This window comes from Daphnia pulex, chromosome 5, assembly GCF_021134715.1.
Source record: "Daphnia pulex isolate KAP4 chromosome 5, ASM2113471v1".
Classification (NCBI taxonomy): Eukaryota; Metazoa; Arthropoda; class Branchiopoda; order Diplostraca; family Daphniidae; genus Daphnia; species Daphnia pulex.
Genome location: NC_060021.1, coordinates 2,428,073 through 2,689,720, shown reverse-complemented (window position 1 = coordinate 2,689,720; position 261,648 = coordinate 2,428,073). Strand labels below are relative to the sequence as shown.

At 43.7% G+C, this 261,648-nt stretch overlaps 6 protein-coding genes and 3 long non-coding RNA genes across 21 annotated transcripts; 4 read left to right on the top strand and 5 right to left on the bottom strand.

Moving 5' to 3' along the window:
• Positions 1 to 35,818: 35,818 nt before the first annotated feature.
• On the bottom strand, positions 35,819 to 36,466 carry LOC124194032. Of its 2 annotated transcripts, none has more exons than XR_006874569.1 (3): positions 36,196 to 36,466; positions 36,035 to 36,132; positions 35,819 to 35,921 (listed from the first exon to the last, which is right to left on the bottom strand). It is a non-coding gene; the product is annotated as an uncharacterized LOC124194032 (long non-coding RNA). The 2 variants fall into 2 exon arrangements; XR_006874570.1 differs by having other exon boundaries at positions 36,326 to 36,349.
• A 19,892-nt stretch (positions 36,467 to 56,358) lies between these two features.
• On the top strand, positions 56,359 to 72,715 carry LOC124194757 (titin-like). 6 transcript variants are annotated; one of them, XM_046589101.1, is made up of 29 exons: positions 56,359 to 56,841; positions 58,302 to 58,424; positions 58,503 to 58,681; positions 59,581 to 59,831; positions 59,902 to 60,542; positions 60,606 to 60,734; positions 60,803 to 60,925; positions 60,991 to 61,350; positions 61,422 to 61,598; positions 61,678 to 61,876; positions 61,949 to 62,247; positions 62,307 to 62,579; positions 62,648 to 63,029; positions 63,091 to 63,233; positions 63,300 to 63,631; positions 63,706 to 63,917; positions 63,991 to 64,290; positions 64,355 to 64,524; positions 64,612 to 64,740; positions 64,835 to 64,990; positions 65,091 to 65,271; positions 65,359 to 65,540; positions 65,628 to 66,430; positions 66,506 to 68,147; positions 70,058 to 70,583; positions 70,666 to 71,307; positions 71,389 to 71,631; positions 71,712 to 72,191; positions 72,292 to 72,715. In XM_046589101.1, exons 1-29 carry the CDS (start codon positions 56,668 to 56,670, stop codon positions 72,297 to 72,299), a joined length of 9,459 nt encoding a protein of 3,152 aa, XP_046445057.1. In that variant the 5' UTR covers positions 56,359 to 56,667; the 3' UTR covers positions 72,300 to 72,715. The 6 variants fall into 6 exon arrangements, with proteins under 6 accessions (XP_046445057.1, XP_046445059.1, XP_046445056.1 ...); XM_046589103.1 differs by having other exon boundaries at positions 72,287 to 72,715; XM_046589100.1 differs by having other exon boundaries at positions 65,356 to 65,540.
• Positions 68,592 to 70,058, bottom strand: LOC124194758. The gene is made up of 2 exons (XM_046589107.1): positions 69,493 to 70,058; positions 68,592 to 69,414 (listed from the first exon to the last, which is right to left on the bottom strand). Exons 1-2 carry the CDS (start codon positions 69,502 to 69,504, stop codon positions 68,602 to 68,604), a joined length of 825 nt encoding a protein of 274 aa, XP_046445063.1. The 5' UTR covers positions 69,505 to 70,058; the 3' UTR covers positions 68,592 to 68,601.
• Positions 72,716 to 77,375: 4,660 nt separating the features above from the next.
• Positions 77,376 to 143,950, top strand: LOC124194754 (titin-like). Of its 4 annotated transcripts, none has more exons than XM_046589092.1 (33): positions 77,376 to 78,105; positions 81,292 to 81,358; positions 81,489 to 81,661; positions 81,744 to 83,393; positions 83,491 to 84,037; positions 84,100 to 84,464; positions 84,628 to 85,049; positions 85,111 to 85,335; positions 85,400 to 86,641; positions 86,864 to 87,262; positions 87,330 to 91,579; positions 91,652 to 91,826; positions 91,914 to 92,714; positions 92,789 to 94,193; positions 94,307 to 94,826; positions 94,896 to 95,067; positions 95,137 to 95,323; positions 110,562 to 110,636; positions 111,601 to 111,705; positions 111,800 to 111,982; positions 112,058 to 112,217; positions 112,284 to 112,341; positions 112,410 to 112,796; positions 112,878 to 113,567; positions 113,629 to 114,061; positions 125,941 to 139,563; positions 139,631 to 140,041; positions 140,123 to 141,004; positions 141,070 to 141,276; positions 141,343 to 141,744; positions 141,819 to 142,324; positions 142,404 to 142,503; positions 142,868 to 143,950. In XM_046589092.1, exons 1-33 carry the CDS (start codon positions 77,916 to 77,918, stop codon positions 143,065 to 143,067), a joined length of 31,212 nt encoding a protein of 10,403 aa, XP_046445048.1. In that variant the 5' UTR covers positions 77,376 to 77,915; the 3' UTR covers positions 143,068 to 143,950. The 4 variants fall into 4 exon arrangements, with proteins under 4 accessions (XP_046445048.1, XP_046445047.1, XP_046445050.1 ...); XM_046589091.1 differs by having other exon boundaries at positions 125,905 to 139,563; XM_046589094.1 differs by having other exon boundaries at positions 77,381 to 78,105; positions 131,605 to 139,563.
• LOC124194759 lies at positions 115,809 to 136,156 on the bottom strand. Its single transcript, XR_006875052.1, has 6 exons — positions 136,025 to 136,156; positions 135,630 to 135,919; positions 134,707 to 135,201; positions 134,500 to 134,586; positions 117,370 to 117,522; positions 115,809 to 117,281 (listed from the first exon to the last, which is right to left on the bottom strand). It is a non-coding gene; the product is annotated as an uncharacterized LOC124194759 (long non-coding RNA).
• A 488-nt stretch (positions 143,951 to 144,438) lies between the features above and the next one.
• On the top strand, positions 144,439 to 205,235 carry LOC124194756 (titin homolog). 4 transcript variants are annotated; one of them, XM_046589097.1, is made up of 42 exons: positions 144,439 to 144,647; positions 148,100 to 148,254; positions 149,586 to 149,732; positions 149,865 to 150,350; positions 150,433 to 150,720; positions 150,793 to 150,920; positions 151,005 to 151,171; positions 151,256 to 151,461; positions 151,881 to 152,939; positions 153,926 to 158,016; positions 158,047 to 163,191; positions 163,254 to 163,869; positions 163,934 to 164,203; positions 165,168 to 165,340; positions 165,432 to 165,534; positions 166,445 to 166,602; positions 166,685 to 167,169; positions 167,301 to 167,485; positions 167,595 to 167,698; positions 168,424 to 168,584; positions 168,973 to 169,224; positions 171,114 to 171,234; positions 171,342 to 171,368; positions 192,194 to 192,362; positions 196,571 to 196,637; positions 197,368 to 197,512; positions 197,593 to 197,755; positions 197,897 to 198,025; positions 198,118 to 198,401; positions 198,791 to 199,047; positions 199,780 to 199,928; positions 200,027 to 200,249; positions 200,375 to 200,690; positions 201,163 to 201,325; positions 201,567 to 201,726; positions 202,125 to 202,467; positions 202,560 to 202,795; positions 202,898 to 203,039; positions 203,106 to 203,305; positions 203,372 to 203,524; positions 203,602 to 203,725; positions 203,841 to 205,235. In XM_046589097.1, the coding sequence occupies exons 1-42, from the start codon at positions 144,454 to 144,456 to the stop codon at positions 204,510 to 204,512; spliced, it is 18,816 nt and encodes a 6,271-aa protein (XP_046445053.1). In that variant the 5' UTR covers positions 144,439 to 144,453; the 3' UTR covers positions 204,513 to 205,235. The 4 variants fall into 4 exon arrangements, with proteins under 4 accessions (XP_046445053.1, XP_046445055.1, XP_046445051.1 ...); XM_046589099.1 differs by having other exon boundaries at positions 153,926 to 163,191; positions 204,400 to 205,235; XM_046589095.1 differs by having other exon boundaries at positions 153,926 to 163,191.
• Positions 146,394 to 147,305, bottom strand: LOC124194760. Its single transcript, XR_006875053.1, has 2 exons — positions 146,983 to 147,305; positions 146,394 to 146,636 (listed from the first exon to the last, which is right to left on the bottom strand). It is a non-coding gene; the product is annotated as an uncharacterized LOC124194760 (long non-coding RNA).
• Positions 205,236 to 218,150: 12,915 nt separating the features above from the next.
• Positions 218,151 to 220,263, top strand: LOC124193785. Its single transcript, XM_046587748.1, has 2 exons — positions 218,151 to 218,555; positions 219,066 to 220,263. The coding sequence occupies exons 1-2, from the start codon at positions 218,415 to 218,417 to the stop codon at positions 219,888 to 219,890; spliced, it is 966 nt and encodes a 321-aa protein (XP_046443704.1). The 5' UTR covers positions 218,151 to 218,414; the 3' UTR covers positions 219,891 to 220,263.
• A 7,663-nt stretch (positions 220,264 to 227,926) lies between these two features.
• LOC124193927 lies at positions 227,927 to 232,932 on the bottom strand. Its single transcript, XM_046587905.1, has 3 exons — positions 230,380 to 232,932; positions 230,169 to 230,289; positions 227,927 to 230,102 (listed from the first exon to the last, which is right to left on the bottom strand). The coding sequence occupies exons 1-3, from the start codon at positions 232,370 to 232,372 to the stop codon at positions 227,927 to 227,929; spliced, it is 4,290 nt and encodes a 1,429-aa protein (XP_046443861.1). The 5' UTR covers positions 232,373 to 232,932.
• Between the last annotated feature and the right edge of the window lie 28,716 nt (positions 232,933 to 261,648).

Here is a 261,648-nt window from a genome sequence, read left to right as displayed (position 1 = left end):
AATGAAGTTATACATAGCATTCGTCTATACTCTATAAAAATCTTTTCGGTGTTTTTTTATTTATTTTTATTTTTAAAGCCGCCGCTAACAAGACTGACTGTGTTTGTGCACACCACAAGACGAAACATCCTGGGAATAAATTTATCGACTCCTTTTTTTTATTATTTTTCTATTTTTTTTAGTGGGTAGGTCTTATCGATTCGTCGTCTTTTGGCGACTCTTTCTCACATCCAATTTCCCCTCCACTTGTGTATTTTTCTCTTTCCTTTTCTCCAACATGTGAGCCTTTTGGTTTGATTTCATACATCCCCCCGCCCGTCTGACTGCGCCTGGTATATATTGTGGGGCTATAGACACACACTTTCGTATTGGGTCAAGCTCTCTCTCTCCCTCCGCATTCTCTACCGTACACACAGAGACGTGAAGCAATATGTGAGGATTGATGTCCGCCGGAATCTCAATGCAATCAGCTGGCCCCTTTTTCTTCTACACCGGGACCCATAGAGATGCCACAGTGGAACGATACAATACGGCGGCAGTCCCCACTATACCTAATGGGTCTCAAACTCTCTCCATACAGCAGCGGCGTATGTATAAATATCTACTAGCCCCTCTGTACTACTATAAGTCTTATATGGCGCATATAGTACTCGACGAATCCAAATAATGGAGTACTAGACAGCACAGCGGCGAATATATCTAGAACTGTGAAGCTGAGCCGGCTCGTTACCTTAATAACAACAATCTTTGCCTTGCAGCATCTCTACACACCGGAACTGCTCCTCTGGCCTATCCTACAAGAGAGACCCGTCCAGGGGAAAAGGATATAAAAGAAAGAAAGAAGAAAAGCTTTATTCTTGGCTTTATTATATGAACCATCTCGGATTCCCGTGTGCCAGCAGACCGCGCACTCTACTGTCTGAGTGTACAGCAAACACAGATCATTATCTACGGCTTTTATATCTGTACATATCACAAGGAGAAGGAGAAGAAGACCCTGTGCGTATATATAGTAGAGGGAAAGCCGATTGCATTAACAACTGCGAAACTCTACGACTGCACACAGCGAATCGAAACTAATAGTCCACTATTTTCTATAGGTGCGCTGCTCTTAATGGGGCCTCCTCCTATTGGCACACTAGCACACTTATAATATAAAAGGCGGATATGGATGATAATAGCCGCTAAAGGTTAGATTGTTGTCAGTGTCTTCAACTTTTACCGAAAGATTTTCTTTTTTATTTGCCCCCTCTATATAATAACAGACCAAACTGCACACACATAGTGTACCAGGTGTAACATTGTGCTCCTATCTAACAAGTCATTTACCCAACAACTTTTGTGAGTCTCCCCACCAAACTCAACTGGAAAAAAAAGGAGAGATGAAAAGGACAGTGTGGGAGGTGGAATAGAGAGATGGGGGGCGAAGATTGTAATCGGAGAGAGCTACTATATAGTAAATACACTGGATATATACAGAGGATAGAGAGACCATTAGCAAGTAAAGAAAAGTAACAGACTGACGGGGTTATACACAACATGCAGCAGCAATATAAAAGATTCCTGACTGACAGTTTTTTCTCCCTCGCTTCTTTTTATTTTTTCGCTTGTGCTGCTCCTGGTGCCGACCTCATCCATCCACGGATAATAATAATAAAAAAATATAGTTTCCGTATAATAACTGGGGGGTTAGTAGTACGGTACAGAGAACCTTCTTTTTTTACTGGGAGAACCCCCCTCGCCGTTTAAAAAAGAGCTCTAGACTGGATATGGAGAGGTACGAGTAAGAGCCGATCGGAAAAAAGCATCTCAATTCGACCTGTGATGTTTTGTGGGTCGAGCGCGGCGGTACGTCAACTGACTCGCTCATTTCGGCTCCTGGCTGCTCTCTCGCGCTCTTCTGACTCTCGCATATGGCACTTTTATACTCTCTCTACCAGTGTGCACGTCTAGAGCTCGCGTCGTAAAAAGAAAAGAAAAGAAAAAAAGGTTAAAAGGAAAGAGTTAGAGAAAACCATAAGGTCCATGAATAATAATCGCCGCTCGGTTTGTGTGTTGCTAGAACGTAGTCATAGGACGGACGCCATATCCAAGAATGTTCCAACCAAGAGATGTCGGAATATTTGATTAGGACCCTTACAAGGATGTGGGAGAGGAGTTCTCCTGGCCAGTCGACACGTACATATACCTACGTATGTGGACCGACGATTCTTGCAACCACAACCGCAACATCCGAGAGGAAAATCCTCGGCGACCGGACCCACACACAAAAATAAAAATTAAAAAGTTGACCGCCATATTTAGTTATTTCTTTTTGACACTAACAAAACTGGAATTTCTAGCCATTTTTTACATTTTTATTGATGGGGGGTGCGCACCGCCATTTCACCGGGGAGATTTTCTGCCCAGCAAAGAATTTTGTAAAAGCGAATAACTTGGGAATAAAAGTTTTTGATCTCCCCCCGAAATAAAAATAAAAATCGAAAAAAAAAATCCGGCTGCGGCCATATGTGGATGGACTGGTGCTGGGAAAAAAAGGCCGGCGGGCGAATCAAAAGGGCAGCAAGCGGCCATCGTAAACATTTTGCTGGGCCGGGCAAGCAGCCCTTTTTTCCCCCCAAAGTTTTCTCTATACGGCGCGCAAAACTAACTATCAGGAAACATTGAACAGCAGAGAGAGAGAAACTTTAAAGCGCCCAAGATCAATGCTGTAGACGAAAAAAGAGAAAGAGAAATAGACTTATCGTTCGTGAGCAGACATAAGAGTTACTTCCGACTCGTCCAAACTTCTTTAAAGCCACCTCTTCCACCCGCACCCACCATACCCACCAGGCAGCCCCCGAAAAAACTAGATCGCACCAGCCAATGGAATGAAATAGGCGCAAGGGGCCGTGTATAATAATAAATACCCGCAGTAAAATAAAAAAAGTCTGTCCTGTGCTAAAACGTCGTTAAATCCAAGACAAATCAAAAATAAGGGGAAACTATTTTCTATCTATTTCTAGGACTGTGAAATATCCTCTGGGCTTTTAAAACGATTGTTCTTATTATATGAACGCGGCGATGAAATGGTTGTGATCATTTGGTCACGATTCGTTTGTCGCTTAGACGAGCAGCTAGAGCGTGTGGGTGTTCCAGGTCAGACTGTAAAAGGGGATCGTTCCTTATCGTTATGTTTGCCATTAAAGCAGATGGCCCGTGTTTAACTGTAACTCGTCTTTTATTTAAAAAAATATTTCTTCCCTTTCATCTGCGGCTGTTCAGTCAAATGGAAAAGTGGGTAAAAGTATTCAAAAAGTATAAAAATAACTTGGGTGAATTTTTTAAGTAAAAACTTGTTGCCGATCTATGCCGGCACATACGTGACTAGTCAGCTGGAATCGAATTGGCAAAAGGAAGAGCTCCGACGACCTATTATGGTCAATGATGGAGAGGGAGCGTTTCTCTCATTCAGTCTCGCTCGTACATAGCTATATACGCGCACATTGTTGGATAGAAATTCAAAGCAGATGCTGACCGTCAGCTTATGGGTAAACCCCTGGGTCGTCTCTGTACGGCCAAAAATGAAAAAGAAAAGAAAAAAGAAAAAATACGAATAATAAAATTCCATTGAAATATTTCTTTTCTTTTCTTTTCTTTTGATTCCTTCTGTATTTTTCCTTTCGTGCGGACGGACGGACGGGTGGGATGTGCTATGCGGGCGGGAATTTTGTCCCGCAAGAGTCTAGCTCTACACAGTTAACACTTGCGCGAGGAGATAAATGAACAGGTCATCCATTGTTGTGTAGTAGCTGCCGTGTGTTATTTTCGGAGAGAGAGTCGCGTGCTGCTGCTGATGCTGGCCAAACATTTCTATATCGTTTTTCTTTTTTCTCTTTTTGTCTTTTGCTGGCCGTCGAGTCTTTTGATTCCTCCGGTTGTCGACGGGAAAGAAATGCAAAACAAAAGAAGATGCATAAATATACGAATCGGTTGCTGGTTATTCGTTCGTCCAGTCGTCGTTTTCTTCTTCTTCTTGGTCGGTCGGCTTCCTTTTTCCCACAATGCCCATCCATCTTGTGGCGAGAGCTGAATGCCGAGCTTCCACCCTTCCACCTTCTCTCTCTCTCTACTCCTCCTTGCTGCATTGTTGACGTGATCCATTGTTTCGTATATATTCCGGTTGGGAGAAAGAAAGAAAGAATGAAAAAAAAGCCCAAAAGTGTACATCATCATAGAATATCTACGAAAAGGAATTGAATATTGATGGCACGAACTACGCTGGCGACTAACGAGATGAACAACACACACACACACTTCTTTTGATTATTACCTTCTTCTTTTCTTTTTTCTATTTCTCTCATTTCTTATTTCTCTCTTGGCGTTTCAAAGTCGTAGGGTAAAAAGTCCTTGGACGTCTTCCTTCCATTCTTTTGTATGAAACCAGCAGCTTCCCCCCTTTTTTCCGTCTTCTTCTTTTCTTCTTCCCCCTCTCTGCTGCTGGTCTCTGCTGCTGGGCGGACGAACGCGTCGAGGCTTTCGAATTCGGATACCTAATTGTTTTGGCTTTTGGCTCCTATGCGTGTGTGTGCAATGTGCACGGCGCGTGTCTGACTTTGCTAGAGAGACAAGAGTCTGTGTGCTACTACACCAGCATTCGATCCGGCCAACATCACGGGGGAAACAGACGCTGGCCAGCAGCAGCAACAGCAGCTCTTCACAATCTCAGATGCGGATGAGGTAGGGGGTTGAGCGCGGATAATTGGATGTGATGGCCGCCCATTAATAGCGTCATGGATCCATCATCCGATCCCGTGTGCATATATCCTATCCTACCCCCAGACTGCTGTACCGAAACGAAATGCAATCCATTTCCTTATAAGCTCTTTTTGGGTCGATTCTTTGTTCCTTCTCGGAAATGATTTCGGAGCTGGACAATTCTCGTTTGTATAGATTTGGGCCAGCGGAGCTGCTGGCCAAAAAGAAACACAAGGACATGACGAAGACATTTTGACAAACGACAGTTTTATATCCATTCATCATGAGGCCATAACGGTCAGCAGCCCCCGTCAGAAAAGTTCATCAGGGGGGCGGTGGGGGGACAAGAAAGGGTTGAAGAGGGTCAACTCCGCCAAACTGCTGGGATGACCCTATAGCACAGCACGTCTATTTGTTCTTGCCATCGATTTTCTGGCTCGAATTCACATATTCTGACTGGGCAAACATCTTCTGGTCTTCTTGTGTGTCTGCACAACAGGAGATGATAAGAGACAAGTGTGACTAAACAACCAAAGCAGAAAAATCAAAGGAGGAATTTTGTTTCTGTCCAGCAACATTTTAAATGGGGGAACGGGTGTTTTGGCGCACAAGTTCCAGCAGGAGCCGGTGCTCAAAAAGTTCCAGGGTGCCCTTTCGTATATACCTGTCAAAAGGTCAGCTGATGAATGAACGGTCAGCTGCTCTAGCTGCTAGCTTTGCTGTGTGTCTCTTTTTGCGCTTAGATTCTTTTGGTCGTCGGCGTTCTAGTGTCAAGTACTTTGCTCGCTTATAACTTTTCTTTTGGAGGGGCTGTGTGACTTTTTGGAACTGAAATCGATTTAGAAGCCCCCATTTCCTCTTTGTCTCCCCAGCACTTTCACCCTCCCCACCAAGCCAAACAGCCACACCACCAAACGGCCGTTCGACTACACAGACTTTTGAGAGCTGTGCGCAAATTGATCCAAATACCAGACGCACATAGAGAAAAACAACCAAGGGGGGGGGGGGGGCAAAAGAAAAAAACAAAACAACCTGTATTATTTTTTTGGCGCTCTTGGGTTGTTTTCAAACCACCCGCGCGTTCTATAACCCCACCACAAGAGAATGGACTTGGGCTCAAAAGACCATTAAAAAACTAAAGTCCGGTGTTGCTGTAGTGTCTATGGTTTTTCCGCGTTTTCTTTTCTTTTTAGATGAAAATAGCCGGAAAAAGAAATAAAAGGAAAATAAAAAGGAAAATGCAACTGATACACGCGACTCGTTGGAGCGTGCGGAGGAAGAACCTCTTTCGCCCTTGGTCGCGCGAGAATATCAACGTGAATGTTGGACTGTCGGGGTTCAAGCGGCGCACTTGTTTCTCGACATTGCCGTTTTAGGTGATGGCAGCGCCAGCCAAAATTTAAAAATAAAAACTATACAGAAAATGTAATGCAGCACAATTTATAGGAATATTTTCTGGTTGTAGTGCGACACTCGAGAAAAATTTAAAAAAAAACAGAGTCACTTTAAATTTCCAAGTGTAGCTACAATCCCGCAATAGGATGGCGAGACTCTTTTATCAAACATATTGCAACATTTTTGTACATTTCAACTCGCATTTCAAAAAGGATATAACGTGCTCTATTGGCGTATAGTCTATCCTTTCCCTTCTTTTCCTCGTCCACATTATAGAAATATAGACTTGTATTTATTTCTTTTTTGGCACAGTCCGTCTGGCTATTCCGTGACACTTGCGAATGCTTTTCATATATAACATCCAGCAAACGCCATAAAAAAGAATATGGCGACTTGTCAGCTCTATCCCTAAATAAGGCATTTCACATCTCGTCCGTCTTGTTCCCTTTTTTCTTTTCTCATCTCGATTAGGTCATGGCGCATAAATCGTACACACAGCACTGTCCAGCAATAATAACAACCGCAGTTTATAGTGTACACCACACTTCCCTGAGATGATGTCATCCATTCAATGGGAATGAACGGAGCCACCGTATATATATTCAATTGCGCTCGTTTCGCCAAAAATAAAAAGAAAGAAAATAATTTGAAATATGTATATTTCACATATTTCAACTCCACATGGGCTCGGGTGCCAAAAAGCGAAAAAAAACAAACAATGAAATCAACAAAATGAACTTTAAATCAACTCCTTGGAGTTATCGAGACCTTAAAAGAACCCGGCCAAAAATACTGATGCTGTAATAGAAAATGCTCTTCAGAGAAATGGGAAAAAGTCAAGAGCTCAAAAAAGCAATTCTCGAACATGTAAAAAAAGAATATGAACTTGAACAAATTGGGGAAAAAAATAAAAAAAAACTTATCCAAATTGAGGAAATCTTCAATCATCAAGTCGCCTTGTCTCTGTCTTGTGTATAACAGACTAAGTGAACTAAAAGACAACGAGGGCGCTAAAGTCGAATGTTTTTTTTGGTTTCGCGTTTCACTTCGATGACGACGCACTGGGTCTTGTTCCGATAAAAATCGTCAACGGCCGAGTGGGTGACGAATTGATTGTCGGTCGGCCACCCGACGAAACTTCGCAAATAACACGGTCTCGGAACGGTTGGCACCTGCTGATAATAAAAGACACTTGAGCAAATAATAAATAATGTATACAAGAAAGAAATTGAATAGACATTTTGGGGATTGATGTCTATAAAATAAAATAAAAACCTCTCAACATGTGACTTTAGCTGCTGTACTTGATGATCCTTGATGATCTGCAAATCGTTTTTTCTGTCTCCCTCTCAGTTTCACACGATTTTAATTCAAGAGTTTCTTTGTGTCACAAAAGTTCTTGATTTAGACATTTGGTAAATTTGCCTAATGTGTTTCAACTTTTTTGTACAGGTACACAATGTTTTGCGACGTCGTCACCGAAGTTGAACGTAACCAAAAAAACATTCGACTTTAGCGCCCCCGTTGTCTTTTAGTTCACTTAGTCTGTAATACACAAGACAGAGACAAGGCAGCAGACTTGATGATTGTCAATTTCCTCAATTTGGTTAAGTTTTTTTTTATTTTTTTCCCCCATTTGTTCAAGTTCATATTCTTTTTTACATGTTCGAGAATTGCTTTTTTGAGCTCTTGACTTTTTCCCATTTCTCTGAAGAGCATTTTCTATTACAGCATCAGTATTTTTGGCCGGGTTCTTTTGAAGGTCTCGATAACTGTTAGGAGTTGATTGATAGTTCATTTTGTTGATTTCATTGTTTTTTTGCTTTTTGGGCACCCGAGGTTACGTGGAGATGAAACGCTGGCCGACAGCAGTTGTACTAATGCTGCAGTTAGGCCTAAATGAATTTGCCAATCATGTTTCTTCTATTGTTAAAATGTTCTGAAATGTTATTTGAAAAATAAAATTTATTTTCCCGTTTTGGCTATTACTATAATAGTCCTATTTTCACAATATTTTATGCATATTTTTCAATTAGCCAAAAATGAATGGCAAATCATGGACTAAATTTCAGGTTAAGAGTAGTTACACTACTTTGATATAAAAGCCTATTTCTACTTCATCTGCAAAAACATATCTCTTCTTTTTATTCAGAAATAAAAACATTCAAAAATAGAAGGTTTGATTGTATAAAGAAAAAGAAGAAAGGCTATAAAACTTAAAAATTAAAACGAAAGGTTTTAGCATGTAAATTTTTTAAAATGGAAAACCATTTTTCAACAGTGTTTTGTAACCCCCAACACGCAAACAGTATTTTAATAGCATTGAGATGCTTACCTTTCAAGACCGAAGCCAACAGTATACTATTAATTTATAATGTGAGTTGTAGCCCAATTCGATTCGATTCATGTACAGATTGCGTCATTGCACAAGTGTGGGGTGAGTCAAAAGATCAGGTAGCAGAGTTTTTTATCAACGTGTTGCTCTGTAATTGGCTCAACAAATTTACCTCCTCTATTGGGGAAAAAAGCATGGGCTATGTGGGGGATATGTGCGTCAGAGAACTAGAAATTTGCAATCGTGCATGATGATATCATGATTTCCACAGAATACTCATGCGACCCTTTCCAGAAGTGGCAACTCCTCAAATAACAGCAGATCACCTTCCTGAATGTAATCTTGGTTTCTTTTCCAGACCACGTCGTAATAAAAACAGAATTCGCCATTTTACCTCTTCTGAATATATATTGCGCATTAACAAAAATCAAAAAATTAACGCCACGTCAATAAAAATTTGCTGTAATACGCGGTCTATTTTTCGTTTCGAATTTCTGGTAGAAATCTTTATGTGTAATATTTTCGAAAAATAATTTATTGGTTGAATAATCAACCTAGTCATAGTTGACAGATATTGTATTTAATAGCTTTTTAATTAATTATTCGTGTTTCTCAATTAAATGAAAAACAGATTTTGTTGTTGTCAACATACGAGTGGAATAAACTGATGGCGAAAAAAAAAATTTAAATTGAAGCGCTTCAAAAATGACCATCCTTTTTTATTCCGTTTATAAATTCAATCAAGAAAAAAGAATAGAAAAAAAAATTCCTTCATTTTTCCTTTCCTTCCTTAACTCCTTGTAATTCGACGGTGGCGGTCAATTCAAAATCAGTTGAAGATAAAACCCAATGCGAAAAAAGAAACAAGACGCTGATCGATACGTTGGCGGCGGCGGTGGCGACGACGACAGCCAAGTGGATCGCAGCTGATAAAACAACTTAAGAGAAGTATAGGGTGTAGTAGTGTGATGAGGTATACACGGCGGTGGGGTGGGGTGAGGAGTCTATGGCGTTGAAAGAAAAGAAGATAACCTCGGCGAACTTGATGGCGTCTGTGCTCCTCCGTTTTCAGATCGGCGGTAGCGACGGTCGGCGTCTCGGCACAAGGAACACAAGAAGAGAGGGGAGAGAGAAGAATGAAATGCCACCGCCACCGAAATGCGTCACGTTTTTCCCCTCTATATTACTGTATACTCTTCGTCTTTTATTCTTTCTTTTTTCTTTCTTTTGGGTTATGCACAGCAGCAGCGGCGGCAGCAGCCAGATGATATATCCTGCCTTTGTTCGACCCCCACAAGAGAAAAAATCTGAAAAAAGAGTAGGTACCGTATGTTGAGATGAGAAACTATGGTGCAATACCTTTTAGTTTAGTTGAAACACTTTGGTGCTAAGAAAGAATGAACTGCATTCTTTGTTGAGACAAAAGAGAGTGAGTGAGTAGCAAGCAAGACGACACTAGTCTCGACTCAAGAAAAGGGGGGGAGAACAAACGTTGACATACGTATCACACAATACGTTGAAGCAACATTGAAAGAAAACATTCTCAGAAGTAGAGAGAAGGTTAAAAAACAACACAACCCCTTAAACTGAACGGAGCGTGAGAAACGATAATTCAATGTTTGATTTAGACTAAATCCAATTTTTACTTTTGATTTCTTGGTTTTTGAACTTGGTTTGCGTTTGTTACATGCTGAGATTCGTGAGATTCACCTTGTTCGCGTTTACGCTCGTGACAATTGGCAAGAACATGATTATTTAAACCAGAGAAAGAACATAGGCCAAGTCTTGCGAATGTGAGTTGTGAGGACGTCGACGTTTGTGCTGCAATAAACAGAGCCATTTCACGTCCTGATTAGGCCTACTCTTGAGATTCGCGATGATCAAACATGGATTCAGCAAGTAAAATTTTGGCTATCATTTTTCTTTCTTGTTTGTTCAGTAGATTGTAAAAGTGCGTACACGTTGACTCTGTTTTTAATTCGTTTAGCTTTTTCTTCAACTTGGGACGTTTGACTCTTTTTCGGTCACCATATAGCACAGCAAGTGTGGGTGTGTTTGCTCTGTTGATCTTCCCTCGACATTAAATGTAGGGGCATTTGTTGTCATCCAGAATGTGTACTGGGCATTCAATGGTGCATTGAGTATTCCGTCCAACTTGGGCATTCAATGGTGTCATTGAGTATTCCGTTCAACTGGGGAACTTGTACAGATTATAAATACGACAGTGGTAAATAAACGTCAATCTCTGGGCCCATAACCTGTTGAGATGAGAAACTATGGTGCAATACCTTTTAGTTTAGTTGAAACACTTTGGTGCTAAGAAAGAATGAACTGCATTCTTTGTTGAGACAAAAGAGAGTGAGTGAGTAGCAAGCAAGACGACACTAGTCTCGACTCAAGAAAAGGGGGGGAGAACAAACGTTGACATACGTATCACACAATACGTTGAAGCAACATTGAAAGAAAACATTCTCAGAAGTAGAGAGAAGGTTAAAAAACAACACCGTACCCTATACACACACACAAAAAAGTAGAACAACTGACGTGACTGTTAAGTCCATTTTCGGAAGCTACAAGACATCCGCGCTTTAGTATGTCTCCCGCGAGACATTTCGACGCTGTTTGCGCCGCTGTCTATTCTTTTTTCTTGATTTGATTGAGGGAAAAATCGCAAAGATTGTGGGTTTTCTTTTTTCTTTTGAGTGCTAGCTGGACAGGGTCACTTCCTTCCGGTTGTCGTTTGATGGCCAACGCACAGCCGCCTCTCAATTCGTCTGCTGGCCCTTTTTTGGTCTGTCACTCGTTCCAGTACCTCGGCCTCCCATATCTCCTCAGTCAAAACAAGGAAAGGACTTACTTAAGAGAGAAAACTCTTGTGGATGATCAACTTTTTCTTCCTATTTTTGGGAGGGTGGCAAAAAAGGCCTCGGCTCTTCTTATTCTCCCCCCGTCTCAGGAGACTTGGCCTTTTTCATACTCATCTTCTCGACTGTGAGCTCTGCTGCTGCTGCTGCTGCTGCTGTATGTATGTCATTTGTCTCACTCGGATGAATAAACAAGGAGGGGACGGGCAAACCCGCGCACAGACCATCTCTAGTCCGCCAACGCCGCCAACGACCATAAGGACACAGCACCAACAAGTCCGTCCTTCCTACATCCACACACGCGACAGCTTGTTATTTTGTTTGCTTTTCTCTCTATTTCGCAGAGAGGGTAAGAAGAAGAAGAAGAACAAGCCCACCGATAAGACTGTTGAGCCTGTAGTTAAAACAAAAAGGAGTTCCATCCAGCAGGAGCAGAGAAAAACTCATTAATTTTATTTCTCGTTTTTAATGTTGCGCCCAGTTGTCGTGCCTGAAACATTTTCGATTCTTTTCTCTCTTTTGATCGGCATTCAGACGTGCTCGGGGTAGATCCACAACGGAATGCCCATAATACAGCAGATATACTCGGAAATACTTTCCTTTTGTTTTAGGAGCCTTTTTTCTTCCTATTTATATACGATGTGTATTTAAATACCCGTACGGCGGTGGCTTATTCTACTTCTCCGGGAATGTGCATAGGAAAAGAAAGAAATAGAAAGAAAGAAAAAGATTTACGTATTGTTTGTCCATGGAGACGAGAGAGATTCCCATTTTGAAATTGTCTAAACTGTTAGATTTCGTGTTGTTGCTTATTTGGTCTCAATTCGGGTTTTCCCATGTGCGTGTCGTGTGTACCTATCGAGTTAGTTGCATGGCATCTCTAGATATGGAAGAGATCTACAGACAACTCGTTACGCACAGACAACCGTGATGGTGCGTGTCGATGACGTCACCGAATCTCTTAATCAAATTGTCCAAATTCGGTGCCAATCGTCTCCAAGCCCAAAGCCATTGGTTATACAACTGGGTTCGAGTGGAGAGTCTCTTATCGAATCTGCAACATCTTCATGTGTGTCACTCTAATTAGACCCTCGGAAGTTGAACGCATCGACTCGTGCGCAGTTGTCAGATGTGACGCAATGGACGCACATATTTGTGTGTGCCGTATTGGACTCGTGGATCTCAATTTTATTGGCGCAAGAAAGAGAAAAGAGAGAAAGTGAGTGGGGGGATATAGAAAATATCAAATAATAATGGATGGATCGCCCGTCGGTCAATCGGATTGCACCTGGCACACACCTGGAAAAAAGCAACGGAAAAAAGAAAAAAAAAATGTGCCATCGTCGCCTATCCACCACATAGTGCTGCTGGCCGCCCTATACCCAAAAACATTCCAACAGAAAGCCCATAGCCAAAAGTCCAGCGATTTCCCATTTGGAATTTGACTTCAGCCGCTATATGGTTGCAATTGATTATATATGAAACTGTCAATGGCTAAATAGATATACCGTAGGCAGTGTCGATTCAACGAAATAATGGGGTAATCAAGTGTGTGGAAATTAATGCGCCAATTTGGACTTGGACCATAAAAATAAAAAAATAAAAACGACGACGGGCGCATTCGTTGGTTATGTCAGTTGTGAATGTACGTCAAGTCCGTCCCATTTGTTTGTCTTCTTCTCCTGAAATGTTTGCCTCTTGGTTCTTATAATAAAATAAAAAAAAACAGGAACGACCAAATTGACTCAAGGTGTTGCCAAACTCTCGACAGCTATTTGTTTTTTTCCCTCTCTTTGGCTGGCCATTCCTGATGTTTGATTCCATTTGATTCCGTGTTGATTGTTGGGAGATTAAAGCCCATAGCACAACAAGAGGGGAGTATACACCGCACATTCCTATTTTGTAGAGCTAACTAAATATAAGAACGGCGCTCCCCCCCCCCCCTCAGAAAAACATCAGAGGCTCCAACACACACACCCACAGCCAACAACGCCAGCCAAAAGAATATTATAAGTGATAGACGCCACAGCAGAGTCAAAATCACTGGGCAATGTGTGGCCAGACAAAGACGTTTTGCTGCATCATCCATGGGCTGCTCCATACACAACAGCCGAGACTCTCTTGATCAATGTCTCCATTCAGCACAGCCCCGGGACTTAAAAAGCTTCTTTTTTGGGTGTTGTGTGGGCTGTGAGGTCCGACCTCTTGAACCCCTTGCGAGTTCACTGGCAACGCAAGCCGATGCTGTGTGGCCTGACTGGCCTGTCATTAATCTAAACATGAGGCAGTGTAGAAGCGGGCAGCCGTAGCGGACGGACCGCAGCCACAACAGCAAGAAAGTATAAAAGAAAAGAAAAGACAAAAAGGGCTAGTTGTTTGTATGCTAACATTGTTCAACCCGATCGCATTATTCACAGCAGAAAGAGACAGCAGCAGAGAAACAAAAGGGCCCAACCAACCGACCGACCAACAACGGAACACCAGAAAAACCCGCAACTCTGGTGCACGTAAAAGGAATCAAAAGAACAAAACGGAAAAAAAACACACACAGACACGCCAACAAGCCGCGGCCAGCCAACGAATGATAATAACAAGTATCTCTCTCTCTCTCTCTCTCTAATGCAATCGGAATTTCTCCCGAGTCCCCTCGTCGTTGTTGCCTATTGGGCCGATTGGTGACACGCACATGCACCCGTTGCATGCGCGCCAGGAGCTGCTGCTGCCGTTGGATTATTCTTTTAAAAAAGAAATCTGGGGTCTCAATCTCAAAAATCAATCTCAATCAATCTCAAAAACCACTTGTCCAAATCGCTCGATCTATAAGACGACAGTAGCCAAGCAACAGATGGCATTTTCTCTCCACCGCATTCATTTTACAGGGAGATAGGCATTCACGTTTTGCTTTTATCTATGTACAAAACTTTGGCGGAGATTTTGGAAGGCCGAAATCAGGTCGTTCTATCCTTCCCTATTATATTATACCTGCGCCATATATTATCGTCTCCATCAAGTTTTTAGAAGAATTTGGGGAAATATTCACTGATGCTTTTTGGGTGATGTGTACCTTCTTTATTACCCGTTGGGCATGAATCGCTTAGGGCGTGAAATTTCAAGAGACGGGTGAACTGTAAAATTTGACGATAACCACCACCCACCCACTCGCCCGCCAGCCAGCCACTCCCGCGCGGTTATATAAATCGAAGTGCAAGTCCACTTTACGGGATAGATCGGATATCAAAAGTCAACAAGTCATTCAGTCGTCAGATATAATAAACAAGTTGTTTATATAAAAGCAGCAGACACGATATACGGGGGAACTTGCATATTGGCAAATTTCCCGATGCATTCATCATCCCATTACTTTAACATATGTATAGCACTTTGTGAAAACACGCGTTGCCATCCATTCATCATGGTCGTCTGGTCTGGAATAGTTATATACAAAAAAGAGTATAGACGCCAGACCTCTCTATATTCCAATGCCAATTTTATCGATTCATCCATTTTCTCACTTGCGCTAATTGATTGGCTTGAGTCGATTTCCCTGTGTCAACAATTTCTGTACAACATTCATCCCAAGGGCCAGTAGAAATCGATAGATAAAAATTCCATAGAAAACAATCGGGTTGTCTGTCGTATCGCGTCCCCCATCAATAGAATAACCCGAGAGAGAACATTTCAAATATCCAAGGGGTCCGCAACTCAAATTTACTTTTTATTTTTTTTACTTTTTCCTTGCTTTATTTTTACTTTTTTACTTTTGAGATAGGCTTTCCTTCAAGCGAAAATAAAAGGGTAGGGAGGGGAGGGGGAGGAGGGGGGGTTCGTTCGCGCGCGCCCTTCTTTTAGCACGTAAAGTAAATTTCCTTTTTTTTTCCTTTTTTCACTTTTTTTTGCTTTTTTACCTTTTTTATTGTAGTAAATTTGAGTTGCGGACCCCTTGCAAATATCCCCCCGATCTGATAGCGTCTTCAATCAGATTAAAATTTATTGATGAACGTCTTCGATCTCCTCACCCACCCACCCAAAAAATGGAAGGGAAAAATTGTCCCTGACCCGACAGATTAGATCAAGAACAATACGGGCCGGTTTGCGGGCGTGATGGAAACAAAAGATTGGCTGAACTGAGAAAAGTCGGATGAGCGCAAGAGAGAGGCCACAGAAAAAGTTTGACACGCCGAAACTATTTGGGTTTTTCCCCTTTGATAAAGAGACAGGGGATGAGAGACGTGAACATTTCGGTCCAACTTATACATCAAAGTTATGAAGAAAGGCCACCGTAGACAGAACAAAAAGTCAAAAGAACAATCCAGCAGGGCCATCCAGCCAAAGGAAATAACAATCCACCAAATCGATCCATTATCGCACGGTTGAGCTGCGCTTAATTGATTGAAAAAACATACACAGCACACTCGGATGTGTCTAGTACTATACTAGACGGCGCGGATTATAAGCAAGACAGATTGACGGACGTGAGCGTGTCGTGTACACACACACCAGACAACTTTCGAACGAAACGGAAAGACGATGAGAAATTCATTCGAAATAGGAAAAAGAGATTCCTGTTTTCTTTTTTACTTGCGGTGTACAACAACAACAGCGTATAGGAGATTAAATTATTTTCTTATTCCTCATCCCTCCTGGAATTATTCACACCTGGTTGCTTCATATTTTTCCGCCAGTAGATTTGATTACGCGTTCGTTCGTTTTTTTTTTCTTTTTTCCCGGGGCTCCGGGCGTATCGCCTTACCACCGGCGTCGTACAACCAAGGGGACTCTCAAATGACCCACATTCGGGAAAAATACATCCCCTACACACGCGGGGGATTAGACCTAAACTCTTTCAAATATTAAAGAAAGGGAGTGAACATGTCAAAGATTCGAGTGTTTGTTTGTGTACCTGGTCTAATCTGATGCAATTTGAAAAAGCTTTTTGTAAGATGTGGTAATGTACATTTCAATTGGGTTTTTTTTGAACGGAAGTACTACATGGGAATTTACGACAAGACGATTGAATTACTTGAAACATTGTCTCCTTTCTCCTGTGTCTTTTTGCCTTTACATTTACACGCAGTAACAAATAGAAATATGGAAATGGCGTCAGACGATTTACCATTTTCCATCGCGGTTTTTCTTTTTCTTTTTGTTATTTTTATGTATTGGGTTGTTTCCGGTGGAAAGAAAAAGGAAAAGAAAAACTCAAAAGTGAAGAGAGATGCAGAGGGGGGAGAAGAAAAAAGGTTCACACCGCGGTCTGACACTCTAGATGGGTCGTGAAACGCCACTAAAAGAGAATCAAATGAGACTAGAGAAAACAACCGAAAATGTAGAGAAAAAGGATCGCGGCCAACAGGTAAACTGTCAACGGTCAACCATAAAAAACGAATACGGCCAAAGATGTCAATAAATATTTTTTATATGTACAGTTTTTAACCCTCTACTCTGTTTCACGATCGTCCCTTTTGAAATAAAAACCTTTTGAATTTTATTTCGGGGTTGAAAAAATATTTAAAAAACACCCCCAAAAAATGTGGCGTGTCAATGGTCTCCTCACATCGGCATGTGATTATTTCCACAAGCTCCGGGAGATTTTTCTTTTCCCTGGCGTCATCGGAAACTGTTGAAAGACAAAGTGGAGGGTTTTTGACTTTTTTATTTTCCAAACGAAACATTTATTTATTTGAAAGCGTTGCCTGTCGTCTTCAAGTTATTCATATGCCCTTACAAGGCACCGCATCTACCTACAGGCTAAAGTCATAGAGCTTTGTGTGTGATTACCATCATCTTTTCTTACATGGATGTTAGACAGGAAGAATCGTACGGCGACTTGGAGATGCGGAAATTGTTCAACTTGAACGGAATCCCCCCACGAATTTCTCGGGAAAATTCCTCAATCAATTCCCTTGGGCTTCTGATTATCGTTGCGCACAAGTTTGCTGGCCGATGTTATTCGCTTGCCCATCAACTTATGCGTGAATGCTCGCCCCAAATCTACATCATGCCCGGCCAAGATGAAGACGATAGAGATCTTATACTAGGGTGGGGTTGTGAAGATGAGTTGGGAGTTGGGGGTTATTGCAACCGGGAGGCTGGCTGGCCGGCTGCTTTAATGAGAACGGCATCTTCATATCACGCCATGGCCTTTCATGATTGCCGTTTCGTGGCATCAGACTGCTAGCTGGTCAGCAGATTCGTTGGGTGGTAAAAGGCAATCTATTCTCATTAAGTTATACAAGGCAAAAGTGAAATATACAGGGACCCCCGCCTAATACGTAATCCAATCAGAGCCGATCAGAGCCACTGGCAGCAGCTAAAACAACAGATGCCATACCGCCAACATTTTATAAAAGCGTAATATACTCTCCGTGCATATTGGTATATACACCGCCAGCGGGTTTTTAAAAAATATAAGAAAACAGCTGTTATTTCTCATTTTTTGTGTGTCGGCCATCAAGTTCCGAGTTCCAGAAGCCGAACCGATGAGCTCGTGACCCTGTAATGCTTCGCCACTCGATCATCATTCATCAGTCGACAAGTCATCATCATATCCTTTGATGGAATAGCGAGAATGGAGGAGAGAAATGAAAGGAAAGCAGGGAAAAACAGGACGCCACAAAAGCAACAACACGCCGCTAAAATAAACCGGTATTTCAGTACACACAGAGATGAAAAAAAGAATCAAAAATTCACGAGGGACCCTTTTATTCTGTCCCGAAAGAAAAAGAAAGAAAAAGTATAGTGTGGATGATCCGTACCGAACCACAATGACACCAAAAGTCCCATTGTGCTGTAGATATTTGTGTCTCATCTCTTTCCTGTTCAAACGAAAAAACTAACGACCGATCGATTGCGGATCATCAGTGCAGCGCAAACAATCAACGTGTGCGCAGTACATTGTTCATTTGTTCTATTCTCCTTTCCCGGGAAGAAGAACCGAAAAAAAAGTAACTGCAATCAAAACCGGTAAACCAACAATGACCGACCAGCATCTGTATACAAGGAGGTGCACGCAGTGGGGCGGAAGGTCCCCCTCTCGCTCAATAAAATCTCCTAGTTGCACTTTGATTGAACAATTCAAGTTTGAAATATTTTTGGGGAAAAAAAACAAGCCTGATTGTAGTCATCCTACATATTATGGGCTAATTAATGAACCCTGACGGAGTCAACAAAAGCGACAAGAGAAAACTAAGGAATAATCGTACTCCGTGACAATTTGCAATCAACGCCCACTCAATAATCAAAAAGGAAGAATAGAAATAAATGTTTTTCCTACCTTTAAGCCTGGGAAATTCAGCTAGGCATCCATCCACAAGTGCTCCATCCATCCGCCGAAAAGTTGAGTCCACCAGGCGGGATAGGGAGAAAAGGGGGTCCTCGTGAATACACCCACACTCACATGAAATGTACACGAGGACATTTAAAGAAAGGGGAAGGAAGGAAGAGATACGTAGCTCGGCCATGGGTAGAATCTCCATTCAACAGGGATGCTGTTTATCTAAATCAAAAATAAAATTGGGTTACGAAAAATATTTAGACAACAAGTAAGGCAAAGTTGAAAATGAGAAATTAACCGGCAAGTCACATGAATAAAAGTATTGAAAATCATTACCCAAATGATGATGCCTTGATTGTTGCTGTGGTGACAGGTCCAGCACAAGCAAAACTGGAATATCTTGTTGTTATGTACGTTATGGCTGGTTCAGGACTCAAATCTGCACAGAGAAAAAGGTTAGTCAGTGCGAACAAACTGCCATGCATTGACAGGAGGCTTACAGCATACATGATAGTTAAATGCAGTTAAAGGCTAGTCAGGAACTACATTCCTCAACTTTGGAACAGGCTTAACTCTTTTACCTTTTCTCCCATAATCATTATTTTTGTAAACTTTATCTTATTTACCCGCCAAAAAGCATGTCAGAGTGTGATTTAGACGATTCTTTTTTAGCCACGACACAAACTTTACACGACGATCACATTTCTGTAATTTGATTTGTACTGCTATTTTTCGTACAGCCACGTAACGTTTCATTTGCTTTGAACTCTTAAACTTTGTCTCTTTTAGTCTTTTACGAAACTGGTAAACTTGCAACTTGCAAGTTGCAACTGAAATGAGAGCAGACGACACTAATATTCTAATTAGCTTAAGATATCGATAGCAATTATTAGAAATCGACCCTCTTCTAATTAAACCAACCAATAAAAAACGATCAAAGCTTTTTTCTCAGTTTAGCTCTCGACATCTTCGACAGCTGAACGGATTGGGATTATTTTAGTATTTGATAGTTCGTGAACAAGTTACACTGAGCCTCCCCTCCCTACCATAGTCCAGATAAAAATACAAATACAAATTGGCACGAAACCCGTGCAAAGATAATTACTTTAAGACCGGCCCAATATAATAAGACGTTTCATACGACTCTCAGGGTTTCCAAGAGGGAATAACCAGTATACCGGTAGAAATATACGACAATATGATATATACAGCAGCAGGAGCTTTAAAATTCGAATTCTGTCTGTCGAAATGAAATTGTGTAATTATTGACTGTGCTGCCGGATTTGTGTGTACTCACATACTATCTATAGAAGGAACGAACGTAAAATAGCACTATCAGTTGCCGCACTGTGTAATCAAATCCGTTGGTTCGGTAGCAATACAAAATGAGATGGGCGCCGCCGAGGAGGAGAGAACGAGAGGCTCAAGAATTGCGTTTCTAGATGTATATGTAGCATTCTACAATATCCATCTTGTCGTCTAAAGTCTATATACGGGAGGGGGGGGGGGTCCCGCAACATACGCGATGCATGTATAAAGCGCGCCGTGCGGTAATATATCTCTCATGGATGGAATATAAGGCAGCAGAAGCGGAGAACGAAGATGGTATACACTTTATAGGGCGAAAGCTCGTTTCATTATTGCTTTTATTACTGGTTGCGACGGAATATTCGGCGAAGGGGAATATAGACTCTCTGATGCCCTTTCATGGCGGGCTCTGCATCTTCTTCTTCTTCTACTGCCTCTCGTCGTCCTCACCGGCTTTTGTCATTCATTATTCAGTGGCCACTCAAGTTCCTTTTTTTCTCCCCTTTTCTCGACGTTCTCAGCGCACCTCCTGGCCCAGCAACTTGGAGCTTTTCTTCTGTCTCTCATACACAACGTATACCGTATAAATATTAGATATGTGTAGTCCCCTTGAATGTCTATTGCGTGCTGCACATCGACAAAGGCGCCCTTAATATTGATCAGTTATATATCCACCTCTCTCTCTCGCTCTTTTATTTTATTTTCTACTTTCTGCCGCACGCGCGTGTTGCCCGTGATGATGCTCATCCACCTGAATAGCTTCACGTCTAGATGTAAAAAACAACAGGCGCACTGCTGCTGCTGGTGAAAAAAGGAAAAACAGAAATATAATATAGCGTCTATACCCCCCTCTTGCGGGATTTCACTGACGTCCCAACACGTAAAGACCATCGGCTGTACTATAGAGCTATACTAGTAGACACTCTCACAAATGGGAATTCGTATAGATTCGTATAGCTTCTCCTTCTTTTTTCCCCGTGTGTTTGTTTATAATAGCTCATAGAGAGAGAGGTTGAGAGGCTATATAGAGACGGAGACAAGCTCTATTACGAATTGTCGAGCCGACTAATGCAATGCACTTCATGATTAGGCAGCGGCAGTTCAGCGTTCGTTTCCATTAGATAATCAAGGTAGATGCCAGCAGCCATGCGCCGTGACATTCAATGACATTTTACTTTTTTCGCTTCTATTATGGCGCGAAGGATAAACCGGTGAGAATTTGACCCGATTACCCGGTTCTATTTCTTATGAGAGTGACATCTTGGCATTTATCAGCTGATGGCAATCTCATTTCTCTCCACGTCAGTCTCAGTTTTCCAACTTAGAGCCGACTGCCATCAGAAACTGCCAGCGTTTTCGTTACCTATTCAATTAAGCTTTCACGATTCTCTCGACTTTTTGATTTGAGAAAGAAAAATAAGACAAAAATGATTGTCTAGGAGAGTAAAAAAAGATGGTCCATGGTTCGGCACTCTAAAAACAAAAGCCATGAAAAGCTATAGTCATTAGGCTATGCTAAAAGAGCTGGCCGAGTCGAGACTCGTTAGCGATTGCTGCTGGGCCATCAATATGCTGTTATTGCGCAATCTATAAGCCGTACCTGATGTGTGTGTGTTTCTTTGTGATGTTACGCCAGGGCAGCAGCAGCAGCATGCTTGTCTCTGTAGGTATGCTAAATCTTTTAACAGAAATTATGGTACATGGGTTTTAGGCCGTTCAAGGCACAGACGTCCTGTAATAATCTGCAGCCGCTTGGGTCTTGTCTAGTCATAAAAATTGCCTTTCTCGTTTCTCTCTAGTCTCGAGTCTCAAGTCTCTGTGCTGTGGCTTCGGCGGCGTGTTCATTGAAGAGTGGCCGGAATATCAGATCGTCATCGTGTATTTCCTCGTCTTGTTAAAATAAAAAAACCGCACACACACACAGAGGGAAAAGCGCGGCCTTTTTGCTACACTATTAGGGCTTCGTTGAATTTTGGACGGACGGGATCCCTATTATATAGGCGCAGGGGTAATCTATTAAATCAGTATCCATTTCAAATAGCTGAGAAAACATGTGACTTATTGTGAGTGGGTATTAGACTCGGATTAAATCTACTGAACTGGCAGCAACAAACACAATAATAATAACCCAAACAGCCCCGCTATACACAACAGGAAATGCAATCGGAGAGGCAATTGAATTCGTCGATATTACATCCAGCAGCAACAGCACAGTCGAAAAAAAAAGGGCGACTGCTGGATGATTTTCCCGCGTGCACTTTTGATTTCATTTCGTGATAGTATATAGGTATAACCGCGTCCCGTTTCTTTCTTTTGATTTCTCCCACGTGACGACGACGACCGTGACGCCATGGGCTACAGATGGCTGTACTATGTACAATCATCTCAGCATCAGAATCCGCTGCCGTAGACGAAACGATGTTATTCCCTGTTGATTTGAACAAAAGAAAAAAGAAAACCAAGAAAACTCCCGCATAGTCGGCAGAAAAAAACAGCGTCGACTCTTTTTATTTTATTTTAGTTCTCATTTTACCGAAATGTTTCTTTCATTCTCTTCGTTGCTCCTTTCCCAGCATATTCTCAAACTCGCAATAAAGCCACAACGTGTTGTGTGTAGTTCTTATATGATTTCTTATTCCTATCGGCTCTCTGAGATGCTGAATGCAGCCGAGCGTTTTAACATAAACACACCGTTTCTATGGGGCCATTGGGGCCTGTTGCTGCGGAGAGATCTTCCACCTTTTTTTCCCAATCGAACATTTTCCTCCATCGTGCTGGCACAAAAGAGCCATCCAACTATTTAAATAGGTTAAAATTTTGGGGGCGCAGACAACAGCACAAATAACCACAACAACCACAGCCCCAAAAAAGATATGAATATATAATAACAACAGCACTGGTCGTAAATTCCTTCTCTCGTGCACGTATGAGGCGGAAAAAGGGCTCGGCAGGAACAACATATCGCTAAACTGTTTGCATATCAAAAGGGGATGCTGACTAAACCGTCGTCGTATAATAAACATGGAAAACACGAAATGTTAGACGGCAATTTCTTCTTCGATACTTGAGTCTTTCTTCGGGAGAATATTTTGAATTTTATTTCTCCATTTTTTGAAGAGAAACATGTTCCCCCCTCCGTTTATTATTATACAAACCCCGGCCCGAAGATTTTTCTGCAGCACACGCGTAAAACAGGTGAAATACGTTGAGCGTCCCTGAGTCAATATGCCCATAAATGAACGTTTAGAATGACGGCGGCGGCGGTGGGAATGACGCAATAATAACCGCAGTCGGGAGTTTTTTTTACCGAATGAAGTGTATGCACTCAATTTTGTCGAAGAAAGAAAGAAAAGGGGAAAAAAAGGGCCCATCAATGGTAATGGCGTTAGCACAAACATGGCCAGAGATGAGGAGGAGCTGACTCGATCATAGACGAAAAAAATATTATTTACGATCAAATAAAAATAATTTTGCCACTCGTTTTGTGGCCAGCGGTAAATTGCGCTTGACAAGAGAGAAGCGGAAATGCGCTGTGTTATCAGTGACGCAATAACCCAATCTGGACAGGCGAGTCTTAAATGTGTTGATCAATCATTTCGATTTCCAATCAAAACGTCAAACGCTGTCCCATCATCATTTCATCGTGTCTATCGATAAATAACAGTGTACAGAGTGTGTGTAACGACGTGTGTAGTTTCATTGATTAGTCTCTCACAGAATAAAAAATAAATCCCGGCGCACACTCTGTCGGAGGTCCGTAACTTTTTCCCCAACAGCAGCCACAGGCCGGCGGGGTCTGGAAATCAGATCGTGATATTGGAGTTCTCTCTCGGTCGCATATTGATCCATACATTTCCATATCCTCTTCTTCTTCTTCTCTTGTTATCTAGTTCTTCTTATTTTTCCTTCTTTTTGGACTCGCGCGCGTTCCTCCATATGTATAAAGCAAGAGCCTCAATATTGATCTTTTACCCCCCTGCACATCCTTTTTATTTTATTTTATTTTTCGTCAGCTCATTCTCTCTATCTTGGAATATAAATATATCAGTCCTTTTTATTTTTTGTATGCGCCAGAGCTCCGCACCTCTTCTTTCTTTCTTTCTACTTTTTCTTTTGTTTTCTTCTTCTTCTTGTGTTGGATAGACTTGCTCCTTGCTGCCTTGCCGCTTCGTGTTCCGCCGAGGAAACTTGACATTCTCCGAGTCCATAATTGTACGAGTGGATGTTGGTCGTTTCGGCAGACAGTCACGTTCTCACCAATCAGACGAAGAAAAAAAAGAAGGAAAGAAAAAAGTTTGTTTCTCCCGCGCCCTTAAGGAATAAAGAGCCATGCAAGTATATAGAAGAAGAAGAGAGAGTCCCCGGTAGATAGAATATAGACGAAATCGGTCGTCGGAATAATTTGGAGCGTTTTCTATAACAGCGGAGCAGCAGCTAGCTGCTAGCAGCAACTACTTGCAATATAACCACGAGACATGAGTGGCTTTTCCAGGTAGCTTTTCCCGGTTCAAAGAGACAAACTGGGAACAGTTTGCCAGCGCTCCTCCTTTATATTATCTTTTAAATCCCTTTAACCCCCCCAAATCCTTTTAATTCCCTTGCAAAGAATTATGATTGAAGGAGATGCGGGGAACTACTGATTGTATTATAACGAACTCACCAAACTACTAGATAATGCGCGTCAAATATCTCAGCCGCAATATAACCGACATCATCGCAGCAAATCAGAATCAGCAAACGATCATTATTTGTTGATCATTCACGGCCAACGGTTTTTCATTTCTTTTTTTCTTTTCAAATAAACTCTGGTTGGAGATTTTTTTTTCGTTTTCAATCGATTGGGATGTGGTGGTGGATCTGCACAGCCCCGCCCTTCTTGTAAATGTTTGTAGGCAGCAGCAGCTGCCGATTGTATTTGGCTGTTGCTTCAGCTCACAGGGGAATTTTTCTTTTCCGTCAATAATTCAGTTCCGTCAATCACGTCATCTTTTTTCCACCCCAACCATTGAATATTGCAATCTCATTCAATTGATTCGAAAAAGAAACTATAGGAAAAGAAAAGTTGCATCGCCCTTAATTGGCGATGTAATGTTTAAATTTAAAAAAGAAAAAGAAAAAGAAGTCAAACAAGTTGAAATGATGTCGAGAGTCAAAGCGAATGGCTGACCAACAGACTGACGTTGTTTATGCACTAAGCTCGTGTTGATTCTACGCTTCCCTTTTTTAAATAGAGACACGCAGAGCACATTTACGCACGCACTTTCTCACCCTCCTTTCTTTCTCTGTCTGAACTGAACCTCTCGTCGTGTCTACTTGTTGATTCAAAACAGCTCGGCTTTTTCCCCCGATTAGATCTTGATGTGGCTGCAACACAATGCAGTTCAATATCTATCCTCTGCTTTTCTTTTTTTTTAAATATAAAAATATCCAACTCTCATTTTCTACATGTAATAATGACACACAAAAAGGCTTTGGCATTTAACTTGTCAATTAGAAACGCATCGGAATCGACTTTACAACTAAGCAGAAATAGTTGGTAAGGATCTAAAAGGATGTAAAATAGGAGAACTGCTGTAGCTGTCATTCATTCTTTTGCCATAGATAACTAACCAGATTCGTTTTCCCAAACTGGATGAATGTCAATTTGTCAATGAGTCCCTATTTTCTCCCCCCTATTTGACATTTTGGTTTCCAATTTCATGTGCTGGAAGATTGCAGAGTGCACAGAGCATTTAAGCCAGAAACAAGAGAGAGAAGGTGGGGTGTCATATAAGGGGAAGGAGAAGAAGAAGAGAAAAAAGGCCCATGTAGAATAAATGTCAGCTCTATACCGTAAGTCAAGCCAAGAGGGTTCTAACCTCTCCATCTCTCTCTTAAAAAGAGCTCGGCTGCTGTGCGCCTGTGTGAGAGGTCCTGATGGTTTGGACAGCAACGCCAGACACGCCAACAAGAATGGGCCCTCGACACTCCCAATCCAAAACCATCTCCTTCGGCCGCCGTCGTCGAGTTCTGCTCAACTCGTTTTCTTCTTTCTCGGTAAAGGGACGACCCAACAATTTATGACACACAATCAAGTTGCAACAAGCGCAGCAGCAGCAGAAGCTAACTCTTTTTTGGGTCCCCTTCGCTTTTGTTGACGCTGTCGGTGGAAAAACCGGGAGAGATGCGCTCGTCGGCGCACAAGTTGAACGGCAGCGGCGGCGGCTTCATTTGCCCGCGGATCCAGCAGCGTAACAATGGCCGTGGATATAAAAACCCATGGCGCAGCTGTTGCGAGGTCTTTTTTGCGGCCCAGCCACAGCAGAGAATATTGCACCGCATCTCTTCTATACGTACGTATGGAGGGGGGAGGAAAAAGAAAATGCCAATGTCATTTTTCGACGGTAAATAACGCAGCTGTTTTTGAACGGTCCCCTTCCTATTTTCATCTCTTCTTCCCATTCGAATTTCTTTCCCTTAACTCTTGAAATTCTGACGTCAATGACATTTTTCATCATTATAATGGGCTTTTGGCACATTCGAGTTGATTGAATAGTGATTTATTCCACCACTTTTCCATCACGTTGGCGTTAAGTTATTTGCTTCGTCGCCCGGTGCATCATAGAGAGAGAAATATAGAAGAAAATCAAGAAATATACGACAACAGAAAATGAAAAATGATGTTACAGTAGTATATAGTAGTTCTATATTCACGCTGACCGCAGAAAAATTTTTAAAAAGTGTCGAGGATGTTTTTGGGGCTTCAGGCGGACAGCAGGCGGCGAAATGTTGCGACTCTCCAAGGATTTATTTTGTTTTCCCCTATAGCTCCGTCTAAAATCGACAACGCCTTCATCTGCTGCCTATATACACCTTTCAATCAATTGCCCAATACGGGAAGAGGCCACACGGAACATTTTCGTGGGAGAAAATATCTAACGTCTACGAGAGAGAGTTTACCGCATCACAAGGTTTATATAGATTGGTGCCAGCAACCGCTTCTTTTTTTATTTTCTAAATAAAGTTGCGTGAATGATGAGAAAAGCCGATCTTATAATGCACACACGCGGTGCGCCAGCTCTAGCGCATTAACAAACCGGTGGCCCTTGGGTTATTTTCTTGTTGGGCTTCTTGTTTTGGTTATTCGCTTCCGAAATGGTGGGCGTGTGTGATTTGTCCTGATGGAAAACCTCAGATAATACGACCGCGTCATCAACAGGTCCACAGAGTCTTCACCCGGTTGAAAGGCGTTGACGCATAAATTTTTATAGAGAAATTCCCATATAATAGCCGGACGATGGCGAGCGTCTCCTTGCGCGATATCGCGACGACATGCAGTTGGGCGGGGTCACCTTATTGCTGCGTATGGGAACATCTCAGCAGTTGACGTGAAACTGCTGAAAGACACTCAATCGAAAAGAATAGGGACGTATTTAAAAAACCCCAATCTAAAAAAAGAATTATTTATTTTTTAAAAGAAGGAAGGTGACTATAGTTCTTATTTATGTTCTTGTCAAAAGCGTCGAGTATTATAGAGAGAAGCTCTCCTTGTATTTCAGTGAGAGTCAACACGGGGGCGAAATAGGAGAAAGTGAACGCGTTCATCATTTGTCTGCGACTTGTTAATTAGATACCAGCCAGAGGCCGTGTGTGTGTGTCTCCTCGACGCTCTTTTCCAGTTCATTATATCAATGCGACACAAAAGACCAGTAGCATAAATCTCGTCGAAAATGCATTTCTATTTGCTGTCCAATTTTTCTACCAGGGTTAAAATGTACATTTTAAAGTTATTTTCTATGACTCGTCAACAGGGCGAAAGATGGATCGGTGTGGAGGTAAACATACGTCGTCGATTTGATATAAATATAATACGACCGGGGCTTATTCTAAAGAAAGTTGGAGAGAGTAGACCTATATAACTTTCAGCGACGGCCAGAGCACTTGGGAGGACCTTTGATTTCTCAAGTATATGGCCGAGTCCCGAGTCAATATCGTTGGGTTGTTTGTTTCTCCGTAATGTTTTTCTTCTTCTTTTTCTCTTCTTCTCCGACGACGACGACGACCTTTTTCGTTTTGATGAACTCGTGAAAAAGTCAACAAGACAAAACCAGATCGGATTGCACCAACCCTGACCGCCTTCAACTGTGGCATCACTTTTTAGTTTTTTCTGGTGGCTCAGATGCTGTGGACACGGGGGGAGAGTGAGTCCAGCACGGACCGGCCTATAGCTCATTATTTGATGGCTCGGGTGCGTCCGGCTTTTACCAAATATTGGAGAGGGGAAAAAGGAAAGAAAAGAGTCAACAGAAGAGGCGAGCGACAGCTCCAGTCGCCCCTTTTCCTATATGCCAAGTCGACGCAGCAGAAAATGGAAGCAGAAATCCTCTGTGTATAGTTCACGTCACACACAGAGGAAAGAAAACAAAAAAGAAAGAAGAAGAAGAGATTGAAAAAGAGACTCCTGCACACACACACAGCACAGTCCAGCTCACTGTGTCATCAATGACCAAGCAAAAAGGGAAAATGAGAAAACCCTCCAGCAGAAGCAGCAGCAGCAGCCCTGGCCACACAGCTCGTCTCACAAGAGCAGCACCTGGTAGTTCCATTTTTCCCCCTTCAGTCGAACCCACAGTCGAACCAGGCCTTTATTTTTCCCCTTGATCTCTTATTCTCCTCCATATTATCCCTCTACGCAATTCTCTCCGTTTGTGTGTGTGTGTGTGTGTACATAATAGCCGACAGCATCTCTTTCAATAGGCCTAGGATATAATAATCAACCGCGATGTTGTACACAAGGTTTTCTATTGTCTGCTATTATTGCCATCATCGAACTGCTCTCTGCCCAGCAGAGTACAACTGCGCGATGCCTATCGCTACATACGTCCAATAATAAATATAATAACCCCCTCGACCTTGTTTTATGGAATCTCCCTTCAACCCCCACAGCGAAAGTCGGGCGTTCCAAATTTCTTACTTTAAAATCTATGGCCATCAGAGAAAGAGATGTTAAAGCTTATTCTCTCCACGGTTATGATTTCGACCCTCTTCAACTTTTATTTGTTGGGTCTATGATGTATATCCTCCCTTCGTTATATTATAGACGAGACCCTTTGAGGCGCTGGCATGAAACAATTTGTATATGGCAGGCGGGGTAGAAAAAGAATTGTAAAAAAGAGCCTTAAATATAACACAGATGTAGTATAACTTCAAGGGGTGTTATTATATTATATGATATGTACGGTAGCCGGCATCACGACAAGATTCGGCGGCTGATCTCGTCAAAACATCACACAGGGAAATTCGGTGTTTTTTCGAGAGAGAGAAATAGATCGCCGAGGAATAAAATATATCGACCCTTGAGGGTGAACGAGGGGAAGAACAATATATACATTTCATATATATAAGAAACAAGCCGCCGAAACACAAAAGAAGATTTAGACAAGTCAAGCATCCTACTGGAAGTCGTTTCACAGGCAAACTCGGTAAGCTCCGACATCCTCTGAATTTCATTGAAAATGCATTGATGTTTTGTGGCTCAAGAGTCACTCTGCCATATCAAATCAAACAGAGATTGGCTTTATGACAAATTTAATCGCTTATTGATTGTTCCGACTGATGCCGCTGGATGACGACCTCCATCTCATCTGCTATTGGGGGATCAAAATAAATATTTGAAAAAACAACCAACAAAGAGAACAGCGTCGTTTTCTTTTGTTTTTTCACTCTCACGAAATATCCAAATGAATACTTTAGGTAGAAGATGATGATCGTCACAAGATTAAGGATCACTATATAACCGGTTATTACGAGTCGTTCATTTTTCTTTTTCAATTACGTCCATGAATATTTAAAAAACACCAACTTTATTTTCATGTTGTTGAATAATCGTCTCTATACGATATGAAATAACCATCAAATAAAATACCCCTAACGCTATTATATCCTGGGCGATCCATACCTATATCCGATCGATAGACACAGCGCAGTTTTGGATGTTTTTACTACGGTGATGATGAAGGTATCGTCTCTCTCTTTTTAATTAAAAACGAGCGCGGCGCTATCACAACATAGACGAGAGGGGGGGATACAACATTCCCCGAAAGACACTCTTGTCTCCATCACGATGGGGAATATAAACATAAACACACGTAAGAAGTGGACGTCAAAGTAGATGTTTGACCCGTACATCAACTGATTGCCATCTGATCTCTCCGCACCGTCACAGCGTGCGCAGTTGTTGCCCTATTGTCGAGCTCATCTTATTATAACGCGCAAGTTCTTCACCAGCCATCAATTCGAAGGCATACAAGGACCCAAAAAAAAAATAACACGAAATGAGAGGAGAGAGAGGAAAAAAGTGAGGGGAGAGGAATGAAAAGAAATCGACAAACCCAATTAGGAATTGAAATGGTGTTTGATGCTGTCGTCGTTTGGGGTGGGCTATAGTCACTCGATTCCATCCGGAGTAGCAATCATCATTTTTCTTACCTAACAGATCTCTCCCCCCAGCAGCAATGGGGAAAAGAGTGAGGGGGGGTGAGTCAATCTACTTTTTGAAAAATCAAAAGACTGAAAGCAAAACGGAGCGGGAGAGAGAGAGAAACTGGGAGGGATCTCAGAGAACTAGTTGGGAGTATAAAGGGGAATCGGAGAATTAACATAATTGATAGCAACGGACGGCACACACATATACTGGTGCCGTCGCCACTGGTAGTGTATATAAAACTAAAAAAAAAATATAAAGCAAATAGAAAAGGAAAAAATCAGAAAACTAGAAAATGAAAGAAGAAACTATCAAAGTTAGATACCAGATCAAACAGTGAACTCACGTTCATCGTACTTGTGTCTCCACAGCAATTGGCTCAAGGAAAAAGAAGAAGAAATCCCGAGTTTGAGATGTTCGTGAGCGTCTTATACGATCAGAGTACTAACAAGGTTGAGGGGGGAAAATAAAAGTGACAATCTCCTAACAAGAGGGACTGGTTTAGATCGACCATTATTTTATCAGAGTCGTCACATCACGATTTTTCATTTCTTTTTCTCAACCGAAAAGTTCCTTTTGTTTTGTTTCTTCACTGCTGCTGTCTGTATATAACAAGTTTTGTCTATAATCAGCAACCACCATCTATTTTTCGCCTTTTTCTCTTTCGTGTTCGATAATGGACCAAGTGATGGCTACTTGGCGCTGACGGGAAAAAATGAGTTCCCTTGATTTTTTGTTTTATTTTTTCCCAGACTTTTTGGGTGATCGATCAAACTGGCTGGTCTACCACATGTCAGCAGTGTCCAGCGCAACTCGGTCAGTCGTCCCTAAATTCTAGACTAATCAAACCACTGTCTATAGAAATATATTCGTTATGTATATTTCTTCTTATATAATAATCAGACAAATTCCCTTTTCCAGCAGACAGGAGACCCAATCTATAGACAAACACACACACACGGGTGATGATTATATTTATAGACTTGTGAACTAAACGCTAACAAAAATTCGACGACTCCCAACTCTAATCACGTCATTTCGAATCAATGTTTCGGGAAAGCTGAAGCGCAGGATTCTTGGCTCGTGAAATAGGCAGCAGTAGTCTGTATAAGAGTTGTCTTCTCGTAGCCACAGCGCAGTAACAAGTAGGCTTGCGACTCATTCAATTAGGCTAGCAGCTCGGTCGATCCCTTTGATGAAGAAAAGAGCAGAGGGAGAAAGAAAAAAGAAAGATATATCCGAAAAGCTTTGTAGACTCTTTTTCTTTCTCTATAGAAACAAGCTGGCGCACAGGCGAGATTCGGATAAATGTAGGGCGGAGAATCTAAGGCGTGAGGTGCGGCCAAGAGCATCAAGGTATAGAGAGAGATGTAGTGCATGATAGTACACATACAGACGCCGAAGAGCAGCCGAAGAGCATACATAGAGAGATAGAGGGGGGTTATATGTAATCCAGTTCATTGTCTATTCCGGCCCAGTCCTCCTACGCTCAAATTGGAAGGACAATAAGAATGAGGGGAGAGAACGAGATACTGGAGAGAGAGAGATAGACACACACACACGTATGGCTAAAGAAGGAAAGAGAGAGAGGATTTTCAAATGGAAGCTATATAGGGAAATCCCCAGCAGCAGCCTCAGCTTTGCACATCAAGCGCCCTAGCATAGAGTTTCCCTCTGCTTTCACGCATCTCTCGTCGTCTTGGGCCGGAATCAAATACTCATCCAATCCTCGTTGTCTTATCTTGTCTGTATTTTCCTATCGAGAATCTCCGCGCGCACATTCTAACTGGAATATTAGAACAGAGGTTTTGATGGAATCCAATTCAACAGGGAATATAATGTATAAAGATCGCACACCCTTATATTCTTAAATGGAATCAAGCGTCGAGTGGTTAGACTTTGATGTAAAATAAGCTTTGATGAATCATTCTGTTGTGTGAGCGCTATCGGCTTTTTGGACCGAAAACATACGTGGATATTATACAGCGTAACATTTTTAGACTTTACCCCCGGCAAGTGTGCTGCTGTTGTATATCTATATCCTTTCATACTCCCCGCGTTGTATATATAATAGCTCTCGTCACCCTCTATACTACTACACCGGACTCTTATATTTTGATGATTTTTCTCTCCTCTTTCGTTTCTTTTTATCTTTCCTGATGGTTTTGCCAACTTTAGCTCTTTCACATACGAGAAAAAAGCTATATTTGTTTTTCCCCTCTCCACCCTCACTGGTTGTGTCCCCTCATCAACGACAGGGTTTTCCCCCCTACCCTCTTATCACGCACCGAATCGCCATACGAAAAAGAGAGGAGCGGATTATTCGGTGACTGCAGAGCCCAGAGTCGAAACAAACGGCTCTTCTTCTTCTTCTTCCTTCCTTCGCTGTATTAGATCCCCGCCCGTCTAGAAATCACCTCATCATGAATAATGGTCCCATTTATACCGAGCGTACAGCATTTCCTCTCCTCCCCCCCCCCAAAGCTTTTTCGATTATATAAGACTTAGATATACAGCGCTAGAGAAGAGAGAAACGCAGGTATCAAGAGACCCAACGCAGTGTCGTTCCATGCCAAAAGACATGTACCGTGCGGATGTGTATGGATCGATGGCGGCCGAGAGATGCTTGTCGATCTCCTTCCAGATTATCGAGATCAGCATGTTGAAACCTTTTTTGGGCTATAATTCAGGATTTGGCTTTGATACTACAACATTTAAAAACAAAAAAACCCGTCAAAGTATAAAGATTCGATTGGCAAGAGCGTTTGGGGGCGATGTTATAAACGAAAAAGAGCTCATGAATTTGTTTTTAGCGATTCGTTTTTAGTGTGAAAGTTTTTAGTGTGAAATCAAAGTGTAGACAGTTTTATTGTACCACTTTTAGACGAAACATGTTAGGTGGGTGGACATGGATTACCGGTGATGGTGATTTCTCTGCGTCATTATTGACAGCTCTATCATTTTTATGTCTGTCAAAAAAAAGACGAAAAGGGGAATAAAACATTCTTCTCTCTATAGAAAAAAGGGAATATTGTTTTATTTCTAGGGAGAGTTTGATAAATGTCCTATACAATCCCATGGCATTCTTTTCTCCTCTTTTTGTTTTGTTTTGTGGCTATTCATTTTTTTCTCTCCCCATCATAAAATGTTCAAAGTCAACTCTCTACCCATCTTTAATGCATATCCCGCAGTCAAAAAGGTTGTTTTCAAAAAGGTTAAAGGTGTTTTTTCTATATGGCTGATTGTTGTGGGTGAATGGGGAGGGGGGATGACGTCAAATGTTCATATCGAAAATGATGTGGAAATATGATTCGCCATAGGGCGGGTGATTCATAATGATACACACAAGCACAAGGACTCGGCGACGTGATTTGTGACTGAGCGCAATCTCTCGGTGGCTGAGATTTTTTCCAAGAAAAGAAGAAATAGAAAATCAGTCCTCCTCCTCACCATCACGCACGTCTACATACAAATACATAATAGACGATAGCTGATGTCTTCCCAAAAGTTCGTAGGTAGATCTAATACCAGGCATAGTGCATATGTATATTAATACATACGTGTGGGGGTGTCTGTATAGCACAGCAAATATCTACACGTTTTTCTTCGTCTTTTGGCTTTGAATCATTCATCGTCGACAACTGCCAAGATCGAAAAAAGGCAGAGAGGACTGAGAGAAAGCGCGTTTTGTTTTGGTCACGGATATAACGTTCCAGGCATTCCCAGTAATCCCCAAGCCCCAGCGTTTGTCCCCTTGTCAACGAATTGAAGGCACAAAGTTGTAAGATATGTCACAGTGCACTCTCGTCCTTTTTTAGGCTACATATTTGAAGCTGGTGTACAAATTCGTCTTTGTACACCTTTTGTACACCTTTTGTATATACTGTAAAGGAAAAAACGATTTGTACGCCTCCTTTACAAGTATGCAAATTAGGTTTTTTCGAGTTTTTCACTCTTTAAGCGAAAGGAAGAGACCCAAAAATCTTTTTTTCTCTCTTCGTTTCTTCGTTTCTCTCCCATCCCTAACCGCCCTAATCTCAAGTTCTTTCTTGAAAAGCCGCGCGATGGAAATCCATAATGGCGGCTAAAAACGAAAAATGTTTCTAAGTCCCATCACCGAAATTCAATGGTGCTTTTAGATGAAAACTCGATAAGTTGTTGGCTTAATATATTGTTAGCAAGCTCTTTAATTCAACAATGATTGCAATCAATAGCAATCTTGAAATTAGAAGTTTCTTTCTCTGCCCTAAGAATTAATTGGTATTACAAGCTTCCCTACTACATATCAATAGCTGGTGGCACAGCGGATAAATACTGGCTTGTAAATCTGAGGTTCCGGGTTCGACTCCCGGTAAAAGCAAATACGTTAATGGCAATTGGTGAAAGACATTAGAAAGCCATAAATTACAGAATGAGAAGGAGGAAAATATCAGATTAAATGAAGTAAAGATTAATAGAGATAAAATAGAGGGAAGCAAAAATTTTTTCCTTTCATTCTTGAAAGTGGGGGATGGGTGAGAAAAACGGTGGTCGCGCGAATTTGATAAAACAAAGACGTTATGACCTCGTGCCGGGTATACAAAAGGTGTACAAAAAAAATATGTACACCTTATGTACACCCGGGTGTACAAGCTTGTACCCACTTTCATTTAACACCAAGTATGTACACCCTTTGTACGCCCAAAAAGGACGAGAGTGTGGATCGATGAATCTTTGAGAAAGGACCCCAAAAAGAAGAAAAAACCTGTTTGGTTCCTCTTGCCTTTCTCTACCCACACACATAACAGCCTATTGTTTCTTACGTAAATACACGCGCGGGACTGAAAAAACATGCGTGATGGACGACGACGAGCTGGAAAACTGATGCTGTGGCCAACAGGGGAAATACTTGGCGTGCTATCTCCATCATTGACGAATGTCTAATGTCTATTTCAATGCAGCTGTGACATTTTCTTCGCTTTTGAGTTGGGGACCATCTTTTAAAAGGAACTAAAGTATTGGACGAGGAGGTGCGCCCGTGTAACGGCAGGATACTATTGGCCATCAAATTTCCACTCTGCTCAAAGTGTTCAAGTTCAAATAATTTGAAATTTGATTTTTTACAAGCAGACAAAGTTGTAAGGTAAAAAACAAAACAAGCCTGATCTGCAGTCGTCCTATGAGCTATTTAATGAACCCTGACCGAGTCAACGGCAAGAGAAAAAAGTTCCAATCAATAACCGCATATAGTTCAGGAATAATCGTACTCCGTAACAATTTGCAATCAACGCCCACTCAATAGTCAAAAAAGGAAGAATAGAGATAAATGTTTTTCCTACCTTTGAGCCTGGGAAATTCAGCCAGGCATCCATCCACAAGTGAAACTCCATCCATCCGGCCGCTGAAAAGTTGAGTCCACCAGGCGGGATAGGGAGAAAAGGGGGTCCTCGTGAATACACCCACACTCACATGAAGTGTACACGAGGACATTTTAAGAAAGGGGAAGGAAGGAAGAGATACGTAGCTCGGCCATGGGTAGAATCTCCAATCAACAGGGATGCTGTTTATCTACATGAAAAATATAAATTAAGTCACGAAAAATAGCCTAATAAGACAACAACAAGTTAGACAAAGTTGAAAATCTATCAGGTCACAGGAATGAAAGTATTGAAAATTATTACCCAAGTGATGATGATGACATTGTTGCTGTGATGACAGGTCCAGCAGAAGCAAAACTGGAATATCTTGTTGTTACGTTGGCTGGTTCAAAGACTCAAATCTGCACAAAGAAAAAGGTTAGACAATGCGAAAAAACTGCCACATGCATTGACAGAAAGCTTACATCATGAATGCTAGTTAAATGTAGTAAAAGCTAGTCAGAAACTAACTATTCAAAAATTTGGAACAGGCTTAACACTTTTACTTAAGCTCCCATCCCATCATCATTCTTTTTGTAAACTTATTTTATTTACCCGCCCAAAAGCATGGAGTGTGATTTAGGCGATTCTTTTACAGAGCCACGACACCAAAGTTTACACGACGATCAAATTTTTGTAATTTGATTTGTACTGCTTTTTTTCGTGCAGCCACGTAACTTTTCATTTTTTTTGCTTTTTGAAATCTTAAACTTTGTCTCTTGTAGTCTTTTTCGAAACCGAAACTGAAACTGGTAAACTTTCAACTGAAATGGTAGCAGACGACACTAATATACTAATTAGCTTAAGATATCGATAGCAATTAATTATTAGAAATCGACCCTCTCCTAATTAACCAACCAATCAAAAACGATCAAACCTTTTTTCTCACCCGCTCTCGACATCCGCTGAACGGATTGGGATTATTTTAATATTTAATAGTTTTTCTTAACAAGTTGCTGCACTGAGCTACAAGTAAAAATGTCCACGAAATCCGTAGATAATTACTTTTTAGACCGTTTGGTAAGAAACCGGCACAATAATAAGACCCCCCAGGACCCCAGGACCCTCTTGTGAATCCAAACAAATAATAATTGTGGCTGTGCATCGGCAAGCAGGTGATATTGGGTTACATCGATAAACAAAAATACGAGCGGCGTATAACTTTGAATCACAGAGAATAACTTCATATGCATATTATAAATAATCCCGCATTCACCGTAAACATGTAATTGAAAATGTCAAATAAATAGGCAATTAACCGAATACAAGAGAAGGAGGATTTCCCGGCTAAATTTTCAAGCTGATTTACAATTTCCACGAACAAATATAACGAATGCGCTTGCCTTTATTATAATTTCCGGATTCTGGTTCAATGGGTTTTCCTATACACAGCAGCGACGACGACAACTCCCAAATTTATTTGAACAGTTCTCTTTCCAATTAAGAAAGTGGTGGAGCCCCAATCTGCTGGCAAACGGTTAACTAATTGGAATTACACGGCGCAGCAACAGCATCCATAGTGACGGAGTTCCAAGTCGAGGCCATTCACTGATCTCATTCGTAACAGATTCTTCATCATTGAACAAATCAAATAGACGTGCCGTGAAGTCCAAGTTCATTAAAATGCATCAGCCAGAGTCGGATCAATACTTGTGTATACCTAATACTCACCTTATTTACATAAAAATGGAGTTTGTTCTTCATACCCTTTTGATTTCATTTCTTTCAGCTAAATCATTACGCAAGTTCTAGACTATAAATACACATAGAAATTTCTTATATATATTTTCGCCATTATAATTTCGAGTTCAACCACCCGATATGCCGAGCAACTATCAACCAATCAAACGAGTGTCACTGGGGTTTCTCCACTCGAGTACTTGTCAAACTGATTGGTGTTGGGCGCGCAATTTAATCAGATTTTTCAAATGACGGAAATAGCTTCGTATTGGAATAAGAGGTATATATTTATAGGGTTCAGAGGAGGATATAATATGCTCGCACTCAAAGAGTCGTGTATATTACGGATGGTTGTAGAAAAGAGGGTCATTAAAAATGTCGCATCCTTTTGATATTGCAACGAGACAAAATCAAAGTGTGAAAATAAATTTGAATTTGAACAAATTAAAGGGTATCTTGATTTCTACATGTAGCGCATTCTATCAAAGTTATATTTTTTTCGAGTTGAATAATGCGCCACTAGGTCTAGTCGAGGAGATGCTTGGTATAATAGACGCCGCATTCTGGAACGCTCAAGTCTCTCCATCACGCAATGGATAGAAAAGACAGAAGGCCCGTCTCATTCTTTATATACGTACAAAAAAGAGTCTGATGGAGTCGAAGAATGTGTAGGTGTACACACACAAGAGTCTGCGACTGTCGAACAAGACAACATGTCTATTTAAAAACGGTGACAAAGATCCTACAAAGATTCAAAAACTGGCGAGGCATTTACGCGCTCAGCAACAGGAAAATAGAAGAAATAACGCAGATAGAGAGAGAGAAAAGAAAAGGGAAAATAGACAAGGGCCCTATTCGAGCTAGACGTATCGCCTAGTCAGCATCGACGTGGATGTAGGAAATATGGATGAGCTGTGCATGGCTCTATCGTGAAAGAGCAGCGGGAATATATCGTAGTATCTTTGGGGGATATCGAAGAAAACGCCTCGTCACAACAGCATCCAACAGCGCACATAGGGAGACGATCTATCGCTCGAGTCATGAAGCCAGCACGTCGATTTCTCTTACACACCCCTGCTAATTCTATATACCGGTGACCTGGCCCCTCTCTATATCTCTTTATATTATACAAGAGAGAAAATTGAACGACTCTTGTATACACATTGCCCGATAATGTTGTCTATTTGCTCCCAACTAGTAACTCTTATATTGCACAAAAGTATATATAGTACAAATATCAGCCTCTATAATAAATGTGCTATACTTGCTTGTGCTATTTGAGCACACAGTCTATATAGCTATAGAGACGAAAGAGAAACACATATCAGCAGTTGAACACACACACACACAACGACTCGGGGCATCCAAACATGCTGTGCCGGGGCAAACAAAAACATTGTCTCCGTGACTTATGGACAATGAACATCGTAGGTTATATTGTATATAGCTATAGCCTATAGAGCAGGATTGGATCCTGAAATTCCTCTTGTTGACGAAACTGTTCATTAGGAAAACGCCTTTATAGATGTCCTGACATCCAATTAGCATACGCGGATTGCGCGTACAATATAACTATACTCTACACATATTCGAGTTGGGGAAGGAGTCGCCGATGTTATTATTATATGCATCGACCCCTGCGCTCCGAGGCCTGATGTTCATCTTCAAGCAACTAATACTACTAAATACTATTCAAAGCAGCAAGTCATCCAAGTCTGTGCTGTGCTGTGTGTTTGCGTCACTTGACTGGGCGACACATCGCCCCCCCCCCCTTGTATTATAGTCCTCCCAGTAGGCCTACGGCACGGCACGGGCGCCCTTGTATGTGTAGTTTATAGACAGCACAGCACAGCAGTTTGATGGCAACTCATTAAAGGAGCGTCGTCGTTGGATTGTAAACCCACAAGTTTATACAATGCTATTCCCCCCCTCCGGCTCGTGTCTGTGGACAAATGAGTTACGCATATATAGGCAACTACTATATCTACGTCCTAAATCTGTGCAGTGAACTCTATACATCTAGTTATGGAGCGGGAACACATTTTTATACGTATGCCAAGTGTATATCGATTAAGCCGATAGTATTAGTGTATTGTAGTTGGCGACATTTTCAAAAGGTCGACACAGTCTATGCTTTTCTTCTTTTTATAGATAGTGTTGTATAATCTATATCAGATATATATATCCCGGTAGAGATGTTGTTGTGCGTGTATTAGAGTGCCTGGAGCTGCAGTAGGTGGAGCTCAATTTATATATATTTACTGAAAGCATCAGTTATATAGCGCCAGGGATTGGGGGGGGAAATGTCGGGAGAAACTCGTCGTTCTCTTCTCGTACATATTTCATTTGCCGGAGCGAATGAAGAACTTGTCGGCGCCGAAACTATCCAATCAAGCATCTGTTTCCCAAAAAGTTAGATATCTGTGCTATAGTAAAAGTAGACTATATATACTCTGCTCGACTTGCAGCTATAGTACACTTGCTACTCTTTCTTACGCTGATGAATGAGTCTATACAAGACGAATCACTTGCAGTTTTATATTCGAGAGAGCCTGTTGCTTTCGTTTGTGTGTCTATTCCCTCTGCGTTGGCAACGAGCCAGGCCAACTGACGGCAGCGATTCGGGATACAAATTTTTAAAACTCATCTATTTCTATACAGTTGCGATTTGTTGGCGAAAAATGGGACAACTCGCTGATATGTATTAGTTTCCCCCGGTCAGCCGTCGCGACAAATAACCTTCAGAGCCAAGCAGCAGCGTGATGATGGCTGTAATATAAAATAGAGGAATTCATATGAAGCATATAGCTATATAGTCAAATGATCCTGCAACCCTGTAGCCAGTTCTAGTTTTATTCTTTTGATGATGAAAAGAAAAGAAAAATAAGCGAAGCAAAAAGAAGAAGAAGAAGAAAGAAGAACATCACCACCACCACCACCCAAAGAGATTTTTTTCCGGTGCATATACTTTGTGATTCTTATTATAGAAGCGCAGCTACACAACGCGCCGACTATACACAAACACACGTCTCTCATCTCTTGTATTACAACAACAAACTGGAATGAGACGAATGGGTTATGCCGGTTATGTGTATAGTCGTTCTGATTCCCTTATTTAGATGAGCGCACGCGGCCGTTTAGACTCTATTTCTTTTTCCCCTTTGGCTGGAGGTGGTGGCGCCAAGCTCTCGCAGGAATCCAGCTGGCGCGGACGTGATCCGCGATACGGAAACTTATTCTTATTCGAAAACCCAATGCGCTGCTGCTGTGTATAGCGACGGTGCTGGGATGGTTATTTGTTGGCCGTCGCAGCAGTGATTGATTCAATGTGTCTATATGCTTGTGCGATTCGAGCCATACACGGCGAGGCCCCGACGAATATATCGTTTCATCTTTTCTTTCTTGATTTTCTTCTTCTTTTGGGTTATGTTCAACGATGTAATAGCCAAATGACGAGGCGGCGGCTGGACCCGTGCCAAGTCATACTCCGCTGCTGTGATTGCCGCCGCCGTGTATCATTGTATAGTAGATTATTGCCTGGCTAGCTTCATTCCCTTCTCGTTAGTCTTCAACCTTAGACGAAAAAAGAATAACCAAAACTTAAAAAAAAAAAAAATCTTTGGTTATTCTAGCGAAAGAAGGAACAACGAAGAGAAAAGGGGGGAAAAACATCGGAAAATGATGAAACAACAATAACACAAACTACAGACAGCACAACAAACACAGACGAACCCAAATTGAAAAATAATATACATAGTGAAAGGGAAAGGGATTTTCGACGTGTGCGGTCCGAGAACCACACACATGGCGCAGCCCAGCCCCAACCCTAAAAAATTAAAAAAACAAAAGAAGAAAAACAGGAAAACAAAAAAATGTCTAAAAAGGGTCGAAAAAAGGTGGAGCGAATGACACCCAGAAACAAAACGCACATCGGCGGCATCACTCCAGCTGTGCCGAGAGCCCACCAACCTGTTTTTCCCCCCGCCATTGAAGCTATATAGAAGCAAACAAGTACTTGTAAGCCTTTCTTTTACTGTCAAATATTTGTACACAACACAACAAAACAACCGAATATAAGGAATATACATAAGAAAAAACCAAGCAATTTCGGAATGAGAATATAAAAAGCATCACGACTGCGCTGCGCCGTGAGTATTCGGTCCAATATGATTGATCCCGTAGAAAGAAAAATAAATGGACGAGCCATTTGTTTCACATCGTGTAATCACAGCCAAAGCCACAAAGCCATTTATTTTCCGCTGTGCTCTTTTTGAATGATTTCTTTCATGAATATAAACAATTCGAGCTGTGTTGTTGTTGTTGTGATCCCACCCATGTCTATGGAATACAAGTCTATATAGAGCGACCCACAGCGGAGCTATATTAATGATTGGCTGATGCCTTTATATAATATTCCACAGCATCCAGCAACCTCACATAGAGAGCAGAGAAAAGAGTCGGTGCAATGAAGACGGCCTACGCCCATGTTGGTATATCTCCGTCAATCCTATCGCGTTTGCTTGTTTGGAAAGTCATGAATATCCCCATAGCATGATGAAATCATGACGTGAATAGCTGAAAAGCTCCTCGCTCGTCGGAAATCTAACCTTTCACTTTGAGCTTAGTAGGTACACAGTTTGGCTGAGAGCGCGTCGTCCATATAAAGTTTTGCCAGCGTCGATGCATTTTTGAAGCAAAGTTTATATACATCCACTCGCTTCGGCTATACACAGCATAGCAGGAACTGAACTATATTTATACGCAATAGAAGCCAGTAGCTAGTTCTCTAGCATTTCTCATTCTGATTTGTTATTTAGTCCTAGACTTTGAAATCATTGCTCATTTATATAGCGCTCCAACAGGCACACATTTATATTTTGGTTAAAAGTGAATATAAGTTCGACGAGCTGCAAGTTTCAAAATGAAAAGTGCGCTGCGCTGTTGGAGAGAGATGGACTAATAATATATTCCATCCATCAGCAATCGACTTGTTTTTACTCTTTTTATAGGCCTATTTATTTCACGTAAGTTCTATACAGTCACATCAAGTTTATACCTATATAGTATAGGCCTACCCATATAACTGTTCAACTTTTATAGTACAGAAATCTTGATATGGATGTATGTAACTCTTCACTTAACGGTCGAGTTTCATTTTTCATAAGGTAATATACTAGCGTATCCTCTTTGGTATTGTCTATTGCGAGTTGTGCTCAGTTCCGTCCATCGTCGGAGGGGGGGGGGGAGAGGAACGCCTACGAGCAGCAGCACAACATATCCGATCGGCGGAGAGCTGCAACGCTCTCGACAGTTCCTCTCGAGGGAGTTGATATCCCCAGCACATCGCTGGCTTTTTTTGCGTTCGCACAGCAACACGACGACGTCCGTGTGATGCACAGCCTCCCCAGGTCTCTCAACGTCTTACGGTTGTCGACAGCAGCAGGGCGTATCAGATATGGAACTTGTCCGGTGACTGTTGGACTTTTGCAGGCGCGGGATGTTGATTTTTACGCGCATGTCCAGCAAACGCGCGATGTGATGAGCGCCCAATAATATCAGACAACTTTTTCTCTTAAATATTTTCTCTGATATATTTCTGCCTATACTGTCATCAGCCAACTCGTCTAGCAGATCTCAAAACCCGAAAAAGAAATATTATAACTTGGCACCTTCACAGCATACAGGAGCGGTGGGAGCATATAGCAGTGTCGTCGGCGGCGGCCCCTTGAGCTCGTTTGCCAACCTCGTTTTCTAGCTCCCAGCCATCAGCAGAAAACGACGTCAAAGCCCCTGCTATATAATAGACTCTCCGACATATACCACCAGCCATCGAGACGAATAGCTTTCAACGTTTCTTTTAATTAGCTGATTGGCACAGTCGTCGGTCGACGAGAGGTGCGGCTTTGAGCGCAGCACTATACAGCGCGCTCAAATTCAATTCCAGCGCAGCAGCAACTTTCTCCGATAAAGTTTCTGGGAACAAGTGGCGAGGACTGAATAAGAAGACGCCGCTGGCACCAGTCCGGCCACATCAAAATCTCAATCGAGCTGTTGATATCTATTCCTCTCGGAAGTAGATATGAAATAAATCGATGAAATTCGTGGTGGAAATGCCTCGGGAAATGCATTGGTTTTCCTTTTTTCTTTCGCCGGGAGTTTTGCTGCTGTGCTGGAATTGAATTCCAAACAGCCCACACGTCCGTCAACGATGAACATCTGCTGGCCGCGCTAAAAACGTGTACGCACGTCTCCACTGCGCTCCAATGAATAAGTCTTTTATAGCAAATCGGCTTTGACGTCCAGCACATACACACTAGTCCTGTGAGAGAAGGTCCAGCGCATCCAGCAGGGATAGGAATAAGTAAAAAAAGGGACTGTGGTGCACATTCGTCTCTGCGTTTGATGGAGTCTCTTCCGCCCCTCATAATATTCTACGAGTGTACGAGAGTGCATGTTGTATATAGACGGCAGTGTAGTAGATGGCCTGATGGGAGAGAAAAAAGAGACACACAGTGCGGCGGCCAGGGCTAAAGAAGAGTCTATTGATGGTCACTCTCGGCTGCCCTTGATGGCCGTCGATTCAGTCTAGAGAGAGGTCCGTCGTCTATTTTCTATCTCTATATAAGCATTCGCCCTCCTTATTCAATATAGATCCATAAAAAAGAAGAAAAAAACAAACTTGTAGGCCTATGTCCGGCTGGCCGTCTCCTAATACATGTTGTTGGTCTCCCTCCTGGCCAGCAGTTTCTGAGAGATGCATTTTTTCAATTCGCTCCAGCGTTATTTTCTAGATCCCTTTTTCTTGCTTTATATTATATGGTATAGATCTGCTTCTATATATATCGGACGCGCTTTGTGCATTTATTTCCCACATGCGCTCCCACTCAAGACGATGCGACGGCCCCCATTCCAATCTGCTCTCAGCGGGAGTAATTCTACCAGGAAATATGATCGCATCGCTGCTGTCCGCGCCTTATACATTTATAATAGACTCTCTGCTGCTCTGCTCTTGTGCACAGTCTACATAAGAAAAGAAGCAAGAGAGGGGGAGACATATACCCAGCAGCAGCATTGCTGCTGGGTCGCGCGGATCAGAGCGACAAAAACATGATCCACCACGAACAGAGAATGTTGGATGATTATTATTCCGGGTATATTATTCCTCGTAAATGTATAAACCCCTTTGGATTGTGGGCTGTTGCTGTAGTGGAAGATGTTTTTGATGTAATAGATTTGATATTAAAGAAACCAAAGCGTTCGGTCAGCCGCAAACAATTCATCCGCGTCCGCGTAGTTGGTAGCCTCTATTGCTGCTGCTGGCCAGCCAAATGAGAGAAGCCCGCCATGTTGCTACTGCTACTGGTCCGTCTGTAATTTCACCTCTCCTGCATGTTCTCGTCGTCTCAGTTGCGCCACAACACAACCAACAACGAAAAAGAGAGAAAGAAGAAAAATCGAATGCTTTTGGTTAGATTTATTATTCATTTTATTATTATGTCTCATCATTTTGAATTTATACATAGGAGGTCTGTTTTTTGTTGTGTTTGTGCAGGATTTTGGCTGAGCGAGTCCAAATCCAATTAAACACGCAGCAAGGAGACGAGATGAAACATTTCAGCAGAGGGCCCACGCGCTCATTTCAAAATGGAATAAGAATCGTGCGCATCCGATTATTATTCGGCCCCGGCTCGTTGCGTCTACATTTGGTAAAGACGTAGTTCAACATCAGCCGGGACGAGTGTAGAGAAAACAGCGCAAACAGAGTAGACTCTGTCCAATAATTACAGACATTTCAAATGTTGGCTGAGGCTGTTGTAATTGAAATTCACGTGTTATTGCTCTTGTCCAGAATTAATATAATAGTACTAGTCAACTATAAATACAAATTCGACGTAAATAGAAAATGATATGGAGAGCAGCACCAGTCGAAACCGATGACGTCAATGTATTTCCGGAAGGGCGTCTCCTTACATGCTGCATAGCTAGTTATTAGCACTTTGTTGACGGTCACGTGCCCATCATGTTCAGTGTCAATTCCTCCGTTCTTTTTCTTCATCTGGTTTTTCTTATCTTTCTCGTTTTGTTATCCATCAATGGGCCCATTACCGACAATGAGACGTCTCTTGCATCAGCACGCGGTCCCCAGACCCGCGGTTCCATGACGGTTCTGCTCTTGTGAAACTTCTAAGTTCTATCCAATACACATATTGTAGGCCTCGTAGAGTATATCGTCCCTGTTCATCGCTGTTCATGCACTAGCTGCTGGAAATAGAGAGAGACGCGTCCTTGTACATGCTATGGCCTATTAAAACCCACACGCCATATACAACATGGCCGAAGCTGAGCTAAAAGAGAAGGAGAGGGTCAAACTTCCTCATTCTTGCACGTCAACCCAAAGACCGCGTCGTGCGCGCAAGTTGATGAATCTATCAACCTCCCATCCATCACAGATTTTTCTTTTTCTCTCTCTCGCTCATCCAGCAGCACAAAAGCCCACTTCTTATAGTCCTATACCAGCAACCCCCTCCCCCAACCCCCCCAAAATTAATCTATACGTATAACACAATGGGGAATATATACAGCACAGCTAGAAAGAAATAATAAAAGAAAAAACAGAGATATAAATCAAAATTAAATTGATCTAGATCCGCTCGACAAAAAATCAAGGAGTCAGAGAGATGAAATCCAAACCTGCTGAAGGAAATAAGTGATGAAGACGATGGTGCGGGAGGGTCGTATTTCGTTTCATTAATTGGACGGCGGCGCTATAGGTCCTCCCTCCCTCCCTTGGCTGATCTCTCGACAGCTGTGCTGTGCTGGGTCATACATGTAGGATCGCGCGCCGGATATATACGTTTCACGTATATATAAAAGAGTATATAGGAGCTGGACTATATAGACTTGATATATAAGTTGATAGTACAGTTCACTTTTTTTCCTGTTCTCTCTGCTGGCCGTGTTCTTCTACCGCAGTGTGTATAGGCGGAGGGTGACCTCCGTTATAGTCGATTCAATTACGCAGCCCATTCTGGCCAGCTACAATCTCTTCTGCTGGCCGTTGCTGTACAAATCCATATGGTGAGAAGAAGGAATATATAGCCCCTTTATCTTTTATAGAGCTAGAAAAGCTGGTGCCATTCATTCTGCGACTTTTGGAGCGTTCAGAGTCTTTGTTGGGAAATTGTAATCAAATAAGTATAACGTCGCTGCTGCTGCCACCCTCCTCTTCCATCCACACCCCACTGAATTCTTGTTCTTGTTGGTGGTGCGGTTGTCATCATCCAGCAGCTCCTCCTTTCACGCGTTTCTAATCAAAGAATCTTTTAGATTTTTGGTCTCCTGCTTTTCACACTTCCCCCTTTCTCATTCCTATGTACAACCCCTTTCTCTCACCCGCGATATATCCCTTCAATCTATACACACGTTCACTATTGCTGTGTGTGAATCAATGAATGATATTCTTCCCTCCCTACAATCTTTATTCCTCCACCTCATCCGACACATCCGGCGGCCGATTGTCTCCCGACACCCAGCACGCTCCATTGTGTCAACCCCCCGACATTCATCACCAATCGTCGCAGCTATACACAACGCCAGTGTACTATAGCACCCGACGAATTTCTCATCACACCATATCAAAGGCCTACATCAGTAAACTATTTCCGTTTTTTCCACCGTTGATTTCAAATCTACAAGAATTAAAAAAAATTTTCCATCGTTTACAACTCTCCATATAATCCATAAAAATTCCAACCTCTTACTTTTCTCTCCGCATGTGGTCTGTGTGTGTTTGCTATGCCATTTAGCGTGTCGTCTAAACAAAAAAGATTTTTTTGTTTAGACAAGAACAGGAGCGCCACCAGCACTTTGAATGGATGGTGCAGACGCTGATGTGGGCCCTGGCGTTTTTTGAATAAACTTTGACAATTCCCATATTCTCTGCTCCCAATAACAAGCATCTGATAATGCTTTCAGAGGCTACCGCACGTCAGCAGTTGGAAAAGAAAATAGACTTTTGAGGACGCGCGCTGATGGCATAACGCCTTAAAACAGCAAAAGGGAAAACAGCTCTTTTGCTTTTCCTGCTGCTGGCCGGCTCCTCATTCCATAGGCCTATACAGTGGCAGCAGCACATATACTATACTCGTCCGGCATGAGCCCCTCTGCGGGGGTTGGCAACTCCCCAGAATCTTCGTACACCCTGGTCCGCCCTGGCCAGAATCTCCCTATCTCTCCTCTCATAGAATTTTACGGAATCTCTAGAATCTCTCTAAAATCCCGAATCTTCGTACACCCAAGTTGTGAGTTGCCAACCCCCGCCCCTCTGTCGTGCTGTGGTTTTTGACATACAATTTGTCTTATTCAAAACTATGGAGGGACCCCATCGTTTTCATGGGATAGGGAGGAAAAAATCCCCACCGAGAGTGGCTTAGACGCGGTCAAAACAGGAAGTCAACAATATTGACATTGAGGTATACCTTGTCAGCGGTTCAAATCCTCAAACACACTCCATTCTATTTTAAACGTAGATTTCATTTTATAACCAATTTTATTTCAATTTCTGACACGTTTATAGTCGGAAAATGACACATTGAAATTTTTCTTTAAAAAAAAATTAAATAAGCTGAATCAGACTATTGCAACAGTGATTATTCATTCCCCATTGATGATACGAATAATACGGCCAATAACTATTTTTTTTTAAATTTCAGACTATGTTATTATTTTAAATTTATTTGTCTTTCAAAAAATTTGTAATTCAATCAATCTCTTAGCTCTTACGATAGTTGATGTGCATTTTTTAGTTTTAATTTGAAAAATCCGACTCACAAAATTGGGGTAGTACTATAAAACACTCGTTTGTCGGTATTTATAGGTAAAGAAAAAAGTTCATTATTTCGAAATGGGGCAGGCAGCAGCTGGCGGGAGTTGCCAATGTTTTTGCGACATTTTCGCCTCCTCCTTTTTTCCACTGGGGGCTGCTGCTGGGCTGCTGAGATTCTGAGACTGAGAGCGGCGCTCGGTCGGCGGATCAATCACTGAGATCGCAATAATAGACGCGGCGCGGTCAGGGCGAAGGATCGAGAAGTTAAGAAGAAGCCGATGAGATTGAGAGTGTGGAGCATTTGGAGCAATCTAGTTCGGTTCTTCTATACGAAACGGTGTGAGTGTGTGTGAGCGACAATATTTAGGCCTACTGAGAAATCGAACCGGAGCTGAGAGTATCCATAACTTCCTCGTTTTTATTTTTGTAAAACAATTCGCAGACAATTCGTAAAATAGATAAAAGATTTGATACTTTGGACATATTGCTATTTCCCGAAAGGGATTTTCCTCATTAATATGAACAAAGTTCACGTCAAACATCATTCATTGCTTCGCCCAATTAGATTGAGATTGACTTAGTAACCCCGTTTTCTTTTTTTTTCTTACAACTAGTCAATGTTATTTTTTATGTCTATCTTCAAACGCCATCTAGCGATAGTCTTACAAAGCCTTTAACAAAAATGCGTAAACAAGGAGAAAACGATGAAGTGACTGCGTGACCACGGTGTGACTAATAAAATAACTGACTACTGAAGTGGACTGCCTGAGTCAGTTATTCAGTCAGTTAAAATATTGTCTGAGTCGGGAATCGTACATCGTACATCCATCCTATCATATGGTAAGCCAGTCGCTTAACCACTATACCACATCACACATAATTAATCTAGTTATAAATTAATGATAAATTAAACTAACCGCTAGATTTCCCGACCAATTTTTTCACAAGTCTGGACAAGCCCAGACGAGCCCAGGCAAGCTTAATTCAGTCAAGGGCAACCCTCGGCCTCAACCGTCATCCACTAATAGAGGCCTACTACCGTGATAATATTACGTCACGATTGCGTACTATTACGGAATACCCTTCGAACGCGTACCTTCGTATCGCTTCGTATGGAAATGGAGGGGTACGAAATTTCTTTTGGGACACCCCTCCACCACGAAGACGGTACTAGGCCTAATTACTACGAAGCACTCATGTCAACACCCAGAACAACGAGTCATTCAAATGACATTTTTTAGATGCCATTGAGAACTCGAATCGCCTAGATGTGTTCCGTTACCTTACAGTCCAGTGCCGCGCTAGTAGAAGAGTCGAAACTGACAATCACGAGGATGTCCAGCTTCCTCATCTCGATACTATAGCCAACACTTTCCTTATTCTCGAAAAACATGGCAGAGCACTAACTGGGATGCCTGACTCTCTCTCGGCAACAGCAGCTAAACGTAACGGGTGGAAAATGATCATTTCCGGATTCCGGCTAGAAGGTAATAATAAGCAGATAGCAAAAAAAAAATTATAATAACAATAAAATAACAAATAAGAAAAGTTAAAATTTATTTCTGAATGGTTTTAGCTTTCTTTTTCAGGGCTTTGCCTTCTGCTTTTAAATTAATTGCATGAACTTGCAGATTTTTGGCTCTTTCCACCATATTGAGCCCTGTTGTTAACAGCAAATTTACGTATCCAGTATCATCTTTGTTCTGATTTGCCTTTTGGGTCTTTCGCTTGCCCAGCAGTTTTTTAATCCAGGTAACTTTTTTCCGGTCCGGTTCTTCGGTCGCGCCATCAAAGTTCATCGATTGGCGTTCGGTTTCCGTCGCTTTAGCTGAGTCTTGGGTAACTTTAACTGCTTCTTGCAGTGCAGCCAGAGCTTCCGATAGCGCCTTCACTTGCGCTTCAGCCAATTTTTCCGATCTCGTCGCTGATTCCAAAACTGTATCATGATTTTCCCATACATCTTGAATCTCTTTTTCTAGTCGCTGGAGTTTTTCTTGGAAATCTTTAGCCTCCTTCATCAGGGTCTCATTTTTCTCTTCTAGCAAAGAGTTTTTGCCTACCAGTTCCAAATTACGGGAACTTAATTCGTTGTTCTTAGTCGTCTTCTCTGCCAGACTCTCTCTGACCGATTCCAAGCTGGCGTTTAGGAGTTTCAGCTCCTTCGATAGAGTATCATTTTCAGTTTGCATTGGATTAGCTTTCAAATTTATGATTTCATTCCGCAGCTGTGATTCGGTGTCTGCCCACGTCGAGGCATTGCTAAGCTGAACCGCTTTCTCCTTCTTGAGCTCGTCGATTTGAGAATCGGATGCAGTTAACTCTGTTTTTAATTGAGTTATATTCGACTGAAGGAGATCGATTGCAACTTGTCGTTCTTCGGCTAATATTCTGGATTCTTCCGCGGACAGGATAGCAGCATCGCGTGCCTCGGAAATTTGTTGCTTTTCCGCCTTCATTTCCGTCAACTCAGTTAAAAAAAAGTTAAGTTCCTGTTTGTGGTTCTCCTCGAGCATGTGATCGGTAATTTTTTTTTCCTGTAACATTAACTCCAGAGTCACTTCCTTTTCTTCCAGCAGTTTCTGCTGGATAATCAACTGAACTTTCAACTCTGTTAACTCTTTGGTTAGTTTTGATTCTGTCTCGTTGAAATCGGATTGACTGGTCGAAGCCATATTTCTCGTAGTAGCCAACTTCAGAATTAGCTCGTCGTTTTTCAACGAGGTTTTCTGTAATTTCTGGTTCAGTTCGTTTGTCACAGCCGTCAGTCGCTGTATTTCCACACATTTTAAACTCAACTCAGTAGCTGACGTCTCCAAATCGATTTTCAGTTTCGAATTTTCATCTTTGATTTTCTTAATTGTTTCATCTGATGAATCCGGTTTCTCTTCCTTTTGTGGCTGGAATTTCCGGCCATCTGATTCGCACTCGGGTAAGGCAGTTAGGCCTTCTTCAGAAAAAGACTCAGGTATTAAGACAGTGTCAGGTAAGGTAGTGTCAGGTAAAACAGTGTCGGGTAAGGCAGAGACTTGGTCAGGTTTCCACATAATATTAGGTAGGGGTAATATTATGCGGGTCTGGCCAGTTTGCTCTTGCATCAGGTTTGTTGCCGAAACCCGATTTTGGGAAGGTTCCTCATTAGATTCTGGTTCAATTTCTGTTTCGGTAACAGATTCAAAATATTCGACCATTTCAAACCAGATCCAATCAAGAATGGCGTGAATGCATGCGATGAATGCAAGAACGACATTTAAGACTTGAACCATTTTTGTAAATATTTCAACAGCACGAATATAGTCAGTAGTAATAGTCAGTGGTCAGACTTTACTTATTAGACTCAATAAGCATGTATAACCTTTGTCCCTTCCTTATATAGACTCCGACTAATAAAGAACTTACGCAACAGCACAATCGGCCTATTATTTTGCGAATATTTCTATTTTCAATGTAATTATCTCAAACTTTTTAATCGTTAATGAAATCAGCGGAATTAATCAAATAATATTCAAAAGAATTTATGACGATAAAGTTAATTTTAAAGTTTATATCGACGATTTGAAATCATGGATTTAGGTATTCGAAGAGCGACTAGTGCGCACCCTAGTGGTTGTCAAGCAAAACTTGCAACAGCAGTCCCACCAAAAAGTTGCACAATTACTTAGATATAATTTTAAAAAGTATATTTAAAAAGTAATATGAAACAATTTTGTTAAAAATCACACGAAAACTTAAGCAGCACCCATCACAACTATGCTAGTGGTTCAAATCTTTGAGAAGGCAAATCTTTTTTATTTCTTTTTTTAAATCTATGCACTTTTATTTTATTTTGGATATTTATTGCTATTCTAGCAGATAGTTTGGTTCAATTGTGTAATTCAGCGAAGAACTTTTAGCGAAGAGAAAAAATGTAAATTGTGCAACTTTTTGACGACTAGTGCGCACCGTAGTGATGGTTGGTGGGACTGCTGCTGCAAGTTTTGCTTGACAACCACTAGGGTGCGCACTAGTCGCTCTTCGAATACCTAAATCCATGATTTCAAATCGTCGATATAAACTTTAAAATTAACTTTATCGTCATAAATTCTTTTGAATATTTTTTGATTAATTCCGCTGATTTCATTAACGATTAAAAAGTTTGAGATAATTACATTGAAAATAGAAATATTCGCAAAAAAATAGGCCGATTGTGCTGTTGCGTAAGTTCTTTATTAGTCGGAGTCTATATAAGGAAGGGACAAAGGTTATACATGCTCATTGAGTCTAATAAGTAAAGTCTGACCACTGATTATTACTACTGACTATATTCGTGCTGTTGAAATATTTACAAAAATGGTTCAAGTCTTAAATGTCGTTCTTGCATTCATCGCATGCATTCACGCCATTCTTGATTGGATCTGGTTTGAAATGGTCGAATATTTTGAATCTGTTACCGAAACAGAAATTGAACCAGAATCTAATGAGGAACCTTCCCAAAATCGGGTTTCGGCAACAAACCTGATGCAAGAGCAAACTGGCCAGACCCGCATAATATTACCCCTACCTAATATTATGTGGAAACCTGACCAAGTCTCTGCCTTACCCGACACTGTTTTACCTGACACTACCTTACCTGACACTGTCTTAATACCTGAGTCTTTTTCTGAAGAAGGCCTAACTGCCTTACCCGAGTGCGAATCAGATGGCCGGAAATTCCAGCCACAAAATGAAGAGAAACCGGATTCATCAGATGAAACAATTAAGAAAATCAAAGATGAAAATTCGAAACTGAAAATCGATTTGGAGACGTCAGCTACTGAGTTGAGTTTAAAATGTGTGGAAATACAGCGACTGACGGCTGTGACAAACGAACTGAACCAGAAATTACAGAAAACCTCGTTGAAAAACGACGAGCTAATTCTGAAGTTGGCTACTACGAGAAATATGGCTTCGACCAGTCAATCCGATTTCAACGAGACAGAATCAAAACTAACCAAAGAGTTAACAGAGTTGAAAGTTCAGTTGATTATCCAGCAGAAACTGCTGGAAGAAAAGGAAGTGACTCTGGAGTTAATGTTACAGGAAAAAAAAATTACCGATCACATGCTCGAGGAGAACCACAAACAGGAACTTAACTTTTTTTTAACTGAGTTGACGGAAATGAAGGCGGAAAAGCAACAAATTTCCGAGGCACGCGATGCTGCTATCCTGTCCGCGGAAGAATCCAGAATATTAGCCGAAGAACGACAAGTTGCAATCGATCTCCTTCAGTCGAATATAACTCAATTAAAAACAGAGTTAACTGCATCCGATTCTCAAATCGACGAGCTCAAGAAGGAGAAAGCAGTTCAGATTAGCAATGCCTCGACGTGGGCAGACACCGAATTACAGCTTCAAAATGAAGTGGCCAATTTGAAAGCTGATACAACGCAACCTCAGAATGAGACCCAGACCCTATCGGAGGAGACTAAAGATTTTCTCTTTGACCCGATTTCAACGCTGATTCCAAAATTGCATAATGATTTTCCCATACATCTTGAATCTCTTTTTTTAGTCGCTCGAGTTTTTCTCGGAAATCTTTAGCCTCCTTCACCAGGGTCTCATTTTTCTCTTCTAGCAAAGAGTTTTTGCCTACCAGTTCCAAATTACGGATACTTAATTGGCTGTTTAGGTCTTTGAAGCGTTTCAGCTCCTCCGATAGGGTCTCATTCTGAGGTTGCGTTGAATTAGCTTTCAAATTAGCCACTTCATTTCGATACCGAAGACTCGGCTAATAAAGCGACGGAAACCGAACGGGAATTGATGAACTCTGATGGCGCGACCGAAGCACCGGACCGGAAAAAACGTACATGGATTGGCAAACTGCTTGCCAAGCGCAAGACTCAAAAGTCAGAGTACGAAGATGGGTTCGCCAATCTACTGAAAACTACAGGGCTCAAGATGGTGGCAAGGGCCAAAAATCTGCAAGATCATGCAATTAATTTAAACGAATTTAAAAGCAAAAGGCAAAGCCCTGAAAAAGAAAGCTAAAACCCTTCAGAAATAAACTAGTTAATTTTTCTTATTTGTTATTATTATTTTTTTTTTTTTTTTTTTTTGCTATCTGCTTATTATTACCTTCTAGACGGAATCCGGAAATGATCATTTTCCACCCGTTACGTTTAGCTGCTGTTGCCGAGAGAGAGTCAGGCATCCCAGTTAGTGCTCTGCCATGTTTTTCGAGAATAAGGAAAGTGTTGGCTATAGTATCGAGATGAGGAAGCTGGACATCCTCGTGATTGTCAGTTTCGACTCTTCTACTAGCGCGGCACTGGACTGTAAGGTAACGGAACACATCTAGGCGATTCGAGTTCTCAATGGCATCTAAAAAATGTCATTTGAATGACTCGTTGTTCTGGGTGTTGACATGAGTGCTTCGTAGTAATTAGGCCTAGTACCGTCTTCGTGGTGGAGGGGTGTCCCAAAAGAAATTTCGTACCCCTCCATTTCCATACGAAGCGATACGAAGGTACGCGTTCGAAGGGTATTCCGTAATAGTACGCAATCGTGACGTAATATTATCACGGTAGTAGGCCTCTATTAGTGGATGACGGTTGAGGCCGAGATTTGCCCTTGACGCCCTTGACTGAATTAATCTTGTCTAGGCTCGTCTGGGCTCGTCCAGACTTGTGAAAAAATTGGTCGGGAAATCTAGCGGTTATTTTAATTAATCATTATTTATATCTAGATTAAGTATGTGTGATGTAGTATAGTGGTTGAGCGACTGACTAAACGTGCGATGGGATGAAAGATCGAGACCAAACTCAGACAATCTTTTTTAAAAATAGCAAAAATGGATTCGTAGGTAGGGTACTGTACTAGGCCCTTCCTTCGTACCCCGGATATACAGTAGTACCCTCTTAGCGGCATTCGGCAAACCACTACTAGAAAAGGGGTAAAAGTATAGTTTATCCGAAATTTCCAAGACTTTTCCCGCCTTCGTTCTTTAAAGTTATACGCACGAGTTGCATTGGCGAAACGTTTCCGAGTTCTGCTGTTTTTTCTTATCTTGGGAGGCAGTCCAGTAGTCGGTTAGTTTATCAGTCACGCAGTCACTTCAACCGTTGAAGTGAGTTTGAACTTTGTTAATCAGTTCAACGTTTTCTCCTTGTTTACTCATTTTAAAGGCTTTGTAAGGCTATCGCTAGATGGCGTTTGAAGATAAGACATCAAAAATAGACATTAAAATAGAATAGCCAAGTCAATTTCAATCTAATTGGGCGAAGCAATGATGTTTGGCGTGAACTTTGTTCATATTAATGAGGAAAATCACTTTCGTGAAATGGAAATATTTCAAAAGTATCAAATCTTTTAACTATTTTACGAATTATTTGACAAAAATAAAAACGAGGAAGTTATGGATGCTCTCCGGTTCAATTTCTCGGTAAATATTGTCGAATCAAATCCAGCTGTGACGGAATAGAAAATTCTCAATGAATCGTGACATTTTGACCCTAACCGCTAAAGATTCATCCTCCCTATTCTACATCCGCGCGATCCTATCCTGCATGTCGCCTGTCAACACACGGAAGCTCAATAACCACCGAAACTACTCAGAAACTACTCGTCCAACGTCTCTATATAATGTCCTTTTTTTTAAATAACAACTGGAGGACTCATTTCGATTACCTTGTACAACCTAAGCCGACCTAAGCTTAAGCAATTGTGTCGCTAGTCACCTGGAATGGTCTAGCAAAACTAAATCATCATTAGGTAGTAATACGTATTTAGGCCTGGTATGAGCGGCATTCATTAATCTCGTTTAAGAGTTCCAACAGTTGAGATTTCGACAAAGCCACCAGCCAGTGCTATTGTTTTCCCTCCGCGTGAAACCTCGGCCGCATCGTGACAGCACAACCCCGCACAACCCTGCCAACAACATGCGCACAGGCCGAGTCTGAAATCTATACAAAAGAAGATAGTCTAGTTGTTAATGTCTACGTGTTGTGTACAGTGCGTCTCTCTCGGCGCTTCGTCTATTAATAGAACGTGTCAAGCTTTTTATTTTTCCTTCTTCCTTTCCTTGTGGTCGCGCGCGCGGGCATCAGGGGCGGCCAGAAGCGGTGCCGGCCCGAGAGAGGCGGCCAGTTCCTCCCCGACTGGCACGGAGTCTGGACGCGGGGAGATTTTTATTGTTGGTTTTTTTTTTCTCTTTCCTCTCGCCTCCCCCTCAATCCACATTTCCCCCCTCCCGGCCTCCCCCGTGACTCTCTCGACTTTGGCCCAGCAGTTGCGTGAGTGCCGGGCCGTACGGAAATATCACGCTGGGTGTGGTTGGTTCCCAATTTTTTTCTTTTCAACTGGCGGATAAATTATCATCCGCAAAAAACCCACGACGAAGTGTTGAAGAAAATAAAAAAAACGAAAATAAAGTTGTGACATGGCGGAAGCCGGTGTTCCCCAAGCGTCGTCGGCGGCCCAGCATTCGCTCCAGCGGCAGCAGCAGCAGCGATCGTCCGGCTCGACCTTGTCGTCCCATCCGCCAGCGACGACGACCATTTCGACCATCGCCGTCCAAAGCGGCGCCACTCGCATTGTCGTCGCCCTCCTCCAGGTGACAAAATTCAAATCATTTTGCTATCCAGCAGTCATGTTGCCCAGCATCCAGCAGCAGCCTCGCTGCATACATGTGAACTCAGTTCAAATTTAGGACGTTTGTTGGATATTACATATCAAGTGGATGCTGGCGTCAAAGTCATCCGTCTTCGAGTGTATAGAGGCGCAGAGATTTTTCTTCTTCTTCTTCTTCTTCTTGTGTTCCAGTGGCGCATAACTTTCTCCGGCTCTTGTGGGGGCTCTCCTCCTCCTAGGGGCGCCCCCAATCCCGAAATAGAAATCAAAATAAACTCCTAAAACACAAGAGGAGGGAGGGGGGAATGTTGAGTAGAACGGAAACGGGTGGGGTGGGAGAACACGTAATAACAAGGAAATATATCTAACATGTAAGCACAACACACGGACCCCGGTGTATATATGTAGTACCACGCGAAAATGCTTGTGATTCTTCCAGAATAGAACAAATTCGAGTTCTCGTGTCTCTGATGTTGATGATGCCACTGTGTAACTATGCGAATTTTCTGATGTTTGGCCGTCGTTCCAGAATTTGTCGTGGGACATTCCAGACGTTTGCCGAGCGATGCGTTTGGGTTATCTGGTCGAGTGGACGTGGAATGATTGGCCATTGGATGCAATTCAAAATGTCCTCCAACCAGTTTCGCTTTATTTTAAAATTAAAAATTTTCAAAAATTGAAATTTAAGCAAATGAAAAAAAACAAAACCATTTTCGTTTTCTTTAACAAAATTAAAAATGTTTTGACTGTTCCAGTGCTGGGCATTTTAACACCGACCCCAAATAGTTAGACTGTAATAACTGTTGAAAAAAAAAGAACTTAGCTCGGAGAGATTATATACCAGTTGCGCGTTCCAGAATTGCTGCTGCTGCTGGGGAGTGAGTGGGGGTGGGGGGGGGGGGAATGTTGACGATAATGATGCTAAGCAGATGAAGCAGTCAAGCGCTTGCACAACAGTCCCCTGCTTTTCTGAACGTTTGTTATTCTCGTTACGCCGATGCGCACACAGTCGCACGCGCAAACGAGGATTTATTATCGTCTCTGCTGTGCTGCGATGTCACTTTAATGGAATAACTCTCGCGTGCAGCCAGCCCAGCCCCAGCAGCACCATCTCGTCTAGCTGTGTGTAATGGGCGTCAACATTCGTGTCTATTCTTCACGTTTCGGATGGATGGACGGAACCGTTTATCGCGTTCCGAGTCGATCCCCAAAACTGATGATCCCGATTCCGTCCTATATGGGTATGGCATTCCCATCTGTTGAAGAGATAGCGCCTGTTCGTCTTGTATTTTTCTTTTTTGAGGATAAGACCGTCGTGCTCATGTCGGTACCTCCTTCTGGTTTTTTCTGTATACATCGATCGTGTTTGTTGATTCACGCTTGGCTACATTCTGTCTCTCTTGAACTTATGTTCTACTTTCTGGGTTGTCTTTCCTTTTCCAGAGCAAAGAATGGCTGGAATTGCAGGTGCTGGAAATGAGCCCGGACATGACGAGGATGGGCGATTGCTTCGTGACGTCATCCGATCTTCTCATGGCCCACCAGGACGTTCTCAAGAAGCTTCAGGTACATCAAAAGTCGATAGTCGATAATAATTGAGACATCAAATTCAAATGGCGTTTTGATATATGGTGATGTTTAAAGAGCAAGCAGAGTCCGGTGGAAGAATTATTGAAACAGGCCGACCAGCTGATTGCCAGTCAACGACCCAGGGCCGAGGTCTACGCGGCCATGGCCGAATCTTTGGGCCAGGCCTGGAAGGATTTGAATTCTTTCCTGGAACAACGCAGGGTCATCCTCGAGTACAACGTCGCCTTTCACAGGTATATATAATTGAATCAAATTTATGGCCTCAATTACGTCATCAGTCAACTCTCTCTTAGCGCGTGAGACATCATAAAAGAGACTTATGACCCCCCTCCCGTAAACAGTAAACGAGACGACTGATTTATTAGCCAACATAAAATTTTATTATTTTATTTGCATTTTGGCGGGCGATTCAAATCGATTGTAATTTTTTCAAACTCTTTCGTTGATTAAAAAAACAATTAACTCAAGTGGATAAATTAAATGTGGCCGAATTCTTGTGGGAGTTATACAGGTCCCCGAATGTTGTTTTCGTTATTCTCTTCCGGGCACCGGTCCAAGACTGTGCGGGTCCGTTTGAAAAAAAATAAAATAAATAAAATTTGCTTTCCGAGTTTTTAAGGATTTTCTATTTTTAAACCGGGGCGAGTTATTTTTTCTTTCCCGTCTCAAAACGACCAGTTTGCTGTTCTATAGCGTCGCAAAAATTGAGAGCTGCTGCTGCTGGAAACTGCTGCTGCAGTGCAGTCGGGACCCATTGAAATGAGTCAGTCACCAGAAATCCTATGACCTAGGAGCATCACATTTTTTGAAGTGCGTGGGGGCTGTGCAAAATTGTCTTTGAACCAAATTATTTCCCCTCCAAACGTTTTCAAGTTGTATAGACACCATCTAATTAACATATGGTCTATATATATCGGGCCCATTTCCAGCTTGACGACGGGTTCAAGTGCAGCAGCAGGGTGGGGTACTGGTGTTGAACATGAGCGGCAACAAAAGCCTGTCCGTCCGCAATTCCGCTTGGTTCATGTACGGGAACTTTCCTCTTGAAACTCTCCAAAATCCCTCACGAATTTTTGTATATTTTACATTACGAGTGAGGCCCTTTTTATTATTATTTTGTGTTATCCCATAGTCACGCTGAGGATGTCATCGACAAGCTGGCCAGCTTGGACCGGGAGTCGGCCGCCACGTCCACCTTGCCGTCGGACGTGGACAGCATCAAGCGGCTACGCACCAGAATAGAAGAGAGTCGCAAATCGGCGCTGGAGAGCCTCCGGCTGGCCCTACAAGATGGCGAAGTCCTACTGGAGAAACTGACGGCCCTGAAAAATCTGGGCACCCTAGACTCACGGCCCGGTCACATTTTGACGGCCGTCAACGCAGGTAATAATCAAATTCCAGCTGTCGTTTAAAGGAATTGAAATTTTGTTTGTATTCCGGCCGGAATAAATAGCTTTGAACCAAGTGCGGAGGTGGTTGGAAGCCCTTCATGATCGTCGGCGTCGATCTGAGACGGCCTTCCAGCAGAGACGGGCAGCTCTGGATCAATGGTCGGAGGTGTGTTCGCTGCGGCGCGATCTGGCGGCCACGGAGAAGCGGCTGGAAGCGCTGGGCCGGAACGGCAGCACGGCGCTGGGCGACTCTTCGGCCACGGCCGAGCTGCTCCTGTTTGAGCACAACAAGATCACGCCCGAGTGCAAGGAGCTGCAGGAGCGGACACTGAAGCTGACGCACCGGGCTGAGGAACTGCAGGGTCGCTGGCGCAACGAGCTGGGCGGGGCTAACGGGGCGGAACAGGTGCGCAATGAAGCGTACGCTTTGCTGGACAAGACCAGCGAATTCCTGGAGACGGTCGAGCAGAGGGAGCAGCTCCTGGCCCAGTCGATCCACTTCTTCAGAGTCGCCGCTACGGCCCTGACCAAATTGGACCAGCTGGAAGTCCAGCTGACGGCCCATCAAGTCCCACCCGGTTCGGCCCAGTTGGCCCAGCTTCATGCCCAAGTCTCCCGGGCGCTGGAAGACGCCACCGCACCCGCCCTCCATCACGGGTATTCCCTGCTGGACATTGTCGGCCGATCCCATCCAGGCGCTGAGGTGCGGAATTTAAATTTAAACAAATTAACCTGCCATATTTTAATTCAATTGTAATTCAATTAGGGTATCCGGAAAACGGTGGAACTGATTGAAAATCGAGGCATCCAGCTGGGCAGTCTGTGCACAGCCCACAAGGAGGAGAGCCTCCGCATCTCGCAGGCCGTCCGCAACTTTATTGAACAATACGAAAGCGTAAATCTAAACAAAAATCTAATAAAATTATTTAATTGTAATGAAATTAAAATTAATTCTTTTAATAGTTGCAATCGTGGTTGCTGGACGTGATTGAAGGATTCCTGAGGACTCACACCGACATGCGGGGTACTCTGCCGGAAGCCAGGGATGTGCTGGACTTGCACATTCAACTTTACAACGACTTGAACGTAATCTCAATTAAATAATACCCAGAGTTAATGAACTTCATTTGTTTTATTTATTTAAAAATTAGATGAGGGGAAGTGAAATTGAATCTTTGCTGAGGTCCGTCAATCCGCTGTGCGAAATGGCGGAAGAGGCCCAGGCTCACGAGGTCCAGATGAAGGGCGACGTCCTGCACGACACGTGGAAGCGACTGGGCCGGGCCATGGCCGACCGGGTCGAATTGATGCAGGCCTACGTCCGGCTCCACGGACTGGCCATGGCCGTCCAGGAGGCCTGGGACGACGTCGAGACCAGGTGTCAGCAGCTGGACGTGGACGAAGAACCTTCGGCCGCCATCCGCCAAGTCGAAGAAATTTGGCTGGACGGCCAACAGAAATACTTGCAGCTCAGCCAACTGGGCCGCAATTTCATGGCCGATGCCCTCAAGGTATTTTACCTCAAATTCATTCCGGCCATAATTCAATTACATAAGAGCGGACAAACATTTTTTCCACCCAGATTTCCGACCGATACCTGGACGTGAGGAAAGCCTGTCTCTGCGTCGAAAGTCTCCTGGAATACCTGGGCGGCCGGCAGTTGACTGTCCACCGCATCCAGGAGACCTGGATCGAAACGGTGACGACCATCCAGCACACCCGTCACGAATGGAATCATTTCGTCAGCATCATCCAATCGGTAATTCATTTTTATTTGATTGATTTATTGATTTCCATTTTTTAAATTGGAATTGAAATTGCCGGGCAAATAAAAAAAGGTGATGGAAATTCACGAAGAAAAGGAACAGAGTCTCTACCCGATGCTCCCAAGGCCAGCTGGCCATCAGCCGGCCTGTTCGGCCATGGTGGAATTGCTGGACGAGAGTTGCCAACGCGTCGTGGCCGAGTGGTCCGCCACTATCGACCAGCTGGAATCGAAAAAACTGGAAGCCGAACAAGTCCCTCTGCCTCCGGCCGGTTAATTCTTGACATTTCTCTTTAAATTGAATTTTGAAAAATTTAAAAAGCCCGCGTCTGCGTCTGATCTAGGTGGGAATCAGGAAGACCGGTCCAAGATGCTGGGCGACGTTTCGCTCCTCCAGCAGCGGATGCAGTTCCGGCTGAAAGAGTACAAGACTCTGGTACAGATGGGCCTGGCGCTGTTTAAGAATCTGGCCGAGGTGGAGTCCATGATCGAAATGATTGACCGGAAGCAAATCGTTTACAAGACGACGGCCGAAGTGGACCAGGCCGTCAAGGACCATCAAGTCACCGTCAACACCGTCAACGAATTGATTAAAATCACCCGACAAGAGGCGGACCAGTTGATCCGTCTACTTCAGGATCAGGTAATTTATAAATTTGATCCTGCGGGAATTTAATTATAGTAAAATTTGATTGGCTAAAGGAACCGCCGGGAATCACTCAGTCGGACGTCCACCTGATCGAGTCCTATTTGAAAAGGACGGAAGAATATTGGGAGAAGAGCTGGAACGCCCAGGAGAATCGACTGGCCCGGCAGAGGCAGCGCTGTCAGTTCAACAGCGATTTGCATACCATCAACGCCCAGCTGGACGACCTCAGCCACCAGCTGGCCGCCATGAGAGGCCAGTACGGCTCTTCGCTGGCCGCCGCCAAAGTCACTTCCCAGGCCTTTTTCCAATTCGAAAAGACCATCGAGGTAAATAATAATTCATTCAACTTTAATTCGATTAAATAAAATTTGAATTATTTTATCATTTTCCCCAGTTGCTGGAAGTTCGAATCGGGACGTTTTCCAGCACGGCCAAGAAAATCATCGACGAGGAGGAGGAAAAAGAGGACCGGGCCAGTTTGGAGCTGGAAGTGTCTCAGATGAACCGGAAGTGGAGCAGCTTCCACCGGGAGGTGGGCGAGACCCGTCAGCTCATCGACCTCTCCATCGATTATTTCACGCTGGTCGAGGAGGTGGAGCAATCCTTCCGGACGGGCAGTCAGGTCCTGGTGACAGTCGCCAGGAAATCCACCCAGGTCAAAACGCCGGAAGAGGCCCACACCCTGTTGAGAGAAGTGGACGGTTTCATCAAGCCACAAGAGGTCCAATTGGAACACAAAATCACCAAAATATCCCAGTTGGCCATCCAACTTTACGGTTTCTCAAAATTGATTTTCAATTACAATTTCCAGTTTAATTTAATATTTGAATTGAGCAGGCCAAGAAAGTTCCAATCGCATCCAGCCGGTTTTAAAGGAGAACCGGAGCATGCTGGACTCGTTTTCCGTTATGAATTCAGAGCTGGCCACTTTGGCCATCAATTTGAAGGCGGCCGAAGACGATCGTTTCAAACAGGCCGAGGTTTGAATTAACTCAAATGATTTCGAATTTTAAAAAATGAAATTGAATTGACTTTGATTGAATTAGACGCAAGCAGCTGTGCAGGAATCGCTGGATGCAGCCAGGGCCGAAGCGGCCTCGGCTCGAGCGGCAGCCTCCGCTGCAGAAGAGGCCCGTAAGGCGGCTGAAGCGGCCGCTTTGGCCATGAAGGAAACGGCGGCCGTTCCGCCCCGACCTCCTCTACCGGCCAGCATACCCGAACTGCCCAGACCCTCGGCTGCGGCCCTGGCCGCCGGAAGAGCTCCGACTCCTCCGAAACGGTCCAAACAGACGGACTCGCCCGTCGAAGGGCCGGCCTTCACCACTTTGCTGGAAAACGCCACAGTCGAGGAGAGCAAATCGGTCCAGCTCAGTTGCAGGTCCGTCGATTTAATTTCAATTTTTTGGTGTTTCCTATTGGCCCGTTAAATTTAATCATTTTTTGATTTTATAGGGTGACGGGCCAACCGACTCCATCCATTTCTTGGCTGAAAGACGGGATGGCCATCACGAACAATCCCGACTACCAGACGACGTTCGACGAACGAGATGGCACCTGTTGTCTGACGATCGAGGAAACCTTTGCTGATGACTCAGCCCGTTTTACCTGTCAGGCCAGCAATTTGGCCGGCTTTGCCCAGACAACGGCCGTCCTACGCGTTCAAGGTGATTCATTTTCTCTCATTTTTTTCCCACTGATGATTTCATGATTTTTCGGGTTTTTTGTTGGGCCGTTTAGAATGCCCGGAGGATGTTTTACTACCCCCGGAGTTCGTGGAGCCTTTGATGGATTCGACGGCCAGGGAAGGCCAGCCTCATCAACTGAGTTGCCGGGTGGTGGGCGTGCCGGCCCCGTTGATTTCGTGGTACAAGAACGGCGTCTGCGTCGATCACTCGCGCGATTACATCATCACCTACGACGACGGCCTGTGCCAGCTGGGCTTCTCTCAGGTCTTTGTCGAAGATGGCGCCATCTTTGAATGCCGGGCAGTCAACGAGGCCGGCGACGCCGACACGGCCGCCACTCTCATCGTCGAACGTATAAAAATTCATTTTAAGAAAATGAAATGAAAATGAAATTTTATTTGATTTTAAAAATTCAGCGCTGGAACCGACGGAAATTCCGGCTTTCAAACCCGGTTTGAGCAGTAACGTGATGGCCCGAACCGGGCAGAAAGTCCGGCTAGAATGCGTCGTCTCGGCCGGCCTTCCCAGGCCGTCGATTCTCTGGTTGCACAACCACAAACCGGTCAAAGAAACCCGAGACATTAAAGTGAGAAAATTAAAAACAATTCAAATTCAATCAAATTAAACGGACCAATTAAAATTTAATTTAACATTTTTTTTTTTTCAAACCCAGACATTGGTGGAAGGTAATAAACATTTACTGACTATCACCGAGGCGTTTCCCAAAGATGCTGGAACGTACACGGTGGTGGCCAGAAACGTGGCGGGCGAAGCCACGACGACATGCAATTTGGCCGTCAAGGTACGTCTATATAATTAAATTCCAGTGAAATCGCGAGAAGGAGGAGGAGGGGAAACTCGTTTGACGTGTTTTTTTTTTCTGATATGCAAATCAGGGCCGGGTCCCGACAGAGACGTCCGACTCTGAGTTGGCGTCTGATATGGAACCGATCAAACCGGGCATCCAGCAAAGTCTGCCGGCCAGAATGACGGTGAACGAGGGCGACAAAGTGCGAATGGATTGCGTCATTGTGGCTCAACCCGAACCCGAAGTAAGTCCAGGAGACGACGCCCAGTCATTAACATTCAACAGTTTTTAAATGATGGATTGATTTTGGCACATTTTTAATTCATTTTGAAATGATTATTTAGGTCATCTGGTATCACAAGGAGCGCCCAGTCAAAGAGTCGAGCGATTTCCAGCTCATTTTCCAGGGCGATCGCTGCTCTCTCATCATCCGGGAAGCTTTCCAGGAAGATTCCGGTCTCTACAGAGTTGTGGCCGTCAATTCGGCCGGCGAAGCGTCCAGCCAGTGTCAACTCGTCGTCTCTCGTAATAATTCATCCAGCCCCGCCCATTTAATCCCATAAAAATTAGGACAGCATTTATTTCATTAATTCTTTTTTTTTGGCCCAGCAGCCATGGAAGAGAAACGGGCCGACGGGAGGGAATCAGCGGTGGCGCTGGTTTCGCTGACTGCCCAGCCGGACCCGACGACAACCGAGCCGCCCGTTTTCAAAAAGGTTTTCGGCAACGCTACCGTCGAAGAAGGCGGGCCGTTAGTCTTTGATTGCACCATCACTGGCCGTCCCACGCCTCAAGTCCGTTTTCTTTTTTTTACCTGATTGCCTGAGAGCTTCGTGCGTAATTAAAAATCTTGGCCGTTTCTGGTTGTTGTTGCCCAACAGGTCCAGTGGCATTTTAATGACCAGCTAATCAGGCCGTCCAGTTTCGGACCCAAAATGACTCAAATCGGGGAGAACCAGTACCGGTTGTCCATCGGGATGGCCCGTCCAGAGCACGCCGGACGTTACAAATGCGTGGCGGAGAGCGAGTCCGGAGTGGCCACTTGCATGGCGGACGCCACGGTCCAGCCGAGGAAGCAGGACGACTCGTTTGTCAGTAGGAGGGCCGTCTTCAGTCAGTCCAGCACCGTCGTCAGCAGCAGCCAGGAGAGTAGCTACCGTTCGGTGACGAGACAGGTCCAGCAATCCATCACTCAAGTGTCTGGGCAAATGGCCCAGCAGACGGCCACTGAGCGGACGGAGGTTGTCGAGAAAGCCGAAGGAGATGACGAGCCCGTCTTGTCCGTCAAACAGAGAGCCAGTCTCTTTGCTGGACAGGTAGATCCGGCAGCCGCTAAAGCCGGCCCTGTCCAGCAGCCGGCCAAGAAAACTCAACGAAAAGACGTCGGCCCGAGATTCGTGACGGCCTTGACGGGCGTCATGGTCGAGCCGGGCGTCAACATCCAACTGGAGGGCATACTGGACGGCCATCCGGTGCCGGACATCAAATGGTACAAGAACGGCGTGGAAATCATCCCGTCAGACGATCAAGATCGGCTGGACATTTTATCGGGCGGCCAAAAAGTCCGTCTGTCCATCCAACAGATGGAAGAATCCGATGCCGGAAGATACACCTGCACGGCTCGGAACTCGGCCGGAACGGCCAGCAGCACGGCCGATGTCGTCGTCCGTCGAACTCAATTCCCGTAATTTTCAAATTCATTTCAAACTTTTAATTGAAATCCAACTTTAATAAAATGATTTGCGGATTAAATTTCCAGGCCAGTTTTCGGTAGGCGATTGCAAGCCCAGACGGTCCGTCCTGGATCGCGGATCACGATGGAAGTCGAAGTCACCGGAACTCCTCCGCCGGAAGTCTCTTGGTCTAGAGACGATCGTCAGTTGACATCCAGCGATGACGGCCGAGTGTCCACCAAAGTAGAAGGGACTCGCCACTGGATCGTTATCGCCAAAGTGACGGAGCTGGACGCCGGAAGGTACACGGTCAGGGCCCTCAACCGGGCGGGAGAGGCCATCAGCACGGCGGAATTGTTCGTCTCACCGCCGGCCGTCGTCCTTGTCGAAGAGCAGCCGGTCAGCCGGAAGCATCCGCCGCTCAAAGTGGACGTGAGCGTCAAACCGGCCGATTTGCTGCCGGAACCGCCGCCGGAGGTCCTTTACGCCCCCAAATCGGAAACGCCGAAAAGCGGAAGCTTTTCCGGCGCCCGGGTCGACTTTGCGGAGAAGACCCGCCTGCTGGAAGAGGCCAGCAAAATCGTCAGCCCCACCGAAGTGCCGGGCCGGATTCGACTTTTGCCCATGCCGTCGTCCGATTCGGAATCTCCTCCGCGAAACATCCGCCCTACTCCGCCGCCGGAATTGCCACCCCGTCAGCCCAGCCTGGAATTATCCAAGTTCGAGCCTTTCCCGGAATTGGAACCCTTTCCCTTCAAACCGGATCCTCCGCGTCCGGAAAAGAAGAAATCTTCCGGCGGTCCGGCCGTACGGAAGCCGGGCAAATTCGTCCGCGGAGAATCGCGTGAGAGCGACTACGAAAGCGACTTGGAAGGTGCCCGCATCACGCCCAGGTGGGTCCCGCCGGGCAGCGACACCGACACGGACACGGCCAGCTACAAGAAAGTCAAACCGAAATTGGCGTCGGAGGGCGAGCGGACCAGCCGGGCCGTCTCCAAGGAACCGACTCCTCCCACCCAATTTGAAATCCCGCCCGAAATGGAAGGGCCTCCGCGGCCGAAAGTTCTGCCGCTGGATCCGGAATTCATCGCCTCCGTCGCCAAAGCGGAAGAGATCCAGCAAGTGGTCATTCCTTTCCTGGCCGCCGCCCAGCAAACTTTGCCCAGAGTCAAGTCGCCCAAACCTCCGTCGGCCGAAGGACTGGCCATGGAGAAAGCCTGGGTGCCAAAACGTGTGGAGACGGACTCGCCCAGCAAGCAGATTTCAACGCCGAAATTGTCCAGCAGTCCGGTCGGTGCTGGCCATGTCAAACCTTCGCCGAAAGCGCTGGAAATGGAGAAACAGTGGAGCCACCGGTTTACCAGCCACAATTCCAAGATCTGGCCGCCGCCACCGCCGGACAACGAGCCGCCATCCATCCCGATTTGGAATGCCGGCCAGCCATCTTCTTCTTCCTTATCGAGCAGCGTGACGATTGAAACCACAACGACGACTGCCCATCAGCTGGTGGAAACGGTGAGCAAGAAAAGCATTTTGAAATCATCGACTAGTCCAGCAGCTGCTGCTGCTGGACCGGAGCGACGCGTCACAATCCAAGGCGACGGAAATGACGAAGTGGCCGTCGACGTGGCGAAGGCTGTCCCAGCCGTCATCTCTTCTTTGGAGCCGGCCTTGAAGTTGGAACCACCACAGGCCAGCAGCCGGAGCAGCAGCAGCAGCGCTAAGGAGGTTGGTTCACACATGATAATAAGACGGGCAAGACAAGATTGAAAACTCCCATTTTTATTTTCCATTTTTGTGGTGTGTGGTGGGTGGGTGGGTGGATCTTGATTTATTTGCCAAGGACGGACGCGTCCTTCAAATGGAATGATTCCACGAATCCACATCTCGTTAGTAACCGGGCGCCCAGCACCTGCTCTTATTGCTCTGCTACTTTTGATTGATTTTCTTTAATTCCCCATTTTCTTATATTGCGCATTGAATAATCGGATGATGGAAACAAAAAGGGAAAGTGGAAAACCGGTTCTTTTTTTTATCTTTCCTTTTTTAGTGAAAAAAGTTTTTTGTATTTTGGAATTTCGAAAAAAAAATGCGGTGGTGCAATCATCATTGGAAGAAAAAGAAATAATGTCACAAAATAGAAAAGAGCACGACACCTGAGATGAGATTTGAAACCGAAAGTTTAGTCGACGCGGTAAGCGGTGGCGTGGCCGGGGTTCAGGATGGTCTTGGTCAAAGTGGCCTCACGGACGGGCACGGCCGGGGCGGCGTAGACAGCCGGAGCGGCAACCGAGTAGGCGTAAGGGGAAACGGCATAGCCGGGGTAAGAAAATGGAGCAGCTCCGTAGCCAAAGACTTGGCGCTTAGCACGGACGGCCGGGGTAGCGGCGGCCTTGGCAGCGGCCACAGCAGCGGCGTGATCGGCTTTAGCAGCGACAACCTCGGGGGTGTCCTGGACTGGGGCCGGAAGGGCGACAACGGGGGCGACTCCGGACTTGGCAGCGGCGACAGCGGCGGCGTGATCGGCCTTGGCAGCGGCAACTTCGGGAGTGTCCTGGACCGGGACCGAATTGTCGACGGGAGCGACGGGCAAGTTGTTGGACAGGACGCGGAAGCCTCGGGAGTCGGCGGTGTAGGAGACGCGGACTTCCTTACCTTCTGGGTTGATGTAAGCGTAGCTGCCGATCTGGTTGCCGAAACCGTCACGGAGGTTGCTGGCGGCCTGTCCGGGGTGAGCATAGCCGAAGCTGGCCTGGCCGAGCTCGTCCTGGGCGTGGTACTGGGTGGCCGTGTGTGAGGGGTAGCCGTAAGCGACGGGATAGGCGGCGGGGACGGCGGCAGTTGCGGGGATTCCGGTGTAGGCCGTGGTGGCACGAACTCCGGCGTAGGGATAGTATCCACCGTAGTTTCCGTAGAATCCAGCATATCCAGCATATCCGTATCCATTCCAGTATTGAGCTTGGGCGGCAACAGCCAACACCAACAGACAGGCAATCTGCGTATGCATAGGAAAACCATCAAAGTTAATTTTCAAATAATTGAGATGAAATAGAAATTTGAATTGAGTTATTACCGTGGACTTCATTGTGATTCTCGTGAAGATTGAAGAGCTCGAGGAGGATGCTGTTGACGGACTGCCAGCAGACTCTTTTATAGTCGCCCACCTGACTGGTTCGTTTAGCAATCAAGCAATAGGGGCGGGATAGTATAGTATTCCTTTGTCCCCCCCATGACCACACCCTGAATTAGGGAAGATGGGAAAGAAAAGGAGAGTGGCTGTGCATGTGCAGCTGAAGATTCGACATTCGGACGGCCTTGCTCCGGGCGAAGGCGTTGCACCGACTACGCGCTGACTTATTCCTCCGCTGTTGAATACGTCGTCCCCCCCGCCGCCGGCCAGAGACTTTGCCCAGTCGATTCACCTTGAAAATTCCCAAACAAGGGCCACCCCCATCACTCACGATCTTTTTATTGATCCACTTCCGGGTTGGCTCCGTGACCAATTTGCATGTCCGCGTCCATCGAATTGTTTTTTTGGCCCGTCGCAGACAATTGAATTCAACTGATGATCCGTTTAACACACGCCATCGATCAAATTTTGTAATTTTTTAACATTTTTATCCGCTCGGAAAAAACAGTTTGAACCTTTCCGCCAATTGGAGCCGTTCCCGTTCGAGCCGGACGCCCCCCGCCCAGCCGAGGGCATCAAGACATCGTCGGAAGGGCCTCCGCCCGTCGTTCGCAGGCCGGCCAAGTTCGTTCAAGGGCAGTTTGTGGAGAGTGACTACGAGAGCGAACTGGAAGGGTCCCGCATTCCGTCCAGGTGGCAACCGCCGGGCAGCGACACGGAAGAAACGTCCGGTGGCTACAAGAAAATCCAATTGCCGATCAAGTTGCCCGCCGACGACGTCAAGCCGGGCGAGTCGAAACAGCAGCAGCCGGACAAATCGCCGTCGCCTCCATCCAAGTTCGACGCCAATCCGCCGCAATTCGATGGACCTCCCCGGCCGGAATTCAAGAAGCCGTCGCCGCCCATTCAGCCGGAACCGAAAATTCAACCTCAGCCGGAAGTGTTTCAAAGAAAACCGTCCATCACGGGCACGGAAACCGTCCAGCGGATGCAGATGGAAGAGTCGACCCGTTTCAGCAAACGATTCGTCACAGGTAAAATTTCATTTTTTCGTCTCATCCGGAATTTTGCGGATGTCTAAATTTCTATTGCCGGAATTTTCTTTTTGGTTTTCAGTTGAACAAACGACAAGAACTGTCCAGCTGCATCCTGCTGATCTGGTCCATCCGCCCACCCAGCCGGTAGTTGCTATTCCGCCGGCGGTTATTCCACGACCCGTTGATCCAGCACAGCCGCTGGAACCGTTTCCGTTCGTGCCGGATCCTCCGCAGCCGCGCAAAGTCCATTCGCCCATGTCGTTCGCCAGCAAGCCCAGCAAGTTCATTCCGGCCGGATACAGTCGGGAGAGCGACTACGAAAGCGATTACGACGGGGCCAAAATCCGGCCCAGGTGGACGCCGGCCGGCAGCGACGCCGAATATGAGCCGGCCTACCGTAAAGTCCGGCCGCCGTCATCAACGCCCGGCGGCAACGGGAGCAAAAGGGCCGCCAGTGGGGCAAGGTCTCCAACGCCGCCTTCCGTCTTCGATCAGCCGCCCAGTTTCCAAGGCCCACCTCGCCCAGTCATCAGTCCGACGGATGTGATTAAAATCAAATCCGCGCTTCAACAGTCAGAGGAGAGGCCCGTCTTACTAGTCAAACCCAAAGCCATACGGCCACCACCACCAGCTCCGGCCGTCTCACAGCCGGCCTTGCAGCCGGCCGAGGAGCCCATTTATTCCTACGCCGAACCGCCGCCACCCACGGCCGCCGCCGCCCGTAAATGATTTGACCTCCTAAAAAAAAAAATAAAAAAATTTAATTCATTAAATTAATGACGTTGATTTTTAATTGGAACAGAGGAGAAAGCGGCCTCCCATTTCAGTCAGATGTCGGACGCTTTCCGGACAAAGGCCCAGCATTTCGCCCAGCAAGTCATTTCGGATGTCAAAGCCAATTCGAGTCTCGTTACCAGCCCTACCGAGCCGACGGCGGCGGACCAGCCACCGACCGCTGAGGCCGTTCCTGCCGTTGTCGTCCAGCCGGAAGTGACGGGCAAAGAGCCTCAAGCCTATCACGAAGAAAGTCGACAGTCCGAGTTTGGTATGGAAAATGCATTTTATTAATTTAATTCAGACTACAAGATTGTGTTGGCTAAAAATATTTCTGGGGACAATTTATAGGTACTAAACATATCGATCCAGATACCGGCCTAATTTACTTCAAATACGATTTCGGCTACGAGTTTGGTCTGGTGCTGCCCGGGGAGCCCCAAAAAGTGGACAAGATCGAGACCAGCATTGGCAAGGAAGGTACCATTGAGCTGCCAGTCCTCCACGAACAATCGGTGACTCCAACTCCTCCAGCCAATCCTCCAGCAGCAGCAACGGTCCCAGCAGCAGCTGCTGCAGAAGCACAGAGTCCCACGAAAAAAGAGATACCCAATTTCAAACCAAAGAAGTTCACTCAATTCAAAGCCGCCAAGTGGGAGCCTACAGACAGCGAGCTGTCTGACACAGAGGGCAGCAAGGGGCCTTCACGTTACTATGAAGAGAGGAAGCAGAGCTACAGCAAATTCCAGCCTCCAGAGCACAGCCCCAGCCCGCAGTCCCTGGCCTCCACATCACCCCGGAGCAGCATCACAGGACCTACAAAGCTGCCAGGTATATTATATCTCTCTCAAACCTCCACATGTATGAGTCATGGCTGTTGAAGTTACTCACCAGAGTTTGTTTACTTTCACCCGTTTTTGAACCAGAATAGAACTGTGACCAATCACATCTTTAACGGTTGGAGGGGAGGTACACCCAAACTGCCAGTCCCAGGTGAGACATGAAGAATGGAGAATGTTCTAATGTGACGAAACAGCAGAGCAGAAATACCTTTTAATTTAAGAAAAAAAGAATAACAATTACGATTCTAGAATCAGCTTTTATACGTATAAACAATTGACTTGATTCATTTACTCTTCTTCTGTATTGGAATTCGGCCCTATTTCTCTTGACATTGTTTATCATCGACTCGCACAGAATTTGTTTGTGTTTCTTCCCAATTTTGTTTCTTTCTTCTTTCTCCCGTTTGATCCGAAATTCTTGTTTATTTTGGCTTCGGGGCTACATCTAGTGGACATTGGTAGAACTAAACCCTTTCTCACCTGGAGACGATTAAATAAATACACGAAAAAAATGAAAAAAATTAACTCTAATGAATAAAAGACAAATTCTAAAATTAAAAAAATATTTAGTTCTTGATGTTGATCGATTAATTTTGCTCGAACGGAGAAAATGAAATATTGCAAAAAAAGAAAACAAAAATTGTCGTCTGCTAATTTTAAGAATCGATTTTTAAAAAATGTTTTGTCGATCGAGTTTTCAAATATTTTTTTTTTTTTTTATGTAGAATTTTATTTAATTTGCTTTGGACTCTATTAATATCGCATTAGACTTTTGTTTTTAATTCCCAGACAAAAAATAAAGAGGCAAAAGACAAATACAAATAGATCTAAAACCCTATATCATGGTCTAGTGGTTAGGGCGTCGGCATAGTATGATACTAGTTCAATGATTCAATGAAATGATGGAATTGTGATACTAGTTCAGTGATTCAATGAAATGATGGAATTGTGATAAAGTGATCATACCCTTCCATGACCAGGGGGCGTCGGTGGGTAAAATAATTGATGAGTTATATAACCCGCGGACGTCAGCTGTGATAAAGGGACCGTTGGGAGTGAAACGGTTGTAGAAGAGGCCTTCATTGAGTGGAAGACTCCGACGCATCGAAGGAGCGAGAGCTTGTCTTCGAATCTATCATTTTGGCATTATTTATTTAAAAACTGCTATTCTCATCTCAAAAGATTAGATTGTTTTTGTATGTTAATTGAATATTTTCCTAAATTATTAAAATTTCATTTTCCCTAACAATACATGGGGAATTAACGAACATGTTGACATCGAGGTATTGTCAGCGAGTTCAAAACCTCAAACATACTAAAAAATTTTATGGTAATAGATTTCATTCTAACTGATTTTATTTCGATTTCTGTCACGTTTATAGTCTAAAAATGAAAGATTTAAATTTTTCGTAAAAAAAATTAGATAAGCTTAATCAGATTATCGGATTGCAACACGATACACATTCCCTATTGTTGGTACGGGAAATACGGCCAATAAATTATTTTAAAATTTCAGACTATATTATTACTTTTAATTTAATTGTCTTAGAACTTAGATTAAATTCCCAAAGGTACAGCAAATAGAGAGGCAAAAGACAAATATAAATAGATCCGAAAACTATTAATAGTTGTGCGCCCGTGGTCTAGTGGTTAGGGCGTCGGCATAGTTATGATACTAGTTCAATGAAGTTCAATGATGGAATTGTGACAAAGTAATCATACCCTTCCATGATCTGTGAGCGCCTGGGTATATAATAGATAAGTTATAACCCGGACGTAAGCTGTTGATAAAGGGATCCGTTGGGAGTGAAACGGTTGTAGAAGAGGCCCATTGAGTGGAAGACTCCGCGGAATCGAAGGAGCAAGAAGCTTGTCTTCGAATCTATCATTTTGGCATTATTTAAAAAAAAACTGCAATTCTCATCTTAAAAGATTCTCTTGTTTTTATGTTAATTGTTCCTATTATTTAATTAAATAAAATAATAAAATTTAATTAATTTCCTACAACAATACGGACAACAATATTGACATCGAGGACATCCTGTCAGCAGTTCAAATCCTCGAACACGCTACATTCTATTTAAAACCTAGATTTCATTTTATAACCGATTTTATTTCTATTTCTGACACGTTTATAGTCGGAAAATAAAACATTTACATTTTTCGTGAAAAAATAAATGTAGATGAGCTGAATCAGACTATTGCAACACTGATTATTCACAGTGTTTGCTGAATCACGGTGTTTTGTGATTCATGAATCAAAATCATGAATCATTTTTCTTTAGTTTTAGGGAAATCAAAAATCAAATCAAAAATCAAATTTTTTTTTTTATTTAATTCATGAATTAAAATCAAAAATTAAATCAAAAATTCTTTTATTATTATCACAAAGAAAAAGCATAAACTTACATATTAAATATATTTGTCAGTCAAGTTTAAGATTCATTTTTAAAAGAAGAAGAGTTTCAAATCTACTGTCAGTAAGTCGTGTACGTCTACATGATAAAACCAGTGCAGCGATGCTAAAAAGTCGTTCTACTGGTGCACTGGATGGAAGGGAATGAATAATTTATTCATTCCCTTTTGTTGGTACGGTCAATTCGGCCAATAACTTATTTTTTTAAATTTCAGACTATTTTATTATTTCTAATTAATTTTATTTAAAAAAATGTGTAATTCAATCAATCTCTTACGATAGTTGATGTGCATTTTTTAGTTTTATTTTGAAAAATCCGACTCACAAAATTGGGGTGCTATAAAACACTCGTTTGTCGGTATTTATAGGTAAAGAAAAAAGTTCATTATTTCGAAATGGGGCAGGCAGCAGCTGGCGGGAGTTGCCAATGTTTTTGCGACATTTTCGCCCCCTCCTCCTCCTCATTTTCCTCCGGGGGCTGCTGGGCTGCTGCTGAGAGCGGCGCTCGGTCGCGGCGGATGAATCACTGAGATCGCAATAATAGACGGCGGTCAGGGCGAAGGATCGAGAAGAAGTTAAGAAGATGAGAGTGTGGTGGCCTAGCTCTCTTTCGGTTCTTTCTTCATACGAAACGGTGTGAGTGTGTGAGTGTGTGTGTGAGCCACCGTTTTAAATTTAGAACTCTCACTCACGCCGGAGGAGCAAATGGCAAGCGGTCGTGACAGCCGCCTCTACCCACACGTGTGTGTCGTCGTCGACGAGAGAAGTTTAAGAGTTTGTTTAGTTTGGATGCAAGGGAGGAGGAGAAAACGACGACGTCGTCGGGAGAGTCGATGTGCGGAATTCCAAAACGGCGCGTCTCACTAACCTTTCTGGCCTTTTTTGTTTTATTTAAAAAAGAAAAAAAAATGAAAAATTCCTTTTTTTTTTATTTTGTTCAAAAATGGCGCCCAATTAACACACAAACGGCCTTCTTTTTGAAACATAAAAAAGTATATTATATTCCAGTTCAACTGGATTATATATACGTACGGCTAGACTGCTGCTGCTGGATGGATCGTGTTCGTTGGTCTGGGCGTTCAAATCCCGACGTTGTACTACACACGACCCAGTAAAAAAGTAACTCGTAGACGACCCCACCTTTTCTTTTAAAAAAAGATGGAAGAGATTTTCGAGAAATCTAATAAAAACTATTTTTTTTTTTTTTGTTTTTCTACCCGACTTGATTCATCCAAGTCACGTGATCTTGACGTCACTGGAGGAATTTTCTATCTTAGCTCTCACAACACACACACGGGTCAATTAAACATACTATGCACGATTAGGAGCTCTAAAGAATATATAAGGACCCCAAAACATTTTGACATATTTACCTGCCGGCCCGGAATATCAGATCAAAATTATTTAAAATCAAATCAAAAGTTGACGGGGGAAAAACCAACAAATGAAAATCCCCAAAAAGAGATCCGATGGATGGATTATTGTGTATAGCTTTTATTTTATTTTTTCTCGGGGGGGTCTATCTGGTTACCTTTTATGGTCTTTTGAAAGGGGAGGTGTACACATGTCCTTCTTCTTCTCTTCTCAATTCCTCTCTCTTTTTTTTCTTTCTTTTTCTTTCTTTCTCTATACCATCCGGCGTGGTTGTTTTATTTGCCCGCGTGCGTGTGCGTGTTCGCTTGGATATATCCTCCGTCTGGTTCACATGTTCAAATATGGTCACACATTTTCGGGGTTCGTTTTTTCTTCTTTCCTTTGCATTTTTTTTTCACCTACAAAAGAAAAAGAAAAGGAAAAAAAACGAATTTGGTTTTTCTGTAGAAGAAGAAGAGGTTAGAACTGGTGGTGGTGGTGTGTGTAGTGGTGTATATAGTATACACACAACTATAACCAGTTGTGTTGTTGTTGTGTTGTTCGCCCGGAGCCATTTTGATATGCCGGGACACACTATACATGTATATATAAAGTGACGTCATTCATTTCTTTTCTTCTCTCTCTCTCTCTCTCCTATTTTTCCTTTACCTTTTCAGAATATCAAAATGGGAAATATCTCGAAGGAGAAGAAGAGAGTCTGGAGAGGTTCTCCATAATCCCACGCGCGTCTTCTATCTCTCTTCTTCTTCTTCTCCCGCACCAACACACAAATCGCCCAGCAGAGAAGAAACAACAACAACCAAATCTCTGTCCAGCCATTTGTTTTGTCTTTGATTTCTGATTTGTTTGGCCGGACAAACAAATCTAAATTTTTATTAAAAAAAAAGAAAATTGGAATGTCGTTCAAAAAGTGAAGAATATAAAGTCATTGTGTCAATTGTTTTTTAAATGTTTTCTTCTTCTTCTGCCTGACTCTGAGCTGGGTAGAATGGGGAGGGGGGTCATCACCGGCCGGCCCTGCACTTACTGGTCCAGTCTCCCTAGGCTTCTTCTTCTTCTTAGATGCATTTAAGCGTCTACACGAAGGAAAACGTCGGAACGGGTTCGGGCGTGAGTCAGCTGTGAAGAGAAAAGAAAATGGCCCAAACGGCTGGAAAAGAAGAAAAAAGAAGTGGGGAGCTAAGAGAGAATAAGAGAAAAACGGACAAAATAAAAAGAAACCAAACGAAACGAATGCCAGGAGAATGAGAGAGAAGAGAGAAAAACGAATAAGAAGGTGGAGGGAACATTTATTTTTTTTTTGGGTAAGAAAAAAAAGAGGGAGGAACACAAAAACTGACGAGGAGGGAGAGAATGAGGAGGCCAGCCACCACCACCACCACTACAGCCCTCCCATCTCTCCCGGTTGTATAAGTTTACCGTGTGGGAGCGGGACCGGCTCCAGTGGCCCCCCAGAGCTGGAACCGTGAGCAACACGTCGACAACAGACAAAACAGACACACACAAACGCTAAGAGAGGAGAACGTCCAACAAAGTCAAGAAAAAGAGAAGTCGAGATTTGGTCGATTTTGAAGGAGCTTTAAAATCTACTACCCCGACCACATCACCCCAATCAGAAAAGAGGAGAAAGCTCAACAACAACAACAACAACAACCGACATTTTTTTTTTTTTCGTCCAGTTTCTACGTCCGTTGTGGCCGGGAAAAATTGAGAGGTTCTCCCCAACCACCACTACTGGCAACTGGAAAAAAATTTGATTTTGCGGGTGAAACAGAAAGAAGAAAATCCAGCAGCTCCGAGTTTCATTGGAAAACAAAAAAAAGAAGAAAATTTTTTTGTCATTTTTTGTGTGTTCCGGTTTGACGACAACAACAACAACAACAACAACATCAACAGCAGCAGCAAGCAAAAAAATTGGAGGAAATGTCTCAGCGGTCAATAGTGCCGGCCGAGAAGCAGCAGCAGGTCCTGCTGTCCCAGCAGCGGACGATGGAGCAGCGCTCGTCGGCCTCGACCACGACCGTCCGTGAATCGCACACCCGCGGCCAGGAGACCCGCGTCGCTCAACAGACGTTCACGTCCCAACAGCAAAGCTCCAACACGACTCACAGAGGTTAGCCAATTTTAATTTCAATTTCCATTTTTTCAATTTTAATTCCGGACGGATACGAAAAATTCCCCTCCTCGTTTTTCTCAATTCAAAAAGAGCGAGAGAGAGAAAAATAAAAAGAGAGCCGTGAGCTGGAATATTTTTGGGTGTGTGTGTGTGTGCGTCTAGGGGGTGGGGAGAGACACCCAAAATAGATGCTGAGCTGGGCCAGTACAGGAAAGAAAAAAAGGAATTTTTTAAAATTTTTATTTTATTTTCCCATTGAAAGAAAAAGGCGCAAAGTTTAAAAAAAGGGTCTTCACTCCGGGAGAGAGAGAGAAAAAGAGATATGATTTCAGTTTTTTCGCCACTAATTGTTTCCCCAAAAGAAGAAGAAAAGGGAAACAGGACAAAAAAGTAGCAGCAGCAAACAGCTCGTGGTGGGTCCGTCACCCGATACTCTGGCGGAGAGGTGGTGTAAAGTCAAAAGTTCTTCTTCTTCTTCGTTCTTCTTCTTCTTCTTCTTCTGGATTCCTCACTCCAACACAACCCGAAATGTGTGTGTGTGTGTCTATTGCTATGCTATAGACATGTTTGGGAAGGGGAAACGAGCCGAGCCAAAGACGGGCAGAAATCCCTGGAGCGGTTTGTTTCCTTCTCGACTTTCTCTCTACTCCCCGTGTGCGTTCGTTCGTCTTAGCTTTTTCTTCTTCTTTTTCTTCTACTTCGGAATAGTCGACAAAAGAAGAAGATGGCGGATAAAAAGACGGGTGGGATGGAAGACAATCCGCCCGTCGCTGCGTTCGTGCATGTTTTTTTCTTTCCCTCCACCGTACATGTCTAAACCCTCAATGACTGACTGGGCTCAAAAAAAGAAGAGAGAAGAAGAGAATGGTGTCAAATCTGTGCATGGAAGAAAGAAAGAAAAAATACACCTGGGACGGGCCAGCAGAACGATCTATGCTAATGACACGCACACGCCGCTGTGTGTGTGTGTGTGTGGAGAGACTCTCTTCTCTTTTAAGGAGATTTTGTTTTTGTGTGTGGCTGCTGCTGTTGCATCCAGCCGAGAGAGAGAGAGAAGGGGGTATACACACACAGAGTCAGACGGACGGACGGACGGGAGAGAGAAAACCGGCGCAGCTCTCTCAGGTGAGTCATGGGCTTTGACTTTAAAAGGTCACAAAAACGTTTCGCCAGGCGAGGAGAGTAGGAGGAGGAGGGCCAGCAGCAGCAGCAGCAACAGTTACTAACTTGCAGCGAAAAAATATATTTATGCTGTACACATAGACACACGGGGCCCGTCAGGTGCTATTGCGCTCGCCCGTCATACTTTGGAGGTCTATCCCTGCTGTCCATTCTGACGGATAACTTCCAACTGTGAAAAGACATTTGATCTTCATTTTGGGCCCTTCGTTTGGAAAGAAAAAAAAAACCCCAAAAAAGACGAGAAGCTGAAAAGGAACTTTCGGTCATTGTCATTCATTGAAATCTCAGCTGACGCCGGGCCGGGCCGGGCAGAGAGAAAGTTGGCCAGCCGAATCCGATCCAGGTCGCTTAAATGTATACAAAGGAGAGAGAGAGAAGGCCATCATCTGCACAATCGAACTCGAAAAGTTGGATGACCGTTTCATTCCGATCGCGCGCTGATTTCTTTTAATAATCCTCATCAAAAAAGAACAAACACAACTACTCAAATAAAAACCCCACTAAAAACCCTCGCAAGAAAGTTCTCAGCTACGAGCAAGGCTACGAGATGGCGAATTGGAAAATTGATGATTTGGCCGGGCAACGGGGCCCAGTTGCAGCAGCAATCAACAACAAACTCTATATAACAGTGTGTGCGAGTCTCAAATCCCCCTGCTGGGCTGTGTGTACTCCTACTACACGGAGTCTGAGGAGGAGAGTTGCGCTGGCTCAGAGCTAAATTTATATATCACATCTCTTTAGAGCAAAAGGAAACTTTTCAACTAACACAACCAACCAAGAGAGAGAGAGAACGGCCAGCCCAGCACACACACACGGGAGAGTCTCCGACAAAAACCCCAGCGCGCCCGAGTGTGTTCCAAAAATGGACACGAGAAAGGCGAGATGGGGGGGTCTCGGTTCTTCTCTTTCTCTTCCCCAAATCACCAGCGGCTTTTGCACCAACTTCGACTCTCTCTCACTCTCTGGATTTATATTTTTAACTCCGTCGAGGACTCTTGCGCGTGTATTATACACATCCGGGCCGTCTTCGCCAAATAACCAACAACCTTTTTTACTTCGCTTTTATTTTTTTTATTTTTCTTATTTTTTAACGCCGCGTCAGTACAACCCACAAGAACGACAACCAACTACATATTATTACCCAATTATTTACGTAATATGATGTGAGAGAGACCCCCAGCTCTATTCTTTTCGGATGGGAGGGTTGCCGGACGGATGAAAATGGAACGCGGATGTTGGAGGTTCGGATGCCCGATGATTATTGGAACTCGTCAGAAATATTAAAAAAGAAAAGAAAAAAAAAGAAATAAAAGTTTTTTTTGGGGAAAAGAAATTTGTTGTTGAAGAATGTGACGTGTGTTGTGGAATGCAGACGGCGCGATGGCGCTGCGATCTAGCGGTCGAAAATAAAACTACCCAAAACTCTCATTTGGAGAGGAGAATAATAAATAAATGGTGGTGTAATATTATTTTGGGGAAAGAAAGAAAAGAAATAGAAAAGGATTTTTTCTATCTCTCTCCCCCCCACACACACATACACTCTGAGCAAGAACACACAAGTCGCCGTAGGCGCTTTCAGTTTGATCAGATGGCAGCTAAAACTAATAAACAGAGCAGGGTCGAAAAGGGGAGCCAGGCTAGTTGTGGTAGACAACCAAGATTCGATGGTCTGGCAGTGAATTATTATCGATGGCAGCTGACAGATGTTGTCGTGGGGACACCACTCTGCAGCGGCAAACTGTTGCACAGCCAATCGGGAGAGGTATATACATCTTCCATTTGTTTTTTTGTTGTTGCAACTGAAGTCACATCAATCATTCTCGGTTACTTGAAAATTCCTCCCCCACAGAGCTAGCCTGCAATGTCTCAATCACTTTCACCTCTCCTTGCCAGCCAAAAGTGTCTCTGTGATTTGTGTGCGTCCCACTTTAGTTCCAACGTTACTTTGTTTCTCTTGGCTCTGATCACCTGATGCTCACCATTTCCTTTTTCGTTTCACAGTCCAAGGTGCCATGCTGCAGCAGGGCCATCAGATCCAGCAGCAGGGACATCAACAACAGCAGATGATGCAAGTCCAACTCCTTTTTCGTTGAATTCAATAGAAGATAGAGCATTCACAGTCTGTGTGTCACATGACGACTAATGGCTTTTCTCTTTTTCTTTTCTCTTCCACTTGCCAACAAAAAACACACAAACAGAATGAGCAGTGGCAGACCGTCGATGGTCATGGACGGCTCGCCACCAGTCTTTGAGCAAATCTTTCGTAATGCCCGTTTCGCTCAGGGGGGCGATGCCTTTTTCGAAGGCAAAGTGACCGGCAATCCCCGGCCAGAACTCTCGTGGACCCGCGAAGGCCAGCCACTCTCTTCGGGTAAAGATAAACATTTCGTTGTCACACACATCCGGACGCATCTTTTTAAAATTCCAAATTGGGTCCCCAAATATTCCAACAGGTGGCAAATATCAGATGCAATACGAGGCGACATCGGGCAAAGTCTCTCTACTCATCACTCACATCGGGCCGGGCGACGAAGGCGAGTACACTTGCACGGCCGTCAACAAATTCGGCGAGGCCATCTGCACCGTCTACATCCAGCCGGAAGGGCTCAACTTCCCGCAGCATTTGCCCGACATCCACGAGCGCAGCGCCCACACGGAGCTGCTCTCCTACCAGACGAACGGCAATCAAGTCCAGCAGCAGGAGCTCTACGACGTGGACTTTAAGGTGGACACGTTCGAGTACCGGCTACTGCGCGAGGTGGAATTCCGCGAGTCGCTTACCCGCCGCTCCCAGCTGGACCTGCAGACGGAGACGGAGACGGAAACGGAGACGGACTTTGAGCAGCTGACGACGCCGCTGGCCCCGCCCCAGCTGGTCCAGCAGCCGCGCAACACCAAGCTGCTCCAGGGCTCGGACGCCACGTTCCAGGCCAAGCTTCAGGGCAACCCCAAGCCCAAATTGACGTGGTTCATGAACGGCGCCCGGCTCAACCCGTCGCCCCGCCACCAGCTGACCCACAGCAACCACCTGGCCACGCTCAAGATCCGCTCGGTCCAGCCGCAGGACGCTGGCCACTACACCTTGTTTGCCGAGAACGCGGCCGGATGCATCGTCTCGACCGCCTTCTTGGCCGTCGAGCCGTCCGGTGCCAGCAACGGATTCTCGCCCGTCGCTGATAAGCGGGCCCAGTCCCGTCCGGCCGCCGCCCCGGCCTTTAGCGAACCCACCGCCGCCAAAGTGGCCCGCACCGTTTCCCAGCAGCAGGAGCGCCCGGCCAACATCAACAACGACGCCGTCGTCATGGAAACGGGAGAGCCCAGCGGCAAGGCCCTGCCGCCCCAATTTGTCCGCGTTCCGGCCGATCAGGAAGTGGGCGAGGGCAAGATGGTCCGCTTCGACTGCCGCATCACCGGCCGCCCTTACCCGGACGTTTTGTGGTACCTCAACGGCCGCCAGATCCTGGACGACGCCACCCACAAGATTTTGGTCAACGAGTCCGGCAACCACGCCCTGATGATCACCGGGGCCGGCCTCGGCGACTCTGGAGTCATCCAGTGCGTGGCCCGCAACAAGGGAGGCGAGGCCAGCTTCCAAGTCCGGCTGTCCGTCATCGAGCGGGAACAAGTGGTCGCCCCCAAATTCGTCGAGAGATTCACGACGATTCACGTCAAGGAGGGCGAGCCCGTCAGCCTCCACGCCCGGGCCATCGGCACGCCCATCCCCAAGCTCACCTGGCAAAAGGACAGCGTCCCAGTCAGCTCGGCCGGACCCGAATTGTCCATCACCAACGAGGGAGGATACAGCGCCCTGGAAATTCCCTGCGTCCGTCTCATGGACGCCGGATGGTACCAGTGCACGGCCCAGAATGCGGCCGGCTCGACGGCCACACGAGCCCGTCTCTTTGTCGACCAGCAAAAGCTCTCGTCTGGCCAGCCCAAAGCCATGAGATTCCCCAAGCCGACTAAAGTCATCCAGCCGCAGGCTGAGCCGGAGCCCGAAGTCATTTATTTGCGCCATGTTGAGCGCGCCCGGCCCCAGGCACCCCGTCGTGAAGAAGAAGAACGCGTTTACGAGGCGCCCATTTTTATCCTGCCATTGAAAGGTAAAAAAATTGAAATTTACGAGATAAAGAAAAAAATTCCGGAATTCCGGAATGCGGATTAAATTTTTTTTTTCTTTTTTTTCTTGTCTAAAAATAGATGTTAATTTAGCCGAAGGGCAACGAGCCTATTTCGAGGCCAAAGTGAACCCGGCCGGCGACCCCAACATGCGCGTTGATTGGTTCATTGATGGCAAGCCATTGGCGGCCAGCTCGCGCGTTACCGTCACTTACCGTTTCGGCTACATTTCTCTGCTGCTGATTGGCGTCATCCGCGAGGACAGTGGAGTCTACACTTGCCGCGTCAGCAACGAGGCCGGCTACGCCGACTCTAGCGCCACCATGGTGGTCGGCCCGCGGGCCACCATCGAGTCGACTTCCCAGCATCCCGAATCGCTGGAGCAGATCCAAATGTTGGAGGATTATTCGCGCTACCAGCGCAACACCTCGGTCGAGGAGACCCTGTCCGGCTCCCGGCCCGTCTTTGTCAAGCCGCTGCACGATCTCGGCCTGATGAACGAGGGCGCCTATGCCCATTTCGAGGCCCAGATCCAGCCCGTCAGCGACCCCTACATGAGGATCGAGTGGTACAAGGACGGCCGATCCATTACGGCCAGCTCTCGCATCACCACCATCTACAATTTTGGGTATAAACTAAAAAGAGACCGGAATTTTAGAATGACATTTTAAAAATTTCATTTCAATTTAGTTATGTGGCATTAAACATCATGCATCTGCGTTCCGAAGACGCTGGAATGTACACGGTGAAGGCCATCAATCGCCAGGGAGAGGCCGTCAGTCAGGCGGCCATCCAAGTGGCCAGCCGCGGCACTGTCACCGGCGACCTGGGCATCCCGGAACAGCAGCGCTACATCGAGCGCATTGAGGAATTGGAAGCCTATCAACTGTCGCTGGCCCAGCGCGGCCAGCCGGAGCCCATCGAGGCCACGTCGCCGCCCGAGTTCAAGTCGCCCATCAAAGATCAACTGGAAATTCGTGAGGGAGGCTTTGCACACTTTGAAGCTCGTCTTGAACCCATCGGCGATCCAAAACTGACAGTTCACTGGTTTAAAGGTAAAAAAATTAAAACATACATTTTTTAAAATTCTATTAAAGTTAATTGTTTCATAATTAATTATGATTGCATTAAAATTTTTTCAAATTGTATTTGATTTCTTTATTATTATTTTTTAATTGCGGTTTTTTAATTCGAATTTGACACGAATATTCAAATTAGATGGCAAACCGCTGGAGGCCAGTTCGCGCATCACCAACTTTTTTAATTTCGGCTACGTGGCGCTGACGATCAAATTCATCACGATCCACGACCGCGGTGTGTACACGTGCGTGGCCCGCAACGCCCTGGGCGAGGCCACCACGGCCGCCAAGCTGAGCGTCATCTCCAAGCAGGACATTCTGCTGGATTCGCAGCACCCCGAGGGCCTGGAGAAGATCCGCTACCTGGAGGATGACTCGCGCTACGCCCGCAAGGAGGAGACCACCACCTCGGTCACCATCAAGCCGCGCTTCCTCGGACCGCTCAAGGGCACCAACAAGATCGTCGAGGGCCAGAAGGCCCACTTTGAGATCCGCCTGGAACCGCAAAACGACTCGACCCTGCGCGTCGAGTGGTACTTTAACGGCAAAGTCCTCATGCAGGTGAATCAATTGACAATTTTATTTTTTTGAATTTGAATTTCGAATTTTTGAATTTGCCCAGGCGAGTCGCATCCATTTGTTCCACGACTTTGGATATGTGGCACTGGACATTTTGGACGTGCGCTCCGAGGACGCTGGAACCTACACGGTGGTTGCCCGCAACGCCCTGGGCGAGGCCCAGTCGGAGACTACCATGATTGTGGAGACCCGCAGCAGCATCGACACCACCTCGATGCACCGTGTTGCCTATGACAAGGCCCAGCGCCTGGAAGAATCCAAGTTCCAGGTTTGAAACATTCAAAAATTCAAATTTTGGCGCCAATTTCTCAAAATTCAAATTTTCTCATTAGGAGCCGCAATATGACATTGAAGAAATCTCTAAATCGCGTCCCATCTTCGTGATCCCGCTGAGCGATCCGCATCCAGTCAACGAAGGCAACAACGTCCACCTGGAGTGCCGACTGGAGCCGATGGGCGACCCGACGATGCGTGTCGAGTGGCACTTCAACGGCAAGCCCATCACGGTGGGCTCCCGCTTCAAGTCGTACTTTGATTTTGGCTTCGTGGCCCTGGACGTGATTGGCGTGACGGCCCTGGACTCTGGCGAGTACACGGTCCGCGCCACCAACCACCTGGGCACGGCCCACACGTCGGCCTGCGTCCGCGTCATCAACCGCTCGGACATCCTGACGGAAACGCAGCACGAAGGCGCCTGGGAGCAGATCCAGATGCTGGAGGATTCCTCGCGCTACAGCCGCAAGCAGGTGGAGGAGATGTCGGTCGAGCAGATTCCGCTCTTCACTAAGCCGCTGCACAACATCGAGACGGTCGAGGGCACCAACATCCACCTGGAATGCCGTCTGATTCCGGTCGGAGACTCTTCCATGCGCATCGACTGGCTGGTCAACGGACAGCCCATCCGCACTGGGCACCGCTTCCGCCCGGCTTTCGATTTCGACTACGTGGCCCTGGACATCCTCAGCGTCTACCCGGAAGACTCCGGCGTCTACACCTGCCGCGCTTACAACAAGCTGGGCGAGGCCGTCACCTCGTCGAGCGTCCGCGTCGTCGCCAAGTCGCAGCTCATCCTCGAGTCTCAGCACCCCGGAGGGCTGGAGAAGATCCAGTACCTGGAAGACGCTTCGCGCTACAAGCGCCGCGAGGACATTGACGAGATCGTGGCCATCCGCCCGCGCTTCCTTTCCAAGCCCAAACCGCTGGAGGGGCTCCGCGAGGGCCAGAACGCCCATTTCGAATGCAAACTGGAGCCCGTCCAGGATCCCAACCTGAAAGTCGAGTGGTTCAAGAACAACTGCCCCGTGACGATTGGCAGCCGCTTCCGGCCCATCCACGATTTTGGCTACGTCGCCCTGGACATCATCGGCCTCATCGCCGAGGACTCGGGCGTCTACACTTGCCGGGCCCAGAACGCCGTCGGCGTCGACGAGACGTCGGCCAACTTGTCGTGCAAGTCGTCGAAGCAGATCGTGACGGACGCCCAGCGCGACAACATGGGCATGGACAAGCTGCAGTACCTGGAGGACAAGTCGAAATACCAACGCGTCGAAGAGTCTGAAGAAATCTGCACTCAGGTAACGATGAAAAGCTTGAAGAAGACGGTCCGCTTCCGGCTGCTCAATCCGTCCGTCTGGCCGGACTAGAATGATCTCATTAACAACACAGAAAATTATTTAAAATTATCAAATAAAATCAAATAACAAAATTAACAATTTTTGTAAAATTTCTTTTTTTATTGGTCCGTCCGTCCATCACATCCGCACATCCTTGGAACACGACACGCTGATTCAATACAGGCGCCGGTCTTTACGACGTCGCTGAAAACGATCGAGATCAAGGAAGGCCAGCGGGCCCATTTCGAGTGCCGTTTGATTCCCGTCTCGGATCCCACCATGAGGATCGAGTGGTTCCAGAACAACATGCCACTAAAGTCCGGCTCCCGCTTCATGGAGACCAACAGCTTCGGCTTTGTCGCCCTGGACATTATGTACTCGTACCCGGAAGACGCCGGCACTTACACCTGCCGGGCCTCCAACGCCCTGGGCCAGGCCGTCACTTCGTGCCAGTTGAGCGTCCACTCTAAGAAATCCATCGTCCGCGAGACCCAGAATCAGACGGCCTTGAGTCAGATTCAGTACCTGGAAGACGCTTCCCGCCAACAGCGCCCGTCCGACGTGGAGGATTCCACCACCCAGGTGAGAATTAAAAAAAAAAAAATCCTTCCGGGCGGAAGGAATTCAAATTTTTCTTTGTTCAATTTAGGCCCCGATGTTCACCCAGCCGATGAAGAATTTGACTTTGAAGGAGAACCAATCGGCCCATTTCGAGGCCCGTCTCATCCCGGTCGGCGACTCTCGCCTCCGGGTGGAATGGTTCAAGAACGGCGTGCCGCTCCAGGACGCCAACCGGATTTCGACTTTGAACGATTTTGGATTCGTCGCCTTGGATTTGAAGTACGTCCGCCCGGATGATTCGGGCACCTACTCTTGCCGGGCCACCAACGAGCTGGGCCAGGCCGTCACTTCGGCCACCCTGATTGTCCAGTCGAGAGACACGATGGTCGTCACGGAAACCCAACACCAGACGGCCCTGGACAAGCTCCAGTACCTGGAAGATTCTTCGCGCTACCAGCGCCAGGTGGAAGAGGATTCGGTCGTGACGGACAAGCCCAGGTTTGTGGCTCCGCTCAACGGGCCGACCAAGCTGGTCGAGGGCCAGAACACGCACTTCGAGTGCCGGATCGAACCTTACCCCGATCCCAGCATGAAGGTGGAATGGTTCCACAACGGCAAGGCCTTGTCGACTGGTCATCGCTTCCGCACCGTCCACGATTTTGGTTTCGCTGCCCTGGACATTCTCAGCGTCTACCCGGAAGATTCCGGCGAGTACACGATCAAGGCCACCAACAAGCTGGGCACGTGCACCTCGACGCTCAACATCGAAGTCTCGTCCAGGTCCGGCCTGGTGACGGAATCCCAGCACCAGGCGGCCCTGGAGAAGATCCTCTACCTGGAAGACGGTTCCCGCCACCGACGCGTCGACGAAGTCGATTCGGCCATGACGGACAAGCCGTCGTTCGGCCGTCCGCTGCGCAATTTGAACCTGGCCGAGGGCCAGTCTGCCCACCTGGAAGCCACTCTGGTGCCCGTCAACGACCCGACCATGCGAGTCGAGTGGTACCACAACGGCCGCCCCATCTCGCAGGGCCATCGCTTCCGCACCACCTACGATTTTGGCTTCGTCGCCCTGGACATCCTGTACGCCTACGCCGAGGATTCCGGCACTTACATGTGCAAGGCCATCAACGCCAATGGCGAAACGGTCACCACTTGCTCGGTGACGGTCGAAGGAAAGGCCGGCCTCGTCCTGGACACCCTGGACCAGCAGCGCTTGACCAAGATCAACGAGCTGGAGGCCTACACCCGCCCAGCCAAGGAGGACGTTGAGCAGGAGATGCAGCGGCCCATTTTCACGACTCCGCTCCAGAACCTGGAGAACATGAAGGAGGGAGATCACGCCCACCTCGAGTGCCGCCTGGAACCCATCAACGACCCCAAGATGCGGGTCGAGTGGTACGTCAACGGCATGGCCATCCGCACCGGCCATCGCTTCCGGGCCACTCACGACTTTGGCTACGTGGCCCTGGACGTCCTCTATACCTACCCGGAGGACACTGGAACTTACATGTGCAAGGCCATTAACGCCCTGGGCGAGGCCGTCAACACCTGCACCATCCAGGTGGCGTCGCGCAAGTCCATCTACCTGGACTCTCAACACCCCGAAGGCTGGGAGAAGATCCGAGCCCTGGAATCGCACACGACCAGCCGCCCGGAAGAGGTGGAAGAGCCGGCCGGCCCTCCCCGCTTCATCACGGAGCTCCAGGGCACCACCAAACTCCAGGAGGGTCAGACGGCCCATTTGGAGTGCCGAGTCGAGCCCGTCCGCGACCCCAAGCTCCGGGTGGAAGTGTTCCACAACGGCAAGCCGCTCCAGTCGGCCTCTCGCTACCACGTCACCTGCGACTTTGGCTACATCGCCCTGGACATTAAGCACGTCCTGCCGGAAGACGGAGGCAAGTACACGGTCAAGGTGGTCAACGATTTCGGCGAGTGCAGCTCGTCGATCGACATCCAGGTGGAGGGCCGCAGCGGCCTCATCCTGGAATCTCAACACCCACAGGGTCTGGACAAGATTCGCGAGCTGGAAGACGCCAACCGCTTCCGCAAGGAGATCAACCTTGAACCGGTGCCCTTCCAGCGCCCGGTTTTCACCGCTCCGCTCCAGAACCTGGAGGGACTCCTGGAAAGCGCCAACGCCCACCTGGAGTGCCGTCTGATCCCCGTCGGCGATCCGTCGCTCAAGGTGGAATGGTTCCGCAACAACCTGCCCCTGGAGGACTCGTCCAGGATCCAGAAGACCCACGACTTTGGCTACGTCGCCCTGGACATTTCCCACATTCGCGACGAGGACCAGGGCATTTACATGTGCCGGGCCACCAACTCGCTGGGCGAGGCCGTTACCACGGCTTCGGTCAAGATCCTCTCCAAGGCCAGCATCATGCTGGAGAGCCAACATCCGGAAGGCATGCGCAAGATCCGCGAGCTGGAGGAAGGCAAAGCCCCGCAGCGCGGGCCGGAGCTGGACAACGTTTTCGAGAAGCCCGTCTTCACCACCTGCCTGACTGGGCCGGCCGAACTCCTGGAGGGTCAGAACGCCCATTTCGAGTGCAGAGTCGTGCCCGTCGGTGATCCGTCGCTCCACTTTGAGTGGTACGTCAACGGCGTCGAGCTCAAGATGGGCAGCCGCTTCCGGGTCACTCACGACTTTGGCTACGTCACCCTGGACGTCAGCTCGGTCATTCCGGAAGATTCCGGCGTCTACATGTGCAAGGCCATCAACAAGGCCGGCGAGGCCGTTTCCACCACGGCCATGAAAGTCCGACCCAGGGGCAGCATCCTGGGCGACGCCGTCCAGCCGCAAGCCTGGCAGAAGATCCAGCTGAAGGAGACGGAATTGAACCGGGCACCGACCACCTACGACGACGCCCCCATGTCGGAAGCTCCTCGTTTCATCAAGAACTTGGTCAACCAGGAGCTGCTGGCCGAGGGCCAGAACCTTCACCTGGAAGCCCAGGTGGAGCCCAGGAGCGATCCCAACTTGCGAGTGGAATGGTACCACAACGGAGTCCAGCTGATGACCGGCTCGCGCATCCGCAGCACTTTCGACTTTGGTCTCGTCTCCCTGGACATGCACGGACTCCGGGCCGACGATTCGGGCATTTACGTCTGCAAGGCCGTCAACAAACTTGGCGAGGCCGTTTCGACCTGCACCATCCGGGTGGAAGCCCACGGCTGGCTGCTGGGCCAGGCTTTGCGCCCAGAGGCCCTGGCTAAGATTGCCGCCCTGGAAGAGCAGCAGGTCCGCGAGATGGTGGAGCAGGAGGCGGACTTTGAGTCGCCCGTCTTCATCACCCATTTGAACAACGTCGAGTGCCGCGAAGGCGAGACGGCCCACTTTGAGTGCCGTGTGCAGCCCAGCAAGGACCCGACCATGAAGATCGAGTGGTTCGTCAACGGCAAACTCTTGCCCGTCGCTTCCCGCTTCAACGCCACCTACGATTTTGGCTACGTCTCCCTGGACATCACCCACGTCTACGCCGAAGATTCCGGCGTCTACACCTGCCGGGCCCAGAACGCCAAGGGCCAGGCCGTCTCGACCGGCACCCTGCGCTGCACCAGCAAGGAGAACATCTACCTGGACACTCAGCACCCACAGGGCAAGGCCGGTCTGGAGGCCGTCCACGAAGCCGAGCAGGCCTATTACAACAAGTACCAGCGCCAGTCGTCCGCTCCGGAGGCCAGCTTCCCCAAGCCGCTGTTCATCATCCCACTGCCTGAGAAGTTCTCGCCGGCCGAGGGCCAGCCGCTGCACATGGAGTGCCACGTTGAGCCGAAACAGGACCCCAAACTGCGCGTCGAGTGGTTCTTCAACGGCAAACTGCTGGACCACGGCTCCCGCTTCAAGATGACCAACGACTTTGGCTTCATCTCGCTGGACCTGTCGGACGTCTACTCGAGAGATCAGGGCGTCTACACTTGCCGGGCCACCAACGCGGCCGGTGAGGCCTTCACCACCACCACCGTCTACTGCCAGGGCAAGGAGGGCCTCATCGAGGACACCCAACATCCCAAAGGAGAGGCCGGCCTGGAGCAGATCCAGCGCTTGGAGGATTCCCTCCTGCCGTCCAGGGGACTCGGCGAGGCCGACGAGGACGGCAAGGCGCCCGTCTTCACTTCCCAGTTCCAGAACGTCACCAACTTGCTGGAGGGTGACATTGCCCACTTCGAGGCCACCCTGACGCCCATCGGCGACCAGACCATGACCGTTGAGTGGTTCTACAACGGACAATCGCTCAAGCTGGGCCACCGGGAACGCACCGTCCACGCCTTTGGCATGGTCGTCCTGGAAATCATCGGCACCAAGGTCGAAGATTCTGGCATCTACACCTGCAGGTACAAATTAATTTAAAATGTTGTTTATTACGGATGGACCGTATTTGATTGATTTATTATTTTGCTGGACAGAGCTACTAACAAATGGGGTGTGGCCGAGATCAGCGTGACTCTGGAATGCGTCGACATGTCCAGCGGCCAGAAACCGGAATTTACATCGCAAATCCAGAGCCTGGAAGGATTAAAGGACGGCCAATCTGCCCATTTCGAATGCACTTTGGTGCCCGTCGGAGATCCTAACCTCAAGGTATTTGCCCGTCACTGGATGGAAATGGACAATTTCCATTTAAAACATTTAAATAAACCGGCCCGTTTAATTTTTAAATGTTTCCAGGTTGAATGGTTCGTTAACGGCCAGCCGCTGCGCCATTCTTCGCGCATCAAGACGGTGTCGGACTTTGGTTTCGTCGTGCTGGACATCGCCTACGTCCAGTCCCACGATTCCGGCGAGTACATTTGCAAGGCCAGCAACAAGTTTGGCGAAGATTTCACCCGGGCCACTTTGCGCTGCGTCGGCAAGGGAGGCGTCTACTCGGACTCTCTCCAGCCAGACTCGCTGGCCAAGATCAGGGCCCTGGAAGACCAATCGATCCACGAACAAGCCCCGATGGCCGCCGCCTCTGAGGCCCCCAAATTCGTCACCCAACTGACGGACGTTGCCCGTCTGGTGGAGGGACAAAGCGCCCACTTCGAGGCCCGTCTGACGCCCGTCAACGACCCGCTCCTGATGGTCGAGTGGTACTGCAACGGCACCAAACTGCCGACGGGCCACCGGTTCCGCACCTTCCACGACTTTGGCATCGTCATCCTGGACATCCTCTACTGTTACGAGGAGGATTGCGGCGTCTACGAGTGCCGGGCCGTCAACCAGATGGGCCAGGACAGCACCCGGGCCACCCTCAAGTGCCTGTCCAAGGCCAGCCTCATCCTCGACTCGCAGTTGCCCAAGGGAATGGACTCGCTGCAGAAGATCCAGTCGCTGGAAGACAAGGAGCGCTACGACGGAGCCGTGGAGGAGGTCCGCCGCCAGGCGCCCGTCTTCACCGTCCCGCTCAACAACGTGGCCGGACTTCGGGAAGGAGAGAATTCCCACTTCGAGGGCCGTTTGACTCCCACGGACGATCCAAAACTCAAGGTGAGAAAATAAAACAAAACCAAAATTGCTGGGCAACCAGAAATGATCATTTGCCCGTCTTGTCTTTATTTCAGGTCGAATGGTTCTTCAACGGCAAACCTCTGAAGACGGGCTCTCGCATCCGCACGTTCAGCGATTTCGGCTTCGTCATCTTGGAGATCTCGCCCGTCTACCCAGAGGATTCCGGCGAGTACTCTTGCCGGGCCACCAACGACTACGGCGAGGCCGTCACTTCGGCCTCGCTCAAATGCCAAGGCAAGCGTAACGTCATTTTCGAGTCCCAGCTGCCCAAGGGCATGGAGCGGACCATCGAGCGCATCGCCGAATTGGAAGGACTGGGCGGACGTCCGGCCGACCAAGCGGCCGAAACTGACACCGGCAAACCGCCCGAGTTTTTGAGCCAGCCGGGCGATCTCCTACTGCCGGAGAACGGGCTGGCCCACTTTGAAACGAAATTGACTCCGGTGGGCGATCCCAGCCTGCGGGTCGAGTGGTTCCACAACGGCAAGGCCCTGCTGGCCGGCTCGCGTGTCAAGACCATTTCCGACTTTGGCTTCGTCATCCTGGAGGTGACGGGCGTCTACTCCCGCGACGCCGGCCTCTACACGTGCAAGGCCAGCAACAAGCACGGCGAGGCCTCTGTCTCGTGCACTCTGCAGGTCAAGGGCCGTCAGGGCATCGTCCTGGAGCCGCAGCTGCCGCAGAGCTTCAAGAGCGGCACCCAGGCCATCCAGAAGTTGGAGGAGAACCTCTACAAGAGGGACGAGCCAGCCGCGGCGGCCGACGAGCAGCCCAACCCGCCCAAGTTCGTCAGCGAAATCAAGGACCTGGACCTGGTCGAGGGCCAGGCGGCCCATTTCGACTGCCGGGTCGAGCCGGTCGGCGACGCTTCTATGCGCATCGAGTGGTTCCACAACGGGCGCCCGCTTGGCTCTGGCTCGCGCATCCGCATGCTGGACGATTTCGGTTTTGTGGTCCTGGACATTGACTGGACCTTCCCGCGCGACGCCGGCGAGTACGTCTGCCGGGCCACCAACCGCTGGGGCTCGGCCACCACCAAGGCCAAACTGGTCACCAAGGGCAAGCGAGGCGTCAACACGGACTCGCAGCTGCCGCAGGGCATGACGGGCGAGAAGCTCCGAGACTTGGAGCGCGGCCCGGTCGTCGAGCGCTTCCAGGAGGACACGCCAGAAGTGGCGCCTCATTTCACCCAGCAGGTGACGGAAGTGTCGATGGAAGAAGGTGACAATGCCCATTTCGAGTGCCGGGTGGAGCCCAAGACGGACGCCAACCTCCGGGTTGAGTGGTACCACAACGGCAAGCTCCTGCAGAGTGGCCATCGCTTCCGCACCGTTTTCGAGCTGGGCTTCGTCTCCCTGGACATCCTCTACGCCTATCCGGAAGACGCCGGCGAGTACATGTGCCGAGCCTTTAACCGCAAAGGCGAGGCCACCACCAAGGCCAGCCTCACATGCAAAAGTAAGACATTTGATTTTCATCTTCAATAATTCGGCCGGAAGAAACAAAAATTATGATCCGGCCGGAAGAAATTCCGGAAGAAAAAAATTCATTTTCAAATTTTTAAATTCCAGGTGTTCCGGCCATCATCATGCAGAACCAGATGCCCCGCGGCATGAAGAAATCTGAGACGCTGCTCCAGATGGAAGCGGCCCTGAAGAAATACACGTCCGAGATCTTCCTGACGGAGGACGACATCTACGACGCCGACAAGCGCCAGCCGCCGCGCTTCGTGACTCAGATCAAGGACATGCTGGAGCTCAAGGAGATGGAGATGACCAAGTTCGAGTGCCAGCTGGCCCCGGTTGGCGACCCCAACATGCGGGTTGAATGGTTCTTCAACGGCAAGCCGCTGGCCTACAAGACCCGCTTCACGCCCATCTACGACTTTGGCTACGTGGCCATGAATTTCGGCTGGGTCTACCCGGAGGATTCCGGCGAGTACGTCTGCCGGGCAACCAACAAGTACGGCATGGACGAGACCAGGGCCTTCATCAAGACGACGGGCAGCAAGGGCATCATTTACGATTCCCAGTTGCCCAAGGGCATGCAGAGCGTGGAAATGATCCGCGAAATGGAAGCTTCCTGGCAGAGGTCCGTCTTCCATCAATTGAATTATTTTCTTTTGCTGGACTTAATTCCATTTTTGGTTGAATGATTTAGAATGCCGGACGAGAGGGCTGAAGCCGAGGTGCTAAAGGAGAAGCCCGTCTTCGTCCTCCAGCCCAAGAACGTCCAGGTGATGGAAGGCGAATGGGCCCGTTTCTGCTGCCGAGTCACCGGCTACCCTCGCCCCAGGGTGATGTGGATCCTGAACGGACACACTGTCATCAACGTAAGGACAACATTTAAAAATAGAAAGAGACGGGCAAATTAATTCAATTTTTTGTTTCTGTCTATCCAGGGCACTCGAAACAAGTTGACGTACGACGGCATGTGGCACCTGGACATCCCCAAGACGCGCCAATACGACGACGGCAAACTGGAAGTGGTGGCCCGCAACTCGCAGGGATCGGCCAGCTGCGTCGTGGAGCTCAAAGTCACGGCCCGCAACGACGACCACCGCGGCGTCCTCAAGAATTCACCCAAACGTGAGTCTTGCCCGCCTCCTCCCCACCGACTTGATCCGATCTCTCTTGCCCCCTCTTCTAGGGCCGTCGTCCAACTCCGGATGATTTTGTGACTAATTTCAAATTGAGTTAAGAAATTTCCAGGTTTTCGCCCGTCCCAGGAGCTTTTTTTTTTTTCTATTTTTCTTTCTTCTTCTTAAAACACGACACACTTTTCACATGAACATGACACACTCAAAAAAACATTTCGCCCCTCCCCATTTTCCCTCCCCCTCTCTCTCCTCCATGGCCCGACATCCGCCGAAGGTCCCCGTTGGTTCGAATCCGGCAAGGGTAAGGTATTTGTGATGAGAGCTGCTTCCCCAGAAATTTTTTCTCTTTCCTTTCTTTATTTATTTTTATTTTAGTCCAGCTGTGTCTTTGTTGTCTGTTCCGTCTTCTAGATTACTTTTTCCCACCTTTTTTTTCTGTCCGGCTCCTTTTTTTTCAATCATCTCTGAGAGCTCAGGGATTTTTTGAATGGACTCTCTTCTCCAACCCCCGTCCGTCCGTGTCCAGTTTGTTGGTTTTATTTTTCTTCTGAATTAGTCGACGCAACCCCCGAACCAAAAAGAAATGAAAAATCTTTAGCGGCCCTTTGTCCTATTCTTTGTCTGTCCAGCATGGTATGATAGCGACCTGAAAACTTACCAGAAGGATCGACAGGACGGCGGCGAGCTCCAGCGCCGCTTCGAGGACCCGTCCCGCCAGGCCCAGAGCGATTCTGCGGCCGAGTTCTTCACCAAGAAGTCGGTCCAGGAGACGGAAACGGAGTGGCAGCGTCAGGTCAAGAGCAAGAAGAACGACGACTATTACAAGAGCCTCAAACAGGTCCGTCCGATCGCCCCCGACATTTTCAGCGGGAAATTTAAAAAAAAAAACTTGCAATTTTAATTTTTTAATTTGTTTGTCCAGCTGGAGGATAATGTCGTCCACAAGGAGGTGAAATTGCGAGAAGCTTCGCACCAGTTCGCCATTCCGGGCGAGAAGATTGTCAAGAGTTCCATGGCCAAGGGCATGGCCCAGAGCTACGAAACCAAATTGTAAATTTGTTTTTTTTCAAAATTTTCAAATTTTCCCGCCAAATCATTTCGAGAATTTAAATTTTTCCACAACAGGGATCACTCGTCGGAGCAGACGGAACAGAGACACGACCAGATGACGACAGTCATCAGCCGCCAGTCGGTGGAGCGCCAAACGGCGACCAGTCGCAAGACGAGCGAGGCCCACCGATCGGAGGTGCACATCGACTCTGATCGCGGCGGAGTGCCACCCGACCCGTTTGAGTCGTCGGTTCATGGCCGTGAGGTTCACGTGGCCAAGCAGAAGCAGGTCCAGAAGGAGACCAAGGGCCAGATGGAGATCACCCGCAAGATCACGGCCACCGAGACCACCGAAGTCGAGCACAAGGGCCGCACCCACGAACGCGTCGTTCAGGGCCAAGTGGTAATCAAATCAAACCAAAAATTATATTTTTCCGGAATTTTTTTTTCTTCCGGAATTCTGGAAGAAAAAATTCCGGAATTAGAAAAAAATATTTTTAACGAAATTAATTTTTTCCCGTTTTTTTCTGATGAAAATAGAAACCGGCCGTGCCGCCGTTCTTCACCAAAAAGATCCAGCCGTGCCGAGTGTTTGAGCACGAGAGCGCCCGCTTCGAGGTGGAATTTGAGGGCGATCCAACGCCGACCGTCACCTGGTTCCGCGAGGATTTCCCCATCAAGAACTCGTCCGAGTTCCAGATCCACAACTTCGGATCCAAGTCGGTGCTGACGATCCGCCAGGTCTTTATGGAGGATTCCGGTATCTTCGCCGCCGTGGCCGAGAACCGCGGAGGCGGGGCCAAGTGCAGCGCCAACTTGGTGGTGGAGGAGCGGCCCGTCGGCCGCGGCGGACTCGTCCCGCCTTCCTTCCTCAGCACCATCCAAGACACGAGCGTCAAGGCCGGCCAGCTGATCCGCTTCGACGCCAAAGTGACGGGCACCAAGCCCATGGACATTTACTGGCTCAAGAACGGCCGGAAGATCGCCTCCGACATCCGCTACAAGATCCTGGAGGAGGACGACGTCTACACGCTCATCATCATCGAAACGCTGCCGGAAGACTCTGGCATCTACGAGTGCGTGGCCATCAACTCGGCCGGCGAGGGCCGCTGCGAGGCCCAGTGCTACGTCGAGATAGCCCAGGTGGTCAAGTCGGGTGGATCTTCGCCGGAAGCTAAAGGATCGTCGAAATCCTCGACCTCGTCGCCTCGCTTCTCGCTGGCCATGAAGGAGCAGAACGTTCCGGAAGGCCAAGCGGCCGTCTTCCGCTGCCGTGTGGCCGGCAATCCGGCCCCGCAGATCAACTGGGAGAAGGACGGCCAGCAGATCAAACCTTCGCGCTATTTCATCATGTCGCAGGAAGGTAGCGACACCCACGTCCTCCGCATCTCGGAAGCTTTCCCGGAAGACGAAGGCACTTATCGATGCGTGGCCAGCAACGCCACCGGCCAGGCCGAGTGCTCCGCCAGCCTCCACGTCATCGGTAAATCTCCTTACATTTAAAATTAAGGATTTCAATTTCAATTTCAATTTCAATTTGAACTTTTTTCTGGCTTTAACAGCTCCCGATTCCGGCGACGTTCCGCCGTCGTTGACCAACCTGGAAGACGTCAACGTCGTCGAGGGCAGCCCCGTCCAGTTCCGCACTTTGGTCAGCGGCACTCCGCTGCCGACCATCCAGTGGATGAGGGAGGGCCAGATCATCCCGCCGTCCAGCGACTTTCAGGTATTAACTTGAATTTCAATTTTTTTCTCTTTGGGGGCTATTCTAATTTCTTCTATTCTTTCCATTTCTTTTCTTTTTCTGTGAATTTGTTGTTGTGCCCGTCTCTATTTTTTCGTTTTGTCCGTCTTGTCCGTCTTGAAGCAGATGATCCAGGAAGGTAACCACGCGGTCTTATTGATCAAAACCACCTACCCGGAGGATTCGGGCGTCTACACGTGTCGCGCCACCAACCCGGCCAGTCAAGTGGAGTCGTCTGCGTACCTGACCGTGCACAGTAAGCCCTAAAACAAAACAAAACAAACAAACAAATACCCCCAAAAATTTACGAAAGAAAATACTCCATGACACACACAAACGCACACACTCTCTCGTAGAGATCAAAATCATAATAATAATATGCCGGCCCGTCCGTCCCGTCGAGACGACGGGCGCTGAGCTATTTATATATATCAAGTGTGTCATTTTTACATAGATGGGGTGTTGAACGAAATTGTGCCACAAGATTTAGACTTTTTTTTTCTGAAAACAAAAAAAAAAAATTATTTTCCCGCTACTACGCTGAACCGGCCCCAAAGTTATTACGACAAAAAAAAAACATTTCAAAAATCAAAAAAAAAAAAAAAATTGCAGCTTATTTTTATGATATATAAACCCAGAAGACAAAGAGTTTTGTGTCAAAATTTCTACCAAATTAACCCAAAATTTGCAAAAAATTTAGTTAGAAATTTTTTTATCATTTTAATTATTAACTCGTTATAATATTATTTTTTAATTTTCACCCCCCCCTGCCCCCTTTCGTTGAATTGATCCCCGCCTCATGATATACGACGTGTGTTATGACAAACTCTTTTTTACCTTCCTTTTTTTTCTTTTCTATCTCTCTCGTCGTGATTTTTTTATTATTTTTGCATTGTCGGCCCGAAAAAAGCTAACAAAAAAGTAAAAATAACTTCTTTTTTTTTAATTCAATTTAAAAAAAATTTAAGCCGGACGGAGAGTTTTGGAATGTTAACAAGAAAAAAAAGGGAGGGCGGAGAGTTGAACAAAAAAAAATTTGCAAACAAAAAGTGAGCCTTGATCGCTGCATAATTTCTGTGTGTGTTTGTGTTGTTGTTGTTGTTGTTCCAGTCAAAAAAAAAAAGAAAAATAATTTTGGAGAGAAAAAGGCCACACTCTCTCGCCCACACTTCTTGTTTTCATTTGCTCCTCTCTCCTTTTGTCCAATTGAATTTTTTGATTTTTTCTTCTCTCCTCTCTCTCTCGCCTCTCCCTTTCATTGTGTTTTTTCGATTTTATATTTCATTGGCCAAACAAAAACTTGTTAATTAACACTAACTTTCGGCTTTGATTTGATTCCACACAATTGGAAAAAATTAAAAATTGTAGCGAGAGATTCTCTATACTCCCTCCTCCTCTTTTCCTTTTTTTCCTGATTCATTCGAAAGTGCCTTTTGAATTATTTTTGAACGCCATTTTTTCAAAGGTGATCGCCAAGCTTTTTTTGATATTTGGATCATTATTATTCGCGCCATACTATATTTGAATTGTAGAGCATTAAAACAAAAGACAAATGAGAAAAAGGGCTTTGATCATCTTTTTTCGAATGATTTTATTATTACTATTATTATATCACATGTCGGCCTTTTTTATTTTTGGAATTTAAATGGCTCTTCCGTACCCCCCCTTGCCCTCCCCCTCCCCCAAAACCACGCCCTTTTTTGCGCGCTGTCTCGCTCTTTCCTTGTCCGTTCTGCCTTCCTTCTATTTTTTTTCCCTCTCAAAAAAAAATACAAGCAAGTTTCAAAACGAAACGAACGAGAACAAAAAAAAATACCAAATCGAGTAGTTTTGACTTTTTTTTATTATTTAATTAATGGACAAAAAATCTGAAAAAAAAAATCACACACACACACACACATGACATCATCGTCGAAATACACGAGCACAAAGCATGTTTTTCTGTTGGTTGGTCGGGGAAAAATTGACGACAAAAAAGAAATTAAAGTAAATAATAAAAAAGTAAATTGAAAATTCGAAATATTTGGATTTCAATTTTCGTGGCTGCAATTTTTTTTTCACAATGACCTTGATTTTGCATGGTAACTCAAATCGAAACGTTTCAAATCAAAAAGGAAAAAAAGAGAGTGGAAAATTAAGACCACACCTTTTTTTGTTTAAGACATCGATCACATTAACCAACGACAACATCGCCATCACCAAATCAAACAAAAACTTTTCGATGAGAAAACGACACAAAACTCTTCTTTCGATATTAGAAATTACAATATTTAGTCAATCGATAATTTAAAATTAAAGTTTTCGATTAGATAATTTCACTGGGTGCAAACTAGGAGGCCGGTTCAGACGTGTTTCTCAAAAGAATGGGAGGAGTTGCCAGTGTCGATTGTCCCGTTTCAACGACCGACTCCGACCGAGTCGAGCCGGTAACTGCCTGGCCAGATTAGTTACACCTTCAATGCAACTACACAACTCTCTGCCCGTCTCTCTAGCTATCCTCCTCCTCCTTCTTTTCCGTTTGTTTGAAGTTTTTGGGCGGGTTTGTGTTCCGCAACTCTAGATACTATCTCCCCGTTCCCAATAGCGTGAGTCATTTGGACAAGAAAAAGATGACTCACGACCGATCTCTCTCGACTCGGTGCCCACCAGTCATTAGCCTCAAATAAGGGCCGTTCCGTCGTTCCGTGGCGACAGGGGCGTGTCGAAATGTGTGCTGGGAACCTTTCCAGCTGGCCATTTTCCCTATCAAAAAAACCTTTTCCCAATGATAACAAGTCGCAATAGAAAGAAACGGGTTGTTGTATATAAATTTGTAATCAACTCTCTCTCTCTCCAACCGGCCGGCCTCCTACGGTTTTTTTTTTTCATTCCTTCATATAAACACGGGCGAAAGTGGGCGGGCATGTAATCTTGAATCAACAATCAAACGCCTTGGCTTGATGGTGTGCCGAGATGGGCGCAGCTGGAATCCGTCCAGGGGAAGGAGATTGTTATTTGGTTTCTATTCGGGGAACTCTCTTTTTTGATTATAAATAATGGGCAGAGAGAGAGAGAGAGAGAGATGAGACGGGCAAGACATTCCGGCCGTTTCGAGACGAGTCAGCGCGTAGGCCGGCGATGAAAGAGGCAACCAGTCTGACGGGCCAATGTTTCTGTAACAGGGAAACAGGCCAGGTTCCAGCGAGTCGGTCACCACAAAGGACCCAAGACGCCCAGCAATGACGCCCAGCAGACGGGCCAGCCTCAAGTCCAGCAAACGTCTACTACTACCACCAGCACCAACGTCGTATCGGTTCACAAGGCGTCGGATGAGCAGAGACGGACCGGAGCAAGGGCGGACGGGGCTCATCAGAGCGCTCCCTGGAGGAGGCGAGAGTCCAGCTCTCCGCCGACGGAACGGATCCCGATGGTCGAGGAGGCTCCTTGGCGCAAAAGGAGCCGGTCGGAGGACAGACGGCCCGGTCAATTATCCATCGGCAAGAAAGAGGAGCCGGCCTGGAAGACGGGCCTCCAGCTCCTTAAGAAACCTCAGCCGAAATCCGGCGAGTCGGTTAAAGTGACGCCGGCCTGGAAGAGCGGAGCCGAGATGCTCAGGAAATCGTCGCCCAACAGACGGACGTCACTGGTGGACACGGTACCGCCGCTGACCTCCAAGGCGTCCTCGGCCGACGTTCCGTGGAAGACGGGAGCCCAGCTCTTGAAAAAAACGTCCAGGGAGAACTCGCCGTCCAAGACGGACCTACCGGAAACGTCCCAGGAGGCCAGCGTTCCGTGGAAGATTGGCGTTCAGATGCTGAAAAAGACGTCGAGGGACAGCTCGCCGGCCACGACGCCCAGTCATCCGGAAGCTCCGGCCCAGCAGCTGGGCGTTCCCTGGAAGTCGGTCAAACTGCGCAAGACGTCCGGCAGTCGAGAATCTTCGCCGGAAAAACGAGAGTCCAGCAGCTCCCAGTTGCTGGAGGTTGTCGAATGGAAGGCCGGCAAGGAGATGCTCCGCAAACGATCGCCGACGCCCAGCCGGCCGGACTCGATCGACTTGACCCAAGTCGAGAAAAAGGAAACGGCCAAAGCTTTTCTGACTCAGAAGCTGGCCGCTTTGGCCGGCGATGGAGCCACAACGACCCACAAGCCCAGAGATAAGATCAAAATAATTCCGGTCAGCCGGAAGGCCGTCAAAGACGAACCTATTCCGCAAGTGGAACTCAAACCGACACCTCAGAAACCCAAGCCCACGGAAAAGGAATCCAGTCCGGCTCTTTTACGGAAAGTTCCGGTCCAACCGAAGGAGATTATTCCGGTTAGTCCTGGAACAATTGCCAAGCCGACAGTCGGCGACGGACAACCGGCCGAGAAGAAAGCGGACATAAAGCCCGCGGCGAAGAAAGCTGCTGGACAGGTGGAAACGTTCGGCGGAGTCGAATTGAAGAAAACTCCGCAAAAGGAAGCGAGGGAAGTGGTCAAACCGGATCACAAAGTCGAATTGAAACCGATTCCGGCCAAACCCAAAGCGGATGAGCAACCGGAAAAAGTGCTGGGCCCGAAAACAACAATGGGAATTCCATCTGTTCCAGCAGCCGAGTCGCCGGAAAAGTCAGCGGCTGATGAATTGGTGAAGGAAAAAATCAAGCCGGAATTGCCACCGAAACCGAAAGAATCCGTTGGGGAAAGAGCCGTGCCAGTCAGGCCAGCCATTCCAGAGAAACCGAAGGCGGAATCTCTGGAACGCCAGAAAGTACAAGCCAAAACAACCGAGAACATTGACGGATCTCCGTTAGAGACGGAACAAGTTATTCCGGCCATCCAGCTGAAAGAAACACTGGAGATTGAGCTTGAAAATAGGAAGAAGCCGGAATTGCCGGCCAAACCCGCCACCTTCAAGGAAGACGTTGCCGGACCGCATCCGCAAATGCAATTGAAACGGACGATTCAACAAAAACCGGACAAGACGGCCGAGACGGGCAAGGTCTCCGCCGAGTTGAAAAAAGATCTGAAACCGATTCCGGCGGTGAGAAAAGAGGAAGTACATGAGCAGAGATCCGAGGTGAAACTCAAACCTGTTCCAGTCAAGGTCTCTGAGCAGTTACTGTCATCCGGCGAGCCGTTAAAGCCTCAGCCGGACCAGTTAGTCGAAAGAGCAACGACTGCGGAAGTTGGCGAAGCTTTGGAACGGGCGCCAGTTGGGAGTCAGCCAGAAATCAAGACGGCGACTCCATGGAGGAAACCGACGCTTCCAGCCAACGCGGAGCCCAGCACAACGTTCCAGCCGGAATCTTTTACGATCCAGCCCAGCAATTTGCCATTAGAAAAATCTGGAGACAAACTCATCAAACAGGAGACGGAAATAGTTCCAGAAGTCGTTTTGAAGAGGACACCACAGAAAAAGAAGCCGGAAGAAAGCGAGCCGGAAGGTGTCCAGCTGAAAAAGATTCCGTTGAAATCGCCGGTTGAAGGTCAAGACCAAACGGTTTACTTGAAACCGATCCCCCGGCCGAAGGAAGACGAGAAACCGGTGGAAGTCGTTCTGAAACGAACTCCGCAGAAAGCCAAGCCGGAAGAGGCGGAAGCGGCGGAAATTAAATTGAAAAAAGTGCCGGTGAAACCGGCGGAATTACCGGAGAAACCGGAGATTCGATTGAAACCCGTCGCGCTTCGTAAAGGCGACGGGGAAGCGCCGGTTGAGGCTAAACAACTGGATGCCGGAAGCATCCAGCGCGACATCATACCTCAACAAACCAAAGAGTCGATCACGCTTGCCAAAATGGGTCCGGACAGAACCGGTCCGGTTGCGCAACTTGCCACGCCGACACAAGTCGATCCAGTCAAGACACTTCCGGAAAGTGTCCATCCGGAAGTCTCTGTAAGTAACAAAGAAGTGCCCTGGAGGAAGAAAGTCATTCCTCAAGTTCCTGATGAAATGAAAGAAAAGATCGACGCCGTTCCAGTCATCGCTCCCTCCAAACCGGATGAAACTCCAGAAACAAGCATTCCGACTTCCGCTCCGGCTGACGTGAAAATTCCGCAGAAGGGGAAGGACGTTCCTCTAGTCGAAGCCAAAATCAATTTGAAACCTGTCATTCCGGCGCGGAAAATCGAGCCGGAATCGGTTCCAGAAGTTGCAGTCCCCATACCTCAAATTCTTCCGGTTCCGGAACCGGAAGAAACAAAATTAACTGGAATCGTTCTTTCCAAGCCTCAAGAGGTTCCAAAGATTCTCGACGGAAGCAAAACGGTGAAACGCTCTCCGAGAGAACCAGAATCCGCACCGATTCCGCAGCAAGTTGTAGTGCTGAAACGCACGCCGCAAAAGCCAAAAGCAGAAGAGCCGGAATTAGAAATCGTGAAATTGAAGAAAATACCTCAGCCGGAAGCTGCCAGCTCCCAGATCGCGACACCACCGGAATCGCAATCAATCAACATTCCGACTTCCGTCCCAGTCAAAGTTCCTCCGGCGGGAAAAGATGTTCCGGTGGTCACCAAAATGATTTTAAAACCGGTCGTTCCGGCGGCACGCGAGATGCCGGAGCCCGTAGTGGCCACACAAGTTACACTGAAGCCAACACCTCAAATACGTAAGCCGGAAGAGGTCCAGTCGATGGAAACATTAACAGTTATTCCGGCAGAGATACCAAAGATTCCCGAAGGAAGCAAATCGGTTAGACGCTCTCCGAGAGAACCAGATGTCATACCGATCCAGCAGCAAGTCGTCCTGAAGCGGACTCCCCAAAAGCCCAAAGCGGAAGAACCGGAGCCGGAAATGATTAAATTAAAGAAGATACCTCAGCCGGAAGTGCCGGAAGTTGCAGCAGTGGTCAGATCGGAAATTCCGATTTCCTTTTCTTCCGACCGTACGGAAGTGTCGATCGAATCGATTCCGGAATCGAAAATCGACGTGTCGCCTTCGTGGAGGAAGCCTCGAACTCCTTCCGTCACACCTTCAGCGACGCCGATGGAAGAGAAGCCGCTCCAGCCGGAAGTAGTCCAGGATGTGTCTCTGATTTCGGAGCAATTTCCGCCGGACGATCAAACGTCCGTCACGTCCGTCACTCGGCTGAAACGCACGCAGCGGCAGTACATTCCGGACATTTCCGAGGCTACGACATCCGCACCAATCCAGCCGGTTGAACTGAAGCCAATTCCGGCCGTTCTTGACGAACCCGCCAGTCCCGTCACCTTGACGGCGTCCGTCAAAAGTGTCCAACTGAAGCGGCCAGACGTTCCAGCCGTTCAGTCCGTCACTACTGAGAGCCGAACGGAAATTTCAAAAGTCTTGCCGGACCAGCAGACGGTCAGCATCACGACGACTAAAATTTCCCAAACGTCGACGACTCACAGGACGGAAATGGTCCAGCCGCCGTCGCCGGAAGAGAAATCAACAACTCGACTGCCCAAAATGAAAGCGTCGATCGCGATGGCCCCGAAATTCCAGGCGCCCGTCTTCACCAAGAAACTGCAGCCGCTGAGCAGCCGGACGGGCAAGAAAGTCCGTCTGCACTGCCAGTTCCAGGGCGAGCCGCTTCCCACCATCACCTGGTACCGCAACGAGAGTGTCCTCTTACCGACGGCTGATCGATTGGACATCACCACCGAGCCGGCCAGTTCCGTCTTGGAAATCAGCCAAATCGTTCTCGAAGACACCGGCATCTACACCTGCCGGGCCGTCAACGAGGCCGGCAGCGCCATCACCTCGGCCAACTTTATCGTACAAGGTTAGTTTCATTTATTTAATTTAAAAAGATTATAAAAATTAGATTTAAAGCTGGCCCAACATTCTTCTCGAGTTTCTCTAATTTTCAACGGATCAACTCGCGGGCTGATGGCGGGCCGTTTGAAAATTTTGAAAAAAAAGGCCCTTAAAAGCCGACTAGCTGGAATTCCAGCCGGCCAGGATATTTTAGAATGTTAATGATCTTTTTCTCTCAAATGGAGAAAAATTCATTTCCAATTGCGTTTAAGTGGGCCATTACGGCCCCCAATGGTTTTCGGTTAACACAAAAAGAAAGAAAACAACAACAAAAATATCTGACGGAAGGATCGCAATTGGCAGCGACAATTCCTGTTGTTGGGCGACAGTGTAGTGACAGGAGAAACTAGTAAGGGGTGGGGGGAGGACGGCCTATCCGCCGAGAGCTGGTGTCGTCCGGTCTAAATTTAAAAAACGGGATTTCGACGGCGGGTACGACGACGACAACGGGCGGTGCGTGTTGCATTCCGGATGCAAAGTCACATGACCCGACGCTGATGTGGTCCCGTGCCAACTTTTGCATCTGCGACCAGCGGAGGCATTTCGGGCCGTCCGAATGGAAATCGACTTCAGTCGAAGTCTGGGTTCCCTTTGCACTGGGTGGACACACGATAACCGACGACCCCCTTTTCTTTTTATTCTAATTTTTTTCCGTGTTTAATTATCAACTCAATCAAATCTCCAATTCAATTCAATTTTCAAATCGATCCCCCTTTGTGAGTTCCGGATAAAGGGAAATGTTTCCGCAGTAGAAATTCCGTGACGAAACATGTTCTCTTGGTTCTTTAACTCATGTAAGTTACATCATCACTTTTAATTACTACCGCACTGTTATTTTATATTCATAGCGTAGTAGTAGGTAAATAGATTAGACAATATCGGGTATTTAAATTCCCATTTCTCCGTGCGTGGGCTGTTGTGGAAAATGGGCCAGTCAAGAAGGCAAAGGGTGACATACAAAAATAGACGGATAATTCTGAAAAGTAGCCGAGAGATTAGATGGAAGCGATGCTGCTGGGCTATGCTGCGCTTGCGCCCAGCCACAGCCGCCGCCATTTGGCAACGCGTCCAGCACTCTCTGCTCTACGCCGAATATATGCGACGGTATGCGGGCGATTCGGCCCGTCGCACCGAATTAAAGGAATGTAGTTCTCAAGCCAACACTTTCGGATTGATCATTTCTGTTGACTTTGCGATATTTCGCTGTCGTTGTTTTATTTTATTATTTTTTATTTGTTTGGAAAATCTTTTTCTATTCGACTTTGGAAATGTTTCAACAATTTCTGCTCTCGTCGATAAGGTTCGATTTTATTGAAGCTTTTTTCTTTACAATGCCCTGTCCGGCAGCCGCTGGCATTTCATCCACCGAAGCTTGGCCGGAAACATTCCAAAGAAACAAAAAAAAAAATCTAAATTTAACTCTGAAGAAAATTGAAATTTAATGACTTGAAAATGACTAGCTATTAAAAAGTAGATCATAAAAATCTGGGAAACAATCGGTTGTAACAGCCTAATTTATTGAAGGCCTCGGGTCAAATAACTGTTCAAAAGAACCTCCATCCTTAAAAAAAAAATTTTCCCTGGTAGGTGGCCTGATGCTGGCCAGCAGTCATTTGTTATAATTATATTCCAGTGAGTTAAAATGCGCTCTCTATTCCCAGCCGACTATATATATACTGTACATATATTTCAAAAGGCAATGAACACGTCCAACTACCTTTAACTAGCTGGCCATTTCTCCCGACTCCCGTATAAGTCCATCTCTCATTCCGGCTCTCAAATAATTACGCCACAAAGGTGCATAATTTACGACCGGACATTTTTTTCCCCCCAAAAGTTATTTACGGCCATCCATCCTTGTTAAACACAGACCGTTATTCATGTAGCTGCCAGTCGTTAAATCATTATGAATTGCTTTTCACGAAAATGCTGTCATTTATCAAAGTATAACCTAAATAACCTAAATGAAATGTTATTATTTTAAATAAATTTAAAATTCTACAATTTTCTTAAAATTTCTCCAACAGCCAAAGGTGAGGGAGGCGAAGCGCCGCGCTTCGTTCTGCCGTTGAGTCCCATCCGGGCGTCGGATGGCGAGCCTACCAAGTTAATCTGCACGCTGACGGGCAAGCCCATCCCACAAATCACGTGGTATTGCGGGCAGCGCGAGATCCGTCCGTCGAGAGATTTCCAGCCGGCCTTCGAGCCGGCGACCGGAGCCGCCAGTTTGACCATCACCGAAGTCTTCCCCGACGACGAGGGCGTCTACCGATGCCGGGCCACCAACACCCACGGAACGGCCGAGTGCGAAGCCCCTCTCACCGTCGGTAAGTTAATCCGCCTCCGCCTGCCCAGCAGCTGGAAACCGGAAAGAAAGTAATTTGATGAATCTTATAACCAACAGGTGACATGATAGTGGTCAGCCATCAAGAACTGGTTCGAGCTCCGGTTATCGCCCAGCCGCTGGAACCCGACCGGGTCGAGACGGGCAGCCGTAAAGTCATGACGATCCGCTTCGACGGCTATCCGACGCCGGAAGTCAAATGGTACCACAACGGGCGTGAAATCCAGCAGACCGAGAACCGGCTGGTCACCACCTTCAAAACCGAGTCGACGCTGGTCGTCGTCCGCTGCGACGCCGACAGCGCCGGAAAATACGAGGCCCGGGCCATGAACGAGGGTGGAGAGGCCCGAACGTCGGCGTCCATCCAACTGGCCGACGGCAAAGCGACGGCCCAGCAGCCACCGAAATTCCGCAAAGCCCTCCGGCCTCAGATCGTTCCGGAGAGCGAAGCCATCGTCATGGAAGTCGAAGTGGACTCGGCGCCGGAATGCGTTTTCAGCTGGAAGCAGCACGGGCAAGTCGTCCGGAACACGGAGGCCATGCAGATAGTCACTCAGAACAACCGATCGACGCTTTTCATTCCGGAATCGTTCGTCGAGAACAGCGGCATCTACACGGTCAAGGCGGAGAACGCCGCCGGATCGGTGGCCTCCACCGCCACGTTGACGGTCGAGCGCCAGCTGCTGGCCGAGGAATTCACTCCGCCGTTCATTGTCAAAGAACTTCCGCAAACCAAAGTCATGGACGGAGAAGAAGTCCGACTCATTTGCCAAGTATAACTATTTGATTTCTATTTTCATTTCCAGCCCAGGCTCATTCTTTTGTTAAATTGAATACAGGTGAATGGTACACCTATGCCGCGGATTAAATGGTACCACAACGGCCAGCCCGTCCGCGAGCACAATGGCGTGATGATGTCCCTATCGCCTCAAGGAGAAGCCGTTCTCCGATTGGCCGAAGCCTTCCCGGAAGATGCCGGAGTGTACGAATGCAAGGCCGTCAACCGTGCCGGCCAGATCACCACCTCGACAACTCTTCAAGTCGAAAGTATGTCACCTGGAACACAATTCATTTCATCAATTTGATTGACAATTATTCTTTAAAAAATTAGGATACGAGTACATCCCGGATTCGGAGAGCGCTTCCATCACTGCCGGACCGTCGGTCGGCACTTGGGAGGACTTGACGGGCCCTAGCGGCTCCGAGGACGACTTGCTCAGCGACAAACCGGTGGTGAATAAAAAGTCAGTCAAAACCAAAACGGAGAAGAAATCGGCAAAGTTCCAGCCGCAAGAATCCAAAGAAGAAGAGCTGGTCCAAGATTCCGGATCGGCTCCGCGCTTTGTGGTGGCCTTGCCTCGCCAAGTCGACGTCAAAGACGGCCAGCAAGCCAGGTAATACAACCCTATAATCTTATATACAAGGGGAAAATAGTACTTAACAATAATAATTCAATTTCGAAATTTTGAATTGGATAGATTCGAGGTGAAAGTGGAGAGTTATCCAAGGCCGTCGGTGTTCTGGTATTTGAACGGCAAAGAGATCCAGCCGTCCAAGGATTTCGGCATCGATCACCTGGAAGACGGGACTTCCATTTTGACGCTGGGCGAAGTCTTCCCGGACGACGCCGGCGAGCTCATGTGCGAAGCTCATAACGACAAGGGCGTCGTCACCTCCATCACCCACCTCAATGTCACTGGTCAGTTTTGCCTGTTTCTTCTCTTTACGCAATTTTTTCGCTGTAAAAAAAAAGAAAATAATTTTTATTTTAGTTCCGGCTGATTTGTATAATAAAAAAATTCAATTGCAAATAATTTAATTAAGACGCTAATCAACTTTGGTTTCTTTTTTGTTCCCAATTTGTTTCTTTTGCAGCTTCACGTAAATCTTCCCTTTTACATTCCTTTATCCACCTATCACACCCCGCAACACACAAACACACAAACATTCATCTTCTTTTTATATATATTTTTTTAAACACGCGCTTATTCTTCAAAAAACCAAACTCATGTTGTTTCATATTATCGCGCTTATTTTTCTGTTTGTCCGGGACTAATGCATAAAAGAGCCTTTCCGTTTCTTTTCTTTTTCCAAGTTTGCAGGTTGTTTCTTGTGTTTGTATCGCGGAGAAACACAGACACACAACGGCTTTATATATATAATTTAATCATTTTTCTCTATTCATTGATTCCTCATGTGATATGAATGACTAACCCCATTATTTGCTTTTATCTCCAAATTGGCGCATATTCTAATCACACACGCCCAAAACATTTCGACATGTTTTATTTAAATCCATTCTAATCCAAATTTTTTTTATTTCTTTTTTTGAAATTACCGCCCGACAGAATACAAGGACACACCCACGTACCGCAAGCCGGAATGGGTGACCAAGATGGAGATCGTCCGCGCCCAAATGCTAGGTAATATTAGTAATCCGTCGCTTCCGGTGATGGTGGTGCCGAGGATCCGGCTGAACCACATCGGCTCCGACTCGGAGCGCAGCATGTCCATAGATAGCGCCACCATGCATGAACTGATTAGCAAGTGCCACTCGATGGGCGACGTGTCGACGGGCAGCGACTCGGTCTTCATCTCTGACTGCGGCTCCAGTCGCCGGCCCAGCTTGAGCAATTTGAAAGCCTCCAGCACCGAGTACGACACCCTCATCCCGCATGTTCCTTCTCCCATGTACAAATCCGACCTGAGCGTCTCTTCGGCCTCCATCTTCGCCCAGTCCGTCCTGTCCGGTTACCTGCACTCTCACAGGCAATCGATCACGGCGGCCATTGAGGCCATCGGCGGCCCGACCGACGACGACGACGATAACAAAACGCCAACTCCTTCTTCCGGCGAGGAGGAGGAGGAGGAGGATGAATCCGACACCAGCACCTACCCCGACGAAAGCGAAGATGACGAGGATGAAGAAGAAGATGAACCGGAACAAACCATCCGGCCGGAAGAGGACATGCCTCGGTTGGAGGTGCCCCGCACGTTGAATTTCTCCACCATGTTGTCGCCGATCCAGGAGAACGGGGAAACGCCCACCTCCGAGTCGGCCCAAGCCCTCGACCCCGCCCAAAAAACCCAAAGTCTGAAAACCTCCATGACCGACCTCATCTCCGCCTCCAGCATGGAAGATTTGAAGGAATTCCTCATGCTCGAAACCATGTACGACATATCCTAATATAAAATGCACGCCGCTAATCATTTTCCTATGTGTCTGATGTACATAGTGTGAATACAAAGAAAATTTTTTAACTTTTTATGTTTGGCATGATTGCACGTTCATTTTTTCTTTTCCTTTTTTCTTTTTTTTTGAAATTCCCGCCGCATGGAAAATGTTTTAATTTTGGTTTTTCGGGTGGTTTGAAACATCGTTTGCAGAGTCGATCCAGCCTCCGCAATTCACGACGGAGATTGTCGACGCTCGAGTTCAAGAAGGCGAAGAGGCCAAATTCGAGTGCCACTACGCCGGAAATCCTAAACCAGGTGAATAACCAAATAAGACAAAACAACTTTTAATTTTGAACCTTCAGTTTTTCATCGAAATGGAAACGGGAATTTTGTTTTTTTCCCCACTCAGATATCTGTTGGTATTTCAACAACAAATTGCTCAACCCCAACCCGAACATCAAGATCCGCATCACGGACAGCACGACTTCGTGCACTTTCCTCGAAGTCGACCAAGACCTGGAGGGCGAGTACATGTGCAAAGCCACCAGCAATTCCGGCAGTCACGTGACTAAAGCTCGTCTTCACGTTCACGGTATAGCCGATTTTTGATCGCATCCCGGCAGATTTGTATTTTTTTTTAACTGGTAATATTTTGTTGATTGTGAAGAATTGACTGGCGAGGCCAAGAAGATTTGGATGGCCAAAAAGGCTAAAGTGGAGGAGGAAAAGGTTCGCGTCAAGAAAGAGAAGGAGGATAAAAAGCACAAGAAAGATAAGGGCGCTAAGCTCACCAAGGAGGAATACCTGAAACAGGCCATGCACGAAAAGTTAGTCGCCAATTCATTTCTTCCTCCAAGACCCATCACATTCTAATCTTTTTTACAAAATTACAGAGAATTGGCCAAGGCGGAAGAAGCTAAGAAATTGGCAGCTGTCGAAGAGGCCAAATTGGTACATTACAAATCAAAAAAATCAAATCAACTCAAATGAATTAATAATTAACTTTAAAATATAAAAAGGCCAAAGAGGAAGCCGAGAAGCAACCGAAACCTGAAGTGAAAATCAACAAAGCCAAAGCTCAACGGGAAGCCATGATAGAGGAAGGACTCAGCAAATTCGTGGAGTCTCAAGCCCTGGGTCTCAAAGCCCTGCTGGAGATGACCGAAAGGAAATCGCTCAACGTCACCGAAGTGGTGGCCCAGGACAAGGCCAAAGAATTCGTTCCCGACGAGGCTCCGTTCAAGGAATTCGTCCAGATTGAAACGATGCTCAAATCGGGCGTGACCGTCGACCAGATCGTCACGCTCGGTGCCCTGGGCAATCTACCCACTCTGACGGCCCCCGAAACCCAGAAGGCTCTTGTCCGTCTGGTGGAGGATCAAGGATTCCGGGCCGTTGTCCTTCAGGTCTGAATTTTTTTTAATTGAATAATTATTTGATACGAAACGTGAATGATTCGAACGAATTTGGACGTTTTGGATGGATAGGGCATCGTCAAAGAGGTCGCCCGTCTGGCTCCTGAGGAGCCCATCGGCATGAAGGCCGTCCTGAAAGCCATTGAGACCAAGAGCGCCAACATGGAGGACATTGTGGTGATGGCGACGCATCCGGAAGAGTTCAACTTGGAAGCCCATCCAGTGCCGGAGATGGCGACAGTCTCGACTTTGTTGAACGAGGGCATCTCCTGCGAGGAGATGTTGACCATCGTCAAAGCCGGAGAGCTGCCGGCCTTGAACCTGCCGGAAAATCAATGGGCCTTGGTCCAGATTATGGACAAGCTCGGCCAGACGGCCATCATCTCACAAGTAATCGTCGAGGAGCCGGCCCTCAACCTGCCCGCCGAAATCAACGAAATCCCGCAGACGGTGGAGGAGAGGCTCGACAAATTCGTGACCAATCAATCCATCGGATTGAGGGCCCTGATCGACCTCTCCATTCAGGAGTCGATCAACGTCAGCGAAATGGCCACTCTCGACAGGGTCCAGGAGTTCCCGCCGGACCAAGCGCCTTTCCAGGAATTCGTCAACATCGACACCATGCTCAAATCTGGCGTCAAAGTCGACCAGATTGTGGCCCTGGGCTCAACCGGAAATCTCCCCGTTTTGACCGCGCCAGAGACCCAAAAGGCCCTGGTTCGAATCGTTGAAGATCACGGCTCTAGGGCCATCGTTCGCGAGGTAACAATGATAATAAGTCGCATAGAATTTTCGATTGATTACAACTTTCGATATTGTTTAGATTACCGTGAAAGAAGCCGCTAAACTGTTGCCGGAAGAGGCGATCGGCCTGAAGGCAGTGCTCAAGGCGGTCAAGACCAAAAAGGCCGACATCAAAAACATCGTCGAAATGGCCATCCACCCGGAGGAATTCGGTTTGGAGGCCACTCCGGTGCCCGAAATGGCCAGCGTGTCGACTCTGCTTCACGAGGGCATCTCCTGCGAGGAGATGTTGACCATCGTCAAAGCGGGCGAACTGCCGGCCTTGAAACTGCCCGAGACCCAGTGGCCGCTGATCCAAATCATGGACCGGCTAGGCCAGACGGCCATGGTCTCGCAAACCATCATCGAGGAGCCCATGCTGGGACTGAAGATCGAAATTCCCGAGCTGGCCACGTCCATCGAGTCGACCGTCGAGCCGCTCTCCACGGCCGTCGTCGAGGTTCTACCGGACGGTAAGTGCACCGATTCGCCTGTTTCTTAGAAGTCTATTTCGGGTATTATCTATATTTTAAGTTGTGTAAATTATAAGGTGTTGCATGTCGGGTTTTTATGTATATTAATTCACTTTGAGCTGAGCCAATTATTGTTGTTTTTTTGTGTTGGACTGTTTTTTCTTCTTCTTTAAGTTCTTATATTTTACTCTTAAGTTTTTCACGTATAATTCGTTAACACGGCAATGAATGATCTTCGGCATCGACTTCTACAACAAATTGAAACATATATCTGCCTCAAAAGCTATTCAAATAACCAAGCAAGTGTGTGTGAAGTGATAACCACCAAAACAACAAATCTAGTTTTTCTTCTTCTCAAGGAGTCTTCTCTACTCTAAACAAAAACAAAAATCGCTTTCAGCTATAAAAACAAAAACAACAAACAAATTAAAGTCTTCTGCTTGGCATGACCTATAATTCTCCGAGGAGTTGGTCTTCAATTGATATTTTGATTGCTAAATTTTGCCTCTCACCTGTTTCATTTATTATGCAAAAAAAAGTGCGGGTTGTTTAACCAACAAGACTGGACCCGTTCACTGGAAATGCTTTTTCACAACTATTCTCTCTCTCTCTCTTTTAACTTTGATAATATTCTCTGCTATAATTTCTAATGCTGCAACAACAAGCGCTCGAAAAAAACAAACAAAATAACGCTGATGCAGCAAACATCTTAACTTTCGACGCTTCCTCTTTATCTGCTTCTTCTTCTTCTGGGTTGTGTCGACAACATCAACATGGTATGTGTCAAGGAATCGATGTAATCACTCAATTTACCAGAGAAGTTCCACGATACTGTTTCCAAGCGCATAAAGCAAAAAAGAATTCCATTTTATAAAAAAAGTTCCATTATTTTTCACGATTTGCTCAAATGATTTTTAAAAATTAACTGCAGTGTGCAAACAGATCAGGAATTTAACTTCTCTTGTAAAAAAAAATTCACGATTCCTATCTCATGTAAAAAAAAAATTTAATGGTATGCGGTCTAACTATCACACACATGTCTCGTAACGTTTTCGCTGGTGATCTCAATGATGAACACTGTGCTAATTAACTTCACTCTGCGACACTTTTTCTTCACACGAATCATAAAAATTATTATTTTTTAAACATGCCACTCTGTTCACTCACAAACACGCACAAAATATGGCTTTCACGGAAGTGTGACTTACAATTGTGTCGGCCTCTCTCTTTAAACAAAATCATCACGCGGCGCGTGCCAGCAACTTCACCGTTCATCGTGTGGTTCTTCGCATATAACAACCACCATTTTCGGTTATTTTCTTTTCTATCATTTGGTTCATTTTTGGTTATATTTTTATTATCACTCACTGGCTTCTTTTTTCACCTTTAACACTCGGGGGTAAGTTTAGATCTCAGTTACTGTAAGTTAATTAATTCGTTTATTTCTGTTTTATTATTTCTTAAACCAAAGCCAAGACATATCATCCTTTAAACATTTTTTAAGTTTCCCTAAAAATTGAATGACATTTCAAATTATTTTTTTTCCAATTTTGTTCATCGTTCTTCCGCCTCAACCAAGAATCCAACATCTTTTTGTTTCTGCTTCATTTTGGCAAGAAACAACCAATTTTCTTAACCATACGATTCGCCAAAACCAGCATTTAAAAATTACTCAAGGTCATACTACACCGAATTGCACATATTTATCACGTAACACAGGCATGACACGAACAAAAAAAAATCATCAAACATGTTACAATCTATTCAAACATATAACACGTTACACCAACAGCAAGGGTTATTATCAGCCTAAAAAAACAAATGCATTCCAATTGATCACGGGCTTGTTTCGAATACTTTTGATTTATTTCTTCTTCATTAGTATGCGCTTTTTATTTCTTTCAGTTTGAGCACATATTATTTCCGAACTTTTTATTTGAACAAATCGAAAAAATTGTTTTTTTTTACACTTTTTGAAATGGCGACCATCCGATTTTTATAATCGGAGCGAATTAGAAGCGTTTTGATCGTTGATGTAGTATTCGACGTGTTAATTTCTCTAGAATCTGCAGCACCGGACACGTACAACACGACACTCCACATGACACCGTCACCAACACAACTCAGTGCGACCACAACACACGATATTCGACTTCATCCAGCGGATACAGACGATCAAACCTCACAGCCAACCTTTCATCCTACCCCTTGTCCCGAATTGGCAGTTGTTAATAGACCCGAATCACCACAACAATCAGACAAAATTGCTTCTCTAGTCTTAGGAAATTTGCGTTTAACATCTCAAGTCGATCAGACTAGCAGGCCTCTTGTCGATACCACCGTTCGAATAGAACAAACACCTGATATTGTAGTAGAGTTACCAACTCCGTCAGCGAGCGCAACTAAAGAAAAACCGATTTTGTTCGAAATTCGCAGCAGTCAGGTCAGCGTTAAATCGAAAGGGCATGTTTCATCCGTCGAGAAAACGATCACTATAGTAACAGAATCCGGGAATAAAAAACAGGTTGTCCAAGAAATTAAAACGGACGTCTCAAAGACGCCCCAACCGCTGATCAAACAGTTGTCTGATTTGAGAATCAGTGAAATGTTTGAGAGCGAATCTTCGTCACCGTCTGCGAGTGGAGTGGAAGAAAGTGTTCCCATCATTTCCCTTCCGGACGAGGAATCGGTAGCGGCTGAGGTGCCGAAAGAGCGATTCATTCCGATCCAGCTAGAGGATCAGCCGGGCGTGTTTGTGATCTCGCATGAAGCGCCAAGTGAGACGAGCGTTAGCATAGAAGAAATGGAGACAACGTACCCGGACGACAGCCCGGTGATGGCCGTTTCTTCTAATAAGGTGAACGACGACCAGGTAGCCGATGATGGTCAATCCAGCACAGCTAAAGTGGAGCAGTTCAGCTGGATCGTTCAACCTCTGGCGGGGCAAGAAGCGCAGGATATTGTGGGCGAATACGACGTCAGTAGCGTGGAGGTCGTTCCTCCCGATGAAGCTCACCGACGTACCTCAATTATCGTTTGCACGGGCAGCAGTCCAGTCTTGGTGTCGGAAGAGACGTCGCCCATCCGGGAAGTTCAGACGTCACAGGCCACCATTCGCTTGACTCCCAAATTGAAAAGAGTTAGCGAATCATCAGAATCGATCAAATATCCAACCGATGCACCCCAATCGACTAGCTCAATATCAATTGAGTCAAGTGCGCTAGAAATTTCCCCACAGGAAACGGAAATAGGCAGAGAAGAAATAATTACTAAACCAGAGGAAGGTCGTGATATTGAATTAGTTTTACCTCAAGAAATCGAGAAATCCTTTTATGAAAGAGAGACCTTTAAAAAAGAACCTTCGCCTATTATTTCGGATTCTTTGACAAGTTCTCCGGTTCCAGAATATAAAGAAACACTTGATGTTCCAATCCCTACTGAAGCAACAGTGGTTGAGATTCCTGTGCAAACCAGACCAACAGAAAAAGAAAAATCACAAATCGATTTGAAACGGTCTATTCATCGGAAGAAAGGAACCGGAATCGTCAAAATCGATGTTGAAGTACCAAGAGACGAAATTTCACCAAAAGAAATTCCTGACGAAGCAGAAAAATATAGGTATGAAATGAGTCAACTTCTTCCTGCCAAATCCACAGTACAAGAAGTCTCACCGGAAGAGGAAATTATTCGAAAAGAAAATGTGAAATTAAATTTAAAAAAACCTACACGACCGAAACAACGTTCAAAGGACGCCAAGACTAAATGTGAAGAAGAAATAGATGTCCAATCTAGCTCTTCCTCGGAAAAAGAAAGCTCTTTCCATGAAGATGACACCATCGAAATGACTTTGATTGACGCTGTGGAACCAAGTCCAGTGCCAGATGACCTCAAACCATATAATAAGCAAATTACAACAGAAAGGGAAAAAACAAGTGTTCACTTGAAAAGGACAACACGTCGTAAAATACGGACTAGTTCCAGTAAGTTGGCAGATATCAAAATTAATTTGGATTCAGTCTCCTCATCGGATAGGGAAGGCTCCAACGACGCAAACATGTCAAGAGAGCATTCAGTGTTATTTATGAAAAAGGTTCCAGATTCTACTGTTCAACAAACATTTGTGACCGAATATCATGGACCAGAACAAACAGAATTGACTTTGACAACCCGTTCAGAAAGAGTGGAAAAAAGTGTTTCAACGAAACGACCGAAGCATCGCAAATTACGTGTTGACGCTGACAAGCGGACTACTGAAAAATCCTGCGATATTGAATCCGGTTCATCTCCGGAAACAGAAGAAGAGGCAACAGGGCCTCTATTAAAATCGGAAGAAAAGCTTGAGATTAAAAAGAGTAGCACAAAAATAGTGTCAACCTTCGTTCAACAAGATTCTAAGCTTTCCATTCCGGTCAGTGAAAAGACTGCCCATGTAACTAGTGAAGGAGAATTGGAAAAGACTTCAAAAGATGATGATAACTTCAATTCATCAACTAATACGGCACTTGTAGATCAACATCTTGACTCGATGAAGCATAGAGCAGACACCAATATCAATTTAATAAATCCTCGCCCTATCGTGATTCAACCGCCAGAAAAGGAAGAACCACTCGATCTGGCGTTGCCCTCGGATATTTTCCAAGGGCCTAGTGAAGCGATAATAATATCACCGACTGAAAGCGTCGAAATCACTTTTGCGTCAACTGCCGAGCCAACCGAATACAAACAGGAAATTAAGACTGAACAATCGCCTGCCACCACTACTGTTTTAATCCCAAATCCGATGCCACAAGAAACACCGTCAAGGAGTCAGGAAACCATTCAACTAGAACCGACTAAAAAAACGGAAGAGGAAATTACACCAGAAGCTGCCAAGCCACTGAAGAAAGCCAAGTCCGTTCCAAAACGTGAATTGGCCACATTTGAAGTGGAAAAAGTGACACTAAAGCCAGTCAAGAAGCAGCCTGTTACAACAGAAGAGAAAGATGAAAAAGACAGCCCGAAAGAGATAACAGCAGCCAAGGTAAAGGCGATAACACGAGAAGAGTTTCCTGAAGAGCAGATGGAACGAGTTGATGCAGAAATCGAACTAAAGAAAAAAGCAATTGCTACCGAACCGTTCAGCAAGGAATTAATACAACAATGTCCGGAAGCAACTCATCCGCAGCAGCAGGAGCATCAAATCGAAAGCATTCGGAAAGTTAAACCAGAATCGCCAACACCAACTCAAAATGTTTTGCATAACATTGCTGCAGAAGTTACCGGACAGAAACAGCCAAAATCCACTGAATCAAAAATTAATTTTAAATCTGAAACAGCAAAAGATGAGCCGACTGAAATTGTTCAACCTCTGGATTTAAAATCGGAATTGACACTTCCCTTCAATTTCCAGTCAGAAAAACATACTTCAGCATCGAAAGATTCCCCTCAGGTAGTGGACGACGAAGTTAACAAGGTCGAAATAGATAGGAAACCAAAGCTTAGAAAAACCGAAATAAATTTAGTTCCTGGATCTGTAGTCGTTGAGAAACCTGAAGAGACTGCGCAATTGGAATTAAAGACTGAAATTACTTTGCCAGTCGATATGCGGCTAGAAGAACCTAAATCGGTGAAAATAGAACCACTTTCGGTTGAAGAAGATGTAATCCCAGCCAAAGACGTCGAAATAAAAAAGAAATCAAGAATTCGAAGGACCAAAATCGGTTTAATTTCAGATTCTACACTAGTTGAACAACTGAAAGTCGCTGGGCCGGCGTTTGAAATTAAATCTGAAGTTACGTTGCCGACAGATATCAAGTCGGAATCATCAACATCTACGCCAGTAACGACGGAACCACTTAATGTTCAAGAACCGTCTGTTAAACCCATGATTATAAAAAAGAAGCCCCAGATAAAATCAAAACCGCAATCGGCACCTGAATCTTTCACCGCACAGCAACCAGCAGAAACAGGGCAGTTGGAATTTGAAACAAAAACTTCCAGCGACGAGGAAACGGAAACTACTGAACCCCTGGATTTTAAATCTGTACAGTCAATAGAACCTTCTAAAAAAACAGAAGTGGAAATTACATACGAAGCTGCCAAACCACTAAAGAAAGGCAAGGCAGTTCCAAAACGAGAATTGGCAATATTTGAAGTGGAAAAAGTTACACTTAAGCCCATCAAGAGGCAAACTGTTGCAGCAGAGGAGAAAGATGAAAAAGAAACCACCAAAGATCTATCAGTAGTCAAGGTAAAGCCGGTACCACGAGAAGAATTTCCTGACTTGCAGATGGAACGAGTTGATTCAGGCATTGAACTCAAGAAGAAATCCGTTGCTACTAAACCATTTGACAAGGAATCGATACAACAATATCCGGAGGCAACTCCGTTCCCACAAGAGTATGAAATCGAAAGCATTCGAAAAGTTCTACCTGAAGCTCCAACACATACCTCAGAAATTTTTCTGAAGAATGTTGAAACTGCTGAACGAGAAAAAAAAGAAGCGCTTATAACGAAAATAAATGTTCAACCAGAAACTGCTAGAGAAGAGCAAACGGAAACTGTTGAATCTCTTGATTTAAAATCTCTGCTGTCGATAGAACCTATATTAGTAACGAAAGAGTCACCTCAGGTGGACGAAGATGTAGTTGAAGTATCCAAGATCGAAATCAAGAAGAAGCCAAGACTTAGAAAGACCGTCATAAGTTTAGCTTCAGAATCTGTCGTCGTTGAGCAACCTGGTGCAAATGAGAAATTAGAATTTAAGGCTGAAATGACGTTGCCAGTCGATATCCAGCTTGAAGAACCTAAATCGAAAATGGAAACGCTTCTCTTGGTGGAAGATTTTGTTCCAGCCGAAGATGTTGAAATAAACAAAAAATCACGAATTCGAAAGACCGAAATCAGTTTAGCCTCAGACTCTGCGCCAACTGAACAAGTGGAAACCGTTGAGCCATTGGAAATTAAATCTGAAATTACGCTGCCTACAAATATCAAGCCAGAAGTATCTGCACCAGTAACAACAGAACCACTTTCTAGTCAAGAATCTCCTGTTAAACAAAGGATTGTGAAAAAGAAACCCCAGATAAAAGCAAAACAGCAATTGGCACCGGAATCTCTCACCGCACAGCAACCAGAAGAAACAGAGCAGTTGGAATTGAAAACAGAAATAATGGTATCGTCTCATGCAAAACCGGAAGAATTTAAACAAAAAATGGCAAAACCCCAACAAGAGGTTATCACGATCGTTGAGAAGAAGAAGATTCCAAGAGTTAAAAAATCGGAAATCAGTTTAGCGCCCGAATCAGTCTCTGTCGAGGAACCTGAAACCACGGAACTTTTAACTCTAAAATCTGAGCTCGCATTACCTTTAGATATCCAACCTGAAAAAACGGAGTTGCTTCAACCAATTACTGTTTCCACGGTGGTTGAAACCAAGAAAAAGCCAAGAACTAAAAAGTCTGAAATCTCTGTTATGCCCGAGTCTGTAGCTGTCCAGCCGCCGGAAACAGCACAACCTGAAACACTCATATCCGAGTTCACGTTACCTTCTGATATCCAACCAGAAATACATGTGACGACTGAATCTAATCAGGTTACTCAAGAAGTCGCAAAGGAAGTTGACGTGAAAAATAAACCACAAACTACAAAGACCGAAATTAGTTTAGCACCAGAATTCGTCCTTAGTGGGAAGTCTGAGAACGCTGAAACGTTGGAATTGAAATCGGAAATAACATTGCCGTTTACTACTATCACTGCTGAGCCATCTACAGTGGACATGGAATTAAATGAAACATGTGTCGTTCCTGGGGTTGATGTCAAGATAGATTCAAAGGGAAAAGGAGCGAAAACCGTTAAGGCTCATGTTCGTAAAGAAATTGTAAAGCTTACTGAAACACCTCAAGAGACTACGTCATTACATGTTGAATGCGTAGAATCATCTGATTTGCAAATTGAAGCCTCCGACGCTTCTCATCAAAAGACGGCTACTAAGACTTTGGATATCCAGCAAGATGAGACTCATCAGTCTGAAATGACAATGAAATTGCCGTCGAAATCAAAAGGCCCAAAGAAGTTTCCCGAGAAAGTCTCTACTACAGAATCCTTGGAGCTAAAACCGTTGGATACCGAAACTATTTCTGTTGAAATCAAGTCCGCAAAACGAGAAATTCCTGGAGAGGTTCAAGCAGTCGATCAAGTTCAAACGGAAGGTTCTTTTTCATTGCAACCCAAAAAAGAAAAAGAACATTCAGAAGCGTTTAATTTGACATTAGAACGACCACTGCAGCATTCGTATGATGGAACAAACACCAAATTAGAACCAAAGGAGTCAGATACAAGGGTTGAAGGGGATATTCAGCAAGGAATTTCTATTCAATCTACGATAAGGATTAAAAGGCCTGAAGTTTTCAGCACTGAAATGTCTAAATCAGTAGAACAGGAATTAAAATCTGAACTGACGTTGCCATTGGATAGCGACCTGGAGAAATTTAGGATAACAACGTTGATGCCTCAAGAAGTACCGGAAGTTGCCAGGAATATCGAAAGTAAGACCACAACCGTTGAAACGGCAAGCAGTTTGAAACCCCAAAACGTTGATCTGGCTTTGGAAAGGAAATCAAATTTTTCCCTTCAACTAGATCATCAGTCGGATGTATCTTTACCGGAAGTATCAACGACAGAATTTCCAACACGTATTCCTACTACAAAAGACATTATTAAAAAGAAACCCCAAACAAGCGACGCAACTAATTTAATAACCAAATTGGCTGTTGCTGTTGAAGAGCCTGATACAACAGATAAACTTAGATTTAAATCGGAAATTATTTTACCTTCAGATTCTCAGTCAGAAGTGCTTACACCAGATACCCAGCAAGGGTGCGTTGTTCAAGTGACTGACGTTAACGTAGACGTGAAAAAGAAAAAGGCAGGGTCCGTAAAATCTGTAGTTCAAATCGAAGACGATAAAACTGCAAAGGAAACGTTCACAGAAAATCAATTCATGCCGATGAAGCCAACGAAAACTTCCGGAAAAGAAGAAACGTCGGTCTTTGTTCAACCAAAGAAAAGGAATGACTTAGATGACCTTATGGTTCCACTTGTTCTCAGTTCTCCTAAGAGACCGAAGAAGAAGAAAAGCCTGACTAAAAATGAGTCAACTTTACTAGCTGAACTAGCGCGACAAAATAAAGAAACAGAAGAGAAGGGGGTCAAGCCTCATGAAGAAACAATCGTCAATCTGCAACCGAGTGAGTGCCCGTTAGAGCTGACAGATAAAGAAAAAACAACCGGACAGACAACGGCAGTAGAAATACTACTCACTAAACAAAAAACTCCACACGCTGAAAGTACCGCGAAATTTGAAAAAGGGGAATCACCGGATTCAGAAACCACTATTACTTTTTCGTTGCCACCCGCTGTAGAAACACATCAAAGTTCAATTGATTTGAAGCCGAATGAACCAGAAAATATTTCCAAATCAGAAATAACATTTTCAAGCGGAAGTAGTAAAGATAACTTGGATCTTGACGAGACAAAATTTAGTACCTTTACTATCAAATCAACTCCAAAGAAAAAACATGACGTAAATGAAAAAACTGAACTAAACAAAACAATTGAACCAAAAGACGACCATCCAACGGTGACGGAAGCTGCTATTGATGTTAAGCTTCGCCTTGCGCCAAAAATAATTGCTCAACGAAAGGTATCGATCGAGGAGAAGCCATCAGTCGAGGAGACAGTTTTCCTAAGAACCAGTTCAGCAAATTTACCCATAGAGTTATCTACAGAGTTACCTACAGAGTTACCTACAGAATTATCTAGAGAACTACCCAAAGAGTTAGCTACAGAGTTAGCTAGAAAATTACCAACAGAGTTACCACAGGAGATTGAAGAGCTACTCGATTCTATTGAAAAAGAGGTTATTGGGTTTGAAGAGTCAACAGCACCGACAGGGGAAAATATTTTCGAAGAGCAACCAAGTCAGGTATTTGTCAATATGTCATCAAAAACTGCGCCCAAGCGAAATAAACCCATTAAAGGGAAATCAGTGGAACATAAATCTCAAGTAAAAGCACCATCAACAGATTTAATCGGTCAAAAGGAAATCGCAAATCCGAATGAAGACGAAGGGTCACCAGTTCACGAAGATTTTTTCGAATCGACTAAAGCTTGGACTGTGGGCGAAGATGAAGACGAAGACAAGACTTCTGAATTGGATTGCTTATTAGTACTACCTGAACGGCACAACGTTTTGGAAAGCACCAATGTAGAGATCGTTGCAGAACCTCTTGCTAAAAAAACTCTGAAATTCAAAGAATGTGACCCGTTGGAAACAATTTTTGATGAGAAAGTGCAAGAACCAGCAATCTCTTCTGGTGAGAAAGAAGCGACAGCTAGTTTTTTCTTTAAACCGTTTGATGCATCTAGTAACTTGTTTCATTCACCTGAAGAGACGATTCCCGATTCAAAAGAAACAGAAGTGTCTCTTCAGTTTACTGTGCCAGATTCAAATAATGGAAATATCAGGATTAGCGAGCGCACATTACCCAGAGGAAGTACTGCAACTGAGAGTCCGCCATTATCCATTAAGCACGAAGATTTATCTGAAGTTCAAGCTGAATTTCAAATTAAATTACCTGATATGGAAACCTCACTTTATGCACCTCAAAATCCATCAGAAGTGACTGAAGTCATAGTTGACCTTATGTTTAAAGCAGTGAAACATGCCCCAATAAAATTGAACGAAGGACCAACTTTGGCTTCGTTAATCGAACCCGTAGTCACTGTTGACGAAACTTTAGTAGTTACCGAGAAAGTGAGTCCTTCTTTAACGACAGACAGCGATAAAATTGTACACCGTAAGAAAAAAGTTAAAGGTGAAATAGTAACTTCCAATCTAAATGTTGAACCCGTTACTTCTCCTGAAATAAAACCCGAACAAGAACAAAATCCTTCAGCTGAGCTAGAAGTTAACCCGACTAATTTAGTGAAACGAAAGATATCCCCTCCACCAGAAAAGGAGTTCCAATCAAATGATACATTAATAAGCCAAGAACCGAAGGGTAGACAGGAAAATATTTATCCTCTAGATCTTCCATCCAGTTTAAAATCAGCTACAACATTCGAATCATCCAGCGTTATTCCACTTCAAGAAGAAGAAACAAAGGACTCCCTAAAACAACTTCAGACATGTCAGGATGTAGAAAAGGGATATCCTCTTCAAAAATCGGATATTTCCAAAGATAAAGACCAATCTCTATGCGTTACCTCGGTTCCTATTATTCCTATAGAGACTTTGTCTGTCAGCTCTGTCGATTCATGCGTAGTCCAACAGGTTCTTCCTGAACAAAGCACTGAAACAGTTGAGGACTCTAGCACTCCTATTATTTCGGATGTTCCCTGGAGACGTAAAGCAAAGCCTATCACGGAAAAGAAAACCCAAGTAGTCAGTCCTGAGGGACCAATTGTTGCGGTGGAATCAGTTGTTTCACCAAAAGAAAAAATTACAAAGAAGCTAATTGATCGACTTCCTAGTTCAATCGATATCTCTTCTATAGGTTCTTTAGAGGTGCTCTCTGATAAGATTGATTTAGTAGAAAACCCAGCTACTTACGAGTCAGCTACTTGTGTTGAGAGTGATGACGGTCTTGTTAAATCTACTGCCAATCCGCCCGTAACACTCATTTACCCAAACACAAACGAAGACACAGCTACGGTAGAAAACAAAATCATCCGTCAAGATGAAGCAGACATTGGTAGTTGGATTCCGGTGGCGGAAGACACGGTCGAGATGGAAGTCAAGGCTTTGGAAAGAGATGGTGTAGAAATTCCTGTCCTTCAACCTGTTGTACCTAAATATGTAGAAAAAACAATGCCTGAAGTAGATGTCCCTCATGTAGAACCGAGCGCAATTGCCACTCTGGAAACCAACGAGGAAACCGTCCCTGAATGGAGAAAAGCCAAGAAGAAGAAGAATCTCCAATTTATCGAAACCCCCCTGACCCAAGAATCCCAACCTTTGAACCGTGAGCCATCAAAAGGTCTTGTCGCGAGCGTCAAACAATTGGCAGAAGAAGAAAAAGTAACGACTAAAACATCGACCGAGGCTGTATCACTGAAAATGAGTAAAGTGAAAAAATCAGTTAAAGTCGATGCTGAAATCCATTCTAGCAAACAAGAAATGATTCCAAAAGATGAAGTACCAGTGGTAATCCAATCAAGCAAACGCCAGGAAGAATTAATCAATCTACCATCTGAAGTCGTCAAAATGACTGTTGAGCCGAAGATTGTAACACGGGCGAACATCGAAACAACTGATTTAACTCCTTCCATTACTGATTTGACCACAAAAACAACTCAGAAAGAATCATCGCCAATTAAGACTCAAGAAACCATTCAACTAGAACCAACTAAAAAAACGGAAGTGGAAATTACATCCGAAGCTGCTAAGCCACTGAAAAAAGTCAAGTCAGTTCCGAAACGAGAATTGGCAACATTTGAAGTGGAAAAAGTTACACTTAAACCCGTCAAGAGACAATCTGTTTCAGCAGAAGAGAAAGATGAAAAAGAAATCACAAAGGAATTATCGGTAGTCAAGGTAAAGTCAATATCGCGCGAAGAGTTACCTGACGTGCAGATGGAACGAGTTGATGCAGGTATCGAACTAAAGAAGAAATCCATTGCTACTAAACCATTCGACAAGGAATCGATACAACAACGTCCGGAGGCAACTCCGTTTCAACAAGAGTATCAGATCGAAAGCATTCGAAAAGATCAACCTGAAGCGCCAACACATACCTCCGAAATGTTGCTCAAGAACGTTGCAGTGGTCGAACAGAAAAAACAAACTATTGAACCACTGAATTTGAAATCTGTCCACTCAATAGAACCTGCTTTAGTAACGAAGCCGTCACCTCAGTTGGTTGAAGATGTAGTGGAAGTATCCAATATTGAAATCAAGAAGAAACCAAAAGTTAGAAAGGCTGAAATAAGTTTAGCGTCAGAATCTGTCGTCGCAGAGCAACCTGGCACAACTGCGCAATTGGAACTAAAGGCTGAAATGACTTTACCATTTGATATCCAGCCAGAAGAAACTAAATCGGTGAAAATTGAGCCGGTTCAGGTGTCAGAAGATGTCATTCCAGCCAAAGATATTGAAATCAAGAAAAAATCAAGAATCCGAAAGACCGAAATCAGTTTAGCCTCAGACTCTGCGCCAACTGAACAAGTGGAAACCGTTGAGCCGTTGAAAATTAAATCTGAAATCACGCTGCACACAGATATCAAACATCTTGAACCTGTGCCAGTGATGGCAGAATCCGTTACTGGCCAAGAAACTTCTGTTAAACATACAGTTATAAAAAAGAAACCTCAGATAAAAGCAAAACAGCAATTGGCACATGAAATTTTCACCGCACAGCAACCAGAGGAAACGGAGCAGTTGGAATTGAAAACAGAAATAATGGTGCCGTCTGATGCAAAACCGGAAGAATTCAAACAAGAAATGGCAGAGCCCGAACAAGAGATTGTCACGATCGTTGAGAAGAAGAAGATACCAAGAGTTAAAAAATCTGAAATCAGTTTAGCGCCCGAATTAGTCTCCATTGAGCAACCTGAAATCACGCAACTTTTAACTCTAAAATCTGATCTTACTTTAACTTCTGATATCCAACCTGAACCAAGAGAGTCGGCTCAAGCGATCACAGAAATTTCCACGGTGGTCGAAATCAAGAAAAAACCAAGAACTAAAAAGTCTGAGATATCAGTAGTGCCTGAGTCTGTTGTTCATCAGCCGGAAACAGAGCACCCTTTGACACTTAAATCCGAGTTTACATTGGCTTCCAATAGCCAGCCAGATGAGATTAAACCTTTGATGACTGATTCGATTAAGGTTATTCAAGATATCACCAAGGAAGTTGAAGTGAAAAAGAAACAAAGAAGTCAAAAGTCCGAAATCAGTTTAGCACCTGAATCCTTCCTTGTCGAAAAGTCTGAGAAAGTCGAACCTTTGGAAAAGAAGAAGATCAAACCCTTAAAGGTTGAATTCTTGGAAGAAGAACTTCCTGGAAAACCCCAAGAGACAAAACCACTGCTCATTAAGCGCAAAGACTCCTCTGATTTCCAGACTGAAAAACGGCTTGTTGCGCAGCAAACGACGACAGATACAACTTTAGAGAGCCAAGAAGATAAGACCCACCAGTCTGAAATGACGCTGGAACCATTGTCAAAGCCAAAAGTTTCAAAATCTATTCTTAAAAAAGTGTCGATTACAGCTGAAGCACTACCACAGCAAACCAGCACAGATATTGTTATTGAAACAAAGTCATTAAAACGTGCGACTGCTGAAATGGTTTCTGCAGTCGATCTACCTCAAATGGTAACTTTGATTCCACAAGAACCTACAAGGCAGATCGAACACTCGGAAACATCGAAGTTTACTTTGGTGCGCCAAAAACAGCCTGAAGTGGCAACCACCAAAATTGAACCAATTGAATCGCTTGTCACGAATAAACAAGATATCCCACAAGATATTTCCGTTCAAACTAAGCTGAGGAAAACAAAAATAACGGTTATAGACGACAGCACGAAAATGCAAACCATCAACATAACTCAAGCCCAAATGAACATTGGTGAAACGACATCGTCCTCGGTAACCGCAATGGATTTGAAGCGGCCAGAAGAGCCTCAAGAAAGTGTAGTACCAAATACTAAGATAGAAGAGGTTCCAGCGCAAATTAAATTAAAGAAGAAAAGCATAACAACGGTTGTTCAATCAACGAGCCAAAAAGAAGTATCGGAATTGCCACTTCAGCGCTGTGATTTACCCGAAAAACCAGCAGAACCAATCACGCAGATCGAAACGACTAAGATAGAATTGAAGCGACCCAAAGAATCAACTAAAAAAGAAGTTCCTGAAGTTAAAGAAATTTCAGCACCCGTTCTCCCAGGAATGTCAATTGCGACAATATCAAAGAAGCGAGATGCTCCCACAGAAATGACTGTGGTTACCTTGGAACACCCAAAAGAAACTTCTGCCATCGTCCCAGACGTAGAAGTCGAAACAGCTACTCAAGAATTCACGATTCAAGCCAAGTCTGAACAGACGATCCAGCCAGTGGAAGTTGAAACTTTCAACATTTCTTTGAGTTCTAAAGTGATGGACACTGAATCGTTAGAAACTGCACAGATGGAAGAATCTGCAGTTATCAAGAAGAGTAAAGAGACGACAGTCAAGAGGAAATCCAAAAAAGTGTCTCGAGAACATCGAGAAGCTACACCGGTTGCACCGCTGGTTCCAGCCGAATTCAGCGAGGTGGTGAATCCGACTTTAGAACAGGTCGTGGTGGACGAGTGTCGGCCGTTGAACGAAGAATATGCCGAACTCCGATTTCCAGAAACTCAGAAGGCGACCGTCGTGCAACAGGCAATGCCTCTTGATTCCAGCGGTGATTTTTCAGCCATTAAATTGCCTAGTTTTGTGTCAGCAAAGCCTAAACTAGACGTCCAAGAGGGCTTGCAGTGTGAAGAGATCCAGGTTATTCCTTTCCAGTCAGCTATGATATCCAAAAAAGCAGAAGCTGTTTCAGCATGCGTCGAGATGGTATCATCATTTCCGTTAGAAGTGGGAGAAATTCAGACCTTCAACAAACCGGAAAAGTACGTCCCGGCCTTGTTCGTCGCCACTGAAAAAGCTCGACCTCGCCTTACTACTGAGAGCGCTCTAATTACCACGGAAACTAGGGCCCCAGAGAGAGAAGGATCCTACACTGCCGGCCGATTACCACCAACCCAGCAAGCCAACGTTGCCTTGTCTCTTCGAGAATCGGCGTCCATCGGTTTGGATCGTCTCCACGAATCAGAATGCGCTCTTGCAATCGACCGGACACGAGAGACAGCCACCACTGCCATAGAACCTATTCATTCAATCGTGGCTGTTGTAAATAGACCCGAGTCCCAATTGACCGCCGAAGAATTGCTTCGGCAACCAGAGTCAATCAAACAGGTGGGCAAAATGTCCATCATTCCCCACGAATCGGTAGTTCGCGACGAAACACACACGACCGAAAGAGAAGTCAGCGGAGTCGTCAAGCTCCCGATTTCTGCCATGGAACGAGCCGAACCCGTCATGGTGACTTCGAAGAGCTTGTCCGTTCACACGCAACAACCTTACCAGTCTGGAGAGGTTTTAGAATTGTCGTCTGTTATTCCTTCGTCAAAGACGGCCAAGAAAGTCCAGGAAGTCAAAGAAACAGTTTCATCTTACCAGGTGGTGGTTGACGAAGCGACGGGCAGTGTAGAAGAGACTAAGACACCAGCCGGCCAGGAGGCAACAACTGGTTGTGTCGCACTGGAATCGGCGGCGACCACACAAAAAATCACCTACGAATCGGAAGGAGATTGGACTGAAGCGGACCGTCTTCCATCACTTCCAGCTCCAAAATCAACGATGGAAGCATTTTCAGTCGCCCAGACTGATTCTACCGTATCTGTCGATAAAGAATCTGCATTAACGCTGCCCGTTCTGCCGGAAACGAACCAAGCCAGTTCTAAGCTGGATTCGTTCATGATGTTACCCCGGGTATCCGCGGTTGACACATTCCAGGGAACAGAACCATTCGCCCAACCAGTAGTCGCTTTAGAAATGCCCAAGGTGGTTGGGTCAGCAGGCCAATCTCTTCCATCCATCCAGCAAGTTTACGTCGAAGAAGCGACTGCTAAATTCAAGCCAAAGTCTAGTCCGGATGCCAAACAAGCAACTCAAATCCACGACGAAAACGGCCAATCTTCAGCTCAGACGGGCGAGACGTGGACTCACGAGAGTGTAATTGACACTTTACCTGTTTTGGCAACTAGCGACCAAGCTCAAGTATCCCTTCAGCCTCATTTGGCCGTAGTCCAACTGTCCGTTGTCCCTTCTTCGGCGGGAGACATTTTCAAAGAAGAAACACCCCTGTTACAATCCGCCAAGACTGATTTGGTTCCCCTTCAAAGTATTGCATCTTCCCATCAGACCCCATCGCATGAGAGAGAAGGCCAGATCCTTAGCCATCCAACCATCCCAGCCCTCACGGCCTCCCTGTCCGTCCAAAATCCAATGGAGAGTTCGGTAACCCAAGAGATTCAAACAGGTTTCAAGGAGCAGTCCCTTCCTCAATTCAGCCGACCAGAGCTGGACATGGCCAGCTTCATTGTTACGGGTGACAATCGATCACTGTTGCCTGTCACGGCCGAGGTAGGTAGCGATGAGTGTCTAGCTACTTACGTAGTCGTTCCGGTTCCTACAGCGGAGTCCCGCCTGATCCACGATGTCCAGCAGTCCATCCGGGTGATGGCCAACGAGCCGGTGGAGAGAGAGGTCGAATTTGTAAGTGACACGATACCCAAACAACAGACACTCACACAGACGGCACATTTGGTCACCAGCGGAAGCGTCGTGACCAGTGAAGTTAGACCGGAACAGATGCCAAGCACGTTTCAGCAACCCATCAGTGATATAATTCCGCAGGCTTCCCAAGCCTGCCGCGTTCTTGCCCAGCCTACAATCCAACCTATTACTCTTACAGAGACGGCCACGAGCGAGAGCCTGGCCCCCATGCAGACTCAGCGGCCGGTTGAATCCAAAGCGGCACTTGAACTGCCAGAACAGCTGTCGTTGTTAGTTTCTCAGCATCAGCTGGTCGAGCAGGAGACGGTGCACCCTGATCAGCTGACTCCACAAAAGCAGCAAGGCAAAGTGAAATTGGCTACTAGAGAAGCCCTCGTCACGGATCAGCAACAGCAAGTCCAGCATGGTTCCGATTATCAAGTGGTAAAACCTACTGCAGTCTCACTTGAGGCAAAGATTGTCCCCAGTAACCAAGGTAAAGCTGCTCAAGTCACTGAAACTCAAACGGGCTCTTTTGCCGGCCAACTGCAAACGGCCGAACGAGTCGAAGAAACAGCACAACTTTTACTGGCCTCTATGGAAACCGCTACTGTCAGCCATGTGTGGGACTACCGAAAAGAAGCCGATTGGGTTCCCGCTTCCGTTCAGCCGGCCAAAAAGACGGCTCAAGCCGTCACAATGTCCGATCTACGCTCCGTTCAAGTAGAACAGACACAAACCGTTGAAGCTGAAGGCCAGCTTAATGTTGCCAAAGCCGTGATGGCGGATTCAACATCTTCCGTGACATCGATGCTGGAAACGCCATCTCTTTACTCGACGCAAGTCTTCCAAAAAGAGGAACCCCTTGAAGAATTCGTAGCTGGCCAGAGCCAGTCTGCCCGTCCCGTTTCCCCAACCAAGAAACAAACTGTCCAAATCTCTGAAGTCCAAACAAGCATCCACGAAAGTCCCCTAGATCTAAAGCGCCCCGTAGAGCAGACGGCCAAGGCCAGCATCCCTCAATCGGAGGTAGTAGTTAAAAGAGAAGATATTGTCATGGATTACGTCCTTCCCCAGAAAGAATTGCCCATCGAATCAGCTACACCTAGTGTCAGTTTTACCGAACAACGCGCAGTATCTGTTGGTCACGTCGTCGAATCCGGAATTCAGTCTGGTCTAGCGGCCGATTTGAAACCGGAAGAGAAAACGGCCATCAGACTCATTCCTGAACACGTTCAGACGGCCGTGGCTAGCGTCCAAGTGGCTTACAAAGAAGGGTTAATGGACGACTTCGTCACCGCCCAAAGCCAGACGGCCACCACTAAAACGGACAAAAAGCGAACGGTGGTCGTTTCTGAAGTTCAATCGGAGCTCAGCGAAATCCCATTAGAAAATCAAACGAGGACGGCCAAATTTGCCGTGCCCAGCCAACCTATTCAGGAGGCACCTGTCACCCAAGAAGTAACCATTATGGATTTCACTACACCTAAAACAATGGACAATGTTATTCAAGAAAGATCCACCGTCAACGTTACCGAGCAGCGAGCCGTCTCCGTTCAGCAAGTCGTTGAAGGATCGACCACTACCGAGCTTGTTCCAGAAGTCACTAAAAAAACCAAAAAGGCGACCAGAGCTCAGCTGGAAAGGACGGAAATTAGTGTGGGAGACGTTCAGGTGGCATTCAAAGAAGCCCCGCTCGAAGAGTTCAGTGCTGGACAAACGCAGTCAGCCCGTCTGGTGAAGGAAGAACAGCGAACAGTCCAAATCAGTCAAGTTCAAACTGAAATGAAGGAAGAGCCATTAGAAATTGCGGCACCTGTCAGCAAAACGGCGGTTTCCAGCGTTCCAGAAAAGCAAACGGTGGTCATCAGTCAGGACGTTCTGATGGACTTCACTGTCCCACAGACGGCCAAAGCTGTTGAAAGTGAAACTTCTGTCGTCGGAATTACAGAACACCGGGCCGTCAATGTTGCCCAAGTGGTTGAGGCGTCGAGCGAGACTCAATTGATTCCGGAGACGAAGCGGAAGAGCAAAAAAGCCAGTCGGATCTTACCGGAGAAGACTGAGACTAGCGTGCTGCAGGTTGAAACGGAAGATAAGGAAGCGCCAATGGAAGCGTTTGTTCCAGTTCCCAGTCAACTTGCAAACGTATCGACCGACGAGCAGAAAATGGTCCAAGTTACTCAAGTCGTTTCTGAACAACGAGAGACACCTTTGGAATCTCAACTTCCGGTTGGAAGAAAAGCCAAAATGGACGTCCAAGAAGCAGTAGCACGGACAACGCAAGAACAAGTAACGTTCGATATGTCTGTTCCTCAAAAACCGACAACGACGGAAACTGAGACGGCCTTTGTGGTTCTTCCAGAAAAGAAAGCCTTGTCCGTCGGAACTGTCGTAGAGTCTTCCGCCGAATTCGAATTGACTCCACGCGCCAGACCCGAGAAAAAGACGGCCAAGGCCAGCTTCTCGCCGTCGGAAGCTATTGTGAGCAGCCAAGACCTGTTGATGGACACCATTGAACACCAGGCCGAACAGAAGGTAGAGCTTGAAAAGCCGGTGGTGAAAGTAACTGAACAATTAGCGGTTAACGTGGGCCAGGTCATTGAAGGATTGAATGAAACCGAACTAGTACCGGAAGTCAAGAAAAAGACCAAAAAGGCAACTCGAGTGTTGTCAGAAAAGAACGAAACTTCCGTCCACGATGTTCAAGTTGCTTTCAAAGAAACTCCGATGGACGAATTTGTTCAAGCACCAGCTCAATTGGCCAGCAAATCTGCGCCAGAGGAAAAACGTACCGTCCAGGTGACTGAAGTTCAAACTGGAGTCAGTACAGTACCTCTTCCAGCTGCTAGACGCCCGTCTACTGAAACCATTAAGGCAAAACTGCCTGAAAACCAAGCTGCTGTCCAGCACGAAACGGTCGCCATGGATTTCACGGTACCGAAATCAGTGGCTACTGTAATAGAAGAAACACCTACTGTGAGTGTCACAGAGCAAAGGGCCGTCTCAGTCGGTCAAGTCATTGAAGGACTGACTGGAACCGAACTTGTTCCGGAAGTCAAGAAAAAGACCAAAAAGGCGACCAGAGTTTTACCCGAGAAAATGGAAACTAGTGTCAGTGGCGTTCAGCTGGCCTTCAAAGAAGCTCCGATGGAAGATTTCACTGCTGGACAGAGCCAAACTGCCGTTCCAGTTGCCGATGAGCGAAAAACAATCGAAATCAGTCAAGTGCGATCGGAAATCAAGGAGCAAATTTTGGACATTAAAAAGCCAATCAGCGAAAGGGCAAAAACCAACTTACCCGAAGTGGAAACGGCCGTCGTCACTCAAAACATTGTGATGGACTACACTGTACCTCAGACGGCCAAGGTTGTCGAGACCGAGAAACCTGTCGTCACCGTTACGGAGCAGAGAGCCGTCACTGTTTCGCACGTTGTGGAAGGCTCCAGCGAAGCGGAACTCCTTCCGGAAGCGAAACCAAAAACAAGGAAGGCCAGTCGTACTTTACCTCAGCCGAGTGAACAGATCAGCGTGGCTCAGGTGCAGTTTACGGAAAAGGTTGGCGATTTAGATCGGTTGCCGGTCGCAGTTCAAGCTTCCGCTCAGGATGTTCCAGTCGTCAAAGAGGTGGTCGATGTTGCTGAACAGGTATTTACCATTGCACCAGAGGAAGAGATCAGTTTCAGTGACGATAGCTTCCAGAGTTTGTCTTCCTCAACGTCGACATTGATTGAAGACACCATGATGACGGCCGCTAGTAGCCTGGAAGATTTGGTGGTGGATGTAGCCCAACTACCTGAAGTCATCCAAGAAGAGGAAGTTGAGGCTTCTTTCGTTTTGCCAACAAGTCACGAAGAAACAGTCTCTGAAGAGTTCAGTATCGGATTAAAACCCAAACCAGAGCCCAAAGTTGAATCGGAGGAATTCCAGGCAACTCTTAAATTAGCAAAAGAAGTGGTAGATGTCACAGCGACGAAAAAGATTGTAAAGAAGAAGAAGAAACCTGTTACAGAGGATACTGAAGAGTCTGTTACCATTCAAGCGACTAAGACTGTGGAACAAGTGGAGGAAAGTGCTGCCACTTTCAAATTGAAACCCCAAATTTCTCCCGAGATCCCAGTGGAAGACGTCGAAGAGGAGTACGTCATTAAGAAACCCAAAGAAACGGTTGCAACGGTGGAGGAATCTACCCTTTTAACATTGAAGAAATCGGTTAAACCTTACCAAGTAGAAGAGATCGAAGATTCAGTTAATGTAGCTTCCATCCGCAAAGTAGAACCTGTCGCGGTTGAAGATGTTGAACAGGGTGCCACATTGAAACTCAAACCGGTCAAGGTAATCGAGAGAGAGAATGTGGAAGAGCAATTCCAGATCGGGTTGAAACCAGTTAAACCCAAGAAACAGGTAGAAGATGTTGAAGAGAAGTTGACCATCAAACCCAAACGCAAAACATCGCAGTCGGTCGAAGAAGCTTCGGCGTCTCTAAAAACGGTCGTACAAGCAGAAGACGTCACCTTAAAAATGGTTCAAAAAGAAGAAGTTCCATATCAGGTTGAAGAGATCGAAGAAGAGATTCAAGTGAAACCGATCATTAAAAAGAAAAAGACAAAAGTCGTCACCGAAAATGTGGAAAGTGGAGCGACGTTCAAATTGAAAGAAACTGTCGTTGTTGCTGACGACGTGGAAGACGTCGAAGAACAATTCCAAATAGGTTTGAAACCCTTTAAGCCCAAGGAACAGGTGGATGATGTCGAAGAGAAGTTGACCATCAAACCTAAGCGCAAAACTTCACAAGCGGTTGAAGAAGCTTCAGCGTCCCTAAGAACGAGCGTACAATCAGAAGACGTACCTCAAGATGTCACTTTGAAAATAGTTCAAAAGGAAGAAGTTCCATATCGCGTAGAAGAGATCGAAGACGAGTTCCAAGTTAAACCGATCCTTAAGAAGAAAAAGAAAGTGGTCGACCAAGATGTCGAAAGTGGCGCAACATTGAAGTTGAAAGAGCAAGTCGTCACTGTCGATGAGGCGGAAGACGTCGAAGAGCAGTTCCAGATTGGGTTGAAACCCAAGAGGAAGCCCAAAGTTCAAATTCAAACTGACGACGTCGAAGGCGAGGCGGCCGTTACTTTGAAGCGCCCTGCCAAAACGGTGGTCATCCAAGAAACCACCGAAGCCGCCAGTTTAGTCATTCAGCAGAAACAGCCTGTCGATGACGATAGTTTGTTGACAACGACGGACCAATCCAGCGAGTCCATGACACAACAATTTTCAGACAGTGGTGTCGTTTCCATTACAGATGTTATCATCCAGCCGAAGAAGACGAAAAAATCCTACAGAGTCGAGGACGTCGAGGACGCTTTCGCCGTTCAGGCCCGCAACATGAAGGATAGCCTCGAAGGGGACGACGTCGAAGGTGGCGCTACTTTCAAACTGAAAACTGACTCCGAAATGGCCGAAGACGTCCAAGAAGAATTCAGTTTAGGATTGAAACCTCGTCGACTTGTCAAGCCCAGCATCTCCGTAGAAGCCGACGAAAGTCTACGATTCAAGATCCCAGCAAGGCCCAAGGTGTCGGCGCCGACTTTAACAGAGGACGGTAACACCCTGACCGTCGCCCGAGCGGCCACTTCAATCCTGGCTGATGCCGAAGAAGAGACCACAATGCCTTTGGAGCCGCAAGAGGGCGACGAGTTCTTCTCCCTGTGCTCTTACGTTGCTGACACGGAGGAAGCCATGAACTTGGTAGAGGGCGAAAGAGTTTACGTTCTGGAATGGCACAACTCTGACTGGTGGTTCGTACGCAAACACCTGACGGAAGAGACGGGCTGGGTTCCAGCTCAGTACCTCAAAGACGACACCAGTTACACCCACTACGTCAAGAAGAAGCTGGACGAGAAAATCAACAAGTTACCCGTTTTCGATTTCCCGACGGCCGACGAAACCAAAATCCAGGCTCCGAGATTCTTGACCAAGTTGCAGCCCGTTCGAGCACCAGACGGAAACAGCATCACCTTCGAATGCCAAGTGGAAGGCTCTCCGCGTCCGGTGATCACCTGGTTCCGGCAGACGGCCGTCATCAAACCGTCGCTGGACTTCCAGATGGTCTACGACGAGGAAGGTAACATGGCCAGCCTGACCATCGCAGAAGTGTTCCCGGAAGATGCCGGAACGTTCACTTGCGTGGCTAAAAATTCAGCCGGCTTTGCTTCCAGCTCTGCGGAATTAATTGTCGAAGCTCCGCTGTCTGACCACGGCTCCGACACGACCATAACATCACGTCGGTCGCTGTCCAGAGAATCATCGTTGATGGACATTTTGGAAGGCATCCCTCCGACCTTCTCACAACGACCCAAGACCAAAACAGTCGACGAAGGTACGGACGTTGAATTGGAATGCCGTTTGGTGGCCGTTCCGGAACCCGACGTGGCCTGGTTCCACAACGGCAAACGGATCAAGCCCAGTGATCGGATCGCCCTGTTGGGGCAGTCTGACGTCCACATGTATTGCAGCATCATCCAGATCAAGGACGTCCAGATGGCCGACGAGGGCACATACGACATTATCGCCCGCAACCGGGAAGGTGAAGCCGTCAGTCACGTCGTCCTCAACGTCAAAGTCAAAGGCGCTAAAAAAGCTCCACCGCAAGTGGAACAGCCGCTGAAAAATGCCATCGTCCAGATCGGAAATCCAGTCACATTGACAGCCAAAGTCACCGGAATTCCTACTCCGGTCGTCAAGTGGTATCGCAATGGCGTCGAGATCCAGACCAACGTGAAGACGGACGAAAGGGGCATCTCCACATTAACCATCGCTGCTGCCCAGCCAGAAGATGACGGCGATTACATGCTGAACGCTGAAAATGAACACGGGCAGGTCCAAACGTCCGCTACTTTAACAGTCCAGTTACCATCGAAGCTCCAGTTCGTCGAAAAATTCAAAGACATGTCCGTCGAGGAGGGAGAACCTTTCGAAATGAAAGCGACCTTTACGGTGGTTCCGGCCGAAGTGGCCTGGTACCGCAACGGCAAGCGTTTGAAGGCGACCAAATCGCTGAAAATCACGTCGGACGGATTGATCCACACGCTCCAGTTGTCCAGCGCCAGCGTCGAAAAAGAGACGGGCGAATACAAATGCGTGGCCAGCAACTCCAGCGGAATCAAAGTCTCCCACACGGCCAATGTCAAAGTCGAGTGCAATATTTTCGTCCAGCCACTGGAAGACGTTGAAGTCGATGCCGGATCGGATGTCGTTTTACTTTGCCGCACCAAAGAGCCCACCGAGGTGATTTGGTACCGCAACGACGTCCAGCTGCCTCCGCTTTTGCCGGGCGGCGACGGTCCGGTCCAGGAGAGTAGAGATAGAGAACATAAGTTGACGATGCGAAGGGTGGGAAAGAAGGAGACGGGTCGTTACAGCTGCACGTTCGAGAATCAATCGACCGCTTGTGTTTTCACAGTCAGGGCCGAGCCGGCGCATGAGTTCACCGCCAAGATCAAGGATCTGGAGATCAAGGAGCGCCAGCCGGCCGTCTTCACGGCCGAGGTCTCGGACGAGAAGGCCCAAGTCACTTGGCACAAGGACGGAGAGCCTCTCGACCAGACCAACACGGAGCGCTACGAATTCGTCTCAGAGGCTCTCAAGAGGAGCTTCACCATCCGCAGCGTCACCCTGCAGGACGAAGGCGAGTACACTTGCTCGCTGGCCGAACAGGAATGCACGGCCGAGCTGGTTGTCATCGAGCTGCCGCCCGAGATCACCCTGCGCCTCAAAGACGTGACGGTCCGTCGCGGTGAAGAGGCCAGTTTCGAGATCGAGTTGACCAAAGGCGACGCCAAGATCCAGTGGTTCCGCAACAGTGAAGAAATCCAGCTCTCCGAGCATATCCAGCTGGCCATCGACGGTAAGCGCCAACGGCTAGTCATCTACGACTCCGGACCGGAAGATGCTTGTGAGTACTCTTGCGTCATTGGGGATCAGAAATCCGCCGCCCAGCTCACCGTCTTGGCGCCCAGAGTGAATTTTGTGGCCAAACTGCCAGAGGTGGTGGCCGCTCCCATGGGCCAGGACGTGACGTTCACCGTCCAGCTGACTGGCGAGGAAGCCGACGTCACCTGGATGAAGAACGGAGAAGTCGTGGTCGAGTCCGACCGAATCAAACGTAAGTCATTTCTTTCTCTGATTGAGCGTGTTGTCTTATTATTTGATGTCTAATCAATGATTGGCAGTCATCCGAGACGGCTGTGCCCGGTCTCTGACCATCACCAAAGCCACCATCGGGGACAGTGCCGAGTACACTTGCGTCCTGGAGGCCATGAAGACGGTGACCGTGCTGACGGTCGAGGTGCCCAAAGTGCCGCCCAGTATCCCCATCGACCAGGTGCACGCCGAAGTATGGGTCCGTCGCGGAGAGGACGCCGTCATCGAGATCCCATTCAACGGGTTCCCGACGCCAAAGGCCGAATGGACTTTCAAGGGCAAAGCCATCAGGAAGACCAAGAAATCCGTGTACACCATCAGTGAAACTTCCGCCACGCTCACTCTCAAGTTGGTCGATGAAAACGAGGCCGGTGTCTATACCTGCAAGCTGTCCAACGAGTGTGGCGACGTCAGCGTGTCCGTCACTATCAAATTGATGGGTAAAACAGAAGTCGTTCATTTAAAAAAAAAATTGAATTTGAATAACAAATTAACTGAATAATTCCTTTTTAAACAAATAGAAAAACCGTGCAGTCCCAGCGTGCCAGAATGTCTGGAGACGGCCGACGATTCCATCACCATCATGTGGAAACCTCCCGGCTACAACGGTGGCTCTACGATCATCAACTACATCGTCGAGTACCAGGAGAAACAGACCAAGAAATGGATTACGGCTAACAAAGATGTCGTCATCACCGAGACCACTTACATGGTCACCAAACTGACGCACAACACCGAGTACAGGTTCCGCGTGACGGCCGTCAACACCGTAGGACCCGGAACACCGTCCAGCGAGTCGCTGCTGTACAAAGCGGCCAAAGCGGCCATCCCAGAAGCTCCAGTCATCCGAGAGCCTCTGAAGGACCTGACAGCCGGCCTGAAAGAAACTGCAACGCTATCTTGCATCATCGTTGGTGTACCACAACCAACTCTGAGGTGGTTCAAAGACGACGACGAATTCGTACCCAAATCTTCGTCGTACGAAAGTGGATTGGCCCGTCTGATCTTGAACAACACCAACGAAGAATCAGCCGGCCAGTACAGCTGCCGAGCATCCAACGACAGCGGTTCCTGTGAGTGTAGCTGCACCTTGATAATCCAGGAGGCTCCCAAAATCGTTCCGGAGAAGAAGACTAAAGTCTACCGCTTGCAAATCGAAAAGCAATGGTCCATTACGGCCAAAATAACGGGCTTGCCACGACCGGATGTCACCTGGACCAAAAACGGAGCCAGCATCGAAGGAAACACGCACTACATCGCCGACGTCGAAACCCAGTCCTCGACGGCCTGCTCCACCACTCTGACCATCATCAACACCGAAAGGACGGACACGGCCAAATACACTCTGACTGCCACTAATGTGGCTGGAACAGTCACTCACGACGTCACTTTGAAGATCAGCGGTAAATTTTTTAAAATTTATTTTTGCGGTTCATTTAATTCAAAGCTTTGTTTGACGCGCTATTAGACAAACCGAGCAAGCCTCAAGGACCACTAGTGGCCAAGGAGGTGGATAAGACGTCGGCTACGATGGAATGGAAGCCTCCGATGGATGACGGTGGCATAGAACTCAAGGGCTACATCGTCGAGTACAGCGAAATCTTCACAGAGCAATGGAAACGGGTGGAGGAGCTCTCTGCCAACACTATCTGCCACGTACAGAATTTGACTGAAGGTATAAGCTCAATCGACGAATTACTGATTAACCAAAAGATTAACCTGTGTCGAAACTTTTGTCCAGGATTGGAATACGTATTCCGCGTGAGTGCCGTTAACGACGTCGGCACCAGCGAGCCGTTGGATACCGGAGCCCCGGTGTTGATCAAGTGTCAATTCGACACGCCTTCGGCACCTCGCGGCCCACTGGAATTCTCGGGCATGACGGATACATCGTTGGTGCTCCACTGGTTCCCACCGGCCAGCGACGGAGGCTCTCCGCTGACGGAGTATCTCGTTGAGCGTCGCGAAGTGTCCAAAAAGGCATGGCAGAAGGTGGGCACCACCGACGGCAAGACGACACACATCGAGGCCCTCGGTCTCAAGCAGGGAACATCCTACAATTTCAGAATGACGGCCCAGAACCAGCTGGGATACGGGCCGGCCTTCACGCCCGAGGATGTCATCGTTGCTGGAAAACGAATCAGTATGTGACGACAAGTTAGAGCTACTTAATTAATACAAGAAATTATTTCATTCGATATTTTTTTGATCTGGCAGCTCCTCCGTCACCACCAAGCAATTTGCAAGTGGCGGACATCACCAGCCGATCGGTGACGCTGCAGTGGGCCCCTCCCATATCAACGGGCGGTGCTGAGTTGACCGGCTACATCATCGAGAAGATGTTGAGTGGAACGGACAAGTGGGAAAAGGTTGTGACACTCGACCCATCCGTCACTGTCCACTGCATTCAAAATCTCAAGGAGCGATCAGAGTTCTTCTTCCGCGTCCTCACCGAAAACCCGATGGGCCTTTCGGCTCCGGCCGAGACCGGTAAGGTTGCCCTCAAGACCCACGCCACCGTCCCGTCGCCACCTACGTCTCCGCTGGAAGTGCGGCCGGTTGGACCCAACTCGATCATTGTCGAGTGGGGCATTCCAGAGAGCGACGGCGGAGCTGCCATCGATGGCTACATCGTCGCCGTACGCGACAGCCGCAAAACCATGTGGATGGAAGTCGGCCAAGTTGGAGCCGACACCACCCGCCTCATCGTCAAAGACATGCAGGTTCGTTCGATACAATGATATCTAAATAAAAGATTAAAGAATATGTGAATTTAATAAAAATGTCGGTGTCTTATTACAGGAGGGTCACAAGTACTACGTCCGAGTTTTCGCCCGAAACGAAGTGGGTCTAAGCGAACCACTAGAAACCGAAGAACCGGTGAAAGTCATTCGACCACCAGGTAATGTTCATTTTCAAATTATTAAAACCCTTATTAGAGCAGAAGGCCTATTTTATTTGATACGCCCAATTTTTTAAAAAAGATTCAACCGAATTGAGCTGCTTTTTCTTAGTTGACTTCAATTATTATTGGGCAATGTACCAATAATTATTGATGTTCAGATATATCCTATATGTTCCCGGCATGTTGGTGATTTGCATGATTACACGTATCAAATATCCTGTCCGTCTTAGTACAGAGAGATAGGCCTACTTTTGACTTGTCCAGTTGTCGTTACATCCAGCAATGATTGGAAAAAAACAAACGAAAGAGTTTCAATGGTGACGACTGTGTGACATGTGTGTGACTGTGACTGTGTGTACAGATTACCTCGAACCGGGCATAGCCGGCCCGGCTCACAAGGACCCAACAGCGTCGCTGAGTCTCAGCACGGAAACGCTCTCGTCGTGGATGCGCGACGCAAACATGGATGCCGATATCCGCATCTACTCGCGCTCGTCCCTCCTCCGCCGGGACGAATACTTCTTCCGTGTCTGGTACTACTCCCGACAACTCTTCAAATAAAAAATAAAAACACCAGAGTCAATGCCACACGTTCAACGAGCTGACACCATCTGGTGGTCGATAGAGAATTGGTGTACATATTAAGAAAAGAATATTGAAAAAAGAACACAACCGTTAAGCTTGAATAATCTTTCTTCTTGTCTGAAATTAGCTAATCTAACCCTCACTGCCAATCTCAAGCAACAACACTATCATTGAAAACATAAAAAAATTTAACCTTGAAGTCATTTAGACGTTGTTATATGTGTAAAAAAAAACAAAAGCCGCGTTCAATCACTCAAAACAAAATCAAGTAAATCAAATAATACCTGTAAATGGCGAGTTGGAAAGGGGGAAAGAAGAAGAGATTTGACGTTTCTCTCTCTTCTGGTCGATATCGTGTGTCCACCCAGTGCAAAGCCTCCCAGTGGAGGGCGACGGTCACTCTCTCCATCTTTCTCTCTCTTGCTCTCATAAATACGGGTCCATTTGTAAAAACAACGCTGTGATTTTGACGCGCCTTCTATATACTAGCTTGTTATTAGCCAATCAACGAAAAAGAAATATGAAAAAAACATTGAAAAAACCCATCTGTGATGTTATCTCCCACCACCTTACATAATAATAATTAAAAAATATCGACAACAGAAACCAAAGAAAAGGAAAATCGGCAAAAAAAATGTGGAATATGCTTCGCTGTTTTTAGTTTTCGTTTTGATTCTTCTTCTTATTTCTGATTTGCTTTCATGCTTTGAAATTTTTAGACGTATATGTAAACATATATCGAGTTATTGACCCTATATACAGTATATTATTATTACCCGCCTCCCCCAAATAATTGTGGACAATATAAGGAAAGCTGGGGTTCTTTGCCTTTAAATAAACGTTTCGTTTGCCACTTCAACAAAACACTATTGATTCTTTCTTTAAAAAATAAATTCTTCTCAATTAATCTTTTCTGCTGCTGGTTATCGATTCAAATGGATAGCAGATGCTGGGCAAGCCAAAAGTGTGTGAATAGAGACTGTATACACATATATACTTAACCAAATTTTGTCGTATAATCTAACCTTCTCCTGAACGAGTTCCGAACTCGCGGACACCTCAAATAGATTGATCATTATTTTTTGCTGCCTTTTATAACATAGAAAAAAAAATTAACCAAGTCTCTGAGACACACTTTTGAGTTTGCCCGTCATGAGCACAAAACACACATGTGATTGTATAAATGATGAGAATACTGAATGATAAAAATTTTCCGCTGCTGGATGGATTACTTAGCGCCTATTATATAGTGGACATGGCTTCAGCAAATTCGCATCCATTGAGGTCACTTCGTGACGACATTTCGGCAAAAGGATTGTTATTTTTGTTTTTTCCTAACGTTGTGTTACTTCATCGACATCGATGTGGTTGTCTATAAACACAGAAATAATAGAAGTGCTGGAAGTCCCGGAACGTCCGGAAGGGCCGCTGGAAATATTCGACGTGGCGGAAACAAGGGCCACGCTACAATGGTACCCACCAAGAGATGCGGGAGGAGGTCCCATCATCGGTTACATAATCGACGCCCGAGAGTTAGACAAAATAGACATCATCAGGTGATCTTTAAAACCACTTTCTAACATCGTATACAAAATAACTAATTCTATAAGGCCAACTGCATTGCTCAAGCGCCAAATTAAGAAGTCAACTTAATATCTTTCTTAAAAATATAACAGAAAAACAAAGCAAAAATCCTTTTTGTATAATAGTTAGCGCACACATGCTGCGTCGTTTACGTCAAACTTCTGCAATAACATTTAGGCTATACGCTTCGGGTCTCTAGGTCGTAAATCTAAATAGCCGTGAAAATAGTCAACAAAACGACGTGGCGTAAAACGTAGGTTGGTGCATACCAATACAAGAAAAGGCACTCAGAAGGTGCCATTAATTTTCCTCAAGAGATTTTGTCTCGCAATCCTCCACCCTTTTCGTTTAAAAAGAAAAAGCGATAAAAAAGAGTGGCTTATTTGGGTAAACAACGCCGAACCGCCCTATAACCATTATTTGACTACTTTTGTTGTGCTCACTCAATTTGGCTTGGAAATCAGATTAGTTTACATAACAACGTCATCAGCTGAACGAACGAAATAAAGAAAGAAAAATGACGAAAGGAACTTTCTACTCACCCATTCAGCGGAGATTAGATTAGATTAGCATTGCGGTCGAAATTGATTATGCCAAGAGTTTCGAGAGATTGAAGTAACTAATCGTTCTTCCGAACGTTTTTATCCCTGGAGCAGTGCGGATCGCGCAGGTTAGATTGTAAGAATATCAGGATCGTCAATGCTTCCGTTCTCCAGTATGGACTGCTGTTGAGATGAACGTTGACAAAAACGTGAGATAAGAGCTGAGATTGCTGAGACCCAAAAGGGACGAGCATGTAGCTTTGACGACTCCAGACAACTAGACGACAAAATATTCATTAGTTCGAAAGAAAACTTGTCGGGCGGAAATTACACGGGTTTCACTCAACACTTTGATGACTTGAATACGCATGAGTCACTCACATTTACTGTGCCTCTAAGACGAGCAGGGATGCATTCCAGCTCAGACGCTTCCTACCCAGAAAAATTTAATTTGGGTTGTCGGGCTTCAGAGTGTACAGTAATAGAATTATGCGCTGCATCGTACGAGGATGCGCTTCAAAAGAACAAGAGCCAAGCGGCAACGCATTAGACACAAAATAATTTGTGTGTCTGTCTTTAACTTGATTTTGAACGGGAAGCAAAGATTTGTTTATTGCCGCGTAATCTATAACACCCAGTAGGCCTAATGGAGCGCCAGCACATAGCACAATAAATCAGATTGTGATCGACTATCGACTGCGCTTTTTTCTAAAATTTTTCTGGTCAAAACGACTAAAACGGCGACTCTGTCAAATAATTTTTTCTACCCTCTTGTTAGACGTATCTATTCATTCTCTAATTTTCTAAAATTATTATTTGGCTTAAAAATTAATCTGTAGCGTATATTTTTGGATCATTAGCTCCTAGATGTTCCTCCTTTAATATAGTATCATGTAATAATAATTTGGATCATTTATGGCTACAAATAAGAAAAAACCAAGGAAATGCAATCGCTGATTGCAGAAATTTGATTTTAAATAACCTTTAAAAGAACTTTAAAAACGTAAAAAACTCATTTGGCATTACTTCAATTTCGATTAAAATTAGATTATATTAATATTCCCATAATAATTTTTGCATACACATTGCATTAAATCACCGTTTGATTAATTACTAGTTCAAATTCTTCTTATTCTTTTACTATCTTTTCCCATTTGATTTTGTGAGGACAAGGTATCTGGGTTTAAATAGTGTATTCAGCACAGGCACATACACAAGCGATGAGAATTGAGAGGGAGAGTAGAGTGGGAGAACTGAGAGGGAGAATAGAGAGGGAGGATGGAGAGGGAGAATAGGGAGTCGGCTGGCTGCTACTGGCGAAGGCAGAGGAAGCGAACAGAGGCGAATGACGACTGGCGGCTGCTGACTGCTGGCTGACCGCTGACTGCTTCTGCTGTGCGACTGACTACAGAAGATGTCCTGTAGGTAATGAATTAATGTCCTGTTAATGTCGTGAAACAAATGGCCATGATTATTAAATCTTTGAGGATATTCCGTAATTGTGTCCCGAACTGGATCCTTCAATTCTTTTTTCTTGCAACAAAAACAAAATACGCCAAAAGTTGTTGTTGCGTCACTTCCCGTTCAAAGTAAAGTTAATGACATAAACATTTCTTTTAATGTGCTAATTGAAATTGCACCTCGGCTTATTGAAAAAATGCGCCGAAACTATCCGATTCTATTTCCTCCTTTTGGGGGTTTTTGGGGACAAATGGAAAACTTATGGTGGACATGAAGTTACATAAAGAAATAAATGTAGACTCACCGAAAAGGAAACTGATCCAGGCATTGAGGTATCTATGTCCGCGAAATATGAAACTGCTTTACAGTTTACACAGGCTGTCTACACGCAACTTTCATTCGGTCCGTTCATCAGATACTGCGCCGCCTTAAAACAAAATCTGCTGCTGCTGTAAAACAGAACTAATACACATCATATAGCATAATAATTCAAATTCATATAAAAGTACGCAAGCCGCAAAGAAATGGACCTGATCACTGTCGAAAAGGGTATAATGCCTTTTACTAAAATTGTGATGGGCGTTGGTTGTTGCAAATCGCAGTAAATAGAGGAAGAGTAGGGAAAAGTAAAAAAAAAATTAAATAAGGGAAAAGGATCGGAAAAGTATTTAGAACGGACCAAAACAGGAAGCGCTCGAACCACCCCTTTCCAAAAGTGCAACAATAACGTTCCAACCCCTACCTCCTACCCATCTAAACGGGTGAACCCCGCCGCCCACAAACAAAACAGAATATTGAATTCATTTCTGTGACTCTCGTGACTGTCAGTAGCATTTTGAAGTCTTATGACTTCGATCTAAAAAGGGAAATTGTGAGTTGTGACGGCGATTTGAATTTAGGTCTATCGTAAAGTCTTCAAGTGATGCCGATTTAAGAGTTGTGATAAGATGCGAGTAACGTTTTCACGATATGTTTGCAATCTGCAGCTACTTGGTGAACGTAAAAATTCAAATCATCCTTGCATGGAATAGCGTAAGTCATGTTATTAGCCAAATTAAATAAGCGTGCATTCAGATGCAGGTAGCCTTAGACAAACATAGTGAAATACAATCTTTATATGACTGTTGTAAATAAAGAGCGTGCGCTTTCTCGCTACCACAGCTGAGGCAACAAAATGACTAGACATTTTCTTCACTATTGTTTACGTCGTATGTGAAATTTCTCACGCCAGTTGTCGTGTTATCTATGCACTTGCTTCTTTTGAATGAAATAGTTAATTTACAAAAGATCCTTTTGTAAATTACTTCTGAAAAGAAACCTCTGCTTGTGTGAATTTAAACTAGAAATTACTTAGAATTCATCATTAATGCCGGATTTTATTTTATTTTCTATAATACATTGAACACCGATCGAGACACCAGTCATTTAGAATTAGTGCCACCCACCTGTACGTCAGCTATAATGGAAGGACTGGAACCGGGACGACTCTACCAGTTCCGTGTTTATTCTGAAAATGCCGCCGGAATGAGTGAAGCCTTAATTGGACCCCGATGTGTACGAATACAACCCGGAATCGGTAATTACTCATCTTCATTTATTTGACCAACACAGTCAACACACACTTCCCTGCTTGTTCAAATGCATCAATTTTCCCAAACAAGCCCAACAGGTCGGTGATTTATTTCGTTGAGCCTAGCGCTTAGTTATTATTAGATCAGCCGTATGTTTTTTTTACTTCAGAAATCGTGAAAACCTTGCCGAGTTTCGTCAAATGATCCGTTACTTCCAACTTTTCGGATGACGACTGTGTCATTTGAAAAACCCCAAGAAGAAATTCGAAGCGGAGCCCCTTTTTTTAAAAATAGACGATCCAGCGCGCCGTACAGTGTCCGGTGCCAACAGAATTCTTGCGGATATTTTCCCACCGTCTTGTTGTCTTCGACGACCTCTCCCCCCCCCCCCCCCCTCTCTCTCTCTCTCTTTCTTGGCCTCCTTGTTGACAATCCGGCCTATAGGTCTAATCGTATTTCCTTATCTCGGATTTTTATTTATAAACATCAGACGAGAGATTTACTGTGTATGATTCCGCTTTTGGCGCGCTATACGATCGTTAAACATTTGAGCGCGTTCAATGACTCCCGTGGTATTTTAATGATTACTACGCGGGAATTTCACTATATACACTCTTTGTTGATAGGACATAAGAAGCTGTCAAAGTGTACCCCCCTTTTTTGTAATTTTTTCCTACTGACTTTAGACTTTTTGACAAGAAAAAAGACAGCACTGGCGGGCTGATTTGTGCTAGACCACATGAGTCGGGATCTGGCAGACGGCCACTAGCGCTGGGGCGGGATTATATTCGCGGCTCCTCATCTGTGCTGCTCCCGCTCCTAGTCACATTTGTGTTAGTCGTTTGCCAGCCAAAAAAGAGAGAACACAGAAAAGCAAGAGTAGAGTAGTAGTATCATTCGCCGTTGTGCCGCGTCCAGTTCAAGACGTCCTTATTTTTTCCTTTGCCCAGAGCGCCATTAGCAGCAGCAAGTTCATATCCACAACATTTCAGTGCCGCGGATTACCCCCACGCTTCACTGTGCCATGGACTTATTTGTCCGTCTGCTGTTGTAGATCACCTTTTCTCTTTGCCTGTGCCTGTGCGTTGTGTGAGTGAAAATGGGCAACAACAACGGGAAAGAGTCGGGCGGCGCTGCAACAGCGCCGTCTTCTTCTTCTTCTTCTTCTAAACGGCGCGGTATTTATATATTAACCGAGGAGTGAACAGCTATTAATAGTCTGATGCCCGTCTCCCCGCAACACGGCAGACCAGCAGACCCATTTCTTCCGGTATACTTATATTGCTTGTTTATTTTTTTGTCCCTTTTTTTTCTCTTTTTCTCTCGGTTGCTGCAGCCCGGCCGAGTTGTCCTGGCGTGCCGACCGTCGTTCCACGTCAAGGTGGCGATGCTTTCCAACAGCTGGCGTACAGTAACAAACCGGACGACGCAGTCATTATTCAGTGGGCTGCACCCTACACCGACGGTGGAACGCCCGTCAATGGTTAGATAGAACCTGCCATGTCCTACACAATCCACTAAAGATTCCATCCTTGTCATTCCATTGCCGAGCGCTCAACAAATTTCTCTCTTTCATCCCCCCCAATTTCGACATTTTTTCGTTGTTTTCCATCAGGATACTCCGTCGAGAGGAAGGCGGGACCGAACGGCCAATGGGTGCGAGCCCATCCGCTGGATGTCCGAGAAAGCGAGGTGACGTTGACGGGTCTTATTCCTGGGCAGGATTACAAATTCCGCGTGAAAGCCGTCAACGCTATCGGATGGTCGGAGCCGGGAAGTGAGTCGGAGTCGTACCGAGTTCCCTACGATCCCAACAACGTTGTCAGCCCGTCGTTCAGCGTCGGCCTGCGTGATGCCGTCGTCATGGAGCACGAGAAGGTCGAGTTCAGGGTGGAGGTCCAGGGCATTCCTCCGCCTGATGTCCAGTGGATCGTCAACGCATCGTCCGATGCCAAAGTGATCGTGACGGAACGAGATCCCGATTCGGGAGTCTCGACCTTGGTCGTCAACGACGTCCTGGCTGGCGACGAAGGTGAAGTCAAATGCGTTGCGGTCAACGATGCCGGTCAGTCTACCTCATCCGCAATTTTGACCGTGGAAGGTATAAATCTATTTAGTCCGGAAAAAGATTTTGATCGCATTAATTGATTCATCATTGGATCGATTTCGGAAATTGATCGCAGCTCCACCCAGGGCCGTCTTGACCAAGAAATACGAAGACGGATTAATTTTCGAAGATGGCGACATCATCCGATTGAAAGTGGAATTTACCGGCCGCCCGAAACCTGCCGTCACTTGGTACCATGAAAACCAACTTCTCACGTCCGGCGGACGTCTTGAAATTGAAAATCTGGCCGACTGTACCATCCTGAAAGTCGCCGAGGCAAAGCGCTCTGATCGAGGCGAATATTCCGTCAAATTGCAGAGCGGACTGGGCGAGGATAGCGCATCCTTTCTCGTCACGGTGGCCAGTACGTGCACCATTCCGATAAATGTGCCTATGAAGACAAATTTCCTATCAATTTCTTGCTGATTGATTACAGATCGGCCGTCAATGCCGGGCAAACCGCTGACTGCAGACGTTTCGGAATCAGTCGTCTCTTTACACTGGGATCCATCCGAGGATGACGGTGGTTGTGAAATTACTTGCTACATCGTCGAATACAACCGGGTAAGGATTCTGTTCCATTTCTATACAATTTGGCTAAACTACTAGAATATAAAAGAAAATTTCCTTTTGACATTCGCGGTCCAGCTCGGTTGGGACATGTGGCTTAAAGCGACCACTTCGAAGCAGCCGCACATTCGTCTGGGAGATTTAATCCCTGGATCGACTTACGTCTTCCGGGTGAAGGCGGAAAATCCTTTCGGCGTCAGCGAGCCGAGCGCCCAGAGCGATCTGGTTTGCCTGCCCGCTCGAAGGTATTAACACAGAATGAACGAAAAGATCAAACAAAAGCTGCATGAATGAAACTGGCTGTAACTAATCAAAATAAAACTCGACAGTAACGAAACGTCATGGGTTCCGGATGTGACGTCATCCGAGCTGGTCGATCCTGACGACACGACCATTTCCAGTTCTAATTTAGGTCCGCGCGACAGCGACCGGCAGGTCAGCAGATCCGGCGATCTTGATTATCTGCCTCTAGACGCTTCGGAACTGGAACTTAGTCGGTTGACCGATCCTTCGGTGTTGGGAGCGCCTAACGGAGGTAACTATGGCCGCCAGCCACGTAACACTAACGCATCCGTATGGCTACTATAAAAAAACATAAAACGAAAAAAGCAAAATTTAATACATAAACACAACAAGCCAACACTTATTCGAAATAAAAAACATACCAAAATGGGTTGAAACACGCACGCACAACCAGCACACACGAAACACGTACGCCAATTTGCACTGATGATGTAACCCCAGATGAATCGGTTTTAATACAATTAAACAACACTTATCAAAAACCCATCAAAATATGAAAAAACAAAAAAACAGCACTTACAATACAAAAACAAAAAATACGAGTCCATAACCGGGCATTTATTAATAAAAATATCTAGCTCCGGATGAGGACGATCAAATATATATATGCGAGTTTGTGATTTTATTGTTGTTGTTGTTGCTTTTGTACAGCCATGGGCGGGGCCGTGTTGATGTCGGAACCGCCAAACCGACCCGGCGAAATCGAACTGGACCCTCGTTACGCGTTCAGTGCTTCGGCCGTCTTGGAGAAAAGGGCCGTGACTGTATCGTCCCAGCCGGGATTCACGTCCAATGACGTCCTGTCTGGCATAGGTTCCAGCACTTCGAGGAACTCTTCTTCGTCACCTTCCGTCTCGCCGGAACGTCCCTCGCTGGAGGACGCCCTTTCCTTGGACGACGACAGCAGTGAAGGCAGCAGCCATGACATTGTTAAGCAGCCGACTGAAACGGTGGAACAGCTGCCGTTGCCGATCCAGCAACGCGGGTTCCTCCTACCTCGATCCCCTGCCAGACTTTTTGTGCACAACGCTATCGTGCAATCGGCTCTCAGCAGCGTGGCCTCGTCGTCGGCGCTAGTGACGTTATCGGATGTTATGGAACAAGTGGTGGTCGAGGATCAAGTGCTGGCGCCCGATGCTGAGAGTGAGACTCGCCAGGAAGTGCTGGAGCAGATCGAACAAGACCTGCAGGACCAACTGGAAGTGCTGGATCGAATCGAACTGGACATTGGGGAGAAGCAGGAAGCTGATGTAGACGGAAATGAGGTGGAATTTATTGCTCAAGCTGATCAATCGTCGGTCCAACTGGAACAAAGTGATGCTGAGCCAGCCCGGCTAGACGAGGAGACAGTGATTGAAGAAATTAAGCGTCAAGATCAATTTGATTTGATGAATCCGAATTCTCAGCCGTCGGACGAGATGACTCGAGTGAAACCGTCGGAGCCTGACGAGATCGAGCTGGCCTTGGCCGACCAGCAAATGGAAGTGCCAACAATTCTACTCCAGGACAATAACGACATTCAGCATCAGCAGGACGTTATTCCGGCGATGCAGTCGCATCTCGCCGCCATCGACTCTGGCGTCTGCGAGCTAATGGCTCAGCGAGGCAGCGACGGCGAGGGCCAGCACAGCACGGACCAGTACAGCGACGCCTACATGACGGCCGTGGACTCGATGAGCAGTTGTGACTTTGGAGACTCGCCAGAACCAGGTATAATTTGAAGAGGTGTCACTGGAGCGGAATGTCCACTCCAACGTATATATTAACCTAACCTTAGCTTTTGAAAAACAAGAACACGACGGGAGATATAACAAGCAAACAAACAAATAACATACATGTGTAAAGGGATATTTTTAAAAAATTCATTGATGACGGACACACCTGCGCTTTCGCCGAGCTTTCGCAAATGATGATTTAACAGTTTCATTAGTGCTGGGTTTAAAGAAGAAGAAAAAAAAAGTGAGACGGGAAATAGTCGCATTTTTTGTTTTGGCAGGGCACAACCGCGCGTGGCTATAGGTGTTTGCACTTGTTACGTTTTCAGACATATATACCCCCTCTATTTCTATCTATGCGTTTGTGTGTGTGTGTGTGTGCGTTCTGTGTACGGTGGCGTGCGTGTACATGGTTGGGGGCGGATGAAACAACACGAAAGCTGTGATGTATTTTTAGCCTAGCTTGTTTGGGCGTCTCCCGGCCAAAGAGAACCAAAGTCCGTTCCTTGAATCCTTTTTTCTTTCTTCCTTCTCTTTTTTTCCTATTTTCTCGTTTTCCCCCGAGGAACAGCAAAAAAATGTTAAACTTGTCGCTTTTAATGAACAAATATAGGCCTTCGTCAAGGAAAATCAACAAAAGCCACAAAACAAAAAAGAAATATCTCGAGAAAAGAACAAAACCAAATGAAAATAGCGACCAAAAAATTTTCAGTTCCTTTCTTGCCCGCGTGTGTTTAGAGAAAAATAAAGAACGTCAAGCATCCAGCCTTTTTTCTTCCAGGGTCTGGATTATTCTCTGCCGGTCTGATTTTAGAACTCAGCCCAGTGTATAACATATACCCCGTTGTTGCCCGGTCGCTGAGTTAGGGGGCGAGAGGGTTCTCTATTGCCAGTCGCTCACGAAGCTCCGTCTCGTTAGGCCGGACTTTGATTTCTTTTATACTGGTGAATGATTTCAATTTGGTGTGTTTGCATTGGCAGACGGTTTGGTGCTGGACCAACCCCTGAGAGGTGAATGCCCTTCTCCGACTACTAGTGTCAAGCGAACCATGGATATGGACGAAGAGGCCGATCTCGTCCCCGATGCGAGCGCATTCATGGGCTCGGACGGCAAACCCATCTTCTTGCGCTGCGTCACAGATCAGACGGTCAAAGTGGGATCGAGAGCCCGTTTCCTGGCCGAAATCATCAGCTCTTCGGGCCTGGTTGTCACTTGGCATTTCAATGGATTGCCCGTCTTTCAGCCGGGTGAGACGGCTCACGGACGTTTCAAGATCCTGCAGGAGGGAAATTTTTACTGCCTCGAAATTTCACCGGTGGCCATAGAGGATGAAGGAGCCTGGACCTGTCGGGCCTCTTTGGCTGACAACGCCGGTTCGGAGGAAGGTGTATCTGCCACCGCCCAGCTTCGCGTGATGGTGCCAAAGAGCTACAAACGCCCCGAATTCGTCGAAGACCTCCAAGCCATTTTGACGGAAGAAGGTACAGTATCTCTCGAGTGTAAAGTGGTCGGCATCCCGACGCCAGTCCTCCACTGGTTCAAAGACGGGAAAGAAATCAAGGCCGGCGATGTTTTCGCATTCCGCGCCCCTCAGACGGACTCGACGGCCGAAGAGACGGCCACTTCGCTGGGAATTTACTCTTGCGAGGCCATCAATTGCATCGGCAAAGCCATTTCAACTTCGCAAGTGCGAGTCAGAAATGCTGTCCAGCAGCAGCCGCTGACTCCGTCGCGAACGAATAGCCAATCCGAATCGACCGGACCGCCCGTCATCATCGAGGAGCCGTTCAATCAAAAGGTCCGAGTCGGCGAGGACGTCCGCTTCACAGTGCGAGTGATGGTACCGCCCTTGCCCTCTCAAGTTAAATGGTACAACAAAGATGTGCCCAAGGAGGCCAGCTCCAAATACGTGGTGGGCGAAGACGGCCACGGTGGCTACTCGCTCGATATCACGCCGACGGATATCGACGACGACGGCGAGTGGAAAGTGGCCATCAAAAACGAAGGCGTCGACGCCGAGTCCAGCGCTTCGGCCGTTTTGACTCTTGTCGTGCCCAAGAACTATCGACCCCCTCGGTTCCTCGAAAGCCTCAAAGCCATTCTGACGGAAGAAGGACTCGTCAGTTTCGAGTGCAAAGTTGTCGGCTTCCCGACACCGCAGCTCCAGTGGTTCAAAGATGGCCAGGAGTTGAAACCGGGCGACGTCTACCAACTGAGCGGCACCAACTCTCTGGGATCTTACTCTTGCGTCGCCCGCAACTGCATGGGCCAGGCTGTCAGTGCCGCCGAATTGACCGTCGACGACATTCAGAACCAGCTCAACGACGAGGAGCGTCGCCAACTGATGGACTCTCACCGACCGCCCATCTTCACGCAAGGATTGCGTTCTAGTGAGTCCCGGGTGGGCGATCCTCTTCGACTCACTGTCCAAGTGTCCAGCACGACCGAGAGCTTCTTGGTTACTTGGTTTCACAATGACGAGCCGATCGATCTGGACGAAACGCACAAATTCCGCAGTTTGAAAGAAGAGGCCGGCCTCTGCCATCTGGACGTGGAGCCGCTGGAATTCAGCGACGAAGGCGACTGGAAATGCATCGTCATCAACGATTTTGGTCACGCAGTCACCAGCTGCTCAGTCAAGTTATCCGTTCCGCGATTTTTCCGCAAACCGCATTTCCTGGAACCGCTCAGGGCCGTCCTGTCGGACGAAGGGACTGTCAATTTGGAATGCAAAGTCATCGGCGTTCCGCAGCCGTCTTTAAAATGGTACAAGGACGGCGTTGAGCTCAAGCCGGGTGATATTCACCGCATCATGTCCGGCCAAGACGGAACTTGCTGCCTTGGCACGTACACCTGCGAGGCGCACAACTGCATGGGCACGTCGTCCAGCTCAGCTGCTCTTCTAGGATTCGAAGATCGACCCGAAGCCGAACAAAATGTCTCTTTGGCTCAGGAGGAAACTTTATTGGACACTGAACCTCGGAGTTACATGACGGAGCACCCGCGTATCGCTCGTAATCCATCGCTGTCAACGATTCAGGAGGAGCGCTCCTCGCAAATTTCCCTGTACGAGACGGCCAATGCCGAGGACACGCTTACGGGCGAAGAGCGGGCCGAAATTAGCGTGTCTCTGGACGGACGAGAAGTTTCAGTTTCGTTGTACGAAACGCCTGATCTGACTGAAGAGGAAGCTCAACAGATTGTAGAACTCTTCGCTGAGGAATTATCTGAGCGAATTTCGTACAAGAACACAACCGAATTGCCACCCTTGCGATTTACTCGCGAGACAGCCACGTCTGGCTCTCTATTAATGGAAGCTGTCGTCATTGACGTACCCATGGAAATAAATGGAAACTCTTCTTACGAGAGGACTCTCAGCGATTTATCGTTTGAGGAGGCGCCAACTGAGGCGGACATTGAAGAACTGTCTGCCATGGAAGCCTTGATCATAGAAGAAGCAGACATGCGCAATGATCCTTATTTCTTGGACGATTTGACCATTCCTGATCTACCCTATGAGGTCAACGATGTCCGTCAATCCATCACTGGTTTGCAAGAAGCCTTCCTCATTCAGGAAGCCAGTCCGACAGAGGAAGAACGACAACTTCATTTGGAATCACACAGTGGAGGGGCCACTCCGGTGGTCATGTCGCCACGGCGGTTGAGCATTGAACGTGATGCAGCTAAGGTCGAGGAAGATTTCCAGGCCATGTTAGCTGATGGTATTCAGTCACCCGTCGACGTTGACTATTATTCTCCGCTAGAGTATTCGGATAGTTGCAGCGTTCCATCTTCTTCCCCGCAGCCAGATTGGCTTGTCGAAGAACCCATCGCTGTAGCAACGCCGGTGGCCGCCCAACAGCCCGAAATAATTGAAAGACCGGTTGAAAAAACTGCGACGCCTACGGATGCAGTTGAACCCTTGCCAGCTGAAGTGACGACTGTTGACCCAGCGCTAGCTCCCCAAGTACTCGAATCAGCGTTAGTGTCAGAGAGAATACAGAACTTAATGATGTCCAATAAAAGCTCGCTGGACATACGAGAATCAGCAAGCGAGACGGAAACATCGGCGGACGAGAATTCACAGCGGTTGATGAGCGATTATCTGGGATTGGGAAGAACGGATTCGGTATCTTCGGCGAAAAGCGAATTGCAAAAAGCGAGCGAGATATCACAAGCTGAGACAAGCCAGTCTAGCAGCACTCTCATTCAATCAAAATTGTCAACCATTCGTCTAGGGTCGGATCAGACTATAACTTCCGGTGCCGATACGCCGGAATCTGGGGACCAGTCTGGGCTACTTATTGAGGGAATTCAGGTCACAAGGCGGGAAGATGTGATATGTGCACAGGAATCCTGGAATGAGGCCAGCCATCTGGCAAAGACGATGGACACGTTAATGGATGAGCCTCCTGTAGAAGATCATTCGGATGGATTGAAAGAATATCCATCCACGTCACCTACTCGCAATCTTGTATCTGAGCTGGGAATAGGCCAAGAAGAAAAAACATCTGATTTTGTCAGTGAAGAAACAAGAGCTATGGTTGCTTCGATCTCCTCAAGTGACGCTACACGTAGACTCCAAACTGAAAAAGACGCTGAACAAGAAAACAATCGAACCCAAATATCAACGGAAGCAAGTCAAGCAACTGAAACAACAACAGAAGAGTCCAAAGCTACGTCGATAGATTTCGCAGATGATATCAAACCTATCGAAAATATTTCAGGAGACAGAGATAAAGCTGAGAGAAGAAAAACAGAAGGTGAAGAAAAGAAAAGTTTCCAGAAGGAAGCCGATGAAGCAGAACAAAAGAAGAAAGAAGGCGAAGAAAACGATCGCCTCTTAGAAGCATCAGAGGAGAAACAAGGTCTCCAGAAAGAATCAGAAGAGAAAGACCGTCTCCAAAAAGAAGCCGAAGAAAAGGATCAGTTCTTAAGGGAAGAAGTGAATAGGCAACGCCTCCAGGAAGAAGCAGAAGGTAAAGATCGTATCCAAAAGGAAGCTGAAGAAAATGAACGGCTTCTAAGGGAATCAGAGGAGAAGCAACACCTCAAGATGGAAGCAGAAAAGGATCGACTCCAAAAAGAAACAGATGAAAAGGATCGGCTCCTGAAGGAAGAAGAAGAGAAGCAACGTATCCAGAAAGAATCTGAGGAGAAGGATCGTCTCCAGAAGGAAGCTGAAGAAAAGGATCGGCTCCTGAAGGAAGAAGAGGAGAAGCAACGTATCCAGAAGGAATTAGAGGAGAAGGATCGTCTCCAAAAAGAAGCTGAAGAAAAGGATCGACTCCTGAAGGAAGAAGAAGAGAAGCAACGTATCCAGAAAGAATCAGAGGAGAAGGATCGTCTCCAGAAAGAAACTGAAGAAAAGGATCGACTCCTGAAGGAAGAAGAAGAGAAACAACGTATCCAGAAAGAATCAGAGGAGAAGGATCGTCTCCAGAAAGAAGCTGAAGAAAAGGATCGACTCCTGAAGGAAGAAGAGGAGAAGCAAAGTATCCAGAAGGAATTGGAGGAGAAGGATCGTCTCCAAAAAGAAGCTGAAGAAAAGGATCGACTCCTGAAGGAAGAAGAAGAAAAGCAACGTATCCAAAAAGAATCAGAAGAGAAGAATCGTCTCCAGAAAGAAGCTGAAGAAAAGGATCGGCTCCTGAAGGAAGAAGAGGAGAAGCAAAGTATCCAGAAGGAATTGGAGGAGAAGGGTCGTCTCCAAAAAGAAGCTGAAGAAAAGGATCGACTCCTGAAGGAAGAAGAAGAGAAGCAACGTATCCAGAAAGAATCAGAGGAGAAGGATCGTCTCCAGAAAGAAACTGAAGAAAAGGATCGACTCCTGAAGGAAGAAGAAGAGAAGCAACGTATCCAGAAAGAATCAGAGGAGAAGGATCGTCTCCAGAAAGAAGCTGAAGAAAAGGATCGACTCCTGAAGGAAGAAGAAGAAAAGCAACGTATCCAGAAAGAATCAGAAGAGAAGAATCGTCTCCAGAAAGAAGCTGAAGAAAAGGATCGGCTCCTGAAGGAAGAAGAGGAGAAGCAAAGTATCCAGAAGGAATTGGAGGAGAAGGGTCGTCTCCAAAAAGAAGCTGAAGAAAAGGATCGACTCCTGAAGGAAGAAGAAGAGAAGCAACGTATCCAGAAAGAATCAGAGGAGAAGGATCGTCTCCAGAAAGAAGCTGAAGAAAAGGATCGACTCCTGAAGGAAGAAGAAGAGAAGCAACGTATCCAGAAAGAATCAGAGGAGAAGGATCGTCTCCAGAAAGAAGCTGAAGAAAAGGATCGACTCCTGAAGGAAGAAGAAGAGAAACAACGTATCGAGAAAGAATCTGAAGAGAAGAATCGTCTACAGAAAGAAGCTGAAGAAAAGGATCGGCTTCTGAAGGAAGAAGAGGAGAAGCAAAGTATCCAGAAGGAATTGGAGGAGAAGGATCGTCTCCAAAAAGAAGCTGAAGAAAATGATCGGCTCCTAAAGGAAGAAGAAGAGAAGCAACGTATCCAGAAAGAATCAGAGGAGAAGGATCGTCTCCAAAAAGAAGCTGAAGAAAATGATCGGCTCCTGAAGGAAGAAGAAGAGAAGCAACGTATCCAGAAAGAAACAGAGGAGAAGGATCGTCTCCAGAAAGAATTAGAAGAGAAAGAACGACTTCAGAAAGAAGCTCAGGAAAAAGATCTACTCTTAAAGGAAGCTGAAGAGAAGCAACTTTTCCAGGCGAAAACAGATGAAACCGAGGAAACGAAGAAATATATAGAAGCAGAAGAAAAGGATTTCATTCAGAATGAAACTCAAAAGGAAGTGGATGTAACGGAACGACTCTTAAAAGAAGAAGAAATGGTCCTACTTCCAAAGGAATCGAAAGAAAATGAGAGCAAACAAGATCTACAAAAGAAAGAAGTCGAAGGAAGTCAAATCAAAAATGAAGATAAATCTCGCATAAACGAAGTTGAAGAACGAGCAGTTTCTTACAAACAATTAGACAGCTGTAATACACGATTAAGCGATAGGCCTACTAAATTACCATCGGGAGCAGGAGTTACCGAACTTATGGAATTAGAGAAGCATTCAGTAGGTCTTCTAAGAAATGTGGATCGTTCCCGTTTGGAAAAAGTAGAATTAGAATCTAGTAATTTTGCTGAAAAGGAAGTTGTTGGACAGTTGGGTTTCAAAGAAAGATCCAAACCGTCAACTGAACGACCGCTAACTGAAGACGAACTTATTGAGAAGCAAATTGAAGAAGAAAAACGAAATCGTCGAAGAGAGGCCGCAGAAAGACTTTTACGAGAACAAGAACAAAAATGGGCATCTGAACAATCTGGGAATGAAGGTGTCAAAGAACATAGACATGATGAGAAAATTCGACTTGAACAAGCAGAAATGCAACAGGCTGTGGATGAACATATCAGAAAACATAAACAAGAAGAAGAAATCATTCAACGAGAAGCAGACGAAGAAAGGGTACAACAACAAAGACAAAAAGAAGAAGAAAGGCGAATCCGTTTAGAAGAAGCAGAAAAAATTCGGAAGGAAGTGGAAATACAGGAGCGACTCCGAAGGGAAGAAAAGGAACGAAAGCAGCTAGAAGCTGAACGAATTCGTCGCGAAGAAGAAGCAGAAGAATGGGCATTGAAAGAAAAAGAGAGAATCCGGTTAGAAGAAGAAATTCAACGACTTGAATCGGAACGCATTCGCATGAAAGAAGAACGGCGATTACGACAAGCCAAAGAAGAGGAAGAAGAACGACTCCGACTGAAGAAGGAGAGAGAAGAACGTTTACGTCGCGAACAAGAAGAAGAGGAGAGACTTCGCCAAGAAGAGGAAGAGCAGCTAAAATTGATGAAGGAAGAGAGGGAACGCAATCGAAAACTGAAGGAAGAGGAAGAAGAACGGATGTTGAGGGAAATAGAAGAACGTTCTCAAAAGAAGAAGGACGAAAATGAACGAATCAGAAAAGAAAAAGAAGAGGAAGAGAGAAAGAAAAAAGAGGAGGAGAAACTTCGGCGAGAGGAAGAAGAGAAAAAGCGTATGGAGGAAGCTGAAAAACTAAGAAAAGAAACAGAAGAGAAAAGCAAAGAGAAAGAAGAAAAACGAATGAAACAGGAAGAAGAAAAGCGAAAGCGAGACGAAGAAGAAAAGAAAATCAAAGACGAATTGAAAAGACAGAAAGAAGAAGAAACCAGAAAAATTTTGGAAGAGTTAGAGACGAATCGAAACAAAAGAGCTCTTGAAGAACCAATTCAGCCTGAAGACGAACGTATTGAGGCCGAAGTTTCTTTAGATAAAAACAAAAAAGATTTGACAGAAAATGTTAAACTAGGCAAAGCCCAGAAAAAAGACGACGAAGAACTTAATCTTTCAGACAAACACATTCGCCAAAAAGGAGACGAAAAGACCACAATGAAACAAAGGGAAGAGAACATCGAAGAACAGAATTTAAAAGGAGACGATGATAAAATCGTGAAACAAACGAAGGGAAACAATGAGGCAGTTGATTCCCTAATCAAATCGAAGGAGCAACAACAGGAAGTCGTTGAAGAAAACCAGTTGAAGGAGCAGCACAAGGAAACCGAGCATGAAAAGCAGAAGGATCAACAAGAAAAGGAGTCCAAGAGAGCTGAAGTAAAAAATCTGAAGGAAACAGAACAAGCGATCAAGGGAACCGAAGATAAGAAACTCAAGGAGCAACAAGAAAAAGAGCGCAAGGAGGCAGAAGAAAAGAAATTGAAGGAACAACAAGAGAAGGAGCGCATAGAGGCTGAAGCTAAGAAAATAAAAGAGCAACACGAAAAAGAACGTAAGGAGGCAGAAGAAAGAAAATTGAAGGAGCAACAAGAAAAGGAGCGCAAGGAGGCCGAGGAAAAGAAGCTTAAGGAAAAGCAAGAAAAGGAGCGCAAGGAGGCAGAAGATAAGAAGTTGAAGGAACAACAGGAAAAAGAGCGCGAGGAGGCAGAAGATAAAAAGTTGAAGGAACAACAAGAAAAAGAGCGCAAGGAGGCAGAAGATAAGAAGTTGAAGGAACAACAGAAAAAAGAGCGCAAGGAGGCAGAAGATAAGAAGCTGAAGGAACAACAGGAAAAAGAGCGCAAGGAGGCAGAAGATAAAAAGTTGAAGGAACAACAAGAAAAAGAGCGCAAGGAGGCAGAAGATAAGAAGTTGAAGGAACAACAGAAAAAAGAGCGCAAGGAGGCAGAAGATAAGAAGCTGAAGGAGCAACAGGAAAAAGAGCGCAAGGAGGCAGAAGATAAAAAGTTGAAGGAACAACAAGAAAAAGAGCGCAAGGAGGCCGAGGAAAAGAAGTTGAAGGAACAACAAGAAAAGGAGCGTAAGGAGGCTGAAGCTCATAAACTAAAGAAGCAAAAAGAAGAGAAGGAGCGCAAGGAGACCGAGGAAAAGAACAGGAGAGATCAACAAGAGAAAGAACGCAAGGAGGCAGAGGAAAAGAAATTGAAGGAGCAGAAAGAAAAAGAACGTAAGGAGGCAGAAGTAAAGGAAGAGAACGAACGTATAGAGGCCGAAAAGAAGAAAAAGAAACAAGACAAGGAGCGAAAAGAGGTAGAAGAAGCAAAAATAGAACAGAAAGAAAGAGAACGCAAAGAAAGAAAGAAGAAAGAAAAGCAAGAGAAAGAACGTAAAGAAGCCGAAGAAAGAAGCATCAAGGATGAAAAAGATAATGATTTGAAGAAAGGAGAAGAAAAGAAACTGAAAACTGCAAGAGAAAAAGTTGGTACTGGCGCGGAAGAAAAGAGTATTCAGGAGCAACAAGAACAGAAATACGTCGAAGTTGAGGAAAAAGATGTGAAGAGGCGATCAGAATATGAAGAACGACAAGGTGATGACGCACACCCTCGGTCGGGTGACGAATCCCCTGCGCCCAATAAGGATCGTAGGAGAAGAACAGTCTTACAATCAGACGAGGAGTCAACTGCCGAAAATTCTTCCGATTACTCGACCAGGAGACGTACCAGAGTTTGTCCCCCTGAAGAATCAAGATATGACACTGGAATTCATACAGGAATTCGACGTCGACCTGTGCCAACTGTTATGGAAGAAACTGATTCACTTAGTCCGCTATCCTCTGGCTTTGATAGCTCTCACAGACAACCGACTTCAGGTGACTTTGATGTACATTCGAGAGCAAGATTGATCAGGGAAGATATGCGTCATGGAATTCGATCTTGTTCTGCCGGTGTCGTTCTTAGCTCAATGCGATCTCGTACTAGTCAAATGGAATGGGACTCTTCGTTGAGATCACACGAGGTATCACAATATTTGTATATGGTTACATAGTTGCAGACGATTTATCTTTTTTTTTCTCGCAGGACAACCGAAGAGATCCTTCAAAGAAGCCCAAATTCAGTTCAAAATTACGAGACATGGAAGTGGCAAAGGGTTCCAGGGTCAAGCTGAGTTGCAGTTTGCTCTGCAGTCCCGAACCCGAAATCGAATGGTTCCGTAATGGCTTGTCGATTTTGAAGAACGTGGACAGTCATAAATACGTGATTAATTGGAACCCAATCGGCATCGCAAGTCTAGAGATACGCGACCTCTGCCGCTCCGACACTGGAGAATACATGTGCGTTGCTCGCAACCACCACGGGCAGGCCAGCACTTCGGCCGATCTTCGAGTCAGAGGTGATTACGAACCCAAAACGAGTTCACCGTCTTTCACCTCGGCCATACGTGATGTCTACTATGACACAACCGACGAGTTGGTCCTGGAGTCTATCGTCAATGGCTTCCCGACACCCAAGATCACTTGGATGAAGGACGGAATTAAGTTGCATTTGAGTAGCCGTTACAAGCAAAGCGTGGACTTGGACGGGCGTTGCCGCCTGGTTGTTCACTCGCCTTGTGCAGGCGATTCGGGTCAATACACCTGCGTCGCTCAAAATGCTTCCAGGAAGGATGAGATTTCTACCTATGTCGTCGTTCCAGGTACGTAAACCGGTTGGACCCCGATCCATCATACCATAATGACCTCACTTTTCGTTTTGTTTAGAACACGTTTGGGACACGGAAAAACGCGCGATGAAGACTCTCCCAAGTCATGCCGGATATTCTGGGGGTGGGGAATTCCATCGTCGAACAGCTGCTGATAAGCTGGCTTCTTCGGGAGACACCCACAGTTTTGATGGAGGACGTTACGATGGAATAGGTGCCCAAGATGACTCGGCTCATTTTGTTCAGCTGCCAGAAAGTACCGTGACTGTGGGTAGAGATCGCGATCTCGTCATCCAATGCCGTGTCCGAGGACATCCACGTCCCAAAGGTAAAATCAAATTACTCTTCGTATCCCGCCCATTAAAATGCCATCTAGCGGTCAGAATCTAAACTTTGAACAGTGGCCATTTTTGCAACCTAATCTAACACTAGAGTTTGTGTAGTGTTTACCATTACTTACGTAAATAATAAGATCCTTATTAAATAATGATGTAGTAACGTTTTTTTAACTTTTAATCCCACTACACAAAAAAATAATGCGTGGAAAACCCTCTAAGAAATACTTACGCAATAATTTTTTAAGCTTAAAAATATTGAAAACGTCGGAAAACGTCTTGAAAAATAATTTTTAAATGTTTTCAATTTGTAAAAGAAAGTTTAAACCTTTTTTAAGCTTAGAAAAGCTCTAGAGTAGAATTAGCTTCAGATACCTAATATTTTACGCAGTGTTCAACTGTCTATCGATTGCCACCGTAAAAGTTAATTTTCCGTATTAAATATTTCAAAATTAAGTCAATTAAAATAGGGTTTTATTTGTTCGTTTGGTAAAAAATTTCATAGTGTTTCCAGTTTCAAAAGCAGCCAGAGATGTGCAAGTTTTGAAACTCCAACAGATTTATGGATCGAGAATTGTGAGGCTGCGCATATAGTTGCGTATATACTCTTTGAATGCCATTTCGTTGGTTCATCGAAGCAGAGTAGACTTTCTTTTGTAAGCGACTGAAAAGATTTTATTTTTCTATTCAAGTTTCATTTTCTCTCTTTTGGAATGAGTCACTCGCAAAAATCTTCAATAGAACAGAAAAACTTTTTTTTTCTCTTGGGATAGGATTTTGATTTACGGGTTTGATGTATCAGAATCCACTTGAAGTCGAGACAAATGGCCGTGTTTTTTTTTCTTAGTAATAATGACTGTTATTCTTTGGCGTTCCCCGCAATTAATGCATCTTCTTCTTCTTCTGCCGACCACCAAACGTTTTTCAATGGTTGCGTGTGTCTTCCACGTCCAACAGTGACATGGTTGAAGGGCATACGGGACGTGGTCGAATCTGGACGGCCATGCGTGGAGATGGACGGCGACTCGTACCGTTTCATCCTGAAGAAAGCCAATTACGGCGATGGTGGGACGTACATCGTCAAAGCCAGCAACTGCCACGGCAGCCAGAAAGCCTACTGCACCGTGCGCGTAAGTTATCGAGTCGATCACGAGCGCCTTATCTCCCGGCCGCAAGCCTGTCATCCTTTGCTGTATATATCCTTTTGGGCTTTTGTAACAGGTCAAGGAAACGGCCAACTCTTCCGACTGGGATTTCAAGGACTCGCCGGCCATGCAGCAGCCCGCCGATTTGGCCGAGTGTCGAGTCAGACGATTCAACAAAGGTAACAAATAAAAATAAAAGACCATTTTGTCACGCCCGTGGGGGGAGAGCAGCTATATAGCTAGAAAGACGGGGACCGGCCAAAAAAGGGTCGTACGCCACGCGTATTGTGTCGTTTTATTGCAAACAGTGCGCGAGCAAATTGCTGCTGATGGGGCCGGACGGCCCCAGCCATTCGTCATCTTTCAAATGGAAACTTATTATAACACAAACACAGCACTATGTCCTTTTCATGGGTGTCCTCTCTTTGCTTGGGCGATGCGCAATTGTATTCCGTTTGGGGCTTCTCCCGCTCGACGGCCGGCAGCAGGTGGGCAAAAGATCAAGATAGAGAGAGGGAGAGAGAGAGAGAGAGAGAGAGCTGGCCCACGTCAATATATCCTATATAGCGGGAGAGCGTTTCTTGCCTTTGATAATGGCTTTTCGGAAGCTAAGAGTAATTATAGACAGGCCGCGCTCAACTTTTTTTTTTCTTTTTGGTGGTGTTGGATATGTATAGCTCCTAGCGCACCGCCTAAGGCTCTTATTCCTTTTTAAATATTTCCAGTTAAAGAAAGAAAGAAAGAAAGAAAAAACAAGAAAAAGAACTATTTTTTTTTCGCTCCTGCTTACAAGTGTACCATTACAAAACGTAGGAGCATATCAGCATATATCCAAGTCTTTGGGGGTGTTATAAGTCATTGCCGAGTATGGGTATCCATCCGAATTCGATAGCCCACAGCACCTTCATTTCACGCCTCTCTCTCTCTCTCGTTCCTTTTTGCTGCCCCGGCTGTTCAAGGAATGCCGATTTGAAAGAGATCAGCGGTGTAGACAAATGAGCCCAACAATGACTCGCTCATTTTGGGTTTTTTTTTTCTTTGACTTAAAATATACGTTGCCCCCACCATTTTGGGTTGGTGTTTGAACAGATGTGCCGGGTCCGGTTCCAGCTCCTCCGACGGCCACCGTCACGGGCAAAAACGTCGTGTCCCTTAGCTGGGCCAAACCGAATTACATTGGCGGAGCGCCTATTTTGGCGTACAAAGTCGAAGCCTGGCTCCTGGGCGAAGGAGCCATCTGGATAGAGGTAAGAACTTGATTCAACTCAATGCAAATCCAATTTTACAAATAGAAATTAAAATTGAAAATAATCAACTATTTACGCACAGGTGGCTACGACGGTTATTACCAGCTCGGACGTGTACAACCTGAAGCCGGACCGTGAGTATCTGTTCCGGATCACGCCGAAGAACAAGTACGGGTGGGGCGAGTCGCTGGTGTCGTCGACGCCCATCCGTACGGTGAGCAAGACGGGCCTTCCGCACTTCCACCGCCAGTTGCACCCGCAGATCAAGGCCATGGAGCACACGGACATCGAGCTGCTGACGGAGGTGACGGGCGAGCCGACGCCGCAGGTCGAGTGGTACCGCGACGGCAGCAAAGTGGACGGCGTCAAGAATCCGCGCTACGAGCTGCGCTCCATCCGGGCCGACTGCCGCCACGCCCTCACCATCCACGACGTCCAGATGGAGACGGACGACGACAGCAAGTTCTCCTGCGAGGCCGTCAATCCGGCCGGACGAGTCGCCACTTTCAGTCGCGTCCTCGTCGTGACGGACGAACGCGTAGCCGAGGCCGACGCCCAATTCAGACAGTAAAATAAAAAGAATATCAAAAGAATTTCATTTCATTCAATTTTATTTTTATTTCAAATTCGTCTCGGAATTTGCATTTTTCACGGACATCATTTTGATTTTATATTTATTTTTTCGGGAAATCTTTCAGGCAGTTGGATTGCCTGAGTTGCGGCAATGACAAGACGCCGATGGCGCCTCAATTCACGATGAGGCCGCGCGACCGTCGGGTCCAAGTCGCTTTCCCCGTCCGGCTGACTTGCCAAGTGATTGGTTTCCCCAAGCCGGACGTCACCTGGTACCACAATCACAATCCCATCATCATCGGTGACGACGGTAAAATTCAATTTTCTTCTTTTGAAAATATAAGAAAACCCAAAAAAACCAATTTTGATTTATCCTTTTTTTGTGTATTTTTTGTTTGTTTTTTTGGGTTCCGTCGCAGATCGTCACAGCTACAGCGTGGACGGCAATTTCTACACGCTGGAGATCGCCACTACCAAATTCGACGACGCCGGCGTCTACAGCGTCCAAGGCCGTAATTCTTCGGTATACACAAGTCGTCCATTATATTATCTCTCTCAGAGATTTTTGTTCTGAGATGATGGGGGGCCGGTCTCTCTCTCTCTCTCTCTCTATGTTCATCGTTTGATTTAAAGACGGGCATAACTCTGCCAATGATCCAAAATGATGATATTGAAAGCAGCGCTATTACGCCGGCCCGGATTACCCCTGTCCGACTTTAACGGTTGATTTTGACCATATCGGTTCGGTAAATACGTTGGACTATCGTCGGCGGCGGATTTTTCTTCAGAGCCGTTCAGAGCCTGGCCGATGCTGGTATTCCCGTCATTACGATCACGAATTTGTTTAGGAGGGCCATTGATGATTTGGTTATGCTAATTAGAAGTTAGTCATCGACGGTTCGCTTTTTTCTTCTTCTTCTTTTTTGTTGAAATCTTTTCGGGACCGTTCGGGACAGACGGACATTGGATAGAAGGGAGAGATAGCGCCCGAACGGGTCGTGAAGAATTTCACTTTACGATCTATCCTTCTTCTTCTTCTTCTTCTTCTTCTTCTTCTTTTTCGCTCTTTCGATATCATTTTCTTGGATCTCTATAAACATTTGTATTTTGTGTGATGCCGTGCGTCTGATTTTTTCTTCTTCTTCTTATTCTTTCTATCTTTTTTTTGTTTATTATATATTTTTCGCTGCTGCTGCGATTGCAACTCTCTCGTCGGTGGGGAAAACAAAAAATCTAAAAAATCAAAAGGGCGCGGTGGGCTGCCAGTGCTGCCTGGTGGTGGACGGAGGCATTCGGGCGTACGTCATGCCCTTTTTCACGCACGAACTGGAGGAGCGCAACGTGTCGGAGGGCGGCACCGTCTCGCTGATCGCCCGCGTCGAAGCCTACCCGGCCGTCGGGGTCCTCTGGTATGGACACACACAAAAACATCATGCATGCAGACTACCTTACCTACCTACTTTACCTACCTACCTACCTACCTATCTACCTTACTTATATAATCTCCAGCCAACCAGCCAGCCAAACAAACAAACAAACACGGGCCATTGTTTACGACATTTGAATGAGAGGAGGAGGAGCGGGAATTTGAATGGGACAAATCCTTTTTCTTCAATTGTGATCCCCACCCAAAAATGAAAAGAAAAGAAAAGAAAACAAGACTCTGCATCAGCAATGCTAGATGATAACCATCTCCACCATTTTTCCCTTTTTCCATTTGTTTTTCCCTTTTTCCTTTTTTATACATTTTTAAAATAATAAAAACTGATTGATTGATTAAATTGTACCCCCCTGAAGGCACCGGGACGGGATCCGCCTACGTCCTTGCCGCCAGTACGACATGCGACTGGAGTCTGACGGCTCGGTGGCGTTGGTCGTGTCGGGCGTGCTGGCCAGGCGCCACGCTGGCGTCTACACCTGCACCGTCACCAACGAGATGGGCCAGGTTTCGTCCAGCGCCCGCGTCACCGTCAAACCGCAGCGGCCGTCAGCATCTTCGTCGGCCGACGGGGCCGGCGTCGCCACCGATCACGACGCCATCGCTCTCGGGTAAATTATACAATTTACACATCTACCCATTTGAATTTTTTCCCACTTTTCGTAATTGGCGCCATTAGCAGACAGCAATCTATCAACGTTCCGACACTATGCGCGGCGGGGAAATTTGAAAAAATTTTGAATTTTTTGATGGGGAGTTGTTTATTTTTTCAAAAAACGGTGCAGGTTCACGGCTGGCGGGTCATTCACGACCAACGCAAATGCCGCCGGGCTTGCCGGCCTGATGGGATGCGCGCGCATTCCGAAAGAGAAAAAAATTGCGCATCACGAAAGAGAAAAAAATCGACACAATACGGCACAAAGCGTTATTTTTTCTTTCTTTCTTTCTTTCATTTTGATTTATTTATTCGCTTTCGGGAGAGAATAGAAGAAAAAAGGCAAAATTCATTTCACACTCGTTGAAGCGCCGCGTCACGACTTCACGAGTTGGGTCCATCACGCGGGAACGTGTACAACAGCCACAACAACAACGGCGTAGTTGGTTTGCACCTATTATCGGGATGGATGACTTGATCTTTAGGGTCCTGCGCTATCCAACATGACGGGAAAACGAAAGAAAAAAAACCCCAACATTTTCAAACCCCGAAAAAAGGAGGGAAATTTGAAAAAAATAAATAAATAAATTGCTCGGAGGCTTTTACCTTGACAAATGGGATGTCGTCTTTTTGATTGTATTACGCGGTGGTGCTGGATGCGCAACAACACCACTCCCGAACGGCGCGCGGGTGTTTCTTTTATTGGATGGGATTAAAACGGGTGGATGGGGGGAAAGGACGTCTCTCTCTCTCTCACTCTCTCTACCTCGTAGATGTTGACACGACCTCCTTTTTTACGACGCAACCGAGAGACACGATCCCTTTATGTACTCACGAGCCTTGACAACAATAACAACAAACGCGCCAAACTTCGTGCCGTTTGGATTATTTTTTCTTCTTCTTCTTCTTCTTCTTGGGGAATGAAAAAAAAAAACGAAAAAAACCAACCGAAGATTTCGCTTTTGGCTATTTATCGTTTATGCGCATGTAGATATCTCTATATAAATAAATAGCCCTTTGCTGCCAGCCAACTGGCGCGCGGTGCTCTATGGCGCTCGCCCGGTGCGCGGGCTCCGCCATCATCTATTCAGCGCAAAGATTTGCACAACAAACGGAACAGCAACAACAAAAAACCGCCTCCTCAGACAGTCCCGCCGACGTTTTTTCTTAAATTGCATTTTCTATTATTCACGAGAAATTTTGTTTTTCTTGAAAATCAACAGAAAGGTCGTAAGAATAATTGCCGTCGGCGTATCGTTCCATAAATCCATCGAATTCATTTTTATTTGTAAAAAAAAAAAAAAATGAAGTATGAAGTACATTTTTTTCAAAGAAATAAATTACGATCGAGAAGTCAATATTTACCGCGAAAGAGAAACAAAAATTCCTTTTCTTATCTAATTGATTTTTTATTGGATCCATCATTTTGAAAATTTCTCTCTTTTTCTTTTTTAAACGAAAATAAAATAAAATAAAAACCCCTTTTTCCATAAAGATCTCCTAGTTAAAGTTGCGTAGTTAGCGACGGACACTGTGTCTAAATTTCCGTTCAACTTTTAACGAGCGCTAAACCGCTAAAACGTTTCTCATTGGCGTTTCACACGTTCGACTCGAAAAGTTTTCCCCCCTTTTTTTCAAGTTTCAAATAAAAATAAAGCTAAACAAAACAAAACCCGTCCAATTATGCGATAGCGTGTGATTTAAGGAGGCCAAAGTCATCATCGTCGTCGGTCGTGAGAGTGGGAAACAATGTACCTTATGCTCAATTCCTCTCTCAGTCTATAGTCTCCGCTCTTCTCTTATATTATTTCTCAACTGATGTTGTGGCGATGCTTATCTGTGCAGGGAGACGACGTCGTCGCCGGCCATGGCGCCCAAGTTCGTCCGAAAGCCGAGATCGACCGAAGTTGTTGAAGGCGATTCTCTGGTCGTTGTCTGCGAGGTCATTGGCGATCCGAAACCCGAGGTAAGAAAAAAGAAAAGAAACAATAAAAATAGACAATATCCTCCTCCTCTTTTTGAAATATAACTAATGCATTTTTGGGTTCTTTTTTGTTTTTCACGAACGTGCAGGTCATCTGGCTGCGTGACTGGCTAAATGTGAGTCTCTTTTGTCTTTCCTGGCTCTTTCGTGTCAGTTTTTTTTTTTTTTTTTTTTTTTACAATTTATTTTCGCGTGAGAAAATGAGATGATGAACATATTTTTTTTAAATTAAGAAAAAAGAAGCGGGAAGGCATATGGGCGCTCACGCCGGACCTGCCGGCTATAAAAACCGCCCACCTCACACACACAGAGAAAATTTTATTTTCCGATCGAGCGAAAAAATAAAATACTAGTTAAAGTCCGCCTTCATTTTTTTTTAACCAAGGCGCTCTTCGCGCGGTATCGTTCCATCGTCGTTGCGTTCATCTATATTTAGATATGCCCGCGATGAATACGTAATGATGGAGCGGAATATTACGTATATATATATATTCCATGACTTGGCACTTGAAACAACTTGAGAAAAAAATATCCACAGCAGATGATATTTTTTTTTCCGTCTTGCCTCTCTCTCTCTCGTCCGATATCAACGGCCCTATTGCTGTCCGTCTGCTGGCCAGTCGCAAATCTAGGAGTGAAAGCGGGCGGCCAACACACAGCATAGTCGCCTCTTCTCCTACATAGAAAAAGCAAATGGCTTTCTGATTGTCCGAAAATCCGCTTAGACAAGAAGAAGAAGAAGAAGAGAGGACCGTGTTGTGCGTTGAGCTGCTGCCGGCCAGGGCCCGATGATGATGGTAATGATGATTGACTGCGTAACGCACTATCAGTTCCTTCCATCTTTCTTTTTTTTCCCCTCTGCGTCCGGCCCGCAAACAACAGACGCGTGAGCTAGCCGGTCGTAAATTTTCACAATTCGCCCGTGTCTTACAGATATATAGAAAATACTAAACAGAAATACCGAAAATCTTCTCTCTTTCTCCACTATAGTTTGATTCTTTTGGCCGAGTGTGTAGTACGTACTGAGACCTGAATTATTATTATTAGTTGCCTTCACTGCACATTATTACGCAATTTTTTACTTCAATGGGATTAGTTTTGTTGAGCTCTTTCTGGCGGGCTGGCCGGCCGGGAAATCCTTTTTTTTTTTTATAAGTGCAGTCGTCCAGGTCATTTGTCATCATAGCGGACTCAAAAATAAAATTTAAAAATAATGAAGATAAAAATAAACTTTTGATCGTTATTGCGCAATGGGGCACACGCCGACGTTTCAGTTTGTTGGGTCCGAAAGGTTTGTTTGTTTTTTTCTCTTCGAAATATACAAGACGGACAAGCTGGGCCAGATGGTTTTACATGATGTGACGTGATTCGTTCTCATGTTTATTACTTTAGACTCTCTGAGCTGAACTAACGCTGTGGCTGCTCGCATGGGCGTCGTGTCTATGTAAATGTGAAAATTCCAGCGGGAAATTTGATATCAAGGCCCGTCAGTCGGCATTCGACTTTTCTATTTCTCTGCTGGGCAGATAGCTGGATCTGCGCAGTTTTTCTTCTTTCCATCGTCCAACGCCGTGGTGGGTATAATTCCCCGCTGCGGCGATCGGGTTACCACCGAAAACTAAATCTAGACAAATCTAATAAGAAAGAGAATCTCCCATTTTCCCGAAAATGAAAATGGCGCTCGTGTAATAATACATGTCTCGGATGTATAGACAGCGTCGTGCGTCTGCTGTTCAAAGGAAAAATAGAGCCGGGACGACGGAGCCGATCAAGTTTCTATCTAATTTTTCCTCCTGTCCAGTCGAGCAGGAGCTCGTCGGACGTTGGTTAATGACGTTCGGCGTTAACTTTAAACCCAAAACAAAAAGTTCAAGTTACGCAAAAATGAATAAATAAATAACGCATGGGATTTATTTTTTATTTTGAAAAATTCCATAATCAAATCATTTGATTAACGACGTTTCCAAAAAAAAAATGTGGAAATACACAGACCGTGTTAGCGCAAACTAACACGGTTCCCTTAACTTTTTCTCTCTTATCGCCCAGTTTTTTCCCGGCTGCTCTAGCTGCTGCTGCTGGCGCCCTTTGCGTGTTCGATTTGGCCGTCTTGTATATATCATTTAATTATTCATCTCGTTCTGTCAGGATCGACGAAAAAGAAAAGGAAAAAAAAAAGAAAAACTGGTTGGCTTTTTATTCAAGCGTCTATGGAGACGGATGACGGAATTCATTTTCCAAACGATGATCGGCGCGCCGGTTTTTTTTTTTTCTTTTTCGAATTTTGGTTGATAATCGCACGACAATGACGGGCCAACGCCGCACTATCATCATCTCTTCAATTTTTTATTTTATTTTTTTATCTCTCCAAATTTTTTAAAAAAATTTCTTTTGATTCGCGGTTTTTTTTTTCTTCTTTTACTTCTCTCACCGTCGGATCCATGACCAAAGATGGCCAGCGTTTGTTGACGCTGTGTGCTGGCCCGTGTGGTATATACACACACACAGTGTCACACGAAATGTTTGTGTGTAACACAGAAAAAAGAAAAAAAAAAGACCCTGAAGAGTTGTTAGAAAGTGTCCGGGTGGTTTGTCTGCGTAGAAAAAAAAACTAACTCCCATGTCCGCTTTGGAAAAAGAAACAGAAGAAGAACGCAATTTCGGGGCTAAATAGTATTATTTTTTTCTTTCTTTCCCATGATAGCGATTGCTGCACAGTTTTGTTTATTTATTTGAAATTGTTGAAGGCAAATGACTGCACGAAACTTGTAGCGAGAGAGAGAGGAGTTGTTTCTCAAAGCAAAGTTCAATCTAAGCGAAAATCAGTAAAAGGAGAGAAGCAGAAGAAAAAAAATTAGAAAACACTTTTGGTCCTTATACGGGCGGGACGATTCAAAATGTCTCTTCTTTTTTAAAGACGAGAGTCTCTATTTTTTTTTCTTTTTCTTCTTCTTCTCTCTGGCCCCCGTCTCTTCATTTGATTTTTTGTGTGTCAAGTGAAGACGGGAATAACGCGCAGTTCAAATATTGGCAACGATGGAAAAAGGCCTGTACACTTTTGAAATGGAATTTTATTTGACTTGAAGAAAAAAAAAGAACAAAATTTATTTTGTTGAAATGCCATCGGTGCTGGGCTATTACGATTATTGTCGTTGCTATTTCTAGAATGAAATAAAAATATTTCTTCTTCTTTTTTTCTCGACTTGGGTGGGTTGGTCGGTTTAATGACAAATCGTCAAAATAAAATTTGTTTTTTTTTTGCCTTCCTCTGTCGTGTGTGTGTGTGCATAGTAGTCGTTGTAGTAGTCCCGTAATAATGGCGTCCGTGCAGAGACATGTTCATCATCCGCCGCGCTCGGGCCACGAAAGTTTGGATGAAAAAAAAAAGATTCAAACCCCCCGCCGAGAACGGCGGCAAGCGACGCCGACGGTAAAGCGAAAAAAAAAAAAATATTTTATGGTAAAAGAAAAATACTTTTTTTTCCCTAGCGGAAAAATTAAGATAAGAACTTAAAAATAATTATATATTCATTGGATGATGAACTTGTCTCGACGAAATATTTTTTTTTCCCACATTTTTTTATTTTTTGTTGTTGGTTGGTTGGTCCGGCGAGTGAAAGAAGAGAAAGAACGGGCACACGTCTGACCGTACGAGCGTGCGTAACGAACGCCCCGACACTGTAGACGATGCGTAACGATGCTATTGTTTTCGCGCATGAAGAATTGCAGCAGCTCCGTCCACAGCAAGGAGAAGAAGATTCTTAAAAAGACTCTTTTTTTTCTGGCCGGTAACGAATCTACCGCCCTCAATCTACCGAAAAAGGGAAAAGAAATAATAAAAAAATAACGAAAATATAGTCACGAGCCCCTCTCTATATTTTATCCCTATAGCAACAGCGCGTAATTTATTGCGCAATCAGGTTTTACTTCGATCAAACTCAAGAGTCTTTAATCAGGGAGAGATTGATTCACTCTCTGAGATTTTGGGTAGGTAAATTTAGTTGATTCAACTAAACAAATATTTTCTTTATTTTAAATATTCAAATATTCAAAAAAGAGAAAAAAAAATCTTGTAATATATTTTTTAATAAAAAGACGGGAGGATAAAAAAAGTGGCGGAATTTATTTATTTATTTTTTTGTTCCGATTCAATCAACGCCCGTGTCCAATCCAGTCAAATCATCCATCTTGCTCCTTTTTGTGTTTCATTTTTTCCCCTCGTGTGCCCCCCTTGCTTGTTACTACGTGTGGCGCCAGTGGGGGGGTTGATGGGGGCCAGGCCAGCAGCAGCAGGAACCAAAGAAAAAGATGTGACTCGTCATATTTTTTGACTGGCAAAGCTTTCACTAAGTGTCTTCTCGCTGCACTACTGGAATAAAATGATAAACAAATAAAAATCAGAGAGAGAAAAAAACAAAAAACAGAAAAATTGATTCAAATCAAAAGAAAAAGAAAAAAAACCGGGAGCGCCCGGTTTGTGTCCGTCATCTGGGCCGTCCGACCCAAATCACGCTCATCTTTTCTCTCTTTTTTTTTTTCTTTCTCGTGATGTTTTGTTTTTCTTCTTTAATTCGTTGTCATTTTTAATCTCTCGCGCGGTATGAACCAGCAGAAAAAGAAAAAAACGAAAAAAAGAAATGAATAAAATAATATTTAAATTGTTAATAGCAAACAAATAAATAAACAAACATCATTTCCTCATTTGGAATTCAATGCTGCGCGTTTGCTGCCCGCGTGTATAATATTTGAAGAGCTTTTTATTTATTTTTTTACTTGTTTGCCGACCGAAAACACACATCCATCATCCAACTGCTACGTATATACTTAGATTCGCGTGTGTGTGTGTGTGTGTGTTCGCAGTGAGCAGCAGAGGCCAGTCATTATTTATTCAAACCTTTAATGATTGGCCTGTTTGAGTGTTTTTGAATATCTGCGCCTTTTGATTTCGTTCCAGGAATTTTTTTCATTCGCCGTGTATCAGCTCCAGTTCTCTTATTATTACCGCCGTGATTATTATTATTTAGATGTGTGTGTGTGTACTCTACACACTCTCATATAACTCGCCAAAAAAAAATGGCTCCAGTCCCTTTTGTCTATCCATCTTTCATTCTTTTCTTTTTTTTTTTTTTTTTTTGATATAATTTAAAAATGTCCATAAGGAGAGAGACAAATCAATCAGACTCTTGTGTGTATATTCCCCTTTTGTGTATTATTATCACGGCGACGGGATCTCTCTCTCTCTCTCTCTAACTCTCTATAGCTCTCCGCTTTCTGATTATTTTCCACGAACAGAAAAAAACAAAATTCATTGCGTTTCTTTTTTTTTCTTTTTCTTTTTTAAATCTAAAAGGTAAAACGCCAATCAATTTCATCCGTTTGCACTCGACCGTGTTAATCTGTGTAGACATTTCCACGTGTTTCTCTTGCTTCGTATCTATTCGCGAATTGATCAAACGCGAAACCTTTTTGTTTCTTTTGTTGTTTTTTTTGGGGGGGTTATTTAAGTCGCCGCTCCCGCGCGTCCCGTTTTATATTTCTTTTTATTTGTTTATTTGATTTTTCGACTTGGCAAAAAGAAAAATCCCGCGTAGGTGAGAGAAAAATTTGTTTGGCTTGTATCAACAAAAATCAGAGACTTGTTTTGTTTGTTTGTTTTTTTCAAGCAATTTTTTTTTATTTTTCCTCATGGTCGATTAGATTAATCGAATGAAACAAATTTAATCCGTGGATGAAAAAAAAATCCTCCTTTTCATTCATTTGAATGAAATTCTTTTTTTCTTTTGTTGGAATTTTTTTATAAATTTTTTTTTAAGGGAAGAAAAAAGAAGACGGGGGTTAATAGGGCGCGTCTGATATATTTTTTTCTTCTTATTTCTTTTCTTCAATGGCCAATTCAGCTGGGCTTCTCTTCTCTGCTCCTATCAAAGAAAAATATGTGTGAATGAAAATTTTATTTTTCCTCTTTTATTTCTCGACTTTTTATGGTAATTGATCACGATCTCGGCCGTGTTCAGTTGAGCGGAATGCCATTATGAAACGCTTCTTGACTCGTTCCCCGCCTGCAAAGGTTACGTATTTGGTGGCCAACACAAACGGTTATTCACCAGGAATTTTTTTTCATAAGGTCACATTTATTTGACGTCAGATTTTATCATTGGAAGGAAATCGGAACGAAATTTGGCTGGCCGAAGAATAAACAAAAATATGGCCAGGCTTTTCTTCTGGCTATCAGTTTCCTCATTTTCGGTGGTTGCGCAATAAGGAAAATATAGCGGCCGTCTCTTCAAAACGATTACCCCACCAACTTTTCTTTTTTAAAAAAGAAAAAAAATCATCTTTATGTAGTAATGCTTTTCATTCATTCCCTTATTTTTCCTGGGTCGTAATAAATGAAAAAAAAAAAAAAGAGCGGGACTGCCGCTGATGACGGCCGGCCAGCTCACATCACGCCGGGTTTACGTTATTCGTGCCCCTAGAGGCGCATTAACTCCAAAACATAATAAGAGAAGACGGACGTCGAGAAATTCAAACGAAAAAAAAAAACTCAAATAAAAATTCGTTGTTGGCAATCAATCAGCTAGCCTTTTGTGTATAGGATATATATAAGAGAGAGAAGCCTGTTTAGTTGTTGTTTTTCCCCCTGCTGGCCCTGATTGCGATTCAAAAAAAAGGAAGGAAAAAAAAACAACAACAACAACTCGGGACTGCCCTTTTGATATTCTAATTTTTAATGTTTGTGGTTCGCTCGGGATTTTTGAATTGTTGCCCCCGTTGTTTGCATATTGCTGGCCGCCGCCGGGCCAGCAGCAGCAGCAGCGTCCCAATGTATATAAACATAACACTCTGCTGGTTCACAGAGAGAGAGAAAAACTAATGGCTGCCAGTGAGATAGATCAAGCGAAATTTTTTACAAAAAGCTGTCCAGACGTCGATAAATATAATAAATAAACATTTCCAGATCGCGCCGAGATGCGTGCGTGTCGACACCTCCTCCTCCAAACTCTCAGATTTTTTTTTTGTCCGATGGAAAACTTAAAAAACAGAACAAAAAAAAAAATCACCAGACGTGAAATCAAAACAAGAAATCAGTGGGACACATTCCTCTTTTATATTCACAACCCGCCCGGTCAAATTTTTGAATAATTTCAAAATTATTAATAAAAAAATGTTCATTTTTTTTCGGGGTCTAGAATTTCTGGCGAGAAAGAAAGAATAAAAGAAAAAAATAATTCAAATTGATTAGCCAAGAAGAAGAGGATGAAGATGTTTTTTCCACGTTAAATTTCACGCGTGTCAAATGATGAGATGGGATCGGGAGAAAAAAAAAAGAACAACAAAAAATCTATTTTTTTCTTCTTCCTTTTTTTTTGCGGGAGTCCCGCCACGAATATTTTGGCGCTGCGGAGAGAGATGAACGAAGAATTTATATTTTTTCTTTTTTTTTTCCCGAAGAAGAAGAAGAAGCGTGACCGTGGAGGAATGAGAATAGAATGAGAAAAAAAAGCGGAGGAGAGAGAACTTGAGAGACTTGAGTAGGGCGACCCGAGTGAAACTTGTTTCAGTCGACGTCGCACCGTCAACCGGCGAACAACACGCTCGGCACCCGCGCGTTTTTTTGCCCCCCTTCTTATCTGGACAACAACAAATTTATTATTATTATTTTTTTTTTGGTTGTTGGTTGACTATATCCTTTCCCTTCTGTTCGGCTTATTAGTTTGCAACAAGCGAAAGAAAAAAACAGGGAGGAGGACGCCAGGGAGGAAAAGAAAAAAGATAACTGAGATTTGATCAAAGTGTTTTTAATTGAAAGAAAAAGTTTGTCGTTTTTTTTGTTAAATTGTCATTTGAATTTGCCGCCAGTGCGTGTTTCAGTGATTCGACAAAAATAACAAATTGACAACATTTTTCACGACCAGCAAAGAGGTAAGACGCAATCTAGAACTTGTATTTATTTTTTCGTGTCGTTCCAGAATGTTTGTTTCGGCCCAGTGGGGGAAAAAAAAATATCAAATCATAAAAAAAGATTGTCGTGTGTGTGGAGAGTGTCAGGTACGAGGTGGTAGCCCGTTGTGTTTTAGGTTAAGGCAGGCCAGCAGCAGCAGCAGCTAGCACACACAATTTTTATGACAACTGGATTCTTCTCTCTCTCTGTGTATAGCTCTGCTCTCTGTCTTTCTCTTTTCTCTTTTTTTTTTGTCTTGTTGTAAATCTTTTGGCGTCCCTTAAAAAAACTTCCACCGTCCCTTTTTTGACAACTGGTTCTATCTCGTTCTCTTTCGATTATTCTTTTTGGCGTTTGAAATCTCACTCTTTTTTCCATCTCTCTTGGGAGAGAGAGAGAAAAAAAATTAAATTTTCAAATATATTTATTTTTTTCGTCTTGTGCCTGTGCTGGTCTGACTCCCACGTCCAGCAGTGTTTGGAATGTCCAATAGGCGCGTTTTGTTGTTTCTTCTTTCCAAAGAATTTTGCTGCCTGGTTCGTTTTTTGTTGTTTTTTTGTTTTGTTTCTTATATTCGCTGCGTTGGCGACGATTGATAGAAACGCGGTTCTCGGCTGCTATATAGTAGAGGGGAGGCCATCAACGAGAAAGAATCAAAATGGGCATAGAAGACAAGAAGAGAAAGGAAAAAGGAACGAAGAAAAACAAAAAAGATATTGGCCATCAAATAAGAGGGCGACCGGTTTCTATGCACAATCTATCCTCCGGGTCTGAGCAATAATATACCAGATAGATATATACCTAGTATATGTATAATGTCCAGCGGGCGAAGATATTTAATTATTTCTTTTTTTGAAAAAATCACCGCCATTTTAGGATTTAAGATTTTTCAAAAAATAAAATAAAATAAAATCATTTGGTGTTTTTTAGCGACAGCAGCGCGGACGGAATAACAAAATTTCGGTCGGCCCATATTCTGCAGGTTGCCTTTTGTTTTGTCCTCTCTTGGAAGGAATATAATATAGTATATATAAGAACGCGGCGCTCGCAGTGATACCTCGGCGGGTTTTATCTGGAAAAACCGACAACAATTTTTCAAGTCGTGATGAGCGCGGCGATTGTCGAACGCCGGCGATTCGTAGAAAAGAAAAAAGAAAAAAAAAAAAAAAAAATCAGAAGGGCAACATTAGATAATAATAAGAACATCGTCAAGAGTAAAAAACTTTCTAACGCGCTTTTTTCTTCTTCCTTAATGAGCTCCCCGTAAAAAGATCACGACCGATGCTAGGGAAAAGAGAAGAAAAAATACTCGCGAAATGAGCTATTGCGTAACACAGAAATCATTTTTGTTTTTTTCAAACGAAGAAGAAGAAGAAGTTAAGAATTTTTCCGACATTTTTTTTTCTATTTCAACTTTCAAATTTTGTTCATTGACGTCATACTCGAAATGTTTCAGTGACGTCCGACACACATTTATTTTATTTTTGAATCAAATGAAAAATTTATTTTTTTCTTTAAAAAAATTATAAAAAAAAATGGCCGGACGTTTTGGTCACACTTGAGTCTGATAACAAATGCGTGGCAATTTTTCAATGAATGTGTGATGCCACCGTGGTGTGTATGTAGTATATACAACAGTACACACACATACTATCGACGAGAGAATCAAGTCAAGTGTGTGTGTGCTGGCCCGGCAAATGCGCCTATTCACGCAGCCGGAGGGCATTTCTGCGCTCTTCTATGTCCTAACATTTTTCAAAAAAAAAAAAAGATACAATCTCTTTGGCGTTTCTTCTTCTGCCTTTTCATTTCTAATCACTTCTTCTTCTTTTGAAAGAATAAAGGGGAGCCCGTGTGTGTGTGTGTGTGTGAAGAAAAGACGAAGGGGGGAATTGGGTGGGACAAAAAGGCCGTCCCGCAGCGTCTATTTATTTAATTGTTCAATTAGGCCATTCATCATCAGCGGCCGAGGCAGTTTGCGACGAGGCACTTGTGTTACTATTATTATGATTATATTACAACACGCATTCCTTAGCCGATTTGTTTATTTATTTCTTTTTTTGAAAAATAAAATATTAAAATAGATTCAAAAATTCTGAAACTGATGGAATGACTTATTCGCTCTCTCTGGTATATTTATTTATATACTATTGAGAAATACAAAATAGTTTGCGTGTTTGTTTTGAAGAAAATAATTCCGTCGTCTAATGCGCAAAGGGGAATATAGCATAAATGAATTCGAATAAATATAAAGTCTGGTGGAGAAATGTTTGACCAATTTCACCTTGGCAACGCCATTTAGCGAAAATTTGCTCTACACACACACAGCAGCAGAGCCAGTGACCGAATAACGGGCGGGCCAAATGACAGAGTCAATCAATCTGCATATGTATCTATATCGCGGAATGAAATTCAAATTTCTTGACTCGTAGTAGTACCCGGTTTATACACACACAGCCAGTTCTTATATATTTAGATACACACATTCGTTGGAAATGAACTTCTGTCGTTCTCTGCGCACATAAGAGACTATCACCTTTCTGTGTTTAGTTGATGTTTCCAAGCAGCAGCCCAGGATAGTCAAGTGGGAAACCCGATCGAAATAATATAGCAACAAGTTTTCTGATTATGTATGTTGTTTTTCTTTTATCTTTCCCTTTTTATGGGTAATTCTTTTGCGTCGATTCCATAAACGGCCATGTTGTGCGTTGGAAGGAAAAGCTGTCCATCATCCACAGCTCAGAAAACTGACCGACCGGCCGTCCGATTTCTATTCCGCGTAATAATAGACACCACAATATAACAAGAGGCCGGCCATTCTCTCTCTCTCTCGCTCTCGCAGTTTTCTGAGCTGTGGACTGACTGACTGACTTACTGTGTGTTTGTTGCTGGGCGTGTTGTATTTGGTTTGATAATATCCCTCACGTCAAACCTCTGGACAAAACAGTCAAACAGCAACGCGCAACACACACAACGTTTCTTTTTTTCCCCATTCATTTTTCGAAGCGCCCAGGGCGGGAATATCAAATGAATTTAAATGAATTTAAATGAATTGGACACATTCGTCCTTGCAAGGACGTCCCAAATTTTAAATGTCATATTTTTTTTTTCAACCGGTTTTTTTATTATTTTATTTCATTTTAGGAACGAATTTATACCAAAGTTATGTTTGCGGTTTTTTTTTGTGCGGGTTACTTTGGAGATCCGTTTCGCAGTGACACACTCGCAGATATGAAAAGTGGAGATATTATCCATGTCCCGTTATGGCCGGAATTTTATTTTTATTTTTTTCTCCATTTTATACGATCAAGTTTTTTTCTTTTTTTCTTGTCGGGAGAGATGGATGAAAAATTTCAAGGGAATAATGACAAGCGAATTACAAAATCAGAAAAAAATTCCCCGAAAAAAAAAAAAATGGAAATATTTTGACTCTTTTTTTGGGAGAATGTATCGATTTGACCTTTTGCGGTTCCCTCCGGTGCCAAAGTTAATCTTCGGCCGTCTCGGTGGTGTGTGTGTGTTAGAGATTTCTTCGCTTCTTCTTTGTTGGCCAACGGGAGATTAAACGCTCGAGTCGAATCGAAAAGAAATTGACTCTAGAGAGAAATGGAGAATAATTTAATTCGCAGCTGTCGGGGGGGGTTAATGGGATCGGATAAAAGGAGAAATGATGACACGCGTCAAAGTCGAGAGAAAAGAAACGAGCTTCATCATCACGCGCAAGAGACCATCGTCATTGCGAAATAAATATGTTCTCGATTATTTTTTTTTTTCTAATAATAATAAAAATGAAAATTCTTTTCAAGTCCGTTGAAATGTTGTTGTTGTCATTCGGCCCCGGCCATTTCATTAGAAAACGTCAAACATTTTTTTTTCTCTTCTTTCCTTTTGATCCAAATTTCAATTGAATTCTTACATTTCAAACGAGAAAAGATATTTTTCAGCAGCTCGTTATTTAGCGATTGAAATGTCGCTATTCTGGAAGAGAAGGCGGTGACGTGGCAATCTCTTCTAAAAGACATTCGAGCACAATTAAGAGTCAGAAAAAGAATAAAATACAAAAAAAAAAATTCTCGAGTTACTGGGAAAAAAAAAGAAAAAAACCTCTCGGCGTTCGATGCGCGTGATACTTTTTTCTTATTTTTATTTTTTTTTGTGTGCCCGAGACGACGATAGGCTTTGATGACTTCATTGTGACATGTTTTCATTGTCGTGTATTGTGCGTTTAGATTTCCCGGTGACATTGCACAACATTCGTACTCACAGGAGAGAGATGGTAATAGACAGAGAGAGTTCATCACATGTTAGAAAAAAACGAACAATGAAGATGAAGGTTTCACTCCCGTCTCCGCCCATTTCTTCTTTTTTTTTCTTTTTCTTAGGAGTAGATTTGAATACAATCCACGAAAGAAAAAGGTCATATATATGTTACGTAATCTTTTTTCATTTTATTTTATTTTTTTGAAACGACGATAGCTATAGTCTCTCGTTCTCGAGTGTTTTCTGGCAGTCGTAAAAAAATAAATGTAGAACCAGATCAGTTTCGGCGCTAGCTGCATTATCTATTTTTGTCTTGTCGGCGCGCCGATATCATTCCACATGTCTATACTACACAGCAGTCCGGCCCGCTTGAAAGTTGTAAAAAAAAAAGAAATGAACTGAAAAAAATATATATATAATAAGAGATCGTCTAAATGCATTGGAAAAAATAAGCAGAAACGACAATGAATATCGATGGCTACACAAAACAGAGACGAACAACACAGACAGAAAGTTCTGTTTTTTTTTTCTTCTTCTTTGTGTGTTGTTGTGTGAGTGTGTGATGCGGATACCCAATCAGCCGCCCATCATTTGGAAATGGGAGTTGGCAGGTTATATCATATCCTCCCTGGTATATTGTAGAAGAGTGGAGTTTTTTGGGGCCGGCGCGGGATGGATCGACGGGGATTTTCGATCGGAATAAATAGGATGCAAATGGTGATGGGAAAACTTTTTCTCTTAAACGGATAGAAATTTTTCCGTTTCACCTCCAAAACGATTCTGGTTTTTTCTTCTATCTTCTTGTATTCACGCGTTATTCATTTGTCTTATCTCGAGATATTATTGAACATAACGCAATTTGGCAGATGGAACAAAAATGTATTTTTTTTTTTTTTTTCATTTCGGAATTGCCGATTTTTCTTGAAAAAAGGGGCGGAGTTGCAAATGTACAAACTAAAATTTTCTTCTCGCTTCTTTTCCGAAGAAAAAATAAAAATAACGTTGAAATAATGATAATAAAAAAACAAACGAAAAAAAGCGAACCTCGCGCGCCAACAACGCTGTTGCGGGTAACTAGATACCCATCTAGGCAGGCGCCTCCATCTCTCCTCCTCCTCCCCTTCCTCTTCGCAGCAAATAGTCATTTGCATATTGTGTTGCGCGTTGGAAGAAAAAAGTGACGCCGCGCTATACACAACCTAGCTACACGGACAGCCAAAAAACCCGAAAAACACCGAAAAACATGAGCGGAAGGTTTCTCTCTCGAATTTCAATTAATCACATTTCATTTATATTTTTGATTTTCCCGCAAAAAAAAAAAAAAAAAAAAATGTTTTCTGGAAATTATTTAATTTTTTCCGCGATGAAGGAAAATATTTTCTGACCGAGATATTTTTTTTTCCACGACCAGAATCATGTGTGCTGCTGCTGTGTGTACATGTGTTTTGTGGACATACCTTAAAAGGTTGTCTGGCGCCACACGGTTTAGATTTCTCGTCAAACCGGATCGTTTTTTTCTTCTTATTTTTCTCTTATTCAAAAAAAGATAAATTTATTTATTTTTTTGAAATATTAAAATCATTCTTTTTTAAAATTTCATTCGAGCGCGGGCGAAAAAAGGGAAATTAAAAAAAAAAAAAGAAATAGACACACACACACACACACACAAAGGAGGCGGGTAGATGTGACGAGAAGAGAACCACTGGAGCGAATTTGTAACACATAACGAAATGCACCGCCAAAAAACATGGGCAACGCAACCGCACACAAAAAACAGATTGAGACTCAAAATTGAAAGCATTTCAAAAGTATGTGTGTAGATTATATGTATATATATACTACCCGCGCCAGGTAACCCAGCAGTGACTCACACGCTTCTCTTATACGTAGATACATATAAAAATAATAAGATCCAAACGCCCTTGTGTTACTATTTGCGCGTGAATAACTGAATGCCTAATCCGACAAACGTGCCCGTCTGTTATTGACACGATTTTTGATGAGAATTGAAAAACGCTGACAACAAAATAATTGGGTCCCAATTTGATCTGGACCCTATACTAGGTATATTAACTAGCTCAGCCATTTTCTTAAACTGGTTTGATTATTTCCATCTGTCTGGCTAAATAGATTTTGTCTACTTTTTGATTTGAAATTTCCGACCAAAAATAATTCGCCGGTTTGCCCATTCACGGGCATTATTGGCCATGGCCAAAGTGTTGGAAAAGTCTTTCGGGGAAAGAAAAAAAGCCATTAGACTAAATAACATACAACCGCGTACTAGACAAGCGGCGGTGGGGTGTGGCCACCTACTATACCACCTATAATATACCCACGATGATTATACGACCGGATTTGTTAATTGGAACCCGATTACGGTCTCTTATAGACATACTTCAACTCTTATCGAAAAATAAAACGCATTCAACGAATTGATTGACTGGCTTATCTATCTAGCTCCCAGACAGACTCTCTCGGCAATCCCACAAGAATGCACTCAACAATTTGATTTGATTTTTTCTGTCTGTGATTCATTCACTGTATCAACTTGTGTATTATGTATGCCGCCGTATAGCTCATTTATCTCGTAGACATATTTTGAGAGAATAGCATATTATCTACGTTGACGGGTTCACTGGAGACTTTTTCGAGGGGGTTCGTATACGGGACTGGGACTGGGTAGACCCGTCATCATCATCGATAACCGCGTCTGACAAGTATATACGTTAGTCGGACGCGTGAGCAATTTTATTTTATTTTTTGAAAGTTGTTATTCTCTTTCTTTCTTTCTTTCTCTCTCTGCTGCTGCTGCTGCTGCGTGAAAAAAAAACCTTTGGAATAATGATGATGATGATGGTTCTTTTTGGCCGAAGCTGGGCGCCCGCGTCCGGGTCAATATTGACCCTGTGGGGAGGAAGACCTAAAGAGGGAGGAGTCTTTAGAGAAAAAAAAATCAAAATGATAGGCCTTTTTTTCTTACTTCAGCTGCTAAGAAGAAGCTGCCAAACTGACAAACGACCGATGCAAATAGATCGATTAGTCTCTTATGATAATTCTCCCCCCCCTTTACCTGGCACCGCCTCTCGCCGTCCAGCATTTTTTCTTTTGCGTTAAAAAAAATGTGTTTTTTTTTTTTACGAAGAACCAAACAGGTTGAATTGATTTATCTTTGGATTTCGTGATGTCATTTCTCCAAAATATCGAAATCGATTCGATTAAAAAAATATACTGATTTTTTTTTTATTCGAATGGCCAGCACATACACACAAGTCCGGCTGAAGAAAAAAAAAGAGAAAGACAAACTAGTGGACGACTGATTCCATATTGGTCGATAGGAAAAACAGACGAGAGAAAGAGAGAGCCTTTTATTTTATTTTATTTTTTTGCGCTATAGGTTTCCCCTTTTTTTCTTTTCTTTCTACTTTTTCCCGTTTTGATGGTCATTTCCATAGACCCCCGCGCGCCGGACCATTTAAGGTGCCGAGTTGGCTTTTTGGCTGTAGCAGCCAGAGCGGCCGGGGCCGCTAGTCGCTCCACTGGTCCCAAGGTCCGTCGTCCCCCCAGCCACACAGCCAAAACCAAGCAAAGGCAAAGCGGCCAAGGCGTCTCTTTTTTTTTTTTGATTTCTTCGGGATTTCGCCGGGATCCATTGAGAGCCACTAGGGGCAAAAAGAAGAAGAAGAAGATTCAGGCCGCGTGCATAAATCAGCGGGTAGCAAATTGCCCGCCGCCGTCGCCGCCGCCGCCACTATATTTTTTAAAAAACTTTAAATTTTTTTCAAAAGGGTCACGAACCGAGCGTGCGCGCTCTTTTGATTTATTTAAAAATATATAAGCTACTGTTGCTGATTGTGTAACTCGTTTGAGTTTCAGACTTTCCCTCCGACACAATAACGAAAATAAAGAAGGGAATTCGGCGTTCAAAAAATTGTGTTTGCGGGGCCCCGTTCTGCTGAGATATTCCCAACTTCCTGTCGTGTGCCACGCCCTGTAACATCCTCCTTCTAGTGCGCACACACACAACCCCGAATATGCTAGAGTATGTAATCATCATCTTGCGCTGGAGGCGTTTTGACACAGAGTCACCTCCGACGACCTCACCTATTTGATTTCTTTTCTCTCTCTTTTACTAGCGAGTGGGGGAGTCTGAAAAATAAAACAAATTCAGATCCCCCGCTTTTTTTTTAAAACAAAAAAGGCGGGAATAAAATATTTTTTTCAAATCGAATTATCTATCGACAAATCAACCCGCCCTTTTGGCATCATTCCTTCGACTTTCAGACAGACAGAAGACAGACAGACAGACAGATGTTAAGTAAATAGGAACAGGAGACCATGAGACATGAGCAGATCTCATTTGAGACTTTGGAAAGAAAAAAAGAAAAAAAGTCCTTCTCCTTTTCTTTTCTTATTTTTTTTTTTCCTTAAAAAATAAAATTACAAACAGAAAAGGAAAGACGTTTTTAGGAAAGAATCCCATATAAGTGATGCCGGTGTCGAGTCCCCCACAAGGTCGTTCAATATAAAAAAGGCAAATTCGTTTTGAACGTTCGTTCGTTTCGTTCCTTTTGGTTTTTGTTTTCTTCTTCTTCTTCAGCAGTTAAGTTTCTGATTTAGGTCAGCCCGTTAGACAATCTACACTCAAAGGAAATAAATAAATCAAAAGGGAATTATAGAGAGAGATGAGATGTCTACCACCATGGATTCAAATTAATTTATAGGCTTCCCGCGCGTGAAATTTTCAATCGACCAACCGGTTATTGGATGAAAATGTTATTCATACAAGTATATATTCCAGATCTGTTATTGGCCAATCATTCATTATGCCACGACACAGTGAAAGGCAAGGCTGTATTTATATATTTCAAATGGATGTATGTGAAATAACAATTTTTGTACACTCGGCGACGACTGAAATGGACGTCGAACTTGGTGGGGAAAATCGGTTGAAAATCGCTCGAGGGATAGTTGAGAGCAAGGATCTTTTTCTGAACATGTTCGACTCTCCATGTGGTCCCGCAGGCGGCCCTGTCAATGCCGCACACAACAACAACGTGTTGCATAATTGAACGAAAGGAGAAAAAAGAAAAAGAATTTCAACCTTCGAAATTTGAATGTTTGGCGCCATTTTCTTTCCTATTTGCCATCGAAGAGAGAAATGCTCGTTGAACGGCGCCGAGGATGTGATAACTGGCAGATGATGACGTTCTGTCGGTGCTGTTCCTCGCCCGCTGTTACGCTAACGCTCTCTTCTCCCCCCCCCCAAACGTGATCCGTTCATCACGACTCACGAACCTGCCATTTATCCGTCCATCTGTAATACACCCAAGCGCGTTACATAATGCCGACGATTCCCATTCGCCCGCCCCGACCGCCTCAGAGAGAGAGAGAGAGAGAGATAACCCGACGTGATAAAGTCACTCTGAAAAAATGGTTCAATACTATTAAATGCCTTCTTCTGGGTTTCTCGAGTCAATCAGTTTATTTATTTTTTCCAAATAGGGCGTGGCCCTTCCAAACAAAATCAAAAAATTCGTGAAAAATTGGCCGTGAAAATAAGAAAACAAGACCAAAAATTAGAGATGATGTCTGATATCATCAGATGCGTCTTATTACAACCTGATGCGGCTAAGAAGAAGAAGAATACATTAAAAAAAATAAATAAAAATGAAGGCAACGCCCCGGCAGTTCTCGTCACCTCCCCAAAACGAGGTCTGCGCTCTTATGCGTGTGCTGCTGCTGGGAATCGAACGAGAAGAAGGACGGGCCACTGTTGTTGTTGTTCGTGATCGAATCGATTCGACCAGCATCCAGTAGCTAAATTCCCTTTTTTTCTTTTTTCTTTTTTCTTTTCATTGTGAAGTTTAGTTATCAATTTTTATATGATTGGTGAAAAAATTCAGGTGTTTTTCTCCTCTTGTTGTTCCGCCACGTCTCGAGAGAATATAATGACGGGCACACGCTGGGCAGATTGCAGTGCGTGATCGCTCACATTTCCCGACCGGATCGGCCCATTTCTTTTCTTCATTCGATACGGATGTGCACAGTTGCACTGGAGGGCTCAAAAAGGCTCTATCAGCTGCGCTGGGTCGATTATAAATCTATTTTCCAAACCGAAAAATTCCCTTTTTTTTCTTTTGGGTTTTTTGGTTGTTTCTTTTGTTTTATCTCCGGGGCGAAAGTGCGTGCGTTTATATGCGCAATTCATCACGGCGCCGTCAACCATTCATCAACTCCCGCTGTATTATTTCTTCGACTTTAATTCTTTTTCTGTCTGATGTATATAGAAATATTTTAGTTAGATATTAGACTTCTTCTATACGTTGTTATTATTATTATTATTATATTTTTTCCTTGGCGCCGCTATTTTTTTATTATCATTTAAAATCACGGGGCGCGAACGAATTGAAATGGACCGCGGTCGCCATTTTCGTCTGGTTGTTGTTACATCACAGCCACCAGCAGAAATTTATAACAACATTTTTCTGATCAATTCGTGTTTTTCTTTTTTCTACCCACTTTGATTTCGTCACCTGCTACCGCGACATTTTTTTTTTATTTAACGACAACCAGCATCTTTTTTGGCGGTTCATTTGAATCTATTTTTTTTTTATTTATTTATTTTTCGCGGGGCCACTTTAAAAAGGGAATTTGTGTGAGCGCAGTTATCTCTCTCTCTCTCCAGCAGCTCCTTTTGATGATACAAATGGTTATTTGGCCTCTTTGCCAACGTGCGCTTTCTCCTTTCCAAAGTTCTTCTTCTTCTTTGCCTTTGCCTTTGCCTTTGCCTTTTCGCCTTTTGATTTAATGCCCGGCCAGGTGGAACAGGCCGCCAAACCATTTTCACTCGTAAATTCAAAACTCTTCTCTTCTCTATTTGCTGCTGCTGCTCCCGCTGATGCCATAAATGTCGAGCGCTAGCACACACAACACACAACACATTCCCAACACAGAGCACCGCTAGCAGCAGACTCTCGTCTACTTCTTCTTCTTCTTCTTCTTTCGGTTGGACTGTGGCGCGGATGATTTAATGACGAAGAAAAGAAAAAGAAAAAGAAGCGATTTCAATTGGCGCGGGCGACAACAGGTGCGACGATCTAGTCGTCGCTGTGGCCGCCAGGAAAGATTTTTGTATTTTTATTTATTTTTTTGTTATATGCGCAATAGAATCATTTGAATAGAAAGGTTGGTGGGTTGGTTGGTTGGGGGGAAGATACGGGACATTTGCGTGAGAGTTATGCGCTTCAAAAAAAAAAGTTATTTCTTTTTTTCTTTTCTTCTTCATCACTTTCATGTCGTGCGCTGCCACGAACTCACGCACGCTTCCACCTCCCCCCCCCCCCTTCTTCTTCTTCTTCTTCTTCTTCTTTTCTTGTTGCGTCGCGCGTTTGGGGCAGTCGGCAAAAATGGTGATGCCATCGCCGTTTTACAAGAATACAAGAAGAAGAGGAAAGTTGCCAATCACGATCTATTGTTTCCTGCCGTCGTCATGGAGTCGGAGAGAGAGGTACAACTGGGAGGTGGTGGGACGGGACGGGTATACTATACAACATAACCAACACCACACCGAGACCAGAAGATTGGCTCTCTTCGATGGACTCACGACACGAGAGAGATATAGACGCGCGCACTTGTGCCACATCATCATCATCTTCTCTCCAATGCAGATGGGGGGGAATTGTGTAGAGAGAAATAATGCCCGGCGGGGGCCAACTGCCGAAAGTTTAAAAAAAAGAAAAAATCTATTATTATTATTTTTTTTTAAAATCCCGCTCGTCCTACTTTTGATTGACGAAACGACGGCGCATATTCCCGCCCGCTCAAATCAATGCGTTCGACTCATACAGAAAAATATTAAAAAAAAAAAAGATTTGATTTATTTCTATCCACTTGAAAACGGGCGGTCGACAAAAAAAAAGAGATTGGAAATAACATTCCCGACATTCTTCCCGGCAACTAAATCAATTTCTATCCGATTTTTCAAGTGAAACCACTTTTTTTTTGTAGGAAAAAGTTTTTTTTTTGGGTGTTGTTGTTGTTGGGCGCGCCCGTTCTCTTTTTTTTTATTCGGCGGGAATTTTGAAAAGGAAAAAAAAAATTCCAACGTGTCGATTCTTTTGGTTGTTTTGTTGTTTTTATTTTGAAGGGTGGGCTTTTGAGATGCAAATAAGCCCACCGACGTCGTTGTCATGTCGTAGACGGATGACGGAAAAATCAAGTCGGGACAAGAGAGAGGATCCGCCGCGGTGGTCGTTTTAATGAAAACGATGGGAAATGGAAAATGGGAAGAGATGCAAATATTATCTCCCTCTTCTCGCTAGCTCCTCTCGATGGATCCCAACACAATAGCCGAGCCATCGTCAGAGAGCGAGAGATAGTCAAAAGAGAGAGAGAGAACAATAGAACATGTTAAAAACAACAACCCCAAAAACAAAAAAAAAAAAAGATATGCATATAAGAAAAACGGCGTCGGGAGTTGCTGGAGAGTTGGAAAAGAAACCAAAAACAAAAATATATAAAGTGACGACGACGGTTTCTCTCCTTCCCCCACAGCACGACCGAGCTCCAGGGCTCCCGGGGTCCCCGTACGTGCGCAATTACAACATGTAACGGGGCCCCCTTTTTCTTTATTAAATAATTTCTCAGCAGCAGAATTTAAATTTCGAAATTCAATTGAAAAATCAAAATTCGATGAATTAATCATTTTTGTTTTTCGTTTTTTGTTTTTTTGATTTTCACCAGCCGGATTATTACGACGACGCCGATCACTTTGTCCGGGAAGGAGACGGACCCGTTTACAAGTTGACGATCCCCTGCGTGAAATTGGATTTCACCGGCGCCTATTCCGTCATCGCACGCAACGTTCACGGCGAAGCCAAAGCCGTCATCTCTCTCCAGGTCTACGTTCACGGTAAGAATAATATGAGAGACTCTCCTCCATCCATCCATTCATCCATCCATGCATCCATCCGCCAATTTTGTATTGGCCGTCTCCAATGTGGTTGCGTCACAAACAAGCGCGGGGCGGGTGGAACCCGGAAAATCCGCGACTTTCAAAATCGATCAATCGTCCAACGATTGTGGGAGTTGAAAACAAATTTCTCAAACGTTTCGGCGGGAAGGAACGCCAACTGTGAATATTTCACGGTCGATTATTATCATATCTTCCATGGTGACGGACTGACGGCGATATATAAGATTCCATCCGGTTGAAAATACATGTAAGATTCGAAAGAATTCAACAAACAAAAAGTCAAAATGTAATAACATCCGTGAGCGAATATAATCAATCGGTTGATATCGGTGATTTATCGAAACGGGCCCGGCATCCCCTGCGGCCTTGTCTATCCCCCCCAAAATAATCATTTCAATGTGGGATTCAATATGTAATAACGGCTGCCAAATATTCGGTCGAGCGCCCACTGGCGCTTTTTTGAGCTGTTGCGTTCAATTAGATGATTCATTTCTTGGCGTTTTCATTTGTGCTGTGACCGATGAAGCGCTGCATCTACTGGCCGGCCAGATGGTGTGGCTGATGCTCTTCTCTGTTCCTCAATGACCCGCTGCTGGCGGGCACACACAGCACACGTAGTGATGAAAATGGGATGAAAGACTCATTATAATCTAACAGCCAGCCCCACAACGAAATGAGGATTCAATTGGGGGGCCTCGCTCTTCTCTTTTTCTCGACTCTTATTCAAATAAGATGAAATGAATTAACGAGTTAGAAAGCAGATGTAGAGCTAAGCAGATGTAGAGCTTATATTCTTTTCCCTCTCATTTTTTAATCGCCTCCAGGTAATGTTCTTCTCTCGTCTTATATATATTTTCTATCTGTCGTGTTGTTGTTTTTTTTTTTTGGTTTCTTTCATGTGTGTGACTTTGTGCGTGCGTGAAACATCGCGTGGGGTCCCTGGGGGGCCCCAACAACCACCGAAACAACAACAACAACACGATGAAATGAGCCGTTACGGTCCACTTTTTTTTTTCTTTTCATCTTCTTTTGAAAGATCATCATCGTGAGAATCGGTCACGGACGATTTTCTTGTTCCTTCTATCCTGTCCCTTTCGGCTCTCTTGTCACACAAAAAAACAAAACCGCGGCGAAACCATTCCGCGTCATCTATATAGCCTAACACCCGCCGCAATGGCGTGCTGCGAGCAATAGATCTCAGATTGTGATCGACTAGCTGCGCTTTTTATTTTTAAATTTTTTATTTTAAATTTTCCCAGGCAAAACGCCCACAAAATGGCGACTGCGTATTTGAGACGGCGTCTGGCGTCGTCAAGGCGGACGGCGACGACGACGCCAGGACCCAGGATAGACAAATTTCAAAGGAATTTTGAAAAGAAAGTTGTTTAGATTTTTTGGGTGTCGAGGTGAAGGTGAAACGAGCCAGAGATATGCGCGGAATAATGTCGCATAAAAAGATGGGGGGTTCAGCGTATAGCTCGAGTGTGTATGCAATTTTTTCGCGATCCTCCCGGGCTGCGCCGAGGAGTTAACGTGAGAGAGGTACGCAGGCGAGCGGGTGTGTGACTCATAGGTACTGCTGGGCTATCTGTCGGACCTTGATGCCTGGACGAGAGAGTCAAAGAGCGGAATGCGGACAGCGCAATCCAATTCGGAAAATACAAAAAGCTCGGGCGACGTGCGTATACGCGTATATACAAAAGTCCGGTGGATGAATCACACACATACACACGGTGCGGGAGTCCTTGACACGATGATAGAGGAGACTCTCTGATTTCTCTTGTCCGTCTCCTTATACCAATGATGATGATGGCCTCCCCCTTTTCAGCAGGAGGAAGAACGAATTGATATAACGAGCCAGTCCACATTTCTATTATCCTCTTGTTATCTGTACATATATCTATTCATTCTCTCATTTTCTAAAATTTTTATTTGGATTGCTTTTTTTATTAATCTCGAATTCTCGATTAATCTGCGGCGGATATTTTTGGTTCATTAGCTTCTGTTCCCCATCGTAGGTGATAATAATGTGGATGAAATCTGGCTACAAAACAAAATATAAAGGCAAAAATTCATCACTGATTGTAGAAATTTTATAAAATGACTTTTTAAAACAAAACGTTTTAAAACGCGAAAAACTCATTTGGCACTTCAGTCTCGATGAAAATTAGATTATTTAATATTTCCATAATAATTATTGCATTAAATCACCGTTTGATTAATTACAATTCGTCTTAAGACAAAACACTCGCGAGCTTTGTGTTCAAAAAAGTTGTTGCTACGATCATCTGATAATCAGCTGCTAGGAGTTCTCGTGTAGGCAATGATAACAAATAGGGTAATCCCTAGTTATTTTAATTTACTGAATTTCGTAATAAAAGAATCAGTAAACTTATATTCTGTTAAATGAGCTTTATGTCTATCAAAATAAACTTTGAAATTAAAGTTGAAAAAAAAAATAATTGATCAACAATATAATAACCGCGATTAAAGATCCCCTAAACATTATCGTCGATTACGGAAGTAAAGAATAGTATAAATAGCTACCTTAACAAATAATACATGGTCGGTGGTGTTTTTTGGCAACTGTATGTCCATGTTGGGTACACAGTTACCGGCGAACGAATATACTGTCATTTCATGTCACATCTCTAGTGAATCCAGTTCTCGCTTCCAGAGTGGCTTCCTCCGGGGAGTCCTCGTTGAACTTAGATTCCCAGTTGGTAATTAGGCGCTTCAGAAATTGAGTAGAAGAGATGCTTAGTCTAAATAAAATCAAGTTAGGGTGATATTCGTTTTTACTAAATTTGTTAGTATTTTTTTCTTAAATTCTTTCTTTTACGATATTTAAAATTTGATTGTATTTACCTTTTTCGTTCCAATTTGAATCTAACATTTGAGCCAATTCTATTTTGTAATTCGAATTTCAAAATTAAAAAAATAACGTGAAAATGGCCAAGATTATTAACCTTTGTGGCTATTCTATATCCGTAACTGTGTCCCAAAATGACTCCTTCAATTCTTTTTCCCTTGCTCCAAAAAGAAAATCCAAAATTTTCATATGACCACAGTTTTGCAGGAGTCGTAGCTCGATGATAAAATTTGTATGTGTATAATCCAGACTGTGAACGTTTGGCTCGGTTTGGCTGGCCTCCGCTTCAGTAGGAGGAAGCAAACGAATTGATAATGAGCCAGTCTAACAACCATCTTGTTACATATCTATTCATTCTAATTTTCTAAAATTGTTATTTTTCTTTAGGGGTTTTCAAATCTACCACGTATATTTTTGGTTCATTAGCTGCTGTCCCCCCTCGTATGTAATAATGTGAATCATTTCTGGCTAGGCAAAAAAAAAAGAAAAAAAAATTCCATCGCTGATTGTAGACATTTGACAAATGACGACCTACTTGATAATTAGCCAGGGCTCACTATACAGTCTATTTTTTGTTTTGTTTTTTAATTTTTTACTTTCCCTGTTTAATATACATATATCCGCCTAATGACGCAATGCAGGTATAGCTAGATGCGTCTCGCTGATGTTCATTATCGCGCCCAGTGTTTTAAATCACTTCTCGATGCTGCGCGCAACCCCCCGCCGCGTAGCATAATGATTAGCCGAGCCACATTTCTTTTGTGTGTCATCATCTTAATTGACGTTCGAACGCAATCTAGACTGTGTAGACCTCCTCGTCCAAAATAGCCCAGATGAGGTCATAGCAGTATATTCGGGGCTCTTGTTTTTTTAACTCACAAAAAAGAAGAAGGAAAAGAAGAACAATGGGACCTGTTGTTGTTGTTAACCGAAAAAAAAGGAACAACAACAACAACAAAAACCCCCTGACGTCTTTTGGGGGCTTGTTTAGCAACGGGCCACCGATTCATCACTGTCTTCTTTTTAAATATTTTTCTCTCGGAGATTTTTTCGCTTGAATTCGATTTCAAATTTCCCGCCGAATTTGAATTTTTTTTTTCTCCCTCCGATCCGCCGGAACGAGATGCAAATTTGTTTCAAAAATTCCGTTTATATTTGACCGATATAAATAAGAGGGATGGGCTGGCAAAATGAGACGTACAAGGAGGAGTCGAACATTTCCCTAAAAAAATGTGCATTGATTCTTATATTATTTCTGTATTTTTTTTTCCAGGACAAGGCCGCCAAGGTAGACAACAAGAAACCGCTGGATCTTCGACTGGACACTCGACGACACTCGGGTACGTGTTGGTCTATACAGGCGACAGCTCCTATCATTGCCTCATTTGAAACTGTGGGAGAAAAAGAAAACCTTGGAAGTGTCTCTCGTGTTTCGTTCTCGGAAAAAATAAATCCAGCGAAAAGAGTCTCACAAAACAGCCGGGGCCAATTGTGGAGATGCCGAGAAAAAAGAAAAAAAAATGTGGCCAACTCTAAGCTAAAACTCTCTACGAAACATTGTTGTGTGTTTCTGAGAGAGAGAGATAGTTCTCTATATAACAGGCTCTAGTCAATTTATACTCCAGAAAAGGGAAAGTTGAAGAAAAAAAACAACCTTTCTCTCGCGTCTCTTTCATTCTCTTGGCATTCGCAGCGGCGAAGGGAAATAGAAACTCGGCTCTGTGGCCCGTTAACTATATGTATACACGCGTGAGTCGCGCTCTCATTTGCATAGACAGTGTGTCAGAGAGAGAGAGAAAATATAGACTATGGCCATATTCGCGGGATATCTGTTACGTTCGCGCAAAGGGTCGTGAATGTGTTGTCATTAAAGAAAAGAAAAAGGAAAAAAAAGAGATGGTCTTATTCATCGATCTAATTGGCTCTCTGCGCTCTCTGAATCACGCGGCAGCTCAACCCCTAAAGGCTTGTACCTGTCGTCTATGGGGGGTTAATGAGGACGACGGGTTTTCCCAGCCGATCCAATTTTGGGCATTTTTTTAAATTTTGATTTTGATTTGCTTTAACTAGTGGCGTCCTAACGGCGCCTAAGGTCGTCCAGCCGCTGAGACACTTGCGCTGCTGTGACGGCGACACGGTCACCTTCGAATGTCGCTTCAACGGCCAGCCTGAAGCGGCCGGTACACTTCAAGTCCACTGGCAAAGAGGCGGCAAGGTATTTTCATCGAATCCCATTTATATTAATTCAATTGGAAATTGAATTCCGGGTGCTATATGTTGATTATTATTTCGCAGCTCCTGCGGTTGTGCAAAGACTTTTCGACGGAGGTGAACGCCAACGAGGGCGTGGCCCGGCTCTCCATCGGCCGAGTCTACCCGGAAGACGAAGGCGAGTACACCTGCGTGGCCTACAACGAGCTGGGCAGCGACTCCACATCCGCCTGCCTCATCGTCGATGGTAATCTTATTTTTACGCCGGCCGTCAATAAAAATAAAAAAACTGGACAAAAACGGCCTTTTGTTTTATTTTCCCTTCAATCCGTTCAATTGTTTCAACATTTTTATTATCGTTGCAACCCCCTCTTGGAAATAACAACAGTGGCTGACGATAAGGAGAACGACCTGATGGTTCAGCTGGACTCGAGACCGGCCGGCACTGTGTCGGCACGCGCCACTCCGCGCACCACGCCCTCACGCACGATCCGCTCCCTCTCGCCCATCAATTCCAGTAAGAAAAATTTGATTTTGATTTCAAACAAATTTGAAACAAAGACAATCGTTTCATTCCTCGGTTGAATTGATTTGTTATTTATTTCCCAGAAACTGCGACGCAACAACAACAGCAGCAACAACAACAACAGACGAAGAGCGGGCGCGTGCGCAAAGTGCCGCCGAAATTCTATTCGGTGCCGCACAATAAAATCGCCGAGACGGGCGAGACGGTGCGATTCCAGTGCAACGTCGGCGGCAACCCATCGCCCCGCGTCACCTGGGACCGCGACAACATCGCCATCAAACCCGAGTCCATCACGCCGGCCGGACGGGTCCGCATCGAGGAGCGAGATGACGTCCGCGTCCTCGAGATCCGCAACGTGACCAGCGAGGTAGAATTTCTTTTTTCATTTTTTCATTTTTTTCTATTTCAAATTTCCCGCAGCTTTTCCAAAAACAAACAAATACATTTCGTGATTTATTTTTAATTGGCCTTTTAACCTTGTCCTACTTTATCGTCGTTTTTTGTTTGTGATTTGTAATGATGACGTCACATTATTGCGTGATTACTACACCGAGAGAGAAAGCCACGAGCTTTTTCTACATGTTGTTAAAAAAGGATTTTTTTTTTCTATGGCGGAATTTCCGGACTCAATTGATCAATGTTGCGGTTGAAATGAAATTCAATGTGACACTCGGTTTCCGTTCTGGATTTCTCATTCACGCGTGTGTTCTCTTTTTTCATTTTTTTTCTTTTTTCTTTGAATTTGAATTTGCGAAGGATGCCGGTTTGTACAGGATCACGGTGGAGAACGAATTAGGAAGGATCCAGGCCAACGCCCGTCTGGATATCCTGAGTCGATCCAGCGGCAGTCGCTCGGCCGGATTCATCCGCTCCGGATCGGCGGCCACCGCCGGCAGAGGCACTTACTACTCGGCTCTGAGCGGATCCAGCGCTTCCAGATTGGCCGGCCGCACTCTGGGTCTCTCGGGAGCCGGTTACCTCCGCGGCACGTCCACTCCGCGTTCGGGTGGCCGGTAATAAAAAAAATCAATAAAATTTTTTATTTCAATTCAATTTTTTCGCCATTTTTCGAAATCGTAAAAAAAACCTCCAAAAAATAATTATTTCAAAAATTACAATCAATTCCCAATCAAATAAAAACGTAATCATCCCAGAACGACGACTTCTATTTTCGTCTCTCTCTCTCCGTTTGTGGTCGCAGGTTGCAATTAGAAAAAAAAAACTCAAACTCGTCAATTATCTTCCAACTGGAAATCGTAAAAAATCCTATTCAGCTTCTTCTCTCTTCTCTCACTCGTGGGTGAAATGTTAACGCCATTTTCTTTTATTCGTTTCTGCGCGGATAATTTGGGCTCCGGTGTATATAGGAAAAGGTTAGAGAGAGAGACGAGACGAGACTCTCTTTGGTTATACGAGCGCCCGCTACGGGCGAGGTCATTTACCTTGCGCAATTAAAAACCAAAGACAAAAAAACAAAATCTTTTTTTTTTCTTTTAATCACTTTGCCAATGATTACCAAACTGAAAAGAAGAAAACAAAAATTTCTCTCTGTCTCTCTTAGTTTTCATCATCCATTTCTGATTTCTTCCCAAGTGCTATTGAGTTACGTAGTCCCACCCCCACTCAACGATAATTGGGGTCTCTTTTGTCGTCATCGATGGCGGGAATGAAACAAATGACGTACGAATTAACACCCGACACTTTTTGGGTTCTTTTTGTTCTCTTTGTCGTCTGGTGCGTCCCAGATATCACGCCACGTCGGACATGGACGGATCGGGTGCCAGTGACGCCGCCGCCGCCGCTACCGATCGACCGGTGTCGTTCGTCACCAAATTGCCCAGTCGCATGCGAGTCAACGAAGGCGACGCAGTCGAATTGCAGGTCCTTCTCACAGGTGAGCCAATCGAATCTGACAGACCAACAAAGTGCAAAGTGGCTGAGTGTGAGTGAGTGAGTGATTGGCAATTTGTTGTGGATTGTTTGTGTGATCAGGAACGCCGCCATTGAAAGTCGTCTGGGTCCACAACGACTCGCCTCTGGTGGACTGCCCGGAATTCCGGCACTTGGACTACGGCGACGGCCGCTACGCCCTCCGTCTGGCCGACCCGTTCACTCACGACAGCGGCGTCTACTTTTGCGAGGCTTACAACCTCTACGGCGACGCCGAGTCGTGGTGTCGGCTCATCGTCACCGATCCCGCCGACAAACATTTCAAGTGAGTCTCGCCCGCCATTTTTAAATGAAAGAAAAAAAAAACCGCCAAAATTCAAAAACAATGGGCGCCACTTTTATCCCAACAAATTTTTAACTCTTTTGTTCTCTTCTCATTTGATCAATTAGCGAGACGTCGGCAGAGGCGTCGGTGACCTTGGCCTACTCGAGCGCCAACACGGCCTCGATTCGAACGCGCAACGATGACGAAACCGAAGAAGAAGAAGAAGAAAATAAGACCGGAGAGGAGGAGGACTTCAGCTGCAGCAAAGAGGATCTGACGTACGAGTCTGACAAGTTGAACGACGAGCTGGACAACCCGTTCCAAGTGGCGGCCCAGATCGTCAAAGGACCCGTCAGCGTCTCCACCCTGATCGGCTCGACCGTTTTACTCGAAGCGCTCATCATCGGCCGGCCAGAACCCACCGTTCGCTGGCTAAAAGGGGTAACACAACAACAACAGCCAACAACTCTCGCTAATTCTTAAATAATAGACTCTCTGTGTGTAGCCTGCTGGCCCTTTTATTTTCTTGGCCTCTGTGCACATGTAATTACCATCGTTCACTCTCTCCTCCTTGCCTTTTTTTTTTTAATTTTTGTTTTTCTTCGTTTGGTTGGCGCCGCCGCCGGCGCACACGCCATATAATATAACGTCGTCGGCTTTTGTTTTCTTTGATTTTTTTTCTCACGCTCGTCATCAAGATGAGCCCCCCCCCCCCTCTCTTCTCTTCTCTCTCGTTGTGTTTATTTGCTGGGGTAATTATATTAGAGACACGCAAGGAGAAAGTCGACCTGGATAATTTCATTCAATTCATCAACAGACCAGAAAACATTTTTTTTTCTATTTTCGCTTGGAATTCTGATTGATTTTTAACATTTTTTTGTTTTGTTTATTTATTTGATTTTGAATGCGTCAGGGCAAGGAACTTGTGGAAAGCGACCGAGTGGAGATGAGACAGGCGGACGGGATGGCGTCGCTCAGTTTGCACGGCATAACAGCCGACGACAGCGGCAAGTACATCGTCATGGCTGAGAACACGTTCGGCATGGACTGCCACTACGCCTCGCTGGCTGTCGAAGGTATGAGACCCCCCTCCTCCAAAAAAAAAAATTCATCAAATATCCGGCTATACATTGTGTGTGGCCGTCTGTGGGTGGCTGGAACAAATAATAAAAAAATAATGTTGACTCATGTCCGAAATATTTTTTTATTATTTGAAAAGCTTTTTTGTCTGCTGTGTTGTATAATATCCAAAACGGAATTTCATTTTGTGTTTCGTTACATTTGTGTGTTTTTTGTTAATTTTTTGTTGTTGTTTAGGGCCGCCGGATCCTGGTGGTAAGCCGACGATCTGCGAAGTGAAAGCCGACAGCCTGACGCTGACCTGGTACGGGTCCGTCTACGACGGCGGCTCGGTCATCACCGGCTACCTGGTGGAAATCTGCGAAACGGGCCAGTCGTGGAGGGTCCTCACCTCCGAGTAATTAAAAAAACCCATCACTTTTTTTTTCAATCGTAAAAGAAGAAGAAGAACATTGTTTCCATAAATGAATATGTAAAATCGAGTCTGCACACGGACATGCACCTACACAAAAAAACAAAAATAACCAATCCCATCTAACTTGACGTAATAGACACACAAAAAAGGCGCCAAAATCGAATTGCCTTCGACTCTCTGCCCGTTTGGGGCGCGTTGATGGCGCCCCGACGGCCGCTGCTGCTGTCGAAGAGCATCGCGTGTCTGAAAGATTTGCATAGTTGTAATGTAATGTCGTCGCGTCCTTTTTTGTTCTCTGAAAATGAAAGAAAAGAAACGACGAGAAAATCCAATTTGTAGTTTTTTTTTTTTTTTCTGATTTTTCTGTTTCTCTTGTCAAGGTGCAACTCGACCTCGTACGTGATTCACGGGCTGGCGCCTCTGAGGACTTACCAGTTTCGCGTCCGGGCCAAGAACATTCACGGCAGCAGCGAGCCGAGCTGCCCGTCTGACCCGCTCTTCTACCAGCCACCACTGGTGGCTGAGAGGCGAGACAAGGCCGTCGTCGTCGACCATCACCATCACCGCGAGGAGAAGGACCTCCATAGGCAGGTCAGCAGCCGAGACAGGCGGCCAGAGGACGAGCTCGACTACGACCAAGACAACGATGATTCTGACGAGTCTCACGCCCCCCAATTCGAACACTGTCACGTCACCGTTCAACCGGGTGAACCCCACTTTCTGGTAATTTTCTAAAAGAAAACAATTATGTAACAATTAAATCTGCATTCTAAATTTCGTTGTTGAACGAAATTAAACAATTCAAACCAATTCAGGAAAAGTACTCGGTTCACGAAGAGTTGGGTAAAGGCCGTTTCGGAGTCGTTTACCGGCTGGTGGACCGGGCCAGCGGCGCTCTAAGGGCCGCTAAATACGTGAGATGCATCAAGGCGGCCGACCGCGAGAAAGTCTACCAGGAGGTGGCCATCATGAACAAGTTGCAACACCCGAAACTCTTGCAGCTGGCAGCCGCTTACGACTGTCCCAAAGAAATCGTCCTCGTCACCGAATAGTAAATAATTCTACGCTAATATAATCTATAAATATTTAGACACATATCCGGTTTGTTACATCACTTCCGTTTCTAATAAAAAAAAACAACAAACCATTACAGCATTTCCGGCGGGGAACTGTTCGAGCGCGTCGTGGCCGATGATTTCACCCTGACGGAACGCGATTGCATCCTTTTCATGCGACAAATCTGCCAGGGAGTCGGTTACATGCACTCGAAGAGTATCGTCCACCTGGATCTGAAGGTATTTCCGCTCTCACTTCCGTTAATTTAATATCTTTTTAAAATTAATTCTTGCTGATTGATTTAGCCGGAAAATATCCTTTGTCAAAGCCCGAACTCGCATCGCATCAAGTTGATCGATTTCGGTCTGGCCCGGCAGTTGGACCCGGACACTCCGGTGCGGGTCCTTTTCGGCACTCCCGAATTTATCGCCCCCGAAATCGTCAGCTATGAGCCCATTGGTTGCGCAACCGACATGTGGTCGCTCGGAGTCGTCTGTTACGTCTTGTAAGAATATTTGAAAACAATTATTTTTCATCGCTTAATTTATATTAAAATTTTTGATTTATTCAGATTATCGGGATTATCTCCGTTTATGGGCGACAACGACGCCGACACGTTTGCCAACATCACTTCGAGCGATTACGATTTCGACGACGACGCCTTCGCCGCCATCTCGTCCGACGCCAAGGATTTCATTTCGTCGCTGCTCGTCAAACGGCCAGAGTAAAAATTTAAAAAAAATTTCAATTCTTTTTCCTTCATTTGAAATTTGAAAATTTCCCGCCCGAATTTTAAAACAGACTGCGGTTGTCGGCTGAGACTTGCCTCCAGCACAAGTGGCTGGCCCAGGCCAAACAGACCATGAATTCCGTCAAACTGCCCACGGACCGGCTCAAGAAATTCATCATCCGTCGCAAGTGGCAGGTGCGATTGGCAATTTTCCTTTTTACGTGTGTCCAGTGTGTTGGAAGCATGAAACAATTTGCATGTTAAACCTCCATTTGCATCCGGCATGCGTTTGATTTCTTAAAAAAATTAGAAAACGGGAACGGCTATCCGAGCCCTGGGTCGAATGGCCAGCCTGTCGTCCGCCTCTCGACGCAACTCGTCGTCGTCGTCGACCGGCCGCCGTTCGTCGCGAATGGACTCGCTGTGCGAGGAGGAACACGGCTCGGTCTTTAGCGGCTCGTCCGGCGGCAGCGGCTCGCGGCTGGCGACTTCGTCGCTGACGGCGCCAACCAACGGAGCCGACCCGGCCACTAGCCCCCGCATCCGTAGTCCCAGTCTGCCCGTCGTGACCCACCCCTGCCAGTCGTCTGGCTCGTCGACTCCCGGCATCGCTCGCAGCCGGAGTCCCAGTCTGCCCGTTACGGACTTGATGTCGGACAGGAGCAGCGGCCCGGTCAGCGCCAGCTCGTCTCGGCGGGTCTACTACGCCGACCGCAGCGACAGTGGCATCAGCGATTGCTCCAACCACTCGTCGACGCTCCTGTCCGGCACCCACATGCCCACCCTGATCCAGGAGGAGGAGGACGACGAGTTCTATAACAGCCCCGCCCTAATAACCAACGGCTGTTCTTCTTCTTCTTCTCCCGCAGGTGGAACCTCCTTGGCGCCGAAGAGCGGCGGCCGTAGCAGCCAGTGCGCTCCTAAGAGCAAGAGCGTAGTCACCAGCCGCTACTCGGTCGATTCGGCCATTGATGGAGAATGAACGTAACAATAAAAAAAAAAGATTTAAAGGATCCTGGCCTTTTTTTCAAATAAAATGAGGAGCCCCAAATCGCTACATCAACTATTGAACAACTTCAAAAAAATTCAAAACAAAAAACAAAATTTCGTCTCGGTGGGATTTTCGCTTCGTTTCTTGCTGTAGATTATTTGACCGTATGTAGCTAAGCAGCAGCAAATTATGTACAATGTGTCATAGGTGTGTTTTGTTCTTTTCTTTTTTTTCCCTTGTTTTTTTTTTTAAATTAGCTCTCTCTCTCCCCCAGCTCTATATAAGGTTACATGTTTATTATTATTATTATTCAAAATATTTTCTTCCTTTGAGTATCCTCCGTGTACGCCGCCGCTTTCAATTTGCACTGATTTCTTGATTAGACACCGATGCTCTACAACAACCACCACCTTCTTTCATTCAATTTATTATTACCTCTCTCTTCAATTGTGATTGAGCCGTGAGTCGCTTCGTGTCAAAGATGGAAGCTCTCGTATTCAATCCGATGCACAGATTTAAAAAAATCCGCATGTCATATAATCCCCCCTCCTCTTCATTATACCAAACTCTCCTCCTCCCTCCAAAAAACAAAAGACTCCTGGCAACCCTCCCCCCCCCCATTATATCTTATATAAGAATGCTGTTATGATATGATTGAAAAACATTTGTATGATGGAAAAGCACGTCTATTATAATACAAATATGATTATCGCCGCCTTGTCCAACTGTCGATCGATATTTAAACACATCAATTGATTGGCGCAAGATTTGAACGACTTTTGTCGGTATCATAAAAGAATTAGCGAGTTACAAGCCACAAGAACGTTTTTTTTTAAATTTCATTATTTTATATATTTAAATATTTCAAATTAATGCAGTTATTTGTTGCATAAATCACCGTTTGATTCATGTTAAGACAAACAAAACATGGTAAGCGCTGGGTAAGCGTTGTGTTAAAAAAAGTTGTCGCCATTAGCCGCTAGGAGTTGCTGTGTAACAATTGAGTAATCCTTAGTCATTTTTATTTACTGAATTTCGAAATAAAAGAATAAATAAACTTTAATTCTTTTAAATGAGCCTTACGTCTATTACAATAAAATAAAAAATTTAAGTTGAAAAACAATCTAATCAATTTATCCACATGTTTATAAACGCGATTAAAGAATCCCCCAAACACCATCGTTAATACCGGAAGTAAAGAATAGTATATATAGCATCTATCCCTAATATAATGTAGTCGGTCGTGTCTTTTGGCAACTGTATCCATTATGTGTTGGTGCAGTTACTGGCGAATGAATATGTAGTCGTGACACGTCAAGCTCTAGTGAATCCAGGCATTAAATACCCATGACCCATTTCGCGAGGTATTCATTGAACCGAGATTCCCAGTTGGTAATTAGGCGCTTCAGAAATTGAGTACCTGAAGAGATGCTTGATCTAAAGTCAAGCTAGAGTGATATTCGTTTTGGCTAAAAATGTTAGCATTTCTTCCTCAAATTCTACTTACTCTTTTATGATCTTTGCGACCTTTGATTGGAAATTACCTCTTTCCTTCTAATTTGAAGTTTCCACTATTCTTAGTCAACATTTAAGTACGTTTAAGTTCTAAGTTAACATTTCGTAGTTAGAATTTAAAAATAAAAAATCATATCGCGAAAACGGCCATGATTATTAACCTTTGTGGGTATGCCGTAATTGTGTCCTAAAATTCTTCTCCTGTCCCTTTCGGCTCTGGCGCAAAAGCAGGGCAAAACAATTCATCTATAACCCCACCATGGCCTGCCGTCATATACCGCTATAGATGTTATTCCAACCAAAAAGTAGTAGTCGAGTAAAAAGTCGTGCGCAGTTTACGCCGATGCGCACCACTGCAACCGAGCGTGAGCGAGAGTGTTGATTTATTTGCTTTAATGTACTTGCTAATTTTCTGCATTTAGCTAATCTATAAACATTTCTCACGCAAAAAAACGAATTATATATATTTTTTTTATTTAATACTGTTCAAATAATCGCAAAAATTTAAATAATAGAGGTTAAGATTTAAATAAGATATACATATTGCTAGATTAGATCCACTTCCGTTCGATGATGGTCTGATGTAATGTCCATGGTACAAGTTAGTGATTCACTTCTGTCTTGTTCCGATGCGTTATCCATTCTGCCATTGAGTTCCTAGTGAATACCAATTTCAAAAACTTAACTTTCCTTCCGATTGATTAAAATTTATAACACTTCTTGACACTAAATTTTTTTCACCCATTGATTTTCTGGCTTTTCCCTGATACATCACAGGGGAGAGCGGGGTTGGATGGGACAGGGGTTGGCTTGCACAGAGGGGTTTTATGTAAGTTCCTCTAATGACACGAAAAATTCCTTTTAGCCCCGTATTAATAATATGTGTGTGATGCATAAGCTCATTTTTTTTTTAATTTCCAACTATTACTTCTATGGGATAACCCCTCTGTCCCATCCAACCCCGCTTTCCCCTACATGATACATAATAACATATTCTGCCTATGAGATACTTACATGATTATTTTTTTAAAATTTATGTTGACCGATGTTTTCATTGTTGTTCCTCTTTTAACTTATAATAAGACTATAAGAAACTAAAAAGAAAAAAACAAACAAAATTAGTAAAAAAAGAGTGTTGATTTATTTGCTTTAATGTACTTGCTAATTTTCTAAATTTAGCTAATCTATAAACATTTCTCACGCAAAAAAACATATTATATGTATTTTTCTTATTAAATACTGTTCAAATAATCGCAAAAATTTATATAATAGAGATAAAGACTTAAAGAAGATATACATATTAAGAAGATATACATATTCCTAGATTAGATCCACTTCCGTTCGATGATGGTCTGATGAAATGTCCATGGTACAAGTTAGTGATTCACTTCTGTCTTGTTCCGATGCGTTATCCATTCTGCCATTGAGTTCCTAGTGAATACCAATTTCAAAAACTTAACTTTCCTTCCGATTGATTAAAATTTATAACACTTCTTGACACTAAATTTTTTTCACCCATTGATTTTCTGGCTTTTCCCTGATACATCACAGAAGAGAGCGGGGTTGGATGGGACAGGGGTTGGATGGCACAGAGGGCTTTTATGTAAGTTCCTCTAATGACACGAAAAATTCCTTTTAGCCCCGTATTAATATGTGTGTGATGCATAAGCTCAAAATTTGTATTAAATTTGCAACTATTACTTCTATGGGATAACCCCTCTGTCCCATCCAACCCCTGTCCCATCCAACCCCGCTTTCCCCTACATGATACATAATAACATATTCTGCCTATGAGATACTTACATGATTATTTTTTTTAAATTTATGTTGACCGATGTTTTCATTGTTGTTCCTCTTTTAACTTATAATCCATATATAATAAAACAGCAAGCTTTTGGGGGAGGAGCCTGTGTCTGTCACGGATAATGTCACGGATAATGTCACGAACATTTTGGGGGAGGAGCTTATTCATGCCCAGACATGCTTAAACATGAAAATCACCACCAGATGTCTATAGCATCGTAGTGATGACGAAATCTTCAAGTAAGTTAGTCACTGGGCAGATTTCCCACGATAAAATCTATTACGGGCAGATGATTAATAGCAAAAGAGTTCGAATTTACGCTAGACCAAAGTTCCCCGGATTTGAACGGGGCTCAGGTTGCTCGTAAGAATATAAGAAACTAAAAAGAAAAACAAACAAAATTAGTAAAAAAAGAGTGTTGATTTATTTGCTTTAATGTACTTGCTAATTTTCTGCATTTAGCTAATCTATAAACATTTCTCATGCAAAAAAAAACGAATTATATATATTTTTCTTATTTAATAATGTTCAAATAATCGCAAAAATTTAAATAATAGAGATTAAGATTTAAAGAAGATATACATATTGCTAGATTAGATCCACTTCCGTTCGATGATGGTCTGATGAAATGTCCATGGTACAAGTTAGTGATTCACTTCTGTCTTGTTCCGATGCGTTATCCATTCTGCCATTGAGTTCCTAGTGAATACCAATTTCAAAAACTTAACTTTCCTTCCGATTGATTAAAATTTATAACAGTCGGGGACACTAACTTTTTTCCACCCATTGATTTTCTGGCTTTTCCCTGATACATCACAGGGGAGAGCGGGGTTGGATGGGACAGGGGTTGGATGGCACAGAGGGGTTTTATGTAAGTTCCTCTAATGACAGGAAAAATTCCTTTTAGCCCCTTATTAATATGTGTATGATGCATACGCTCACAATTTTTTTAAAATTTCAATCTATTACTTCTATGGGATAACCCCTCTGTCCCATCCAACCCCTGTCCCATCCAACCCCGCTTTCCCCTACATGATACATAATAACATATTCTGCCTATGAGATACTTACATGATTATTTTTTTAAAATTTATGTTGACCGATGTTTTCATTGTTGTTCCTCTTTTAACTTATAATAAGAATATAAGAAACTAAAAAGAAAAAACAAACAAAATTAGTAAAAAAGAGTGTTGATTTATTTGCTTTAATGTACTTGCTAATTTTCTGCATTTAGCTAATCTATAAACATTTCTCATGCAAAAAAACGAATTATATATATTTTTCTTATTTAATACTGTTCAAATAATCGCAAAAATTTAAATAATAGAGATTAAGATTTAAAGAAGATATACATATTGCTAGATTAGATCCACTTCCGTTCGATGATGGTCTGATGAAATGTCCATGGTACAAGTTAGTGATTCACTTCTGTCTTGTTCCGATGCGTTATCCATTCTGCCATTGAGTTCCTAGTGAATACCAATTTCAAAAACTTAACTTTCCTTCCGATTGATTAAAATTTATAACAGTCAGGGACACTAAATTTTTTTCACCCATTGGTTTTCTGGCTTTTCCCTGATACATCACAGGGGAGAGCGGGGTTGAATGGCACAGAGGGGTTTTATGTAAGTTCCTCTAATGACAGGAAAAATTCCTTTTAGCCCCGTATTAATATGTGTATGATGCATACGCTCACAATTTTTTTAAAATTTCCAACTATTACTTCTATGGGATAACCCCTCTGTCCCATCCAACCCCTGTCCCATCCAACCCCTGTCCCATCCAACCCCGCTTTTCCCTACATGATACATAATAACATATTCTGCCTATGAGATACTTACATGATTATTTTTTTAAAATTTATGTTGACCGATGTTTTCATTGTTGTTCCTCTTTTAACTTATAATAAGAATATAAGAAACTAAAAAGAAAAAACAAACAAAATTAGTAAAAAAAGAGTGTTGATTTATTTGCTTTAATGTACTTGCTAATTTTCTGCATTTAGCTAATCTATAAACATTTCTCATGCAAAAAAAACGAATTATATATATTTTTCTTATTTAATACTGTTCAAATAATCGCAAAAATTTAAATAATAGAGATTAAGATTTAAAGAAGATATACATATTGCTAGATTAGATCCACTTCCGTTCGATGATGGTCTGATGAAATGTCCATGGTACAAGTTAGTGATTCACTTCTGTCTTGTTCCGATGCGTTATCCATTCTGCCATTGAGTTCCTAGTGAATACCAATTTCAAAAACTTAACTTTCCTTCCGATTGATTAAAATTTATAACAGTCGGGGACACTAAATTTTTTTCACCCATTGATTTTCTGGCTTTTCCCTGATACATCACAGGGGAGAGCGGGGTTGGATGGGACAGGGGTTGGATGGCACAGAGGGGTTTTATGTAAGTTCCTCTAATGACAGGAAAAATTCCTTTTAGCCCCGTATTAATATGTGTATGATGCATACGCTCACAATTTTTTTAAAATTTCCAACTATTACTTCTATGGGATAACCCCTCTGTCCCATCCAACCCCTGTCCCATCCAACCCCTGTCCCATCCAACCCCGCTTTTCCCTACATGATACATAATAACATATTCTGCCTATGAGATACTTACATGATTATTTTTTTAAAATTTATGTTGACCGATGTTTTCATTGTTGTTCCTCTTTTAACTTATAATAAGAATATAAGAAACTAAAAAGAAAAAACAAACAAAATTAGTAAAAAAAGAGTGTTGATTTATTTGCTTTAATGTACTTGCTAATTTTCTGCATTTAGCTAATCTATAAACATTTCTCATGCAAAAAAAACGAATTATATATATTTTTCTTATTTAATACTGTTCAAATAATCGCAAAAATTTAAATAATAGAGATTAAGATTTAAAGAAGATATACATATTGCTAGATTAGATCCACTTCCGTTCGATGATGGTCTGATGAAATGTCCATGGTACAAGTTAGTGATTCACTTCTGTCTTGTTCCGATGCGTTATCCATTCTGCCATTGAGTTCCTAGTGAATACCAATTTCAAAAACTTAACTTTCCTTCCGATTGATTGAAATTTATAACAGTCGGGGACACTAAATTTTTTTCACCCATTGATTTTCTGGCTTTTCCCTGATACATCACAGGGGAGAGCGGGGTTGGATGGGACAGGGGTTGGATAGGACAGAGGGGTTTTATGTAAGTTCCTCTAATGACAGGAAAAATTCCTTTTAGCCCCGTATTAATAATATGTGTGTGATACATAAGCTCAATTTTTTTTTTAAATTTCCAACTATTACTTCTATGGGATAACCCCTCTGTCCCATCCAACCCCTGTCCCATCCAACCCCTGTCCCATCCAACCCCGCTTTCCCCTACATGATACATAATAACATATTCTGCCTTTGAGATACTTACATGATTATTTTTTTTAAATTTATGTTGACCGATGTTTTCATTGTTGTTCCTCTTTTAACTTATAATAAGAATAAAAGAAACTAAAAAGAAAAAAACAAACAAAATTAGTAAAAAAAGAGTGTTGATTTATTTGCTTTAATGTTCTTGCTAATTTTCTGCATTTAGCTAATCTATAAACATTTCTCACGCAAAAAAACGAATTATATATATTTTTCTTATTTAATACTGTTCAAATAATCGCAAAAATTTAAATAATAGAGATTAAGATTTAAAGAAGATATACATATTGCTAGATTAGATCCACTTCCGTTCGATGATGGTCTGATGAAATGTCCATGGTACAAGTTAGTGATTCACTTCTGTCTTGTTCCGATGCGTTATCCATTCTGCCATTGAGTTCCTAGTGAATACCAATTTCAAAAACTTAACTTTCCTTCCGATTGATTAAAATTTATAACAGTCAGGGACACTAAATTTTTTTCACCCATTGGTTTTCTGGCTTTTCCCTGATACATCACAGGGGAGAGCGGGGTTGGATGGGACAGGGGTTTGCTTGCACAGAGGGGTTTTATGTAAGTTCCTCTAATGACAGGAAAAATTCCTTTTAGCCCCGTATTAATATGTGTATGATGCATACGCTCACAATTTTTTTAAAATTTCCAACTATTACTTCTATGGGATAACCCCTCTGTCCCATCCAATTCCTGTCCCATCCAACCCCGCTTTTCCCTACATGATACATAATAACATATTCTGCCTATGAGATACTTACATGATTATTTTTTTAAAATTTATGTTGACCGATGTTTTCATTGTTGTTCCTCTTTTAACTTATAATAAGAATATAAGAAACTAAAAAGAAAAAACAAACAAAATTAGTAAAAAAAGAGTGTTGATTTATTTGCTTTAATGTACTTGCTAATTTTCTGCATTTAGCTAATCTATAAACATTTCTCATGCAAAAAAAACGAATTATATATATTTTTCTTATTTAATACTGTTCAAATAATCGCAAAAATTTAAATAATAGAGATTAAGATTTAAAGAAGATATACATATTGCTGGATTAGATCCACTTCCGTTTGATGATGGTCTGATGAAATGTCCATGGTACAAGTTAGTGATTCACTTCTGTTTTGTTCCGATGCGTTATCCATTCTGCCATTGAGTTCCTAGTGAATACCAATTTCAAAAACTTAACTTTCCTTCCGATTGATTAAAATTTATAACAGTCGGGGACACTAAATTTTTTTCACCCATTGATTTTCTGGCTTTTCCCTGATACATCACAGGGGAGAGCGGGGTTGGATGGGACAGGGGTTGGATGGCACAGAGGGGTTTTATGTAAGTTCCTCTAATGACAGGAAAAATTCCTTTTAGCCCCGTATTAATATGTGTATGATGCATACGCTCACAATTTTTTTAAAATTTCCAACTATTACTTCTATGGGATAACCCCTCTGTCCCATCCAACCCCTGTCCCATCCAACCCCTGTCCCATCCAACCCCGCTTTTCCCTACATGATACATAATAACATATTCTGCCTATGAGATACTTACATGATTATTTTTTTAAAATTTATGTTGACCGATGTTTTCATTGTTGTTCCTCTTTTAACTTATAATAAGAATATAAGAAACTAAAAAGAAAAAACAAACAAAATTAGTAAAAAAAGAGTGTTGATTTATTTGCTTTAATGTACTTGCTAATTTTCTGCATTTAGCTAATCTATAAACATTTCTCATGCAAAAAAAACGAATTTATATATATTTTTCTTATTTAATACTGTTCAAATAATCGCAAAAATTTAAATAATAGAGATTAAGATTTAAAGAAGATATACATATTGCTAGATTAGATCCACTTCCGTTCGATGATGGTCTGATGAAATGTCCATGGTACAAGTTAGTGATTCACTTCTGTCTTGTTCCGATGCGTTATCCATTCTGCCATTGAGTTCCTAGTGAATACCAATTTCAAAAACTTAACTTTCCTTCCGATTGATTGAAATTTATAACAGTCGGGGACACTAAATTTTTTTCACCCATTGATTTTCTGGCTTTTCCCTGATACATCACAGGGGAGAGCGGGGTTGGATGGGACAGGGGTTGGATAGGACAGAGGGGTTTTATGTAAGTTCCTCTAATGACAGGAAAAATTCCTTTTAGCCCCGTATTAATAATATGTGTGTGATACATAAGCTCAATTTTTTTTTTTAAATTTCCAACTATTACTTCTATGGGATAACCCCTCTGTCCCATCCAACCCCTGTCCCAACCAACCCCTGTCCCATCCAACCCCGCTTTCCCCTACATGATACATAATAACATATTCTGCCTTTGAGATACTTACATGATTATTTTTTTAAAATTTATGTTGACCGATGTTTTCATTGTTGTTCCTCTTTTAACTTATAATAAGAATAAAAGAAACTAAAAAGAAAAAAACCAACAAAATTAGTAAAAAAAGAGTGTTGATTTATTTGCTTTAATGTTCTTGCTAATTTTCTGCATTTAGCTAATCTATAAACATTTCTCACGCAAAAAAACGAATTATATATATTTTTCTTATTTAATACTGTTCAAATAATCGCAAAAATTTAAATAATAGAGATTAAGATTTAAAGAAGATATACATATTGCTAGATTAGATCCACTTCCGTTCGATGATGGTCTGATGAAATGTCCATGGTACAAGTTAGTGATTCACTTCTGTCTTGTTCCGATGCGTTATCCATTCTGCCATTGAGTTCCTAGTGAATACCAATTTCAAAAACTTAACTTTCCTTCCGATTGATTAAAATTTATAACAGTCAGGGACACTAAATTTTTTTCACCCATTGGTTTTCTGGCTTTTCCCTGATACATCACAGGGGAGAGCGGGGTTGGATGGGACAGGGGTTGGCTTGCACAGAGGGGTTTTATGTAAGTTCCTCTAATGACAGGAAAAATTCCTTTTAGCCCCGTATTAATATGTGTATGATGCATACGCTCACAATTTTTTTTAAATTTCCAACTATTACTTCTATGGGATAACCCCTCTGTCCCATCCAATTCCTGTCCCATCCAACCCCGCTTTTCCCTACATGATACATAATAACATATTCTGCCTATGAGATACTTACATGATTATTTTTTTAAAATTTATGTTGACCGATGTTTTCATTGTTGTACTCTTTTAACTTATAATAAGAATATAAGAAACTAAAAAGAAAAAACAAACAAAATTAGTAAAAAAAGAGTGTTGATTTATTTGCTTTAATGTACTTGCTAATTTTCTGCATTTAGCTAATCTATAAACATTTCTCATGCAAAAAAAACGAATTATATATATTTTTCTTATTTAATACTGTTCAAATAATCGCAAAAATTTAAATAATAGAGATTAAGATTTAAAGAAGATATACATATTGCTGGATTAGATCCACTTCCGTTTGATGATGGTCTGATGAAATGTCCATGGTACAAGTTAGTGATTCACTTCTGTCTTGTTCCGATGCGTTATCCATTCTGCCATTGAGTTCCTAGTGAATACCAATTTCAAAAACTTAACTTTCCTTCCGATTGATTAAAATTTATAACAGTCGGGGACACTAAATTTTTTTCACCCATTGATTTTCTGGCTTTTCCCTGATACATCACAGGGGAGAGCGGGGTTGGATGGGACAGGGGTTGGATGGCACAGAGGGGTTTTATGTAAGTTCCTCTAATGACAGGAAAAATTCCTTTTAGCCCCGTATTAATATGTGTATGATGCATACGCTCACAATTTTTTTAAAATTTCCAACTATTACTTCTATGGGATAACCCCTCTGTCCCATCCAACCCCTGTCCCATCCAACCCCGCTTTTCCCTACATGATACATAATAACATATTCTGCCTATGAGATACTTACATGATTATTTTTTTAAAATTTATGTTGACCGATGTTTTCATTGTTGTTCCTCTTTTAACTTATAATAAGAATATAAGAAACTAAAAAGAAAAAACAAACAAAATTAGTAAAAAAAGAGTGTTGATTTATTTGCTTTAATGTACTTGCTAATTTTCTGCATTTAGCTAATCTATAAACATTTCTCATGCAAAAAAAACGAATTATATATATTTTTCTTATTTAATACTGTTCAAATAATCGCAAAAATTTAAATAATAGAGATTAAGATTTAAAGAAGATATACATATTGCTAGATTAGATCCACTTCCGTTCGATGATGGTCTGATGAAATGTCCATGGTACAAGTTAGTGATTCACTTCTGTCTTGTTCCGATGCGTTATCCATTCTGCCATTGAGTTCCTAGTGAATACCAATTTCAAAAACTTAACTTTCCTTCCGATTGATTAAAATTTATAACAGTCGGGGACACTAAATTTTTTTCACCCATTGATTTTCTGGCTTTTCCCTGATACATCACAGGGGAGAGCGGGGTTGGATGGGACAGGGGGTGGATGGGACAGAGGGGTTTTATGTAAGTTCCTCTAATGACAGGAAAAATTCCTTTTAGCCCCGTATTAATAATATGTGTGTGATGCATAATTTCAATTTTTTTTTTAAATTTCCAACTATTACTTCTATGGGATAACCCCTCTGTCCCATCCAACCCCTGTCCCATCCAACCCCGCTTTCCCCTACATGATACATAATAACATATTCTGCCTATGAGATACTTACATGATTATTTTTTTTTAAATTTATGTTGACCGATGTTTTCATTGTTGTTCCTCTTTTAACTTATAATACGAATATAAGAAACTAAAAAGAAAAACAAACAAAATTAGTAAAAAAAGAGTGTTGATTTATTTGCTTTAATGTACTTGCTAATTTTCTGCATTTAGCTAATCTATAAACATTTCTCACTCAAAAAAAGAATTATAAATATTTTTCTTATTAAATAGTGTTCAAATAATCGCAAAAATTTAAATAATAGAGATTAAGATTTAAAGAAGATATACATATTGCTAGATTAGATCCACTTCCGTTCGATGATGGTCTGATGAAATGTCCATGGTACAAGTTAGTGATTCACTTCTGTCTTGTTCCGATGCGTTATCCATTCTGCCATTGAGTTCCTAGTGAATACCAATTTCAAAAACTTAACTTTCCTTCCGATTGATTAAAATTTATAACAGTCGGGGACACTAAATTTTTTTCACCCATTGATTTTCTGGCTTTTCCCTGATACATCACAGGGGAGAGCGGGGTTGGATGGGACAGGGGTTGGATGGCACAGAGGGGTTTTATGTAAGTTCCTCTAATGACAGGAAAAATTCCTTTTAGCCCCGTATTAATATGTGTATGATGCATACGCTCACAATTTTTTTAAAATTTCCAACTATTACTTCTATGGGATAACCCCTCTGTCCCATCCAACCCCTGTCCCATCCAACCCGCTTTTCCCTACATGATACATAATAACATATTCTGCCTATGAGATACTTACATGATTATTTTTTTTAAATTTATGTTGACCGATGTTTTCATTGTTGTTCCTCTTTTAACTTATAATAAGAATATAAGAAACTAAAAAGAAAAAACAAACAAAATTAGTAAAAAAAGAGTGTTGATTTATTTGCTTTAATGTACTTGCTAATTTTCTGCATTTAGCTAATCTATAAACATTTCTCATGCAAAAAAAAACGAATTATATATATTTTTCTTATTTAATACTGTTCAAATAATCGCAAAAATTTAAATAATAGAGATTAAGATTTAAAGAAGATATACATATTGCTAGATTAGATCCACTTCCGTTCGATGATGGTCTGATGAAATGTCCATGGTACAAGTTAGTGATTCACTTCTGTCTTGTTCCGATGCGTTATCCATTCTGCCATTGAGTTCCTAGTGAATACCAATTTCAAAAACTTAACTTTCCTTCCGATTGATTAAAATTTATAACAGTCGGGGACTCTAAATTTTTTTCACCCATTGATTTTCTGGCTTTTCCCTGATACATCACAGGGGAGAGCGGGGTTGGATGGGACAGGGGGTGGATGGGACAGAGGGGTTTTATGTAAGTTCCTCTAATGACAGGAAAAATTCCTTTTAGCCCCGTATTAATAATATGTGTGTGATGCATAATTTCAATTTTTTTTTTAATTTCCAACTATTACTTCTATGGGATAACCCCTCTGTCCCATCCAACCCCTGTCCCATCCAACCCCGCTTTCCCCTACATGATACATAATAACATATTCTGCCTATGAGATACTTACATGATTATTTTTTTTTAAATTTATGTTGACCGATGTTTTCATTGTTGTTCCTCTTTTAACTTATAATAAGAATATAAGAAACTAAAAAGAAAAAACAAACAAAATTAGTAAAAAAAGAGTGTTGATTTATTTGCTTTAATGTACTTGCTAATTTTCTGCATTTAGCTAATCTATAAACATTTCTCATGCAAAAAAAACGAATTATATATATTTTTCTTATTTAATACTGTTCAAATAATCGCAAAAATTTAAATAATAGAGATTAAGATTTAAAGAAGATATACATATTGCTAGATTAGATCCACTTCCGTTCGATGATGGTCTGATGAAATGTCCATGGTACAAGTTAGTGATTCACTTCTGTCTTGTTCCGATGCGTTATCCATTCTGCCATTGAGTTCCTAGTGAATACCAATTTCAAAAACTTAACTTTCCTTCCGATTGATTAAAATTTATAACAGTCGGGGACTCTAAATTTTTTTCACCCATTGATTTTCTGGCTTTTCCCTGATACATCACAGGGGAGAGCGGGGTTGGATGGGACAGTGGTTGGATGGCACAGAGGGGTTTTATGTAAGTTCCTCTAATGACAGGAAAAATTCCTTTTAGCCCCGTATTAATATGTGTTGAGTATAAAAGATAAACAAACTGGACAGTGCGGCAACGCAGGATAGCCAGGAAAGAAGAGAGGGGGAGAAGGACCTACCCAGACAAAGGAATAAGAGAGGGGGACTCAGTGCTGTTGACGATTGTGGCTAGGCGAGTAGCAATACAAAGCGTTCTTTGCAGCAAACAGGTTCACGTGTTAATTTCTATATCAACAGGTTATGGGCCCAGCTGTACGCACAGCTAACAGCTACTCTGTCTGAACAATTATTTTTTTTTGTGTGTGTCCCCGGCTAACTGTTCCCAAGAAATTAGAAATTCTTTTCTGGAGTGATGGAGAAAGATGGCCGCCGCCATGTTGTATGGTGTCTGAATGGGAAAAACTACGCGTCTTGGAAATTTGGAATGAAGCTGGCGTTACAAAGTGTTGAGCTTTGGGAAGTCGTGAACGGGACTCAACGGCAACCTGCTGAAGTAAGTTTATTGATGATTTATTGTTTTCTTTATGTGTGTGATCCGTGCCTGACAACAACGCGATATGAGATGCCTATCTGTGGCGTGGTACCAACTATTAAATTGACAAACTTAGATCCCGGCGTGAGTGCTTAATCTCTGCCACTTGATTTTGTTTTTTGTGTGTTTGTGTTTGCTGGACATTTCTCTTTTTTGTGTTTCTTTCTCAATCTGTTTGGTCACTCTGGCTAAATTCCATCATATGATGGTGGACAAGTGTGTGCTAGAGTTGCAAGCATCTAGGAGACAGCTGAGTGTTTTTCCACATCGAGATGATGTGAGGGAGATTCCACATTGAGATAATGTGAGAGGTATTCCACATCGAGATGATGTGAGGGAGATTCCACATTGAGATAATGTGAGAGGTATTCCACATCGAGATGATGTGAGGGAGATTCCACATTGAGATAATGTGAGGCTGCCATGGATATCACAAACCTAACCATCTTCTCGTTTTGTTACCACAATCAGAGACGCAATGCTGACCAGGTGATTGAAAATGCAGCTGATATAACCAACTGGAACAAGAGAAATACCACGGCAATGCAGAACATATTTGGCGCCATCAAAGAAGACCAATCAAGGATCCTGATGTCTTGTAGCACAGCCCAAGAGATGTGGATGAAATTGGAGACTGAGTATGAAGAAGATGCCGCAGACAATGCACCTCTATTGTGGACAAAGTTCTATGGATGCACATTTCGACCAAGCCAAAGTGTATCAAGCTTCCTGACTGAGTTGGAACAGATAGCATTCCGTCTGAAGAGCCTCAACATAGCTATTGATGATAATCAAATAATGGCAAAGATACTCATGTCGCTTCCTCCAGAGTTCCGTGTTTTTGCCTTTGCATGGGACAGCACGCCTGTTGCAGAGAAAACTCTCAAGAAACTGACTACTCGCCTTATAGCATTGGACAAGAGCCTGCGCAACGACGAAGAAGCAAAATCGACATCTGATACTGCCTATCTCAGTAAGCCGAACAGAGATGAATCACAGCACAAAGAGCAAGCACTTCCTGCCCAGTACGGTCAGAACAAAGGAAAAAGCCACCCTTCCAGTCAACATGCTGGTATACCGAGAACATGCTGGGAGTGCAACTCCACTACGCATGTTAGAGCTCAATGCCGTCAATACAAACGCCGGCGTGAGAGAGAAGGAGAAGAAGCGGACAGAAAAAGGAAGCGTTACGATCGACATGACAGAAGAGATGATAAACTATGTAAGCTCCCAGGAGCAACTGGCCGATGCACTCACGAAACCCCTGGCTGCTCCACGCTTCAAGTATCTCCGTGACAAGATTGGCGTTCGGGGTGTAGGGGAGGTGTAACTGAAGAGTTAAAGGAGGCTGATATTTCTTTTCTTATTATTTGTCTTGTGACACTGAACCTAGTATTTATGTCTGATTCAAATATGCTGTGTATTCTGTGCTCATGTTTATTTTTGGGGGTCCAGTTTGAGGGGAGGTGTTGAGTATAAAAGATAAACAAACTGGACAGTGCGGCAACGCAGGATAGCCAGGAAAGAAGAGAGGGGGAGAAGGACCTACCCAGACAAAGGAATAAGAGAGGGGGACTCAGTGCTGTTGACGATTGTGGCTAGGCGAGTAGCAATACAAAGCGTTCTTTGCAGCAAACAGGTTCACGTGTTAATTTCTATATCAACAATATGTGTATGATGCATACGCTCACAATTTTTTTTAAATTTCAAACTATTACTTCTATGGGATAACCCCTCTGTCCCATCCAACCCCTGTCCCATCCAACCCCTGTCCCATCCAACCCCGCTTTTCCCTACATGATACATAATAACATATTCTGCCTATGAGATACTTACATGATTATTTTTTTAAAATTTATGTTGACCGATGTTTTCATTGTTGTTCCTCTTTTAACTTATAATAAGAATATAAGAAACTAAAAAGAAAAAACAAACAAAATTAGTAAAAAAGAGTGTTGATTTATTTGCTTTAATGTACTTGCTAATTTTCTGCATTTAGCTAATCTATAAACATTTCTCATGCGAAAAAAACGAATTATATATATTTTTCTTATTTAATACTGTTCAAATAATCGCAAAAATTTAAATAATAGAGATTTAGATTTAAAGAAGATATACATATTGCTAGATTAGATCCACTTCCGTTCGATGATGGTCTGATGAAATGTCCATGGTACAAGTTAGTGATTCACTTCTGTCTTGTTCCGATGCGTTATCCATTCTGCCATTGAGTTCCTAGTGAATACCAATTTCAAAAACTTAACTTTCCTTCCGATTGATTAAAATTTATAACAGTCGGGGACACTAAATTTTTTTCACCCATTGATTTTCTGGCTTTTCCCTGATACATCACAGGGGAGAGCGGGGTTGGATGGGACAGGGGGTGGATGGGACAGAGGGGTTTTATGTAAGTTCCTCTAATGACAGGAAAAATTCCTTTTAGCCCCGTATTAATAATATGTGTGTGATGCATAATTTCAATTTTTTTTTTAATTTCCAACTATTACTTCTATGGGATAACCCCTCTGTCCCATCCAACCCCTGTCCCATCCAACCCCGCTTTCCCCTACATGATACATAATAACATATTCTGCCTATGAGATACTTACATGATTATTTTTTTTTAAATTTATGTTGACCGATGTTTTCATTGTTGTTCCTCTTTTAACTTATAATACGAATATAAGAAACTAAAAAGAAAAACAAACAAAATTAGTAAAAAAAGAGTGTTGATTTATTTGCTTTAATGTACTTGCTAATTTTCTGCATTTAGCTAATCTATAAACATTTCTCACTCAAAAAAAGAATTATAAATATTTTTCTTATTAAATAGTGTTCAAATAATCGCAAAAATTTAAATAATAGAGATTAAGATTTAAAGAAGATATACATATTGCTAGATTAGATCCACTTCCGTTCGATGATGGTCTGATGAAATGTCCATGGTACAAGTTAGTGATTCACTTCTGTCTTGTTCCGATGCGTTATCCATTCTGCCATTGAGTTCCTAGTGAATACCAATTTCAAAAACTTAACTTTCCTTCCGATTGATTAAAATTTATAACAGTCAGGGACACTAAATTTTTTTCACCCATTGATTTTCTGGCTTTTCCCTGATACATCACAGAGGAGAGCGGGGTTGGATGGGACAGGGGTTGGATGGCACAGAGGGGTTTTATGTAAGTTCCTCTAATGACAGGAAAAATTCCTTTTAGCCCCGTATTAATATGTGTATGATGCATACGCTCACAATTTTTTAAAAATTTCCAACTATTACTTCCATGGGATAACCCCTCTGCCCCATCCAACCCCTGTCCCATCCAACCCCGCTTTCCCCTACATGATACATAATAACATATTCTGCCTATGAGATACTTACATGATTATTTTTTTAAAATTTATGTTGACCGATGTTTTCATTGTTGTTACTCTTTTAACTTATAATAAGAATATAAGAAACTAAAAAGAAAAACAAACAAAATTAGTAAAAAAAGAGTGTTGATTAATTTGCTTTAATGTACTTGCTAATTTTCTGCATTTAGCTAATCTATAAACATTTCTCATGCAAAAAAAACGAATTATATATATTTTTCTTATTTAATACTGTTCAAATAATCGCAAAAATTTAAATAATAGAGATTAAGATTTAAAGAAGATATACATATTGCTAGATTAGATCCACTTCCGTTCGATGATGGTCTGATGAAATGTCCATGGTACAAGTTAGTGATTCACTTCTGTCTTGTTCCGATGCGTTATCCATTCTGCCATTGAGTTCCTAGTGAATACCAATTTCAAAAACTTAACTTTCCTTCCGATTGATTAAAATTTATAACAGTCGGGGACACTAAATTTTTTTCACCCATTGATTTTCTGGCTTTTCCCTGATACATCACAGGGGAGAGCGGGGTTGGATGGGACAGGGGTTGGATGGCACAGAGGGGTTTTATGTAAGTTCCTCTAATGACAGGAAAAATTCCTTTTAGCCCCTTATTAATATGTGTGTGATGCATAAGCTCACAATTTTTTTAAAATTTCCAACTATTACTTCTATGGGATAACCCCTCTGTCCCATCCAACCCCTGTCCCATCCAACCCCTGTCCCATCCAACCCCTGTCCCATCCAACCCCGCTTTCCCCTACATGATACATAATAACATATTCTGCCTATGAGATACTTACATGATTATTTTTTTTAAATTTATGTTGACCGATGTTTTCATTAATGTTCCTCTTTTAACTTATAATAAGAATATAAGAAACTAAAAAGAAAAAACAAACAAAATTTGTAAAAAAAGAGTGTTGATTTATTTGCTTTAATGTTCTTGCTAATTTTCTGCATTTAGCTAATCTATAAACATTTCTCATGCAAAAAAAAACGAAATTTATATATTTTTCTTATTTAATACTGTTCAAATAATCGCAAAAATTTAAATAATAGAGATTAAGATTTAAAGAAGATATACATATTTCTAGATTAGATCCACTTCCGTTCGATGATGGTCTGATGAAATGTCCATGGTACAAGTTAGTGATTCACTTCTGTCTTGTTCCGATGCGTTATCCATTCTGCCATTGAGTTCCTAGTGAATACCAATTTCAAAAACTTAACTTTCCTTCCGATTGATTAAAATTTATAACAGTCGGGGACACTAAATTTTTTTCACCCATTTATTTTCTGGCTTTTCCCTGATACATCACAGGGGAGAGCGGGGTTGGATGGGACAGGGGTTGGATGGCACAGAGGGGTTTTATGTAAGTTCCTCTAATGACAGGAAAAATTCCTTTTAGCCCCTTATTAATATGTGTGTGATGCATAAGCTCACAATTTTTTTAAATTTCCAACTATTACTTCTATGGGATAACCCCTCTGTCCCATCCAACCCCTGTCCCATCCAACCCCGCTTTCCCCTACATGATACATAATAACATATTCTGCCTATGAGATACTTACATGAATTTTTTTTTTAAATTTATGTTGACCGATGTTTTCATTAATGTTCCTCTTTTAACTTATAATAAGAATATAAGAAACTAAAAAGAAAAAACAAACAAAATTTGTAAAAAAAGAGTGTTGATTTATTTGCTTTAATGCACTTGTTAATTTTCTGCATTTAGCTAATCTATAAACATTTCTCACGCAAAAAAAACGAATTATAAATATTTTTCTCATTAAATACTGTTCAAATAATAGCAAAAATTTAAATAATAGAGGTTAAGATTTAAAGAAGATATACATATTGCTAGATTAGATCCACTTCCGTTCGATGATGGTCTGATGAAATGTCCATGGTACAAGTTAGTGATTCACTTCTGTCTTGTTCCGATGCGTTATCCATTCTGCCATTGAGTTCCTAGTGAATACCAATTTCAAAAACTTAACTTTCCTTCCGATTGATTAAAATTTATAACACTTCTTGACACTAAATTTTTTTCACCCATTGATTTTCTGGCTTTTCCCTGATACATCACAGAAGAGAGCGGGGTTGTATGGGACAGGATTTGGCTGGCACAGAGGGCTTTTATGTAAGTTCCTCTAATGACAGGAAAAATTCCTTTTAGCCCCTTATTAATATGTGTGTGATGCATAAGCTCACAATTTGTTTTAAATTTGCAACTATTACTTCTATGGGATAACCCCTCTGTCCCATCCAACCCCTGTCCCATCCAACCCCTGTCACATCCAACCCCGCTTTCCCCTACATGATACATAATAACATATTCTGCCTATGAGATACTTACATGATTATTTTTTTAAAATTTCTGTTGACCAATGTTTTCATTGTTGTTCCTCTTTTAACTTATAATAAGACTATAAGAAACTAAAAAGAAAAAAACAAACAAAATTAGTAAAAAAAGAGTGTTGATTTATTTGCTTTAATGTACTTGCTAATTTTCTAAATTTAGCTAATCTATAAACATTTCTCACTCAAAAAAACGAATAATATATATTTTTCTTATTAAATACTGTTCAAATAATCGCAAAAATTTATATAATAGAGATAAAGACTTAAAGAAGATATACATATTAAGAAGATATACATATTCCTAGATTAGATCCACTTCCGTTCGATGATGGTCTGATGAAATGTCCATGGTACAAGTTAGTGATTCACTTCTGTCTTGTTCCGATGCGTTATCCATTCTGCCATTGAGTTCCTAGTGAATACCAATTTCAAAAACTTAACTTTCCTTCCGATTGATTAAAATTTATAACAGTCGGGGACACTTAATTTTTTCACCCATTGATTTTCTGGCTTTTCCCTGATACATCACAGGGGAGAGCGGGGTTGGATGGGACAGGGGTTGGATAGGACAGAGGGGTTTTATGTAATTTCCTCTAATGACAGGAAAAATTCCTTTTAGCCCCGTATTAATAATATGTGTGTGATACATAAGCTCAATTTTTTTTTAAATTTCCAACTATTACTTCTATGGGATAACCCCTCTGTCCCATCCAACCCCTGTCCCATCCAACCCCGCTTTCCCCTACATGATACATAATAACATATTCTGCCTATGAGATACTTACATGATTATTTTTTTTTAATTTATGTTGACCGATGTTTTCATTGTTGTTCCTCTTTTAACTTATAATCCATATATAATAAAACAGCAAGCTTTTGGGGGAGGAGCCTGTGTCTGTCACGGATAATGTCACGGATAATGTCACGAACATTTTGGGGGAGGAGCTTATTCATGCCCAGACATGCTTAAACATGAAAATCACCACCAGATGTCTATAGCATCGTAGTGTTGACGAAATCTTCAAGTAAGTTAGTCACTGGGCAGATTTCCGACGATAAAATCTATTACGGGCAGATGATTAATAGCAAAAGAGTTCGAATTTACGCTAGACCAAAGTTCCCCGGATTTGAACGGGGCTCAGGTTGCTCGTAAGAATATAAGAAACTAAAAAGAAAAACAAACAAAATTAGTAAAAAAAGAGTGTTGATTTATTTGCTTTAATGTACTTGCTAATTTTCTGCATTTAGCTAATCTATAAACATTTCTCATGCAAAAAAAACGAATTATATATATTTTTCTTATTTAATAATGTTCAAATAATCGTAAAAATTTAAATAATAGAGATTAAGATTTAAAGAAGATATACATATTGCTAGATTAGATCCACTTCCGTTCGATGATGGTCTGATGAAATGTCCATGGTACAAGTTAGTGATTCACTTCTGTCTTGTCCCGATGCGTTATCCATTCTGCCATTGAGTTCCTAGTGAATACCAATTTCAAAAACTTAACTTTCCTTCCGATTGATTAAAATTTATAACAGTCGGGGACACTAAATTTTTTTTACCCATTGATTTTCTGGCTTTTCCCTGATACATCACAGGGGAGAGCGGGGTTGGATGGGACAGGGGTTGGATGGCACAGAGGGGTTTTATGTAAGTTCCTCTAATGACAGGAAAATTCCTTTTAGCCCCGTATTAATACGTGTGTGATGCATAAGCTCACATTTTTTTAAAATTTCCAACTATTACTTCTATGGGATAACCCCTCTGTCCCATCCAACCCCTGTCCCATCCAACCCCGCTTTCCCCTACATGATACATAATAACATATTCTGCCTATGAGATACTTACATGATTATTTTTTTTAAATTTATGTTGACCGATGTTTTCATTGTTGTTCCTCTTTTAACTTATAATAAGAATATAAGAAACTAAAAAGAAAAAACAAACAAAATTAGTAAAAAAAGAGTGTTGATTTATTTGCTTTAATGTACTTGCTAATTTTCTGCATTTAGCTAATCTATAAACATTTCTCATGCAAAAAAAAAACGAATTATATATATTTTTCTTATTTAATACTGTTCAAATAATCGCAAAAATTTAAATAATAGAGATTAAGATTTAAAAAAGATATACATATTGCTAGATTAGATCCACTTCCGTTCGATGATGGTCTGATGAAATGTCCATGGTACAAGTTAGTGATTCACTTCTATTATTATTATTATTATTATTACAGGATTTATATAGCGCTTTTTCATGAAATGGTCAAAGCGCTTACATTGGGCAGAGACAAACTTGCGTAACTACATGTATGCTATCTTAAAGAGATGCGTCTTGAGACGAGATCTAAACAACGACATAGAATTGATCGCCCTAATATCCTCCGGTAGTTTGTTCCAGAGCGTCGGAGCGGCATGACTGAAAGAGTGAGCACCGTACGTCTCAAGACGAATCCTAGGGATACATAGAAGGTTAGGAGACGTTGCCGATCGGGACTGCGATGCTGGGCGATAGGGCTTGATGAGTTCAGATAAGTAAGCTGGAGCGGATCCATGAAGGCAGTGAAACGTTTAAACGAGGATCTTAAACACTATACGGCTCTTAATCGGGAGCCAGTGCAGGGCCATCAGATGCGGAGTAATGTGATCATGCTTCTTCACTCTTCTCACCATCCTCGCCGCCTTGTTTTGGACAAGTTGAAGTCTGTCCAGGAGCTTGTCGGGGAGTCCATACAAAAGAGAGTTGCAGCTGTCGATGGTGGAGAAAACAAAAGCATGCATAAGCTTCTCAGTGGTAGCGTCGTCCAGGAATCTGCGAATTCGGCCGATGCTCCAGATGTGGAAATTAGCTTTCTTGCACAGGCTCTGAACTTGCTCCTCCATTGAGAGATGCTTATCAATGATGACGCCCAGGTTCTTGACTGAGGCACGAGGGGTCAAGCTGCTCTCGCCAACTTGAAGAGGCAACGGAGAAGGTTGACAGCGCTTTCTTGATGAGTAGACCAGCAGGAGCTCAGACTTGTCGTCGTTAAACTTAAGCTTGTTCCTCTTCATCCAAGCCCTCGTCTCGTCCACACAGCCCGCCAGTCGGCCGTTGTTATGTCCTTGTTAAATACGGATGTATTGAGTCGCACATGAGACGTAGATCTTACACACACGAAAGCGTAGGCGAGACTGCCCGCACACGGCTCCCATGTCGAGCGCCTCGGACGCACTCTGCGCCACCTGGCGGGCAGCTTGACAACACTGATACGAATACACAACAACTCTTCCCAAGACGTTACATCATTGACAAAATGCACGTAACGGCTTAACACACTTAACACAGGGGATGGTAATGAGGCGGGAAGGGTACTTGGGCGAGGCAGGCATTGCAACTAGATATCGAACATGATTCGGCGCTTCGGAATCCGGCCGCTTCGCCGAGGCACGGGCTGGCCGCTGTCGGTGATCTCCCCGGGACGGCTGTGCTCGATGGATACGCTGTCGCTCTCCTTTCCATCGGGATCCGCGGTGCTGGCGCCTGTCCCCCGATTGCCTCCATCTTCGGTTCCGTCTTCGTCGGCTGGCGTGGCGGCGATCATTGGGCGTAGGAAACGGCGGTTTCGCCATAAGACGCTCCCACTTGCGAATTTGACACGGTAGGAGCGATAGCGCCCGACGCTGACAATGACTCCCATCCTGTCCCATAATTTGGATTTGGGGTTCCAAATCCGTACGTGGGTCCCCAAGGGAAGTGGGGCCAGAGGCCGTGGCCGTTGACCCCGGCGTCTATTTCTGCCTGGCGGTCCCTTCCCTCCATGACAGTCCTCCAGCGTGCGGCGTACGACGACCGGTGAGCCGGAATGATGGACCGCAGCGGGTGGCCAAAAACCATTTCTGCTGGCGACACACCGTTCTCTCTTGGGGTATTCCTGAATTCCAGCATCCCGCGAGAAAATTCGTCGGAAGAGATATCGCCGGTAGGCGAAATTTTTGTCACGAGCTCTTTCATGGCGGCAACCGCCGCCTCCGCGTGTCCGTTGCTTTGTGGATATTCGGGCGTCGAATTTCCCCATTGAACGCCCCACTGCCGTAGCTTCGTCTGGAAGAGATTAGAGTCGAATTGTGGGCCGTTATCTGACCGCAGGCGGACCGGAACACCTAGATCCACGAAGCTCTCGACTATCGCCTGGGTTACTTCGCGAGCGGACGGATCGTGGCGCCACTGGTGCACGATTGGCCATCCAGATAGGCGGTCGGCATAGACGAGAAAATGAAGCGAACCAGACTGGAAAAGGTCGACCGAGACATCTTCGAAAACACGAGAGGGCAGGGGATCACGCATCAGAGGCTCCTGTTGTTGAGCTGGGAGTCGCTGTTGGCACGAACCACAACTCTCCACTAACATGGTTATGTCGTTTGAAATCCCGGGCCAAAATACAGTTTGTCGGGCGCGCCGCTTCATGCGCACTATCCCTTGATGAGCCGAATGCAATTTCCGTAGTAAGTCGCGGCGGGCTGGCTTGGGGATGACAATCCGTCGACCGAACAAGACGAGGCCATCCTCCACGGACAGTTCCGTCCGGATGTTCCAATATTGCCGAACGCATTGGGCTGTGCGCTCCCTGTTGGTGGTGAAACCGTCCGAGATCGCGGTGATGAGCGCTGAGTAATCGGCGTCTGTTGAGGCTACAGCCCTGAGGTCCTCCAGTAAAGGATCTGGTAAATGCGGGGGGTCCTCAACGGGCTCCAGATCCTCGTCCTCCCGCTGCATAATGTTGACTTGACGTACGATTATCCTTTGTGCGAATGACTGGACGTCGGTGTTGACGGCTTCGTCGTCTGGACCGGGATCGTGCACGGGCGCACGGGATAGCGCGTCTGAGATGGCATGATCGCGGCCCTTGCGCCACTCCGTCGTGAACACGAAGGGCGAAAGGCGTTCCTTTAGGCGCTGCAGCTTTGGGTTTTCCACGGCATCTAGGGTATACTTGTCTAGGATGGTGACAAGGGCCTGATGATCGACGATCAGGCGAAACATAGGCAGGCCGAGTAGGTATAGCTTGCATTTCCTCATGGCCCACTCGACGGCAGCCAGTTCCAGCTCCACAATGGCGTAGCGGGACTCTGTGTCGGTACACCATCTGGAGTTGGCGTCGACCAGTTTCCATGTAGACCCGTGCAGCTGCAGGAGGGCATATCCCATGCCGTGTTTCCGCGATGCATCCACCTGGAGGGACGTTTCCAGCGATGGATCAAACTGTGCCAGGACGGGCGGCGCTAACAGCGCCTGCTTGACGGCGGAAAAGGCTGTGTCGTGATCAGCGGTCCATTCAAAAGGTGTTCTGACACTCAACAGGGGGCGGAGAGGCGCCTTGGCTGCGGCAACTGACGTAGAAAATCCGGCGAGCTGCTCAACTAGGCCCATGAAGGAACGGAGTTCCGTGATATTAGTTGGTCGGGGAAAGTCAGAAATAGCCCTTAGCTTACCAGGATCGACCGTGACGCCACCTGGCTGTATTTGGTATCCAACCCACTGGAGCTGTTGCTGGGCAAAGCAGAATTTTTTTCGGCTGAAGGTGATGCCGGCCTTCCTAGCGGCTGACAAGACGGCACAGACTCCGGCGACGTGTTCCGGAAACGTGGAGTCGAAGCGGAGAAGGTCGTCGACGACCCTGACGGTATGGGGGACGCCCTGGAAGGCGACGTCGGCGCGCCGGTTGTATTCATCACTGGAGCTGCAAAGCCCCATGGATGCCCTGAGGAATTTATACCTGCCCCACGGCGTCATGAATATAGTTAGATGTTGCGACGACGGGTGGAGGGGAATTTGAAAATACCCATTGGCTGCATCGAAGGATGTAAAAAATTTGGCGTCTCCAGCGATTTCGGCGACGGCGTCCCGCGGAGTGGGGGTTGGATGTGTCGGCCGGCGGACATGGCGATTCAGCTTGGTGTGATCTATGCGTAGACGCAAAGACCCGTCCGCTTTACGAGTGACTACTAAGGGGGCCGCCCATTCTGAGGCCTCCGTTACGGGTGTAATAATACCTTTAGCCACGTATTCATCCAGCAATCGTTTCACTTCGGGCCGATCGGCGAAGGGTATTGGTCGGGCCCCGTTGACATGGTATGGCTCGGCATCATCCTTGAGCTCGATTGTCATTTCCGGGCCTTCCATGCACTTTAGAACACCCGATTGGTCGAACACATCGGCATATCCGTCTGCAATGGCCTCCTCGATCCGCTTGACATCGTCCACGGTGGGGTGCGACGGGATAGGGCCTATAACGTCGCAAATGCTTTTTGGTTTAACGGTTGACGCGAGGGATTGAATTGAAATACCCGTAGCTGGCTTCCGGACTGGTTTTGGGTAGTCGTCATGAAGGATTCCTAGAGCCTTGCAATCATGCCAGGCGATGAGGAGTCCCTCTACGTCCGGGCTGAATAGAATGGTTATGGTTGCCGTCCCTCCTTCGTACTTGACGCAAAATTCCTTCTCTCCCACTGCGAGAAGAGGAGTCGATTTGTCCGCCATCACAAGCTCGAACGGGCAGTGCGAAAGGTCCTGCTCCGATAGCCCCAACTGGCGCAGCACCTCCATGCCGGCAACGGTAGCTTCTGCTCCACTATCTGGCGTCGCTTCCGGTATGGTCGCTATTACATTTCCGGTTGGGCCGCAAATTTGCATTGGAATGGTGGGTGCCGGTTGCCGTCGTCGGGATGTGCTCACGTTGCCGACCACCACGCGCTTCATGTTGACGCGGGAACGATTACTAGCGCCACCGCTGCTGCCGCCAGCGCCGCCGCTGCTGCCACTTCCGCCAGCGCCACCGCTGCTGCCACTTCCGCCAGCCTGGTGACCAGCGCCCGATCTTGACCTCGTTGGGCAGCATGGGGCGAAATGGTTCTCCTGTCCGCAACTATGACACTGCCTCCCGATTGCCGGGCACTGTTCATCCGAATGATGGGCCGGGCGGCCGCACGATCGACACTTGTTGCCTTCTGACTGCCGGAACTGCCGTTGGTGCTTGAGTTGCATTTTGGCTACTGACACTGGGCTATTCAAAGATCTCTCGTTTGCCCGTGCCGACTCTTCACTACGGCATATGTTGATGGTCTGCTGGGACGTGGGGAACGGACTGATGGCCAACAGACGTCGCTTTGTTTCCACGTCCCGGATGCCTGCCATTATGCGCGTCGCCATTCTTTCGTCCACGCAGGCGATACAGAGGTTGGCAGCTTCCGCGAGATTCTTGAGCCGAATATAAAATTCATCAAAAGTTTCCGTCGTACCTTGTTTGCATTCTTCAAAGGCGACTCTGTCCAAAGCTATGTTGCGTTTTGACCGGATGTAGTCCCTTATCTGGCCGAGGACGTCGGCCGGGGTCGCCATTGACGACGGAGATATGCCGAGCGCCACCTCGACGACCTGGTGCATAGCAGGGTCCAGGACCATCCGAAAGGCGGCCATCTGCTCGTTGATCGGATACGCGCTGAGCTGGTTCAATTGGCTGAAATCGTTCCATCGATTGGTCCAAGCGCGGAGCTGGGAGAGAGACGCGTCGCCAGGCAATTTGTCCAGACAGGACGGGTCGATACGGCGTCGCTGAGGCGTGATCGCAGGGGCTGGGGGCGGAACGATACCCGCGCTGCCACTTCCGCCAGCGCCACCGCTGCTGCCGCCTCCACCAGCGCCACCGCTGCTGCCGCCTCCGCCAGCGCCACCGCCGCTGCCGCCTCCGCCAGCGCCACCGCTGCTGCCGCCTCCGCCAGCGCCACCGCTTCCGCCGGCGCCGCCGAGCAACGCCTGGAGCTGTTGAGCGATGCCAGCCAGCTGGGTGGTCATCGCGATTTGATTTTGCTCCATGGTGTCCATGCGGGAATTTGCGGCCGTTGCAGCTGCTGCCGCAGCGGTCGCGGCGTCCATTGCATCAGCCGCCGTAGCCATGCTGACCGGTTGTACAGAACGGGACGCCTGTTGTGGGACGGGGGGTGACCGTTGACGACTGGATGAGCGTAAGTTGTGCTGGTGGCTGGTCATATAGGTATTCACTCGAGTCGAAGCCCACTATTGGAGAGAGTCGACGCTGCACGTGGTCCCCAATGAAACACAGTCAACCACGGCAATGGCGAACGCTTGGACGTTGCGAGAACGACGGGCATAAAAATGTCCCGCTCAAGTTGGGGAGGAGAGCCACCAAATATGCGACGCCGGGCACTAAGATACACTGAATGTCGAAAAAAAGTAAATGGATCCGATATTCACCACTGTCGATGTTGAGAACAAAGACCGCCAAGATGGCCGCCACCACGCTACGGACGAGGGGTAGGAAATGGGCGAGCGATCACTGACGATATGGGTACACAAATATGCACAGAAAAGCCACAAAATTTACCACAAAAAAGGCAAAGGGCGTTACGATAAGTCCAACTGCGCCATGTTATGTCCTTGTTAAATACGGATGTATTGAGTCGCACATGAGACGTAGATCTTACACACACGAAAGCGTAGGCGAGACTGCCCGCACACGGCTCCCATGTCGAGCGCCTCGGACGCACTCTGCGCCACCTGGCGGGCAGCTTGACAACACTGATACGAATACACAACACCCGTATGTTTCTTTCTGGTTCAAATGCTCAGGGTCAAGCTCGAACTTTGCATAGAAGTCCGTGTCATCCGCGTAGAGCTGCGAGTTGATCCCGTGACGCACTGAGATGTGATATATTGGGCCAGAATAGGTAGAAAACAGAGTCGGACCCAGAACTGAGCCTTGTGCACACCCATTACGACGGCACTAGAGTCAGACGCAACATAACCAACAGTCACCGATTGACTCCGACCACTCAAATACGACTCGAACCAATTCAGAGCCCTACCCGAGACACCATAACGATCACAGAGCCTCTGAATGAGAGTTGCATGGTCTACAGTGTCGAAGGCAGCACTCAAGTCCAGCAGAAGAAGAACAGACCCCATACCCTCGTCAACAGAGATAAGAAAGTCGTTTAAAACACGTATAAGAGAAGTTTCACAAGAATGAAACGCCCTATAGGCAGATTGAACAGGGACATACAAATCATTTCTGTTTAGGTGAGATACAAACTGATCAGCTACCACACGCTCCGTAAGCTTAGATAAGTAAGACAGATTAGAGACAGGTCTGTAGTTGGAAAGTTGTTCTGGGCACAAAGAGGGCTTTTTCAAGAGTGGAGTGACATTAGCCATCTTAGAGGTATCAGGAAATATACCACTCATCAATGACTCATTCACAATACAAGTTATTGCTGGGGCGAGTACAGATACAACACTTTTCAAAACATGAGTTAGAATTGGGTCGAGGGAGCATGATTTGTTGGAAGAAGAAAGAATTCTCTCTGTAATGTCAGAGACACCAACAGGAACAAACGAGTCGAACAGCGGAACAGGAGACGTTGTTTCCGGACTAGATTCGGCTTCAACCGGAGCAAGATCAAGTTGACTTCTGATTTCCATGGTCTTGTTGAGAAAGAACGATGAGAACTGATTCAGCAGATCCCGTTTTGAACTGTGCTGAGGTAGCCTAAGTGCCTTCGATCTTGACAGGAAGCCATTCACCAGCCGAAAAAACGCCCTCTGATCAGAACCGCAGTCAGCGATTAGTCCCTTCAGGTGAGAACTTTTGGCGCTCTCCATCAGGTCACCGAGCCGATTCCTCGCAGAGCTCAGTATTTGGCGATGCACAACAATCGGATTCTTCCTCCATCGTCGCTCCGCCATACGACGAGTGCGCCTGGCGACCTTGATGTCTTCGTTCAGCCAAGGAGATGACGGACGTATGACGAAAACCTTCGTTTGAAGAGGTGCGTGTTTGTTCAGAGTAGACCGAACCCCATCATTATACTGTTTCAATAAGCCCTCCGATGTAGATGCTGGACACGTAAGAAGTGGCAGAGACGCCAGATCCTTCGCGAAATCATCGATCACGATGGACTTGAAAGGCCGAAAGGTCACCTTCTTAGTCGGCTGCTAAGGTCTGGCAAGTCGTAGTGAGCAGTGAACCACGAAATGGTCACTGAAAATGTCGGAGACCCACGTCGAAGTAACAATTTGTTTCGTCGCTCTTGAGATCACCAGGTCAAGAAGATGACCACTCACATGCGTTGGGGCAGAGACGTGCTGAACCAAATGAAAGGAGTCCATGAGACACAAGAACTCTAGCTCTACAGAATCTGGCCTGTCGACATGGAGATTGAAGTCGCCAGCAATCAGGAGATTGCCCGAAGACGAAGAGCCGATTGATTCAAGAAGCGCTGAGAATTCATGCAGAAACTGGATCTTATTCCGAGCCGGAGGCCTGTAGATGATCACAAGGCGGGTGGCAACCGATTTAACCGTGACGGTGATGTCCAGTAGTTCGAATGTTGAGAAAGAACCAGCCGGATGCGGGTGAATCTGTATGGTGTCCTTGTAAATAAGCGCCACACCCCCACCTCGCCTACCCATCCTTGGAACATGAGTCGAGGAGTAACCCTCGGGGGAACAAGCTTCGAGACAGGTGACTCCGTTCAGCGAAGAGAGCCAGGTTTCCGTAATTGCGAGCAAGTCAAGTTGTGAAGAGACAATAAGATCATGGACCATCGCACACTTGTTAACGACTGAGCGAGCATTCACAAGCCCAAACTGTGGCCAGCATTTGAACAGCCGTGATCTCTTTGCATCAGCCTCTCCTCTACAGCCCCGCCACCTACGATGGCCAGCGAGGCCGAGGCCGCTTACGGTGATAAGATCACGATAATGAAGTCTTGCCGCCACAAGTGGCGACGCCAAGAGGGAGATGAGCTTGTCACGACCGTACACACAAGCCCTAACTGACTTGATTGAACACATAATCGGAGGAAAAAATACACAGTAAGGACGTTAAACTGTAGCACTCGAGTTGATTGATTGAAATCGCCAAAAGTAGCAACGACAAGAATCACACAGACACGCTAATTACACAAGAAAACGGGAGCCCAGATTGCATGCAGCCTCCAGGGCGCAAACGCAGACGGCACTTCTGTCTTGTTCCGATGCGTTATCCATTCTGCCATTGAGTTCCTAGTGAATACCAATTTCAAAAACTTAACTTTCCTTCCGATTGATTAAAATTTATAACAGTCGGGGACACTAAATTTTTTTCACCCATTGATTTTCTGGCTTTTTCCTGATACATCAAAGGGGAGAGCGGGGTTGGATGGGACAGGGGTTGGATGGCACAGAGGGGTTTTATGTAAGTTCCTCTAATGACAGGGAAAATTCCTTTTAGCCCCGTATTAATAATATGTGTGTGATGCATAATTTCAATTTTTTTAAATTTGCAACTATTACTTTTATGGGATAACCCCTCTGTCCCATCCAACCCCTGTCCCATCCAACCCCTGTCCCATCCAACCCCGCTTTCCCCTACATGATACATAATAACATATTCTGCCTATGAGATACTTACATGATTATTTTTTAAAAATTTATGTTGACCGATGTTTTCATTGTTGTTCCTCTTTTAACTTATAATAAGAATAAAAGAAACTAAAAAGAAAAAACAAACAAAATTAGTAAAAAAAAGAGTGTTGATTTATTTGCTTTAATGTACTTGTTAATTTTCTGCATTTAGCTAATCTATAAACATTTCTCACTCAAAAAAAGAATTATAAATATTTTTCTTATTAAATACTGTTCAAATAATCGCAAAAATTTAAATAATAGAGGTTAAGATTTAAAGAAGATATACATATTGCTAGATTAGATCCACTTCCGTTCGATGATGGTCTGATGAAATGTCCATGGTACAAGTTAGTGATTCACTTCTGTCTTGTTCCGATGCGTTATCCATTCTGCCATTGAGTTCCTAGTGAATACCAATTTCAAAAACTTAACTTTCCTTCCGATTGATTAAAATTTATAACACTTCTTGACACTAAATTTTTTTCACCCATTGATTTTCTGGCTTTTCTCTTTCCCTGATACATCACAGGGGAGAGCGGTGTTGGATGGGACAGGGGTTGGATGGTACAGAGGGGTTTTATGTAAGTTCCTCTAATGACAGGAAAAACTCCTTTTAGCCCCGTATTAATATGTGTGCGATGCATAATTTCATTTTTTTTTAAATTTCCAACTATTACTTCTATGGGATAACCACTCTGACCCATCCAACCCCTGTCCCATCCAACCCCGCTTTCCCCTACATGATACATAATAACATATTCTGCCTATGAGATACTTACATGATTATTTTTTTTAAATTTATGTTGACCGATGTTTTCATTGTTGTTCCTCTTTTAACTTATAATAAGAATATAAGAAACTAAAAAGAAAAAAAACAAACAAAATTTGTAAAAAAAGAGTGTTGATTTATTTGCTTTAATGTACTTGCTAATTTTCTGCATTTAGCTAATCTATAAACATTTCTCATGCAAAAAAAACGAATTATATATATTTTTCTTATTTAATACTGTTCAAATAATCGCAAAAATTTAAATAATAGAGATTAAGATTTAAAGAAGATATACTTATTGCTAGATTAGATCCACTTCCGTTCGATGATGGTCTGATGAAATGTCCATGGTACAAGTTAGTGATTCACTTCTGTCTTGTTCCGATGCGTTATCCATTCTGCCATTGAGTTCCTAGTGAATACCAATTTCAAAAACTTAACTTTCCTTCCGATTGATTAAAATTTATAACAGTCGGTGACACTAAATTTTTTCACCCATTGATTTTCTGGCTTTTCCCTGATACATCACAGGGGAGAGCGGGGTTGGATGGGACAGGGGTTGGATGGCACAGAGGGGTTTTATGTAAGTTCCTCTAATGACACGAAAAATTCTTTTTAGCCCTTTATTAATATGTGTGTGATGCATAAGCTCACAATTTTTTTTAAATTTCCAACTATTACTTCTATTGGATAACCCCTCTGTCCCATCCAACCCCTGTCCCATCCAACCCCTGTCCCATCCAACCCCGCTTTCCCCTACATGATACATAATAACATATTCTGCCTATGAGATACTTACATGATTATTTTTTTTAAATTTATGTTGACCGATGTTTTCATTAATGTTCCTCTTTTAACTTATAATAAGAATATAAGAAACTAAAAAGAAAAAACAAACAAAATTAGTAAAAAAAGAGTGTTGATTTATTTGCTTTAATGTACTTGCTAATTTTCTGCATTTAGCTAATCTATAAACATTTCTCACTCAAAAAAAGAATTATAAATATTTTTCTTATTAAATACTGTTCAAATAATCGCAAAAATTTAAATAATAGAGATTAAGATTTAAAGAAGATATACATATTGCTAGATTAGATCCACTTCCGTTCGATGATGGTCTGATGAAATGTCCATGGTACAAGTTAGTGATTCACTTCTGTCTTGTTCCGATGCGTTATCCATTCTGCCATTGAGTTCCTAGTGAATACCAATTTCAAAAACTTAACTTTCCTTCCGATTGATTAAAATTTATAACAGTCGGGGACACTAAATTTTTTTCACCCATTGATTTTCTGGCTTTTCCCTGATACATCACAGGGGAGAGCGGGGTTGGATGGGACAGGGGTTGGATGGCACAGAGGGGTTTTATGTAAGTTCCTCTAATGACAGGAAAAATTCCTTTTAGCCCCTTATTAATATGTGTGTGATGCATAAGCTCACAATTTTTTTTTAATTTCCAACTATTACTTCTATGGGATAACCCCTCTGTCCCATCCAACCCCTGTCCCATCCAACCCCTGTCCCATCCAACCCCGCTTTCCCCTACATGATACATAATAACATATTCTGCCTATGAGATACTTACATAATTATTTTTTTTAAATTTATGTTGACCGATGTTTTCATTAATGTTCCTCTTTTAACTTATAATAAGAATATAAGAAACTAAAAAGAAAAAACAAACAAAATTAGTAAAAAAAAGAGTGTTGATTTATTTGCTTTAATGTACTTGTTAATTTTCTGCATTTAGCTAATCTATAAACATTTCTCACTCAAAAAAAGAATTATAAATATTTTTCTTATTAAATACTGTTCAAATAATCGCAAAAATTTAAATAATAGAGGTTAAGATTTAAAGAAGATATACATATTGCTAGATTAGATCCACTTCCGTTCGATGATGGTCTGATGAAATGTTCATGGTACAAGTTAGTGATTCACTTCTGTCTTGTTCCGATGCGTTATCCATTCTGCCATTGAGTTCCTAGTGAATACCAATTTCAAAAACTTAACTTTCCTTCCGATTGATTAAAATTTATAACAGTCGGGGACACTAAATTTTTTTCACCCATTGACTTTCTGGCTTTTCCCTGATACATCACAGGGGAGAGCGGGGTTGCATGGGACAGGGGTTGGATGGCACAGAGGGGTTTTATGTAAGTTCCTCTAATGACAGGAAAAATTCCTTTTAGCCCCTTATTAATATGTGTGTGATGCATAAGCTCACAATTTTTTTTAAATTTCCAACTATAACTTCTATTGGATAACCCCTCTGTCCCATCCAACCCCTGTCCCATCCAAACCCTGTCCCATCCAACCCCGCTTTCCCCTACATGATACATAATAACATATTCTGCCTATGAGATACTTACATGATTATTTTTTTTAAATTTATGTTGACCGATGTTTTCATTGTTGTTCCTCTTTTAACTTATAATAAGAATATAAGAAACTAAAAAGAAAAAAACAAACAAAATTTGTAAAAAAAGAGTGTTGATTTATTTGCTTTAATGTACTTGCTAATTTTCTGCATTTAGCTAATCTATAAACATTTCTCATGCAAAAAAAACGAATTATATATATTTTTCTTATTTAATACTGTTCAAATAATCGCAAAAATTTAAATAATAGAGATTAAGATTTAAAGAAGATATACTTATTGCTAGATTAGATCCACTTCCGTTCGATGATGGTCTGATGAAATGTCCATGGTACAAGTTAGTGATTCACTTCTGTCTTGTTCCGATGCGTTATCCATTCTGCCATTGAGTTCCTAGTGAATACCAATTTCAAAAAACTTAACTTTCCTTCCGATTGATTAAAATTTATAACAGTCGGGGACACTAAATTTTTTTCACCCATTGATTTTCTGGCTTTTCCCTGATACATCACAGGGGAGAGCGGGGTTGGATGGGACAGGGGTTGGATGGCACAGAGGGGTTTTATGTAAGTTCCTCTAATGACAGGAAAAATTCCTTTTAGCCCCTTATTAATATGTGTGTGATGCATAAGCTCACAATTTTTTTTAAATTTCCAACTATTACTTCTATGGGATAACCCCTCTGTCCCATCCAACCCCTGTCCCATCCAACCCCTGTCCCATCCAACCCCGCTTTCCCCTACATGATACATAATAACATATTCTGCCTATGAGATACTTACATAATTATTTTTTTTAAATTTATGTTGACCGATGTTTTCATTGTTGTTCCTCTTTTAACTTATAATAAGAATATAAGAAACTAAAAAGAAAAAACAAACAAAATTAGTAAAAAAAAGAGTGTTGATTTATTTGCTTTAATGTACTTGTTAATTTTCTGCATTTAGCTAATCTATAAACATTTCTCACTCAAAAAAAGAATTATAAATATTTTTCTTATTAAATACTGTTCAAATAATCGCAAAAATTTAAATAATAGAGGTTAAGATTTAAAGAAGATATACTTATTGCTATATTAGATCCACTTCCGTTCGATGATGGTCTGATGAAATGTCCATGGTACAAGTTAGTGATTCACTTCTGTCTTGTTCCGATGCGTTATCCATTCTGCCATTGAGTTCCTAGTGAATACCAATTTCAAAAACTTAACTTTCCTTTCGATTGATTAAAATTTATAACAGTCGGGGACACTAAATTTTTTTCACCCATTGATTTTCTGGCTTTTCCCTGATACATCACAGGGGAGAGCGGGGTTGGATGGGACAGGGGTTGGATGGCACAGAGGGGTTTTATGTAAGTTCCTCTAATGACAGGAAAAATTCCTTTAAGCCCCTTATTAATATGTGTGTGATGCATAAGCTCACAATTTTTTTTTAATTTCCAACTATTACTTCTATGGGATAACCCCTCTGTCCCATCCAACCCCTGTCCCATCCAACCCCGCTTTCCCCTACATGATACATAATAACATATTCTGCCTATGAGATACTTACATAATTATTTTTTTTAAATTTATGTTGACCGATGTTTTCATTAATGTTCCTCTTTTAACTTATAATAAGAATATAAGAAACTAAAAAGAAAAAACAAACAAAATTAGTAAAAAAAAGAGTGTTGATTTATTTGCTTTAATGTACTTGTTAATTTTCTGCATTTAGCTAACCTATAAACATTTCTCACTCAAAAAAAGAATTATAAATATTTTTCTTATTAAATACTGTTCAAATAATCGCAAAAATTTAAATAATAGAGGTTAAGATTTAAAGAAGATATACATATTGCTAGATTAGATCCACTTCCGTTCGATGATGGTCTGATGAAATGTTCATGGTACAAGTTAGTGATTCACTTCTGTCTTGTTCCGATGCGTTATCCATTCTGCCATTGAGTTCCTAGTGAATACCAATTTCAAAAACTTAACTTTCCTTCCGATTGATTAAAATTTATAACAGTCGGGGACACTAAATTTTTTTCACCCATTGACTTTCTGGCTTTTCCCTGATACATCACAGGGGAGAGCGGGGTTGGATGGGACAGGGGTTGGATGGCACAGAGGGGTTTTATGTAAGTTCCTCTAATGACAGGAAAAATTCCTTTTAGCCCCTTATTAATATGTGTGTGATGCATAAGCTCACAATTTTTTTTAAATTTCCAACTATTACTTCTATTGGATAACCCCTCTGTCCCATCCAACCCCTGTCCCATCCAACCCCTGTCCCATCCAACCCCGCTTTCCCCTACATGATACATAATAACATTTTCTGCCTATGAGATACTTACATGATTATTTTTTTTTAATTTATGTTGACCGATGTTTTCATTGTTGTTCCTCTTTTAACTTATAATAAGAATATAAGAAACTAAAAAGAAAAAACAAACAAAATTAGTAAAAAAAAGAGTGTTGATTTATTTGCTTTAATGTACTTGTTAATTTTCTGCATTTAGCTAATCTATAAACATTTCTCACTCAAAAAAAGAATTATAAATATTTTTCTTATTAAATACTGTTCAAATAATCGCAAAAATTTAAATAATAGAGGTTAAGATTTAAAGAAGATATACATATTGCTAGATTAGATCCACTTCCGTTCGATGATGGTCTGATGAAATGTTCATGGTACAAGTTAGTGATTCACTTCTGTCTTGTTCCGATGCGTTATCCATTCTGCCATTGAGTTCCTAGTGAATACCAATTTCAAAAACTTAACTTTCCTTCCGATTGATTAAAATTTATAACAGTCGGGGACACTAAATTTTTTTCACCCATTGACTTTCTGGCTTTTCCCTGATACATCACAGGGGAGAGCGGGGTTGCATGGGACAGGGGTTGGATGGCACAGAGGGGTTTTATGTAAGTTCCTCTAATGACAGGAAAAATTCCTTTTAGCCCCTTATTAATATGTGTGTGATGCATAAGCTCACAATTTTTTTTAAATTTCCAACTATAACTTCTATTGGATAACCCCTCTGTCCCATCCAACCCCTGTCCCATCCAACCCCTTTCCCATCCAACCCCGCTTTCCTCTACATGATACATAATAACATATTCTGCCTATGAGATACTTACATGATTATTTTTTTTAAATTTATGTTGACCGATGTTTTCATTGTTGTTCCTCTTTTAACTTATAATAAGAATATAAGAAACTAAAAAGAAAAAAACAAACAAAATTTGTAAAAAAAGAGTGTTGATTTATTTGCTTTAATGTACTTGCTAATTTTCTGCATTTAGCTAATCTATAAACATTTCTCATGCAAAAAAAACGAATTATATATATTTTTCTTATTTAATACTGTTCAAATAATCGCAAAAATTTAAATAATAGAGATTAAGATTTAAAGAAGATATACTTATTGCTAGATTAGATCCACTTCCGTTCGATGATGGTCTGATGAAATGTCCATGGTACAAGTTAGTGATTCACTTCTGTCTTGTTCCGATGCGTTATCCATTCTGCCATTGAGTTCCTAGTGAATACCAATTTCAAAAACTTAACTTTCCTTCCGATTGATTAAAATTTATAACAGTCGGGGACACTAAATTTTTTTCACCCATTGATTTTCTGGCTTTTCCCTGATACATCACAGGGGAGAGCGGGGTTGGATGGGACAGGGGTTGGATGGCACAGAGGGGTTTTATGTAAGTTCCTCTAATGACAGGAAAAATTCCTTTTAGCCCCTTATTAATATGTGTGTGATGCATAAGCTCACAATTTTTTTTTAATTTCCAACTATTACTTCTATGGGATAACCCCTCTGTCCCATCCAACCCCTGTCCCATCCAACCCCTGTCCCATCCAACCCCGCTTTCCCCTACATGATACATAATAACATATTCTGCCTATTATTTTTTTTTAATTTATGTTGACCGATGTTTTCATTGTTGTTCCTCTTTTAACTTATAATAAGAATATAAGAAACTAAAAAGAAAAAACAAACAAAATTAGTAAAAAAAAGAGTGTTGATTTATTTGCTTTAATGTACTTGTTAATTTTCTGCATTTAGCTAATCTATAAACATTTCTCACTCAAAAAAAGAATTATAAATATTTTTCTTATTAAATACTGTTCAAATAATCGCAAAAATTTAAATAATAGAGGTTAAGATTTAAAGAAGATATACTTATTGCTAGATTAGATCCACTTCCGTTCGATGATGGTCTGATGAAATGTCCATGGTACAAGTTAGTGATTCACTTCTGTCTTGTTCCGATGCGTTATCCATTCTGCCATTGAGTTCCTAGTGAATACCAATTTCAAAAACTTAACTTTCCTTCCGATTGATTAAAATTTATAACAGTCGGGGACACTAAATTTTTTTCACCCATTGATTTTCTGGCTTTTCCCTGATACATCACAGGGGAGAGCGGGGTTGGATGGGACAGGGGTTGGATGGCACAGAGGGGTTTTATGTAAGTTCCTCTAATGACAGGAAAAATTCCTTTTAGCCCCTTATTAATATGTGTGTGATGCATAAGCTCACAATTTTTTTTTAATTTCCAACTATTACTTCTATGGGATAACCCCTCTGTCCCATCCAACCCCTGTCCCATCCAACCCCTGTCCCATCCAACCCAGCTTTCCCCTACATGATACATAATAACATATTCTGCCTATGAGATACTTACATAATTATTTTTTTTAAATTTATGTTGACCGATGTTTTCATTTATGTTCCTCTTTTAACTTATAATAAGACTATAAGAAACTAAAAAGAAAAAACAAACAAAATTAGTAAAAAAAAGAGTGTTGATTTATTTGCTTTAATGTACTTGTTAATTTTCTGCATTTAGCTAATCTATAAACATTTCTCACTCAAAAAAAGAATTATAAATATTTTTCTTATTAAATACTGTTCAAATAATCGCAAAAATTTAAATAATAGAGGTTAAGATTTAAAGAAGATATACATATTGCTAGATTAGATCCACTTCCGTTCGATGATGGTCTGATGAAATGTTCATGGTACAAGTTAGTGATTCACTTCTGTCTTGTTCCGATGCGTTATCCATTCTGCCATTGAGTTCCTAGTGAATACCAATTTCAAAAACTTAACTTTCCTTCCGATTGATTAAAATTTATAACAGTCGGGGACACTAAATTTTTTTCACCCATTGACTTTCTGGCTTTTCCCTGATACATCACAGGGGAGAGCGGGGTTGGATGGGACAGGGGTTGGATGGCACAGAGGGGTTTTATGTAAGTTCCTCTAATGACAGGAAAAATTCCTTTTAGCCCCTTATTAATATGTGTGTGATGCATAAGCTCAAATTTTTTTTTAAATTTCCAACTATTACTTCTATTGGATAACCCCTCTGTCCCATCCAACCCCTGTCCCATCCAACCCCTGTCCCATCCAACCCCGCTTTCCCCTACATGATACATAATAACATATTCTGCCTATGAGATACTTACATGATTATTTTTTTTAAATTTATGTTGACCGATGTTTCCATTGTTGTTCCTCTTTTAACTTATAATAAGAATATAAGAAACTAAAAAGAAAAAAACAAACAAAATTTGTAAAAAAAGAGTGTTGATTTATTTGCTTTAATGTACTTGCTAATTTTCTGCATTTAGCTAATCTATAAACATTTCTCATGCAAAAAAAACGAATTATATATATTTTTCTTATTTAATACTGTTCAAATAATCGCAAAAATTTAAATAATAGAGATTAAGATTTAAAGAAGATATACTTATTGCTAGATTAGATCCACTTCCGTTCGATGATGGTCTGATGAAATGTCCATGGTACAAGTTAGTGATTCACTTCTGTCTTGTTCCGATGCGTTATCCATTCTGCCATTGAGTTCCTAGTGAATACCAATTTCAAAAACTTAACTTTCCTTCCGATTGATTAAAATTTATAACAGTCGGTGACACTAAATTTTTTCACCCATTGATTTTCTGGCTTTTCCCTGATACATCACAGGGGAGAGCGGGATTGGATGGGACAGGGGTTGGATGGCACAGAGGGGTTTTATGTAAGTTCCTCTAATGACACGAAAAATTCCTTTTAGCCCCTTATTAATATGTGTGTGATGCATAAGCTCACAATTTTTTTTAAATTTCCAACTATTACTTCTATTGGATAACCCCTCTGTCCCATCCAACCCCTGTCCCATCCAACCCCTGTCCCATCCAACCCCGCTTTCCCCTACATGATACATAATAACATATTCTGCCTATGAGATACTTACATGATTATTTTTTTTAAATTTATGTTGACCGATGTTTTCATTAATGTTCCTCTTTTAACTTATAATAAGAATATAAGAAACTAAAAAGAAAAAACAAACAAAATTAGTAAAAAAAGAGTGTTGATTTATTTGCTTTAATGTACTTGCTAATTTTCTGCATTTAGCTAATCTATAAACATTTCTTACTCAAAAAAAGAATTATAAATATTTTTCTTATTAAATACTGTTCAAATAATCGCAAAAATTTAAATAATAGAGATTAAGATTTAAAGAAGATATACATATTGCTAGATTAGATCCACTTCCGTTCGATGATGGTCTGATGAAAGGTCCATGGTACAAGTTAGTGATTCACTTCTGTCTTGTTCCGATGCGTTATCCATTCTGCCATTGAGTTCCTAGTGAATACCAATTTCAAAAACTTAACTTTCCTTCCGATTTATTAAAATTTATAACAGTCGGAGACACTAAATTTTTTTCACCCATTTATTTTCTGGCTTTTCCCTGATACATCACAGGGGAGAGCGGGGTTGGATGGGACAGGGGTTGGATGGCACAGAGGGGTTTTATGTAAGTTCCTCTAATGACAGGAAAAATTCCTTTTAGCCCCTTATTAATATGTGTGTGATGCATAAGCTCACAATTTTTTTTTAATTTCCAACTATTACTTCTATTGGATAACCCCTCTGTCCCATCCAACCCCTGTCCCATCCAACCCCTGTCCCATCCAACCCCGCTTTCCCCTACATGATACATAATAACATATTCTGCCTATGAGATACTTACATGATTATTTTTTTTAAATTTATGTTGACCGATGTTTTCATTGTTGTTCCTCTTTTAACTTATAATAAGAATATAAGAAACTAAAAAGAAAAAACAAACAAAATTAGTAAAAAAAGAGTGTTGATTTATTTGCTTTAATGTACTTGCTAATTTTCTGCATTTAGCTAATCTATAAACATTTCTCATGCAAAAAAAAACGAATTATATATATTTTTCTTATTTAATACTGTTCAAATAATCGCAAAAATTTAAATAATAGAGATTAAGATTTAAAAAAGATATACATATTGCTAGATTAGATCCACTTCCGTTCGATGATGGTCTGATGAAATGTCCATGGTACAAGTTAGTGATTCACTTCTATTATTATTATTATTATTATTACAGGATTTATATAGCGCTTTTTCATGAAATGGTCAAAGCGCTTACATTGGGCAGAGACAAACTTGCGTAACTACATGTATGCTATCTTAAAGAGATGCGTCTTGAGACGAGATCTAAACAACGACATAGAATTGATCGCCCTAATATCCTCCGGTAGTTTGTTCCAGAGCGTCGGAGCGGCATGACTGAAAGAGCGAGCACCGTACGTCTCAAGACGAATCCTAGGGATACATAGAAGGTTAGGAGACGTTGCCGATCGGGACTGCGATGCTGGGCGATAGGGCTTGATGAGTTCAGATAAGTAAGCTGGAGCGGATCTATGAAGGCAGTGAAACGTTTAAACGAGGATCTTAAACACTATACGGCTCTTAATCGGGAGCCAGTGCAGGGCCATCAGATGCGGAGTAATGTGATCATGCTTCTTCACTCTTCTCACCATCCTCGCCGCCTTGTTTTGGACAAGTTGAAGTCTGTCCAGGAGCTTGTCGGGGAGTCCATACAAAAGAGAGTTGCAGCTGTCGATGGTGGAGAAAACAAAAGCATGCATAAGCTTCTCAGTGGTAGCGTCGTCCAGGAATCTGCGAATTCGGCCGATGCTCCAGATGTGGAAATTAGCTTTCTTGCACAGGCTCTGAACTTGCTCCTCCATTGAGAGATGCTTATCAATGATGACGCCCAGGTTCTTGACTGAGGCACGAGGGTTCAAGCTGCTCTCGCCAACTTGAAGAGGCAACGGAGAAGGTTGACAGCGCTTTCTTGATGAGTAGACCAGCAGGAGCTCAGACTTGTCGTCGTTAAACTTAAGCTTGTTCCTCTTCATCCAAGCCCTCGTCTCGTCCACACAGCCCGCCAGTCGCCCGTATGTTTCTTTCTGGTTCAAATGCTCAGGGTCAAGCTCGAACTTTGCATAGAAGTCCGTGTCATCCGCGTAGAGCTGCGAGTTGATCCCGTGACGCACTGAGATGTGATATATTGGGCCAGAATAGGTAGAAAACAGAGTCGGACCCAGAACTGAGCCTTGTGGCACACCCATTACGACGGCACTAGAGTCAGACGCAACATCACCAACAGTCACCGATTGACTCCGACCACTCAAATACGACTCGAACCAATTCAGAGCCCTACCCGAGACACCATAACGATCACAGAGCCTCTGAATGAGAGTTGCATGGTCTACAGTGTCGAAGGCAGCACTCAAGTCCAGCAGAAGAAGAACAGACCCCATACCCTCGTCAACAGAGATAAGAACGTCGTTTAAAACACGTATGTATGTATGTATGTAAAATTTATTTATATAGCGCACTTATCATGCAAGCATGCTACAAATGACGCTGAAGTACAATCGTCGGTTTTTGGAACAACAAATTTCATTGGGAAAAAGCGATACTGAGGAGGTGGGTCTTAAGTTTCGATTTGAAAGAGAAGAGTGTTGTCGAGCTAGTGATGGTGGGTGGGAGAGAATTGAGAAGTGTAGGACCAAGAAAAGAGAAGGATCTTTCGCCGTATGTTGAAAGACGGGCGCGGGGGACCAGGAGGGAGGTAGTGCTAGAGGACCTTAAGGATCGTGCTGGGGTGTAAGCGGAAAGAAGAGAAGAGAGATAGACGGGTGCGAGTGGGGGAGAGAGACGACAGCGGAAGGCGAGAGTTGTGGCTTTGAAATTGATGCGAAACTTGACGGGTAGCCATTTTAGTTCCTTTAGGAGTGGAGTGGCACCGTCACGCTTGCGTCTGCGCAGGATGAGCCGGGCGGCAGCATTTTGGACCCTCTGTAGGCAAATGATGGTTTTGTCAGGTAAGCCGGCGTACAGGGAGTTGCAGTAGTCGAGGCGCGACATCACGAATGCGTGAACGAGAGCTTTTGTGGCTGACTGGTCAAGGAAGCGACGAATGCGGGCAATGAGCCTGAGGTGGTAGAAGGCTGATTTCGCTGCACTTTTTACTTGGCGCTCCATTGTGAGCCCAGCGTCGAATAGGACTCCGAGGTTGCGACACTTGGTTACCGGGGAAATTTCCAAAGAGCCAACTGTTAACGGGGTGTCGGGGAGGAGGTGAAGTTTGTTTTTAGGCGCGGCAAGGAAATAGACGGTCTTGTCGATGTTGAGTTTGACACGATTCTCAAGGTAGAAACGCTCGCAGTTGAGGCACCATTTGGAGAGAAAAGAGATAGAGGTGGTGGGCTGGGATGAAGGAGAGGGATTTTTAGCAAGAGGTAGTCTAATTCGGGCTTGAGTGTCGTCAGAAAAACCGTCGATGGTGACGCCGTCCGTAGCTGTCACTGAAGGAAGCTGGCAGATATAGATGGTGAACAGAGTCCCGCCGAGAACTGAGCCTTGGGGAACTCCGAAACGAATGTTGATCGTCTGTGACGAGACGCTGCCGATCCTGACAACTTGAGTTCGGCCACGGAGGTAGGACGTGAACCAGCTAAGTGCTGGGCCGGTGAGGCCGCAGTGTCGGTTCAGGCGATCGAGGAGGACGTCATGGTCGATAGTGTCAAACGCGGCCGACAAGTCGAGGAGGACTATTGCGGTTCCGATTCCATCGTCGGCGGCCCGTAGCAAGTCGTCTCGTAGGCTTAGAAGAGCTGTTTCCGTGGAATAGTTCTGCCGGTAAGCGGATTGTCGGTCTGGCAGTAAGTCGTGGCGGGCGAGATGGTCACTAAGCTGAAAAAAGATGGCCCTCTCGATAAGTTTTGAGAGAAAAGGGAGGTTAGAAACTGGTCTGTAGCTGTTGGGGTCGTCGGTATCAAGGTTAGGTTTTTTAAGTAGGGGAGAGATGGAAGCGTGTTTCAGTGCACTGGGAAAAGTACCAGAGGAGAGAGATAAATTGAGAATGGGTGTTATCGGATAGACGAGAAAATCTAAAAAACGCTTCAGTAGCACGGTGGGAATTGGATCGAGGCAACAAGACTTATTTGGTGAAGAGGAAATTAGTTCGCGGACATCATCGGTGGTGAGCTGGCGAAAATCGGCTAGGCGGGTAGATGGATCAGCGACTGGAGAAGGTACGTGGGGCCGGATGGGTGAAAGACCGGCGTCGTCTGCTGCGGTGTCGAGGCCAAAACGGATTTGAGACACCTTGGCTTCGAAGAAATTTGCTAGCTCGGCAGCGGCGACGGCGTCGGAATCTCTATTTGGTACGGCCCGGGTGGTCTGAGTGCCCATCAGAGAGTTGACGAGAGAAAAAAGCTTCTTGCTGTCACCCCGACAGTCCGCCACCTTTGATGAGACGTACGACGTGCGCTCGGAGGCAAGCAGGTAGTTGTGCTGACGTCGCTTGTCGCGGTAAAGTTCAAGATGAACGGTGAGTCTGCGTTTCAGCCAGGTCCTCTCTGCGCGACGCTTCGCTCGTTTTGTCTGCCGTGTTGCTTCCGTGATCCATGGGGCGGATGGGCGGAGAACGACGTTTTTTGTGACGACTGGTGCGTGTTTGTCGATGAGGGAACGAAGACCATCGTTGTATTGGGCGACGAGGCAGTCAAGGTTGTCGGACGGATCGGTGATGAGATTCAAACGTTCGATGTCGTGGACTAAAGCTTCAGGATCGATGTCGCGGAGCCGACGGAAAGAGATCGGCATAGATGGAAAACGTGGTGACCGGCAGGACAATGAGACAAGCACTGGTCGGTGGTCACTGAAGAAACCAAGAACACTTGTGCCACGTACGAGGTCGTCGGACGACCTAGTGAAAACAAGGTCAAGAATTGAGCCGCCTTCGTGGGTCGCCGATGTGACGAGCTGTGAGAGACCGAAAGCTTCGGTGCTGTCGAGTACTCGTTGTGCCGCATCGTCAGGCTGGTCTCGGATGCTCAGGTTGAAATCACCAACAATGAGAAGCTTCTCATTAGTAAGGGCAATTTGTTCGAGGAGGGATGAGAATTCATCGCGAAACACAGAATGCGATGACGCTGGTGGTCTGTAGACGACGAGAAGGCGGATCGCGATTGGGCGGAGAGAGAGTGAGCAGTCGATCAGTTCGAACGAATTGAACGTTGGGTGGGAATGTCGACGGACACTGATGGTCGATTTGAAGATGACTGCTACTCCCCCTCCCCTTCTGGACGCTCGAGGTTGGTGAACAGCCGAGAATCCGGACGGACAGCATGCTGCAAGTTCGTGGTCACCGTTTGTCGGTGTGAGCCAAGTTTCTGTAATGGCTAGGATGTCGGGTCGGGCGTCTGAGACGAGTTCGTTTAGAGCCTCAATTTTGTTGACAATTGATCGGGCGTTCAAAAGACAGAGTTTGGCCGTCAGCGATGGTTGGTATTGCTTCTGATCGGTACGGTGTCTTCTCTTCTTGGGGCGCTTTGTTGGTCGAAACAGGCACAGGCCGGAGAGGCGTAAGCGAATGAAACGACTTTGAGGGATGGACGGTGGCGCCGGCCGGTTGAACGACATCAGCTCCTCCCGTGAGTACTGGCGCAACATTGCACGTAAACAGTAGATAATGGGCCACTCAAAACTTGGAAAAAAGATGGGGAAAAACTAGCAGAAAAAAGGAGAAAAAGACACTGGGAGATGCACGACACTCTTATGCGTGGGAAACTGCACGAAAAAAAACTCAGCAAACACAAAAAACCAATGAAATATTGAGAAAAACCGAGACTGATATGTGGGTGCAGCCTGTTAGGGCGCTACCTGGCGGATCGATTTAAAACACGTATAAGAGAAGTTTCACAAGAATGAAACGCCCTATAGGCAGATTGAACAGGGACATACAAATCATTTCTGTTTAGGTGAGATACAAACTGATCAGCTACCACACGCTCCGTAAGCTTAGATAAGTAAGACAGATTAGAGACAGGTCTGTAGTTGGAAAGTTGTTCTGGGCACAAAGAGGGCTTTTTCAAGAGTGGAGTGACATTAGCCATCTTAAAGGTATCAGGAAATATACCACTCATCAATGACTCATTCACAATACAAGTTATTGCTGGGGCGAGTACAGATACAACACTTTTCAAAACATGAGTTAGAATTGGGTCGAGGGAGCATGATTTGTTGGAAGAAGAAAGAATTCTCTCTGTAATGTCAGAGACACCAACAGGAACAAACGAGTCGAACAGCGGAACAGGAGACGTTGTTTCCGGACTAGATTCGGCTTCAACCGGAGCAAGATCAAGTTGACTTCTGATTTCCATGGTCTTGTTGAGAAAGAACGATGAGAACTGATTCAGCAGATCCCGTTTTGAACTGTGCTGAGGTAGCCTAAGTGCCTTCGATCTTGACAGGAAGCCATTCACCAGCCGAAAAAGCGCCCTCTGATCAGAACCGCAGTCAGCGATTAGTCCCTTCAGGTGAGAACTTTTGGCGCTCTCCATCAGGTCACCGAGCCGATTCCTCGCAGAGCTCAGTATTTGGCGATGCACAACAATCGGATTCTTCCTCCATCGTCGCTCCGCCATACGACGAGTGCGCCTGGCGACCTTGATGTCTTCGTTCAGCCAAGGAGATGACGGACGTATGACGAAAACCTTCGTTTGAAGAGGTGCGTGTTTGTTCAGAGTAGACCGAACCCCATCATTATACTGTTTCAATAAGCCCTCCGATGTAGATGCTGGACACGTAAGAAGTGGCAGAGACGCCAGATCCTTCGCGAAATCATCGATCACGATGGACTTGAAAGGCCGAAAGGTCACCTTCTTAGTCGTCTGCTAAGGTCTGGCAAGTCGTAGTGAGCAGTGAACCACGAAATGGTCACTGAAAATGTCGGAGACCCACGTCGAAGTAACAATTTGTTTCGTCGCTCTTGAGATCACCAGGTCAAGAAGATGACCACTCACATGCGTTGGGGCAGAGACGTGCTGAACCAAATGAAAGGAGTCCATGAGACACAAGAACTCTAGCTCTACAGAATCTGGCCTGTCGACATGGAGATTGAAGTCGCCAGCAATCAGGAGATTGCCCGAAGACGAAGAGCCGATTGATTCAAGAAGCGCTGAGAATTCATGCAGAAACTGGATCTTATTCCGAGCCGGAGGCCTGTAGATGATCACAAGGCGGGTGGCAACCGATTTAACCGTGACGGTGATGTCCAGTAGTTCGAATGTTGAGAAAGAACCAGCCGGATGCGGGTGAATCTGTATGGTGTCCTTGTAAATAAGCGCCACACCCCCACCTCGCCTACCCATCCTTGGAACATGAGTCGAGGAGTAACCCTCGGGGGAACAAGCTTCGAGACAGGTGACTCCGTTCAGCGAAGAGAGCCAGGTTTCCGTAATTGCGAGCAAGTCAAGTTGTGAAGAGACAATAAGATCATGGACCATCGCACACTTGTTAACGACTGAGCGAGCATTCACAAGCCCAAACTGTGGCCAGCATTTGAACAGCCGTGATCTCTTTGCATCAGCCTCTCCTCTACAGCCCCGCCACCTACGATGGCCAGCGAGGCCGAGGCCGCTTACGGTGATAAGATCACGATAATGAAGTCTTGCCGCCACAAGTGGCGACGCCAAGAGGGAGATGAGCTTGTCACGACCGTACACACAAGCCCTAACTGACTTGATTGAACACATAATCGGAGGAAAAAATACACAGTAAGGACGTTAAACTGTAGCACTCGAGTTGATTGATTGAAATCGCCAAAAGTAGCAACGACAAGAATCACACAGACACGCTAATTACACAAGAAAACGGGAGCCCAGATTGCATGCAGCCTCCAGGGCGCAAACGCAGACGGCACTTCTGTCTTGTTCCGATGCGTTATCCATTCTGCCATTGAGTTCCTAGTGAATACCAATTTCAAAAACTTAACTTTCCTTCCGATTGATTAAAATTTATAACAGTCGGGGACACTAAATTTTTTTCACCCATTGATTTTCTGGCTTTTTCCTGATACATCAAAGGGGAGAGCGGGGTTGGATGGGACAGGGGTTGGATGGCACAGAGGGGTTTTATGTAAGTTCCTCTAATGACAGGGAAAATTCCTTTTAGCCCCGTATTAATAATATGTGTGTGATGCATAAGCTCATTTTTTTTTTAATTTCCAACTATTACTTTTATGGGATAACCCCTCTGTCCCATCCAACCCCTGTCCCATCCAACCCCTGTCCCATCCAACCCCTGTCCCATCCAACCCCGCTTTCCCCTACATGATACATAATAACATATTCTGCCTATGAGATACTTACATGATTATTTTTTAAAAATTTATGTTGACCGATGTTTTCATTGTTGTTCCTCTTTTAACTTATAATAAGAATAAAAGAAACTAAAAAGAAAAAACAAACAAAATTAGTAAAAAAAAGAGTGTTGATTTATTTGCTTTAATGTACTTGTTAATTTTCTGCATTTAGCTAATCTATAAACATTTCTCACTCAAAAAAAGAATTATAAATATTTTTCTTATTAAATACTGTTCAAATAATCGCAAAAATTTAAATAATAGAGGTTAAGATTTAAAGAAGATATACATATTGCTAGATTAGATCCACTTCCGTTCGATGATGGTCTGATGAAATGTCCATGGTACAAGTTAGTGATTCACTTCTGTCTTGTTCCGATGCGTTATCCATTCTGCCATTGAGTTCCTAGTGAATACCAATTTCAAAAACTTAACTTTCCTTCTGATTGATTAAAACTTATAACAGTCGGGGACACTAAATTTTTTTCACCCATTGATTTTCTGGCTTTTCTCTTTCCCTGATACATCACAGGGGAGAGCGGTGTTGGATGGGACAGGGGTTGGATGGTACAGAGGGGTTTTATGTAAGTTCCTCTAATGACAGGAAAAATTCGTTTTAGCCCCGTATTAATATGTGTGCGATGCATAATTTAATTTTTTTTTTTAATTTCCAACTATTACTTCTATGGGATAACCACTCTGACCCATCCAACCCCTGTCCCATCCAACCCCGCTTTCCCCTACATGATACATAATAACATATTCTGCCTATGAGATACTTACATGATTATTTTTTTTAAATTTATGTTGACCGATGTTTTCATTGTTGTTCCTCTTTTAACTTATAATAAGAATTAAATAAACTAAAAAGAAAAAACAAACAAAATTAGTAAAAAAAAGAGTGTTGATTTATTTGCTTTAATGTACTTGTTAATTTTCTGCATTTAGCTAATCTATAAACATTTCTCACTCAAAAAAAGAATTATAAATATTTTTCTTATTAAATACTGTTCAAATAATCGCAAAAATTTAAATAATAGAGGTTAAGATTTAAAGAAGATATACATATTGCTAGATTAGATCCACTTCCGTTCGATGATGGTCTGATGAAATGTCCATGGTACAAGTTAGTGATTCACTTCTGTCTTGTTCCGATGCGTTATCCATTCTGCCATTGAGTTCCTAGTGAATACCAATTTCAAAAACTTAACTTTCCTTCCGATTGATTAAAATTTATAACAGTCGGGGACATTAAAATTTTTTTCACCCATTGACTTTCTGGCTTTTCCCTGATACATCACAGGGGAGAGCGGGGTTGGATGGGACAGGGGTTGGATGGCACAGAGGGGTTTTATGTAAGTTCCTCTAATGACAGGAAAAATTCCTTTTAGCCCCTTATTAATATGTGTGTGATGCATAAGCTCACATTTTTTTTTTTAAATTTCCAACTATTACTTCTATTGGATAACCCCTCTGTCCCATCCAACCCCTGTCCCATCCAACCCCTGTCCCATCCAACCCCGCTTTCCCCTACATGATACATAATAACATATTCTGCCTATGAGATACTTACATGATTATTTTTTTTAAATTTATGTTGACCGATGTTTTCATTGTTGTTCCTCTTTTAACTTATAATAAGAATATAAGAAACTAAAAAGAAAAAAACAAACAAAATTTGTAAAAAAAGAGTGTTGATTTATTTGCTTTAATGTACTTGCTAATTTTCTGCATTTAGCTAATCTATAAACATTTCTCATGCAAAAAAAACGAATTATATATATTTTTCTTATTTAATACTGTTCAAATAATCGCAAAAATTTAAATAATAGAGATTAAGATTTAAAGAAGATATACTTATTGCTAGATTAGATCCACTTCCGTTCGATGATGGTCTGATGAAATGTCCATGGTACAAGTTAGTGATTCACTTCTGTCTTGTTCCGATGCGTTATCCATTCTGCCATTGAGTTCCTAGTGAATACCAATTTCAAAAACTTAACTTTCCTTCCGATTGATTAAAATTTATAACAGTCGGTGACACTAAATTTTTTCACCCATTGATTTTCTGGCTTTTCCCTGATACATCACAGGGGAGAGCGGGGTTGGATGGGACAGGGGTTGGATGGCACAGAGGGGTTTCATGTAAGTTCCTCTAATGACAGGAAAAATTCCTTTTAGCCCCGTATTAATAATATGTGTGTTATTAATAATTTCAATTTTTTTAAAATTTGCAACTATTACTTTTATGGGATAACCCCTCTGTCCCATCCAACCCCTGTCCCATCCAACCCCTGTCCCATCCAACCCCGCTTTCCCCTACATGATACATAATAACATATTCTGCCTTTGAGATACTTACATGATTATTTTTTAAAAATTTATGTTGACCGATGTTTTTCATTGTTGTTCCTCTTTTAACTTATAATAAGAATATAAGAAACTAAAAAGAAAAAACAAACAAAATTAGTAAAAAAAAGAGTGTTGATTTATTTGCTTTAATGTACTTGCTAATTTTCTGCATTTAACTAATCTATAAACATTTCTCACGCAAAAAATACGAATTATATATATTTTTCTTATTTAATACTGTTCAAATAATCGCAAAAATTTAAATAATAGAGGTTAAGATTTAAAGAAGATATACATATTGCTAGATTAGATCCACTTCCGTTCGATGATGGTCTGATGAAATGTCCATGGTACAAGTTAGTGATTCACTTCTGTCTTGTTCCGATGCGTTATCCATTCTGCCATTGAGTTCCTAGTGAATACCAATTTCAAAAACTTAACTTTCCTTCCGATTGATTAAAATTTATAACAGTCGGGGACACTAAATTTTTTTCACCCATTGATTTTATGGCTTTTCACTGATACATCACAGGGGAGAGCAGTGTTGGATGGGACAGGGGTTGGATGGCACAGAGGGGTTTTATGTTAGTTCCTCTAATGACAGGAAAAATTCCTTTTAGCCCCGTATTAATATATGTATGATGCATACGCTCACAATTTTTTTTAAATTTCCAACCATTACTTCTATGGGTTAACCCCTCTGTCCCATCCAACCCCTGTCCCATCCAATCCCGCTCTCCCCTACATGATACATAATAACATATTCTGCCTATGAGATACTTACATGTTTATTTTTTTTTAAATTTATGTAGACCAATGTTTTCATTGTTGTTCCTCTTATAACTTATAATAAGAATATAAGAAACTAAAAAGAAAAAACCAACAAAATTAGTAATAATAATAAGAATATAAGAAACTAAAAAGAAAAAACCAACAAAATTAGTAGAAAACGAGTGTTGATTTATTTGATTTAATGTACTTGCTAATTTTTTGCATTTAGCTAATCTATAAACATTTCTCACGCAAAAAAACGAATTATATATATATTTTTTCAAATTTAATACTGTTGATACACATATTGATAGATTTGATCCACTTCCGCTCGATAATGGTCTGATGAAATGTCCATGGTACAAGTTAGTGATTCACATCTGTCTTGCTCCAATGCGTTATCCATTCTGCCATTGAGGTCCTAGTGAATAACAATTTTAAAAAAATAAACTTTCCTTCCGATTGGTTAGAATTTATAACAGTCGGTGAGACTAAATTTTTGTCACCCATTGATTTTCTGGCTTTTCCCTGATACATAATACATGATATACAATAACATATTCTGCCTATGAGATCAACTATAGTTGATCTATTTTTAAGTTTATCCACGCTGAGGAGTCGTGACGGCTTTTCACGGATATTTTGGGTGAAACGAGATTTTAAAATATTCAGATATGATAATCGCCTACACTACTGACACCCTTTTCGACAACACATATGGATTACACAATTAGACTAAGCGATAAAGAGACAGTATGTTCAACATATTAAGTACTAGGAACACTTCACCTTCATATATTTAGCTTCCGTAAAACAACTCAGTTTGTAGACTGAGAGAATGCCGACATAGGCCTACCTATACAACAGAATAGAATAGGTATAGAATTAGAACTGGCTTTGAAAAATAAAATAAAATAATTTTAAAATATTCGATTATTGTGTCAAAGATATGTTTGATAGAATATTGCTACAATCTGGGATTCGAAGCTTTAAAAATGAAGGGTACTGAGCTGTATCCCAGATTTCATCTTGTTGCTGGATATGCATCGACAAAAAAATAATAAATGTTCTTACCACTGTTGCAATCTTTTTTCTGTATAATTAAATTTACTTTTATAAAAATACAAAGGGGTAGCGGTAGCCATAGTTGGTTTGTTAGAGATGGCAGATGGCAACCCCAATAGAAAAATTTACCACAGTTCTTTAACATACAGTGAACAATAACTCTCCGTTCATGAACAATGTTCACTCACAGAGAGTGTATATGTCCTCCCTATTGCTGCCCTCAGTGCGTGAAGAGTTCACGAACAAGAGTGAACATAAAATTCCTTTCCAGTTTGTGAAAGGGGTCAATTTATTTCATTTGTAGTGAACTAAATCAATATTTAAAAAATTAAAATGCAGTATTGTCCTTTGCTGCTTACCGTTACAATTTTCGAATAAATAATCCGTAAAGTGCATAAATTTTTCATGATTATATTGTTCTACTAAAACATATCGCATATTAATTTTTTTAAGATTACACAAAGGCAGAAGTTAACATCACAGCGGCTTATTGAGATAACAATTTCTTGGTTTCACGAAGGGGAATGAAATATGTTTAATGAGTAACCTTCACACTAAAGCAGTAATGTCGACGTTCTACTGTTGAAAAACCTACCAGTAGTGGAAGCAATTCTAGTAAAGGTAATTTTTAAAGCTACGACCGTCGTCAATTCTAATCCACATGCTCCAAGTGAACAATTGTCTGCAGGTTAAAAGTGGGACTAGCAACACTAGAAAAGTTTACGTCAATCCAGCCCTACCTCGTTGCAATCCTGGTGTTCTTATTACTGTCAAACAACCTAATTCAAGAGGAAGCTGAGCTAAGGAAAGTGGAAGAAATAAGCTCTACTGGTTGGCAAATCTCTGCGACGTCCTTCTGTTGAACAAACTATTGCTAGTGGTAGTCGACGTACTTCAGTTGCACACACCATTACGGACTTATTCTTACGACTTAGAACTTATTATTCTTAGGACTTATTCTTTAAAAAAAAGCGAACACCGCTATTGCTGTCATACACACACCACATACGAATCCAATAGTACAGATTTATATTTCGAACATTCTGTAGTTTTTCTGAAATTATAATCCTGATTGTTTGCTGCCATGTGGTTTTGCTGTGGCTTATCGATGTGGGCCAATGTAAAGAACAAGCTATCCCAAAAAGTAGCGTTTTCTTATCTAAAAAGAGAATCTTAAATATCTTTAAATATTCCTTACAACAGCTCAAATATTTCTTGTAAATGAAAAAACAAACTTTTTAAAATGATTTTTAAATAAAAGCTTTGGATTTACAAGCTTAGATTGCAAAGTGGAAATTCCCGTAGGTCTCGTATAGGGAATAAAACCGATTGAGAAAAAAACTTCTAGGACCCAGTTTCCAAACGTCAAATTATTTGAAAAACATTTGCAAAAGTTTTAAATTCTTAATTAAAATGAAATATTTGAGTTAGTTATAAGAAACCCTCCCAAACTATTTACAGAAAAAGCTTCTTATGGCGTGTCGTGGGTATACGCGGAACGCAGCACACAATTTGTTTTGACAAGCAGACTACTGCAAAGGGGAAGATGGTACGCTTACTCAACATTTATGGGAACATCACTGGGACAAGGTTCAAGGTAGAATTATCTATAGAATCAAATGCAGTTCAGCTATTTGACATTTATTTTTATCAGGAAAAAGGATGAAACTTTGTAAAAAAAAAGGGAGTGTGGCTCGCAAGGAAAAGTAAAAAGAACAAAATAATTACATGACAATAATTTATTTCTTTTGATTCTGTCTTCGGTTCCAACACTAAATATTTCAACTGTTTTGTTTAGAAAATATGTGAAAAAGAAATACGGACAAAGTTTTGAGAAAAAAAGACCTACAGGTGAAACAGAAGAATACTGGAATCTAGAAGAGAATGACGGGCGATCATACGAAAACGATGTTGATAAAAAAGTATTCAAATTATTTTTCTCTCGCTGACGATGATACCGAAACTAACGATTGGTTTTAATTCATAGAAATCAAAAGGAAGAAAGAAAAAAAAAGTTATCTCGAGAAAGGCAAGGAAAGGAAAAGAAAAAAAGGTGAAAGAAAAGGGACAGGAAATATAGAGAGGCAAGAGAGGAAGGCTCCTTAGTAGATCATCCAGGATCCCCTTCTGCTCCTTCTCCGCCATTGTCTCCGCCCCCATTCAATCATCCCTTATCTCTCATGGCCAAACCGTCTACTTCGTTATCACCTGCTGCTTCGACAAATTTTCAGCTTGTCTTTCCATATGACAGTGAATCATCTGGCTATTTTAGATTCAACCTGCATCATCATCAAAAGACAAAAAACTATCAATGGAATGCAAAGTAATGCTTAAAAAGTTGCCACCTACAAATGCAACAGTATTCAAAATACAGGAGTATGAATTATTTGACATATCATCATCATCCACATCATCCAAATACGGGAGACAAACAAAAATGTTCCATTTCGCCCAGGTCTCCCCTATTTTTTCAATTGATTTTTTTTAGTATCAGTGCTCATAGAAAATTTTAATTGACTTAATTTTGAAATTCTAGAAAAAGGAGCTCATTGCAAATTGTTATCGGCCGTTTGATCTGAGTAACGCCAACATTTGGAAAATGATACTGAATACTACCTGATACTACTATTTCTTCCAGATATCTCAACTTATGTGATGCGATAATAGGTAAGTTTAATTTAACTCAATTATATATTTCTATTACGCTAAAAATTAAACATTTTTCTTTACAGTACAAAAGTGGAAAATGTCTTTAAAAAGTGGCTGGCCAAGAAATCCAAATAAGAACTGTATCGACAATTATTAGCATCTCCCGTGATATGATTAAAATGAGTAATATTTTTCAACAGAATCTCCAATACAGAAAGTAAATAAAAGAGGGCAATATAACATAAACAAAACAATTTTGCTAGATTTTACGTACTGATTTATGTCTTATTTATGAGCTACGTTATAACGACTTATAATGAATATCTGATACTTAAGCGTGGAGGTGGGAAAATATTATGAAAACAAAGTAACAAACAAATGATGAAAATAAAAAAATGATGGAAACAGCTGGGCAACACAATTTCTTGGATTTTTTTGGTATTTATTCATTTTAAACTGTAGTAGCGATTATCATTTATGCACGTCGCACTACTTCATTAATGTGTTTTTATGAATACGGCCAAATTCAAACTATCGATGCAACGTTATGATATAAAATAAAATTTATTTTTTATTTTGTATCAAGAATGCGATTAAAATAGAAATAAAAAACTGAAGCAAGACGACAGAAGTTCTTAAACTTTACAATAAAAATTCATCGCAATTTGTCAAATAACTCTGTGGGTCAGAAATTGTTTCTATTTGATTCAAATGTTCAAGTTTCATATTGCTATCTTCAACTTAGTCTGCTGTTTACAAACTGTTTAAAATATATAGTTAACAAGTTGCTGGACAACAAATAAGTTTGAGAAGCAAATTTCGTAACATTACTCTCAGAAATGTTTTGTAATAGCAGATCAATTAATCTCCACCTTTCTTAAGGATGCACATTTTGGACAACTTTTGTTCCCTTTGATACATCAGATTCATCAAAATAGATGTCACAGCCTAAATATTTCCTAGAGTTCCGGTATAATCAATTTCCAGATAGGAAATAAAATTTTTGACTGTGTGGTTTTCGTCTTATACAGAACTGTAAACGAAAACATCAAATTTTTCACTGATTTTGATTTCACAGGACTGAAATGGGACTTTCCAACCAATCTTGGGAAATTACCAAAAAAACCACCAGTAAACAAATTAACGGTAATGAAATCCAAAACGCCTCTTCTTCTTGCCTAGTTCTGGGACGATGCGTTTTGTGATGGCAGCGGCAGCACCATAATTGTCCGTAATTGTTCAACAATAACTGTGTTTCGACTTTTGTATTTCAGCTGTTTTTAAGCAAAAAAAAATGGGGAGCAGACACTTGTTGTGAA

Coding starts and splice junctions, on each gene's coding strand:
- LOC124194757 (XM_046589100.1), top strand. CDS start 56,668: ATGGCGGAAGCCGGTGTTCCCCAAGCGTCGTCGGCGGCCCAGCATTCG. Junction 63,234..63,299: donor ATCGTTTCAAACAGGCCGAG/GTTTGAATTAAC, acceptor TGATTGAATTAG/ACGCAAGCAGCTGTGCAGGA. Junction 64,525..64,611: donor AAGAAACCCGAGACATTAAA/GTGAGAAAATTA, acceptor TTTCAAACCCAG/ACATTGGTGGAAGGTAATAA.
- LOC124194756 (XM_046589095.1), top strand. CDS start 144,454: ATGTGGTTGTCTATAAACACAGAAATAATAGAAGTGCTGGAAGTCCCG. Junction 149,733..149,864: donor CGGTGGAACGCCCGTCAATG/GTTAGATAGAAC, acceptor GTTTTCCATCAG/GATACTCCGTCGAGAGGAAG. Junction 200,250..200,374: donor CCCGCCGACAAACATTTCAA/GTGAGTCTCGCC, acceptor TTGATCAATTAG/CGAGACGTCGGCAGAGGCGT.
- LOC124193927 (XM_046587905.1), bottom strand. CDS start 232,372: ATGACCAGCCACCAGCACAACTTACGCTCATCCAGTCGTCAACGGTCA. Junction 230,290..230,379: donor GGATGAATACGTGGCTAAAG/GTATTATTACAC, acceptor GTCTACGCATAG/ATCACACCAAGCTGAATCGC. Junction 230,103..230,168: donor TCCTTCGATGCAGCCAATGG/GTATTTTCAAAT, acceptor GCCGTGGGGCAG/GTATAAATTCCTCAGGGCAT.
- LOC124193785 (XM_046587748.1), top strand. CDS start 218,415: ATGGAGAAAGATGGCCGCCGCCATGTTGTATGGTGTCTGAATGGGAAA. Junction 218,556..219,065: donor CTCAACGGCAACCTGCTGAA/GTAAGTTTATTG, acceptor TACCACAATCAG/AGACGCAATGCTGACCAGGT.
- LOC124194754 (XM_046589091.1), top strand. CDS start 77,916: ATGTCTCAGCGGTCAATAGTGCCGGCCGAGAAGCAGCAGCAGGTCCTG. Junction 95,324..110,561: donor CCTCAAGAATTCACCCAAAC/GTGAGTCTTGCC, acceptor ACCGCCCGACAG/AATACAAGGACACACCCACG. Junction 140,042..140,122: donor CGTCACTATCAAATTGATGG/GTAAAACAGAAG, acceptor TTAAACAAATAG/AAAAACCGTGCAGTCCCAGC.